The sequence below is a fragment of the Corylus avellana genome, chromosome 6 (assembly GCF_965113065.1).
Source record: "Corylus avellana chromosome 6, dhCorAvel1.hap1.2, whole genome shotgun sequence".
Taxonomy (NCBI): domain Eukaryota; kingdom Viridiplantae; phylum Streptophyta; class Magnoliopsida; order Fagales; family Betulaceae; genus Corylus; species Corylus avellana.
The window spans coordinates 5774151-6057378 of record NC_142495.1 but is presented as its reverse complement, the minus strand read 5'-3'; the positions used below and the strand labels follow the sequence as shown (position 1 = coordinate 6057378).

Sequence of the window (283228 nt, the reverse complement as noted above, 5' to 3'; positions counted from 1 at the left end):
GTTGGAAACTTTTGAGGAAGCTTTTTGGCACTCAAGTCAATTTGGTGTCTGGACCGAGAAAGCAAATAGATACGCAAACTGTGGGTTTTAAGCAATTTAAACAAACAATTAAAAGAAATTTGGAAACTAATTCAAACAACCTATAATAATATGACACCTTAAATTCTCTCATTCAATCCCTGCCGTATTTACGTTTTTGATCTTACGAAATTAATATACATTTTTTTTTAAGAAATTATATAATCAAGTCCTTAAACCTAAGTTGTTTTAGCAGTAATTGTTGTGGGGGCACTTTTTGGTTGATGGTAAGGTATCGGTAGATCCCGAATGGATAGTCCCTTTCGGACTTGGGTTAGCTAGAGAAGGCGTCAAGCTTAGAACTCACACCAACCAAATATTTCATTCGTTACCCGAAATTGGGTTCATTGTGATGTACTCTCTCACCTTCTTCTTCGCAAATTTTGGACTTAAACTCCAAGACACATGTCTTCCAGTATTTGAATAGTTATCTAGAATTGACCGTTGTGTCTGCGAGTAAAAAAGAGTACCGAATTTTAACCGTGTCTCCATTTCCTGCTATAATTAAACTTTAGCAAAATTGCAAAGTTAATCAGGTGGGTCACAATCCAATACAATAGCAGTTGGCACTCTGTACGGTCGCACTATGTTCTACACATACAATCTCACAGGTTATTTTATGAGGTTCTTATCCTTGTTTAAGGTTGAGAAGATATGCGGCTGGTGTCCACCGTCTGTGGTTGCCAATGAACTAGGTAAAAAATTATTTACCCAGCTCAGCGAATGACTCGATTGTTCCATTACTGTTTCCATCCCTAATTGGCAAGTGGAATATGCTAGCCTTGGCACTGATTTGGCAATCACCAAAGGTAAGGAATCAACATGAAAAGTTGATTATGGAGGATATAAAATAAATATGTAATGGAATAAATGGCAGATCATATTGCCTTGTGTGATCACAATCTTTTCAGTACGCAAGTGGGGAGAAAGGAATTTGGTGTATTGAGGTCGTATAATACTCGGTGGACCTGTCCCTCAATTCTGGGATGTTGTGGGCCTTGTGGCACAACACCACAGGCTAGCTCCTTCCGACCTTTGAAGTCGGACGGGCTCGTAGAGGATTGGAGGCCCATATCTTGAGTGGCCCATGGTGTGGGAAGTAGCTTAGAGGGATGATGGGGCCCTAATGGGCCTTTAGTAGTTGACTGGTGTTGGGGTCGCCTGTATTTAGTTTTGTAAGGAAAATAGAAAGATATTTGATTGCCTCCACGACCTTTAAAGTGACTAGTTTATATATCCCATGAGCTGCTCTCTTTTTGGACAAAAAGCAGCGGGCTCGGCTGTCATAATCCTTTTGGATTGAGGCCCAAACAAGGTCATCAGCCTACATATTTACGGCCCAATTCAGTTTCAGTCCGATAAAAAAACGTGATATTCTTACGTTCAATCTTATCCTCCCCTCATTCCATCCTCTAAAAGTTCTCCAAAATTAATCATTTATTATCACATGTTTAGTGTCAACTGATAAGCCATGAGTTCATATTATCAAAACTCTATCCTAAGAGCAAATTTACATTTGACTAAAATCGCCAAAAAAAAAAAAAAAAAAAAAAAAGAAAAGAAAAGAAAAAATCAGACTGAGAAACCAGGGATGTCGTTTTGAGAATTTTGAAGGGAACAATCTGGACATTAGCCAACTTAATTCCCTGGCCACCATATGAGTGCTTTTGGCAGGGTAATTAGTGTCATTTTAAATAACATTATAGAAAATGTGAAAGTACATTTTTAAAAAATTGTTATTTTAAAAAATATGTGCTTTCAAATTACAGGCAAATGATGCATTTTTAAAAACAAACAGTTTTAAATATTAAATTGCAATTTTATCAAATGTTTAGCTTAATTTTAAAAAATCGCATTTTCAAACAGTATGTTTTGAGATTATGAACCCAAAACCAAAGGAGCCCTTACATCGAGTCTTCATCGCTATCGATCTGCAGAAATATCTCATATATGACAAGTTCCATGACTATGACTGCCTATAATCCCCTTCTTCCAACGCTACGCTTGTGTTAACGTGATAAATTAAGATAGATTATTATACGGAATCTAAAACCCCTTCAAACAAACGTTTAGAAAAAAATTCACTCTTAAGAATTTTATTCATTATAACAAACGTTTAGGTACACTGCTGACTTGATCAAAGGATAACATAATAAACTCACCCTAGCTAATAGCAAGAATAACTAAGAAGACATGATAGACATCAACTAAATGCTAATGAGGCATAAAGTGCTGACTTAGTCAAAAATGTATCCTTCCCTATGCCACTCGTCTCCTTGTTCATCTCCTTCATTGCCACTCTACCGTTATGGATTGGTTCATCTCTTAATCAACTATCATATCCCCGCCTAATCCAAACAAAAACTAGTGTCATTTTCACACACTAAATATCTTCATCTCTCGCCTAGCTCTTCCCCTTTTTTCTGTCTCGCCATGCTTACAATTTACAAATGATAAGTCTGTCTCAATCTAGACAAAAAAACTACAAAAATTTTCCTCTGTTGCATTTGATAAAACTAGGATGCTGTTCATGAACATTGTTTTGATTACGGATTTAAGGTATCCAATCTGCACCATCCAGTTGTTGGCTAACAGTTTATGATAAGATATATATTACTATAAAAAGAAAAACCAAGTGAATGAAAAGATCAACACGAAGACATTCCTTTTATGTGCCCCACATACCTTTGGAAAAAAAAAAAAAAAAAAAACAGGAAGAAGAAGAAGAAAAGAAGAGGTTGCTACATCGTCAATCGCCTTCCTGTGGACGCACAAAGGAAAATGACCAAAGTGAGTGGTTTTGTTTTTGAAGGGATCAAAAGCCAAGGCCCGTACGCCGCGTGGCAAGCAGAAAGGGCTTATCAAAAAAGCACGAGTAAGGCAAGGTGGACACCTTATTCCTTTAACTTGTCCCTAGCTTAGAGAAAAGAAAACTAGGGTACGTGTCTCAAATATTCAACGAGTTTTTCCTGTAACCCATTAGATTTTCGCCACGTCATGAGGTAGCCCCCAAAATCTCCCAAGGAAAAAGGAAAAAGACAAACGTAATGGGATTTTTAATTTTGACCGAAGGCAACTGGCAAGATATTATTGGTTGGAGGGTGACACCTAACAATACTTGTCATCTAGCAACTAAATTTATTGGCTCAAAATATGACTTGTTTGATTTTTTTTGATAGGCAATGGTTTTTTAAACTTTATTATTTAGAAGACTAAAGTTAGGCACGTTGTTACTACTCTGTTTATGACAGAGACTCAACTTAACCACTCTAATCAAGTAGCTTAATTGCGCCGCTTATGGCCAAGTAGCTAAAGCATGTGGCTGAACCTTGCCTTTTATATGCACACTTCAGTATATACGTACAAGGTACAATGGATGAAGTCTACCAAGGCTACTTTCAAGTTGATATTTAGTCCCTCCCAAATTGTGTCATGTCTACTAGAATCCAATTTCAAAATATATGACAGTGGCCTTTAGAAACTGTCCTCCTTTTAAGAGAACATTAAAAACAATATTATTCCGAAGTTTTAATTTTTTTCCTAAATTAAAAATTTTAGCATTTAGGTTTTAGCGTGACCACGTAGATTCAATATTAACTCTTAGGCTCCGTTTACTTCGGCGTAAAATGGTTTCCGTCTGAAAATATTTTCGAGAAAGCCATTTTCCCTGAAAATATTTTCTGTCAAAAACATTTTACGACGTTTACCTTGCACACGGAAAATAATTTTTTTTTAATATCTTTTTTTTTATATATATTTTTTCCAATAAGGTTCCCGCCGGGACTTGACCGGCACTCACCTGGGACTTGCTCGAGACCCCGCTAGGACTTGCCCAAGACTTGAACGGGACTTGATCGAGACTTGTTCGGGACCTGCCTGGGGCTTGACTGGAACCCCGCTGGGACTTGACCGGGACTTGCCTGGGACTTACCCAGGACCTCGCCGGGACTTGACTGAAACCCGCCCGGACTTGACCGGGACCCGCCCAGGACTTGCTCGGGACTTCGTCGGGACTTGACCGGGACCTGCCCGAGACCCGACCGGGCAAGTCCTGAGCGGGTCTTGGACAGGTCTGGTCAAGTCTCGGGTGTGTCCCGGCGGGGTCCTACACAAGTCCCGGGCAGGTTCGGTCAAGTCCAGGGCAGGTCCCAGGTGGGTCCCGCCGGAGTCTCGGTTAAGTCCCAGTCAAGTCTCGGGCGGGTCCCGCCGGGGTCCCTGTCAAGTCCCGAGCGGGTCCTAGTCAAGTCCCGAGCGGGTCCTAGTCAAGTTCCGGGCAAGTCTCGGACGGGTCCCAGTCAAGTACCGGGCGAGTCCCGATCAAGTCTCGGGCAGGTTCCGATCAAGTCCCGGGCAGGTCTCGGGTGAGTCTCGATCAAGTCCCAAGTAGGTCCCGGTCAGTTCCCGGGCGGGTCTCGATCAAGTCCCGGGTGGGTCTCGGTTAAGTCCCGGGCATGTCTTAGGCAGGTCCTGGTCAAGTCCCGGGTGGGTCTCGGTCAAGTCTCAGGCGGGTCCCGGCAGGGTCCCGGGAGGGTCCCGGCGGAGTCCCGGGAGGGTCCCGGTCAAGTCTCGGGAAGGTCCTGGTCAGGTCCCGGGCAAGTTTTGATCAGGTCTTGAACGGGTCCCGATCAAGTCCCAGCGAGGTTCTGAGCGAGTCTTGGCAATGTTCATCGATTTAAAAATGAGATACTCATAGTCGAAAAATGCCTTAAATTTATAATTTTTGATAATTAGTAAGTCTTTAAGTTTTACCTCAGTTTCAAATATATCCCAACCTATCATCCAATTAGTTAACATGGTGTCCTGTCTGACTGCTAAATTGATGACACATGGCTCATGCCAGACACATTCTACACTAATTGAATGTACATATTTTAGATCTCAAATTTATCCTAAAAAAAAAACCCAAATATATAGAGGTGATGGCTACGACGACACCTCTCCCTTATGGTGGCCGGCCACCCCTCTATTAGGGGAGGCCAGGCCGGCTGCCCCATAGGGGGCGATGAAAATTCAGTAGGCAATCTATCCTACTCTCCATCCTTATCCTTTCACTTTCTTCTGTAACCCTTCATCACACTGTAAGAACAAAGAAGCTAATTTTCAGAACAATCCAATACAAATATCATGAAAGAGAAAAAAAAGAAACTAAAAATCAGAAGGAAACAATAACTTCAATATCAAAAAACAATGGGTTCTTTCTTCATCTTCATCATTGTTACTGTGCAAGGCCTTGTCATACTCATGGTTTCTCAAAATAAATAAGTGTACTTTAGCGACACGTGATTTAGAGCACCGACACTACGTAGTTAAGGACAAAGGCTTAGGAGTAAGACGATGATGGCAATGAAAATGACGAGACATTTTACTATTATATCACGAAGAATATAAAATGATGAACAGTGTGGCAATACGTAAGAGGTCGTAAGCAAGCCACAAGCCAAGAATATCATAGGAGACGGCTTGGACCAAAAGCTGGCGCCGTTATTTTCTTAAAGAGCTTAATCTATAGTTAACCAAATACCGAAAGGATTAACAACAAATGGACAACGCTCATAAGGCATTGGTGGAAAAGCAGTATACGTTATCAAACTCCATAGGTTTTGGATATAAAGCAGCAATCAGGAGACCCAGTAAGACCCGAAACCATGTTATATAGTCTATAGAGTAACATTTTCCCAAATAACGAGCTAGTAAATACCTGCAATATCACCAAGGTTCAAGGACTAAAAGTTTCCGCAGACAGTTGTGAAGCGAATCCCAACAAGATGTTAGATGACGGAGAATATTCTCCTTCGACGGTGGCGGCAGCAGAGCCTTTTGCCTGCATCGACTCGCTCACCCCTATGACAAAGAAGAAGAAGAAGAATAAAAGAAGGTTTAGCGATGAACAAATCAGATCATTGGAAACAATGTTTGAGTCAGAGGCAAGGCTCGAGCCACAGAAGAAGCTGCAGATGGCAACAGAGCTTGGGTTGCAGCCACGACAGGTTGCAATATGGTTTCAGAATAAGAGAGCTCGATGGAAGTCAAAGCATCTCGAACAAGAATACAGCATACTTCGAGCCAATTACGACACCCTGGCTTCCAAGTTTGAAGCTGCCAAGAAAGAAAAGCAGGCCTTGGTTGTACAGGTAATTTTGTTAATGAATACAGTCTATACAGACCCATTTGTAATTCAGACGGAGACTTACGAAGATGGCTTTATTTTTGACAGTTGCAGAAGCTGAATGATCTGATGCAAAAGCCGCAGGTGGAAAGGCATTGCAAGCCAGATCTAGCTGCAAACAGCACGCAAAGTGAACCAGGAAATGGAGACGCGACCGGATGTGAATTGGAAACAAAGCCAACCTTGTCAACGGATAAATCAGGACATGGACTAGGTGTCCTGTCAGATGAGGATACCAGCATAAAGGCAGAGTACTTTGGACTGGAAGATGAACCCAACCTTCTGAATATGGTGGATGCCGATAGCTCCTTGACATCACCTGAAGATTGGAGCAGTTTGAACTCTGATGGTCTCTTCCACCAATACAATAGTGATTCTCAGTGGTGGGACTTCTGGTCTTGAATGAAAATGCTCAATAAAGCATGGAGGTTGTGTATGCAAAATAATCTTCCTTCTGTTCAAATATTCTATCTGCTTCATGAAGGGGAAGGTATACACTCTACAAAAATGATTTCAGAAGCAATGAATGTAGCTTTTTTGAACCGTAGACAAAGTCCATCTATCTGCTTCATGAGATTGCAAAAGCTGCTAATGTCGACCCCAATTAACCAAATGCGGCTCAAAGTTGCAGTTCCCAATTGTTTGGGCCACGAAGTAAAATTTGGAGACTTGTAGTTAAGGAACTGAAAAAATAAAAACTGCCATGGGGAGTAGGAATCTACACAGAGTTAATATGCAGACTTAAGGGCTCGGGAAAAAATAGAGAGAAATCATTCACAAGTAGTGGTCTCCAAAATAGACAAATGTACTAGTTCAAGTAGAATTTTGAAGGAGTTGGTATCATGGTAAAAAATAAGAAAACCCCATATTTAGTCTTTTAATTTTCAATTATTCTGCTTTTCAAATGGTTGTGCAAATAAACAAGTTTCATAAGGCCCATGTTCAAGGAATGTGCTTGAGATGTTTTCGCCACTGGAAACTACAGAATTATTTGCGAATCAATAGAAAGCAAACAAATAAACAAGTAATTCGAACTAAATAAACGCTATGAGACATGATACCAGTACTGAGATAGACACGAGATTTCAAAATACAAACAAGGAAATTATAAAGATATAGAATGATTAGATACAAATTTTCTACTCGTGCAACATTCTTCATTAAGATATTACAGCAAATCAGATAAACCAAATACCGTTGCACTCATCTGCAGGATCAATGCCATTCAATACAAAAGAGCATTAGATAATACTACCTCAGATAGCCCAGAAGTGATGGGGAGTAATATGTCTCAATAGACTCGTACATTTTTTCCCTCAACAGAGCAGTAAAGTAATCCTAAATGATAAATAAATACCATTATCACCCTAGTTGTCAAAGTAAGGATCATGTGCAGAGAATACCAGAAAATATGGAGAATATAGACAAGCAACCAAAAATACTAAAAGAAGATATATAAGTGGTTTGGCCACAAGGCCTACATCCATAGGAATTAGCAAGAGAAAATTTCGATTATCATGCTTGGGGATTAGAACATCCATGGATCAAGTGAACAACCATATATGAGAAAACACAGAAGATACTATCAACTGCGCTAGTCTCTCTCTTACATCTTAACACAATCCCAAACCACTCAAAAATCCATAGTTTGACTTTGGATCCTCTGGAGTTCCCAAGGAATTTCAGGGGAGTTTTGCAATCTTACCTAGAGAAACAATATTCACCACTTAAGATTGGCACAAAATCTTAGACAAATCAAATAATACTCAACATGTCCTTCCAAAAAAACCTAATGAACTTATCTATCACCAACTTCAACAATACCTGCCCCGGTTCCCTAAATAAAGTTGTAACATAATATCCGGGTATTACCACCACCAACAAACAGTTCTTGAACAAAGATCCTAAGAGCTCCTGATGTGATACTCTGAAAGTGAAACCAAAGCCCCTGAGCAAGTTGGCTTGATTTAACCCCGATTGGCCTAAAAGGTTTTTGTTCGAATATCATTATTGTAGTTTCATTAAACCTTGCTTTTGGATCCTCAGCCTGCTAGATATTCTTCATGAATTTTTCATACTAACAATGAACCTTATACTGTATGGCACCTCAAAGAAATTCATTAAAAAAAAAAATACTCAACAGAGCAAACCTTCACACCAGGTGTAATTAATCACCCGAGTTTATGTAATGCCGATTGAACATTTCCGCATACAAGTGCGTCACTGGAGCAATCATTGAAAAGACATGGGAATAATTATAAGCTTCAAATGTCCCCACAAATGACCAAGTGAACTCCTAGTGTGAACATAATATTACTCACAGAACAGAAAATACGATGTGGCTACATAAGAAACATAAATCATCTACATAACTGACTTGCTAAGTGAATTCTCAATGACAATATCTGCATCTGGCAAAATAATCTATGCTTCTGTAACTCATCGGTATTCCTGAATTAGACACCAGAGAATTACACAAGTAGTTATGTGACTAATATAGGTGCCAGTACATCTTTGCCAGTTGACATAACAACAATGTAAGAAGCCATAATTCCTAATCTTAATTCAGCTACTGGAGACACTAGTTACAACATATTTCCCTCGTCACAAAATAGATTTATGGTTTGAAATGACATGATTATTTGTGAAAAGGTAAAAATATTTAACTTTTATATTAAATGTAACACGATTTTGATAAGAATCTTATTTGCTTTTTTTAAAAAAATGAGTAATATAGGAAATGAAGAATTATAAAGTTCCATTTTTAGAAAATTTATATATTTTGAGATAACTCCAAAAAGGAAATGTTATAATCTATTTTGGGAAGGAAGTAATATATATTTATTATGAAAAAGGAGCAGATAAAACAAAATAAAGATTGACCAAGTTACTTGAGGACTTTAATAATAAAACGTCATGAGAAGGAAAGACTGACATGTCCAAAGCTTTTCAAAGCTTTTCTATTCAGATCTATCATATTGCACTAGTAAAATACTAAAACCATGGAAACCAATAACACCACATTGCATTAGCTAGGGACATAAAATAATCATATTTCCATCGGACCTTCAATGTCATTTATCACTTGTGCATCTTCCAATACAAATTTTGGATTAGCATTCACATTTCCTCTTCCGTATACCACAAAAATCAAGAGAAAAATTAAAATCAATTGATCAATATGTATTTTAAAACAACAGAATAAGTGAATCATAAACAGACCAGCATGTCCTAGCATAGACATTATGAGAATTATGGACCTTTTCCTAGAATAAATCTATCTTTGAACTAAAACTCCAGCTTTCCAATTTTGCTAATAGCCAATTTCTCTATGATTAGCACCATGTATGACATGCTACAACCTAATACATTCTCTCACATATGCCCTTTTCTCTTGGGCCTGATAATTCAAGCATTCTAAACCTAGCCCTAGGCAAAATTTCATTTCTTTAAATTTTATTAACATTTCAATCACAGAGTAAAATCAATGAATTCAGAAAAATATACTTTTCTATTTTTAACCCAAATCCTTGCAACTCGGCAAACAAAATTTCCAACCACAAAAATGTATTTTGTATAAAGTCCTCTAATCTTAGAATCAGTTTAAGCTAAGGACAGTATCTTCATTTTCAAAACTATATATGATTTGATTGGAGGTTATTTCCTGTGCTCTTCTATTCCTTTCACTAGTCTATTCTTCTGCATCTTCACTTTTCCCAAGCTTCGCTGATCTTCTCAACCTTCAAGAAAACTCCTCAGTGATAAATTAAACTCTTCCAGAATAGCAGATCTTACACCATCCAGGACAGACACATGTTGCTTTCATGTATTAAATGATGAAAGCAACTTTAACATTCAATGTAGTCAAAGAGGTTATTAATGCTACACTGACTTAACATCAGAATTGCAAAATATATCTGATTTTAAGATTTGAAACCATTATTCTCCAACCTTAGAATTGCAATGTGATGTTCAATGTTGATTGTTTGGAAGCTTATATAGAACTAGAGATTCTCTCTTCAAAGCATATTATCCTTAAAACTTAACTATAAATTAACCATGCAGTTAAATCCATCTATATATATATAGAATCGACTATTATTGCTTCTCACAGCAATGCTTTTTTGATAATCCTCAGCATCAATTCCTCTAAATTAAATATATCTGCTTCAACGTATCAAGCAAACCCCACCCGATTGATTATTTCATGCTTTTAGTGTATGCTCCTCAAGATTCCACTGTAAAACAGACGGTGATGTCAAAGAGTACTCATTCTTTTTCATTTGTTAATTTGTTTTTAACATTCACTTAATGCTTAATCTTCTCGCAACCAAACAGAGCCTAAACGCAAAATGTGAAGAAACTGAGAACAATACCGTGGAGCCTGGGTCGATGTTAGACCCTCATCGCAACCAGCACGATCCAATTCCATTCTTCTTCTTCTTTTTCTCGGCGCTGGCCACCATTTTTTCCCCACTCTGTCTCTCTCTCCCTTTCTGTTTCTCCTCCTTTCCCACCTTTTTTCCAGGCTCGAATCCCACTTCCCCAAGTCCAATTGTCCAAACGAATTAGACGAATTATTTATCTATTTAATTGTCATAAAAGTTATTATAATTTATCTATTTAAACATCATAAATTTTTCAATGTATATAAATTTTTGGAATATTCACTTGTTTACTTTTCTATTTTTATATTTATGAAAGTCTAATGTACATAACTTTGTTTAAGGTGACAATACAAATTTTAATTAAATTATTAAAGTCTGTCTCCAATGTGCTCCAACATCGATCTGAATTGAATATTGAAAAAAATATGAAAGTCTTCAATATAAAAACTTAATTAATAATTTTGCATCCCACTCATAAGTGCATGTCAATTTTTTATTTCTTGATCAGTTGAATGTTTGTCTCTAGGGTTTCAATTGAATGATCGTTGGTAGCATCTATCGTTTGACGCTTTGAAAATTGTAGAATAACTAAGGTCTTTTAGCACTTTGTGCGAAACATATAAATATAATTGAAATCGTGTTTATATTTTAAAGATAATTCCCACGCTTACAGGATTGGCTATTTCTCTTCCGTTAGATAAGTTTTGAAAAGAGGATAATTCTCGTTGTATTAATAATATTGTTCTTGCTTAGCAAGGTTTTCCTCTTATTAATTGAATCCTGAGTTTTCCTTAAAAATAATAATAATAAAAAAAAAATTCCCACGCTTACAATATTTAAAAAGTCGTGGTAAATTGATAACTTTTTAAAATAATCACTAGTTAATTATGCGTGGGGGTGTTACAAAACTTTAAAAGTTAATAAATGATTGCAACATAAGACCTATGCCAATTCCTTTGGATAGATTTCAAAACGGCAACAAAAATGAATCGTTCACAGAAGGATTCTGGACGGGCAGTGGCAAACTGGACGTCGTTTGCTTGCGAGGGGTTCTAAAAGCCAAGTAGAACGTCGTCGTACTTGTACTAAACCCCTCACTCTCTCTCTCGCAAGTTGCAAGTCTCTCACTGGTTCAGCAAAGGCTGAGAGTCAAGAGACACGGAAAGAGAGAGTGATGAACGACCTCTCTGATGCAGCTCTAGAAGACCAGCACTGCTGTACTTGCAATCCCATTCCTCCTCTATTCTTCTACATTCTCATACCCATCTTCCTTCTGGGTCTCTCTGTCTCCGTTTTCATACTCATTGCGGTCCACAACGCCCTCTTCTTTGTCTCCTTACTTGTGCTCTCGGCTCTGGTCATCGCCTTTATAGTCTGGAACACCCTTCAGTGGAAGAGCAATGGCGCAATTCTTTTCTTTCTTCGCTCTCTTCCTCAGTCTGACCTTAGGATGGCTCGTGAGGGACAGCTCGTTAAGATCACTGGGGTACCAACTATTTCTCTCTTCCTCTCTGTTAATTCTTTTCTTTTAATGGGTTCTTTATGGTGTGCATTTTCCTTTTTTGGGTGAATGGTTTTGGGTTCTGGTTGGTTGCTGTGAAAATAAGAGGGAAGGAGATGAAACATGAAATTGGCAGTGTTATGTTAGTTTTCTTTTGGGTTTTTCGAAAAGATAAGTAAAAGCAATCAGAGTCTGAACCTCCGGCTAAAAATGAAATGGAATGGAAAAATTGTGCATTTCCTTCTATCAAATCATGGGCATTGTTAGAAAGTTTTGTTATTTTTACCGGGCTCTCTCTCTCTCTCTCTCTCTCTCTCTCTCAATTGTGACTATTAGTTTGTTATTGTTTTATGTGGACAAAGATAGTGGTAAATTAATGGACTTTGAAACACTTCCCCTCTAATGAGCTGCCAAAAAAATGGAGCAAATAAAGTCAAACTGAAGCTATAGTCTCATAGTTTCTGTTGTTTTTAATTCCAAAAAATGAGAGAAAAGTAAAAGAAGAAATCAACTCAGCTAAGCCAGATAAATCAATTAGTCTTGGCAGGCTGGTGGTTTTTCTGTTTTTTGGTCTTCTAAAATGAAGAAGTTTATGACTGAAAACTGGTTTCCTCTACCGTCGTTTTTGTTTAGCAATTGTTTGGAGGAAAGTCTATTTATTTATACTTTTTAATGGGGAAAAGATCAGAGGATGTGGTTGAAAGCTATGAACCAGAATTTTGAGGATTTATGAGTGAAGTGTTTCGAGCTTCTCACGTATGAAGATATAGAAGATTGGTAAAGAAACAATCTGAGGGATGGATGTCTGTCTTATCATAAACTTCTATTAACTGTTAGTGTTGTTGTCTTTGGATTCACTTTGTTCCTTCTATATGTGATTTAACGAGAAATATTAAATAAAATTGAAAATTTATTCTATTTAAGCCAATTTTCATTTCACTTGTACTGATTGGAGATAGGGACTTCATATTTTTGGAACCAAAGCAAGTATTTTCTAGATATGAATGCTTTGTTTAGAACATGCTCTTCACACTCTTGACTTTTCATGTGATTGGGAAATTATGATAGATACGCTTTATGTTTCTTGTGAGGAAAATAGCTCTTGTCAGGAACATCATGATGAACTGAGTATTGGAATCATATCATCTGACATGCTGATTGTGCAGATTAATAATGTTTGACATGCTGACTGTGCAGATTAATCATGTCTCTGAACATGCAGACTTTTCCATCACGTTAGCTAATTCTGTTTATTTTCATGTTAATTTCCTCTTTTATTCTCGTCTATCATCCATTATGTGCTGTATTCTATTAGCCAGGTAACATTTTCCTTCTACCTGGTGGAGACCAATTCTTTTATAATTCTGATGATTTCAGCTTGCATCATGTGGGAGTGTTGCCCTGGAATCTTCCTATGAAAAGGCTACCAGATGTATCTATGCATCTACTCTTTTGTATGAGTACCGAGGGTTTGATCTCACACCAGTGAATCTTAAGAAATCATGCTTTCAATGGAGTTTGGCATATTGTGAGGTGCATAAAGTCTACTTAAGCCATTCACCCTATTTTGGTATTAATAAACTGTTGGTTGTCCTAATTGGATTGAGTATGATGTTGATCTTGTAGGAGGTTGATGACTGGCGTCATTTGTTTCCATGTCTATTTTAGACCTTGAATCAATTTTATGTATTACATTAAGGTCACTATAATCTTGATGACTGTTTTCAAGTAACTTGTGGTGAAGAAAAACTCCACAAAAACAGAATATTTCAACTCAATTCAAGACAACCTCTACTTGCTCCAAAACATCTTATTGGCATTGTGCCTTACAATTTTCTGGTTATCTCCATCACAACCTCACTCTACCTAACTTTCACTTCCTCTTCACCTTTTACGACATTCAACTTGAATTTGACACATTTATACTGGACATTGCAGCACCTAAGATAAAATGATTCTGGTCTACGTTTTAACGTCTCGCAATTGAGTTTAGCTCTACTTTTCCAAGTCTTGTTACTAATTTACCTGATATCCTTTTTTTTCTTTGTGCTTCTTTTGTGCATATGTTGTTTTTTGCTTGCTCCACATTATGTATTATAAAGAATGGGATGCTTTGACAAACATGGGCTCTGCTTATATGTTTATGTTTACGTTGGATTGCTTCTTAAATCTTTATTATCTTGAACATCACTGTGTGACAAATACTATTATCATACAATAAAGGGCTAATAACTTTGTTGGTACCTGGATTTTGAGGTTTTTTAATTTTTCCCCCTAGGTTTTAAAACATGACAAAATTAATACCTCAAATTTTGAAAAAGACCGAATCACTACCTCCAGTTTAAAAAATTATATGGGGGTGGCACCCCCTTAGGCCACCCCCAAGGCCAGTTTGGGGGTGGCTGAGGGCCATGGGAGTGGTTTTGGCCACCCCCTTTTTGGCCATTGGGAGCCACCCCTAAGGTCAAATTGGGGGTGGTTCGGCTACCCCCATAGAATTTTTCAAACTGGAGGTGGTGATTTGGTCTTTTCCAAAATCTGAGGTACTAGTTTTGTCATGTTTTAAAATCTAGGGAAAAAAATTAAAAAACCTCAAAACCTAGGTACCAAAAAAGTTATTAACCCTACAATAAAACATGAGGTGAGGCTATTATAGAAGCTGAGTGTGTAGAATCTGTAAGAGGGACTTTATGAATTGAGTTACTGCAATAAATATTTGCATGGATTTGACAACTATTTGGATTGTATTTGTTTTCTTTTTTTGAGTTGAGCTTGAGTTCACTGCATCCCCCATTCCCAACGCCCCCCCTTGCTCCCCTTTTATGTAGTGTCAGCCTGGTGCCTTTGACCTTCTCAAGTCTCTGGTTCCACCCCTAATCTGCTCTTGTTAGTTTTCTCAGCTTACTCGGCCTACAAGTGAAAATCTACCTTAGATATCTACAATTACTATACTATATCTTTTCAAACTACAGAGATTATTCTGGTAACAGTAAAGGTCTTATTATTGTGTGCAATGCATTGTCAGAACTGTTAAGGATCAATAAGATGGAAAAATGGATGCTGCATTGTTAGATATCTAGCTTTATATCTTACTGCCTTGTTAGATATCTAACTTTATATCTTACTGCCTTGTTTGGTTCTCCAGACATTAGAAGTAAAACAGCAAATGTATAGATGACATAATATCTACCTGAGGATTCGAACATCTACTATCTTTATAGATGAGACACTTTGAAACATATCCTGCTATATTCAAGAACCTAGCAATCTCCCCTCTTACTCTTACTTGTGCAGCATAGGACAAAGGATTGACATGATCATAATATCGGTCGATGTAGAAAAAGGAAATCAATAGACCTCATTACACAAGCGATGGTATAATGTCAAATTCCAAAGTCATTATGAAATCAAATTCTCATTAATTAAATCAACAGGACTTCCAGCATCTCACTATTATATCATAATGTAGTTTTCCTGCCTTGTAATTGGCTTATTTGAATTAAAAATACTTGTCACCTCCTTATATTTAGAAAGTTTGATATGATTGTGGAATTTAATCCTTCTTGGTCTTTCCTCCTGACAGAGGTCCGCCACTGACTTTTACATAACAGACAGAAAGTCTGGTGTAAGAGCTCTGGTGAAAGCTGGTTCTGATTGTAAAGTTATTCCCTTGGTCATTGAGAGCAAACTTGTGAATACTACCAGACATTGCAGAACTTTATCACCTGATCTGAGGAAATGGTTAAGAGACAGAAACCTCTCAGAAGAAGCGCGTTTACTACGTCTTGAAGAAGGGTAACTCATTTGTTCTAATGGAGGCTTAAATTTCCTACGAAGTCTGCATTATTCTTTATCACTTCTCTCTCTCTCTCTCTCTCTCTCTCTCTCTCTGGGCTTTTATTCTTTATAACTGATATACTGCAAAATCCCTTAAATTTTGGCAGGTATGTCCAGGAAGGCAGCTGTGTGACTGTAATTGGAATGGTGCATCAGAATAATGATATAGTGATGATTATTCAACCACCAGAGGTCATCTCCACAGGATGTCTCTGGCGAAAGCTTCTTCTCCCAGTTGACATTGATGGATTGATCCTACAGGTCTCTCAGATGGCTGGCCTTGTGTCAAACCAAGAGTCTAGGCAACAAACAGAATGGTAATTCCTGACGTATGAGCTAATTAGGAGTTTGTAGTATTTTATATTTCAGATGAAACTCTGTAGAAATTTTGCCCTTCTAATTTAGATTTTAATTCTGCTGAATTTTCTGTCACTATGTACCTTTGCCTGCTCTAATTGATTCTTGTTCTGACTTAATTTTTACTGGAATCTAATGATTTTATCCAGTTCCACTGATACTTGGATCCTCTTTCTTTCAAAACCATATGTGCGAAGATTTATGAGTTGTTGAATTGAAACCACAATGTTCAAAAAGGGCTTGCAGCTTTCCATATGACATTTGATTTTCTATTTTATTTTTTCTGGAAAACTGGATTTAAGAAAAAATTGTTCCCCAAAGACTAGCATATGAAATTTACAGAGAATTATGTGTAATATTATTCTATTGTAATTCACAACCACCCCATCTTGAGGCACACCATATGAGCTAGTTCTGTCGACTATTGCATTGTGCCCAATGAATTTGGACTGGATCTTAAGTGAGCCCAATGGATTTGGGCCTAGAGTTTACAGACCCATCTATTTAGGCCTACGTTATAATAATAAGTAATAGATCATAACTTCCTGTTGGAAAGAGAGGAAATAGAAATATTCGAATCAGAACCCAACGGCCCATATTAAGCCACCCTGCAGACCCAACACTAGCCATACGAATGTCTCATACTCCCAATCAGAGCCCATCGCCCTTCCATTCTACCGAAAAAAGCCCTAATACCACACCCTGCAGACCCAACACTAGCCATCCGAATGTCTCATACTCCCAATCAGAGCCCATCGCCCTTCCATTCTACCGAAAAAAGCCCTAATACCAACGCTTTTAAGCTCTTTCCAACTTCCTTCTTTTTCTTTTATCTTCTTTGTAAAAATTTGTCCTTTGGACCCTCAGATTCAACCAGCTATCACATAAATCTCCCCTCTTTACCTCAGATCTTTTTTTTTTTTTCCCCTATTAAAAAGGACAAGCGGGGAGACCACGTGTAGCTCTTTTACCTGACTCATGCCCATCTATCAAAACATCAGTTAATACTATACGGATTCATATTGTGGTAGTTGAACTCTCACCATAGTACATGCCCAACCATCTTACAAATTTCCTTTAGACCACATGATACTCATCTTGTTTTGGAGAACAATGACTTACCAAAATTAGTTTTTATCAAAGTGGTTTGCTCAATTAAAAAAAAAAAAAGTGCTGATCAAATAGTTGATTTATATTATCACGTCATTCAAATGTATAATAATAGATGGCAATAGGCAGAGATGTGCTCTCTACGGATTTGGATCCACTGAAATTCTTAGTAGAATTCCAGTTTCTGAAATTTCAGATTTAGACCGTTTATTTTTATTCAATGGTCATTGTTTTGCCTCGTGTCCAATTACTATTAAAAGAGTAAATATTTATTATTTTATTAGTAATGGGACACGTGGTAAAACAGTAACCCTTAAATGAAAAATGGACGGCCTAAATTTAAAATTTAAAAAACTTAAATTCCCTAAGAATTTCAATAGATCCTGATCCGCTCTCTGCTCTAGGTAAAAAACTATCTGAGTTCTATAATTCACATGTAGCCCACTGAACCAAAATTGGTTAAGCCCAAAACTGGCATGGGTTTTGTACTGAAGTCCAACTGGGTTCTGGATCCTTACAGAGTATGGGCTTTAGCTGAGCATATTAGGTTGTTTTACGCATAGAGGCACAACACAGCTGCACAAGTGTGTTTTGTTTTTTTAGGCAAGTAAATTGCACGAGAGTGTAAATAGAACTCACACATCCAAATAAATTTTAGGCTACCAAATTACTTATTTAGACATGTAGGTTTTATAGAAGTTTTCTTATACTAAGATTACTAGAAATTCAAATAACAAAATTGTTGAAGATTTCTATCTAGAATTTAAGGTTACTATTGTGGGCCTAAACATGACCCTTATGTAATTCAAGCAAGAATGAGTCGTAAATGGGCCCATGGGGGGCAATTTACTTTCGTTATTTAACTTTAGCAAGGGGTGACTTATTTAAAGAATTTTGTTGGGTGTAAATTTATGTGTAGTAATAATTAGATCTTAGGGAATCGATATGAATATAGGTTTTGAGCCAATTTTTTTGGTACCCCCTTTTCTTTATGATGCCCTATCAATAAAATAAGATCAATATTATTCTTTCTTTGGATGAATTCCAATCAATATTAATATTATTGGATACGTGGACACACTTGTGAGATCAAGTGTGAAAAGAACACTATTTCAGAGGTACCTCATAAATTAGGATTTCTCAGGGCTACGTAATTGTGTTGCTTGAGGTACAAGTTTAAAACTTGAACAAGAGGATTATGGCTAATGAATATCCTTAATTATCCGAAAAAAGGCTAATACCTATCAGCACTATGGGCTTTATTAATTATTGTCCCAGTTTGATGATAATTTTATTAACTATCTTAATAGTTAAAATACTCATTTTAAGATGGACTTGGTCACTTAGGGTTCATGCTTAATATTAAGCTCTTCCACTTTTATTCCTAATTAATTGATTACTTAGCAAAGTATGCGGTGCCCCTTTTAAAACACACACACACAAAAGCACATTCCCTAAAGACAATGGCATATGCCGAGTCATATACAAGTCATCTGCTCGTTGGTCAACGGTCAATAAGAAAATTATGATGGAATTAGAGAAAACAGTAGTAGAAAAATGTGGATGTAGTCATTTAGGTTCTGTTGTGCCCCTGAAGTAGGCCAAAGGAACGCTTTTACTTCATTTTTATTTTTTTAGTGATAATATTTTTATTTTTATTTTTTATTTTTCCTTAGCCAACTGTCTACCTTCAAGTTGCATAAGACGACCAGTCCTTTCATTTAACTATATGTTTTTTTAATTTTTAATTTTGGTTTAATAAAATGATAGCAATTATGTAAAGAAATGCATGACTTTCTTAGGTCAAGGTTTGGCAAGTTGTAACGAGTGACAGCCTCATATAACTATATAAATTACTATACAAATGAAAAAGAAATTAATAAAATAAGTCCTTGAGCTTTTAATTAGTGAAATGAGTTTGTAGGGCATACATCTCAACTTTCACTCCTCTATATGATATTAGGGTTAAAGATGGCACGGCCTAGCATCCACCTAATAAGACATAAACGTAAAACGTCCCAACAACCCTCAATTAAAATTAAGCTAAATGACTTTCCAAGTTGAGCTGATCCTTCACTTTTGGCTAGCTAATTTTCTGTTGTTTACAATTAATTTTTTTTTTAAAAAAACAAGTTTTAGTCCCTGATGGGCTAACGTTGAGTGAGAGAAAGACTAGAAGGGATGCCATTGACCAACAAAAAGAGAGAGGGAGACTTATGCACTATCTAATGGTGGTTTACTAATTTGGTTACCGTACGTACGGTGATGTCATATATTATGTTTTTATTTCATAATTATCGCATAATGTTAATCTCACAGTTCCAACCAACTATTGAATCAGTCATTATTTAAAAATAATTCAATGGTTGGTAATTGAGACTACCACATCAGCATTTTGAAATAATTGTGTGGAAAAAAAAATTATTTTCTAGCATTACTCATTCTCTAATTAGTAATGTTATATGCTACATTTTTATTCGATAATTATCCCACAATACTAAGGAATTTAGTTTATAAGTATAAACCAAAAAATTGTAAGTAAAAACTTTCTGGCCTTGCACTTGAATCTTTTACACTAGCATTATACATGATTTTATTGGTGATATTGAGCCATACCGGCTACCTGTTTAATTATGTTCATGAGGATGAAATTATGTTACCATATATATGTTTTACATTCCTTAAAAGAGCTTTGAAGGAAAAATGTTTGAAAGAAACGGATTTCATAGAAAATAGTTTGGGGAAATTTCACTTTGACTCCCTAAACTTCCACTCGATTTTACAAACTTCCTTGAACTTTCAAATCTCTCATTTTAGACTCATAAACTTTCAATCACTCTCAATGTGGACCCCTCCGTCAGATTTTAAACGCCACATGACGTTTATACTATTGACTTTTGTATAAAATTTCAACTTTCAAAACGTTTTTTTTTTTAAAAGGACATTTTGGTTTTTTTTTTTTTTTGTATTTTTAATGGCTAAAATTAACGGAAGGGTTCTAATTGAAAGTTCAGGGGGTCCAAAATTAATGAGAAATTTGGAAGTTCAAAGGAGGTTTGTAAAATCGGGTGAAAGTTCAGGGGGTCAAAGTGAAGTTTCCCCAAAGAGTTTTAATTTGAAAGAAAGTCTACGATCTCCACCAACTTTTGAAATTATTATCATTATTTTTTTTAACAATGACTGATCTAAAGGTTCGTTGCGACTCGTACCTTAATATTGTGGTTAAAAATATGGTTTCTAACATTACTCTTTTATAATATATAAAAGTTAGAATGTCATTTTTTTTTTTTTTACATGTCTGTACAAGAAAAAGGAAATGGGGAAGAGAGATTCGAACTAGTAACATCAGTTTTATTATGAGGCGTAATCCCCAGCCGATTATCATTTTAAAACAATAGTTAGATCTACATATATTCTTTTAACACAATGATTATATATATATATATATAAAGCTTTGCAAACTATAGAAATGTTTCTAATTCCTCATCTTCATCCTCTCCCAAAAGTTAAGAGAAAATCCTTGCACAATTTCATGATAGCATATAACTGGCTAATGGTTACGAGATGGTTCTGTCACTCCCGAACAACCTCTTGAAAAGACCAAACTATACATTTTTTTAGTTACAAAAGAGATGATTTGGTCACCAGCCCCTCCAAGTACAACTATTATTTATTGTTGTTGTTGTCATAAATTAGACTGTTTATTTAAAAATAAAGAATATTATATACTGTATTGCACCAGATGTCAATTGATGAATGCCCACCACACATGTAACAAACAGCTATGCAAAATGAAACGATAGTCCTGTCCTTAGAGCATTCTCAGCAGGGAGTGCAGACTCCTTTATAGGGGGTTGGTTCCTTATGTGTAGGAAATACGTAAAAAAAAATTGTAAAAAAGGTCTTACAGCAGATTCTCTAAATAAGCCTCAACCATGCGGATCGCTACAGTGAAACCCAAAGTATAGGGTTTCAATATTGCAATCCTTATGATTATTAAAATTAAAAGAAAAAAAAAATGTTTCTCTCTTCTCTACTCTCTCCTCTCTCATCTTTCCTCTTACAATTCTCTCTCATTTCTCCTCTCATATATATATATATATATATATATATAATATCATTTTAAAAAATAAATATTTTAATGATATAGAGAATGATTAAGGAAAGCTATTGGAGTGTATTTTGACATAAGGAAGTAAAAAGTAGTTTAAATCCTTAAATTTAGAAAACATTATGAAAAAGCTGATGAGAATACTCCTTAACTCTCTTTTCTACGGGTCTTTCCCATGAATGTAGAGTCACGTCCTTAATTCCTTCTGCACTCAAACAGGTCATAACTCATTCAACCATATCGGTTATTGATAGAATTTTAAAATATTATATGAATTTTTTTGAAGTAAACCCCCCAACCTTACGTATAATATTTTTTTGAATTTAAAAATATTATATGAATTCAAAATAGGAGACGCGTGTATCAGAATTCAGAAGCAAAGCATGTTCCCACAAGGGCCACTGTTACAAGCCTACAATATATAATATACAGTAAAAGAAAGGTTGAAAGGGAAATCTTCATTACTTCCGGCCGGTGCACATGTTTGAAGATTCCGCTGGGGACATCTGCCGGCTACTCCTCCTCGTGCTGTTTCCCCATTCCATGTCCATCCATCACTATAATAATAAGAGAAGAAAGAAGATCAATATATAATATACAGTAAAAGAAAGGTTGAAAGGGAAATTTTTATTACTTCCGGTGCACATGTTTCAAGATTCTGCTGGGGACATCAGCCGGCTACTCCTCCTCGTGCTGCTTCCCCATTCCATTTCCATCCATCACTATAATAATAAGAGAAGAAAGATTCATCTTCTTCTTTTATATATATATATATTTTTAATTTATGGTTGAATTTATGATAAATAATTATTATTTTTTGATTTGAGAGTAGTTTTAAAAGTTACATTAATTTTGTGAGAATACAAGAAAAACACGGGTCTTTCTTCTAGTATTATTCTTGTTGATAAACACACGATGATGAAGGACTACGCCAATTTATAGGCCTCTTTTTATAACATTTTTCAACGAAAGCAAATAATTTTTTTAAATAGTGTTATAAAATCAACTTTACCCTTCTTTCTTTCTTTCTTTTTCTTTTTTTTTCTTTTTTTTTTTTTTAATTTATAAAAATGCTTTGTAATACAATTTATTTTATCTCGTTTTACTATTGGAATGATGTATCAGTGCTCATAATTTGATGAGGGTGTAGTATATCATAGTATTACTCTTACTCTTTTTAAAAATGTTTTCCTTTCTACTATTTGCACCAAGCTGCAAAAAGCAAAAAGATGTGGTATTACTATTAAGCAAGTAGCAATAATGCAGTTATATAACACAATACCTCACGCTTTCACACTACATTCTAAGCTCACATTTATTTTCAGGAAATGTTAGTTACTTTTTTTGTATTCTTCTCGTGTCTTTCTATTCTTATATGAATATTATTTTTTAAAAATCAAGTATAAAAATAATGAGCATTTTATTATTATTTTTATTTTTTTAAAAAATAATATCAACCTAGAATCAGAAAAATACAAGAAAAACACTAAGAAAGTACGTAGCATTCCCCTTTATTTTTGTACTTTTTTAAGTACATAGGGATATTTAATGGCTTTTTCCTTCTCGAAAGTTCTAGCTAAAAAAATAAAAAAATAAAAAAACAAAAAAAAGATGATTATTTATTAATTAAGTACTTAAACTATATTTGTCGGTATTGATTCAAAGTATTTTTTCTAATAAACCTTTGTATATATACTCCTCTAAGTCCTCTTGTTTTAAACTACTTATAAAGCAAAAAAGAAAAAGAAAAAAAAAAAGAAACATCTTTTCAATGCATTGCGGAAGCATCTATGTGGAATATTCTAAGTCCACTGAATTATAAATCCAAAATATGCGTATTGTTCGCCGAGTCCTTCACATCATATAGTCGTGGGTTATGCAGTCTGTACTTTAAAAAAATATACCGTTCCCGAGTCGCCTTCAATGTCATCATTATGGAAACATGAGTAGGCCAGGTTGGTACAGGATCGAGATGTCTTGCAATTATCTCCATCTCAAGCCACAAATAAACGATTAGGGAATGAGCTACATCAGCAGCCAATGCCAGCCATAGAAGAAATAATCAAAAAAGAAAAAGAGTACATAAAGAAAGAGGGGTGATTTTGGGTGGAGTAACCTCTCCATCAACCATTGTAGAAGTAGAGTCATAAACGACCTGAATTTGGATGAGTTATGAGTAGTACTTGTGTGAGTTTGGCTTGTTCAGTTTTAACGTGAGCTCGAGCTCGAACCGAGCTCAGGATGAGTAAAAGTTGGGCTCGAGCTCAATCGGCCAAGAAAAACTTTGTGCGAGCTTGAGCTCGCCTATTTGCCTAGCTAGCTAAGTGCCTTATCAAGTACTCGGCTCAACTCGGCTCAAGTACGTTTTTTTTAAAAAAAAAAGAATTTCTGATTTAAGTAAAAATAAAAATAAAATAAGAAAACAAAAAGGTGAGAAGATTGAGGCCATGGCGATATAGCTCTTTGGCTCGTCTCCACAAGCTTTTTCTTATGGTTCTCACCCATTTTCAAAGGCCGGCTACCTTTGTCTCTACTCTTTGTTTCGAAGGCCACAAGAGAGAGAGAGAGAGAGAGAGCAAGGTTGTGTGGGTGACATGATTTATATGATTTGGGTGTAATAGTTCATTTTAGATTTCACCGAAAAGGAAAAATGAAGGTTACACGAAGAAAACCAAACAAAACTACCCTTGAGCTTGAATTGTAGGGGTATTTGTGTCTTATAGAAAAAATTTATGGTCACTTTTGTCTTTTGCTGGCCTCCAATGTTCAAGGGATATTGCAGCAATCTAAAGTTTTTTTTGGAGGAAGAGTGGGAAAGGGAGGGGGACAGACATTGTCAATTAAATAGTAGTTTGAATGGAGTATGTGAGATTTTTCCTAATAACATATTATTACCTATAGTTATACACTATATTATATAATATGCTTACATATTACATTTTACCCCTCCAAAGTTTCGTGCGATTTGCAATTCGACCTCAAAAGTTTCAATTTTGGCAATCTACCCCCCCCAAAGTTCCAAAATTTTGCGATTCAATTAATATTATCCCAAAATTCTCATATTGCCCCTAATTTTTATTTTTATTTAACAAATTTGGAGGTGCAAAAATGGCCAAATGGGCAAGCCACCCTGAATATTTTTTTTAATTTTTAATAATAAAAAAAAAATTAGGGTCAATATGAGAAGTTTTGAATACAATTGGTCAAATTACAAAAAATTAGAATTTTGGAGGGGTGGATTACCAAAATTGAAACTTTGGAGGTCAAATTGCAAATCACCCCAAACTTTGGAGGGGTAAAATATAATTTTCTCTAAATACTATATATGAAAAACCCTAGCAGAGCGCCGCACAGAGGGGTCCCCCCCTCCTCCCCCTTTTCTTCTTGCTTATTTCTCTTTTGTTACAGGCTCTAGCTCCACCGCGCCGGGTGTGCAGTCCTCCATTTCTGCCGTGTCATTTTTTGGGGTTGATGGGGCCTCTTGGATCGGATTGTTTAAAGCTTGATCTACGTCCCTCCATCAGACTCACCTCGACACAAGCCCATCCTCCGCGTGCACCAACCCCGCCTGCTTTCCAACGGCACCTGCCTCTTTTGATTCCGGCCTCTCGTGACGGATCGTGACTTACACGTGCCTGCGCGTGATTTTTTCGCGTTCTGGCTAGAATCTTCAGGCGGCCTTCGGTGGTGTTTGTGGGCTTTTGTGATTTTTCTTTATTTTCCCTATATTTTATGTTTTCCCTATATGTTATGGTCCTCGCCTTTTGGATTGAAGATGTGAATAATTTTCTGGCTTACGAGTCGAGGAGAATGAGTTTCGGCATGGGGTTAATTTTCTGCTCCGAGCTGAGGAATATGAGCTACCTATGCATTGACAAAATTGCCAATTTTGTCATCCTTTTAATTGAAAGTGTAATCCCCTTATAATCCTTTACAATAATTCCCACTCAAATTCGTCCATTTTCTAAATCCAATGCCAGATGACTCACATCCCAGTTCACCTTGTGGAAATTGGATTTCATAGAAAAGAAGACTTAAAAGAAAAAGAGATTTTCAAAGAAAATGATTTTTATAATGAACGAGGTTTGGAAGGAAAAGTATACTTTTGCAAAAGAGTTTACAAAAGTATAATTTTTGAAATTCGAAAGGCTTTTGATTTCATAAAGAGTTTGTGGAAATGCTTATGTCTTATTTCTGATCTAGTGATGAGAGGGAGTTAAACTCTTATCAATTCTGAATCAAATGATGAGGAGGAGTTAAACCATTATCCTTCTGCACCCAGTGATGAGAAGGAGTTAAGCTCTAATCAGTAACGAATCTAGCGATGATTGAGCTAGCTAGTGAGAGTTAAAAAAAGAGGTTGATGTACTATATAAATGAAATAATCAAATTCTTAAAGATGTTTTAGTTGATTGTGTTGTCTTATCATCAAGATTTCATCAAATTGTTTATTTTTATGAATTATATGTTTTTTCACAAAATGTAGGCTTCATTTCTATTTCAATTGCAATTTCTTAGGATGAAATCAAAGTAGATGTAAATTTATTTTTTATATAATTTTTAAGGGAAACTTTACTTACTCTCCCTAAATGAACACGTTATTTACAAACATTCTCTCAAACTTTCAAAAGTAACAATCAATTCTTAAAACTATTTTTTCAAGTGGTAGCTTAATCGGCTGGAGATCACATCTTTTGAAGCAGGAGGTCATTAGTTCGAATCTTTTCCCCTCATTTCCTTTCTCTTGGGCAGACATGTTAAAAAAAAAAAAAAAAAACACACTCTGAAACCTATGCTTTAAATTTAGAGGAGTGTTCGCGAAAAAAAGTGATATTTCAAGGCAAGAAAGTGTAGTTTCCCTTAATTTTTCAATAAGAAATAAGTGCTTTTACTCAAATTTTAAGTCAACTTAACCGTGTTTGCAAAAACATTTAGAAAAAGAGAAAGTAAAACAGTAGTAATTACTTTATATTTTAGCTAAAAATCACCTTCCTTTATTTTAACTACCAATTTTTTCAAAGCACCTACATGTTCTCTATTTAATTTGAATCAAGCTTAATTAGGTGTTGTAAAAAATAAAAAAAATAATAAAAAAAACCCAAAACTACAGTAGATTTTTTTTTTATATAATTATTAATATTATTGTTCTAGATTTAATTCTAAGTTTTCCACGAGAAAGAAAGAGAAAGAATTGAATTATATCTAAAACGTTGAAAAAACAACAAGAAATCTCCTCTAGTTTTTTTTTTTTTTTTTTTAACACAACTCCTAAACCAAATTTCTCTATTTAATTTAGTTATCAACTTTTACTATTCCATTTAAATATATCCATTTAATGATTTCATTCTTTCTTTGAGAGGCGAGAAATGTTGGAGATTTTTTAATACCCCTTTTTCACATTTGGTAAGTGAAAACTGATTATTAAATTTGGTGAACATTTAACAGCTCAACAAGTGTTTCAGCATTTTGCTAAGTCCGATATAATTAATTTTAACATCTTGGCTAACCAAAAGAACGTTTGGGTTATTTTGACTAGCCAAACAAGAATGCTTTGAAGTGTTAAGGCTAGGGTCTAGCAATTTGATCGGTCCTGTAGCAATGTTTACTTTCTTAATTATCAATAAAATTAACAAGAAGAAAAAAAAATCACTTGGCCACTTGACTGGTTGAAACATCGATCAGAGAATATCATGTCTGTCACATACACGACACATTCGGGTCTCACTCCTCTAGAGCTCTATATGATATTAGGGTAAAATATCCAGACCCCACTGCATGCAGATTACCTTATTAATTAGAAAACTCAATTGTTTGAACAAACTTCTATTCGTTATTGGCCTCCTTTGTTTTAAATTAAATTCTCAGTCAAGACGACTCTGTCAATTAATTTCCTGCTGTTTACATATTAGATCTTGGCGTGAGTTGAACGCAAGAAAATCTCTCTCTCTCTATATATATATATACGTGCTTACGAGAAAAATATACCCATATATATGCCTGTTGTTTGTAAAGCAAAAGTGTGTTTTGCAAGCGATCAAGAGCTGTCAAAATATTCATTTTCATTTTAAATAGAAGTCATGGTGGAAATTCATTTCATGGTGTGGAAAAATTTTAGTCAAAGATGGTGATGTTTTTCTTTCTATATATTCTACTTTATTTTCCTTTTCCCCCCAGCCCGATTTGTAAGTTTTCAGCCGACAAATCAATTAGCTTCCTTTTGCTGATTAGTCACGCAAACATAGAAATATAAGGTGATGGACAGAGACTATAGGAGATCTCGAAAGAGAAATAAATCTAGGAATTTTCCAACTATCCATCATGGCTCAACGTACATTTGACTGGCATGTAGTAGGATTTTTGGAATCATTTTCCTTAAAAAAACATTTTAATTAATTGGGTCGTCTTAATTAGTTCAGATAAGACAATGATAGCCTACGCAAATATTCCACTTAAAAGAATTCAGTGAAATATATTCCTTTCCCGCACAAACTTTACAAAACAATTGGTAATCAAGTAGCTTAACACTAATTAAACCGCTAATAAAAAAGTTAACCCAAAAAAACAGAATATTTGAGGACATTGAGACAAAGATATGATTCCAATCGTAAAATGTTTGATCGGACATACCCAGAAACTTTAGGTCAAATCTGTTTTTGGATCACATAACTTTAATCCTTGTCGTGGATTAAGATCCTAAACAAGATTCCAGCAAGATTTCATTCTTGATTAGATTCTCTGCACGTACAATATGCTATTAATTATCTGTGTGGAGATATGATATACAACTAAAGGAAAATTATAGTTGTTTAGGAAGCATGTCTAGGTAAAAGCATATGCTGTGTTTGGGTGGATATTTGAAATCAACTGGAATTGAGCTGTTCAGCACCAACCAATTAACATCGATATGGCAAAGATTATAGAGAATAAAAAAAAAAAAAAAATGGAAAAAGAAACTAAATTTTATGCATTGCTGGTAGCTGGTGAATTGAAATATTATATTCTCATTTCACTGGACTGATGCGATAGTACCAATTAACCCTTGTTAACAAAAAAAATTAATTCTATGTGCATTGCTACATCAGCACAATAGAATGAGAATGAGATAAGGATATAGTATGTAACATGAAAAATGCTAGATGCTATAATTCTATCTAACATTCATCAAATAAGGCTAACTTTGCATTTTCAACTAACCATTAGATTAATCCTTGTTAAATAATAATAATAATAATAAAAGATCTAATGATTGATTTGGAGTGCCACATCAACAATATTATTGGACACTTATAAGTCAAAACTATAGTATTTATTTATAAGCATTTCTCAAAATTATAATTTAAAACTATATTGCATCCCGAATCTTCTTTCTTGCTTTCTTTCTTTGTTTTTTCTGAACTACATTGCATCCCGAATCAAATCTTAAGAGGCAATTATGTTATGAGATCAAAGATTATATATGCTGCAATTCCTTTTTTAATTATCCACTCGGTTCCCCTTTGGCTATTGCCTAAGCATTTCCTAAACTACACAAAGATGCAAAGTGGGTTCTCCTATAAAACATCGTCTACAATTCTTTTTCTTTTTTATTTGTGTCTTTTTTTTTTTCCTCTGGTCATGCTCAATGTAATTTTATTCATCAGCATTCATCTTGTTTCAGTTATCATTAAAATTAAGGGTCATATCTCAGATTTTTCTCTCAACCAATTGGTTCAAAAACTTCATTTGTAACTTCATTAATTAAACCAACAAATAAATGGAAAAAACATAAGAGATTGTCATTGCCCATGCAACACATTTTGATGACAGTCATCAAAGGTAATTAGCATTTATTTTCTTTCGTGTTTAATGGAACTAATTAATTCAGCCATCAATTATCAGGTCCTAGATTCTAGGACTAATTTCTAGTTGAAGTGGGAGAATTTTGTCTAATTGGGAAAAATTTGCTGCAGGAAATGCTGTTTTATTGTCACGGACCAATTTTTTATTCCTTTTTTATCCTCATAATGTTGATATGGCTTTCAAATCATCATTGGATACTTAATATATCACTACTGAATTTTGATTCAATGATCATTTTAAAAGTCGCATCAACTTTGGAAGGATAAAAGGAAATAAAAATGGTTTCTAGAAATAATTAAAATGACATTTCATGAAGCAAATTTTTTTCCAATTAGACAAAATGTGGGTTGGAATTATTTAAATGATAGATCCTTGCAGCAAATCTACATGTAGGACCCAGTTTTGCTTCTCAATTGCCCCTAGTGTTCAAACCTTTCAAGTCAAAAGAAAGTGGCAATGCAAGGAAGGTGATGATCAATCATCACTAGATGTGTGTGCATTGGCTGAAGATAGAACCCATAAAAGAAGAGAGATCCAAGGACCACAGTCCACGGATCTAAAGTGGACGAAGTCTTCATCATTCAAAGATTCAACGTTTGGAAATTTAAAAAATAAAAAAATAAAAAAGAGTCTTTCTATATACCTTCCCCAGTACCTAGCCAAAAACAGTCAGAAAGAACTCTCACTTGGATTATAGCATCGAATCCAATCATCTAAGCCAAGCGAGTTAGGTGGTGAGTAGCCCTCTAAAACATTGGATTCTTATTCAACATGACTTTCGTAAATTACGGTAATCTAAGGTTTCTTCTCACTAATTGGTTGTAAGAGTTGGTGTTAAACAACTCTCACATGCACGAGTCTTCTATAGACCGAGAAGTTTTTGATTTTCTCGGAGGTTTTAAGCCACTCGAAAGAATGGGCCAGGAACCCACGCGACGGTGCATTCGGTGGCTGTTAGTGTCGGGTCTTCCAAATATCGACTGATCTGTACTTTGAAAACGTGATTCTGATTATTGATTATTAGAATCTAGTTTGTGAAAGGTTGGGAAGACATTGATAGATTAGGCAAAAGTGGGTGGCAGGGCATGGAGGAGCATGGCGTGTCCGCCGGTGACGATGTTTTTACATATCAATATATAGATCTAGGGCCAACTAGACCACTAGCTAGGAGAGTGAGGTGCTCGCCTAGGGCTTCCGGATTAATAAGGCCAAAAAAAAAAAAAAAAAAATTGCCCAAAACAATTTATATATATATATATATATATATATATATATATATATATATTGTAATTTAAGGCCCATTTTTTTTTTTATTAATTAGGCCTATTTTTTTTTTTTTTTTGTCATAAAAACTTAAGGCCTCTAATTATGATAAGTAAGTAATTTAAAAAAATGCCTCAATTTAATAAGGTTCCAATATAATAAGCCCATGGTAAAATAAGACCAATTAACCCAAAAAAACAAATAATCTTATACTTAAAAAGAGCCTATCTACCTATGCATCCGAAATTATTTGATATTGATAAATTATTTTAACCCTACCTAATCACCCATTTTCTTTCCTTTCTTTTTCTTTCTCTCTTTTCTTCTCTGTCGACATCCTCCCCTCTTATCTTTTTTTTTTTTTTTTTTTTCTCTTTCTTTAGTTTCACTCAAAACAGGACGTGATGGAGAGAGATGAAGAGAGAGAGAAATTAAAGATGTGTATCAATGAGGTCGTAAGGATTCATAAAAAAAAAATAATAATAATAATTTTTTTTTTGTAATGTTTATTTATGTGCTTGATTTTTCTTGTGGGTTTTGTATGAGTTTTTGTCAATTTTTTTGGTGGGTTTTGTTTAAAACAGGTGTATCAAAGAGGTAAGGATTCATTAAAAAAAAAAAAAAAAGTTTTTTTTTACTATTTTTTTTTTAATGTTTATTTCTGTACTTGATTTTTCTGGTGAGTTTTGTATTGGTTTTTGACAAATTTTTTGGTGGGTTTTGTTTGAAATAGAGGTGTATCAAAGAATCAAGTGAGGAAGTTACTGCCGGATATATATTTTTTTCTTTTTTTGTTTTTGATTGTATGAGTTCTTGATAATATTTCTGGTGGATTTTTTTTTGGGGGGGGGGGGGGGGTTGGGGGGGTTAGTTTGCTTTTGTGTGCTTCAGTTTTGGAACATGTGTTTAGCAGAGATTTTGTGCGGTTCTTGGATTGATTCATAAAAAAAAAAAAATTGATTTTTTCATTGTTGTGTTTATTTTTTGTAAGGATTAATAAAAATGATAACTCTAAATATAATAATAATATTAAAATAAATATTATTTAATTAATATATTATAAAAAAATAAGGTGCCATTTAAAAGTTTCGTATAAGGCCTCAAAAAACATTGAGCTGGCCCTGTATAGATATGGACCTTGTAAACCTAATTCTAGTTTTAAATATCTATAATCAAATTCGAAGAAGGCTTGACCGTAGCGGTGCCTGAAAGGTGATTGATTAGACCATATACAAGTGGATATGATACCATATGTAGAAATATTTAATAGATATATAAAGCATTGGAGGAGAAAAAGCATAAGTAGAGAAAGAAATAGACTGATGAAGATTGTTAGGGCTACATCCTGACTATTTTTTTTTTTTCCTAACCAATGCGGGAGAGGGGGTCATCTTGACTATTAAAATATGATAAAATTGTATTACAATGAGTGATATTAATAGAGAGATTAAAAAGTGGTGAACAATAAAACTTAGACTTCTCAAAAAAAAAAAAAAAAAAAAAACTTAAGACCCTAAATGAAGAAGAGAGTCAATGATAGTCGTACAAAGAAATTAACTGAATAAAGGCCTAATATATATCGAATATTCTAAACTATTCTGACATTTATAATAGCATAGACCTATTTCACATTTGATGCAAAATACTGTGTTCATACTTCATTTCTGTGGGAATTGATGGTTTGTATGTTTGTAGGACCAAGATTTATACACCATATATTAATCAGTCCCGCATAAAGATAGTAATGCATTGGTCAGGTTTGGATGCCTTCCAACCTTGAACTTATCAAAAAACCATGTCTAAATCATATTAGATTTAGTAATCTTATCTGATCATATCTATATACTTCTATTGTAGATCTCTGAATCCGTTCCATTCCCACTTATTTATTTAATTGTTTTTAGGTGGAGTTGAGCTACTAATAGTCAATTAAAGTTTTTAAAATACTATTTAATTACCACAGCAAAGCATTAATATATAAAACACTTTCAATTTGCATAAATTTTCACCATCAAGTTAGTAATATATAAATCATGTACGAATCCTATCAATGTAAAGTGAAGATTTTTGGTAAGGATTAAAAAAAAAATCCTAGAATTTTGTATTTCCTATCAATATTATATTGTAGTAATTAATATTTTAGGTTCAAATTTCTGATCAACTCCTTTACAAAGCAATCCACATGATTAGTGTTAGATAGCATAACATAGATGACATGGTAAGTGACACGTCAGTTTGTAAAAGACTTTGTAATAAAATGTATAGTATCCTAACAACATTCTTATAATTAATTAATTAAACTATTTTGCTAATTTGTATTGTATATATCTTAAAATTAAGAGGGGTTAGAGAGATTTTTATGTTATCCAGAATCGATTAGTTAATGACCTCATGGGAAGCTTCCATGTTGCTTGCCACCTCCCCCATGGACCAAGTGGAACAATAGGCATAATATTTGATTTGATTTTGGTCTTCACTTTATTATAATATTCAAAAGCCTCATGTGGCAGATATGAAATTCATTTTTTAATGAATAAAATAATCACTACTTAGTCATGCTTAATTATCTTTTTGAGTAAACAGATGATTGCAATGTTTAAGGTTTCCTCTTTTAAAGCGCCTTGGTTAACACCGAAATTATAATTTTTTATTTGTTAGGTGTCATATGATACAAACAATTATTTAATAAGCCAATTATTTTTTTCTTATGATTTTCTTGCATTATATTAGGTAGAGGTATCCTCCCTTTCACGCATGTCTCCCTCTCCCCAGCAGTTAATCCCTTCGCAAGCCATCCGTCTTACTGGTCCAAGACTCCAAGCTGATAGAATTTGCATAAATTTTTTGAGAATTGGTTCAATAATGCACACCGGATAGGACTCACATACATTTATTTATTTTTATCGCTCTTTTTATGGTGTTTGATAAGTTACGTTTGATTTCAAAACCTTAAACAGATAAGAAATAATAAATTTAATCTTTTAATCAATACATCTCTAATCTCAATCATTGAAGTGAATAGTATACTATATATATATATATATTGTCCATGCATTAAATGAGTGTATTGTCCATGCATTAAATGAGTGATACAAAATTAAAACTAATAGTGGTCAGGTTTCATCATGTGATAGGTCTTAATCAAGTTTTCAATTTATCAAAATGAATCATTGTAATCAAATGCTCTAATCTGATTCAAATATTCACAATTTCATATTAAACCAACATTTTTTTTTAAAGCATTTAGAGAGAAATAGACGTCTCAATTTAAATTTTTATTTTTTGTGAGAGCATTCTAAAAGGTGATGCTCTAGAGGTAATTTATGCTTTTCAGACTAATGACCAATTGTGATAGAGGTATGATAATTTGATTGAAGATTCCGTGCACAATCTATGGATTTGGAGGGTGGTGCACACTGGAATGGAAGCGAATATGGCAACACATACTTTTGCAAAGGCGGAGCTCCAAACATTTACTAAGAAAATTTGAATTGAGTATCCTTATTTTTTGCATGTTGTTGTATGCTCTAATTGTTTGATATCTCTCATTTTTAAGATGAATGAATGAAAGAATGAGATTTTACTTAGATAATAATAATAATAATGCTACTAATTAGTAGTTAGTAGGGGTGAAAATGTGGTTATGATAACCATATAGTTAGTAGGGCTGTTAGGAAAAACCACTAACCATATAAGCGGTTACAATAACAGGTTTTGAAAAAATCGCTAACCGTTAACCTTCTCTCTCTCTCTATATATATATATATATCTAGAAACGATATCGTATGTGATTGGGTATTATCGTATTACTATAAAAACGACGTAGTTTTGGTTTTTTTTTTTTTTTTTTTTTTTCTTTTAAAAAGAGGTTAGTGGTTATCAGGGTTATTAACCACTAACCACCGGTTAATCGCCTAAGCAATTACAATTAGCTATGTAACCCCATTTTTACTCCTAATAGTTAGTACCATCAGTGATGGTGGCTCAATGGTTTCGAGAAAACTCTCAAGTGGTTGGGCACTCGCTAAGGCGTGCATTTGAATCCGGACAACACAAAAATTAACGTTGTAAAAATGATGACTTGATGACTTTATACTGGGTATAACCAAAAAAAATACAAAACTAGGTTTTGGAAGAAGCTTCTTTCAAAACCTAGTTTTGTATTTATTTTTTTAACTTTTTCTATAAACAAAAGATTTATTTCTCAATGCAATTTCAAAAAGACTTTAGAGTACAATGAATAATTATTCCATTAAGAAAAAAGAATAATCCTTATTAAAGTGAAAAAAAGTGGAATAAAATAGCATTGATGTTAAAATATATATATATATATATATATATATATATATATATACTCTTACATTTAAAGAAAAGTCTTCTTTCATATATGGTCCATGAAAAGAGCTATTTTAAGACTATTTAATTTCATATTCTTTTATTTTTAATATTTTTTTAGTGAAATAATTATTCAACTTACCAAAATTGCATAAGTTTATTAACTTTGCTAATGGGACCGTTTAGTCATGACCATAACCTGGTCTTGGTCTCGACGTGGCCTTGACCTTTCAAGCTAGAGACATATTCCAATTCTTAATTCTTAAATAAATAAATATATTTTTTTGCCTAGTCAATTCTTAAATCAATATACTAATAGCGACAATTAAAAAAAAAAAAAGAAAAAAGAAAAAAAAAAAAATACTAATAGCGACAGCAACGAAATCAACGGACAGGGATTGTGGGCCGTTCGTGGTATACCAGAAGCAACAAAGTCAGGACGTAATGGGTCGCAGTAATTGGCCTCATACAAAATGCCATCGCTTTATAATGCCAATGACCTTAATGCCCTTCTTATGGACCCACACAATTACAAGGGCAAGGGCACGTGTGCGGACTGCGGAGCCAAATCCGGAGCTATCAAAAATCATTCATCAATCTTCTTATACCACCAAGCGAAGGGCACGTGTGCGAAGCCGTAACAGTAAATACCAGAAGATTCGGCTAGCGGAGGAGGACACGTGGATGCTCCCATAACCAAACTCTCCTCTTTCACGTTTTTGCCTAAAATCAGTGTACGGTGGGCATTAGTGCATGGGTATCATGTGCACCCGCTGTTTCTGACATGACACCGTCGCATCACACGACCCCCACGTACCAGGAGATTTACTGCTCCCATGTTTACTTGTCGTAATCTGTCCCTCCAAATATAAATAGAAAACGTAAATGCATTTGAAAGTATGATGGACTTTTGAATACGACGTTTTTGCTTACAAAACAAAAAAAAGAATACGATGTCTTTTTTGTTGTTTTTCAGCAAATAATTTCCTTAGGTTATTTTTCGTAGAAAGGTAAATTAGTGGGTGGAAAGACAATAGAAGAAAAGAAACGGAGAACGGGGGTCGGGGGTCGGGAGAGTTTTTTCTTATTTGGCAGGGAGAAAGAAAAGGAGGAGACTTGGAGTTTTCACTTGAACTGTTACATTTTATCCACCTAAATATTGAGGAAAAAGAAAGAGAAAGCTATAAGCAAATATATATATATATATATATATATATATATATATATAAACACTATTTTGTGTGTTAAATTACACGTTATCCCAAAAGCTTAAGTTTATAGGAAGATGTAAATTTAATCACTTAATCATTAAGTTAACACTCTCCCTCACGTGTGAACTCAAACTTCCTTTTAATAGGTGATGCCCAACACGTGAAATATTTAATTAAATGCGGGGTAATTTGATGGAGTCAATGTTCGATTCCATGACCCTTTAGCTTTGATACCATGTTAAATTACCAGTTACCCTAAAAGCTTAAACTAATAGTAAGAGGTAAATTTAATCACCTAATTATTACATTAACATTGTGTGGTTGGACTAGCAACGAACTCTTCTTGCAAAACAATGTAGAAGTTGTTAGAAAGATCTTGAAAGACAGGAGGCACTCCTAGACCCTTGGAATAGGGAAGAAAAAGTAGGAGAGAATCGGGCTTATATGAGCATATCCCTTACCTAGGGGGTGTACCCTTTTTTTATGTAAGACACATGCAATGTGTCCAATATGGTAGCATTCATATCGATTAGGTGTAATTTTCCAAATTGACTGGACCAATGCCTCACAGCTAATTGTTGTTGTGGATTGAAGGAATAAGACTCTTTTAGGTACGATGAAGTCTTTTGTTACTCTTCTCTTATGTCCTTTTGGGTTATGCCCTAGATACAACAACATACATACTAAATTATGTTCCTTTTTTATTTTGTTCCCAAGACACTCTAGGGTTTTTGGCCAAGGTGAAAGTCTAATGTGAGATACATCCACATTTGGGTTTGACATACACACATGAAGAAATAAAGATGTATGGAATACACACATTTGTGTATGGAATACATCCACATTTGTGTGTATGTGTGTATGGAATACACACATACACACAAGAGTGGTGGTTGAGTTGGTAGAAGAATTCATTTCATCCTAGTGGTCGCGTGTTCGAATTCGCTTGCGGTAGTAGATGTGTGAACCAGCTGCTACTTTGAAAGAGTTCTACTGGCTCACATCTTTGTGGGGTTATGGTGACGGGCTCGCCTTCCCAGGCAGTAGCTATGGCTCAAACCGGACATTTCACAGCGGGTGGGAACCCCGATAGTAACGCTCAAGGGGGGAAACTACACTGGTCGCCTCTTCCCACCTTTTTAATTAGAAAAAAAAAAGAAGAAGATGTAATTCAATATTGAGGTATGCTTGTTTGTTAAGTACACAACGGGACTAAGGGTTAGTTGATCTAAGATTCCATGAGAAGGAATGTATGACCAATTTGATAGCATTGATCGTTCTTCATTTTTCGCTTGAGTGTTTTAGTATGAGTTACTAATACTTTTATGTACATAGTGAATGATGATTTTACAAAATATATAGAATGATCAAGTAATTAAATTGGATACTCAAAGATAAGAGGTAGTAAATTAAAGTGAGTCTTTATTGACTTTAATTCGACTATGAAATATTCCTTTAAGAGATTTAAGTGTCACACATAGGTATAGTCCAAGGGATTAATTAAATACAAAATATATACCAGTGTTCACCTACAATTGTTTAGTACAATTAATTGTGATTAAAAGTAACTTGTGACAAATCATGAAATGATGTGTTACAAGCCTATTGGAGCTAGTTATAATTGTTTTTTTTTTTGTTTTTTGTTTTTTTTTATCACTCTTCAAGCTCATGTGTATTAACCATACTTATTTTGAGCCTTTATTATTTATTATAGCCATGTTTTATTTGTATAACATGGATTTGGCTTAGGTGCTGTAATTTTTTTTTTTTACAACACCTATGTTCAAGGTAAAAAGGTGGTTACGATTAACGATTAGTGGTTAGTGATTTTTTTAAAACCTAAAACCGCTAACCGTAACCGCCTAGGTGGTTAGCAGTTAGTGTGATTAGCGGACGGTTAATAACCGCCTGCCTTTTCACCCCTACTATGTTGTAGTTCTTTTAAGGTTGGGTTTCAATTTTGCTTTCTCTCTCTTTCTTATATAATATTGAAAATTGAATCTAAACCCTTAAAAGAATTACAAAATAGTTGTTGTAAAACAAATTAGAGCACCTAAGCCTGATCCGTGAAACATAGGACAAGAAATTGAATTCCTAGGTGACCAAGTTCTAGGAGTTATTTGTGCAATTAAAATTAATTTCCGTGCATAAATAAATAAAGGGGCATTGAACTTGAGATAAAACCCAACCTAAATGCATTGGACTAGAAGGATATGGGATAGGGCTAAGCCATAGCCCTAGGCACATGGGAGGAGCCCAAGCTCCCCCCAAGGCCATGTATACCAAGGGGAGTTCTCCCCTTGGCCAAACTCCTAGTGTGAATGAGAGTAACTTTTCCCTAATTCTTAAGGGAATATGTCTTTTACCTCTCATGATCGATTATGAAACGGGTTGAGTATGAGAATGAAATGGTATCAGACTAACATTTTAAGAATAATGTATGAACTTATGTTTGCTTTGAGGATGTATTTATGATAGATGATGGGTATTATGACTTCTGTGATGATTGAGAATTAGTTATTGCATAAGGTTAAGACATGTATATCTAGATCTAAGTTTTGGGTGCTTCACAGTAAGTTGATCGTTCGATTCTCAAAACATTGAACATTTGATGGAAGCAATGTGTTAATTAGGTTTCTTTAACGCATTTTTAGGGTTCCATGTGTTAGATTAAAGGGTTTTAATGTGGTTAAGCCATCGAGGTAAGTAAATGCTTACGGAATGGGTAAACTCTTTTAATTGTGTAAATGTGATATTTTCTGTTGCAAATCATGAATCATTTCCAGCATGATAGACTATTTAAATGGTTCATGTTATGAGCCTAAAGATTCTACTTAACGATTATGGTTGCAAATTATAATTGTATAAATGGATAATATACGATAGATCATCATGTATGTAAGGCCATCTACTTTCCTTTGCTTGCTCAAGCTGTCCACGTGCCACTACACTTTCTTCATGGGCGCCCATGCGTCTCGTTGACACCAGTGGGTTCTCATTCCGTTCGTCCTGCGATGGAACGTGTATAGAACGCATCGGAGAGGGGATCTCATGAATCTCATGCGCTTTGCGTATGAGTCTTACGTGCCGGTCAATTCTTTTCCATCCGCCATCCTCCATCTCGCTCCCTGCCGCTGTTGCTGGTTTTGTATTTTTTTAGTTGTTTTTGTATTTTGTTTTGTTCTTCTTCTGGCCTTTGAGTTGATGGGGAATAATTTGGTATGAGGGGTTATCTCTCACTGCTTGGATAGTTTGGTGTAAGGGGTGAGTTACCTCTCATGGTCAATTAAATAAATTTTTTTAGGAAATTTGGCTATCCATATTTTAGATCTAGTCTGCTCAAAGCATATATGCTCTTTAACTGTTTTTGCATATGGGTTAGCGAAATGTTGAAGTCATAGATAGCATTTGATTGTAAGAATTTTTATTTGTATCTATAGCTTTGTAACATCATATATAGCATGTGACTATGATTTTGCAGAGCTTCATGCTTTGTGTTGTAAGAGTTTGTGTTGTAAGAGCTTTATGCTCTGAATTTTTAATTAATGAAATCCTTAGATTTAAGTTAAGAAAGCAAAAAAAAAAAAAAAAAAAAGAAGATAGGTTTGATAGAATAGTTATAAGTAGTTGTTTTACACTGTAGCTTATAAATTACTGGGAGCTCTCTCTTGGTATTGAATCTATTGATGCTAGTAATTGGTGTATTGAAAGATATCTCTAGCATTGGCTCAGATAATTTTCTTTCTGCTTTTTGTTATAATATACTCTGATAGTTAGTGTTGGTATAATAACTCTAGCTAAATACAAGGTAATTAGTGTAGAGGTGTTACAAGTAACACTCCAAATTGATTATTTTAACTAATTCATTTTGGGGTGTTACATTAGTAACATTACACGCTAAAACAAGGATTCCTCTTGCAGCGTGTTCGAACTAAACTTAGAACGCGACATTTTGCCAAACTTGAAATTATCTAAATTAGTCATAGTTCGAACTACCCTAGGATGTTACTTATAACGGATAACATTAGAAAACATTTCAATCAACTCAGTTCAAAATTAAATGGAACGAGCATTAGAATGGAGCATTCTGCTAAAAGTTCAAAGCCACCTCAGTATGATCAGCTCGAAATATCTTAGAACGACACTTAGGACGGATGATTTTGTCTGAGCTTCAAAGACTTCATTTCAAACTAATTTAGGACGAGACTTACAACAAAAGGTTCTGTGAGTCCTTGAAATATTGTCAGTTCGAACTAACTTTGGACGGCGCTTGGAATGAATGAATATATCTAACTTGAACTTGGCCATATATTAGTTTATGTAAGGCATAATTATCCAAAACATTACACACCGACTGATAGCTAAAGTAGTTAACTTTATTTATAACCAAACCAAAATGAGATGAGATTAGTTAAAGGAAAAAGAAGAAGAAGATTACAATTAGAAAAGGAAGATGATTTATTGAATACTGAGTCTCCTCCATACTTTAATCCTTCCATACTTAATCCTCTGTAATATGTATCTTAATTTAGGCTTTTGCATTCTTTGCTTGTGGAGAAAAGAGAAAAAGAAATAAAAAAAACTTGGGGGCACTATAAAAAAAATTTGGAAAGAAAGGGAAGAGCAAATTGTAGAAGAGGGAAGGAAGATTTAAATAATAGTAATGGGTAGGTGAAGGTCTTGAGAGGTCATTCTATACAATTTTATTTTTTAAGGGGCTTGTGATAGCTTAAGAGCTTTGGGTTTAAGCTTGAAAAATCCACAAACGATTTTATATGAAAATGAATTTATACAAATTTTAGCCTTTTAGGGTTTCATTTTTAATTGTAAAAATAATAATAATAATAATAATAATAATAATAATAATTTATATAGGTGTGCCGGTCATTCATAGGTTAAGCGAGTTGACCCTGAATTAAATTTGAATCGACTTGAATTGATCTAAGTCTAATTATATAAGATTCTAAGCCACTAATTTTGTGTGGTTGGCTTTATAAATCATGTAAAAAATTACCAATTCTAATTTGCTTTAGAAAATTTTCAGAAAACTAGCTAGTTCGAATTCCGTACTTTAAAAACCCAATAGTGGGGCTTGGCTGGCGGCCCCGCCAATCTGGGCCAGTGCCTGCACCTGTATATAATATAGTTGGGCTGTGTTTGGCATATGATATCCGTGTCAGTTGTCACTCCACTCTGGTCCACGACATTTTGAACGTCAGCATGTATGATCCCAGATTCCCAGGTTACCAAATACGCTTCCCAATGTTGAATGTTAACTTTTGCACGTTTAGTCATGGATTCCTGGCGGCGCAGCTTAATTAAAAACAATTTCCACTACCTTAATTTTGATACGGAGTATCAATTACGATCATATATACTTCCCAGTATATCAGTTAGAAATACTGTAATTTTTTTATTATAAACTAATGTAATCATTTATAATTAAGTAAAAAAAATATTAATTAATTAGCAGTTGAATTATTATTCATATAATATTAATTATTTCATCAATTATTTTAAGACATACTAAGCCCACAGTTATTTTTTGAAGCCACTGTTTAAGCTTCCTCTATATATAGCAACCGACCTCAGTTGGTTTTCCCGCAAAATTAAGCAGAAGCCAATCTCCCTTCTTTGTGCTTGTTTTTATGCTCTGAATCTTGAATCCCTGGGCACCATGAGAACAGACACAGAAAGTCTCTGGTTATTTGCTCTCACCTCCAAAATCCCAGCTTTTACTGAAGCAGATTTTGCATGGCCAATATTACTAGTTATGTGTATGGTGGCTTGGCTGGCCATGACCATTATTTACTGGGCTCACCCTGGTGGCCCAGCTTGGGGAAGGTACAGTTGGAGACATGGGAAATCATGGAAACTCATGGGAAATCATGTACCAATAGCAGGTCCAAGAGGGCTGCCTCTGGTTGGCAGCATGAGTCTCATGGCCTCCCTTGCGCACCACCGGATTGCCGCCGCCGCCGAAGCGTGTGGAGCCAAGAGGCTCATGGCCTTCAGCCTAGGTGACACACGTGTTATCGTCACGTGTAACCCTGAAGTGGCGAAAGAAATACTCAACAGCTCTGTTTTTGCTGACCGCCCCGTGAAGGAGTCGGCCTATAGCTTGATGTTCAACAGGGCAATTGGGTTCGCCCCTTACGGGGTCTACTGGCGAACCCTCCGGAGAATCGCGGCCACGCACCTTTTTTCCCCGAAACAAATCAAGTCCTCTGAGGCTCAGAGGTGCGAAATCGCGTCACAAATGGCGGCAATGTTTGTCGACCATGGAAAAAGCTTCACTGTGCGTGAAGTGCTTAAACGTGCTTCGTTGAACAACATGATGTGCTCTGTGTTTGGATATAAATACCGACTGGATTCCTCCAACGACGAAGTGGAGGAGCTACAGAGACTGGTGGGTGAAGGGTACGAGCTTTTGGGTTTGCTGAATTGGTCAGACCACCTCCCTTGGTTAGCTGATTTTGATGCTCAAAAAATCCGGTTCAGATGCTCCGAACTCGTTCCGAAAGTGAACTTGTTTGTCGGCCGAATCATCACCCAACACCGGGCTCAAAACAGTGAAAAAAACCGGGATTTTGTTGACGTTTTGCTCTCTCTACAGGGCCCCGAAAGGTTATCGGATTCCGACATGATCGCCGTTCTTTGGGTAAGCGTGCTTCTTTGTTAATACATATTTTTCGTTCAATTACGCATTGATTTATCTCTTCTCTTTTTTATTTTTATTTTTTGGGTTCAAAGTGATCAAAATACAATGTATCATCCTAAAGGGTCCATGAACCAGGCTCCTATATTCATGACAAACATGAACTCAACTTCAATCCTCAACTAAAAACGGAATGGATGTCACATCACTTATAAAAGAGACTTGTTAATTATCTAGATACAAATGGTCTTCTACTTTAATGATGTTTTTCAATTTAATTAATTTAAGAGAAAAAATTGAATATAAAATTTTGGAGTAGAAGAATTTTCTACTAATTGTTGAAAAAAGAACACTGATATTTGTTTGTTTTTGTTTGCTTGGTTTTGATTTGTGTTCAAAAAATTCAAAACAGAAGAATTAAGATATGTTTATTCAGCACACGGATATGATTTACGAAACGATGTTGTCATGTGGTTTACTTTTCGGTGTAGGAAATGATTTTTAGAGGGACAGACACGGTGGCGGTTTTGATCGAGTGGATACTCGGGAGGATGGTACTCCATCCTGATGTGCAGTCAAAGGTCCATGATGAACTCGACAAGGTCGTTGGAAAGTCACGCGCCGTCGCCGAGGCAGACGTTGCGGCGTTGGTGTATCTCGGGGCTGCGGTGAAGGAGGTGTTGAGGCTACACCCGCCAGGCCCACTCCTCTCATGGGCCCGCTTGGCCATCAATGATACAACCATTGATGGGTATCACGTGCCCCAGGGGACCACCGCAATGGTGAACATGTGGGCCATCGCAAGGGACCCAGAAGTGTGGCGGGAGCCACTGGAATTTATGCCCGACAGGTTTGTACCCAAGGAGGGCGAGGCTGACTTTTCCGTTCTCGGGTCGGATCTTAGGCTGGCACCATTTGGATCGGGTAGACGGACCTGCCCAGGCAAGACCCTCGGCCTGACCACTGTCAGCTTCTGGGTAGCCTCGCTTTTACACGAGTATGAATGGCTACCGTCGGATCATAACCCCGTTGACCTATCCGAGGTGCTCAGGCTCTCTTGTGAGATGGCTAATCCTCTCACCGTTAAAGTGCGCCCTAGGCGTAGGTGATTTAATTATAAAGGATGGCCTTTGCCTCTTTGGTCCATCTCTGTTTTATTTGATTTGATTATCTGGTTTTTAATTACTGCTGTAGATAGTGGTGAAAATTACTACTAGTGTTTATCTTCACCTCCGTCGTGTTAAAACACCGTGGTATCTATCTTCAATAAAATTGGTTTTAATTTGTTTGTATCTTTTGTTAATGTGATTAATTAAATAAACTATGGCTTCTTCGCTTTACCCACCGTGGTTGGGAAATGGAACCCTTTCCATTTTGAGAGAAGCGGGTGGACATGCTTCATTTAGAAACATGTACCAACTGCATCCATTGACTGCGTTCCTGATTCAGCACATGACCTTCCCTAATACACTCCTCCCAACTACTGAACTCGGCCCAGAATCTTGTTGGGTTCAACTATTTGGAAGGTGCTCTGCATCTAATAGTCTTGAAATCGAGGGAATCACTTTTAACGTTAATGCCAGGGATTGGGAGCTTGCGGCTCCTGCCAACTTGAGTCGCTGTCCACACGTTGAAACTTGTCACTGTCTCTTATATATATATATGATATGTCCTTTCGCCTTGATGCACAGCACATCGTAGTAAATAAAACAGAGCAACTTCGTTTTGCATATAATTTAACTACATGGTTGCCAGAATTAACTCAGCATAGTAGCACGTACATATAGGATAAGGCAACATATTAGAATGAATGATGTAGCAGTAAAAATAACAGTATCAACTGTATAACAGTCATATCACAGATGGTAGTTGACAAATTAGATGATTTATATTGTCAAATGTAAGCTTAATTAGAAGAAAACAAAAATGTCATGAAAATAGAAGGATGACGCATACGGGGAATCAAGATGGTCGAAGATTCAGCACGGCTCTAGATACTCACAGACAAAACCCTTTCTCTACATATTTGGGAAGTAGTTGGTTTCCTGAATTCTTAACCCTTTAAGCTGTTGTGAGACTTCACTAGGCGACATATATAGACGTTTAAAACTTGCAACAATTGTTGGATAATATTGGCCGGGAAGCATTGTTTTGTGGACTTTTTCGCTGACTTTTTCGTTGTCTAAACATTTTTTAACAGGTTTTATCCGCATAATGAAACCAATAAGGTTTTTTTTTTTTGAAAAATTGAGAGAGTTTTTTATTTGAGACGTGTACTCTTAGCTTTCACTATATATTTTAAGGAAATTTTTAGTATCATTATGTAGTGAATGAATAGTATGTTCGTCTCGTACTGGTGAACGAATGGCGTAAAATATTATAGAGTATCATCTATTTTGGATTCTTTTATATAACTACATCGATTGTTTCAACTTGTAAAATTGGATGGTGTTTTTTCTTGTTACTTGTTTGCATATATCATGTTTTACGAAAGATATAAATGAAAAAAGGAAAAATAAGATGAAAATTTTATAGTATTCGTTGTCTAAAGAGTTGTTGGGAGAAAAAACGGTTATGAAATTTTTATCAAAAGTACATTAATATATATAGTTGAACACAACTCTAACCCAAAAGCTTAAGCTAATAGGCTAAGGTCCACTTAGATATATTAAGTACTATTTTTTTTTATATTTTCTCAAAGTGGAACTCAACATTCACAACTGCACTCACAACAATTTCCCCCTCACTTATGAGTCTTTTTACATTTCCAAAAATATCTTACGTCAAGAGTTACAGATGGAGACACAACTCTAAACCCAACGCATCTAGACACCCTCTCGAAAAAGCATTTATGGAGTTTTTAACAATAGTACATTAATATACATAGTTGAACACAACTCTATTCCAAAAGCCTAAGCTAATGTGCTAAGGTCCACTTAGGTATATTAAGTACTCTTTTCTTTAATATTTTCTCAATGTGGGACTCAATACTCACAAGTGCATTCACAACAACGGTTTAGTTTTAAAGATCAAAATTATTGAAAATAAAGAATGATAATGCAATTGATCTTATCGCCGACCTCAAACCACTAATACCTACGAAAGGGGTATTTCGGAGACTGCGACCACCCTAGAAGGGCTCTGGGGGTGGCCGCGGCCACCCCTAGAGCAAACTTGTGACCACCCCCTCCCTCTTCTGTGGGTGGCTGATCACCCCAATGGGTGTCAGCCACCCACTTTATTTTTCATATATATATTAAGTTTAAAATGAAATAAAAAATAATATGGGTCTTTTTAGAAAATGTATTTCATTCTTTAAGGAACAGTTATTCCTCTCATTTTTTAGAGGAATAGCTATTCCTTTGTGTAAGTGATTAATCATTCCCACTGCAATAACTATTCTTAGGAATAGACCATACCAAACAAAAAAAATGATTATTCCATAAGAATAGCTATTTCATTTTAGTGGTCTATTCCGCAAACCAAACGGAGCCTAAAAGTAGTTTAGTATGGTGTGGTTACCTTCATAGTCATTTGTGGAGTGTATTTTTCCCGTACGGCCTAGCCAGATGTCATCCTCTGATTTGGTACAAGACTTGGTTAGGTATGGCGTATGATTTGAGTCTTCTAGTGAGGCATGCCTTTTGCTAGTTGATGACCGTTGGTAGGGCTGGCAAAACAGGTACTTGACACGACCTGATTACGACCCACGAGTACCCGTTACACAATTAACCTATACACGAATACGACCCGTCTAGCTAAACGAGTTAGCAGGTCTGACATGATTATAATTAGGTCTGGGTATCGGTCAAAACGGTCCGGTTTTGGCTCTTATCGGTTATTAACCGATACCGAACCAATAAGAATTTTAACCGAAATTATCGGTTATAACGATACACGGTTAAACCGGTTAACCGGCTTAACCGAGGGCTTTATATTGATTTATTTTATTAGGTCAAAAATGAGTTTTTTTTACTTTTGAGAGCCCAAATATTTTTTGTTGGGACCCAAATATTTGTTTTTTGGGCTAAAAATTGAAGCTTTTTTTATATTGATCCACCACAACTTTTTTTTTTAAATACATTTTTCCAAAGCAAATGGACTAATTAACATAATAAATGCTAATTAGACTAACAAAACTAGTTAATGAAAAATGCTTTCTGCAAAGGCAAATAAATCCCATCCAATGTCATCACTAAAAAAAAATCAAACCTACTCAAACCCAAATTAAGATAAGGTTATATAGGTATATATATAATCCCAAAACTACGTCGTTTTGGCATCCCTACTTAACGGTTTATATCGGTTAAACGGTTAACCGATATGAAATTTCTAACCGGACCGAACCGAACCAATAAGCATACCGGTATAAAAAATTTAACCGATAACGATATCGGTATATCGGCTACGGTTAATATCGGTTCGGTCGAAACCGGTACACGGCCGATAATCGGTAACCGGTTAATCTGCCCACCCCTAATTATAATACGGAAGATAGCCGGGTAACTCGACACGACCCGTGCTCTTAAAAGGTAACTCGACTCGACCCGACCCGTTAAAAACCATAAACCCTAAATTTTTTTTTTTAAAAAAAAAGTAATAATAATACATGAATACCAATGCAATTGTTAATAAAAACATTTACAAAATTAGCAACTTTCAACTCTATACATATTAGATAGTCCATTTCCATAATTCCATGTAATGCAATAATAATTTTAGTTTCTCTTTAAGGAGACTCATTTGCTATGACCAGTCTAGATGTTCTCTATTTTTCTGTTCATATTAAATTTCACACATATATTTAATGGTGTATATATGAAATGAATGTGGGTCGTGTCAAAATTGCTAACCCTAACCATGGTGTGATATAGTCTTGGTAGAGTAATGACACTTAATTAATCTTTTGCTTGCAGGCAGACTTCTTGTACGCCAATGTGTTCTATTTAAGGATTTAAGATAAACTCTAGGTCCCATTTTGTCCGATTTCTCAGACCAAGTCTTAGAGAGAGCTAGAGAGAGAAAGGGGCTAACTTGGAGGTTTTGATCCTCTATTGTTTGGAGAAGCTTTTATATTGAGGTAAGGGAGCCTAACCAATCTTTATTCTCAGTTATTAGGCATGATTATTTTTGTAATTGTTGTACTTAAACATACGTAGTTGTTTTCATCTCACATTTAGGGTCTGTTTAGAATTGTGGTTTTAGTAAATGCAATTTTAAAAATTGCGTTTTTCAAATCGCTACTTTTAAAATTGTGTAAAATTGCAATTTTACACTTTCCTTGGTTTATTAGCAACATATATATTTGATAGTGTAAAGCTTGTACCTTATGTTTTTAAAAACATTATATGAGGCCATGCTTGATTAAATTATGTATGTGCAAAATATATGATGTTTATTAATTAGGGATTTTTTTTTTTTTAATTAGGGATTTTAAGAGTATTGTCTAAGCTTGTGAGTAGGGTGTAATAGGAGGTTCTTATTAGTTTTTAGTTTCTTACAGTAATCGAACGTTCCATCCCTGATTCTCCAAACTGCACATTCGACGAAGGCAGTAACTAGCAGATTAGGGTTTTAAATTGCGTAATTATGGTTTTGATCCTACTATTAGCGTATGGAAAATCGCTCGAGGCAAGTAAATACTTATGAAACTGTCCTATTTCATTATGTGATATATTAATGAATCAAACATACTATTATTCAATGTTTCGATAAACAAATTATGTCATGAACTTATTATAGAAGAAGGGGAACCCTTTCAATAGAAGAAATTTATCAAATGTTTATTAATACTTCAAATAGACATTTGCTTATTATGAAGTTTATAATAATTTAACATATGGGTGGATCATCATATAGGGATGACGGGCACATGTTTATATATGAGCTTGACCCTATGATTAAAGAAATTTATTTTTATGTTTGACTTTGGATCAAATCGTTTTATGGGTGATTGGCGCATCATGTAAGATTGTGGTCACAACTACGACATCATTAGTGATATGGATTATCCGGTGAGATGCCAAGTGAAGGCTTGTAGAGGCAGATTCACGTGTATTACTCGTGTACTATTGTATTTTTAAGAGAGTAATGCATTTCAAATGTTAATGGATTTTGGAGGCTCTGGTTAATTTGTATCGATGAAAAGAAAAAGATGCCAAGAAAAATAGCTTTCTAGCTCAAATTAGTATTACATTTCCATTGCATTTTTTTGATAATTTTTAATACATGCGAGACTTGATGTTAGTTACTAGTTAATTAATTTGAGAATGCTACAAGCGACGCTCTGAATTAATTTTTAATTAATTAATTTCAAAGACATACATTATCAAATTGAACAAGGGCTCCAGTTCTGTAACTCCTGCAGTACCTCAAGAAAATACTATTGGCCAGTAAAAAAATGGATATGATGGTAAAACAGATCAATTTTATCTCTTTACCCTTCCCGACATCTATGCAAGCAAAGAGAAACTCCCTATTCTATTTTCTCCCTAAAAATAGATCTGATCATTTCTTCCCATTCTCCTCTATAAAATCGATAGAGTTGTTCGCTTTATTACCATTCAGTAAAAACTCTTTTACGATTATCGTAAAAAAATTGAAAAACGCTATGCTGACTCTAAAAACTTGTTTATCACAATTTATGTGGAATTAATATTATGAAGCAATAAACAATTCAATCACCCAAAATATATAAAGCAATAAAGAGGTAGACACAGATATTTTGGTTACGAAGAGGAAACCTTTTAGAAACCGATCTAAAAGTAAAACCTCTCCGGGGCAGCCAAACCCAGGAAATCACTATCAAAAGATTATTCAGAGATTACAGATACTAGGAACACTTACAACCCTTTGCAAGACCTTGACTCTGTAAGATCGACAAGCCTACAACTCGTCTCCTTGTTCACAATCTTCTTCAACGTGATTCTCATTTACCGGACCCTTCCGATAGACTTCTCAACCGTAGATTTATCAAAGGAATAACTAAAACTCTAAGAGATTCAATTTAACGCTCACTACATATGATCTCTCTTAGCACAGCCTCCGACGAACTCTCTGGGAATAAAAATTCGTGTTTCTCTCTTCTATAATGATGTATATATACCCCAAACAAAACCCTAGACCTAACCCACTTAAAATCATGTTTTTGGGCCTAAAACTTACGGGGTGTCCGGACATGTTAATGGGCGGTCCGGACACGACTTTGCGGAGCAAGATTTTAGTTTCTGAAAATGAGGTCCGGACCCGGGGAATTGCGGTCCGGACCCGGCCTGTCCAGTCTTAATCAACAACTCCGATCAATGGGCGTTTGTGGTCCGATTGAGCTGAAATTTTGCACGGACGTTCATAACACATGAATCTACATTATGAACGGTGGAGATTAGATTCTGAACATTCTATATCAGTATTTGAGCCCGTGAACAGTAGCATCTGCATTTTAGAACTGAATTAAGCCAACACAAGAACTAACAAAAATAATTACAAACAATAATTCCAAGATATTGAGACTTTAGAGGCAAAGAAAGAACAAATTGAAAAGTCACATTAGTGACACGTTTAAAGCAATAATTAAACTCATAATTTCTCTTGAACTTAAAACTAACATGGTGAATATAAGATCGTTCATTAAAATAATGTTTAAAATAAAGTAAATTTTGGTTTGTGCAAATTAAATTCAACATAAAAAGAATTATATGTAGCTTTGCACAAAATATGTCATCCATTGAAACAAGCACGTTTAGTAGATGGAATGGTCATTCCTTTTAAGGAATATGAATGAGTAATACTTGGTATATAAGAAGTATGAATGGACTGACCATTCTTCTTCTTTTGTTTAGTAATAACTTTTGATGTTTTTACTGGAATTAAATCAAAATTCTTAAAATATTCAAGCCCAAAAAATTATTTTCCAAAAAAACCACTCTTATTATTTTTTTACACCCAAAAACTTAAGGAAAAAAAACAAAAAAAATCATCACAACAAAGGGTAGCCAAGTCCAACCACCATAACAAAACATCAAGGGTGATGCGATCACCCCCGGAGCCCCTTGAAGTGGACACAACTATCTCCTGCAACCGGGGTTAGTCGCGAACCCCCCCGAACCATGAGGTAGTCTTGGCCACCCCCAATGACACCGAGAGTAGTCACACCACTCCAGTATTCTATTAGGATAGCATGCCACTCAAAGAATACTAAGATTTGTTATTTTGTTATTATTATTATTATTTTTTTTTTTTTAAAAAAAAAAAGCTCTATATTTGACGCAGCAATATTAGCATTTAGGCCTTAAAAAGCTCTCACATTACCCAATACGTGAAATATTTAATTTAAATAGGGATGATTTGACGGAGTTAGGGTTCGATCCCATGACCTTTGGCTATAATATCATGTTAAATCAACAATTGTTCCAAAAACTTAATCTTATAAGAAGAGATAAATTTAATCACTTAATCATTACTTTAACACTGAACATTTCTTGCTACCAAGTTTGCAATTGTCTCTCAATAACAATGAACACAATAAAATTCATCTCCAATTTCTCGAGAAAAAAAAGATATTATTTAAAGTAATGAAAATATCACAAGAAAGACCCCAGAAAAAAGAACCTCAGATCAACCGCTACCAAATTACATAGGAAAGCAACACAACATATGATTATTCAAAAAAAAAATTTCTCATTCCAGTTTGCAATAATTCAATTTTTTATTAAGAAATTACTTTAAAAAAAAAAAAAAAAAAACTTACAAAAAAATAAGCTAATAAATTAATAATTTAGGTAATCGAGGCTTTTGGAATAAATCAACGCATTGATTAATCAATGTCCTGCACTGTATCAAGTCAGCCTGCATCTCTCTTCCTACCGCTTCTCCGCAGAGCACAACACGTTTTTTATTGTTCTAATGTAATGTCCTATGTTATAAGAGCAGTCAACAAGTTTTCAAAGGCTAGCTCGTAGTGAATCACGTATCATTTATTTGAAATTATTAGTTGAATTTTTTTTTTTTTTTTGCCCTTTTCTTTCCTTTCCTTTTCTTTTCTTTTGTGTGGACATGTTTTTTATTTTTTTTTCATTATAATTTTCTAAGTTGAGAAAAATAAATGAAAAATATATATATATAACAACTCAAATAATCCCACTTCTCTTCAAGGTTCCAAATTCTTCTAAACCAAATATTCCAATAAGAACTTTATAGTTTTCCAAAACTTTCCAACCAACGGCAGGATTAGATAGATTTAAATATGATCGATCCGATTAGCACATAGGAATGCATGATACAAAATTCAAAAAATTAGATTAAACCTTTAATCATGTCACGATTGATCGAATTAGTGCACTGAAATAATACAAAATTCAAAGAGTACTTTAAATTATCCTTCAGTCATATCGCGTGAAACACTTTTATATACATTAATTGTATATAAATATAAGTCATGTATACTTACACAATATGTCCACATGTGGTGCAACACTATTCTATATAGATTTTTTGGTTATAATTTTTTTGATATGTACGTCCACGTGCTCTTTAATTTGTGGCACCAGACCAAACGAGTGGTTTATTAGAAAGAAAATATAAATTTATCACAGTAGACACTGAAATATAAATCATTTGCATTTAAAAATTACACAAGTTTTAAACTTAAAAAAACTAGTTCAATAACTTATCAATTTAGGACGACAAACAAGAGTGATCTGATTATTTATGTTACATTTTTCATGTTTTGTTTTTTATTTATTCGATTTTTATTTGTTACACGCTTGGTTAGAATATATATATATATATATATATATATATATATAATTCGATAGGATACATACAAATAATTCTATTAAAAAAAGAAAAAGAATATATATATGCATATAATATATTGAGTTTAGCGCCCCGGATACGTGTGTAGTTAACGCTTACCTCAGTAACGTATACAAGATGGTGTTGACGTACAGAATGGTAAGGGTATTTAATTGGGACATAAACTGATCTGTTTCGAACCTGAATAAAAATTTTGATGGCCTATGACATCGGCACATAATAAAAAAGTTAATGCCAGCATGCATAAGTGACAACTAGCTAGGGGTGTAAGATGAGCCCAACCTCAGGCTCGGCTTGGCTTTGTTCAATTCAATTAGGTCTTTATTCGAATAATAAATGAATTATTTGTGAATATAATAATATGTTTGAATATTAAATAAGACATACATGTATAAATTTGATTTGGCTTGGATAAGCCCATATAATTTTATTTTTACAAACTTTTTTAGTATCATTTTAATTTTGTAATAAGAAAATTTGAAAAATACATTTTATCCCTGAACTATCTACCCATTTGCACTTTTAATCCAATGTTTAAAAAGTGACACTTTACCCCCTCCCAAACTTCTAAATTATTGTAATTCGATCATTCTGACTTCTTTTTTTCTCCAAAATGCTCTCATCCCAAGTTAAAGATTAAAAATAAATAAATTAAGGGGTGGCCGGCCACCCCAGTTGGACCTGGGGGTGGCTTCAGCCACCCCTTAATTTTTAATTTTTAATTTTTTTTTTTTTTAACTTGGGATGTGGGAATTTTGGAAAAAAAAAAAAAAAAGGGGTCAGAATGGTCGAATTGCAACAATTTGGAAGTTTGGGAGGGGGGGGGGGGGTAAAGTGTTACTTTTTAAACATTGAGGTTAAAAGTGCAAATGTGTGGATAGTTCAGTAGGGTAAAATGTATTTTCCCCTAAGAAAATCTTAAGTAAAAGAAAATTCTCTTCCTAATAAAATAGATACAATTTGAATTATTGTTGTGGTGAAATTAGTTTTAATTAGAGATTTGTGTATATATGAGTGTGTTTGTGAGTATGTACAGATATATTTGTGTCTACGTGCATGCATGCGCGCGTGTTTGTGTATGTGCATAATGAAATATAAACTCGAGATTAGGTTATTTAAGATTCAAATTTATTTATTCAACTAACTCAAATGATAAAATTTTAACCATACTTCATTAACTAATGATTAGTGTTAAAATGTTTATTAAATGATTAGATTTATCTCTTCTTATCAGTTTAAGTTTTGGAGAAAAGTGGTAATTTAACAATTATTATAGATTTACGAGAAGATAAACAATCATGATATTTACTTTATATAAGGAATGCATAAGTTAATTGAGCTACTCATAATAAGCTCGAGCTCGACTCGTGTTCGAAATAAAATTAAGGATTAATTACCTTTTCAATACCTAGATTTTTCACATTTTTTTTTTTAAACTTAGGTTTCAATTTGTATCATAGATGGTACATGACTTGTAGGTAAATACTAATTTAGTACATCCGTCACCATTCTATTAACCAAACTAATGGACTGCCATGGGGGTGCGGTTTCGGCCACCCCCTACTGCCCATCTTAGCCAAAAGCCATCAAATCCTTTCAAGGTCACTTTGCTTAAACAACTTAAATAAAACAAATTAGGTTTTTTTTTTAAAGAACAATTGAACTTTTAAACTAAAATATCTATAATTTTAAAATATCCTATAACTCATGTATATAAAAGCTTTAGATGTTGTCGATTATGGATTCATCTTGGAGTTCCCATTAAAAGGAAATCCAATAGAATGAGAGGAGCAATGGATACAAATGGTATGAAGGGAGTTATGGTGATGATAATGTTGTTAGTGACTCTTTTTCTAGTTGGACCACCGGCTTCCCTTTTCTACTCACTATATACCCCCTTCTCTCCATCCCTTGCCACTACCCGCTCAACTTCTCTCTCTCCAAATGATGGTGGTATGTCCCGAAGGCCAATGGCATATGCGATTGTTGCCTTGAATTGTGCCAACGCTATCATGGTATATGGTAATTGTGGTATTAGTTGGAGAGTTCATGAAGACCAATATTGTACGTATATGGATAGATTCCTACGATCTCATAATATTTTTCAAATATAGCCCATAATCATAATAATGAGTAATGCTATAAGTCTTCCTATAGTCCTCATAGAGTCATTCTAAATGTGAGGTGGCTTTTAAAATCACCGTTGAATTTGAGATGTGATTTATTGACTTTTGATCTATTGGTGATTTTAAAAGCGACATCGCATTTGAGATGACTCTAGGAGGACTCTAGGAAGACTTATTGTATTACTGCATAATAATTACATATTGTTGCAATTTCCTTATATTAAGCATTATTATGTAATAATTGTGTGATTGTAGTCTTCTTATTAATAGATGATTCTGTAATAGTTATTTTACTAGAATAAGGGTCTGTTTGGGTGTGTGTTTTAGGAGCTTAAAAGTGCGTTTAACACTAAAAAAGTCTGTTTGAAAAAAAAAAAAAAAAAAAAAGTACCCGTTTGGTAAAAAAAATTGAAAGCGCTTTTATTGTTCCAAAAAGCCTAAGAATGGTCAAAACACACTTTTGGTAAAAACTTCATTTTTAAGCTTTTGCCTAAAATCACTTTTTGTTTTAAAAGCTTTATTTCTCAAACACAATCCCAAATAGGCTCTAAGTTGCAATCCTCCCGATAAAATGATCTAGATGTCGTATGACAAATTAAAGAATAAAAAATATCAGTTACTTTATGCATCTTTTGTAAGAATTTAATGTCCCACATGACATGACACATATGAGTATTTATTAGACTCCTTAAGTTATGAGATTATTTAATCATAATCCTTAATAAACTGCTGGTTAATTAACTAAGAGAAGTGGTTTCCTATTGAATTAACTCTTACTTTGATAGGAAATTGAGTCATAAAGGAATAAAGGAAACTGGTCATCTCTCTGCCTTATAAATGTACGCAATTTCCATCATCTTTGTATACCTTAAGTGGGTCAAAAGAAAGAAACCGATTTCTGGTGTTTATACTTTCAAAAGAAGAATTAAAAGAAGCAATGTATTCTGCTATGTTTCTTTTTATTAATTTATTGTGAAATTCATGATAGTTAAGATCTTGTAAATTATAGTATGTTATGTCAATTTTATGTTTTACATGTGGTATCAAAGCCTGAGTTGTAACTTTCATGATTTTCCATTAAGAAATATGTTCAATATATATATAGTTAACCTCTTAATCAAATCCGTATCTATCATGATTTATTTTTGCCTATGCCAATGTGATGTTTTTGTATTTGTTACTTATGTATGCAAAACTAAAACGACTGGATGCTAAATTGAGGTTTCTATAATTATAGTACATTGAATTTAGAATCTATTTTTATTTATGCATATCATGTACACCCGTTTCGTAATTATGATTTATAACATGTGATTGATTAATGATGTTGTTCATGAAAAGTCCCAATATATAGGTATATTGGTGATCTCTTTTAGGTTATGATTTCTAAAAGAGTTATTGTGTGGACAATAAAGAATTGAGACCCTACTACAAGAATTGCACTTGCTATTAATTGTTTGTATCATTATGGTATAAATAAATATTTTGCTGTGACGGTTTCTGTCATTTTGCTAATATATTCAGAAGTCATTTTGGTATATGTTTGGCATATATGATTTTGAGTTTTTGTATCAATATTTAATATATGACAATAGCTTGCATAAAGTGCATAATTACATAATATATGCATCATTAAAAGCATGAACTCGTAGTTGTTATGTGCAATAAAGGTTGGTTCAGTCTTTATTGTGTACATATAAACAATAAAACTTATCAATGTTTATTTTGCACACACATGTATGTCTTTATTTTTATATGATTAATCGAGTTCTTTCTTTTATTGTGCAAAACTCTTGGTGCATAGTTTACAAATATCATTTAGTGCAAATTATAAATATTGACCGATGCAAAAGTTTTACATAAATATATTTGTTATGCGCAAAATTCATTTCTCCAAATTTATTGCTGGTTTAAAGAATTGAATTAATGTTATGGTAGTAAATGTTGTCTTTAAGACATTGATTATTTTATTTCATGTGTTACTTTTGTTATCTATAAACATGAATATTTATGTCAATTAATGTTAAAAAGGCATATTATGACTATTCTGTTTGCATTGTCATTATTTTGAATTGAGATCTATATTATGAAATAGTTTGATGATCACCAAAGTGACGCAGCTAAAAGGATTCATAGATTTCAAGTCGTATATTTGAAACTTAATACCCATATCCCAAGTATTAAGATAATAACATTGCAAATTTTTGACAGTTTTTCTAATCACATGAATATTTTGGATAAGCACAAAGGAGCACCACCTTTCAAGTGATTAATAAACTAAGATAGGATAATTAATGTGTATCCTTAATTGAGAGTTGGAACCGGATACCCAAAGGTAACAGACCTATTGAATTATGGATGCATTATTAATTATTCCTATAGGTAAAAGGGAATCACCATAATGATCATATATATATATCGTAATTTTCACCCAAAGGTGAATTGTGATAGTACTACTTATTGAAATATTATTTTATATTTGATAACTCAAAGCATTATTGTAGTGAGCATTTATTTAATTGGAGTGTTAGTCCTATTTCGCTACATTTGCATACTCCATCTGTTGCGATTCTTAATGGAATGAAGTTCTCAGACTAGTTTGAATAAGGTCAGATTCACCTTGGTGTTCTGAATCTTGATTTGGTACTCTAGACTAAGAAGACTCTTGTTGTGACATTGATGGCTGAACTTACTACCATGAAATTTGATGGTAGATATGGGGATGCATGAGCATATCCTTGAAATGAAAAATCAATCTTCTAAATTAAAGGCTCTTAGGATGAATGTGGATGAATTCTTTCTCGTGCAATTTATCTTGAATTCCTTGCCTCCTTAGTATGGGCAATTTTAATTCATTACAACGCTATTACGGATAAGTGAAATGTAAATGAATTGGCTAATATGCTTATTCAATGAGAGGCAAGGCTTAAGCAACAAGAATATCATATAGTTCACCTTGTAAGTCAAGGAGCCAAAAAGAAGCTTAAAAGGGAAAAAAACGATAGAGTTAACTAAAGTTAATGAACATTCTAAAGCAATTGAGGTTCATGAGAAGAGATAAAATAGTGTCAAATGCCATTTTTGTAGAATGTTTTGGCATATTGAGAAAGATTGAAAAAAAAAAAAAAAAAAAAAAAAAAAAAACTTATGACATGGTTCGAAACGAATGGTAAGCGTTTAGCTTGTGTATGTTTCGAATCAAATCTCACTAAAGTTCCTTCCTATACTTTGTGGATCGACTCAATTATATTGTTTATGTTTTGAATTCGATCCATGACTTTCCCTTTCGTTTGTTTCTAGATATTGGTTATTGTCTAGATTTGTTTTCAAACACCGTATGTTCCTTCTATTTCTCGAATTTGGTTTCTTTGTGCAAACTTTATCTTGATGGCTATTACTTTAAATTTCGCAATAAAAGATTCAATTTATTTTATTTTATTTAAAAATAAATAAAAAAAACTATTTTTGTTGGTTTTAGGATTCTTTGTGATGATTTGTATAAATTGAATCTTAATAACCATTTTCTTGAAAGCCTTTTAACCTTACATCATAATGCTGGAACTAGCCATAGCCTCATTAGTGAAAAGTCCTTTTGACTCACCATTTTTTGGTAGAGAAAAGTATTTTATTACTTTTATTAATGACTTTTAACGTCACAGTTATATCTATTTGTTGTATAAAAGAATCTCAGATAGTAGATGACTTCAAGGTATACATTACTGAGGTTGAAAAGACAATTAGATACAAGAGTAAAGGTTGTTAGATTAGATAGCAGTGGTGAGTATTATGGACGCTATGATGGATCAAGTCATTGCCTACCCCATTTGCTAAACTCTTTGAAAAATATGGCATTTGTACACATTACACTATGCCAAGTATGTCTCAGCATAATGAAGTAGCTAAATAGCGTAATCGTACTCTGATGGATATGGTTAGAAGTATGTTAAGTAATTTCTTTTTACCCATTTCATTGTGATTGGAAGCCCTTAAGACCACTTATATTTATTCAATTGAGTTCATACTAAAGTAGTTTCAGAAACTCCTTTTGAACAATAGACTGAAGACACCTACATGCTTGGAGTTGTCCAGCGAAAGCTAGAATTTACAATCCACATGAAAGGAAATTGGATTTACTGTCCCATATATATTGGTTATCCAGACAAATCCAATAGGTATAGATTTTCCCGTCCTATATATAGTATGAAAATTGTTGAAACCGGTAATGCCAGATTCCTTGAGAATGGCGAAATAAGTGGGAGTGATAAACCACAAAATGTGGTTATTTAAGAAGTTAGGGTACATGTCCCACTACCCATAATTTCTAAAGAAGTTGTTCCTATAGTTGTACAATCGTTTGAGAATTTTGAACAATAAGTTATTGATCAATCACTCCATAATGAGGTTATCACCAATGAACCAATTATAGAAAAATCACAAGAAATAGCGTTAAGGAGGTCTGAAAGAAAAACAAAGATTTGCTATTTCAAATGATTATGTGGTTTATTTATAGGAATCTAATTTTAATATAAGGACGAGTAAGGATCCGTTTTCATTTTCATAAGCCATTGAAAGTAATGATTCTGTTAAATGCATTGATGCCATGAATGATGAGTTGAAATCAATTGACCAAAGTAAAGTCTAGGACATCGTTGAATTGCTTGAAGGATATAAGACAGTCGGTGTAAATGGGTCTTCAAAACCAAGCGCAACTTCCATGGCTAGCCAAAAGTTTTAACTCAGAAATGAGGCATTGATTATAAGGTGTCTTTCTTTTCTGTATCCAAAGTAGCTCATTATGATTTAGAGTTGTACCAAATGAATAGAAGTTTCGAAGAGGAAGCCTACATGTATCAACCTGAAGGCTTATCAATAAAGGAAAAAGAGCACTTGATTTGCAAATTAAATAAGTCAATATATGGACTTAAACAATCTTTCACGCAATGGTATCTTAAGTTCAATGATACTATTACTTCCTTCGGATTTAAGGAAAATACTGTTGCTTGGTGTATATACTTGGAGGTTAGTGGGAGCAAGTTTTTGTTTCTAATTGACGACATATTGCTTGCCAGTAGTGATCTTGGTTTGTTGCAGAAAACCAATAAATTTCTCTCTAAGAACTTTGAAATGAAAGATATGGGTGAGGCAACCTATGTGATAGGAATATAAATATTTCGAGATCGATCATGTAATTTGTTAAGGTTGTCTCAATAATGATATATTGAAAGAGTTTTAGAGAGATTTGGCATGGCACTATAAAAAAACAATCAATTTCGAACATGGCTACAGTACACGATTTTTTGCCACGTCACTAATTACTCACGTGGCAAAAAATGCCACGTCAGTAATTATTTTTCTGATATGGTATTTTAACACGTTAGAAATTTTTGACGCGCTTTTTTCACACGTCAGAAATTTTCTGATGTGCTATTTTCACACGTCAGAAATTTCTGACATGTTAAATGTTGGCACGTCACTAAAAATATGAGCGGGATATTCAACTTTTTCCTTATTTTTTCCCTCTTCTTTTATTTCCCCACACTCTCTCTCTCTCCTCTCTCAATCTCCCTCTTCTCTCTGCAGGGCCAGCTCCCTCTAGAGGAAGAAGAAAAAAAAAAAAAAGGAGAAGAGAAAAAGAAGAGAAGCAGTAGAAGAAAAGGAGAATAAGAAGAAGAAGAGAAGATAAGAAGATTTCTTGGGTTTTTGAAGATTTGTTGGGTTTGACGTTTGGGTTTTTGATTTTTCAGGTTGATTTTTTGATTTGGGTTTTTGATTTTTTAAAGATTTTTTGGGTTTGAGTTTTTGAAAATGGAGAAAAGAAGAGAGAGAGAGTGTGTGAGAAAATGGAGAAAAGAGAGGGAGAGCTGGAGAAACGAAATTGGAGAAAAGAAGAGAGAGAGAGAGAGAGTGAGAAAATGGAGAAAAGAAGAGAGGGAGAGCTGGAGAAATGAGAATGGAGAAAAGAAGAGAAAGAGAGTGAGAAAAGAAGAGAAAAGAAGAGAGGGAGAGTTGGAGAAACGAAATTGGTGAAAGAAACTAAAAAAAAAAAATTATTTTAATTGAAAAATAATTTAAATTAATAAATTTTTTAATTGAAAAAAAAAATCCAGAAAAAATTTAAAAGAAGAAAAATTATTATTTTTTAATAATTTTTTAACATTTACTGACGTGTTAAAATTGACACGTCAGTAAATTTTGACGTGTCAAACAGTAACACGTCAATAAAAAAAAATTATTGACTCCTATGTTTTTTGTAACATCTCACCCCAATGACACACAATATTGTCCGCTTTTGGCCCCCCTCGAACCAGACTTCCCAAGAGGTCACCCATCCTGGTACTACTCCAGCAGAAGCATGCTCTTTAAAATGCGTTGTTGTCATTAGGGTGTAGTATACATTTAAGCACATCCTCATCTCCATACCCAAGCGATGTGGGACGTCACAATCACCCTCTCTTAGGAAACAGTATCCTCGTTGGCGACCCTCATGGGATTAGCCTATTCTTGGTGTCCGCCCCAGCGAGCGCCCACTAGCGACCTTCATGGGCTTGTGCACGCTCCCCCCGTCTCAGGCTGGGCGATAGCTCTGATACCAATTGTAACATCTCACCCCAATGACACACAATATTGTCCGCTTTTGGCTCCCCTCGAACTAGACTTCCCAGGAGGTCACCCATCCTCGTACTACTCCAGCAGAAGTACGCTTAACTGCGGAGTTCTAATGGGATCATGACCATCACGGCTTTAAAATGTTTTGTTGTCATTAAGGGTGTAATATACATTTAAGCACATCCTCATCTCCATACCCAGGCGATGTGGGACGTCACATTTTTTACTTTCAACACATGTCAGAAATGCCACGTCAGAAAAATTTTCTGACGTGTCAGACACCATGACACGTCAGAAAACTCTGGTTAGGAAAAAAATGATTTTTTTGTAGTGTGGAGAACTATTCAGCTAGTGATGCTCAAATTCATAAAGGGATAAGTTTAGTCTTATGCAATGTAGAAAAATGATGGAAACCTTACGTTTCTATTGTAAGATACCTGACGTATGCACAGACTTGCATTAGACCAGACATCAATTTTGTAGTTGGTATGTTGGGCAGATACCAAAACGATCCTAAAATGAATCATTTGAAAGCTGCAAAGAATTGATGAGGTACTTGTGAGGAATAAAAGATTTTCTGCTCATTTTTAAGAGGTCTGATCATTTAGAGATGATTGATTACTCTAATTCAGCCTCTATTGAATTTGTGGCATGCTTTGAGGCCACATTTCATTTATTATGGATACAGAACTTTATCTTAGGACTTGGAATTGTCGACACTAATGCCAAGTCACTAAGAATTTATTGTGATAATTCTGTATTTATATTTTTCTCGAAGAATGACAAATATTCTAAAGATGCTATAAGCATATGAAGCTTATATATTTTGTCATTAAGGAGAAAATTTAGAAACAACGAGTGTCTATATAACATATTAATAAAGAACTCATGATTGCAGATTCAATAAAAGGTTACCAACAAAAACATTTAAGGAACATGTTAACATAATGTGTCTTGATTGTAACCCATAATGCCCATAATGTTTATGGATTGCATAATGTTTATTTATGTTATTAGACACTTTTGAGATCTCATTAAATATGCTTCTGATTTTCCTGTTTTCCATTTTATACGTATATATAAGATTGGATGAATGACAACAGGAATAGTCTTTGAAACAACTAACAAGACATTTTTGTGGACCATTTTTAGACACTTCTCATTTATGAACCATGATTGAACAAGTTGCTAGTGTTATGGTACATGGAAAGGATTATGTCGTCTTTTGATGTACAACCGCTATGACTCATGACTCATACTAGTAGGTTGTTTAATTATGGTATTTAGGATTGCCAAATTAAATAAGGATGGATTAAATTTTTGTGCACCTAATGTTAACCTCATTGAGTCTAAAACAATATTAGTCATATGGGCCAAGTGGGAGAATGTAAGAATTTAATGTCTCACATGACATGGCACATATAAGTATTTATTAGAGTCCTTAAGTTATGAGATTATTTAATCATAATCCTTAATAAGCTGTTGGTTAATTAATTAAGAGAAGTGGTTTCCTATGAATTAACTCTTACTTTGATGGAAAGTTGAGTCATAAAGGAATAAAGGAAACCAGTTCTCTCTCTGCTTTATAAATGTACACAATTTTCATCATCTTTATGTACATTAAGTGGGTCAAGCGAGATAAACCGATTTCTGGTGTTTATACTTTCAAAAGAAGAATTAAAAGAAGCAATATACTCTGGTATGTTTCTTTTTATTAATTTATTGTGAAATTCATGATAGTTAAGATCTTGTAAATTATAGTATGTTATGTCAATTTTATGTTTTACATCTTTTGGAGGTTGTTATCCCCCGGAAGTAGTCTCTCTCTCTATATATATATATATATATATATATATATATATATATATTTCCTTTCATTGTTTGATTTCAAGATAGAATCACTCAGATTCCTATCATTTGGTATTAGAGAGTTCGATTTTTTTTTTATTTTTTTTTTCTATAGTTTTTTTCATTACACCCATTATAACACACGATGGAATTCAGTAAAATTTAGGAAAAACTTTACTTAATTCCCCCGAATTGTTGTTACTTTTGCAATTACCCCTCTAAACTCAAAAAATTCTCAATTTAATGTATCCATCTTTCAATTGCGCATCTCTGTTAGGATTTTATGTTAAATCATGTCAAATTTTTAAAATACCTTATATATATATTGCAAAGATTCAGGCAGTGGTATTTTTGTAAATTCCGTTAAATCCTGACAAATGTCTAAATTCTTGCATTTTTTTTTCTTTTTTTGCCTGAAAAAATTGAGGGGTATTTTGAGAATTTTGACACCACTCAATTAGGATTTAATGAAAAATCCTAAAGGAGGGGGTACCCCTTTACCCGTGAATTAAAAAAAAACAAAAAATGAAAGATGGATATATTAACTTAATTGAGAGTTTTTTAAGTTTGTGGGGGTAATTGCAAATGTGATGGTAGTTTATAATAAGCTCGAGCTTGAACATGATTCGAAATAAAATTAAATGAGCTAAGCTTAAACATAATATATAGCTCGGTGATAAGCTTAAGCTTGTATTCGAATTAAAATTAAATGAGTCAAGTTTGAGCATTCAATACTTGGCTCGAATACAACTCTTTGCTAAAATATAGTAAAATACAGCTTGCATGCTCGATTAGACATGATTTTTACCCCAAAAAAAAAAAAAAAAAAAAAAAAAAAATCTTAGAAATGACTAGATGACAATAATAAAAACTCATGAGTTAGAAGACATGACATCGACCATAATTCACGTGAGCCAACAGCAGTCAAATGTTTCCAAGATCACCATGCTTAAACAAATCTTTACTAAAATAAATTCAAGGGTTAAATACCTAATACCTCAGAGGGTTTCATTTCTTTTTCTTCTTTTTTTTTCCTCCTTAGGGGTTGATTTTTATCACATGAGGTACCTGTAGTTTTGATAAAAACCAAATTGGTTCTTCCGTCCATTGACCGTTAGCTGACTTAACGGAAGTCCACTTCACTGACACGTAAACCAATTAAAATTTGACACTTGACATAAGTAGCCACATCATTAGTGATGACATGGCCACCTAATTAATTTGTTTAAAAAAATTAAAAAATATACTTTTTCAAAAGAAAACAAAAATTTAGGGGGTGGCCGAGCCACCACCAAAGAGCCAAGAGGGTGGTTGAAACCACCCCTAAGACCCACTAGAGGAATTTTCAGCCACCCCCTTGCCACCAAGGGGGTGGCTCAGCCACCCCATAGAGCAATGGGGTGGCCAGGCCACCACATGGAGCCAAGTGGGTGGCTCGGCCACCCCCATGGAGCAAAGGGGTGGCCAGGCCACTCCCATGGAACCAAAGGGGTGGTCGAGCCACCCCCAGTACCCACTGGGGGTGGTTTCGGCCACCCCCTTGGCTCCTTGGGGGTGGCTATAGCCATCCCATTTTTTTTTTTTAATTTTTTTTAAAAAAATTTTAATTGGTCTATGTTTCAATGACGTGGACTTTCGTTAAGTCAACTAACGGTTGATGGACGGAATGACCAATTTAGTCTTTATCAAAACCACAGATACCTCCTGTGATAAAAATCAAACTCTAAAAGAAAAAAAATAAAAAATAAAAAAATGAAACCCTATGAGGTATTGGGTATTTAACCCTAAATTCAAATATAACTTTCATGCTCGATTAGACTAGATGTTTGCCAAAAGAAACTATTAGAAATTACGAAATGTCTATAATAAAAACTCGAGTTGGGAGATATGATCTTAACTATAATAACCAAAAGCCATCAAACCTTTCCAAGTTCGTTATGCTTAAACAACTCTTTGCTAAGATAAATTCAAGTACAACTTGCATGATCGATTAGACACGAATTTGCAAAAAAAAAAAAAAAAAAACTCTATAAAATTACTGGATGACTATAATGAAAACTCAAGAATTATGAGCATGACCTTAACCAGGATTCATATTAGCCAAAAGCCATCAAATATTTCCAAGGTCACCATGCTTAAACAATTCTTCACTTAAGTAAAACACGTTAACCTTTTTTTTTTTTTTTTAGAATAATTGAAATTTCAAACTAAAATATCTATAATTTTAAAATATGTTGTAACTCGTGTATATAAAAAGCTTTAGATGTTGTTGATTATGGATTCATCTTGGAGTTCCAAAAAAAGGAAATCCTAAGAGATCGAGGGAGAGAAACAATGGATAAAAATGGTATGAAGGGACTTATGGTGATGATAATGGTGCTAGTGACTATTTTTTTAATCTTGAAGCATACAGAAGACCGCCTGCTTTCATTTTCTACTCCTTATATGCCGCCATCTCTCTATCCCTTGACACTACCCACTCAACTTCTCTCTTTCTCTCCAAACGATGGTGGTATACCCCGAAGGATGAAAAATAAACCCAATAAGAAAATCAAAGAATTGAAAGGATGTATTAAAAAATGTTATGCAGAATTCTTGGAGAATGAGAAATCTGAAGGGTATATCAAGGCTAAGAGCATACGCGATCATTGTCTTGAATTGTGCCAACACCTCCATGGTAAATGATAATTGTGGTATTAGCTACAGAGTCCATAAAGAGCAATATTGGATATGGTATAGATTCCTAGGATGCCATAATATATAGCTCATACTTATAATAATTGCATATTATTGCAATCTCCTTATTTCAGGTATTATTATGCAATAATTGTGTGATTGTTACATCACATCCACCACACGCTGGCTAGTGCGCTACGCCTCTCTCGCTCGGCTATTGTAACTGTTTGCTTTTCTTTTCTTTTTTTGGTTGTTTTTTTCTTTTTGAATAAGAGTTTGACTTCTCCTTAAATCTGCTTTCATGAGCGATTTTTGGGATGAATGTTTTTGTCCTATCCTTTGGGTTGAGGAGGATTAGTTTTGGTGTGAGGATTCTGCTCTTATGGCCGGAAAAATAAAAGTTTGAAATATGGGCTACCTATGTATTAGATTGAGTCTGCTTGAAGTAGATATGTTCTATAACTGAAGTCATAAATATGATTTAATTGTAAGATTTTAATGTTTGTCTCTATGACGTAATCTCATAGCTTTGGCTATGATTTATCAGAGTTTTATACTCTATGATGTAAGGATTTTATGCAACACTCTCAACAAAACCCTAGGAAAAGATTCCCCTAAAAAAAAAAAATTGTGATTGTAGTCTTCTTATTAGTTCGTGATTATGTAATAATTATTTTACTAGAATAAGTTGCAATCATCTCTATAAGAGGATCTAGATGCCGTATGACAAATTAAAGAATAAAAATATCAATTACTTTATGCTTCTTTTGGAGGTTGTTATTCCCTCGAAGTAGTCAATGTATAATTTTTTTTTTGATCCCATGTTGACCACACAAGTTGGATAATTGGATAGTAAGGTCTTCAATTTGATCCCTCATAGCCCTGAATCGATCCTCCGTGTGTTGCCAATGTTCAACGATAGATTTGCCTTTCGCCTCCGTGAATCGCGGTCTTGGTTGGCGACGACAACCGTTCGACCCACCACTCATGTGCCGCAAGTGAATTGCCAGTTGCTCTTTACGTGCTGTCTCCATGCGCATGTGCACCTCGTTCATGTCTACAAAGCAGTTGCTCCTCCCCATTCATGAAAAGTAATTGAGCTTTGATACCAACAGATGAAGCGCAACTTAGTAGGCTGCAGCGAAGAACAACAATAAAGCAGTGAATATGTAATTCTAGATCTTGAGTCTATCAATGATCTGAGAATTCTTCTCAAAATATAGAGTTTATCTATGATTTCAAGAAAAAATATGAAGAAAACTTACCTATGAGTAATTCTTATTCAACAGAATCAATAATAAACAACAATTATCTTTCTCTGGAGGCTACAAGCATATATTTATAACCCAAAACCCTAAATCTAATAAAATATGACATAAATACCCAAAAAACCTTAAACCTAATAAAATAACGAAATAAAGACTCTTAAAACCTTAACCCTGCTAAAACAACAACATAAAGTAAGATAGAAAATAATAAAATGCGGGAAAGTAACGTAAGTCTCCCGTGTGCGCTCGAGCACAATTACAGGTGCGATCGAGTGCAGGTGGGCACTCGATCATGCGCTCGATCTCAAGATCGATCGCAGTACCAGGGGGTCTGGGAACGGGATCTGATCTGCATCACCCTTCGTAACCAAATTTCTATGTTCTTTATTGTTCATTGCATATCGGTATTTGATTGATTATTATCTATTAGGTCAGATCTATTTTCGCATACTTTTTTGTGAAACACCTATACAATCAAAATAGGTGTTAATTGGAGTCAATTAGGGTTTTTCACAGAGGACCCCCGGCTTCCCTTTTCTACTCACCATATTCCCCCTTCTCTCCATCCCTTGCCACTACCCGCTCAACTTCTCTCTTTCTCTCCAAATGATGGTGGTATGTCCCGAAGGCCAATGGCATACGCGATCGTTGCCTTGAATTGTGCCAACGCCACCATGGTATATGAGAATTGTGGTATTAGCTGCAGAGTCCATGGAGACCAATATTGTATATGGATAGATTCCTACGATCTCATAATATTTCTCAACTATAGCCATAATCATAATAATTGCATATTATTGCAATTTCCTTATTTTAAGCATTATTATGTAATAATTGTGTGATTGTAGTCTTTTTATTAATAGATGATTATGTAATAGTTATTTTACTAGAATAAGGGTATGTTGGTCTCAATCGGCTGGGGACCACACCTCATGAAGCAAAGGTCATTAGTTTGAATCTTCCATCCTCCTTCTTGTGCAGACATGTCAAAAAAATGGTCTATTTGGGTGTGCGTTTGAGGAGCTTGAAACTGCGTTTAACACTCAAAAAGTATGTTTGAAAAAAAAAAAAAAAAAAATAAGTACTTGTTCGGTAAAAAAAAATTGAAAATGCTTTTAATGGTCTAAAAAGTAGGGGTGCAAAGGCGGGCGGTTTTTAACTGCCCGCTAACCGCTAACCGCTATAACCGCCAACCGCCTAACCGTCTAACCGCCTAACCGCATTAACCGCTAACCGCCTAACCGCTATAACCGCCTAGCGGTTATTGGGTCTACTAACCGTAACCGCTAACCGCTAACCGCGTTTTTATATAATATATTTTTATAATTATAATTATAAAAATATTTATACATATAACATAATCACTTGATTATTAAATCACAATTTTTTTAAAAAATAATTAAATCACAATTTGAGTATTAATATATTATCACTATAATTTATATGATTATATCATATAATCACTTGATCATTAAATCACAATTTTTTTAAAAAAATAATTAAATCACAATTTGAGTATTAATATATTATCACTATAATTTATATGATTATATCACATGAGATTGATCATTAAATCATTTGATTATATAATAACAAATTATACATATATAATATGACATAACTCATAAGTATACAAATTCATACTAATACAACAATTAAATATCTAGAGACTTATTTCCAATGTATGTTATAAACTTATAAGTCTACATATGTATATGAATAATATAAATGTATAATATCAATACTTAATCACATGATTCAATGAATACTTTATTCAAGACTTTAAGTGAATCATATTATTAATGTACAATGATGATATGATTCTTATAATATCAAATTAAGTAATTGACATTGGATTAAACAATGACCAATGTGTTACTTATAAACACAATTTAAGTATTAATGTATTATCATTATAATTTTAGTAATTTATATATTATCACTATAATTGATATGATTATATCACATGATGACTTGATCATTAAATCATATGATAATATAATAATAAATAACACATATATAATATGACATAAGTCATAAGTCATAAGTCTACAAGTTAATCATATGATTCATGTACAATGATAATCACAATTGATTCAATTGAATTAAACAATATATTACTTATATCTACAAGTCTACAATTTAATTAAAGCATTACTAGATACTTTAGGAATTTAGGATTTAGGAGTTTGAACATTACCATTTACCATTAGATATTAAGTTCCTAAGCGGGCGAAAGGCATAGTGAAAATAGTGAAATCCCTCATAAAACGTTTGATGGACCAATACAATAAGTTTAATGCTAGTGAGTCGTCTACCATTCAGGCAAATGTAGGAAGTTCAAGTGATAATTTGAATGTTGGTTGTGATGTCTTGGAAGATAGCGACTACCAATTTAGGAAGATGTTTTCCCAACACGTTGAGGAAGATGATGATTTGGCATGTAAGTCGGAGTTTGATCAGTATTCATTGGATGAGTGTGAAAAAACAATAAAAGATTTTGATATTTTAGGTTGGTGGAAGGTTAATGCGTCCAAATACTCTATCCTCGCAGAGATAGCTCGTGATGTATTTGCCATTCTTATTTCCACTGTTGCTTCTGAATCCGCATTTAGCACCGGTGGACGTGTATTGGATTGTTTTAGGAGTTCATTGTCTCCACTTACCGTTGAAGCCTTGATTTGCACACACGACTGGATAAAGAACTGCCTAAGCGATGCCGAGTTGGAGGAGTTTTTGGCAGAATTTGATGAGCTAGGTAAATGTTTATAAATTAGTTATTTGCAACTTCATTTAGTTTTCATTATTTATTAATTTATTCTAATTATTTATTCATAGATGTGACTCAACCTTCAAGTTCAAGTGCTGCTTCATCTTTTGCCTAGAGGTTTGTTAGTAACGAAGGTTATTATTTTTTGAATTGTCATAGTATTTTAATTACAATACAATTATATTAAGCACGTTTTGATATGTGTACATGCTTGTGCCTTAATATTATTATGGTTAATATTATAACTTTTCTTCTTTTGATGTCCACAGGATTTGCTAGAGGACCAAATGAGAGGATTGATGAAGTTTTAATGTTTTATTTGTATCATTTAATGTTTTATTTGAACTTATTTTATATGCTTTGTGTTGAACTTTTTTTATATATTTATTTATATGTTGTGACAGTTGTTTGAATTCTGAAATTTTTTTTGTATGTTGTGTTGAATTTTTTTTTTTTTTTTTTTAAGAAAAGTTAACCGGTTATGATTTAATATTTAAGAATTTTTTTTTAAAGTACAAGTAAATGTAAATTTTGGGTCAAATATTTTGGATTTTTCAATATGGGCTCTTTTTATAGCAATTGGGCCCAAGAAGATATTAAAAATACAAGAAAAAAAAAATGAGGGTAAAAAAAGGCTAAAAAAAAAAGTCCAAAAAAAAAACTCAATTTTAAAAAAGCGGTTAGCGGGCGGTTATCTATTTTACTAACCGCTAACCGGCGGTTAACCGCTAACCGTTAACCGCCTAGCGGTTAGCGGTTGCGGTTAGTGAAATTTACTAACCGCTAAGGCGGTTACGATTAGCGGTTATTGCCACTAACCGCTAACCGTAACCGCCTTTGCACCCCTACTAAAAAGCTTAAGAATGACTAAAACATGCTTTTGGCAAAAGCTTCATTTTTAAGTTTTTGCCAAAAATCACATTTTGTTTTAAAAGCTCTATTTCTCAAACGTCATCCCAAATAGGTTCTAAGTTGCAATCCTCCCTATAAAATGATCTAGATGCCGTATGACAAATTAAAGAATAAAAAATATCAATTACTTTATGCATATTTTGGAGGTTGTTATCCCCTCGAAGTAGTCAATTTATAATTTTTTTTTTCCTTTTATTGTTTGATTTCAACCGATAGAATTACTCAGATTCCTATCATTTGGTATTAGAGAGTTCGTTTTTCTATAGTTTTTTTCATTACACCCATTATATGTTTCCAAGATCACCATGGTTAAACAAATCTTCACTAAAATAAATTCAAATATAACTTTCATGCTCGATCAGACACGATGTTTGCCAAAAGAAACTATTAGAAATTACGAAATGTCTATAATAAAAACTCAAGAGTTAGGACCATAATTCACATTAACCAAAAGCCATCAAACCTTTCCAAGTTTGCTATGCTTAAACAACTCTTCGCTAAGATAAATTCACATACAACTTGCTTGATCGATTAAACACGATTTTGCCAAAAATAATAATAAAAAATAAAACTCTACAAAATTACTAGATGACTATAATGAAAACGCAAGAATTATGAGACGTGACCTTAACCAGAATTTACATTAGCCAAAATCCATCAAGTATTTCCAAGGTCATCATGCTTCAACAATTCTTCACTTAAGTAAAACACATTAACCTTTTTTTTTTTTTTTTTTTTTTTCTTTTTTTAGAATAATTGAAATTTCAAACTAAAATATCTATAATTTGAAAATATGTTGTAACTCGTGTATATAAAAAGCTTTAGATGTTGTTGCTTATGGATTCATCTTGGAGTTCCAAAAAAAGGAAATCCTAAGGGATCGAGGGAGAGAAACAATGGATAAAAATGGTATGAAGGGACTTATGGTGATGATAATGGTGCTAGTGACTCTTTTTCTAATTTTGAAGCATACAGAAAACCGCCTGCTTTCATTTTCTACTCCTCATATGCCACCATCTCTCTATCCCTTGCCACTACCCGCTCAACTTCTCTCTTTCTCACCAAATGATGGTGGTATACCCCGAAAGATGAAAAATAAACCCAATAAGAAAAGCAAAGAATTGAAAGGATGTATTAAAATCTGTGACGTAGATCGAGTTCTTGGAGAACGAGAAATCTACAGGGTATATCGAGGCTAAGAGCATACGCGATCGTTGTCTTAAATTGTGCCGACGCCTCCATGGTAAATGATAATTGTGGTATTAACTACAGAGTCCATAAAGAGCAATATTGTATATGGTATAGATTCCTAGGATGCCATAATAATATAGCTCATAATCATAATAATTGCATATTATTGCAATCTCCTCATTTCAGGTATTATTATGCAATAATTGTGTAATTGTTACATCACATCCACCACATGCTGGCTAGTGCACTTCGCCTCTCTCGCTCGACTGTTGTAATTGTTTGCTTCTCTCTTTTTTCTTTTTCTTTTTTTTTTTTTTTTATGGTGTTTTTGTTTTTGTTGTTTTTTAATTTTGAATAAAAGTTTGATTTCTCCCTTAAATTTGCTTTCATGAGCGATCTTCAAGGTGAATGTTTTTATCCTGTCCTTTGGGTCAAGGAAAATTAGTTTCGGTATGAGTGTTTTGCTCTTATAGCCAGAAAAATAAAAGTTTGAAATATGGTTTACCTATGTATTAGATTGAGTCTGCCTGAAGCAGATATGTTCTATAACTGAAGTCATAAATATGATTTAATTGTAAGATTTTAATGTTTGTCTCTATAACGTAATCTCATACCATTGGTTATAATTTATTAGAGTGCTCTCTGATATAAGGACTTTATGCAACACTCTCAACAAAACCTTAGGGAAAGATTTCCCCAACCCCCCCCCCCCTCCCCAAAAAAAAAAAAATAATAAAAATTGCTATTTAGTCTTCTTATTAGTTCGTGATTATGTAATAATTATTTTACTAGAATAAGTTGCAATCATCTCTACAAGAGGATCTAGATGCCGTATGACAAATTAAAGAATAAAAATATCAATTATTTTATGCTTCTTTTGGAGATTGTTATCACCTTGAAGTAGTCAATGTATAGTGTTTTTTTTTTTTTTTTTTGTATGATTTCAACTGATAGAAATTCTCAGATTCCTATCATTTGTTATTAGAGACGTTGGATTTTCTTTTGTTTATATATATATATATATTACACCCATTATAACACCTGGGGAATTCAGTAAAATTTTAAAAAAAACTTCACCTAACTACTCTAAATTGTCGTTGTTTTTGCATTTACCCCTCTAAACTTTAAAAATTTTTAATCTAGTGTATTCATCTTTTAATTTCACTTCTCATTTAGGATTTTTTGTTAAATTTTGTCAAAATTTTCAAAATACCCCAGTTGTTTTTTTTTTTTTAATATAGATACAAAAATTCAAGTGTGGGTACTTTTGAAATCTTAAGGATGATTGAATTTGAAAAAAAATTGAGAGTTTTTAAAATTTAGGAGGATAATTACACGTATAATAAAGTTTCTCGATCCTAAAATTTATTGATTAAAAGAGGACCCAAAGATATATATATTATAAATAACAAGTGCTAATAATGTTAATTGTATAAAGGAATCAGTTGTATATATACGGATAAAACACGTACCTGAGATTTGCTTCCCATTGGACCTTTAAGAAATTCAATGAAACAGAAACAAGTGGGTTCTCGTGGAACGAAATACAGGCAATCATTTTTCCAATATAATTAAGAACCAGACTCTCACTCACTGACAACTAATACTGATAAGTGTTACTAATGCAAATGGATCTGCTTCCTTTTTAGTCTCTCTCTTGTGGATATAGTTGGTTCGAATCTCCTTTAATCTAGCAGATGGATCTGCTTCTAATACTAATGAATCTGCTTCCTTTAATCTAGCAGATTTCTCTGCCTAGGCATCGCATTATTCTAAGGGATTTTTTTTTTTTTTTTTTTTTTTTTTAAGTATGGGAAATATGTAGAGAATTGTGATACTCAAAATTTGCTCACTAAAGCAATGAATTTTATTGTGACAATTGAATCAATTCCACTAAGAACCAGAGAATTTTCTTAATTCGGAGATGATCTACTATATTTTTTGCCTTTTCTAAATGTCCAAAAAAATTTCATGATCGCTCATTTAAGTTCGATTGAGCCATAACCTAACTCAATCCCACCAGGGCATTAATGAGAATCCAAAGTGGCTAATACTAATTAGGCATATGTGGAGATTCTCCATTGCAGAAGTTCGAACCCACGTCCTAGTACACGCCCTGACAACTTGGGAACTTTCTTGCGCCATTGAATCACCACCCTTGTTGATCATGTGCTGCTATTTTTGCTCCCTTAATTATGTGCCTCACATACCATGATTGGAGTACCTTTGAGCACCGTCTTCGAATCATCAATCAATTGTTGTATCGACTTTAAGGGTGTGCTTCCATCCATTGGATCATATTCTAATACCCAGGTTTCTGTTAAATTTGTCCTTCCATGCGGCATATGCTTCAGCAATTGTAGGGTCAACTATATAAGGTTTAAAGGAGCACATGGTTCCCAAAACGTTATCCTCATGGTCTAACAATTACACCCAGACCCATCATCTTTCTAGATCTTTGCATCCCAATTAACTTTTATTACTCCACAAGGTGGAATTATCCATTTCGGTGTTACTGTATTTCGATCTTGCGCCACATTATTTCTTAATTACCTGTTGCACGCTACATAAAATCCTCCACTGACTCCTTTGCACTTTGAATTAACTGGGAAGGGTGGTTGAGTTCACCTCCAATTACTATTGTATTTCTGCAAAGCCATATTCTTCTAGTTATTGTACCATAAGACATTCTATGTCTTCCTTCTCAAGTTTCTCTAATAGTTCGCACACGATCTGGAGAAACTCTTCACCCTCGCTGGGGATTTTTGAATTTTTCTAATATAATTCCCTCATACATCATTTGATGATGAGCTTTGCTACGGAATAATATTAGCCAGTTAACCACTAACTGCCTAGGCGGTTAGTGAATTTTACTAATCATCTAAGCGGTTACGGCTAGTAATTTTAGCTAATAATCACTAGCTATAACTGTTTTTTCACTTCTAAGTACCCTCAAATTGAGCACAGTTAAGGAGTCTTCAACAATATTTTTTAAAAAAAAAATTAAATTTTCTTTGGTCGGCAACAAATTATTGTATGCCTGTCGTAATAAAAGTTTGGCCACTCTTGGGACATTTGGTTGCCATATCATCTTCAACAGTGCTCTATATAAAGAGGTGGTAGTGCTTTCTCCTGCAGCCTACATGCTGGTTCTATTCTTTTCTAGATGGTGTTCACTTTTTACCGAAAATTCCCCATTGGACGTATCTATCCAAATCAATTGATCAGTTTGTGGATTAGGTTTAATTGCCAAACTATATATAGATCCTCTCAGATTCACTTTCATTAAAAATCTCCTTAGTAAGTGACATTTTCTGCACCTTTTGTCTCTTCATCTCTCTTACATGATTACATCTCTTTCCAAAATCAAATCCTTACCGATGGATTGCACCACAAAAATTGACAGATTAAGGAGCCATTTGTTTTCCCAAATTTTTATGCTAGACCCATATATACTTCACTCTCCAAACTGCCCTGATTTTAAAGATTCTTTAACACTCCAAATAATCCTCTAAAAAATATTTCACGCTGGTAGTCAGCTATAGGAATATTCCAAATAACCCTTTATATATAGGACCTCTTAGACAAGACATGAATGATGTTCAAATCCTTAGTTTTAAAAATTAACATTATATATAATATAGATCGATAGTGATATTTGTACAACTTCTATAACAGCTCCCATCTATTTTCTAATATATAATGTCAGATAATTGAGTATGTACTGGATGATTAGTAGAGTATGATTTTTTTTTTTTTTTTTGCATGGTAGAATGAATCCTAAATTAATCTCCTTCAATCTTCATGATTGCTGAAAAAAGCCACTAGACTACGTATACACGATCATTGGTAGATGACATTGACTGGCTAGTATATATAGGATAGATTTTTATTAATTCTATTTAGATCCGTTTGACCATATTCTTTAGGCAATCAAGGTGTTGTACGTATAAAGACCAGAAGCAAAAATTCAATACCCAAAAAATAATTTAAAAAAGAAGACTCACAACGGTAGCTAGCTTACGTTTGTAGTGTTGATAATAAAGTTGTTTTTGCTCATTTGGCTTATACAATTAAGTCTGCTGAGAGGAACACATGCATAGTTCCAATGACAATGATGAAAATAACAAATATTATGTAGCCTTTCATCACCAGCTTAATGAATTTGATAAGGACACCCCACCAATTCAATAAGCTAAGACCCTCTCTCCGAACCGGACTCCTAGCTAGCTAGACAGATTGTGACCGGAAAAGACATCTAAACAAAACAAACAAAACAGGGATGACTTCCTGTGTTCGGATAAGGAACAATGATATTGCGCAACAGAGTATGAGGGTTTTCCTGGACATGTATGTTCACGTCCATTTCAATCTGATTACTTGCCCATTTGGATTGATGTTTAATTTGTTCCGAGAGTTACGTTGCATGTCCTTATACATATGCCAATATTGCCATTAGGTCATGTTTCTTAAACGTGTAATAAATTGCCCACTTGCTAACAGTGAAAGAGCCTATAATATTGAACTAAATATACTGCTTTGATTTTAGTATTTATACTTAGTTGGACGTTTGTGTTAGGTTTTGAACAGACTCATGAGCAACCTAATTCATGAAGATGCCTGCTAGCTTCTTCATGTTATATAATTCACTTTGGATGTTTGCTTCTTTTGTTTTGCCTAGTAGTGCTTCTGGTGGGCATGCAGTGAAATACCTAAATTAACATATAATATAAGAAATTAACCTACATTTATTATACATATATCATTATGTGTGTACCGGCTGGGGATAGAAATTAACTTTTTCAGGATATATAACATTGAAGAATCAATTCATTTCAACATTCAATATTTGGTGAACAAATTGCACCAAAAAAAACCCTATACCAATATAGGTTTAAAACTCGTATAAATAAGAAGAAGAAGAAGAAAAAAAAAAAAAAAAAATGTTAGCTTGTATAGTTGACTACCTAATCAATGAGCCTGATGATCATTATTTATTAGGTAAGGATTCTTTACCCTATTACAAACTAATGAATATCGTTTAATTGATAAGAATTATCTACTAAAATAGTTACCTAAATGAATTGACACGAATGATTACGAACTTCCTATCTGCCTATATATATATATATGTTCCTATAGGTAGTTGTTGAAGTTGCTCATTCACAACATCTAATCTACCCTCTAAATTATGAACACGGCATATCCCAGGAATCTTGCAGACTTGCGGCACAAATCAGACCGTACAATCGACATCTTTATCTTTAGCGTTGGCATTGTCATCTTCAGTAGATGAAAACAGTACCAAGGATTTGGAAGATAGAGCGCTATTGCTTTGTTTCAATCTCCCACCGCAATCTTCAATCTGACAAGAAATAAAAAGCACAACCCTACTAAACAGTGAGATTCTGCTATATATATATATATATATATATATATATGCTTTTCATTAATTTAATATTTATCATTTATGGCTGAATTGTCTTTAGCGACCGTGAATGTTGGTTGAATTATCAGTGTTCACCGTCACTACAATCATCAATCATGTGCCTCTGGGTGTTCCGAAGAATAAATGGTGAACTTGTTTTCTAAGGCTTCTTTCATCTCACTTCAAATGGAGAGAAGCAATCGTTACATTTAGAGTTCTTCGATCTATTTGTATATTTAAGAATGTTGTTATTATTTTTAGGAGTTCTCATTAGTTATTGCCTTAAGATATAATTAAAGGTAAAAGTGTAATATTGTATCAAAGTTATCTAAAAGTCTTAGCTTTATTTTTTTATTTTTTATTTTTACTAATAAATAAATAAAAGGTTCCTCCTTAACCAATTAGTTTTTCAAGACAATTTTTATTAGTTTATATGGCAGGTACTACTTAATTTTCTCTTTAATTTTTTGGCCCCCTTTTGTTTTCTTCGTCCTTTATTGTTGGATTTGATTTATTTTGTTTGTTCTTATGTATGATACAAAAGTCCAACACATACTTCACCTGACTAATTATTAATATTTGGCAGTAAGTATCTATCATTTCATATAACAAAGAGTGTAGCATTCCCTACCCTAGGCCTAAGTTACTCCTTAGGCAAGCCCAATTTGGAGATGGACTTGAAATGTGCATATCCGTTTAATTGGGCCTAATTAAGTTAATTAAACTAGCAGATTAATCAAAAACCTATTAAACATGGGTTAAAAGTTTTTAATTCCTAAACATATTGTGAAGATGACATGTTGCTTAATGGTTTGAGGTGAGGTGGCACATGGGGATCGAAGAGTTTGAATCCTCATGGGGCCACATCACCATGGTTCTTTAAATTGATTTTTTTAGGAAAAATATATATCTACAATATTTCCTAGCATATAAAACCATAAAAATCCTCTCAACATTTTCTCAACCTCTCTTTTTCTCTTCAAAATTTGTGCAACCTATGCTTCTCATTCACTCTTTCGTTTTAAAATTTAAATCAAGCACACAAAAGGAATGAAATTGAGATTGTTTAGGAAATTAGCTAGCAGCTACTACCAAGGTGATATAATGTCTATATTCATCAGTTATTCCATTCATTAATCAACAACTCGGATTATTATTTTGAGAAATTTTGAATTAACTACGTAAATATATAGCTTAATTATTCAATATATTCTACTCATAACTCACCTTTTTTTTTCAAATTTTTTTTTTTTTTGCATGAGATAATTATGAAATAAAAATATAATTTTTAGCTTTATTCATAAAAACCAAAAAAAAAAAAAAACAGAACAAACGCGAAGTAAAAAGAAAAATGTGAGGGGGGACATGCAGAAGTTAAAAATGAACCACCTAATTAGTGATGATTTGTTCTCAAGCCTTTATCTCAGCCGTAACTAAATTCAATGCATTAACCCTTTTCTGCTGAAGTACTGCTGTGCAAAAGCAAGCTGCCCAAGATCAACAAGGGCACCAAAACTCTCGCAAGATTTTAATTGCAAATCCTGGAGATTGGTTGTTTTGGAGAGTTGGATTGTGCTTATTTTTCACCAGAACAGCTGGTCTGTCAAAATCACCAATATAATATTTTTTTCATCATCTCCTTAGCAGAATCACTGTGGCCAGCAAATTCAAACTCATCTGTATAGCATCCTTCTTCTCTGCAAAAGTTTATATAAAGTTTTAGCCTTTTTCATGGTTGCTGAGACACTAGTATTAATATTATCATCATTAATATTAAATAAAAGACACTAACACGAAGAGATTGCTTATCTGTGGATGATACCAAAGCTTCATCACCTCCTGGATGATCGTCCAGATATATATATGGGGTGACATCGTGAGTAGGCCAAAAGATGGCCAACTATGGGCCTATATGAGAGGCAATGTACAAGCCAACTATGGCCAAAATAAAAAACACTATGGGTTGAAATGAGACCAATTATGGGCCTAAAATGAGTTTGAATCTTTAAACAATATCACAAAAGCCAAATAAATTGGGCCAACTATGAGCCTTAGATGGGTCGTAAGCTTTAGTTGGTCTATGAGCTTAAGAACAGGTGGATGAGTTGCAACGATGGTGGTTATGTGTTGGAGGCATGGGGAGGTTGATGTTGGCTGTTGGACCAATCTCCAAATGGGAGATTGTTAGACTATGTGGAGCCAAATTTAATTTGTATCTGCCTCAGTTCGTCATTGGAAGCCCTACGGTTTAAATGCAATTTTTTTTTCCTGAAGATTAGTCGATTTTAATTAGGGTTTGTATGGATGTATTATTGAAGTCTCATGTATTCTCTCAAAAATAGTGAAACCTCACTGAAACTATGTGGACGTAGCCTTTAGTAGAATCACATAAATCTTTGTGTTTTGTGATTGCTTGTTTTATGCATTCTTCTAATTTTCGCATCTCACCAATTATAAGATTAGGACTCGTTTGGTTCGCAAATTGGGTATTCCGTTAGGAAAAAAAATAGCTATTACTAGGAATAGAGGAGGGTGGAATGGAATAATTATTTATATTCCTAAGTTTGGTAACAACATATGTATTCTAATGGGAGTTGAACCAAAATTACCAAAAACTTCACTCTTCTTTTAAAAACAAAAAACAAAAAATTAAAAAACCTAAAATTACAGCCACCCCCCCTGCATGACCTCGGGGTGGTCACACCACCCCCGAAGCACCTTGGCGTGGACCCCCGAGGTGCCTCGAGGGTGGTGAGACCACCCCCTATGGATCTAGGGGGTGGCCTTGGCCACCTCCGAGGCTCGTCAGGGGTGGCCTTAGCCACCTACGATGGCATTGGGGGAGGCCAAGTCCACCCCCACGACGTTTAGGGGGTGGCCGCGGCCTCACCCCTTCACCATCGGCGATGGCCAGGCCACCCCCGATGAGTCTCGAGGGTCCACCCCAAGGTGCTACCAGGGTGGTGCGACCACTCCCAATTCATGCAAGGGGGTGGCCGGCCACCCAATGGGGTTGCCGGCAATCCTTCTAAATCTAGGTATTTCTCTTTTCTAAAAAAAAAAAAAATTGGTTTTTTTAGAAATAGTTGTCCATTCCTTCAGAATAACTATTCCTCTCATTTTTTAGAGGAATGGCTATTCATGTGTATAAGAGATTAGTGATTCCTTTAGGAATAACTATTCCTACGAATAGACCATTATCAAACAAAATAATGACTATTCCATAGGAATAACCATTCTATTCCATGGGTCTATTTTGCAAATCAAATAGACCCTAATATGATAGATTTCCTAACAGTCTAGAATCACCTCATATCCTTATATTTGAACAAGAATAACACTACACGAACTCAATCCTTTCACTCCCACTCTTACACACCTTCCCTTAGCTAGGTGTGTGTTGGGGTGTAGGAGAGAGTTAGTTAATAATAAAAGCCATAAAGCTTAATTACCTTTCCAGAGACAATAATCCAGCAGTCTTTCTTATTATTGTGCTTCGCCACCTCTTCTAAGGCATAAACTTTGGCATTAGAAGCCATCCCTGACATTACTACAGAGTTGGATCCCCCAAGAACTCAAACAATTATACATAAAAACAAGGAAAAATAAATGCAAAGAAAAGAAGACACAGAAATCTCCGACCGAGTTGGATTCGATAATATAAAGTGTGGAAAAGCTCATAAAGATTATATTGCATAAAAACGTTCTTGCATGGTAGAAAGAAACGGGCTTTGAGAGAAGATGGCCGCTTCTGAATGACAGTTATTCCTCAGCTGACCGTTCAAAATCCAACCACATGCTTTTTAGTTAGGGCTGGCAATTTTGACACGACCCGCGAACCCGACACGAACACGACACGAAGTTAACAGGTATTGGGTTTGGGCTTATCGGGTTCGGGTCTTAATCGGGTCTACCCGGTTAAGACACGATTAAATTCGTGTCTGGCGGGTCAACCCGTCGGGTCCGCGGGTCAACCCGCCAGACACGTTTAATAAATGGGTCTGGCGGGTCAGTCGGGTCAACCGGGTCTGACGGGTCAACCGGGTCAACCGGGTCTGGCGGGTCTCGGGTGACCCGCCAGACCCATTTAATTTTTTTATTATTTATTATTATTATTATTATTATTATTATTATTATATTTAATAAAAAAACCTATGTCTAAGTTCTAACTAAGTTAACCCTAACACTTACTGACTCACTCACGGCTTCATTTCACTCTTCACTTCACGATTTCACAGTTTTCACTTCACTGGCCTATTCCTTGTTTTTCCGTTACTTTTTCTATGTGGGTCTATATATTAAAACATTATCTTTTAAATCATTATTTATATATTAAAACATTATCTTTTAAAATTTTTTATTCTTCTTGGATGGTTAGGATAAATTTGACTAGTTATTTGGCCTAAGAGATCCCTTTATTAAATTATTTTTTTCAATTTTGATTAAGGTTTTTTTTAAAAAAAACAAACGGGTCGGGTTGGGTCGTGTCGGGTCGTGTCGTGTCTACCCGATATGACCCGATTATGCTAAACGGGTTAAGCGGGTCGTGTCGGGTTACCCGGATATTTTTCGTGTTATAATCGTGTCAGACCCGCTAACCCGTTTAGCTAAACGGGTCGTGTTCGTGTTTCGGATAATCGGGTCGCGGGTCTTAACGGGTCCTAATCGGGTCTACCCGATTACCCGTTTTGCCAGCCCTATTTTTAGTATTAAACCACTTTCTGTACTTCGGTTTGAAAAAATCAAGTTGACTTTGAGCAAACAATCTCATAGTCGTGAGTCCCAAGACGGGCATTAATTATGAATATAGAAACACGTTATTTATAATTAGATTCGTTGGTTTGATCAATGACCATGTCCAATATCTTGCAACATGATGAGCATGTTAAATGTCTACTTTTAGAATTTAGAGGGTAAAAGTACACCTTATTTTTATGGAATTTCAATCCAACTATTATAGTTATCATTATTCCTAAATTATTTAGCATTTACTACAATGCAAAGATTTTCGTCTCTATTTTAGAACACAACGATTGCACTTGTTGCTATGGTTATCCATAGTGGATTATAGAGATTGATAACAGTAAATTAGGTCAAATGTTTTTCTAATATATATATATATGCATGTTTTCCTCTAACCTTGACCAATTGCACAATTGCATGTGTGCTATTGGTATGCAATTTAAAATATGCAGATAATCTCAGGACTCAGGAGGGTACGTGTAAACCATAAAGTGATTCTGGGCTTACCAATCTTTCTTTTTTTTTTTTCTTGTGAAGATAAAATTATAATAGCAAACTAAAGCAAAGTAAAATTACAGATAATAGAAACAAAGGAGGCAAAACAAATAACACGATCCATTGCAACAATCCATTAATTCCACAAACCCGAAAAGAAACCTCAAGATGGAAGGAGTAAAAGAAAAAGCTGCTAGCAGTATTGTTGGTGGTAGCAGCCCATGGTAAATTTGTGTGTAGGAAGCACTCGAAAAATTCTTAGCTTCAAACCAATATATAGAAAGAATTGTGAAAATTAAGAGACAAATTTACAAATAGATAATGAGGCTTCACACCATGGGTTGTGAAATAATAACAGCAAGGCTAGTGTGTTTTGAGGTTCAAAACTCGATCTGAAATTTTCTTTGTAGCAAAAGAGCTCCACGTGTAGGGAGCAGGAGGGGCAGAGGTAGCTAACCTACGGATTTCTAGGAAAAGAAACCAAAATGGGTGTTGGCACATGCAGCCCATATGAGCCATGGCGGCGAGTGACATACACGCGTTGCAACAGGTAGCGTCGGTAGAGAGGGGTGGTCGAAGATTATGGAAGAGGGGTGTGACATGTGTGGCTTGTGTGAGTAGAAAGGTTGCAGTAAATCTAAGATCGAAACTCCAAACAAAAGTACTATTTAAACTAAAAGGAAAAAGAAAAAGAGGGAAAAGCAGAAACCAAAAGGAGGTTAGGAAAGGTTTATTTGGATAAAAGAGGACAGAGGAAGGAAGAACACTGCATGAATGAGATGAGAGATCTGGATGGGTTTTGCAAAGAGTTTTTTTTTTTTTTTTTGCCTAGAGCGTTTGTGCTTCCTTGTGATAATTACATACCTACCATAGGGCAGAAGCCCAACGTTTTTAGTCATAAAACTTAATTATTGCATCAAATTTATTCCAAATAAGATAATTTTTTATGAAATTTTAATTGGAATTTGATTTTTTTTCCTAGATGAGATAAATAAATAAGATAATATTCTAATTGAGGGTCCTTGCATTGCCTAGCGTATAAACAAAGAGCCTATCATGTATTCCATAAACATTCGATAACGCATAATAAGCATAGGTTACAAGAAGAAACCACTTTCTCTAAAACATTGAAATCATGTTCGTACATATGATGGAAATAACAAGTTCCACGTACACCCACCATTCATTTTAATGTAATTCAATTAATGAATTGTGACATTACACATTGACAAAAAGGAAAAAAATAAAAAAATAAAAAAATATATAGATCATGACAACATAATTAGTTGACAAGATTGCAAAATTTTCGTATCTGGCCTTGAGAACCAGTGGTAGGTTCAATATCGCCCATCTTTATCATGGCAGCTGCAAAATCAGCAGGGAAAGATGAACTGCTCTTGCTATACTCTGTAACAATGCTGTCGGTGGATCCTCCACTGAAGAGTACTTGATCAGATGCTAGCAGGCCCTTCTTCTGAATGAGATTCTTGAAGTAGTTATAATCAAAAGAATTGGGTGTCACCAAATCAAGAGCTGCTAGATTATCATTGCTATCTTCATCACTTGAACACTTGCGCTTTCTAGTGCTAGCAAAACCAGCATCAATGTCACTTGCATTACTTTGAATCCTATCACGGAAAGTCGCACATTTTGCTTGCCCAATTGTATGTGCTCCTGCATTAATTTAATCAACACATTTATTAGCATTGATCTTTGACGTACTATATATATAATATATATGTAATGTATGAGAGTTAGGCTCAAACTAACCTGAAAGCGCAACCAAGTCTCTTTCATTCAAACCTTTGCTACCAAACAGGGCTTTCAGGATTTCAAGGCTATCTGTAAACTTTGGAAGGTTGCTCTCAGCTAGGCTACGGCTTGCTGTTGTAGAGTCTCTTCTTCCAAGCTTTACCGTCCATGTTGGTCCACCCACCTGATTGTTTACCCAGAAAGTTCGATCAATTACTAATAATTAAATGATTAATATAGTTGAGAAAGGTTTAAAGAGAATTAAGTGTAGTGCTCACAGCAACAGATGCGTCGCGAGCAGCAACTGCAACAATATCAGCACATGACACGGTGGAAGGACAAATGCTTTCCACTTGGGACTTGACATCATCTATGACATTGTATCCTCTGATTGAATTGTCATTGTTTACAGCTTTTTTCTCGCTCGATATTGATGGGGCATCATCAAGCAAGATGGATGCATCACAACCCTGCACTCAAATGACATATATATATAAATTTAATTATTAAATATGTTAAATTTAGTCATACGCGAAAACTTGGGTGGAAACTTTCAGCACATTTTTAGTTACCTGAACAAAACAATCGTGAAAATGGAGCCGAATGAGGGAAGCTGCCATTCTGCGCTCCCGAGAAACGGCTGTCCTGATAGCTGTCCGGATTGTACTAAGTGCGTTTGGACATGTGTTGTCGTAAAACTCAGAGGATAGCTGTGCTTCACATCCCGTGTTTAAGACAAACAAAAAAACAGCAAGAATCAAGCAGATACAAGTATAATTAGTAGAATCCATGTTGTGTTTCTTTTCAGATGAAGACAGCAGCAGCTGAGTATAATGGAGGTAATTGAGTAGAAGTTAGAGATGAAGGAAGGATGGAGAAGGAGAGGCCATATATAGCAAATTCGCCGCCGCCGCCTTCTTGTTACAGTTGTCTTCTAATGCGCGCTAGCAAGAATGACTTGTTCTTCGTAATGGGCATCCATGAAAAGTCAGCGTTTTACTTTCCACTGTGGCATGCATGTTTTATGAGGAAAAGTCAAAATTTTGATTCATGAAATGGTCTTTTGATTTTTTTCGCAGCATCATAAATGAGAGTACCCACTTTGGTTTCATACGCACCGTCGTTCGGAATCGGATTTGCTAATGATATAATCATCATAGTATATAGATTTTATTATTGAAATTTGATTATTCTAAATCTCAATTACAAATAATTATTTTTTTGGGTAAAAATATTAACAAATAATCAAATATTATGTTCATATGAATATCTATCAATACTTTTTTCTTCTCTTCAACAAAACTTTGTAGCCATTTTTTTTTTTTTTCCATGGAAAATATTATATTTATGTGGATATTGTTTCTAATCGGCCTCCATGAAAAGTCCACGTTGTACTTAATTTCCAATGTGTTGTGCGTAGTTAATTATTAGAAAGAATCAAAATTTTGAATCATGAAATGGTCTTATGATTTTTCATTCGCACCCTCATAAATGAGAACACCCGCTTGTTTTTGGGTGATGAAAATTTTGGTGTCAACCTCGGAGGTGGCGTGGTCTCACCCACAAACGTGTTTAATTGCTGTGCACAAAATCAGAGCTCCCCTCCTCTTTCAAAATGTTGATAATTTCCCGGTTTATAAAATAATAAAATTATTCAATTATTCATAGCAACAAGCTCTACAACAAATAATAATAATTCAAAATTATTATTTTAGATGAATAATGATACAACAAATATAATAGATATACCGATATATGATTTGGCTGAGACACAAATATCTTGCTCATCTTTTTAAGAGCATGTTTAAGATTATGTACTTGTGATTTTACAAATATTTAGGTAATGTATATTGAGTTTCGCTCTAGGCGCTGAAGAATAGTTTGTCGAGCCATGATCGAGCTTCACTCGATCGAGAGGATGAGATGTTGCTGGTAGAAATTTCCAACAAGTTGTGTCAATATTTTGGTTGTTTTTCGACTGGTTGAAGTGATAAGGTCTACTCAGTAGACATTCCCAAGACATTCAAACAATAGTTCGAAATGCGATCTTTTGTTTGATCAATCAAACTTGCAATAAGGGCACTTTTTTTAGAGCTGCGTCTTTAATTCTATTTAAGTTCAATAAGGACAGCCTAACCGACCATAAGTTGTATATATTCAGTTTTCTTAACTAGAAAAACTCATAGAGTGATTTTCTTCATTTTTCCTACAACTTGTTGATTTTAATAAAACATATTTTTCCTTTATCTCAATTGATATTCCTCAGGTTCTCCATGTTCAAAGAGGTACTTTACAATTTTTTTCTGCTAAAGTTTGACACGTGAAGGGAAGATTTGTTGCGAGTTTATGCGTGAGTATTGTGCTCTACATTGAGAAAAAAAAAAAAAAAAATGAGTAGTTAATATATATATATGAGTAGACCCAATCTCATTAGATTAAGATTTTGGGCTATATCAAGTAGGGTCCAAATCATATGTATGCTAATGTACTTGGTAAACTCCCTAAGTGTTTCACTCGTAACAGAAATTTTGCTCATCACTCGCGAGTTTACATTTATTAGTTTTGTAATTTTCCTTTTAGGATCGCATTCTTAACTTCTATTTTAAGCACAATGAGGATGGCTTGGCCGCCGAGTTGCTATAGTTGTTGTCGTTATTTAGTTTAACCTATAAGAATCTTTCCATGTCTTTTTACGATTCTTAAAATTTTTGTAAGCTTTATAGAAGAGTTGTACGTCTTGTACTTGCATATTGAACTTCCCACTATGTCAGACTGCATCAGTATCAATTTCTTTAATATTTAGTCGGAATCCAACAATTTGGACCATAATATTTGTAGTTTTCACGTAATGGACCTAAGCAATCATTTTCTGTTTTGTTGACAATAATTGTTGTAACTAGCTCCAAATAAAAATGCAATCTCATGTTCATTACTATTATAAAATAAGTGTAAAACTCCACATGGCCTAAGAAACAGCCGTGAAATCATGTTGCAGCATGTTCTTCAAATGATTTGTAATGTGAATGATAAGTACCTAATTAATTTGTTTGGAAGCAAATATTGTCTTGTTTTTGTTTTCAACACAAATTCAAATGCAAATTTAGGATTTGGTTATGTGAAAACTTCAAAGTATTATCACTTTCTTTTTTTCATTAAATCCCACTCGGTACAAATTTCAAACGTTCAAAACATATGTAACTGCACGTGTTTTTAAAATTTAAAATTTCGATTTGAGTTTTGTCTACTTTCCAAGGATCCGGCTTCCATGCAATAGTGGAAACTACCGCATGGCTGCTGTTGCTCAAAACGGGGTCGTTTTGAGCAATAACAAATAGTTTTTTTAAAACAAATAATATAAAATTTATTAAATATATAAAAAAAAAATCAATAATTAATATATATAAAAATCAAAATCAAAGGGGTGGCTGGAGCCACCCCATGGCCGGTTTAGGGGTGGACGAACCACCTCCATGGCCTTTGGGGGTGGTCCGGCCACCCCCAAAAGGCCAAAATAAAAAAATTAAAAAAAAAAATTGAGGGTTTGGTTTTTGGGCCACTCCAAAACCTTTTGGGGATGGTTTGACTTTTTATTATTATTATTTTTTTTTGGCCTCTTTCGGGTGGCCGGACCACCACAAAGACCATGAAAGTGGCTCATCCAACCCCAGACTGACCATGGGAGGTGGCTCCAGCCACCCCCTAGGCCAAAATGGGTGGTCAATCACACCTTCTTCTTTTTTTTTTTTTAAAGTTTTAATTATTAATTTTTTTTATAACTTTTAATTTTTAATAAATTTTTTATTAACTTTTTTTAAAACCTACTTTTTCATTGTCCAAAACAGCGGCGTGGAAGCGGGATCCTTCGACCAAATCCTAGTGCATAGACAAAAGAACATGTATGAAAAATTGTACCATTATCATGCTCTGCTGTCACATTAAAGTCCTATCACAATTACCTAAAAGGTCACGTCCATTAACGCCAAAATATAAACCATTGTAGCCCATGCATGATCATCATGCAGTTGATGCATGCGTCAAACATCCATCATGATTCACAAAACAAAAATACATGCCCAATAGTTCAAATACAAGAAAAGAAAACCTAATCCACATGGTCCTTGAAAAATTATTTTACATAGCAATAACAAAAAAAAATACATTAATTTCCAGGAAACCAGGCCATTAATTATTTAAATCTCAGACTCTGGCACCTGCAATACAACACAAGAAAAAGAAATATCAACAAAAATCACGACTAAATTAATGCATCATTGGAAACACACAAGGGTATTGTTCCTATAGGAGCCCCTCAAGCATATTGAGACAAGCACCATTGTATTATTATAAGCAAATGATTCGAATTGTGATTAAATTGACACCTTGTTGGTTGGATTTATGTTGAGAGTATTGTGCATAGTGTTATTTCCCATTGTAGAAGGGACCCGTTGCCAGTAGATCGATTATACCATAGGGAAAATGACAGTGAAGATGGCTTCTCTTTTTTTGTGTACCCACCTTGACCTTCTCATGCACTTAGAGTACATACAAGTAGAACAGGTTAATAAAGCTTCAATAGTACAAGAAGAAGGCTTGAGTTTTAGGGTAAAAAAGGCCATGCAAGGTTAATTTGCTAAGCAATTTTTATTTTCTCAGTTTTTGGGCTTTAAAGTGCGTGGGTCACACTATTCATATAATTGACATGTACGCGGTGAAAATGTTCCCACACCCAACAGGACCAAATGAAACGGCCACACATATAAATGTGCACATTTTCCTCATCAATCTAGCTGTCCACAATTAATATGTAAGACTAATGCTACAAGACACTGGATTGAGCATATTATGTCCCTTCAGTATACTTGAAGAATGTTAGGAGAATACAAAATAATATTTCATAATGCCAGAAATCACATTTTTATTTTGTTGACATCAGCTCTTATATGATTAGCCTTTCTTTAAAAGAAAAAAAAAAATTATGAATATTGTTATATAGTACTATACCCATATTCCATTAGACTGATGTGATAGTACTGTCTATCAACCCTTGTCATTAAAAATGAAACAAAATAAATTTAAGGGTCGATGGGCACAACCACACAAACCCAATGGAATATGAATAAGGAGTGTACGTAGTATGTAATATTTTTTTAACAAGAGCTGATCCAAAAAAAACCTAGACTATGTCAAGTCAGCATATATAGTGAGAAAAAAAAATGGGATAAGATGTAGTTCGCGCGGTGGAATAAATGTGTGATATATAGTATTTCTCATGTTTAAAAAAAAAATAATAATTCAATTGATTGACACTTTCACGTCCAAAATGATGATATACCAGTGAGATAACGAGAGTGGGGACCTTTTTTTCCTTTTCTTTTTCTTTTTTCTTTGCTATTTGGGGCTTGGAGATGGAAAGACTTTAGCTTTACTTTTCCCCCGAAAGGTTACTGGATGTGGCCATGATAATAGTATATATTTTGCATCAGCGTCCCAATCACTGGCTTTCAATTAGGTATTGAAAAGATTAATTAGACTCTAGGCATGCATCCATTAGTAATCTGACACTTTAGTTAAGATTTGAAGTAGTACTATTTGCTCTCAGCCATGTCACTTTTTGAACCGAAGGAAGAAATAATGAATGAAATCTAGGGGAAATTAAAAAACAAAAGTATTTGGGCTCTTGATTACCTTGAGTTGGAAGCAGAGTAACCGATTCAGAGGCCCCATGTTCGCCATTGGTGATAAGTCCAATTGCACCACCAGGCTTCTGGACATCTGATTTCTGCATCTTCACATCAAACTCGGGATGGATCTTCCTTTTCAACATCCTTTTCACCAGCTATATATATATATATATGGCATTACAAAATGGTTAATTAATTAACCAATTAAACTTCAAGTAGTAAACAAAAAAAAAAAAAAAAAGAGACAGGTTAGAAAACATTTACTCACTCGTTGCAGATTTTTGATCGGACGTGAATCCTCCTTAACACGAGGGATAAACTTCTTGGCAAATGAGAGGCCATTCTTGGTTCGAAGAAGTGGTGTTTTACCCGAATCTGGGAAGACTTTTTCAGGATCATCTAGTTTTCCTTTGACATCAGCATCAGCCAAGAAAAGGTCAGCCAGTGTTATTCTTTCTCCTTTCTTTTTCTTTCCCTCGCCAGCTTCCTCGTCCAATTGAAGGCTGGGTTCCACTTCCGCAGACCCCATAAATGGAGTTAGAGATACGCCATCAACGGTCATGATGACATCAGGTGTAGGGACTACATTAATGTGACGGTCAGGATTTGATTCAAAATCCTCAAAATTGTGTCCATATGTTGTGAACATCAATGGGTTCAGTTCTTCCTGTTCGACATTGTCGTTGCTGTCATGATCTCCACCGTCAACCGAGTCTTGTTCTTCTTGATCACCCTCTTCATCCTCTTCCTCGCTCTGCAAAATCAGATATTCCTTTGGTTGGTTGAAGGGTTTTAGAGGATCCAGCCCCAACGTTCCAATTGTTAGAATGCCATCCCTCCAACCATCAAGCACATCAACAAGCGCAACTTGTTTCAGTAGCGCCTGCTTGTCAATGCCATTTGTTGTCGATTCACTTGTTTTCACATTTGCACCCAACCCATCTGTAAGTGCACAAAATGAAAATGCAGAAACATCATACGAACCAGCTTTGTGAAACAATCAAAATAAAAATCTGAGTAGAAGAAATTCACAAAGACCAAAAGTTACAAAAATCATCAAACCCTTAAGGACGGTATGATGAAACCTCTTGTGTACCCAGTTGAAGATCTGTCACAAACAAGGAAAATATGGATTCATAAGAACGTGTGAGTGATATATCGATACAGTCTAGCGAAGAAAATGGTGGCTAATTAATTCTAATTACCTTCATTTTTTTCTTTTCTCTGCAAGTGAGCCTGTGGAAACGTCAAAGTGAGTAAAGGAATGGATTATGGGAGAGAACCAAAAGGAGGAGGCCTACTGGATTGGAGAATCAGGTGAAGACACGTGTCCAGAGAAAGTGGGGCCTAAGATTTAGGCATGTTTGTGTTGCTCATGGCATGTTTGACGAGCCACCATGTTGGGTCTCTCTGGATTGATCGATGCGCCGAAATTCTCGATAATGATATGCTTAGCACCTCTTTGTTGCATGCTCCATCTACTGCTGCCTGGAATTCCAGTTCTCTGCATATATATAAACTAATATAGGCCTATATATCTTTCTTCTTTTTTTTTTTTTTTTTTTTTTTTTTTTTTTTTTTGTTGTTGACTTTTCATCCTCTTTATAAGTATAGGACTAGTCATGTACTTATATGTATACTCACACCTTTCTTATTACAATACATTCTAAAGTCGTAATAGTTATTAACCTATTAGAACTTTATAGTTAAAAATAATTACGCGAGAGTAGTACCAAAATGAGTAATCTCTTGAAAAGTCTGATTCAAGATAGCCAAACAATATTGTGTCCTCATGCATATAGGAGCAACCAAAACAGGCAACTCAATTTTGTTTAAAAAGAATAGTTTTTTCAAAAAAGAAAACTAAAGTTTTTAACTTGTGTCCAAAATTTCAGTTCAACCCAAATAACAAACGCTATATGGTGAAAATCTTTCCCATCTGAGGGAACCGATAGCTTGGTAGGGTTGAGGAAAAGGTTCAGGCTAGTGGGACTCATGCAGGTAGCTGCTACTTATTGGAGCTAAACTACTTCATCTTTCGGAATTAACAACCTCGTAAGCTGATCAAGCTAGGATGACACACAACAGAAGTGAAGTTCAGGTAACATGCAACCACCTTCGAGATACCATTTGTTTCAAAATAATTCAGTTCTTATTATTGTTAGAATATTTTTATATTCTCTATTTACGCTTTTTTCTAATTTCTCTTGTAGGTTTTTTTTTTTTTTTTCCATATTTAGTCTCGGTTTAATTTTTTGTTCATCACTCATATTAATTCTCTCTGTAAATAGAGGCCATTTTAATATTGTTCACTGTAAACTTCAATATAAGATGCAACCCTAGCCTCTGTCTCTAGCATACACGACCAGGGCTAGGGTTTTATCCCTAGCCCATGCACTCCTTCATATGGACAGTGTTGGGTTTTATCCTAAGCTCAATTTCTCAAAGAACATGTAACTTGCTAGTGTCTTGCACTAGCCCTTTTTTTTTTTTTAATAAAATAAAAATAATAATAATAATAAAAACAGCGAAAATAAATAAATAGAAACTTGTCACTATGGTCAAACTAAATCAATTTGAAGAGGAGCCCAATGGAAGATTAAAAAAAAAAAAAAACTAACATCAATAGGCTTGTGGCACTGTCACAAGTTACTATTAATTACAATTAAGTTTATATTTTTTTATTTAATCAATTATTCCCTTAGACAATTCTTGTTTTATTAACTTTTGATTCGTCCATGAAATATTTCGTAGTCGAATTAAAGTCGTAATTGACTATTACTTTAATTCACGACATCTTTTCCTCGAGTACCAAATTTAATTACATAATTATTCTCATACATGGGAAATCTCATTTCACCAAGTATATAACTATTTTAGTAACTCCTACTAAAATGCTCACGTGAGAATAATTATTCTATTAAATCAATTTCAAGAAAAAATTTCTTATTTTTTTATTTAATCAAAATATTTGAATTCCTTTTTTCTTTTTTTTTTCTTTTGAAATCATTCAATCATTTCATATATCATTGATGAGTACTTTAATTTGAACAATACGTTCAGCTAACCATTACAATATCAATAGTTCTTCTATATGAATAACTTCTTCCATAATTGTGAGAGCACTATTTGCAAGCTAATGAGCTGCTTCGTTCGCTTCTCGTCAAACATGAAAGACTCTACTTTATATAAGAGATTGCACCACAATTCGAGCATCGTCAATTACTTGGCCCTAGCGACACCAATTTTGCCCCTCTTTTTGTAAAGCCTGCACTATGCAAGAAAGGTTGTACTGAAATAACATATTTATATCCAAACCCCAAACACATAAAATAAGAAAATTACAAATTGACCTATAAATTATTATGAAACATAAAATAAATAAGAAACCTAAATCCTGCCCGACAAAGGTCCCAAATAATTAACAAAACAAAAAAAGCACACATTCGAAAGTCCCTTTGAATGCAACTCTATGGATAATAGATGACCAGCTCTGTCCAAGCAATCATTCAGTGCTAGCACGCCACAAGGCCTCTATTAAAATGACTTAAGGAGGGATTTGGCTCTTTTCTCTAATTTTTTTTTGTGAAAAGATATTATGTGCATCCCATTCCAAACCACTTTTTCCAAGTAATAAAGACATATTTTCTTTTCAAAGACTACAATTATAGGGGAGAAATAGAGCAAAAGAGAAATATGAGAACCAGAATTAAGGACCAGTCATTCTTTCTTTCTTTCCAATAATGCTCTCTCATAAAGCTTATTGCCCAACAATTGGATTGACTTTTTTTATTTGGTCAAAAAAAGATTGTGACCCATTACTCCTATTATTTGGGCATTATATATGACACAACCCTGTCCTCTCTTTTTCCTAATACTTTTGCTTTATCATTACTGGCCAGTTCCTGGCTATGAGAGTTGCAAAAAGATCACAACCAGAAACCCATCAACTAATTGATGTATCATATCTGCTCTCGAATGCACATGCAAAGTTTTGCACAAAACACACAGACCCACTTAAAAAGTTTGATAGCTTTTAGGCCAAATACGACGGACCAGGCCAGGGGACTGGGGGAGTATTTCCACTTGGCTTCTTTTTTGCTTTGAGAATTTAGTGGGGATCCTGCAGGCATCTACTGAAAAAAGTAGGATTTATATAGCTGGAAATGTGTTATGGACATTGCTTTCGTCCAGGTCCCCTCCACCACCAACAATTATTAATATTGTTGTTGTCAGGTTTTTTATTATTGTTGTTGTTGTTATTATCATTAAAGGGAGAGCTGTGTTTTTTTTTTTTTTTTTCCTGGTAAATTGTTTCCAACATTTTCAATCGAACAACACTGGATGCATGGGCCTTCTTAGGTGGACCATTAAAAAGGAAATTTTGCGCAGGGCTAGGGAATAAGCACAGACCAGACATCTATGAACTAAATCATATCAGATTCAAAATCTAGCCTGCTAGACTTGGTAGTCCTATTTCATATTTTACTCGAAAGAGGAAAGATTTGGAACAACTCCGATGAAACATTATAGTTTTGGTGCTCGAATTAGAATTAAGGTTGAAATCCAAATAATGGGTTTACATTAATCTCGAGTTATTCCGGTGAAATATTTCAAAAAAATTCTGGTCCAATATAACTATATATGGTGCCAAAGAAGGTGAGATCTGTAATTAATTAACCAGTAGAGACCTAGCTAGCTAGAAACATGGAAATGGGGAAAATTCGGCTCCATTTGGTAAAATTTTGAGAAATGGTTTGGATTCTGAATTTTGAAATGAGTTTGGTGAAAAAAAAAAAAAGAAAAAAAAAAGGTAAAGGTTGATAATTTATTTGGTGGGGCACATTTGAGAAAAAAGTTGAAAATTAATTTGGTAAAATATTAGAAGTATTTTGTAAAAAATTAGAAATTTTGAAAAATATTTTTATAAAATAAAAAAAAAATTCAAAAATTGTAGCACCGCATACAGTGGCGGCCGGTGCTCCCTAGCACTGGCTGCAAGCACTGGCTGCCAACCACGGCAGGGCCGCCAAATCTAGCTGGTGGCCACCAACTGGCCATGCACCATACAGAACTAATTTTTATTTTTTGAAAATTTGATTTACGTTTTATTGTTTTAGAAGTGTTTTGAGAATATTTTTGTAGTGTTTTTTTTTTTTTTTTTTGAAAAGTGTGTTAGTAATGAGAATTACATCTGAGAATAGTTTGGTTAACTAATTTAATAAAAAAAAAAAAATTAAAAAAAAAAAGGTTTCAGTATTTGAGAAATAAACATAATTTTACAACATTTAACCAAACACGTACACTCCAGCAGAAATCTGCTAGAAGTACTTGAGATGCCAACAAGGCATCTTGCAACAAACAATAACAAAGTCCCAATACAGATAGAATCCAAAATGGCATCCTGCTGAAACCATCTACATTCTCTTCCAACTCCCTTTGAATCTATCCTTCCCAATAATTATGAACCTAACTTCCTAATTAAGCAATCTTTTTGTAAAACTTTCTCCTCTGATTTAATCTGTTTCTTTATATTTAATATAATTTCTCAGCCTCCAAGCCCGCTTACATGTTGTAGCTTTTATTCCTTCACTCATATATAATTTCCTCCCAATCAGTAGAGATCGATATCAGCTGTTGATAGACATTTCTGCATCACTGCCTTTCATTTTCTTTTGCTAAAGCTGCATTCAAAGAATATGTGATCCGTACACTCAATGATATTAATATAAAACAAACACTTGACTTTACCTTTGTAGGCCCATTTCAGCAATCTATTCCCTGTATTGAGAGACAATTTCTGACTGCTAGACATAGTAGGAAAGCATAGGAAAACGACACCAGCTTCCACCATTCAACCCTTGCTTGTTTCTCTCGGATTGTCTCCCAGCTTGTGTACTTGCTAGACTTTAATTTGAGACACGCCAATTAGGTTTATATCACTAGCACCTATTTTAACCAACGGTAGCTTACTTTGAATGATCTCCACCACATTTTCGAATGTTGCAGGTTTCCAATCCCATTCATTCCCCTTCATTACACACATTTTTGCATCCAATTTTCTCCATGCATCATAAAGTATTCCATTAGGTTGCTACCTGTTGAAAAATAGTCTCACATTGCCTGTAGACAAGATCTTAGATATGTTTATAAGGAATGGACAAACATCTCTTATTGAACCGATTTTATAAGATAAGTTAAACCCACAAATTTCTTCACATCTCCCCCTAGAAATTTTATTTACTTCTTTACAGTACTATTCCTAAGTTTATGGATTTTTCTCCCAACTCCACGTAGCATCTTCTTCATTATACTTATAAGTTTACCCTCGGGGACTTGGATTTTAACCTAAAACATGTTGACTAGTTTGATTAAGACGCGATGAATATTTGGCTTTGTTTCTACTTTTTATTTTTCTTTTTCTTTTTTTTTTTTCGGAAAAAAAAAAAATCACTAACTCCCTTGAACTTTCATCACATTGCACATCCCTCTAAACTTCAAGTACTTTCAATTTAGTGTATCAATCTTTCAATTTTTTTCAATTTCACTCATCTGTTAGGATTTTCTGTTAAATCCTAACGAAGGAGTGTCAAAGTTCCCAAAATACCCCTCATTTTTTTTAGAAAAAAAAAAATATTGCAAGGATTTAATAGAATTTGCAAAAATACTCACACCTAAATATTTGAGGAAAAAAAAAAAGCAATTTGGGAAATTTGATAGAATTTAACGGAAAATCCTAACGGATAGGTGAAATTGAAAAAAGAAATGAAAAATGAATACACTAAATTGAGAGTTTGTAAAGTTGATGCAACGAAGGATAGTAATGAACAAGAAAATAGCAAGTAGAAGGGATAAATATTTCTAAGATTGTGAGACTATCACAAGCACCAAAGAAACCTTCTCAAATCAATAGATGCTATCTATAAATTTAAGGGAAAAGTGATGAAGAAACTCAACTCTGAGTATTCTTATTGAGAAAACCAAATAATAATCATAAACTTAATTGTTAAAGGCTATAAGCATATATTTATAGCCCAAGACTCCTAGCCCTAAAATAACAATGAAATAAAGTTAATTTAGAAGTCTACAAAAGACAACTAAACCAAATAAAAGACTAACAAAGAAACCTAATTCAAATAAAGACTGAAAGATAAGATAGAATAAACAACTAACAAAGAAACCTAATAAAAGACTAAAAGATAAGATAAAATAAGATAAGATAAGCCTTAAATTCCAATCTACATCATCCTCCCGAGGTTGGAGAAAATTCGCCCTCGAATTTAGACTGTCTTTTCCATGGTCTTTCGGGTGCCCTGTCAACTTGTTTCATTCTCCCTTCCTCAAGATCAAGACAAGGCAACACCCCACAATAAGCGTGATGCTCTTTATCTTCGAAATATCTTGATGGTTGTTGTAAAGGCCCCACACACCACTTGGCAATTCTTCGGATTTGCCGTACTTCTCCCTTCCATGTGCCATGAAAATCTTCAAATAACTAGCAACGACCTCGTCACTTTTTGATAGAACATTCCCCTCCACCAAATAGATCTCACCACAAATTTGGTTAGAAGAATTTGACAAAATAGCATCTATCCCAATGAAATCAACATAGTCAATTGGCTCAACACTAAAATCGAAGACTTTATCTTCGGGGATCTTATCAGGCACATGATATATAAAATTGTCGTCAAAAAGTGCAAAACTATTCAAAAGATTTACCTCTTCCAAGGGTTCCTCTTCTTCATGAAAAATTGCAAAACTCTCTGAAAGACTTACCTCTTCCAAGAGTTCCTCTTCTTCATGAAAAATTGTGATACTCTCTAAAAGGTTTACCTCTTCCACTTGTTTTCCCAATTCTTCAAGCCTTTTAAGACTCTTGTTGTCATGCGGATGATTAGTAACATTAGTTCTCGGTACCAAATCAAGTTGAGGTTGAATGTCTCGCAATGATGGTATCACTTTCGGTAATTCTACTCGGACTATGTCGACACATCTCCCCAACAACTCCTTTATCGTCCCCGACACCTCTCCCTTGATGCCGCTTTCCTTGTCCGTCAACTCCTGCTTGGCTACAAAGGATTGATCATCCCCTTGTGAAGGTTTTGGCTCCGCCCATGGGCTATGTAGCAACTTCAATTTGGTTTTACCAAACATGAAGTTGTATGTGTTCTTTGTTTCATCATGGATAGCAGCTCTATCATATTTCCATGGCTTTCCCAACAATAGGTGACAAGTATCCATGTCGACCACATCACACCACACATGATCCACATATTTATCTCCAATAGAAAAAGACACTAGACAACGTCTAGAAACCGTTACCTCGTTTCCTTTCATGAGCCATTCCAACCGATAGGGAGTAGGATGTCTCTTGGTCTCAAGCCTTAGCTTCCGAACCGCTTCCTCCGAGACTACATTCATACCACTCCTTGGATCGATGACAAGCTTGGCCACCTTGCCTCCCATGGTGCATGTAGTCCGAAATTGTTGGTACGTACCTCCAATGTCTTGGGACACCGATTGATGCTTGACCTCCGCCATCTCCCAAGAGTCAAGACACCTTTTTTTTGTATGAATTTTCTATTTTTTCTTTTTGGGTGTCGAGCTTGATGCCTGCATCCCGTGATATAGCATGGGCTTGTGCCGTTGGAAATTCCTTCCGCACTCTGCGCCCTGCATAAGGATTGATAGGTTCACCCTCGACGATAAATTTGTCTTCTACCCCCGCGCATCTCGGTTTTGGTTGACGATGACGAACGCTCGGACCATCCATGTCGGCCAAGTGATTGATAGGGACTCTGTGATGGGTGCGCGCACGCCCCTCCTTCCGCACGTTTAGACCACCAAACCTCTCCTCCATGTGCTGCAAACGAATCGCCGGTTGCTCCTTACGTGCTACCTCCGTGCGCACATGCACCTCGTTCATGTCTGCAAAGCGGTTGCTCCTCCCCATTCATGGAAAGTAATTGAGCTCTGATACCAACTGATGCAGCATAGGATTGTGGTGAACAAGAAAAACAGCAAGTAGAAGGGATAAATATTTTTAAGATTGTGAGACTATCACAAGCACCAAAGAAACCTTCTCAAATCAATAGATGCTATCTATAAATTTAAGGGAAAAGTGATGAAGAAACTCAACTCTGAGTATTATTATTGAGAAAACCAAATAATAATCATAAACTTAATTGTTAAAGGCTATAAGCATATATTTATAGCCCAAGACTCCTAGCCCTAAAATAACAATGAAATAAAGTTAATTTAGAAGTCTACAAAAGACAACTAAACCAAATAAAAGACTAACAAAGAAACCTAATTCAAATAAAGACTGAAAGATAAGATAGAATAAACAACTAACAAAGAAACCTAATAAAAGACTAAAAGATAAGATAAAATAAGATAAGATAAGCCTTAAATTCCAATCTACATCAAAAGTTTATAAAGGTAATTGCAAAAGTTATGACAATTCAGGAAGTTAAGTAAAGTTTCCCCTTTTTATTTTATCATTAATCAAGTATACGAATTATACTTGTCTATACATTATGCCTAGGTTATCAATCAAGTCCACAGGTGACTGATCCGATCAATTATATTCCTTGAGCTTTATTCTTTATACACACTTCATTTTAGCAACACTAGTCATTGATATGAGCAAATTACTTGCTAAATTCCCTTGACTAGCTTGTTAAAAATTTAGGAGAATATATGTTAGGTGCTCTTCGGGTGTTCTCCTAGTCGTAGGTGGATATTATTTTTTTTAAAAGGAAAAGAAAAAATTTGCCCGTATTTCTCTCGCCTTATTTTTAGAAAATAATATCCACCTATGACTAAGAAAACACCTAACATTTTTCAAAATTTAGTTACTTTTTTTGGCGCCATTATCCAAATGAAATGAAAAAGATCGAAAAGGAAAAGTGGAAGGGGCTACTACATGAAAAATGAAAAAATTAATTTTTTTAGGTGTGTGTTTTGTAGTGGGCCGGGGAATACTAAAGTTAATATTAGTTCTTGTACTAGTCATATATGCCTCCACATATATTAATTAATAAAGTAATATTACATATACTACACCCTTATTTCACACATATTTTATTGGGTCAGGTCTTGTTAAAAAAAAAATCAAATATTGATAGTATTGTACATCGATCAACTCAGAGCTAGGGATGAGAGTGTTATATTTAACATTTCTCACATATATTAATAACAAGAAAATTTTATTTATTACTAAAATTACCTTTAAGCGGAAAGCAATATATAACCGGCCGTCCACTCATATAAACCGTAAATCTAGCATGAATTTCAGTTTTAAGATTAATTATTATGAGAGAAGAGAAGATATTATTCATAGACTCCTTAGCAATTACTCAGTAGATGAAAATTCTTTCTTATGGAGCACTCACATTGGGCTAGCTCTAGCAAAAAATACTAAAAAAAAAGCTCCACATATATAATTTATATCATGACTAGTCACTTTAATTGGTTAAAGATTTGAGCATGCTACTACATTAATGCTCAACAAATTGCTGAGCACCATATATAGCTCAACAATGTATAAGTTAAATTTAAAAATAATAATAATAAAGTTAATAAAAATAAAAATAAAAAAACGAATTTGATTCTCTCTTCTCTTTAGAAATAGTGAAAAGAGGAAATAAATAATATATTTAAATAAAATAGTAAAGGTAAATAATTACAATATTGATATTAATGTATGAATTTTGTAAAATTAAAGTAGGTAGATAACATAGAAAAAAAGTATTATATTTTAAGCGTCCTTTAATTTGTCAGATGCAAGCCTATCTTAATTTCTAAAGTATAAAGCAGTAATGGAACTTGGTATATATCCTTTTGGTTTTAACTCTACTATTTAGTTGAGCCCACAGAAAAATATTTTAATTTTTCGTACGCTATGGTCTTCGTATCCTTCTTGTTTTCTCAAGAAATACTCGCACTTGGTATTTCTCTTCAGAAATCAAGGGGTGGCCGATCGAATAGGGTGCTTAAGAGATATTAGACACTTAAGAATGTTGGGTGGGTACGTATAGCATTTTTCCTTAATTTATGACTTAAAATGAGACTTGGACAAAAATGCCTCCTAGAGGCGGTTAGGGTATTTTTGTAAAATGAAAATTATTTAAAAATCTTGTCACATGCAAATTAACTTGTTAAAGTAGGGTTGAATTGAAATAGGGTCGGATGCAATTTCATACATGCAACATTCGGCTAGGGTTTTAATATTTCTAGGATTTCTATGAAACTTTCTCTAATAAAATATTTATAAGAATAATAAATAACACATTTGTGGGTTTGATCCATGCAGACTAGGTTAACCTATTTAGCGGTGCCTGTCATTTTTGATATTCAGCTCTAATTGCTTTCCATTCCAGATTAGAAAGCTGTGAAGATTTTCATACGTGCGAATATAGGTACACACCTTGTAATTAGATGGGCCGTTTCCCACTTAGTGTTCGGAATCATTCCTATTATTTCTCATTTTCTTTCTTCTATCAGATTAATGAGTGGCAAAGACCTTCCTTTGTAATTCCCTTCTCTCTTCTCCTTTATTTGAATGAAAAAATAAATAAATAAATAAATACCTATTTAGATTTGGATATGATGTTACACCAAGCTTTTGAGGCTAACATGGTGAATATCTAATGTGTTTCCCGATTAGAGAAGATGACTTTATGGGATAAACTATGCATTTTTTTATTACCTACCTCTCATTTTGTTTAAGGATTCCTCCTAAATGTAGGTCATTAGTTTATGGATGCAGAAAGGATTCCTGATTTCGAACATGTGACTCCTCTTAATTAATTACCAAGACAATAGGTCTAATGCTTGAAGTGTGGAATCAATTTGATTTCATATATATATATATATATATATTGGCATTGGGTTGGGTGGATTAGGTCATATTAAAAAATAAAAATTAAAAAAAATTAAAAAAATACCATTTCTTTTCATTTTCAACTCATTTATCATTAATTATAACTAACCCTTTTTTTTCCCTGCATGTTTTGGCCTAGGCAGATAAATCTAAATCACAATTACATCAACATTTTTTTTTAACTAATTTAGAAATATTCAATATTCGTTAACTACGTACATACTTGAGCAAAATACATTTTTTCTTCTTGCATGCTAAAAAAAAAATAAAAATGTAGAAGCCCGACAAATAACACAAACATATGTATAGTAGCTAGTTCGCCAATATATATGAATATTATTCAAGAGTTGAATAAACGTACAAAGCAAACCGCACCCTTTTATTACCAAACATATATAAGGCAATGGACGACCGATCTTCAGCTACACTCCACTCGAAGTGGAACACAGCCATGAAGAATCAGAATCCATATAATATTGCCCCCCTTCCAACCGCACCTTTATTGTCTTACATTACATACTACCATATAGCCTAACTTGAAAAACCAAAGTAGAAATTAATTAAGGAAAAACCTTGCAACGACTCCTAATTGTGACCGCCGCCATTATTAACGCGATCCTTCACCTGGAACTCGCCGGAGGGCTTCCTGGAGAGTGCGAGATGCACTCCTGGGTCATGGTGAGTGCACGAAGCGTTGTAGAGGATGGAGTTGTTGACGCCCTGTACATTGCTGTTCATGAAGGCATTCATGGGCAATGAAGTAGAAGTTTTTGCTTTCCCTTTTTGACTCTTTTGATTCCCCTCCTTGTCGCTACTGGTGTTGTAGCTTTCAGAGTCACTTCCATGGCTTTGAGTTTTACTACCGTTGCCCTTCTTGTTGTGATGTTTCTGTGGGGAATGGATTAGTTCCATGAAAGCACCTTTGTTTTCGCCGGCGATTGTTATAACCCGCATACGCATCTCCTCAGAATTATCCGAAACCTTTTTGCGGTGATGATTGCCTTTCTCTTTCTCCTTGCTTTCAACATCTTGCTCTACTCCATTACGGATAATGCTAGGCTTGTTATAATTAGTCTGGTCGCCGCCATTATGGCCACCGAGCCACGGCTTGGGCTTTTCAATTGTCTTTTGAACCAGCACGGTCTTCTGCTCAGGCTCCGTCTCGGTCGACTTCATTTGGGAAGGCGGGAGGATTAGAGGAGAGGGTGGCGGAGCAGTAGGCTTCGACTTAGATGACTGAGGTGGGGTTTCAGCAGCCGGCGGCACAAAGGTTTTCGGTGGCGGTATAGGGCTGGGAACACGAGCTGCGGCAGCGGCGGCAGCAGCTCTGGTAGCAATTGGAAAAGTTTGAACTGGAGCGGAGGGTGGCGCCGCCACCGAAGACGGGAGGAATATTGTGGCTTTCTGGACTGGACTTGTCTGCACCGACGCAGAAGGAGCGGAAGCTCTCGGAGTTGGAGATGATGGCACCGACGCAGAAGGAGCGGAAGCTCTCGGAGTTGGAGATGATGGCACCGACGCAGAAGGAGCGGAAGCTCTCGGAGTTGGAGATGATGGCACCGATGCAGAAGGAGCGGAAGCTCTCGGAGTTGGAGATGATGGGACAGAGGCGGAGGTGGCAACAAGAGGCGGCGCTGCTGTGAGAGGCGGAGCAGTAGCAGCAGGTGGTGATGTGGGCTCTTGAGCTTGAATTGGCAGAGAAGGCGCCAATGGCCTAAAGGTAGGCCGAGCTACAGCTGGGCGTGGCTCTGTGGCTGGTGCTGGGGCTGTAGCCTGAGCCTGAGCCTGAGATGGGACTGAGGCGGGTGGGCGGGCTAAGGAGGCTAAACGGAACCAAGGGCGGGTGGGTTGGTTTGCCATCACAAAGATGATTGATACCAAAAGTGACTCAAAGAGAAGTAGATTTCTTCTCTCCTGGAAGTACTAGACAAGAAACCTTGGAATGAGCACGAAATTAGATGGCTGATGTGTGTCGTTATTTATAGTTTTACAACCACGAGAATTCCAGCTCATTCGATCTAATTAAAAAAAAAAAACAAAAAAAAAGAGGATTCCAGAGGAAGAAATAAAATGAAGCATGCACAAAACACGCCCGGGAGAGAAAGAGAGACGGGAAGGAAGACAACAGATCGAGGAAGGCATCGGATTCTGCACTACAGTTGAGAAAAGTTCACAAAGGAAGGCTGGTATCCGTTGGAGTCATTTACAAGACCTTGCCTTTTCACCCCCAGATATCACTTTGCTTCCCATTCCCGATTCATTGAATTTATGCATGGAAAGAGTTTTGTTTAAGCCCAAACCAACTGTGCCATGCATTTTGAGTAAAATTAAGCTCCACTGTCTCCCTAATTGCCTGTATTTCTATAGGGTTCTTTGTTCATATATAGAGATATGGGTGTTAATTAACCATTTCCTATCATTTATTAAGAGAAAGTTTGAGTTTACCGTATAAAAGATGCATGAATTACAAAAACAAGTTTAAGACCTCTACTCTAATATTAAATGATAAATATACAATGACCCCCTCAATTAACATCCATTATTTATTTTGCCCCATAAACTGACAGGTGTGACAATACATCAAACAATCATTTTGTTGCTATTAAACCACTTTTTTGTATTTTAGTATATATATATATAAAGTCATCTAATTTGTTTTTTTAAGAAAATCAAAAAAAATTTGGAAAAAAGACAAAAAAAAAAAAAAAAATTGACTTAATTGCAACAAAATTGTAGTTTGATATATATATATATATCTAAGTGCCACACATATCAGTTTATGATATTTTTTGACAATTACTAATCATTTAATTAATATTCTATCGTCCAAGTATTTGTTAACCCAAATCGAAATTCATGACATGAGATGTATGTGTAAAAGGCGTGTGAAGAAACAAAATTCTTTTAAATCTTTCTATTGAAACGAATGTTGACTTAATGAAACCATTACTGATCGTCATGTATTATTTATGTAATTTTTGCGGTCCACATTTGATGTAAGTCGCCTCCCCTCCAGCAAGATGAATGCTTGTGCAAATTGCGGCTCTGTCTCTCCCTCACGGCTGCCGCTTTCCAGCTCAGCGTGAGCGGGCGGCATATTCAACCCTGTGCATGTAGCGGCTCTCTCTCTCTCTCTGTCAGTGCATGCATTAATTAAGATTGTTGCGAGCCGTCACTGCTCGCATTGCCTGTCTTCTTTCTGACTTTGCTTGCTGACAGAGAGAGTCAGATTCTGATGCTGTCTCTACTACTTTCTCTTTTACCTTCTCTTCAATATTGCCTCAAGAGATGCTTCAAGCCTTCAACTGCCCACCCTTTATTGTACGGGTGGTCTTTTTTTCTTTCTTTCTTTTTTATGGGGCATGCAGTCGAGTATTGGTGGAGTTTCCAATTTCCCAATTGTGACTGGATGAAACCCAAAATGTGTACCCTCCTTGTTCCAACGGAGAAGAAAAGAACCTAAGAGGTGGACCATGTTGGTCCACAGAATATCTTTCTTTTTCAATTTTCTATCACTTTACAAAAGGGTTGTGGTTTTTATTTTGATTATAAAAATGCAGGAGGAACTCCCTCTATTACACTTCATATGCTTACTTTTTAATGTCACACTTGTTATGTCTACTTTTTACTACAATATTTTACCTTTTTATGTTATTGCTACACTAAGAAATAAGCAGTTATATATATATATATATATATATATATATATAAAAGAGAGTTTATGTAGCATTTCTTTTAAAACACAACATGCCTTTGAAATCCTACGATGGTCCTCAGCATTAAATCGATCACTATTTTTACATCAAACGGCCGCAACTGTCTTGAAATCTTCTTCACTCAAATCTGGCATTTAAAGGTAGGCCAACTATAAGAATGATATAAAGTGTAAGTCCATGACTTTAGCGAGTAGTAATATATTGTAGTATAATTGAATTACTCTAAAGTTAAGGATTTGATGAGGATTGTATTATCCTTGATGAAGATTATATTAGCTTAACTTTAGGTATCGATGATTTGATGAGATTGAATCACCCTAAATTAATGAGTAATTCCTGAAGTCTCTTTTGTATTCCTCCAAAAATTATATGGCTTTTAAAATCGTTATTTGATCAAAATTCAATAATGATATATCACAATCTTAATGACGATTTTAAAATTCATATAATTTTTTAAGGGACACAAAAAAGACTTTTAGCATTACTCTAAATTAAGGAATTTGATTAAGATTATATTTTTATATGTGTAATTAAGCTCTATAAATAAAGCATTTTGTATTGTAAACTCTATCAAGAAATAAGAGTAAAATATAGTCATTTGTGCTTTATTAGGTTATAGACTAACCACCTATAATTACTTGTCTCTATTTTATTTTATTTCTGCTATTTATTTCTTTTTCCATTTAATTATTATTTTCTTCACGGCACCGGGCACAGCGACAATGATTCAGTTGGTCGGAAATTCAGACCAACCTCTACAAGTTAGTAGATTCCGATCTCTGATACATCTGCCTCCTTTGCTTCTTTCTGGACGAGTAGAAGTAAAGCTCAGATGCGCATGATTTCATCGGTCTCTTTCCTTTCTTTCCTTTGTGTTTGTTACTTAATTTGGCAACGTTCGTTGTTGGATATTTTGGGTCTTTGTTGCCCCATTACTTGGTCTATTGTTAGTCATATTGTTGACCATGACCCATCTTTTAGCTTTTGTACTATTGTTTAAAGACCAAAACCTAAGCGTTGTTTGGCGACCAACGTTGCCAAACCCAACGCAACACCAAAACTGTTTGCCATCAGAGGGAAAGCATGGGTTGACAAGATGCATTAGATATAGAGCCTTGACATAAAAGAGAGCCCAGTTTGAAAAAAATGGGTCAAGTGAAATTCATACTGTCCTCCTTACGTTTGGCCAACTAAAATCAGCACCCAACTAATGGATGACATTTTGGTAATTTTGGACAGTGGACCTTTTTGTTATTCTACTAGGAGATGGCTTGTCTCCGCCTTTATTTCCTGGCCGCCTTGTGCCCCAACCCTGCAGACGAGGTCTGCTTTCCCTCTGGTATTGTTTAAAGACCTAGGCTCGTTTAAGACTCGTTTTTTTTTTTTTTTTTTGTACTATACTATCATCACAAAATATAAAAGTACCATAGCACTACAAACATCACGAACAATGTTTAATAGTTTATGAAACCACAAACTCACCATAAATAATTTATGTCTTTTTTTTTTTTTTTTTTTTTTTTTGTACTATTCCCAGCCCAAAGCTTCGGTTTGTGATGTTAGGTTTTCATGGTCTATGTTTAGAGTTTCCATGGAAGCCTAGAAGAGTAGGAGGGAGTAACGGGATGGAGAATAAGGGGGAAAGAGGTTGACTTGGGTAGGGCGAGAAGAGGGAGCAGAGTTTAGAAAAGGTGGATTTAAATGAAACGAGAACATAGAAAGTTAGATTAATGCTTTAATTTCTAAAACCTATCTATTCTAAAGCAATTCAAAAAAGAAAGTATGCACTCTATTTTGGGAAACAAATTCTGTTGTATATATGAGACAGAACAAGATGTGCTGCCTGCAACATGTCAGGCCTTCCCAGTCATGCAGATGACGAAAACACACAACAGATCAATTGGGGAAGTGATGATTTAAAGTGAATGTTAGGAGGAATACTTTGATTAAAATAGCAGCCAACCATTCTATGGTCAAACACTAATGTCTTTTATGGCTTAATGGAATGAACATATATAATCACATCCTTCAAAGTAATTCAAAAGCTTTGAAGTTGTAGATGGCACAAGTAAAAAAAAATCAGACAAAATACAAAGAGAGCTCAGATTTGGATGGTCTGTGACTGTGAGTTCAAGGCCAGTTAGTGAACTCAAAAACTTTGAAAACTATATCGAGTCCAGTGGGGATCTGGGTGACAAAGAGTAGAACATTCACCGCATTCAATGCAATGTGAAGATTTCTAGCCGTCTCACTCCCTTTCTGCATTGGAGGTACAAGAGCCGCAGCGGCTGCCCATAGCACTGTAATGGCTGTTCACATATATCATACGACCAAAATCAATCAGGATATCCACAAATGCAGAACAGAAACCTCTGTTCTCAATTCTAAACTTTGAAGCCAATGATTTACCTGCTCCTGCAAACAAATGGGGCCCCGGAAACAGCTTTCCTGTCCTGAACCAGGTGTTCACTCCTCCAAAAATGGACTCAAACACTCCGAATCCTAACAGTATAGCCCCTGCATTGAAGTGTCTATCCCTGTAAGACCCTTTCAGCAACTCCTTCCTCTCCTGAAATTGACAAACCCCAAATGGCTTAGACCTCCTTACAGCTCACATTATACTTCTCTTTTCAAATATATAAACTATGTAACATAAGCACTAATTTCTGTGTCACAACAATAAGCAGGAAAACTTATACTCCTGCAACAAATAATCACTTTTGTTATTGTAAAGCAAAATGGCAACCAATTAACACTGGGGATTTAGACTTGAAACCCAAAGATAAAATCAAATAATTTGTCCTAATCTTGCCTCTGTAATTTGGGATAAATGGCAAATTAACATTGTCACAAGCGCACCTACCTCAGTGAGTTGCTGAATTTTGAGGTTAACCGGAGACGGCGCCGTTTCCACTGGTGTCCCATCTGGAGTAACCGGGGTAGGCTTCACCTGCTTCTTGAGCTCGTTGATTTCATTTTGCGTCGTCCGGACTCGCCGCCATTGCCAACCCAAATACCCAGCCCACAAGGTGTAGAAAAACAAACCACCCATCACGAGGGGGTGTATGAGCGCAAATGTCCTTCCCTCCAATATTCCAAACTCCCCGCCGACAGCAAGCGCTTCCTGTTTAATCACATTGAACCCAAAAAAGTTAGAAATTCAAAGTCCAAAAGCAAATAAGCTAGAACTAGAGAAGCTTAACTTGCATTTGGGTCTAGAAAGAATGGAATTGCGAGTGCTGTGAGTGGAAGAGAAGCTGATTTAAGAGCATGGATGGAATGAGGGAGGAGTATTTGTGGGTCGGTTGTTGAGTCAACGGATACATTCAATTTTGTTGGGTTGCAGGGAATTTTTAGTTTTGAGTAGCACTGGAGCGGTTTTCCAGACAGAATAGGGGGCTTGAGAAGGCTGAGTGTGGCAGCCATGCCGATTCTTCCGAGTTGTGCGCGCACTGAGCAGAAGGATCGAGAGGGCCAACCGTGCCGAAGACAAGATAAGCAGAGACGGGTTCACATTCGATTTCGTTTGCTCTCTACTGTAACGGGCCCCACCCCCTTTTTTCTCATGAAACCCGAGAGTCCAAGACTCCAGTCCACATCCACAAGGCGGCCTATACAGAGGTTTAAGTTCTTTTGGAAGAATCAGAAAAAAAATTAATAAACTTTTTGAAATGTAAAATAATTAATCAAATTTTTATTTTCAAGTTCTGTTAATATATCATTTTGAATAGATAATATGACTAATTCGTTTTATTTTTTCTGGTAAGATGGTCGATTGTAATTAAAATTTAATTAGTTTTGTACTAAAATCAACCGCATAGAGATTATAAGCTATCGGAACACATAATAAGACCGACTAAAATCAATGGCGTCTTAATACTAAATATAAAATATCAAAAAATTAGAAGTGATGAATGAAAACGAAAATGAGTCATGCTTTAGTTTAGAATCTCTTAAAGATTTTAAACATACTACGTCACTTAACTTTTTTGAATTTTTATCACTTTTGAAATATTTTTTTAAAATTTAAAAACTCTTAATTTAATATATTGGAACGTCTAATTTTTTATAATATCACATAATATTGTTAGGTTTGTCCTGTTAAATTTGGGCGTGAGCATTTCACGGGTCTTCTACAAGCTAGTAGACCTTGGGCGGAGGCCTAATTTACTCTTCCATTTGAGACGGCAGGACGTGGGCTTTAACACTAACAGTGGCAAGCAACTTGTAATGTGGGTGTGCAAGCCCAGATTTGCCAATTTTATAGTAGAATAAAGTCTACTTAATCCTTCAAACACTACGGAATAGGATCCTCTCTATTTCAAAATTCCTCAATTTCCTCCATGTAGTGCATTTTGAAGGGTATTGTTTTTAATGCACTACCATTATTAAAACTTTTGGACAACACTACCCTTCAAAATGCACTAAAAGGAGGAAATGGATGGATTTTGAAATGGAGAGGATTCTTTTCCTCAAACTACTACTCCAATGATAATCTACCTTTCAAACTATTAATTGCGACAATTTATCCCCTCCCCCCTCCAAACTACCAAAACAATGACAATGTACCCCCCCCCCCCATACTTGTAAAATGACGAAATTACCCTTATAAAAATTCAATAAGGCAAAAATACCCTTAAAATTTGAAAAAAAAAATTAATTAATTTTAGTATTTTTGTTTTTATTTTAGTTAAGGTAATTTCATCATTTTGTTAAAATTTTGGGTATATTGTCATTGTTTTGGTAGTTTATGGAGTAAATTGTCATAATTGATAGTTTGAAAAGTAGATTATCATTGAGGTGATAGTTTGAAAGGGTTAAGTAAACCTTTTATAGTTCATAGGCAAATTATAGTTGCATATTTCATTCACAAGGAATTAGGATCTTCTCCAATTTAAATGAACTGAAAAATATATAGTTAATTATACCGAATGAGTATTTTTATCATCTCAAAAAGTAAAAAGACAAAAATACTCCCCCAACCGTTCAAATGAATTTGTGAGGATCCTCACAAGTCAACAATTTTGGTTCAAATCGGTAGCAGCATAATTTCAGTATATTAGTTGATGGAGTTAATGTGAATTAGTGTTAAGCATGATACTTACAAAGCCCTAACCAAGTATAAAGTTGATGGAGACGTGCAAATTCTTGGCTACTGACTTCGGTTGAGATTAATGGCTATTCCAAGAGCCAAGAGCTACCAAAAGTCGCAGGTGCATTATTAAATTCAACAATTTCCTCTCTTTAATTAGTATATTACTTTTTAAATATTCTATTTTCAGAATAGTTAAAAATGGCAATTGCTTAAATATTATAGTTTCGATTTTTCATGCATTTTCAGCTAAATCAGCTCGGACATGTTTTCTAACATAATTAATCAAGCTATGTATACTTAAATGCGGAAAATGCTAAGTGTTTTTTTTGGTGTTTTCTTGCTATCCTCTCAACTATAATGTGGCTTTTAAAATCACCAATAGATTAAAAGTCAGTAATAATAATCTCAAATTCAACGATAATTTTAAAAGCCACATCACAGTTGGGAGAACACAAAAACACTAAAAGAACACCTATCATTTTCCTTTAAATGCTGTCTATATTTCTCAACGTTTAACCAATCCTTTCCTTTTTTCTTTTTTTCTTTTTACAAAAAAAAAAAAAAAAAAAAGTTTTTTATTTTTTATTTTTTAGTTTTATATATTTATATTTTTTATTAAGAAAAACACGTGTTATCATTTTATTGATGCCGACATATCACCTAATGGAATCATTTTAAGCTAACCACATGGATTAATTTCAGAATTATTCCTAAAAGTATGGCCAAAGAGAAAGTATTTTTAATTTAATTTTTTTTTTTTACCTTGGTTTCGTTTTGTATCACGGATGGTACCTCAATAATGGTTAAAAAGGAAATGGTACCTCCATCTAAATTACGTCCAAAAATTGACAGAAATTCATGTCAGCACCCCTAAAAAATTGACATATATCCATATATCTAATTAAAAAAAAAAAAGGATTTAAATACTAAAAACCACCCAAGGGTTTGGACACTTTATTTTTTTCCCCTAGGTTTTGATTTGTATCACAAGAGATACCTGTAATTTTAATAAAAACCAAATTAATATTTCCATCCATTGACCGTTAGTTGACTTAATGAAAGTCCACATCACTAACACGTGGACCAATTAAAATTTGACACCTGGCATAAGTGGTCACGTCATCGGTGATGACGTGGCCACCTAGTTAAAATTTTTGTTTAAAAATAAAATAAAAAATAAAAAATAAAAAATTGGGGGGTGGCCACCCCTTGGCCATTTGGGGGTGGCCTGTGCACCCCCATCCAGCCAGGCCACCTCCAAATTTTTTTTTTTTTCATCTTTTTTTTTTAAAAAAAATAAAATATAAAATATTTAATTACTGATGATGTGACCACTTTTGCATGGTATCGAATTTTAATTAGTCCATGTGTTAGTGACGTGGACTTTCATTAAATCAACTAACGGTCAATGGATTGAATGATCAATTTGGTCTTTATCAAAACCTAAGGGAGAAAAAATAAAGTGTCCAAACCCTATGAAGTTTTTTAGTATTTAACCATAAAAGAAATAATAATAATTTTTTAAAAATAAAATAAAATGCTTAAAAACATTAAAAAAATAATAATTAAAATTGAAAAGAAAATGGGATAAAAATGAAAACCGATGGAACAAAAAATAAAATTGTTAAAACGCAAGAGAGAAAAAATTTTAACCCTTAATTTAGAATGTTTAAAGCTTTACCATACATGCAAAGAGAAACGTTTTCTTTCTTTTCTTTTTCTTATTCTGTTTTTTTAGGAGAGAGACAAAATCAATGTTAGGCTACGAAGTCGGAAGCTAAGCAGAGTATGAAAGAATCCCACAATTTATCGCTTAACCTCCCCAAGATCATCACCAAAACCATCATATTCTTACCATTATATATATTTATATGGAGGTATTTAAAAGCTTTGATGAAGTCATTGCACTCTCTGGACTTGTACTTTTATATAATATAAGCCTGCTCCGGTCTACCAAAGTCTGAGTATTCCTTAACAGCCTTAACCTCCTCCCAGATAAGGCCGACATCATAGGTAGGGGTCGGTTTTGCTTTAAAAGGAAGTGAGAGATAACTCAGATAAGTTAGAAAAACATTGTTTAATTTTTCAGCTTCAAGAGCTCATGCATCTTGGACATTTTCAACTGGCACCAAAGTAAATCTGGGTAAAAGAGTTTTGAATCATGGCCTTTTAATCCAATTTTGTTTTCAGACGAGAATGGTAAGACACCACCCCAACTCAAAATTTAAAACAACTTGGCAATTGCTAATATCAAAGTAGATACACAAATTTTGAATCATTATTACATGTCAAGCATTTTTGTTGGACATGATGGTTGATTAGTTTTTTGGGAAAAATGTTACATCAGTCCGTAGTATTAGGCCATTTGACAAATAGTTCATTAAGATTTTAACAATGGTAAATTAGTTGCTATGGTGTTCTATGCGTCTGTGTGTCACATTATCATCAATAAAATGATAGACACGTGTCTTATATCAATTGAACATGCAATGCTAAATTGAACATGACATTTATCATCTTTTTTTTTTTTTTTTTTTGGCATGGTCAAATTAAGCATGGCAATTTGCCGCTGACTCAGACTCATCATACAAGACACGTATTAAATTTTTATTGCTAATAATATGGCACATTAATGATTTTCGTCAGAATTTCAAACGAAAGTTCAATGTAGAAAGTTACTTGTCATATAGATACAAGATACGTATTAATTTCTTATCGGTGATAATGTGGCACATTAATAATTTTCACAGAATTTCAAACGGAAGTTCGGTATAAAGAGTTATTTGTCACGCCAGAGAGCATAGGGATTGATTTCTTACTTTTTTAAAGCCAAAATAACTATTTATTGAAGGGTCAAATCTCATGCATGGATTGATTTAATAATCATCCCTAATCGGATATGTGAAATACATTAGTACATTACTACTAAAAGAGCCTTATATATGCAAGCATAAATATTGTATATATATATATATATATATATATATATATATATATATATATATATATATATTTTTTTTTTTTTCTAGTTGACTATATGTATTCTTAATTTCTTGTATATATTAATTGCATATACAATGAAATAAAAAGCATGTTTTTTAATAACAACTTGAAAGTTATCATTAATTAATAATTCAACTTTACTTTTCCCGTTAAATTCGACCCTTTGGATAAAACCTGGCTTCTTCCTGTATACAAGATTGTCTTCATAAAAATGTCCTTATTAAATAACATCCTGTAGGCTTTCTGCATATATATATATATATATATATATAAAACATTTTACCTGACTCATAAAAATAGCGACAGACATGATAAAGAGATAAAGGCAACTAATGATCGTGTCGCTCAATTGTCTCTTAAGGCCAAGTTCTAATAATTAATTTTGGCTCATTACCATTTTGAAGTAAATCTCTTCCAAAGTAAATAATGCTATAAATTTTTTTAGAATCATCTCAAATGTGATGTGATTTTTAAAATTACCGTTAAATTTGTGATGTGATTTATTGACTTTTAATTTATTGGTAATTTTAAAAATCACATCACAATTGAGATGAATTTAAGAAGACTTATAGCATTACTCATTTTATTGTTAATGCTTTTTAAAAAGTCCAACACTTAAAACACTAAATTATTTTTGCTTTTATATCACATCACAGTTAAAAAAACAAAACAAATATTCTTTAAAAAGTATTAACAAACTAATTCTAAAGTTTCATATAAAATGGAATAAAATTAGAAACTGTAGTTTTATCTCATACTGGCTAATCAACCATCAAAAAGATTCTTGTTAAAATAGATAAAAATAATAATTAATTAGTTGAAAATATCAGATAAACAACATAAAATATTATGAGATAAAGTTATAATATATTTCGTTACTCTCATAAAAAAAAAAATAATAATAATAAAAATAAAAATGCAAAGAAGAAAGATATAGGTGGTAGATGGCGTCCGTCCAGGTGTGGGAAGAATGCCACTATCTTGTTCGACTTTGAAACTTGATTCGTGACTCCACTAATCACTAGTAAACATTTGACTAATGCCATTGGCAATTTGGCAGGTGGTGTACGCGCTTAAAATATCGAAAAAATATTGACCGTTAAGTGATCCGTCCCACGCGGAGATATTTTCCCAGAAGAAAGAAAGAAAAAGACAGGGATAGATATTCGGATAAATATGGATAATGCAGAAACCCGGATCCATTTCAAATTTCATCTCCAGACTCTTCTTATTAATTATTATCATCTTATCTTGAACTTGGCCGGTTAGCACAAACCTTTTTTCTTTTTTTCTAATTATTATATTTCAACACTAATGTCCTCTCTCTATGTGTGTTGAAGGCTGTTATCTTTTTACCCATCCATTCTTTATCTTTGGTTTGTGGGTTTTAAAAATAAAAGTATAAACAAACAAAACACTATATAAACCGCTACTAAAAATATAAAAAGAATTTAGCTTAAAATAGTTACATCTTGCTTTTATTCTTTGATAATGTTTACAATACAGTTGATTTCTATTTATAGAAAAATTATGGTAGGTGAAGATAATATCAAAAAAAAAAAAAAAAAAAAAAACTAGAGTCTCTGGAGCTGGCAACTAGAGTTGGTGGCAGTCATGATTATAATCAACTTAAACGACTTGTCATTTTCAACAAAACTTGATTAAGGCATCTAAACGACTTATCGTACATAACAAAGAAAAATGAAGTCTCTAAATGACTTGTCATTTGGAAACAGAGAAGGTTGAAGTAGTCAACATCGCGGTAGGGCGTGGAGTCGTGCGTTTGGCACACATGACAAGGTCGGTAGAAACTTTTGGTGATGCGTGTGGGCGTGTGAGACCTCCGGCTAATTTTTATTGTGTTGTGTAGATCGATCAATGAGCTTTCGATTCATGTGACCAAAAGAATTTGCAGAACTATTAGAAATCGAAGACTGACAAAGATTTCTCACGTTAAATTCGACCACTTTAGATAAAACCTGGCTTATTCCTTAAAAGTGTCCTTTATTAAATAACATCATCCTGTAGACTTTCTACGTATATAAAAGTATAAAACATTTTACCTGAGACAAAAATGATAAACAGATAAAAGGAAACAAATGAGAGACGAGTACTGCGTCGTTCAATTGCCTCGTAAGGCCAAGCTCTACCATTTTTGAAGTGAATCGAACAAAATCTAATGTCTGATTAAAAAAAGCAGCAAAGGAACAACAAAGGTATAGGAGGTTGATGTCGTCGGTCCAAATTGTCGTTTCACAAAAACATCGGAAGTATACCACTTTCGTCGATTTTCAACTTTGAAACTTTTGACTCATCCAAGTCGTACACGCACTGTACGCGTAAAGGGGGCTTAGAATAAGTAAATTTGGCCCATTAAATCTGAGCCACAAGAAACTACTACTTTTAGTTAACTAGATTGGCTTGGTTGTCGCCTGTCACTCGTCAACAGGTCTTTATAGATATGGAAAAATATATAAAGGGATATTCAGATATTACACACTAACCCCCTAATCTATCTCAAATTGCTTCTCTACTTGTTGTTATAGCTCATTCAATCAAACAAGTAATTGGGTTTTGCTTGTTAAAATTTTTGGTTTAAGTCAAAAAAAAACAAAAATATAATGATTAATTAAAATTTTAGATAAAATAGTTATAAAATAAAAATATAATTTTTAGCATTACTCTTTTTACTTTTATATGACATCAACACACCTTTTTCAAATTAAAAACAAAAAAAAAAATTGTTCAAAAATACGTAAACAAAGAAACGGATCTTAATTTTTTATATTAGTGATGAGTGACTGGATGGTCACGTAGAAGGAGTCGTATTCAATGTTCACATTGCCTTTATATTATTATTATTATTATTATATATTAATTATAATTATATAGTCGTGCTCGTGTAGGCATCTAAAGTTTAAAAAGCGTGCTAAGGAACTCCTACTACTTTCATTAGTTGATTAGATCTCTTATTTTTTTTATTTTTTTAAACTATCATATCACCACCCTTTTTTTTAATCTCACAACATTCATAATTAAAAAAAAAAAAAAAAAAAATTCAGTGTTATTACACAAAATTAGTAAAATATTAATTTACAAAATTGGGATTAAGGTTTTTTAAACTAGTTAATTTACAAATAATTATTAGAGATTTTAAATAAGGTGGTGAACTGTATCCTGGGGTCTGCCCACCCCAGATCGAACAATATCAGTGGGGAAAAAAAAAAAAAAAAAAGGACCCGGACTATACAAGTTGATTGATCATTGATGGAATGCTAATTGAGCATCTTCTGAAGAAAATCATCTTATAATTAGTCAAAATTATTCTCTTAATATGATCAAATGCATGATTAAAGACATCATAAAGGAAAAGGAATAATAATGGTTTTGGATGCGTATCGAAATCTATTGTTTGGTGACCCGCAAATGATCCGTGGCCGACTCAAAATTCCAACCCCTCTGGCCTGGCACTCACCCAAAAAAAAAAGAAAAAAGAAAAAAGAAAAAGGAAAATAGTGCTGAGGTGGCAATGAAAATATGCAGACTGGCATGTGATGGCATATATGGAAGAATCCTTAAAGAAGAGCCAAACGCCTTAAAGAACGTAACCTAATTTAAATAGGTAAAAAAGAAAAAAGGAAAAAAGGAAAAAAGCCATCTCCGTCATGGCTGGAAAGTTTCTGGAAATGACGGAGAAATAAAAGAGATTTCATCACTCCCAACCTCTAAAAAATGGAAGCCGAAGGTCTCTTAGCCTCGTCTTCCTCTCTCCGTCTTTCTCTCTTCTCTGACGTATCCAGGTTGCCGGAAAGTAGCCAGTCTACCTATTTAATTTTGGAATAGGGATGTAGCTTTCAGATACAAATCATTCATTCCCTGTGTTCTTCCCTATGCATAATTCTTCACGCACACGTTTTCTTTCTTTAAACCTTCCCCTTTTCTTCCCCTTTTACCTTTTCTCCATCAAATCTTTTTCTCTCCTGTCGCCCACCCACAGATATGATTTCCTCTCCCAAGAACATAAAAACACCCATTAAAATTCCCTTTCCGTCCATACCTCTTTTTTAGGAAAAACAAAAACAAAAAAAAAACCCCATTTCACAAGACACCATGGTTCTGCGAAACCTGATTCTTCTCGGATTCGTAATTGTTTGTCTTCTCGTGATGATTCGGGTGCTTCTTTTCAAGACGGGGTTGATTTATATCGTGAAGAAATGGTGGAGATGGATCGAGGATTGTTTTCATGTGAACCAGTTCCTCAAAGTCCCCGAATACAACGAGAGCATGCAGGAGAATCAGCTTTATAAGAAAGTGTCGCTTTATCTTAATTCCTTGTCTACCCTCGAAGATTCCGACTTCACCAACCTAGTCACCGGGAAGAAGCCGCACGACATCGTTCTCTGCCTCGACCCCAACCAGACCGTCGAGGACAACTTTCTCGGTGCCGTCCTAACCTGGACCAACGGCGACAACGTCGAACAAAACGGTTGCAGAAGCTTCGTGTTGAAGGTCAGAAAGGCCGACAAGCGCAGAATCCTCAAGCCGTATCTCCAGCACATCCACACGGTGGCCGACGAAATCGAGCAGAGAAAGCAGCGGGACTTGAAGCTCTACCTGAATATCAAACACCCAGACGAAGACGAAGATCTTCATCATCAGCATCTTCATCGCCGCGGTGCAGGTCACGTACGGTGGAGATCCGTTCCCTTCACGCACCCTTCGACGTTCGACACTATCGCCATGGAAGACGATCTCAAAAACAAGGTGAAGTCCGACCTCGAATCCTTCCTCAAAGCCAAACAGTATTATCACCGGCTAGGCCGCGTTTGGAAGCGGAGCTTCCTCTTATACGGCCCCTCCGGGACTGGGAAGTCGAGCTTTGTGGCGGCGATGGCTAATTTCCTATCCTACGATGTCTACGATATTGATCTTTCGAAGGTTCTGAACGATTCCGATCTGAATTTTCTTTTGTTACAAACGACGAGCAAGTCTATCATTGTTATGGAAGACCTCGATCGGTTTCTGATTGAGAAATCAACGGCCGTGAGCTTGTCGGGCGTGTTGAACTTCATGGATGGGATATTAAATTCGTGCTGCGCAGAAGAGAGGGTTATGGTTTTCACGATGAATTGCAAGGATCACATTGACCCGGCTCTACTTAGACCGGGTCGTATCGATGTTCATATCCATTTTCCTCTCTGTGATTTTTTGGCGTTCAAAACTTTGGCCAATAGCTACCTGGGGGTCAAGGACCACAAGCTTTTCTCTCAGGTGGAGGAGATTTTCCAGAGCGGGTCGAGTTTGAGCCCGGCCGAGATCGGCGAGCTGATGATTGCGAACCGGAACTCGCCGAGCCGGGCTATAAAATCGGTCATCACTGCGTTGCAAACGGACGGCGATGGGAGGGGGGTCGGGAAAATCGGACCGCGGTTGGGGAATAGCGGGCCGAGGAAGTCCGTGGAGGAAGCGGGCGAAACGGGTGGGGCTTTTTGCAACGAAACGGGTCATACGGTGAAGGAGTTTCGTAAACTATACGGTTTCTTGAGATTGAAGACCAACAAGGTCTCTCATTCTCACTCGTTCGATTCGGGTTCGACGCCGAAGGACGGGTGAATGATTCTCTACACTTCGAAACGTTTCGGGACAAAAAAAAAAAAAAAACCACCGTTTCGGACGTGTCAATATTTCAATGGGGGTACCAGAATGAAATTCAGATAGGCCGGCATATCTTTTAGACGTCATCAATTGGTGCTATGATTACTTGTTCACATGCAAACACAGGCATAGTTTACTGGTGTCAGAATTTGATTGGTTGGAGCCTTTGCAGATGCCCCAATTAGAATATGATTCTATGATGTTTATTCTTCCTGAACAAAAAGTGTTTTGCCTTCATCAAATGTTTTTTGTTTTTTTTTTTTTACTTTGTTAGGTAGCCCCGTGGGAATGTATATCACAATATTTGTTTGATGGTTAATAGGATACAGTTAAATAGATGGTACATGCTCCCGTGTACAGTTGGTTCATTTTGATTATGTTTATTTTATTTTTATATTTTTCCTTTGTGAAGAAACAAATCAAGTGGGGAATGTTTTTCAATTTTATATTTAATGCCATTTTAAGCAACAACAAAAGAGTGCCAAAAGGGATCCGAGAATAGATATGATGAAACTGTTAAAGAGAAATTTATGTTGGAGTTTTTTTTTTTTTTTTTTTTTACATGTCCGCACAAGAGGGAAAATGGGATTTAAACGAATGACTTTCGCTTTATTAGGCGTGGTCTCAGCCAATTGAACTACCTCTTGAAAAATGTTGGAGTTGTTGTAAGTACATTCGTAAAGGTTTTTATTCAAATACATTTAATAATATCTTTTCTAATCTTTATGTGTATCATCTAAATTTTTTTTTTTACCAAATGGAGGATAAAACATAATAACTTAACAAAGATATACGCGAGATTGAACAATAAGATGCAATTTTTTTTTTTTCCTTTAGGAAAGAAAGAGGCATTAGGGCTCACTTGAAATTGTGATTTTATAAACAAAAAGTGTAATTTTAAACTAAATTGCAGAAAAATAAATTATTTGAGATTGTGTTTTTAATAAAGCGAGATTTGAAAACGTTCAATTGTAAAGGTTAAACAGTAATTTTAAATGTCAAACCGTAATTTTCTCAAACACTTTCAAAATTTATATTTTTAAATCGTACATTTTCAAATTGCGGTCTAAAACAGACGTAATAAAGCTGGTCACGGACAGACCACTAAAACTTTGTGATGTGTAACGTAGGAAGGTCATTTTCCGAATTTTTGGAAGGGTGCTATTTCTCTTTCTATTTGAAAAAGAAGTTCATTTTGTTGCTCTCATCATTGGTGATGATTTACTTATGGGCCTTACTGATAAAGTCGTTTTGTCTTTAGGGACAGATTCAGCCAAACTGCTTCATTTTCTTTCTCCATGTATCACAAACATGCGATTTACTCGACTTGTGCGTTTCAGTGGTTTTCCCCACTATTACCCATAGGCTGTGTTTGGTCGCAACTAGGGACACGTTTTTGTGGTCAATTCTCAAACTCAAAAATTATTAAAAATAATAAATAAAATATTTTACAAGTGGGCTTTTTTTTTTTTTGTGGTGGGTGGTTCTCAGCCATTCAAGGCTTTTTATTGCGTATGATATGGTAGAAATTAATCATTATCCCTTCTTAAATAGAGCAATTAACTACTTTCTAGTTTCTACTAACTAATAAAATTATAAAAATAGTTTTTTTTTTCAATTTTTTTAGGGTTTAAACCGGATATATTCAAATTCTGATACATATCCTAAAATAAGCAAGGAAAGACAAGTAATGCTACAAGTTTCACATGTGTCACTCTTATGTTCTTTCAATAATGATGTGGCTCTTAAAATTACCATTGAACTTGTAATTGGTCATTATTAGATTTTGATCAAATGGTAATTTTAAGAGCCACATCATTCTTAGAATGACATAAAAGGAACTTCTAGAATTATTCAGAAAAGACACATGTCGTTGCCGTGTCAAATTCACAAAAGAATTGAATTTTCGGAAAAGAAAAAAAAAAGAAAAAGAAAAAAATACCAATCTCTCTTTGTATATATATATTAGGCCGACCATCTTACCTATAATGCTGACCTTTTATGTGCAATTATTGAATCCATTTGTTGAATTCATCGAATTTGACAAACTAATTGAATTCATTGTTGTTACTATTAATATATGTCAAATTGAACAAACTAATTCTGTGAACCTTTGTATTTTCTATTAACTATATTGTTTTTTTTTTTAGATGCTACATTTATTTGAATTTAGCTAATTTCTTGCATCCAACAGTTTATAAAATGCTATCTATTGAAAAGATGGCATGTTATCAATGCAATCAAAAAAATTCTCTCAAAAAAATTCTTAATTTTTAAGAGACACTTATTCTTCAAAAAATTAAAGATAATATTTAGCTCAAAAAAAATTTATAACATAAAATACAAGATTCTAATAAAAATAAATTAAATTCTCATTTTTAATTTATCACTTAATATATGACATTTTTAAACTGTTAGGAATATATATATATACAATTTTTTTTTTTTTAATTGTAAAGGGAAAAATATAAAAAAGTTCTTCAAACTACTAGTCATTTGCAATATAACCCTCAAATGTTCAAAATGTACTAAAATAGCCCCATAAACTACCAAAATATATAAAAAATGCCACTTATTTTTTTTATATTCCTATAATACCCATATTCTTTTAATAAATAAAATAATAAAATAATTGTAAAAAAAAAAAACAAATGGCGAATAAATACAAAAAAGAAAAAATATTTGTTTTTACTAAATAAATAATTTAGGTCAACTACAGTGACTATTCATGCCGTATTAAAATAAAATCAAAGGTACGTTTTTTGAGATATTCTAGAAAAAACAATTTAGTTCTTAGAGTCAAATTCTGTTAAAAAATTGTTTTTATTCGCCCATTAATTTTACTTTAAAACGATATGAAGCAATTTATAATTTAGGCAAACTACAGTGATTAATTATTTATTTATTCTAAATTTTTTTTTATTTTTTTTTGTATTTATTCACCCATTAATTTTTTTTATATTTTTCAATAATTTTTTGGTTTTTTTTAATAATTATTTTATTATTTTATTTATTAAAAAAAATAAAGATATTAAAGGAATATAAAATAAAAAACAAAATAATCTTTTTTATACATTTCGATAATTTAAGAAGGTACTTTAGTATTTTTAGACATTAAAAAGCTAATATTGCCAACAGCTGGTAGTATATTTTTCCCAATTGTAAAAGAATCATTGTCCTCCTCTCCGTTAATTTTCCTTCACCAAGAATTAAAGTAGGACATTTAATTTTATGAGAAGTCGAATCATAGGGGGGCCCATACTGTGTGAGTCAGGCCAGCTGGTTTTGTTATCGTTAATTTAAAAGTTTAATGCCTCAGTCGGATATGGCTGACAACCGTATATTCTGCCACAGCGCCGCAGATGAGATGGACGGCTTATTCTTATTCCAAATTATTTCCATTTATTTTTGTTATATTATATAAAATTTAAAAAGTGATAGTTAGTACAATCTCATGCACACCCATGAGAGAGGAGAAACGAAAGAAAGTATGGGGTCATGATGATATGATATGATATGATATGATGCCCGGCTGTCTGTGAGATTGGTGAAAGTAACATGTCACTCGTCATCATTATTATTTTTCTCAAAAGATGGAACCCTTTTACTGCAAAGAATGAAAGGCTAAATAGTAAATTATTTTTGTGGTGGTTGTCGAAACAACCTCAGAAGTAACAACTAATCCTTCCCGCATTTAGGTTTTTGTTATTGTTTAGTGATTAAGTGTTGTAGATTCGGGTTCTCTTTATAGTTGTCACCAATCATACCTAATTCATAATTGTGTTTGGTTTGATTTTTAAGCATCTAATTTTGGTACTAATCCAACAACCCTCTACTATATTACTAGACAAACTAAAGGATATACATATATATTAAGAGGACCTTATCATAAATGAGGATGATAAGATTACTGTTTGTAAGATCTATAAATAGAGTCTTGTACGTATGTTAAGTAAAATGAGAGCGAAAAATAGCCTTTTTGACTAGAAGTGGACGTATGTATTTAACACCACGCCACTCCAAAATTTCTGTCTCTATTTTCTATTTTTTCACCCTTTTGTTTTAATTTTCTATTTTATGATAAGTTTCTTAATTGTATTTTGTTTGTGAGTTTGAATCTTAATTTCATAGTTTATCTCTTAGTTTAATTAAATAGTTCAAAAGAAGTTTTAAAGTATTATTTAAATGATTAAATATAATTAAATAGTTTATATGTAAGTTTGAGCAGACATCAAAGAGAGTGTTAAAATTTTGATTAAATAATTTAATTAACTCTTTCATATTAGTTCAAATTTTAAAAACAAATGGTGATCTAATAGTTTTCACTTTTTTTTTTTTAAAAAAAAAAAAAAAAGAAAAAGAAAAAAGAACAAACCCAATCTTGTATCTCCGAGATTAAAGAAACACTTGATGTTGATACTTAAAGATGATCTATTCTACCTAGACTACCTTATTTGTATGGAATATAATATTATTTGCCGACAAATTAGGTTATTTGAGGGTTCTACTCTGTTTCCTTAACATGCTTCAAAAAAGCATGGAGGCATGTTTTTGCACTATAGCCTAAAGTCACACTAAGAATGTTGTATTATTTTAGGGGGGGAAACTGAAAAGCCTGTCTAGAAATATTCTGTCTGGAAATTATATTATTTCTGAGGTTCCATCTATGTCAAAAATATCCTACAGATAAATTTTAAGAACATCTGTATTTATATAAGAGTTAGTTTTTCACTTTAAAATAAATTAAAAAAACAACTACTAAAATTGACCGAGCAACTACTACAAACTTTGTGCATATATTATAAAGATGACAAAAAAGAAGAATTAGTGAATTACCATTGACAGGGATTGGCCCCTTTTTTTGGGGGAGGGTGGCCATGTAACATGTCTATGGCTAAAGGTCAATTTTTGACATGATTGATGAAGTTGATTAAGGTTGATTTATATAATTTTATATCTATGCCTTAGAATGACTAACATTTAAGACTAACAATTTTTTATATGACCCACGAGCTTGACAGGAACCCAACCCAAAATTAAATAAATCGGATTAAAATTGACCAATCTTATACCCATGTTTTAATACGGCTGAAATAGGAGAACTTTGTTCTCTCTTCCCCCCCGCACCTTTTCTTTTTGCTTATTTCTCTTTTGTTAGAAGCTCTAGCTCCACCGCTCCGAGTGTGCAGTCCTCCATTTATGCTGTGTCCTTTTCCGGTGTTGATGGGGCTCTTGGATCGAACTGTTTAAAACTCGATCTACGTCCCTCTGTCAAACCCACCTCGACATGAGCCCATCATCCGCGCACACGGGTCCCACCTGCTTTCCAACGGCACCTGCCGCTTCTAATTCCGGCCCCCCACGATAGACCATGACTCGCACGCACCTGCGCGTGATTTTTTCATGCTCTAGCCAGAATCTTTAGGCGGCCTCCAGTGGTGTTTGTGAGCTCTTGTGATTTTTCTTTATTTTTCCTGTATATTATGGTCATGGCCTTTTGGGGTGAGAATGTAAATAATTTCTTGCCTTGCGAGTTGAGGAGGATGAGTTATGGGGTTTTTGCTCCATGGGCCGAGAAATATGAGCTATCTATGCATTGAGTTGAGTCTGTCTAAAACAGATCTATTGTTACAACTGAAGATTAATCATGAGTTAACAGAAAATTAGTCATAAATAAATCTTAAATGTTTTTCCCTTAAAAAAAAAAAAAAAAATTACGGTTGAAACCCAACATGTGAATCCGAATTACTACCGTCAAAACATTAGCTCAGGCTGGCCGAAACGACTGCTTTAAACTCTAGGATGAGCTTTTGATATCCGGCCCATCTAGCAGCCAGCATTTTTACTAAGGAATCTCTAAAAAAAATGAAAAAAAGAAATAGAAATTTAACTATATAAATCCAATTCCAAGAATATACCAAATTCAATCATATTCAAATTTGTATATTCTATTAAAACCTAGAAGGATGCTTCTAAGTTCTTTCAACAAGAACATAAAGATATAAATAAATAGCTCAAATTCATGATTTTCTTTCTTTCTAACAAGAGCATGCAGACAATTTCTTCATCTCACTAATTTCCAATTCAGCCCCCGAAATAATATCAATCTTGGATCCTTTGAGCGCCGCGGCATCACCACCGTTGGATTTTGCAATGCCACGTTCCAAAGTCTTTTTAGAAACCACACCGTAAATTTCCTCGAGTAGCCTGAAAAACGCAGTGTCCACGTTGTCGCCGCTGAGGGCCGATGTCTCAGAGAAGAAGAGGCCCTGATTCTCTGCAAACTCAATAGCATCTTCCGTGGGCACGGCCCTCAGGTCCACAAGATCTGCTTTGTTCCCAATCAGTGTGATCACGATGGAATTATCGGCGTGGGCCCGGAGCTCCTCCACCCACCTTGCCACATGATCAAAGCTGGGCCTCTTGGTAATGTCGTACACCAGCATGGCCCCTAGTGCTCCCCTATAGTACGCACTTGTCACGGCACGGTACCTATGAATTATTGGTACAAAAAGATTACAAATTCATGTTCCATGGAAAAACACATTAATTAAAACCTGTTTAAATTGTCAAACTCATGCCAAACCCCAAGTATGGCCGACAACTTTTATCACGATTTATCACACAAATCCAACATGAAATTAAAAGAGTTTAAGTCGAGGAGTCTGATTCGTTTAATTAAATAAGTCGAGTTACAATTAACCTATATAATCTTATACTTATATCTCGATAAGCCTCACGAACTCAGTATAAAATTAGAGGGTTAAAAACCTTAGGGTTGAAGAGTTTAATCCGAACCCGACACTCGAACACAAATTGTCATCCTACCCCAAGTAGTCAATTATTGCATTATTTATTTCAAAATCTGTTAATATTCTGTAAAAATCTGAGAGAAAAAAAAAAAATTCAAAATCAATTTTATTGCATTTCTCTATCATTTCTTGGCCTAAAACGTGAAGCATGCACCAAACTTTAAAATGTGGAGTTGGTTTCAGCATCCGCCACCCGGCCCATCCGGGTTGAATTCATGTAAAGTACATATTTTAAAGAGAAATGTTATTACAAGCATTTAATACTCATCTACACTTTTCTTGCCAATTACACGCTGACACTTGTCAAAAGTAGTAAAAAAACAAATGTCTACTATTTTTCTACTGACATTATTGAAAAATCCTCACACACATACCACTTACTGATCGAGTGTAAGTGTAACTATGGCTACCCTTCTAGATAATAATTATGGTATCCAAATTTAGCACAATAATACTAAATTTCCCAATATTTGATGGAGAATTAATGCAAAAAAATCACCTTTTATTTCATAATTATCTCAAATGATGTAACAATTTCAACTAACCTTTGACTAAATCTTGTCATATATATATATATATATATGATCAGTGCCTCCATTATCATTCAAATTCAAACTCTCAGAAGCAGAGAAAAGACAGAAAAAGAAGAAAAAGAAATGGTAGAATTTGTGGGCGGGAGAGAGAATTGAACCTTTCTTGGCCAGCAGTATCCCAGATCTGGGCCTTGATGACTTTGCCCTTAATGGTGACAGTCCTGGTTTGGAACTCAACCCCAATAGTTGACTTGGAGTCAATGCAGAACTCGTTCTTAGCAAACCTGGAGAGGAGCTGACTCTTCCCCACCGCCGAGTCTCCGATCACCACCACCTTGAACACATAATCTATCTTCTCCGCCACACTCTCTTGGTAGCTCTCCGTCTCATCAACCCCACTCATTTCTTGATTCATTTCAATGCAGTAACCACTACTGTGCTTCAAACTTGGTCTTCGTCTTTTTGAAGCAGAAGGGTAAGAGGAAAAAGATTGAAAAGATGAGGCAGAGGCAGATAGGGCTTGGGTTCTTCTCAAGGGGCAGTGATGAAAAAGAGAGCTAGGTATGAAATTTGGTCTTGTCTTTGTCTTCCCTTTAATGCTTTATCACAGTGGATGTACCATGCATTATTTATTTATTTTATTTTATTTTATATATAGTAAGATTTGAGGCTGATTTTGGGCTCACACTGTCTGCCAGAAGCTGTAGTAGGTTTGGATTAGGAATGGGGATTTCTTGTTTTTCTAAGCAAATACAGGTAGAGGGAGAAGGGAACAACTAAAGTCAAAAGAAAAAAAAAGAAATATGGGTGGAGTAGACTCATAAAGATAAATGCTATACACATTGTGGTTATCATATTTTTAAGTGAATACTTTTTAAAGTGATCGCGATAATTACAATTGAATCGTGTTCCATTCAAAATTTAATGGTGCTTTTCTACTACTACGTAAGAAAGTATACATCTGAGAGTATGTGTGACATTTCTAGCCTCAAAAGACCCTAAAACAATCAATATAGTGCAATAAAAGCTTAAAATCTATTAAAAATGAGTAAAATAAATGGTCCGATCCATTAGATTTTTAGCCCACCGACTAAGAAAATGGTGAATCTGCCTTCAACAATGCCTACAGCAGCAACAAGCATATTTGAGAACCATAGAAAGTAGAGAGGCCAAAGACAAGGCACCGACAATGGTGGGGCTTGGCACCGTTTGACAAACCCCTCTCCCTTTATTTTCACTTCTCCCAAAAGAAATCATCTTTTCAAAACTATTATTTTTAACATCTTATTTTACATTTATATCACATCAAGAACTTATTATACTACTCAAATAAAAAACTCATAACAAAAAAGATTTGGCTTACATGCTGTTATTAAAATAACAGCATGTATGCTGTAGTTGAATCAACGGTCAAGATTGAATTTTTCAAAATCTCTTTTTCATTTTCTCTCTCTTATTAAATACTTATAAAAGTAAGTCAACTTTAAAATTCAATCTTAACCGTTGATTCAACTACAGCATACATGCTGTTATTTTAATAACAGCATGTAAGCCGGATCCCAACAAAAAAAAGTTTATCAAACACACCCTAGATGCCCTCTTGTAACTTGTGATGATTGTTAGTGTGTGTTATAATTAATGTTAACTTGTTTTTGAAGGCTTGTGTTGGGAGTGATCAAACTATAAAGTGTGCAACTTCAACCATGCAATTATCTTCAATTAATGATATGTTCCCATAAGAGGTATCTCTTAAATTAGAAATAGAAACAATACTTCCAAGGGCTGCTTCTCTTGATTATTGGGATGGAGGGCCATTGCATCTAACAATTTTAATCACATGAAAATCTTCTCATTACTTCTCCACGTGATAAACACTCAACTATATTTATCACCCTTTGCATTTTTTTTTTTTTTTTTTTGTTCAAAAGCAAGATAGGTAGGTCGGTAGGTCCCTCCAACATGGAACAGCTCATTGAATCATTTTTGAAAAGGAAAGAAAAAAAAAAAAAAAAAAAACTTTTGAAAAATGAGAGAGATTGGTTAGGTATGTAATCTTTTGTTTTGTTTTGTTTTTTTTAGTTGGCTTTAATCCTATGCATAAAGCTGCTTACCAGTTACCACAATCCAATGACTGAGATCAAATCTCTCATTTGATGATTAAGATGATGGATGGATTTTGAATTGACTGAGAATCCGGCCCCACGAGAGCAATCAATGCTTAACAACTATAATCTCTTCACCGACAAAAAAATTTGGTGGAATGACATTCCTGGGAATCATGATACTGGCCCGCATCTTAAGAGGAATATATAAAATCACCAACCAAAGCTTATTATGGCTTACCATTATTTCTTCTCCCTTTTTTTCTGTTCATTTTACCCGAATTATTGGGCAGCACTGTATTTGGTAGGCCTAAGGGCCTAAGGCTAAGGGGACAACAATTATATATATATAAAAAATTATATAAGAAGTTGGAAGACCAATTTATTGGTCTAGATGACTTCAAATAGTAGGGAGCAACCCCGTTCAAATGCCTCCAATTTGCTTTGATTTTAGACTAGACTTAAAACACATTCAAAAATCACAAGACTTATTAGGAGTAGCTTTTTAAACTCAGCTTAAGATTAGGCGCAATACTTTCGCCTTAGAGCTGGTTCAGCCACCTTAATCGCTAGTTCAAGATGGCTGAACTACTGATTTTGACCACAAAATGTGATTAAGCAACTCTAACAATTACTAAACTATCATTTTTTTTTTTAATTTTATTTATTGCCACAATTTGGTTATTCATATAAAATGAAAGATCCAAGTAAAAAGGATTGCATCATATGCAATAGCATCGTACCTCAGTTCTCTTGGGTGTGTTTGTCAAAAAGTTTTAAAATGAAAAATAAGGATAAATTGATTGATGTGATATAAACTAAAAATGAGTTTTGAATTTTTTATGAGAAAAAAATAAAATGTGAAAAAATGAGAATTTTTTTAAGGAAAAATAAGAAGAAATCTTCGATGATATTTTAATGAAGAGAGCCACTCCCATCAATTTATATCAACAAAACACACTCCTCTCTATTTCTCTTGATATATTTGTATATATAATAATGCTATATAGTATATTTCCATCCCACTTACTAATATGATATTGTTAAATGTTAATTAATCAACCTTCACATTAATATTAATTAAATAAAAAATAAAAAATAATCTAATGGTGCATACCATGTATTGGTCGGACCGAACGGCATGTCGCTTTCCAATTTGATTTTGCGCTTGTCTTCTCTGGACGCTGAAATACAAGTTCAACCAACCTACAGTTCTTCGCCCAAAGTAAAAGATAGCCTCTCGACCATGTTACGTCGGGGCCAGTCTTACCACCGATACCTCATGATCGCCACCGCCCGTTTCCGGCCGTTCTCAACCGTCGGTCCCAACCAGACACTCCCCCAATCTTACACCGTCACGCCTCCGATCAAGCCCTGGCCCCAGCGGCTCTACCCCAAGCGCCTCGCCTCCATGGTCACTCGCCAGCAAAATCTCGACCTTGCCCTCCAAATATTCCAATACGCTGGCCAATTCCACCCCGGTTTTTCCCACAATTACGACACTTACCACGCCATCATCCAACGCCTCTGCCGCGCCCGTGAGTTCGAATCCGTCGAGTCCTTGATCTCAGAGCTTAGTCGTTCTGAGATCAAATGCGGCGAAAACCTTTTCATCGACGTAATTCGAAGTTATGGCCTCTCGGGTCGACCTGATTCGGCGTTAAAAACCTTCCTACGCATCGAAGACTTCGGTGTTCAACGCTCGGTGAGGTCGTTGAACACTTTGTTAAACGCTTTGGTTCAGACCAGGCGGTATACTTTGGTGCATGTATTGTTCAAGAACAGTAAATCGAGATTTGGGGTAGTGCCCAATGTGTTCACTTGTAATATTTTGATCAAAGCCATGTGCAAGAAGAATGACGTGGAAGGTGCAGTCGAGGTGCTCGATGAAATGCCTGCAATGGGAATGATACCTAATTTGGTTACTTACACTACGATTTTAGGTGGGTATGTTGCGCGGGGAGATATGGTTAGTGCGAGGAAGGTTTTTGGTGAGGTTTTGGATAAAGGATGGATGCCCGATGCAACTGCGTATACAGTTTTGATGGATGGCTTTTGTAAGCTAGGGAGGTTGGTTGATGCAATCAAGGTGATGGATGATATGGAGGAGAATGGGGTTGAGCCGAATGAGGTTGCTTATGGTGTCATGATTGACGCTTACTGTAAAGAGAAGAAGTCAGGGGAAGCACGTAACCTGCTTGATGATATGCTTGACAAGAAGTATATACCGAACTCGACACTTTGTTGTAAGGTGATCGATGTGCTGTGCGAAGAAGGGAAGGTTGAGGATGCGTGTTTGTTGTGGAAGAAACTATTGAAGAAGAATGTTATGCCGGATAATGTAATATTGAGTTCCCTTATATATTGGCTTTGTAAGAAGGGGGACATATGGGAAGCCAGGAAGCTATTCGATGAGTTTGAGAAGGGTTCCATTCCAAGTGTTTTGACGTATAATACACTTATAGCGGGAATGTGCGAGAGGGGGGAGTTGTATGAGGCGGGGAGGTTGTGGGATGACATGCTGGAAAAGGGATGTGCTCCTAATGCTTTTACTTATAACATGTTGATTAAGGGGTTTCGTAAGGTTGGCAATGCGAAGGAGGGGATTAGAATCCTGGAGGAGATGTTGGAAAAAGGATGTTTGCCGAACAATTCGACTTACTCTATATTGATTGATGGTCTTTATGACTCAGGACAGGAAGAAGAAGTTGTAAAGGTTCTTTCATTGGCCATGTCAAGTGGAGGAGTTGATAGTGATTCTTGGGGCCTTTTCTTTACCGATATGATTGGTAATCTTGATAGTGGGACATGTGATCTCAACAGAATATTAATGGAGAGTGCTTCTTAAAACTATACTGAATATATATGGTCACATTCACAGAGATGGGGTTAGGGGTGGATCAATTTGAGATAATGCAGGAGTTAACAAAATCTCACATCCATGATCCAACCCTATTCCCTTCTCTCCCCAGACACTCTGAAGCATCTCTGGTGTCTTTGCTTCTTTACAGAGACGTCCCTGAACAAGTTTGCTGTGTTATGTGTTCCGCTTAATGCAGAATGAGCTGTGCTTGGTGGCCAGTGTGTTTGAGTTGCCCTTGTTCGATTCACTATCTTGGTGTGCATATCTATTATCAGAGAAGTGAATAGCAAGCAAGGGTTCTCATCCATTCACATATTGGATTTAGATCACGTTGGGGCATGTATATAAGACTATATAAGTCAACTCTAACCTGATCCATTTAATTAAACAGGTCAAGCCCCTCAACTTTAACTTGCTAATTTTTTGTTGAGTTCATGGGTCGTGCAAAAAATTGACAGTCCTAAATGTTGGGTGTCGGGTTCGGATAGTGTCAAGGCATGAATATAAGATTATATAAGTCAACTCTAACTTGACCCATCTAATTAAAGAGGTCAGAACTCTCAATCTTAATCCACTAAATTTGTGTTTAGTTTTTGTTAAGTTTACGAATCGTGTTAAAAATTGCTAGCTCGTTTCGTGACTTTGTAGGAACATGGTTTGATGGGAGCTGAGCTGTTGGGCCAAACGCATCTGAGCAGGTCTAGGAAGAAGCTGGTCTTATTATGAACTTTCAGAATGTTTCAGTTCTGGTGATGGCCAGGATATCAGTCTCTTGGTGTGCATGCTAGAGTCCCCAGGAATTGAAGAAGTAGAACTCGGCTCTCAATACCTTAGCCTCCCTGAGAAGATTGTTAACTTGCCACTGCAGCATTGGTGCCTACCCAATTCATAATAATTCTCCAGAACTAAGTAAATCAACAGCTCTCTGCACTCTACAGTGCAACATGGTTTTACAGGCATCAGATATATAGGGACACATCATAAGTTAGGGAGGTTTATTTTCCAATCAGCTAATTTACTTTGGGATAGCAAAGTCACCATTTGTACATTGTATGTTAATTAACAATTCTGAATCATATTCATTTTGTTTAATTTGGTTAGTTCTCGTCCAAGTGAAACTATATAGGAAAACGATAATTTTTTTTTTTTTCCAATGAAATTGTGAACAAGATAAAAAAACTATGACAATGGAAGTAATTCCACAAAATTAGTAGGGTTAGAATTGAGAGGTCTGATGGGTTGGCCCGGTTGGGTTAGGGGTTGACATGTAGAGTCTCAAACTCATGTATCGACACAATTCAAACTTGACATATGATAAGTTGGACTTGTAATTTTTTACATAAACCCACAAACTCAATACAAAAGGGGATGTTTGTTAATCACTTTCCCTTCCCCTCCCTTTAATACTATTCACTTATTTTTTTTTCAAAATAAATTAACATCAAAACATTATTATTTTTTTCACTTTTTATATTACATCATTTACTTTTTATTACTATTCAAATAAAAAAATTACTACAATATAAAACTTTTTTACTTTTCAATACTATTTTTTTCACTTTTTATGCCAAACATTATTCTCATTTTTTTTCCCACATAAATCATTAACAATTACAGGGAAGTGAAGGGGGTTAACAAACACGGCCAAAAATCTCAACACAAAATTAATAGGTTAAAGTTGAAAATGTAATTAATATATAATATTATATTTATGTCTCGACACATGAATACAAACAGTCATCTTAGCCCTTTGATAGGAACTAGGGGTAGGTATCGGTCAAAACGGTCTGATTTTGGCTCTTATCGGTTATTAACCGATAATTTTCAGTTAAACGGTTTCTTAACCGATACCGAACCGATAAGAATTTTAACCGAAATTATCGGTTATAACGGTACACGGTTAAACGGTTCGGTTAAATCGGTTAACCGATTATAAATCGCACATTCTTTAGTGTTCTCTACTTCTCTAACCCCCAAGCATCAAAAGGTAAGAACTCTTACCTGAATTGAATCTTTGATGCTAAAAGAGACATATGCGAGAGCAGATGGGGGCGGATGTTGCTAGAGCTAGAAAAAGAAAAAATAAATAAATAAATAAAAAGGGAAGAAACCCATTCTCTTGCAATGGTGAGAAGGAAAAGAAAGAAAAACAATGAGGAAGAAGAGTTTGCTGCATGGGAGGAGGAGAAAAAAAGAAAAGAAAAGAAATATGTGGCGTGGGAATTGGGAAGAGAAGGAAAATAAAGAAAAACAATGAGGAAGAAAGAGTCTGCTGTGTGGGAGGAAGAGAAAAAAAAAAAAAAAAAAAAGAAAAGAAATATGTGGCATGGGAATTGGGAAAAGAAATGGTGAGAAGGAAAAGAAAGAAAAACAGAGGAAGAAAGAGTCTATAGGGGCTTGAACCCACGACCACAAGGATTTGAGCTTTGTGCTCTAGTTCCCTACCAACTGAACTAGACTAGTTTTGTTATTAGCCTTCCCCCATACCGGTTCTTATCGATTAAAACGGTTAACCGATAACAAATAGTTAACTGGACCGAACCGAACCGATAAGAATTTCGGTACAAAATTTTTAACTGATAAGAATATTGGTTAAACGGTTACGGTTAATATCGGTTCGGTTGAAGCCGGCAGACGGCCGGTTAAATGGTAACGGTTAATCTGCCCACCCCTAATAGGAACTATTTGCTTGTGCCTTTTTTTTTTTGACATGTCCGCACAAAAGGGGAAATGAGAATTTGAACTAGTGACCTCCACTTTATTAAGTGTAGTTTCAGTCGATTGAACTACTTCTTAGAGACTTTGCTTGTGCCTTTTTGTGTGTATACTATTGAAATTCATTAACCTATTGAATGCGGTTGCTCCAAGTTGGTGGCCCTTTGATAGGAACTATTTGCTTGCGCCTTTTTGTGTGTGTACTGTTGAAATTCGTTAACCTATTGAATGTGGTTGCTCCAAGTTGGTGGGGGGACAAGACAGTTGGAGTGACAAAACAAAATCTACAGCTTTTATGGCCACCGAGATTTACAAGATGTTACATGGATTCCGATCTCCTCCGGGTGGGATAATCGGAGATTCTTCAATTATGAATTTAGATAGTTTAATTTCAGCCGATGCTCTACATAATACCATGTGTTTCATTGAAAATTAAATAATAAAATATTATTTAAATTTTAAAAATAAAAATAATAAAAAACTAAAATAAAAGAATAAAAAACATGGGGTAGCCAGTCATCCCATAGGGGGTGGCCGGCCATCCTAGTTGAGCCTAAGCCACCCTAGATTGGTTTAAAATTTAAATAATATTTTAGTATTTAATTTATAGTAGGACACATGGCATTCTGTAGAGCGTTTGATGAAATTGAACAACCCAAATTCATAATTAGAGAATCTTCAATTATCCAACTAATAGGAGGGAATCCGGATCCGGATCCGACGTGACATTGCTTGAGAGAATTGAGAGTTGAATGCCTAATATTCAAAGACAACCCCAACACTCGTGCACCTAGCTTGACTAATTCTGAGTTGGCTTCATAAATTTGAACCCAATTATGGCCACCCGAAATTTTGCATCATGCAATTGACCATTTCATTACTGGTGTATGTTCGTAAATATATTTGTTATAAAATTTATTATGAAAATAATTATAACCCATTAAGTTGATTAGTTTTTACTAATTATTTATACCCCCACTAATTACCTTTTTTATTCTGTAATTTAACTCTCCATTATATTGTGGTTTATTTATTTATTTATTTTTCATTTATTGATATTTAACTCTAATTTTGACTTACAAGCATCTATGTCTATATAAGGGTACTTTGTAATTATTCAAGTAATGTATGTAAATACAATGGAAAGAAATGTGTTTCTTTGGTAGAGCTTGTATAGTATATAGACCAATAGAGCATACAATGTATATGGTTTGGCTGTTGTGTCTTTGGGGTTGTAATGTATTTTTGAAATATTTTCTCGCACGCATAAAATGCCTTAAAGAGAGCGAGATATCTGTGCTTCAGACAAATCATATGTCGGTGATATCTATTTCCTCTATTTTCATGATTAAAAATTTCTATTATTCATCTTAAACAACAATTCCAAATTGTTAGTTGTGAACTGAGCCAATAAGAAAATAAGTTTGGTGATAAAAAAAAAAATAGAAGGAATTATGGTGTGGTTTTGCAATCATAGAAGTATTTTTTAGTGGCAATAATTTATTTGGCCAGTGCTTTTGAAGCTTTATGCATTGTAATGCTTATGGTATTGGCATCTGGAGGACTACTTTTTTCCAAAAGCAGGATTAGTATATGCTTGATTCATGTTTAAATTTATAGTCATGGGAATCTGCAGGCACTTTGGCTAGTGGGGTATAGCCATAAGGGTGTGTTCCCAATTGATTATTTATTTATTTATTTATTTTTATTTTTTGCGTGTGGATGAAGGCACTTTGGCTAGTGGGGGGTATAGCCAATAAGGGTGTGTTCCCAATTGATTTTTTTTTTGGATGAAAATAGTTGTTTATAAAAAAAAGATAAGGACTATTCATGTACTGCAAATCTCATCATTACTAAAAGCCTATATATGGATTATGCAGACATTTGTTGATGCATTGCAGCATCTGGGAATAAAGTTGTTGCTCCAAATGTTAATTTTAGGATACCTTTGCTTCACATCGGCCTTAACTTTAAGGGACAAATAGAAAACGACCAATTCCAGTCATTTTCAAAAAAGAATATACTTTATTCGGACCACTAATTATAACCCTTTAAATCACGTTACAAAAAAGAATATACTCCATATCAATACTCATGGAGATCAAGAGCTTTTTCTTATTTTGAAGGCGAACCGTCAATAAACCGTTACACTATTGAGATGTCTTCTTCAAATATTGTTATCCGGTTGGACAAAACGCTTTAAAGAGAGCGGAATACAATATGAAATGAGCGTGAAAGGTAGAGATATTGGGATTTTAATTTCATTTGGATTTCCTTTATGGCCGTCGCTGTTGGCTTTGCACAACCTTGAGTTGTATTGGGAGGTGTAGGATAAGTCAATTCTATGCCAAGCTGCATTGCTGGCCGGCACCTTCCTTCATGTTAATACTGATTTATTAAACAATTTGTTAATTAAGCACTACCCACTCTTTACAATTGATTATTTTTATTTTAATGCGTGGAGGATGTTTTACGGGATTGAATAAATACAATTATCCATCATCCATCCTCCCCAAATCTTTTAATGATTTTGAGTGGATTTTTTACTCTTCAACGTTTTCGACTTCTCTTCCACGTCTTAGGACCTGTTATCTTTTTTCTTTTCTTTTGACTTGTAGAATCTAGTTAAAGATGTAACATCACATATTTATACATGGGTAGGTGGAGTAGAGTCCTCTCAAATGTAATGCGACTTTAAAATTACCAATAGATCGAAATTTAATGATGATTATATCAAATTAAATTGTGATTTTAAAAAACACATCACATTCTAAAAAATTATAAGAAGACTTTAATCTTCGTTATATCATTAGTACTCCTAATTTACACTACTCAGAATGGAAACAAAAGCGACGAAGCATAAACAAATGATGATGTCACATTGCATAGAGCTTTGTGATCTTAACTTTTCTTCAAAATAGATTGAATAATTTCATTTAATTCGGTCAATAAAATTGTTACTTAGTTGTGTTCTAGACATGTAAGAAACACCTACATAATAAGAAATGCTAAAGGATATATAACAAATTTATAAACTAGATGGAAGAAAATTTTTCCAATTCAATTTGAAAGAAATTTTATGTCCTAAATTTGGATATAATATTCATATGTATATATATATATATACCATATGGTGAATATGTTATCACATATTTAAAAATTTTAATTAATCTAGCATCATGAACACAATTAAATGCAATAAAACAAAATATGGACAGTAAAAGATCTAATAGTTTATATGTTGCAACATGGTAAATATGTTGTTATGTCATTTAATTTTTTTTAATTGACATAGTACCATGCACACGATTAAATACAACAGAACAAAATTGAAACTTTTGAAATGCTTCCTCTCTATTTAACTTGAAATGGAAATGATCCTATGGATTTTGATCCCCTACAATCTCTTGCTCAAAGAAAGGTGCAAAAAAAATTGTAGGAGGCTAAGGCTTTGTTTGGCAAAGTTTTTTTTCTTAGATACTGTAGTTGATATAGATTGATGTGAAAAAAAAAAAAAAATGTAAGAATGTTTGGTATAAAAAAGTGAAAAAAGTAGTATAGAAAAGTGAAAAAGTTTTATTTTGTAGTGATTTTTTTATTTGAATAATAATAAAAAAAGAATGATGTGATATAAAAAATTAAAAAAGTTAGAATGTTTTGATGTTGATTTTTTTGAAAAATTGTGAAAAAAAACACTTTGCCAAACAAAGCCTAAGAAAGAGAGAGAGCTCCCGCCCGAGTGGATCCATGCTCGGGTAGGGCTCCCCCACTCAAGCTCGAGAGCCACCCACAACCCTAAAAAAAAGAAAAAAGAAAAATAATAAACAAAAATTCTCAATCGTAAGAATTCAAGTCTGAAATATATTTTGAAAAGTCACGACACAAAAAAAAAAAAAAAGAGAGCTGTATAACTACTTATGGATAATACATGACTATGAGAGCTCAGGAAAAATAAAATGCATGGCTAGTAGCCTAGTAAGAGGCAAAGAAAATAACATTTATGTCTATTTTGCTTTTAATTTTTTCCTTGGAAAAGGAGGCCTTGCATATTTTGTTTTCTACTTCCACAAGGTTTGGATTTGATATTCAATTATTTATTTGTGTATTTATGTTTATTTGCTGGATACTGAATTGTGACCTCCAACTTCCAAGGTCAAAGAAAGGACTTAGAAACAAAAACAGGCCACCAAAGACTTGAGGTAGAACTTTTCAAAGAAAGACTAATCTTAATAGATGGGAAGAGAGAAAGATAGAGCGTAATACTTTTCAATTTATTCTTTCTATTTTTTTAGGGGCATTCTCTCTCTCAGGTAGGATTGCAATTTGCAAGTCACTTCCAGAGACACGATCACTATTTTCCCAGAAAATTCTCAGCTCATTTTCCCGGATATTGAGCGAAAGATCGTTGCTTTTGTGTATTTTCATGGGCTTTAACTCCTTCTCAGGTCTGTCTCTTTCTCTTTTATCTTCTGATATCAGTGAAGACTTTGTTGACTATAAGTCGTACGTTGTTGGCTCCTACAAGTTGTTTGATGGGTTCCTTTTGAATTTCATTTTTAGCTTCAAATTACAGAAGAACGTTGAAAATTGAGGCTTTGTTGGTCTTCCCTTTGTTGAACTGGGACTAGAATTCACATAGACTTACACTACCTACCTATCTTTATTGAAGTCCATGCTGCTGTACACCTTGAATTTGTTTGGTTTAATTGGAAGTAGATATCTGGAATGGTTCCGTTGAGTCTGTTTGGTTTCCTGGAAATGTAGGAAAGAATCATTCATTATAATTGAGTTGTAGATTTTTCATTATTTGGCATGTGGGATATCAAACAGCTATACTCAAATGTGTTCCGATACAAGCATTTTGGCTTTTGGGTTTTGCCATTTATTGGAAATGAAAATAACATTGCCTTCCTTTCGGTGCGAGAACTAAATAATAGAGCAGAAAATAGTAACTCGGATGGAATATATATATTTTTTTTCCTTGGATTTTCTAGAAGTAGAAAGCTCGCCTAAATCAAGCCCAGCAATCATGAAACACATTAAGTGGGAGGTTTCATTCTTTAAAATAATGTAGAGTCCAGGATTCAAAATTTTGATTTATTTTTCTTAGCAATCAAATGGAGCAATACGCATGTGGTTTCAATTTTTATGTGCTTTTGCTTTCCACTTTAAATGTGCAGCAACTTAATGTAGGCATGGGTGTATGTTTAAATAAGTGTATATAATTTATCTGGTATAGGAAACATTGAGCTCATAACTGACTCACTTAATTCAAATTGATATTCAAGGTATGAGAAAATATGCGAAGAGTGTTACGGGTACCAAAGTGGTTCTGGATCAGAAGGTCCAGGTTGTATTCCTGCGACCCGGCTTCTGTCATCTTTAGTCAGTGTTTTTATCACATGGGAAAAGAGAATTTTGCTTCCTAGTTTTGTTTGGCTGCAATATCATGGCAGGGGATGTGCTTACTAGTGCCTCTATCATTCCGGGTTCAGAAGTCGTTTCTCAGACAGTAGAGGCCATTCTCGAGATTGTAATTTCTGCCAATGACGTCCTTGTTAAGAAGGATAGTTTTAAGGAACTTGCAGCTTACTTGGAAAGAGTTGTTCCTGTCTTGAAAGAGTTGAATAGGAAAAATGTTAGTGATTCTGAGAGCTTAAACAATGCTATTCAGATTCTCAACCGAGAAATAAGAGCTGCAAGGGAACTGACTTTGGAGTGCAGCAAGAGAAATAAGGTATATCTCTTAATGAATTGTCGGACAATAGTTAAGCACTTAGAACACACAGTGAAAGAGATCAGTCGGGCACTAAGTCTCCTTCCTTTGGCCTCTCTGAATCTTTCATCTGCCATTAGTGAAGAGATAGGAGAGCTCTGTGACAATATGCAGAGAGCTGAATTTAAGGCAGCCATAGCAGAAGAAGAGATTTTGGAGAAAATTGAGTCAGGAATACAGGAGAGGAATGTTGATCGTTCCTATGCCAATAATTTGCTGGTTCTCATAGCAGGAGCTGTTGGGATCTCGACTGATAGGTCTGCACTGAAAAAGGAATTTGAAGAATTCAAGAATGAGATAGAAAATGTGAGGCTGAAGAAGTTCGAGGCTGAAGCAATACAAATGGATCAGATAATTGCATTACTAGAAAGGGCTGATGCTACTTCGTCTCCTAGGGAGAAAGAAATTAAGTATTTCACCAAGCGGAGATCTTTGGGTAGTCAACCATTGGAACCTCTTCAATCATTTTATTGCCCAATAACACGTGATGTTATGATGGACCCTGTGGAAACTTCTTCAGGACAGACATTTGAGAGAAGTGCAATTGAAAAATGGTTTTCAGATGGGAACAAATCGTGTCCTCTAACCATGAACTCTTTAGACACATCAGTGTTACGGCCTAATAAAACTCTGCGGCAATCAATTGAAGAATGGAAGGATAGAAACACCATGATTGCGATTGCTTCCATCAAACAAAAACTTATGTCTAAAGAGGAAGATGCACTTCATAGCCTAGAACAGCTACTGGATCTCTGTGAACAAAGAGACCTGCACAGGGAATGGGTAATATTGGAGAACTATATACCTACTCTTATTCAACTTCTCGGTGCCAAAAATCGTGACGTAAGGAATCATGCTCTTGTCATCCTCCGCATTTTGGCAAAGGATGGTGATGATGCCAAGGTGTGTCTTTATTTAATTTGAACAATATTAGTTTGTCTCCATCTTTTCCTGTCTTTTAATAAGTTTGCAACAGTTAGCTATATTCTCATTGAAACTGGCCTTTATAAAAGTTTATTAATGACATGCAGCTATTTGTTTGGGCTTGTTGCAGAATCGGATTGATATTGGATACAAGTATTTGAACATGTATGCTAAGAATATATTGATGTATACGATTCTCAGATGCTATAATTCTTACCTTTCTATCTTCATATAGGCGTGGATCTTATTTTTGTTACATTGGATTTATATGTATGTAAATTGGGTCTCCAAGAGTATTTCATTTATGAAAATTTGTATACTTGATAGAAAGTTATTGATGAATTATTACTGTCAATTTTGTTTTTGAATGGGTATCTCTCATAGTGGAGAATCCAATTCACTCCATTTTAACTCTAGATATCCCCTTCTGCTGTATAGTTTTCTTTTTAAAAAAACCACCTCTGCAATATGGATTCATATAGCTAGAAATCTGATATCTGTTGTAAAAATTTTTTCCTCAAGAAACTCAGAAGCGTTTTTTGCAATTTGCAGGAAAGAATTGTAAAAGTTGATAATGCAATTGAATCTATTGTTCGATCTCTTGGGCGCCGTGCTGCAGAAAGAAAGTTAGCTGTGGCATTACTTTTGGAATTATCAAAATCTAATTCAGTAAGAGACATAGGAAGTGTTCAAGGTTGCATATTGCTATTGGTGACTATGTCAAGCAGTGATGATGGTCAAGCTGCCAGAGATGCCCAGGCACTGTTGGAGAATCTCTCATTCTCTGATCAGAATGTTATACAGATGGCAAAGGCAAATTATTTTAAATATTTGCTGCAGCGTCTCTCAACAGGTTCTTTCAATAAACATTTTGTCAGTTTAGTTTGTCATGAATTTCCCTGTAAAAGAATTTTAATTTTTTGTTTTTGGTTGTGCAATAGGAAGGTCCCTCATATTGAGTTTTGAAATTAGTGAGGATTTACTCTGTAGTTAACAGTTCTAGCCTGGATACTAGAATAGATCAACTGCAAACCCTGGACCCTTTTCACTTAAATATAGTCCTCCTTTATCTCAAGCACATTCTCCGATAGTTACCCATTTTAACAGAGTTTCTTCAATAGCATCGCATACAATTCCCTATCATGGATAAATATGTAATTAAAAAAGGACCAAATGGAAAGGATAATTTCCAGTAAATGATGAAACCAAGTAGAGCATAACTAGATGGATGATGAAGGACCATGTTATGCTCTATGTTGGATAGTTGATCATAATATGCAATTATGTCTTGCGTTCAAAATTTAAGTTGAAAAAAAGAGAAGGAAGGTTCCTTCTGAAGGGAATCATTATAGTATATTAGCTAATAAAATCAGGAGTTGGCAATTTACAAGCAGAACAGAGGCTTTGTAAAACATCCTCATCAAGAGGTGAGGGAGCGTGGGCGGCGCGTGTGGTGTCTTTGTAGGCAGGGGTGGTGGTATTATGGCGGGAGGGAGAACTTGGTCAGTAGAAGCGAAGGAATTTGAACTGGTGGTGAAGGCAGGGGCTTCAGGTGTAAGGATTTTCGAGAGGAGCAAAGGGAAACAAAGGTCCATCTTCATCAAGAAGGACGAGTTAGAGTGGTTGAATCGAAACGTGGAGGTGCTGGTGGCAGTGGAAACTTCAGAGGTATTCTGGGATCAGTCTAGAGCAGGTTATCCACGGTTTATTGCGCAACGATGATCAAACATGCATGGGTACTTTCTGACGTTGGAGGAATTTGAAGGGAGGCGAAGAAGTGGTTCGGTCCTCATTCCAGAAGGGCGTTTCGGGCAAGGTTGGAAACGTTTTATTTCGGAGTTACATATAGCAAGATCATCCCTTCGAGGTACCAAGGAAGAAAAGAAGGATTATGAGGGGAAAGGAAAGGAGGAGTTACGCAGAGGTCCTAGGTCTGTCAGGAAACATGGCGGAGGAGTGCTTTGGTTCTTACCCAGAGCTGGTGGCGCGAGTGCCCAGTTGGTTGAAGGACTCCTCATCAGCAAAGGAAAAGCTTGTTTTAGGTTCGAAGAAATCAGGTATGCTACAGAGGAAGATGACCCAGATTTCGGCGAGGTCTCTGAAGACGGCGAGGTACCCAAGCGAAGATGGAAGACAGCCGGAGGGGAAGAACAGTAAGGAGAAAGAAGAGCAAGCAGTCAGGGCATCGGTGAGTGGTTTTCAAGCGCGGGAGAGGTCGCCTGTGATGAAGGGAGGTACTGTGCAAGCGCTGACGGGATGGGGAGTGGTTGAGTGTCAGAATTAGTCCCATACCGGTGTAAGCCTTGAGCTCCGTAACTGCAGGGAGACGGTTGAATGGCTGAAAAAAGAAGTTGACGTGGGATTGCATCGTCTAGAGATGGCTCTTTTAAGGGCAGAGGAAAGTGGGCTAAGGCAGATGGCAGAGGAAAGTGGAGATCTGGTCCTTTCGGTCAGGCATAGGGAGAAGTTGGAGGGGAATGACCCAAGGCCCGCGAGTGGCCCTCATTTGGTTCCATCGGGTAGTTTAGAACGTGTACGAGTGGGGAAGGGGTGGGCCGATAAAGTAGGCTCACGGCCCATGAGACTTTTCAAGTCTAAAAAGAAGGTCTCGATGATTAAGTCTAAACAGGGTGTGGGCTTGGGCGCGGGTCAGAATGGCCAAGGGGAGGCAGGTTCAAAGGGGAAAAAGAAGAATGTTGTCGACACGGTGTCCACGAGCGGGTCGTCGATGGTCCGGAAGGGGGGTCAGACCAGAGACCCAGGGGCGTCGTCATCGGTAGGAGGTACGTCCTTGGTGTCAAGGTCGCCAGTAGCCGTGATTGGTCTGGTCGACGCCTCTGTTAACCGGGTGGAGCTTCTTGGAGACCATTCTAACAGGGAGGTCGTGTTAGGTACTACCGGAGATTCTCAGAGTACTCCGGCGAAGACTCTGTTGGCCCTAGCGCAGGCTGGTTCGTCCCTATCGCTCAAGAAAAAGGCATCGCCGGTGGCTCCCATCGCAGAGACAGTGGGGACAGTGTCGGTTTTGGGTTCTGGAGGGGTGGGGACGCGAGTTTTGGCCGGTGTATCTCTACTCCTGCCGGCGATAGTGTTGCAGGTCGTCTTGGGGGCGAGTTCGCCGGTAGCCCCGAGTGGTCCTGTCGACGCCTTTGATAATCGCGTGGAGCATTTTGGAGACCATTCTGACGGGGAGAAGTCATCAAAGCACGCCGGTGATCCCCAGAGTACGCCGGTGAAGGGTATGTTGGCCCAAGGATCGGCAGGTCCGTCCCAGTCTTTGAAGGAGAAGTCTTCGCCGATGGTTCATACCGCAGATTCAGTGGGGGCAGTGTCGGGATTGGGTTCTAGCAGTGTGGGGATGCGTGTTTTGCCCGATGAGCCCTTTCTTCCGCCGGAGAATGTGTCGCAGGTCAGTGGGGAGGAAGTTCTGGTATCCTCACCGATTGAGGTCAATGATTTGGTGCCTTGGTCGCATGGTGATGGGTATCAGTTAGGTGTGGAGGCTTGTGAGGGGTTGGGCATTTGCAGGACACTAGAGACATAGTTGGCCAACCTGCTAGGAAGATGGGCAGGGAGGTTAAGGCTCGAGATGCAGTCCTGGGTCCTTGTGAGATCAGTATGCCTTCTCCTCTAAATTCGTATGGGCCTATTGCTGGGGGTGTGAAGGGTTACTTGGATTGGGTCATCCAATGTGCTAATGAGATTTATCCGATTGTGTAGATCTCGTATACAGGTCACAAGTTACAATCGCTAGCGCTTTTGACTTTTTTGGAGGAGGAGCGAAGGAATAATGAGATGATCTTGAATACAAGCAGTGGCACTAAAGGTAAGAAGGAGATTAGGAATTTGGAGTGTTTAGTGAACTATGACACTAAAGGGGCAAGCTCAAGCCTCGGCAATAGAAAGGGGAGGCGGCAGGTGGTGACATTATGAAGTTAAATATTCTTTCTTGGAATGTGAGAGGGCTGAACAAGAAGGATAAATGTTTGAGGGTGAGTAATCTGCTCAGGGATTGGAAGGCTGATATTGTCCGTTTCCAAGAAACCAAGATTCAGGAGATGTCTCGCAATATAGTCTGTAGTTTATGGGGGAGTAGTCATGTGGATTGGTGTTGTTTGGATTTTAGTGGGGCTTCGGGTGGTATTTTAATTATGTGGGATAATAGGGTGGTGGAGAAGGTTGATGTGTGCGTGGGGTCTTACACTCTGGCAGTGTCTTTCAAAAACAGTGGGGACCATTCTGTTTGGGCTTTTGCTGGGGTTTATGGTCCGAATCTCAATAGGGACAGGAGGCTTCTATGGGAGGAGTTAGCGGGTGTTATTAGCTGGTGGGACATGCCGTTGTGTATTGGGGGTGATTTTAATGTCATTCGTTTCCCCAGCGAAAGATCAGGTGAAGCTCATTTGGATTCGTCCATGATGGAATTCTCAGATTTCATTTCAGATCAAGGGCTGATGGATCTTCCCCTGACTGGGGGTTTGTTTACATGGTCAATTTCTAATGACCCTCCCCTGTGGTCAAGGATTGATCAATTTCTTATATCCCGGAGTTGGAGGCCCGGTTTCCAAGGGTTAGGCAGAAGAGGCTCTCCCGCCTGTGCTCGGATCATTTCCCAATCATCCTTGAGATGGGGGAGGTGTCAAGAGGGAAGAGGCCGTTTAAGTTCGAGAATATGTGGCTTAAAGCGGAAGGTTTTGTGGCCCAAGTGAAACAATGGTGGGATTCCTATGTGTTTTATGGTTCGCCGAGTTTTGTTTTTGCTTGCAAGCTCAAGGCCCTGAAGCTAAATTTGAAGACTTGGAATGAAGAGGTATTTGGTAACATTAATAGGAATAAGAGGATGCTACTTGAAGAGCTTCGGTTGTTAGACGTGAATGAAGAAAGTAGGGCTTTGGAGGAGGGGAAGATTAGGAGGAAGGCGGAAGTGGTTTGAGAGCTAGAGAATTGCATGCTTATGGAGGAGGTGAGTTGGAGGCAGAAATCCAGGGTGATGTGGTTGAAGGAAGGAGATAAATGTACGAAATTTTTTCACTCCATAGCCAATTCTAATAGAAGAGGTATTTGGTAACATTAATAGGAATAAGAGGATGCTACTTGAAGAGCTTCGGTTGTTGGACGTGAATGAAGAAAGTAGGGCTTTGGAGGAGGGGGAGATTAGGAGGATGGTAGAAGTGGTTCGAGAGCTAGAGAATTGCACGCTTATGGAGGAGGTGAGTTGGAGGCAGATATCCAGGGTGATGTGGTTGAAGGAATGAGATAAATGTACTAAATTTTTTCACTCTATAGCCAATTCTAATAGAAGACATAATTCTATGGATTCTCTCATGATTGGCCAAGTCGGAGATAATTCCAATGGGGAATGTGGTGCAAGTGGACAGGTTAGCTGGTATTCTTGGGTGTGGGGTTGCTTCATTGCCTGTAAAGTACCTTGATTTGCCGTTGGGGGCCACTTGCAAGGCTAAACATATTTGGGATGGAGTTATCGAGAAGATAGAACGTCGGTTGGCCGGGTGGAAAAGATCTTATCTGTCGAAGGGGGGGAGAGTCACGCTTATTAAGAGTACTCTCGTCAACTTGCCTACGTACTATTTGTCTCTTTTCCCTATTCCGGGTAGTGTTGCCAAGAGGATTGAGAAGTTGCAGCGGGATTTTTTATGGGGGGGTCTAGGCGATGAGTTCAAGTATCACCTAGTGGAGTGGTCGAAGGTTTGCACTCCGATTAAGGAGGGAGGATTGGGTATCAAGAACCTTAGGGTCTTCAATCGTGCCCTTTTAGGGAAGTGGTTGTGGCGCTATGGAATAGAGAGAGATACTTGGTAGAGGGCTATGGTGGATGGGAAATTTGGAAGTCTTTGGGGAGGGTGGTGTTCTTTGGAGCTGGGTGGTCCTATGGGGGTGGGGTTATAGAAGAACATTAGGAAAAGGTGGGACACTTTCCAAAGGTTTACCCGATTTGAGGTAGGGGAGGGGTCTAAGGTGCGCTTCTGGCACGATTTGGGGTTGGTGATACGGCTCTCAAGAATGCTTTTCCAGGTTTATTCAGCATTGTCTGTGCTAAAGACGCTTCAGTGGCGGAGCATTTGGAGGTGCTGGGTGGTTCTAACCAGTGGAATTTGAGCTTTTCTTGAGAGGCTTATGATTGGGAGGGGGATGTGTTGGCCTCTTCTTTTCAGGTGTTACATTCTGCTCAAGTGAGGCGAGGGTGTAAAGATAGGTTGTGGTAGAATTCTTCCAAAAGAGGCCGTTTCAAGGTTAAGCTCCTTTATGCTTCCTTGGCGAGTCCTGATGGGGGAGGATTTTCGTGGAAGAGTGTGTGGCGTACCCAAGCTCCTCCGAGGGTGAGTTTTTTTGTGTGGTCGGCGGCTTTGGGCAAAATTTTGACCCTGGACAACCTCAGAAAGCAACGGGTGAATATGACGAACAGGTGTTGTATGTGCAAGAAGACTGAGGAGACGGTGGACCATCTTCTCATTCATTGCGAGGTAGCTTATGCTTTGTGGAGTACCTTTTTTGGTCAGTTTGGGTTGTCTTGGGTGATGCCGAAACGGGTCTCGGATTTGCTCGCTTGTTGGTGGCCATCGGGGGAGGAGGGGGAGTGCCACGGTATGAAAAATGGTGCTTACGTGCTTTTTTTGGTGTATATGGAGGGAAAGGAATAATAGGTACTTTGAGGATTTGGAGGGATTTGGGAAGACATACTAGCCTCTTGCTTTCATACTTTGTATCTTTGGACCGTGGCACATGTCTTTCCAGTATTGATTAGCTATGATGACTTTCTTCTTCGTTTTTCTCCTTCTAGTTAGGTGATCCTATTATATACTCCCAGTATATCTTGGGGCGCCCTTACGCTTTTTAATAAAACATTTTATGACTTATCAAAAAAAAAAGATCAGGAGTACTTTTATTTTTCATCAGTACAGTCTACTTGGCAGTGATCCAACTTCAAGAGAAGCCTATTGCATTAAACTATATTGAACTCTTGAAAGCAGACATGATTAATATGCATCAATCTGTTAAAAACCTAATAGAGTAAGGTTCCGTGGAAGCTTAAATTGGAAGTAGCAATTTTATGCATCAATCTGTTAAAAACCTAATAGAGTAAGGTTCCGTGGAAGCTTAAATTGGAAGTAGCAATTTTGTAAATGTATTTGGAAAACTTTTAGTTATGGGTACATGGGGGTGAATTTCTGTATCTTTGCTTCACTTGTTTCGAAGGCTTGGGCTCATGAGAAAGAAATATAATTATGCAATAACTTGGCTCATTTTATTATGCAGGACCAGAAGATGTAAAAATGGTTATGGCGACAACTTTGGCAGAAATGGAGTTGACTGACCACAATAAAGAATCTTTGTTTGAAGCAGGTGCTCTAGGTCCTCTTCTTCACTTTGTCTCACATGGTGATGCTCGGATGAGAAAAGTAGCTTTTAGAGCTCTTCAGAACCTCTCTAGTTTACCGAAAAATGGTCTGCAGATTGTTAGAGAAGGTGCAGTACGCCCGTTACTTGACGTTCTCTTCCATCAGAGCTCGTCATCACGTAGTCTGCGTGAACATGTAGCAGGCACAATTAAGAACCTAGCTGTATCAACCGTGTCTCAGGGATCCAGCCAGATACCAGTTTCGTTATTGGAATCTGATGAAGATATTTTCATGCTATTCTCTTTAATCAACTTGACAGGGCCTGATGTACAAAAAAGCATTATCCAAACCTTTCAGGCCTTGTGTCAATCCCCTTCTGCTACAAATATCAAGAGCAAATTAAAACAGGTATACATTTATATTGGAAACGTGTTTTTATTTCAATGAGAATAGGTTTCATGATAATAGAACCGGTTTACCACTCAGCCCAAAAGCTTCTATTGGCTTAGGCTCAATTATGTTATACTAACCATTCACACTTATGACAACTATCAAATGTTGGCCTTTTAACATCTTTTATGCTCACACGTGTACACTTAACAATCTTCATCTCGTGTGAGTTCATCACCACTGTTACACCCCTCAAACAAAAGCTTTATCAATTTTATGGGCAATCTCCACGATAACTTGTGTGAGCTATGTGGACTTTATCCATACCATGCACTTTTCTCCCTATTCCAACTATGAAAGGGACCCACCATCCACGCATGCATATTGTCTTTGCTCTAACTGTAAAAGAAACCATTATCATCCACTATACGGCATACCACCATTAGCTTTGATATTATTTGTTGAGGAGATTGACATATTGGGAAGTCTCCTAGTGAAACCATATTATAATATATAGGGGCAGCAATCAACCCAAAATTTTAGGCCTAGATTTGGACCCAATTATGTTTTATTAACCACTCACATTTGTGATAACTATCCAATATGGGACTTTAACATTTTTTATACTCACATATGTATACTTAAGACTTTCTGTGAAGGGAAAGAGATGGTTGTAGAACGTCTTAGGATTATAAAATGAAATAAAATAATGATGAGACCAAGCATAAGAGTATCATGATCTGTTTAATAAGTTAAACCAAGCCAAGTCAGATCCCTATTGCAAGTGCATGCAGGAAATTGTCAGAAATGGGCTTGATGCCTAAGCTTTGCTTAGTTTCCACTGGTTGCTGAGTGTGAAATTAGGTGATTAGGTGGTTTGCTAGGTGACATAATATAGAATGAAGCTTTCACCCGTTGTGTACTCTCTCTCTCTCTCTCCTTTGCTGCCACCCCATAGTCTCTCTTCCCCCATAGTGCAATGACATGCATGATTTATTGTTATTGGTACAATGAATAATTTACTGTTTGCAACTTTTCTCGACTCTGGCTCCTGAAAAGTTTGAACTACTTGGTTGTTAAGATGTTCTACTTTTTGGAATTATGAATTAACTAGAAGAGATGATGATTTTTCCCAGTGAAATAAGAACCACTTTAAACAAGCCCCTGCCCTCTCTTTTTTTTTTTTTTTGCCCCCCTTTTATAATCTCACCTTCTTTCTTGTTCTTCTTTTACCCTTTCTTATGAAATCACTTAGGCTGGGTTACTTATTGTCTCCACTACTTACTAACATACTGTGAAGATGGTGAAGGTGATTCCATCAGGAGTGAAAGCTCCTGGGTTATTTAGTAATTGGTTCTGGCGGGTGGGGTCAGTTACCCATAGGAGTTTGATTAACGGTGAAGATTGTTGTACAATATGCGTTTGCGACATGCAATTAATCTGAGTAAAGTTCTCCTACGTTATCGAAAAAAAAAATTTTTTTTTTTTTTTTTTTTTTAAAAACTGCTCTTTTATTGATCCCATAACTCATCTTAATTATACTTCTGCCAAATGCTAGCTTATTCTCGATATAGTCAGTCCTGTAGATGCAGTATGTCTACATTAACTGGTTTTATTACATTTACAGTGCTCAGCTGTGCAAGTACTGGTTCAGTTGTGTGAGCATGATAACGTAGATGTACGAGCACATGCTGTAAAGCTATTTAGTTGCCTGGCAGAAGGTGGCGATGAAGCCACCATCCTGGAGCATGTAGGTCAGAAGTGCATTGAGACTTTACTCGGGATCATCAAATCTTCTGACGATGAAGAAGAGATTGCTTCTGCAATGGGCATTATCTCTAACCTTCCAGAAACTTCCGAGATCACTCAGTGGCTTCTGGATGCTGGTGCACTTCCAGTAATTTTCAGTTACATTCATAATGGCAAGCGGAAAGATCCCCATAAAAATCAGTTGATAGAGAATGCTGTTGGAGTTTTATGTCGTTTCGCTGCTCCAAATAACTTGGAATGGCAAAAAAGTGCAGCTGGAACAGGCATTATACCCTTGTTAGTAGAGTTACTAGAGTTCGGAACCACCTTGACAAAAAAGCGTGCAGCAATTTCTCTCTGTCGATTTTCAGAGAGTTCGCTTGGGCTTAGCAGGTCAGTACCAAAGCATAAGGGGTTATGGTGCTTCTCAGCTCAACCAGAAACTGTCTGCCCGGTTCATGGAGGAATCTGTAGCACTGAATCATCATTTTGCCTTTTGGAGGCTGATGCAGTGAGACCACTAGTGAGAATTCTTGGGGAACCGGATCCTGGAGTTTGCGAGGCTTCTTTAGATGCACTGTTGACTTTAATTGAAGGTGAGAGACTCCAGAGTGGTAGTAAGGTGCTTGCTGAAGCAAATGCCATACAACCAATAATAAAATTTCTTGGTTCCCCTTCTCCCAGCTTGCAGGAGAAGGCTCTACATGCTCTAGAGAGGATTTTTCGGTTGATGGAGTTCAAACAGAAGTATGGAGGCGCAGCTCAGATGCCATTGGTTGACTTAACACAGCGGGGAAGTGGTAATGTGAAGGCTCTGGCTGCAAGAATACTTGCTCACTTAAATGTGCTTCATGATCAGTCTTCATATTTCTAAAAGATCAAGGAGTTGAAGATGAGCAAGAAACTGGTTTTGATATTTTAATCTTGCAAGAATCATAAAAAAAAAGATGCAGGAAGACATGCATGGCTAGGCATGGGACCTTGGCATATCTGGAGGAGGCAGAGCATACCTCGTTTCCCAGCTGTAATTGGGCATTCCATATTGCAGCTAAGAAGACAAACCAGATTGAGCATGTGATCTCAAGTGCGGAGTTGGCTTCATTTATTTGGGAGTTAGCTTCGTGCACCCAAGATGACCTAAACCCAATTTGTACTATTATTGTCCGAATAATGCTAGAAACGACATTTTTATTATACAATTATCTCACAATGCTGAGGTGACAGTTCCAACTAATCTTTAGATTGGTTTTTGTTAAAAGAAAAATTATGAGTTGGTTGAAATTGTCACATCAACGTTGTAAGATAGGTGTAAAATAAAAATGTGGCATATAGCATTTCTCTTATATATTGTCCATAGTAGGCCTTCGACAGGTGGGAAATTAACTGTGGCGCATATCAAATGCCCTAGGATGTACTCTATCCGCATTATGTCTACATATCGACACATGATTGGTTTATCGGTAGAGGAAGAAAAATTAATCTGTGCCACCAGTGGCCTTGTCTATTCTATTAGTTAGCCAAAATGAGGCCATTTTTTTATTAGATTTGAATTATTTTCCATTTCTGGGATGTGGATTCTTTGATTCTTGTTTATAATGAGAAGAACTGTAAGAGAATACAGAATAGGGTCTTGTCTTGAATTGTTATATCTTGTCTTACATTTTCTTGTTCGGACATTAAAAGCCTATTAGTTGGAGTTAAAGGGGTGTTGGAATTAATAACCTTGTTTTCTTTGATGATTAAACTTAACCTAAATTAGATTATGGCTTTGTGTGTGGCAAGCCAAGGTGCACAGAAGAAGGCCATTAGGACAAGACATGGGCCAGCCCATGGCAAACCAAATTGTCGTCGGTCTGGAAATTTGCCCTAACATAAGTATTCACATCATATCTGACTCAAAACTTTAATTTCCCTTTTAAGAACCCAGAAAAGAGAAACATGAAATCAACAGAAGCCTCCGGCCGAAAAGCAACAAAACGAAAGCCACCCCTTAACTTGCTGGGGCCATTCAGATAATTTGGCTACCAGAATCCAAATTCTATTACTATATATTTATATTGGATTGGGTGGGTGGGTTTATTATGAACCAGCTGAAGCAAATCCACGCCTACACTCTTAGAAATGGCATCGACCACGCCGAAACCCTCATTGTCAGACTACTTCAAATCCCGAACCTTTCATATGCCCAAAAGCTGTTCGACCTTATTCCCAAGCCAACCGTCTTTCTCTATAGCAAGCTTATTCAAGCTTATTCTTGTCATGGACAATACTACCAGAGCGTATTTCTCTACTCCCAAATGTGCCTTCAAGGCTGCCCGCCAAATCAACACAGCTTCACCTTCCTCTTCGCCACTTGTGCTTCCCTCTCCTCCCGTCCCCATGGCCAAATGCTCCACGCCCATTTTGTCAAGTCGGGTTTCGAGGATGACGTGTTTGCCTCGACTGCTTTGGTTGACATGTATGCTAAACTGGGCATGTTGGCCTCAGCACGCCAACAATTTGATGAAATGGAAGTAAAAGATATACCCACATGGAATTCAACCATTGCGGGCTATGCCAGGTCCGGGGATATGGAGGGTGCGTTAGAATTGTTCGGTTTGATGCCTTACAGAAATGTGATATCATGGACGGCAATGATATCTGGGTACTCACAAAATGGACAGTACGCAAAGGCCTTAAGGATGTTTTTGAGGATGGAAAAGGAGAAAGATGTGAGGCCGAATGAAGTGACTATAGCTAGTGTTCTTCCAGCTTGCGCAAATCTTGGGGCATTGGAGGTTGGAGAGAGGATTGAAGCATATGCAAGAAAAAATGGGTTCTTCAAGAATTTGTATGTAAGCAATGCTGTATTGGAAATGTATGCAAGGTGTGGTAAAATTGATGTGGCTTGGCATGTGTTTTATGAGATTGGCCGCTGCAGAACATTGTGTTCTTGGAACTCAATGATCACAGGTTTAGCTGTTCACGGAAGATGCAACCAGGCTCTAGAGCTTTATGGTCAAATGCTGGTATGCATTCTCTTTGCTTAGCTCTCTTTCATTAATGAATGTCTAGTATTGCAAATTATAATGCTTTTAGGTTCTCACTATCACTTTTTGTGCACTGTTGCTTTATACCAGAGAGAAGGAATTGCACCAGATGATGTTACATTTGTGGGACTTCTCTTGGCATGCACTCATGGAGGCATGATCATAAAAGGCAGACAACTCTTTGGATCAATGGAAAAAAACTTTCGTATCACGCCCAAATTAGAACATTATGGATGCATGATTGATCTGCTAGGCCGTTCAGGAGAACTGCAAGAAGCTTATAATCTCATACGGAGTATGCCTATGAAACCAGATTGTGCTATATGGGGTGCACTTCTGGGGGCTTGTAGTTTCCATGGGAATGTTGAGCTGGCTGAAATAGCAGCCGAGTCCCTCTTTAAGCTTGAACCATGGAATCCAGGTAACTATGTCATTCTTTCCAATATTTATGCGTCAGCAGGCCAATGGGCTGGGGTTTCAAAGCTGAGGAAGTTGATGAAGGGTGGCCAAATTACGAAGGCAGCAGGGTATAGTTCCATTGAAGAGGGAGGCCAAATTCATAATTTCATTGTGAACGATAGGTCACATCCAAAAAGTTATGAAATATATGCATTACTGGATGGAGTTTATACAAAGATGAAGCTTCAAAGAAATGCAACTGATTGTGAATCCGAACTTGAAGAACAGTGATACCAATATATGATCTTAATTTTGAAGGAAGCAACTGTGTGCACTATTTGTGGATAGTTAACTTGATTAAAGCTGGGATAATTTTTCAAGGCCATTTGGCATAGCATAGCATTAGATCTAGGAAAAGAGTTAGTCATTTTTAGGTTATTACCTCAAAAAGATTAGTCATGTCACAAAATTAGTCAAATTTAGATGGGCCTACAATGCACCTTACCTGCCGGAACACAAATTAGAAAGGATCTAGATGGGCCTACAATGTGAGGGATCCACATACACTCTCTTAAGACAGATCAAACCATAGCATGACCTCGAGTCCCCGGCCCAGCCTCTTAGCATCGTAAGTTTGCTACTTAACTTGCTAATATTTTTTTTATAACCACATTATGATCCGACTTAATCCTAAACTTAAAACCCACAACATAAGATGTTTTTGACACTGAATTTGTCAAATACTAAAAACCTAACAGAAGTGTCTGGAAAGCCCGAGTGTTACCTCAACATGGTGAAGGCTATTGCATTTATAATATAGTTTGTTACAAGTATGACATATATGTACAAGAGATAAACACTGAAAAATGAATGCTACCTACTGGGATTAGTTTTATCTAAACCTATCTTCTTATCCTTTGCTTCAAGTGATTGGTGGTTGCTGTTTTCTATCTTTTGTCCTCTCTGTTTTATCATGATGATGCTGTTGGTTGGTATCTTAATGATTATCCTTAAAGCACCAAGACCAAAGCTCCAGTCAGTCGCTCGTTATTCATTCCAAAGTTGCCCACATGTTAACAACCATAAATTTATTTAGTTATAATTTGAAAGCCAACTTACCCAATGATGATGCCTGCTCTGACGAATTTGTTAGGTAAGCATTACACACTCCACATTGAGAACAAGAAAATACAAGACCAAAACTTGTTAAGCTACAGAAATAACCAAATAAAGATATATATCTTTATAAATTATACCCTACAAATAATGGTAGTATGTGTAAAATTTAGCCAAAAGTTCACAAACTATGGGAATTGATTGTGAGATAAGAGTGAACCCCAAAGTTCTGTATTTTCAGAGTGAGAAAAATGCAGAATTTGGGATAATAGCCTCGAAGTTAAGAGATAAAACAATACTTATAATTTTTTTTTTTTTTTTTTTTTTTTTTTTTTCTAATGGGAATAAACAAACGTGACTGGTGTGTCCTCCATATAAAACCCTACAACCTTCCAGAAAAATAAATTTATGAAAGAATGGTTTGGTCCATCTGTGACCTGAATGAATTTGCTCCCACGCCAATCATGGACCTGAAATTTGATCATGCTGTCTTCTCCTTTGCTATCCACCTTTGATTCCTCCCCACAAATTTAAGAGCCTCCTCAATAAGAATCACAGGTGCTGATATCAAAATGACCAAAATCCACTCGTTCAGACTCAATGGCACGACACCAAACACGTCTGCCAGGAAGGGAACGTAGAGAATGAGGCAGTGAAGTCCAAATGACACTGACATGGCAACCAAAAGCCAAGGGTTCCTCCAAGGTGGCATTTTCACCAAGCTGTTGTCTTCTGAAACTGCATTCAGGGAATTTAACATCTCGATTGCCACCAACACAGAAAGCGAGAGAGTCATTGCCTTCACTTTACCGATGGAAAAGTAGTCACAAGGGTTGGTAAACGAGATCATGCGGCCCCCAGCAACCGTGAATGGACTTGCGGTGAAATTCGACCATGACGGGCACTCCCCCCAATTGCGAAGCTGAGATAATTCAACTAGTGTATGCCCATCACTGATGAGATTGATACCCATAAAAGAAGGTTGAGTGTACCACAAGACAAAGATGCCAACGGTTGCAATGCCCACATAAGAACCAATTACCTGCCATTTGGGATGCATAAGTATTGAGTAATGCAGTGGATGTTAACAACAAACTTCACTTAATTGATATGTAGAGTGAACTTTTCAGCATCAGTTTATCTCATGCAGTGAATGGTAGAAAGTTTGATCTTACAACAGACTCCTCTTTCATTTGCTAACTGGGATATAATTTCATTTCTTTCCATGTATTTATTAGAGCTATAAATTACATGATTTGAACTTTTCTAAATATCATTTTGCTCAATGACCTATAAATTTATGGATGTGGCTTAAGCATCTGTTACATAATGTGCCACTTAAAAGTATCAAAACAATACCTTATGACGCATGATTTTTTTTTTTTTTTAAAAAAAAACCATAGGTACTCACAACGCATGATTGTGATAGGTATGTCTGAAAATAATAGGTTTGTATTTGTGAATTTTAATGTAAGAAATTCAAATTATGCAATGTGTATAACATATACCATTGGCAGGGTAGCCTATTCTAGGTTTTTGTTTCCCAGATTGGCTCAAAGGTTCTTTAGAGTCACCCTCCCATTCTGGACATTTTAGTTTTGCTCTAAATATTGTCTAGGATAATTTTAAAGGGCTTAAGTTTCTTAACATTAATTATTACATAGACTATTAGACCAGTGCAAATACTGGCACATCAATCCAAATAGTTCTCAGTGATGTGAAACGCTATGAATTACAAACCAAATGGGATTATTGCCCAATAATTTTTTTGGAAACTGAAAATATTGATTTATCTTCAATTATGTGGTTAAGCCACAATTCTTCTTGGTTCAGATACTAGCAAGTTATATATAAGAAGGACTAGCATGACTTCTGCCATACAGAAGTTGGAAGCAAAGATGAAGAGTATAAATCATACTAACCAAATAACGGAGAAGAACCCAAGAATGTATTAGAGCATCATCACTTCTGCGGGGCGGTTTCCGCATTATATCAACATCAGCAGGGTTAAAACCAAGAGCAGTTGCAGGAGGGCCATCAGTAACCAAATTCACCCACAGGAGCTGCACAGGTATCATACATTCTGGTATCCCCAGTGCAGCAGTCAAGAATATGGATATTACCTCTCCAACATTAGATGATATCATGTACCTGCAGACTGAGGAAATTAAAAGAATTCCTTGAATTCAGTCAAAAGGGAAAAGGAGACGAAGTAAGAGATGTACCTGATAAAGGCTTTCATGTTATTATAAATTGAGCGACCCTCAGCGACAGCCAAAACAATGGTACTAAAATTATCATCTGCCAAAACCATGTCTGAAGCTTCTTTTGCAACCTGTAATGTTTAAGAACGACGAATTATTAACAAACCAGTAAACCACCATGATTCTAAAGGGATCTCAAATTCATACCATGAGGGCCGAAATTAAAAGAGAAAATCCTCTGTTGTAACTCAAGGCATAGGTTCAATTCAGTGCAAGGAAAATCTAACAAGGGTTAAAAATTGGATGCTACATTGCCCTTTAGGCTACAGCAATGGCTTGTGATGGCAACCCCTTCACAGCAGGAGGTATTGAAGGAGGGAGAGATTAAGGCAACCCACAACAGAAAAGGCGTATTACAGAAGCCCCAAGGATAAATGGATATATTACCTCAGTTCCAGTAATTCCCATGGCAATCCCAATGTCAGCAAGTTTAAGTGCAGGCGCATCATTTACTCCATCTCCAGTCATTGCAACAATCTCCCCCATCTCCTTCAGCGTCCTCACAATTTCTTGCTTATGCCTAGGCTCAGCACGCGAAAAAACCTTCCCTCCAGGTTTTGACAATATTTCAATTTGTTGTGCAGACGAGAGTGCCGAGAACTCTTTACCTGTTAAACTTCTCCCTCTAAGATCTTCACCTTTAAAAAACAAATTAATTTCCTGACAAATTGCCTCAGCTGTGGATTTATTGTCTCCAGTTATCACCATAACTTTAATCCCAGCTGCTCTACAATCCTCAATTGCTTTATGAACTTCATCACGCGGAGGATCCTGTTCAATTTAGTTGTTAAATAAAAATCTTTAAATGAAACAGATTTAAAAATTAATTAATTGATGTGAACAGCAAAACCAGTGACATATACTCACTCTCAAACCAACAACCCCAACAAAAACTAAGTCACTTTCAATTGAGGAGTAGCAAGCTGGATCAAGCAACTTCTTATGTGCAGGATGACTCTCAGCATAGTAGTCAGAAAACTCTCCCAACTCATCCTTATATGCCAAACCCAAGCAGCGCAATCCCTTTGAACTCATCTCCTGGAGTTTCAAAAGCAATAGTTGCCTACAAGGTTCATCTATTGGAACAAGGGATCCATCAGCGAGTTGGACAAGAGAAGTGCGCTCCAGTAAACTCTCAACAGCACCCTGTAAATCTCAAATCTTTTTAAAGAATGTAGAAGTACACTAGATGAAATAAGTGCTGAAATATGCTGCAATTTCTGAATAAAGCAATGTTGACCTGACTGCAACGAAGTTATCTAGCAACTGTCGGAAGGATTATGTCTAAAATCATACAATTCAGTCAACAATTTCATCAGGACAAAAATACTATTAACACTGGACTGTAACCGGATATTTACACAATTATGTTGTTTATGCAATGATTATAATACATTAAAAGTATGCAATATTATCTCAGGCTGACTTCAGATTCAAGTTTAAACTAACTGGACAACTTCTTGGAGTGAAGTCAACCTTCCAAATAACACTTTGACTGGGAGGAAAAGATTGAAGATATCACTTAATCTTCTTCTCATTTTACCAACAGCAAACTCAAAAGGTCAAAACCAAGTCATACGTCTAGGCTTGTTTGCTAACACTTCTCTTTTTCCTTTCTCCTTTTTACTCAAAAAGGTCAAAACATTAATAAACAACTTTCCTAACAAAACGCTTACTAAAAACTTAAAACTACTTTCACCTTTATGTTACATCAAAAAACTTTTTCAACCGGAACACAAAAAAACACCTCCAAAAAACACGTTATCAAACACCAGCTATATTACCCATCTTCATTTTGATAAAGGTATGAAGTTCAAAAATAACAATCACCTTGACAAGAAGTCGGTTATGCCCAGATGGCTCCTGCACAATAACACTCATTGACTTGCGGATGCGATCAAACTCCAATGTGGCAACCCTTTTGGATCTTTTCACCCACCACTCACAACAGCCTGTAGTAAGTAAAAGTGAATAAATGTGGAAAATTTCACAGCTTTCACACAATTTATGTCATCCATAGAAAGTTTTTTTTTTTTTTTTTTTTTTTCTGCTCACCTAATTTCACCGTGTTGCTGTCAATCAAATAGTTTGCAGCAAGTTGTGTATCGCGAATTTTGTTCCTCGCCTTGACATCTGGAACTCCCATCTTTTCAACCAAAACCTTAAGAGCTGCCTCAGTGGGCAAACCTGTAGCTCTATAGAGACGGCCATCAAAATAGATCCCAGCATCATTGCAAACAGCACATATTTCTGCCATGGCTTGCAAATTAGCATCCATATTGTAGCAAGTCCAGTCAACAATTCCCCCGTCCTTGGGATCATAAGTAGTGCCTTCAACATGAAAGATTCGAGAAGCCGTTGTTTTCCCTCCCAAAGTGAAGAATTCTGTCACAGACATCTGATTTGTGGTCAGAGTCCCAGTTTTATCTGAACAAATCACAGTTGTGCATCCTAAGGTCTCTACACTTGGAAGCTTCCGCACAATTGCATTCTTTTGTGCCATTTTCCTCGTACCAAGAGCCAAAGACGTCGTAATTACAGCAGGAAGGCCTTCTGGGATGGCAGCAACCGCTAAAGCAACAGCAATCTTAAAATAGTAAGTGCATTTCTCAAAGGAAAATTGAATATTTGCAGGCCATCCATCCACAACATCCCACGAGAGGAAATTTTTGTAGTTTATGATCCACACAACGAGGCAAACAATGCCGATTGCAGTAGTTAGCCTGCTCCCAAATTCATCCAGCTTCTTCTTCAAAGGGGTGTCACTGTCTTCCAGAGAGGCCTCATGTATTTGCTTTTGTATCTTCCCAATCTCAGTGTTCATCCCCGTACTAACAACAATGCAGATACAGCTCCCATTCACAACTGTTGTGCCTGCAAAAACCATATTTTCTTTAGCCTGCAATTCACAGTCATCCATGAATATAGGATCCGTGCCTTTCAAAACCGGCATAGCCTCTCCAGTCAAAGAGCTCTGCTCAACTCTCAAAGTCGTGGTTTTCAAAGCCGCAATTCTCATGTCGGCTGGGACTTTGTCTCCTACCCGCAATTCCACAATATCCCCTGGAACGAGCTCTCTTGCAGGCAAATCCGGCACCAAGTAACCCTCCCTTAAAACCTTCCCAGATTCACATTGCATCTCTTTCAGAGCCTCAAGCGCCCTTTCAGCATTGCTCTCTTGCCAAACTCCAACAATGGCGTTGAGGACTAGAATCAAGACAATCACAAAGGGTTCCACAAAAGCTTCAAATCCAGACTCCCCAGATTCGGTTCCATGCATGTAAGCTAGAATAAAAGATATACTGGCTGCAACTAGAAGTATCTTTACAAGCATGTCATCAAATTGTTCTAACACAAGTCGCCATAAGGGCTTTCCCTTCTCTTTGGTGAGCTCGTTCAAACCATACCTCTCACGCCGCTTTTCAACCTCATAAGTGCTCAAACCCTTGTCAAGTTTCACACTGAACTCTTTCAAACACTGCTCCACGGACCATGACCATGCAGGGAACGGTTTCTCGTCCATTGATGGATCAATTTGGAGTTCAAACGAATATTTCAATCAAAATTCTCTTGAAATCATATCAAATTCCTAACAAAAAGGACAAACACAACAAATTTCAGCAAACATCATCGACTGTAAACTGAAATTCAAAAGAAAAAAAGAACTCTCTAAATTACAATGTCATAAAACAATGTTTAAAGTAAATAATAGGAAAAGGAAACTTCCACAAGGACATTTATTGTTAAGAACAATTACGAACTACCATCTACTTCTTTTCCTCTCTAGTCTCACCAGAGGCAAATAATGGAACCAAAAACAAAAAGAAAAAAGAAAAGAAACCACCCCCCCCCCCCCCCCCCCCTCCCCCCCCCCCACCCCACCCCCTAACTTCTTTACTACCACAGGTAGCCAACCCGAATACTAGAAACCACAATAATGACTAGTCCTGAATTCCAACCGACAATTCAGAGAGACAGAACAAACAAAAGGGCAATCTTAGAGAATTCTTTTTTTAAAAAAAAAAAAAAAACAGCCTGCAAATAACTAAGCACACTACAAACTGCCAACTAAACATCATCAACCTTAATAATAGCCAAATAAATGAAACCCAACATGAGATTCAGAAAAACACTACAAAATAATGCGGCAAAAAAAAAGGTACCCAAAAACCCAGAGAGGAAGACAAGACGAAAAAACAGAAATTTGAATTCTCCGACTTACTTGAAGGAAAATAAATAAACCTTTGAACAACAAGAGGTAGTAAACAGCAAAGTTGAATGCTTGGAGACAAAGCAAAGCCCAAAGAAAAATTCTTTGAGTTCACTTTCACTGAAAGAGAAAGCTAAAACCTTATCAAACACACAAAGGAATATAAAAGACTTGGACTATCTTATTCTTAAGGCTTCACTTTGCTTCTTTTGGAGGTTCAGTGCGTTGGGAATTTTGGCATCTTTCAAACTTTGATTTGAAAATTCCTCTCCAAAAACAGTTAAAATTTCAAAAAGAAGACGTGGTTAAAATACCCTTCAAACTTCAAAGTTTGGCTCCTTTCAAAAAAAAAAAAAAACTAGGTAGATTTTTCCATGCCAGTGCCACTGTCAACTGACCCAAAAGTTAGGCAATGTTGTTGACTTGTGAGTTGTGACCATATGATAATGATAGTACGTCCATAGCAGCAATTTTGTGTGCGTTTTTTTATTTTTTATTTTTGAACCCCAAGAATAAAGCAATAGACACAAAAGCAAAACCAAGAAACAAACGTAGAAACACCCAACAAAAAAGTAGATAGGTAGGTGAAATGCGAGACACTGCGGGGACCTGCAGTTTCTATTTGTTGACCTAATCCCAGTGTGGAAGGCAATGACTTTGCTAGCTGGAGTTCACGTTTTCAGTTGAAAAAAAGTGCACATTTCTTCAAATTATAAGTCAGTTTAACTCAACGGGAATGGGGAGCGGACACAGTCATCCCATAATCCACTATACGGAGAGACATGTTATATATTATTTTTTCACCTATCTTTTAATTATATTTTTTTCTAAATTTTATAAATTTATTATTAAATTTATAAACTAACGTGAATTTCATAAAAATTAAATGGTAGATTCACTCATTCATTATAATAAGATGGTTAAAAAAAAAAAATTTATCATTTCTCCGACTATCTCCCGTGTGTCTCACAGTAGTGTTGTATCTGTTTGGGGACCCACGACTAGTTTTTTTTTTTTCTTTTACGATTAAAAGTGTTGAGAGAGTATATGTGTATATTTCTCTTAGAAATTTTCAAATTTAAAACATAGACAACTTTTCTGTCGATTGGTGATATAGAATTTATGGGTTAGCTTGCAAGGGATCTTACGTCATAATATGGTTTTGAATATATATATTCTAGTTCCAACGACAGAAGGAAAAGGGTTTTATAGAGTGGGGACAGGACAGCTGGACGGTAGACAGGCTTGTGTCAAAATCTTAATCCGCTTTTACTGTCCGGCGATGCGCGTGTAATTAATTATATTATTATGGTATTGGTCCTTTAGTTTTATTTTTATTCTTTTTTGTTTTTTGTTTTTTGCAGTTGAGTCCTTTATTGTTGGTAGGAGCCACCAAAGTTCCAGGAAACTTCTTTTGTCTTTACTTAGTCAGAGGATCACCGAATCAGAATCCCTAGATAATGAGAGAATGACACTCATTTTTTAAAGCCATGGGATGGGCCACACAATATTTTTTGTCACTTCCTTTTGTGGGACATATGCTTTCTTTTTTCTCACTATATAACATTTTGCTTTAAAACAGAGTATTATGCAAGATAGCATGAAGGCAGGTTATTTTATGCTAAAATAAGAAAGAATTTCCACACTCAAAAAAAAAATTCACCATCTTCCATCCACACACTTGGTTCTAAAGATTGGTAAACAACTGTTTCTTGCCAAACGATGAGTTGTTCCAATTGCTTCCGTTATAATATGTCCTACAAACCATGGTTGAATACCATTTATCATAGCTCGCATATTATCGATCCGATCAATTAACCATACCAACTCAAACAAGAGCCCTCCTTTCCCAAAGCATGCAAAATTTCCAGAGCATAATTCTCTACAATTAGTCATTGGAGCCTCGGATCTGTGCAAAATTTTGTTGCCTTTCCAGTTGTCAGTGCCTCAACTACTATTGGGTTAGTAATAAATGGCATTGAGGACCTGAGGTACACATAGTTGCGATATAAACTAGGGGTGTTAATGCGGGTGGTTTTCTAACCGTAAGCGCTAACTGTCTTTTTATATAATATATTTTTATAATTATAATAATAATAATATTTATATATATAACATAATCAATTGATCATTATATCACAATTTTAGTATGAATATATTATCACTATAATTTATATGATTATATCACATGATCAATTGATCATTAAATCATTTGATTATATAATAACAAATTATACATATATAATATGACATAACTCATAAATCATAAGTATGCAAGTTCATACTAATACAACAATCAAGTATCTAGAGACTTAGTTCCAATGTATGCTATAAATTATAATTATACATTATACATATATGCAATTATGCATATTGAATAATATACATGTATAAAAATAATACTTAATCATATGATTCAATAACAATTCAAATACTTATTAAAGTGAATTATATTATTAATGTTCAATGATAATGTGATTCGCATAATATCAAATTAAGTAATTGATATTGGATTAAACAATGTGTTACTTATAACTACAATTGAAGTATTAATGTATTATCATTATAATTTATATGATTATATAATAACAAATTATACATATATAATATGACATAAGTCATAAGTATATCAATTCATATTAATATAACAATTAAGTACGTAGAGACTTAGTTCTAATGTATGTTATAAACTTATAAGTCTATAAATATTATGAATTATAATTATACATATATGCATATGAATAATATAAATATATAAGATCAATACTTAATCATATGATTTAATAAAAATTCAATACTTTATTCAAATTAATCATATTATTAATGTACAAATCCTTGTTAAAACTAAATGTTCTTTTAAAGACTTTTTACATGTTAAAACTAAATTTTAACACGTTACAATTTATATTTAAGAATTTTTTTTTTTCTTTAAGTACAAGTAAATGTAAATTTGGGGTCAAATATTTTTGATTTTTCAATATGGGCTCTTTTTATAGCAATTTGGCCCAAGAAGAAAAATGCAAAAAAAACAAATGAAGTAAAAATGATATAATGATCCAAAAAAAGCCCAAAACTAAATTTTGGTTATATGTTTATCTTGAGAAAGCCTAAAAAAAGAAGCCCAAAACGCCCAATTTTTTAAAAATGGTTATACCGGGCGGTTACATGTTTTACTAACTGCTAACCGGTGGTTAATAGCTAACTGCTATGCGGTTACAATTAGAGTTAGTAAAATTGAATAACTGCTAAAGCGATTACAGTTAGCGACTTTTGCTAATAACCGTTAACCATAAACGCATTGACACCCCAAATATAAACCCCCATCGTTTCTAGCTATTACCCCACACCCATCTTCTTGTCTGGTTTATCAACAGTTGCATCTCAATTTATTTTAACCACCCCCTCAAGAGGTTCCCTCCATATTATTTTCAAATAAATGTGTTGCTTGACAGAACTTCTTCGCTATGTATTATGCACTTTTTACTGAGAGAGGTGGGTAAAATCCCCTCCATAAACTACAAAATGTGTTGCACAAGTATTTTCATTTGTTAATGTATTTTGGAGTGTGTAGTTTTGCTTTTAATTTAAATAAGTATTTTGATGTGCCATAAAGATAAAACTAATTTTGAGTGTTAATGGAAGTGTTTAAAGTTTTTGTTCGAAAAAGAAAAAACAAAAGGGAAAAGAAAAAAGCTTTAACAAACAAAACAATTTTGTAAAGAGTAATGGCCTGTCTGAAATTGTTTTCAATTATGTTGTTTTTGAAAAGTTATTTTCAAGAAAAAAGAAGAAGAAAAAAAAAAGTTTTGAAAAACTTTGAAACTTGACAAATATAATGGCCTAATGGGGGTTATCTGATGTGGGCCGTGATAATTGGGGTTAAGCCCAAATAGAAGTTAATAAGTAATAATAGCATTGACGCCTTTTGGGCTTTAATTATTCTTTGAACCATATAATCCGTCGAAGGAAGACTTCCACTCACTACCCGGTCCCACTCTACCAGGCAACACCATCCGATTCCCTCAAGATCGGACGGCCACGAAGAACGTTTAGCATAAAAACTTCGCTTGGCAATATAAAAACTCCTCTTTACCAAAATTCACACAAAAACACAAATTACTCTCTCTCTCCTAGGGTTTACTTCTGCCTGAGAGGAAACGAAGGCTTTTAAGGTTCTTTTCTCTAATCCTTTTGTTAATCTCTCTCGTCTTTTAAGTAATTAGCTTTTCGTTATCTTCCTCTTGCCCGGTGATTTCTTGCGCTTTTTTGTTTATTTAGTTTTTCATCAATTTTTTTTTGTTGCCTGGTTGGTTCATCGGATAAGACGAGAAACAAAAGGGAGATTCTTCCTTTTATGCTTTACTTCGCTTTTGATTAAAGAAACGAATGTCTATTGCTTTTCCAAGAGAGCAACGCCCGCTTTTTCTGGTTCCCAAGCGCTTTTTCGTTGTATTTTCTCAGGAGCCAAACGGAGCTTGAGGATTGTTTAGATAGTCGTTTTCTTTTATTATATGTTATCTGATTATTGGTCGTACGTTTTGTTGGAGTAGTTGAGACGATGAGGCCGATTTTCGTGGGCAACTTCGAGTACGATACTCGCCAGTCTGACCTGGAGCATTTGTTCGGAAAATATGGGAAGATCGAGCGCGTGGACATGAAATCTGGTAAACGTAGTTGTTGTTTGATTTTGATGTTATCGCATTCTATAGGCTTTTCACGGCATATATTTCGAAGAAATTGTCTGTGATATATGATCACTTATCATTAAGGTGGGCTGAAACCTTTTATTCATAATTGCATGGCAATTGCGGTTTTTAACAAGGGCATTTTAGATCTTTGCTACCCCACGTCGAAGTAGCAGCATTATCATAGGGCAGCCTTTCTTGGCGGTGGCTTACATTCCAGCCGGAATTTGTCTATGTTGTGTCATTTGCTATTGTTCTGCTATGTATTCTTGTGTGTTGGTAGGCTTGTTTCAATCAAACACCTGCTCCTGGTGTTTTCTACTCGTGGAAGTGTGAGCTTGTGGGTTATCTTTCCTTCAGGAGTTTGAAACTAAATGCCTGTCATTTGTTGATTAGCTTGGAGATGGGTCATTTGATCATATGATTCGAGATTAATCTTTCAGCTCTTCTCTTATATGGTATACAAAATTTTGATTCAAGAATAAATAAGCTAACAGTTTGGGGTTCTTATATTGATTTTATAATTGATTATCTGACCATATCTCTTAGAAGTGCCGATTTGGTTGTTAAATAATGTGAAAGTTATGCCCTGCGCTACCCACTTTTATTAGTATACCGTTTTTATTGATCTGGATGTACTACAGAATGGGGGTTTGAATTCTTTGTTCTAATTGAGTAAAACTCTAAGTTAGTTCATAACTGAACACGGTTTTATTTTTTATTTTTTTTATTTTTATCTATTTGGGGCACTCTCCTTCTTGTCCCTTTTTCCTTTTTCTGTCGTCCTCAATTATTTGGTTAATCAGTTTTAAGATAGAGTGGTATGGGTTCTGAGGGTTTGTCCTAGTTTCTAGGTGATTTTTTGAGCTGTGGCTTCTTCCTTGATTACTGGGCACGAGTATATCCCCTACAATGACTTTTAATAAACAAAATTTTTCTAAAAAGCATAAATTCATTGGATATGAATATGTAGCTACTTGTGTAGTGTGCATATCCAATGCCTGTTTCCAAAATGAAAATGAATGGGAGCCACAAATTTGCAATTTCGTTGGAGAAAATCTCCATATTTAAGTGTTTCTTTTGACGCAGGAACTTCTACTAATGGAAAATGAGCTGTGAGCTTCTATCTGGGCTCGCCAACATCTGTGCAAAATACTTATTTTGGAAAGGAAACCTTCTTGCATGCCTGCTCTCCTTCTACCCAAAGATAGCATCATCCTGCATTTTCTACACTCCGATCAATCCTTCACTCACTCACTTCATCGCTTGCCACTTCACAAGAATTCTCATAGTGGAATCAGTTCATTTATTATGCCATGCCTACGAACAATGATCATAGGGGATCAATGAAATCTGTCATGCACCAACAACTGGTTATAGTGGGATCAATGAAATCTGTCATCCTATGTCTTCTGTTACTGAACTTGTGCTTTCTGAATGGCGAAGCATGCTTAGCAGTGACACCTCAGACCTGAAATTTTGGATTAAAACTTTTTACATGCTACAATCATTAGTTCATCATGCAACGCCTCTACGGCCTTATGTGCATCAGCCCCTCTCTTATATGCAGGTGTTGTAATTTTTATTTAGCATTTGTCAGGGAAAAAGAAACCTGGGGCTAACTTGCTACCTGCTGATTGTATGATATGCTAATGCCATCCATCTTGAGTTCAGCCTCTGATTTTTGTATTTTTTTTTAATATATTTCTGCAGGTTTTGCTTTTGTTTATTTTATGGATGAGCATGATGCCGAAGATGCTATTCGTGGCATTGATAATAGGCCATTTGGTTATGGCAGGCGTAGGCTCTCAGTGGAGTGGGCTAGGGTACGATAATTTCTTAAGAGTCCCTTTTATGGCACTTACATTTTATTGTGTTCTTGAAGTTGAGTATTTTTCTTTTGATCAATTATCAAAGGAATCAGTATCCCATTTTTCCTGATCATGACTACTCTTTCAGGGTGAACGTGGCCGCCCTAGAGATGAATCTAGGTCAGTGGCAAACCAGAGGCCCACTAAAACCTTGTTCGTAATTAACTTTGATCCGAAACGTACAACTGTTCGTGATATAGAAAGACACTTTGACGGTTACGGAAAGATCCTTCATGTTCGAATTCGACGGAACTTTGCATTTGTACAGTTTGAGACTCAGGAGGATGCTACCAAAGCCCTCGAGTGTACTCACATGAGGTTGGTAGTATGGTTTTTCATTGCATTGCTTGGTTATCTCCCTCTTGATATCAGTAATTCTAACCATACATGTACCTACTAAACTGATGAATCTTTTGTCATTTTGCAGCAAGCTATTAGACAGGGTAGTATCTGTTGAATATGCTTTGAGGGATGATGATGAGAAGGGAGACAGGTATTATGATAGCCCTAGAAGAGGAGGGTATGGTGGGCGTGGGGTTAGTCCTTACAGAAGATCACCAAGTCCAGTGTATCACAGGCGCCCAAGTCCTGATTATGGTCGGCCTCGCAGCCCTATCTATGACAGGTACAATGGCCCAGTATATGACAAGCGCAGGAGTCCTGATTATGGTAGAAACAGAAGTCCTATTTATGGTAGGAACAGGAGCCCAGAATATGGCCGATTCCGGAGGTATTCATACTTGTAGTGTCTTTTGTGTTGGTAATATCATTTTGTGGTATTTTGCATTTATAAAATTCTATGTTTGTAATTTCATTGCTTGTCTTGCATTTCCATTTTTTTAATCTTTCCATTTTTTGGTCTTCCTTGAATCTCAACCTGCAGCCGGTCACCTGTTAGAAGGTCAAGAACTTGAAGGATTGTCCCCTGGTTCTTGGGAAGTAACAAAAACTGAACTTTTATTACGGTACTCTTAGACTAAGGTACATATTTAAGAGGAGAAAGCATTTCCGCACATTACTTGGGTATTTTCTGTTGAATGCTTTATGCCATAAGGATTTTGGGTTTAGGGGTGATTATGGAGAAATTTATGGATTTTTATTAGGCTTTTGAGTATATTTGCAGAACTTTGAAGTTTCAATTACTCGATGTTATGTTTAAAGTGATTCGCATTTACATTTCACCTGTTTACAGTGTGATTGGGGTTTGCCTCCAAAACCTGAACCTGATACCCTCCCTGTGCGACGGGCCTTGAGATTGTCATCCGATTTTTAGTTTTTTAACTGTTCTTCGTTGTCTTTTCTTTTGTACTTGCCTCGAAAAAAAAGAAAAAGAAAAAAAAAGCTAGTCTGAATCTATAGTGCCCTAACAGAAAGGGAACATATTTCATGTTAAGAGGCTTTTTTTTTTTTTCATTTAAGTTGATGTAAATTTTTGGGACGCGGCAAAACGAATGATAGTGTCCCAGACTCTCCAAGATCATAAAGTGTGCTTATCTAGCATCTGCATCTAGGGCTGCTTATGCAGATTTCATTCTCTCATCCTCGGCGTGATGAATGAAATTATTGTGGATTGAACTGATGAGCTCCGAAGAACAAATATACAGAGGCCGGAAGTGCTCCCCATTTCATGAGCCTTAAAATGTGGTCCCTTCGTTATTCTGCTATTTCCATGGCTGAAGGCCACGAGGAAACCGTTGCACATATAGTGTTAAAATCATTGGGTCCGGGTCTTTACCAATCAAAGAAATGAAAATATCATTTACTTCAACGTCAATTATTAGTATTTTAATAGAGGAAAGAGATACAATAATGGGTTTTTTAGTTTAAAATGTGTCCATTATTTTGGTAACTTTTATGCATGATTAAGCCGTTTTGGAAACATCATGATGAATTGTTATTTATTTCAAAAGCTTACTTGTTGAAATGAGTGTTGATTTCTCACAAATAAGTCTCTCAAATGGGGCGTATAGTCATTTCTCGATAATTTGGCTATCAAATATCATTAAAGGATTCAAATTTATAGGATGAATTTGATAATTTGATTTTAAGATCAACTATGATTATCTTCTTTTTATTTAAGGGCTCATTTGGTAAAAATTTTATAGGGTGTCCTTTGTTTCTTGGTTGTGATGTAACATAAAGACAAAAGACAAAAATAGTTTGTGATTGTTTTGTATTTAAAGTTGTTAATGCTTATACTTTTTTAGCAAGTTGCCTTAAAAGATGTTGCCAAATCTAAAGCCCTTATTGCAGACAGAAACGAAAGAAAAAGTATATGACACTCTAAAATGACAACTCTTTCTTTCACCTCAGATTTCAAAGGCATTATTATTCTGTCCACTGTCAAAAGCATCAGGGCAGAAATCAACAGCCACAAAGCATTTACATGATATCTTGGTTGAATTTATTTCCTACTCGTGACTAATCAATTATGCAGCTCTGTGTTAACAGAGGAACTCACCCTGGCTCCTACGTTTTTTACCAGGATGTAATCTAAAAAGCTAATAAATATTGACAATACCAGTGATGAACCAAATAATTAATCCAATATTAATTGATCCAAACATTAACAAGACATACCATTTATAATTCCCATTCATATTGCATGATGATCTCTCATGCATGTTGATGAAAAACTACAGCATGCTGCAGCAATCTTAACAAATGGGTAAACATAGAATTAATACAAAAACAACAATTTAGGACGTTAATGATCAAGTTGAAGATGATGATTTCTTGTGCTCTTGGTCAAGCGCCTTCTCCAGCCATGCCTCAGCATCTTCCATCATCCCAGGGCTGAGTCTGACCATCAGGATGCAGAATTCGGTCTCGTTAAGCACGCCGTCGCCGTCGAGATCGCCTTCTTTGACCATCGCCTCCGCGTCATCTTTGCTCATCCCCTCCATCCCCAGAAGAGCCGAGTTTCTCCTCAGAGACTCGGCGGTTATCAGCCTCCTTTCTGGGTCTGCCAGGAGCTTGAACCCCTTGCATAATTCACCCACAAAGGCCTCTACATCCAGCTTGTCAGCCATCACCGGCAACAGGTCCTCGTACGTGAATTTCGTGTTGTTTTCCATAGTTTTTGGGGGATGGACCAAAAAGAAGCTTCCTGGCAATGAATGAAGAGGAAATTTTGAGTGACTATGGTATAAAAGAATAGCTTTAAGGAGTTATATATACATGTATATATATATATATATAAAACAGTAGCAGAATGGAAAGTTTCATTGCTTTCTTTTGTGGGGTCTACACAATGGCTTGGCGGGTCCAAAAAACTTGAATCGAGTTCTCTCGCATCAAAGCCGTGGAACTCATGCCTGTTGAAATCCATTGGAATTGAGACACGTGTGTGGTACAGATTCACTCGCTTTTCGTTGTCGATGGGAGTGCCACCACTTGATCATAAATGGTTCCTAAACTATTGACTTTATTTTTATTTTTTATTTTTTAATTAGGATTTTGAAGGGCTTCTAGGAAGGTGCTGTAGGAAGGAGAGTGGGGTATCTCGTGGCCGACGTAATCTTCACAGGACGGAAGAGGCTATTCTTGTCAGGTGTTTGGCTTCTACGAAGCTTCCTTTTCTCTTTCATTTTGATATTTTGGACTCTTCCATTCTGTTTTCTGTTCTATTGAGTGCCGCCCTTTTTATTTTTTATTTTTTTTAAAAAAATCTAATAACTAACCAAACATAATTATTCCGAGAAATTTCGCTTTAGATCTTGTGAACTACGTCTCATGAAGTGGAGGTTATTAGTTTGAATTCCTTCTCCCCCTTCCCTTGTGTGGATATGTCAAAAAAAAAAAGAAATCTTGAACAATCGTGCGTTTTGAAAAGACCCCTCAAAATTTAAAAACTCTTAATTTACATCCTTAAACTTTCAATTTCAATCAATTTATCCTACTCAGTTAGTTTTAGCTGTTAACTTCTAACATAAATGTATAAAAAGACTAAATTATCCTTCACTTTTCTTTTTTCTTTTTTTTTTCTTTTTTAAAAAGGTAAAATTTTAATTTGAAATTCTATTAAAAAAAATTAGAGGTATAAACGTCATTTTATCACTTTTAATGTTTAAAATCTGACAGAGGAGGGTCAATTGATTGAAATTGAAAGTTTAGGGGTGTAAATTGAGTGTTTTTGAATTTTTGGAGGTCTTCTTAAGATGGGCGGTAGTTTGAGGGTCTAAAGTGAAGTTTTTCCTAATTATTTAAATAAATAGGTCTTATACGAGATTTTTCACATTTATGTATCCAAAATTAGTAACAATTTGAGTAAATAATTGTTGTGAATGCTTATATGGTTGTTACTCCACGGAAGAGGATCCTTTACACTTTATTTGAATTGGAAAGTATCCCGTTAATTATATTGAAGAGAATCCTAATTCATTACTCAGCCGCCAGTACCTGTTTGCTGACATCATAGACATGGCTTGGTACCCACAAGAGCCATACACTTGTACTGTCAGAAAATGGTGGGTGCTGTTGAAGGTGAATTTGGAGTAATATAAATTGGTTTCTTTCATTTCAAACAAACATTATTCATAAATGTAATAATTGTGCACAAAGAAGCTACAATATTGTTCTACTACATAAGCAATGGGCCTGTTCGGCCAGGAACATTTTTTGGACAAGAAGAAGAGCACAAACAAAAATGGACATGTTCCTTCCTTCCATGCAACTTCCAAGTATGAAGTAAGAAAATACTTTGCATACGCAATAGAATGGGAATCCACTGCTCAAATGCTGGCTGCCAATTTTCCTTTGTCGACTTGAGACTTTTCAAGGATATATTTTTCTTTTCCTTTGTACTTATCTCTCCTGATTAGATTTTGAAAATTCTGATATATATAGACTCTAAGTTGTTAAACATAAGATTATCAAACTAGTTCATGTTAAGCCAATCACCATAGTTATCAAATACCAATCCAAAAAAGCATAAAATCAAACTACAAAATATATTGTTGTAAGAAAGTAGAAACTTTTTAAAGAATTATTTAAGAGTATAACCACTCCGATTCGAGGGCCGGCCAACCTCAAAGGCATCATTTATAGAAGATATGCTTACAAATTTATTTTACTTATAAAATTTTTGTAACTTTCTCAAGACTCAATTTGTAATTCGGCAAATAATACGTTCACATTCTACCACAGTGATTTGAGAACTTTAACTTTTTTCTACAAGGATTACACTTACGAACAAACCTCGTCGATCCGCTTCAACCTATAAATTTAGTTGCCATAAGACTTTTTGTGGTTTGAATGAAGATAATGCTTTAAAAACCTTTCCAATAACAATGAAGCAATGCCTCTCTGGAAGTCGTTGAATGCATGTGAACTTATATAGAAAAGAAGAAAGTTGAGGTTTTAGGTCAAAGTCAGTTGTAATTAAAACATATTTTGGTCAATCGAGAAATTAAGGTTTACAAATAATATGGATAAGGGCCAAAAAAAGAAGTAAGGTTTTTAGAATCCTTAGCTAAGATCAGGCTGTACTCAAGTTACAAAAAATATGGAATAAGGGCAGAGTAAGTTTGTAACCAAACACTTCCACTCTAACACCATAACATGGAGTAAGCTATGCTTGAGCTGGAATAGAAGCAAACCTGTGTAATAGAAGCCCAAACACCCACCGTCTTCTCCAATAAAACACAAACCAAACCTCGCAGTATTTGAAGCACGGCTGCCTCCCACGGTGGCACACTACCGCTACCAGACCGCCGCTACTGGACATAACGCCGTCAGCCTACCACCGACTGCCGTCCCCGCACCCATCCCAGCAACACTTAGGCTCCAACGTTGCAAAACCGCGCAAGCACAAACACCCACGCTCGACGGAGATCAACCCAGCTTTGGCACAGCTTTCGCACAACTTTCTCATATAATCTTTTAAAGTAAAGAACTCTGTTTTATTGTGTAAGTTCTAGTTATCCTTCTATCGAAAAAAAGTTGATTTAACTGTCCGTTGTATGGTGTAATGTTCTACGATCTTGGTAATGGTGGTCATCATTATAGTTTAATCTTTTTACCACATAGTGCTGGATATCTTTTGAGAAATGGCTTCCCCATAATTCTTTTTTTTTTTTTTCTTTTTCTATTTGATACTTCTCATATTCATTATCTTAATTGTTTTGGTTTACAAATTTGTAATGCGCAGTATAGAGAAATTTATTGAAGAGAATTGCAGATGTGTAAACATGATATATGAATGTGTTGAGGGAAAAGAATGCAGAGGGTTTGCAATTTTGAAATTTATTGTTTTCGAATTCAAATTCAGAATGAATTGCTGCAATTTTGAAATATTTTCTGGTTCTTTATTATTATTGGAGTAAATAATTGTCCAATTTGGCACAATGTATTAACTTGTTGAGAGGGAAAAAAAAATTGCAGAGAGGGATTGTGTTAGAAGCTTATAGCAAATGGAATTTTGTCCAACTTGCGGAACCATGCTGCAGTATGAGTTGCCCTATATGGGCCGCCCTTCTAGATTCTTCTGCCCGGCATGTCCGTATGTATGCTACTTAGAGAACAAGGTATAGTCCATTGAATAAGTCATTGTAGTTAACTGATTGATATGTGAAGATCTCCCATTCTACTTTTTTGTGGTATGTATAACATCTCAATGATTTCATGTGCATTTGTTTGTGGTTTCATGATTGCAGGTTAAGATAAAGAAAAAGCAACCTCTGGTTAAGAAAGATTTAGAGCCTGTTGTCACAGAAGATGACATGAAGAATGCATCTCAGACTGATGGTGCGTTTCTTGCTATAATTTCTTATATCTTGTTTTGCCAGTTAAAGCATCTACCTAACTTAAAGAAAGAAAATATAGTTAATTTTTATGTTGTATTGCAATGACAATTTCATCTGATTTAACTTTGATGATCTTCCAAGGGTACTCTTTTTATATCATTAACTTGGTTCTGTTTGGCATATAGAATTGAACATAGTTTTTTTTTTTCCTGCACCTTTCTGCTCATGATTCTTGTTGCTGCTGTTCGATTGGGTACTTCTATGTGTGAGTTGATGTTCATCAATCTGTCTGATGGTATTGATGTAATGAGGTTCAATCTGTATGAGTTGTAGTTTACTGATAACATATATATCACAGACACCATAGGCAAAACTGTTAAAACCTTTCTGCTCATGATTCTTGCTGGGGGGAACGACCAATGACCAAGCAGTACCCTCCGTATTTGGGTTTTGTAGTTATTTTATTGGATTGGTATGGATTCCATGTTGCCTGAATTGGGCCCAAGTTGATGATCTCCTAGTTTATTCAAATCTTTACAAAATTATAAGTTGGATCTATGGCTTTTTGAACATTGATAAAGTTACAAGGTGGTGAGCGTTGATAACCATAACAGGTGAAGATGGCATATATTTACTAGCTTGGATAACTAATGGGCAAATAGTTTTCACACTTCAAGATGTTAAAGAAATGACTTAAAAGTTTCTGCATTTCCATTCTGTCAAATGAAACGAAATTTAATTGGCCTGCTGTTTGTGTTAGAAATTGTAATCTCTTTTGTATGTATGCTGCTTGCTGATGGCTTGGATCCCATTTGTTGAGATTGATGAGAGGCAAGAAGATATAGATTAGATTTACAAACAACCTTCTTGAGGACAAAATGGATAGATGTCAGTTGGGATGGTTTGGAAGGTGTGGCAAAACCAATTACTCCTGGGCCTTTTATATGGATTGAGTGGAATGTGTTCAGTGGACTAAAGGAAGATGCCTGTAAAAAAAATGCAGGCCACAGTTTTGGAATTTTGGTTGATATATGATTTAGAGAAATTAGCCCTTGTTCCTTGGGCCTAGGCTCTGGTGGTAAAGGGGTGGATGCTTCCTTGCAAAATGTTTTCAAGATATGATGGCTAATACTGCAATTTGACTTCTTGTTTTTGTTTTTCCTGAACCCTAATTTTTTTTTTTTGGCAGCATCGTGCCCGAAATGTGGTCATGGAAGGGCTGCTTATGTTCAATTTCAGACTAGGTCAGCTGATGAGCCGGCCACAACATTTTATACGTGCTTGAATGAGACTTGTAGAAACAGATGGCGTGACGATTGAATACTTTTTTCATGCACATATTTCAGTCTTTCCAACCACGCTATGTAAGGTTTTTGCACATTTGAAGTTCAGTTTATTCTCAAGCTCTCTTAATTATCACATATCTTTTTCTTTTTATTTTGTAAGTAGAATATTTATTATCAATTTAATCTTCCAATCAAGTTTTGCCAAAATCTGACTTGGTTTGAATTCAAGTAACCCTTATTTTCTTTAAGGTCTATTCCCAATTCCAATATTCTTCAAATTGTATGAATGGTGGGTTTGGATTTGGCTTGCCTCCAGTCCTTGAATAACAGGACGGACATCTCCCATTTATTCTAAATGGACGGCGGAGATTGAAATTAGCACAAACGTGTTTCTTCATTCAACCCACAGGTTTTTTCTTGACAAGGTACTAGCTGAGAAAGATTCTCTCGCGACTTGTTCTATCCTAGAAGTTAAAACCCTCACCTAACTGGATTAGAAGATTGTTTTCATCGTGAAAGATGCTCTTTTAGATGCTTTACAGAAATTATGCCAAATTAAAAAATTATAGCAATCATATAAATCAATCACTAAATATATGAAAGTAGAAAATCGAACACAAAATTTGATCACGATGGGGAAACCCTTTGGAGAGCGCTTTAAAGGTAAAATCATTCCGAGTAGCCAAGTTCAGTAAACTCATTTTCTATATAAAAGAATTTTATACAAGAAGTTCATACTTTCAAAATATTTGTGACACTCTCTTCTACATACAAGTGACGACAATTCTTCAATCGAGCTTCTTCTTGTAATCCTAAAACTCTGGTGGCCGAAAGCTTTTTGTGAAGCTTGTGTGGTTTAACAAAGAAACTCTACGAGAGATCAAGAGTTGAATGCTTACAAAATAAAGCACTTTCTCTTGGCACCCTACAATATAGCTTGAGGGTCTGTTGAAAGTTGTGCACTTAGAGGCCTTAGATCAACTTGAGAAACTAAGCCTGAAGTTTGGAAGTTGGTTTCCCAAATATTGCAAAATTTAAGTCGGATTTTGGACCAATAAGTAAGCTTGTTCGGACCTTGTAGAGGGCAACCCAAGCTTACAGCATCAAACCATGTCAGTATAGGACCTTGTAGAGGACAACCAAAGCTTACAACCCAAGTCAGTATAGCTTCTTTATTCACAGTAGAGGGCAACCCAAGCTTACAGCGTCAAACCATGTAAAAGGCTTACTGAAAAAGAAAGCCAACTTGCAATGCCTCAAACAGAAATGAAGCTTTGAACAACTTTAAAAGGGGCATGTATTGGTTTGTCACATAAAACTCTGTTTTACTTACCAAAGAAAATCAACAATAAATCACAGAATCAAGGAAGTGAGATGCAGTGCAATGCTTTATGTACAAAAACATCTGCAATCATAATCATTCTGGTACAGAAAGTGAAGGAACAAAAATGAGTCAGAGAGCAGGCAAGCCTTCCTGCATAAAGATATATAAAAATAAAAAAATTCCAATCTTCTACTGCAACATGGTCCTTCAGTCCTTGAACTTTCTGTTCTCCAACGTGAGAAACCACAGCACCTCCAAATCGAACCCCACTAGTTTTCAATCTGCTACAGAGCAATGATTTCTCATCTCTCCAGCATTGTGCAATCTGCCAAAAAGGCTCCTCACATGACTTTGTTTGTAGTGAATAGATTAAGCATTGTGCAATCAATGGCTATAACTATTGATGCTTTTGTAGAACCTTCTTCCCACTCCTCCAAATTTAGCTCCCATGGATTCTATAATTTTCCTTGTTCTTGCAATTCTCTACACTCATTCACTCTCTCTCATAGCTCAACCAACAAATCTAGTCTCCCACATCACCGTAATGGGTGTTGTTTATTGTGATATCCGCTCCGGCGACACTTTATCTAGACACAGCTACTTCTTGCCAAGTAATTATCCCTTAAGACAGAAAGTTACTCTATAGTTTCATTCCTTTCTCCCAAATTTTCTAAGCAACCAAATATAGAACTAGCAGGAACAACAAATGCACCCAACAATAAATAAAAATAAAATAAATAAAAAATAAATGAAAGAAAAAAAGAAAAAAACGAAAACCAGCAATGTACTTCAGCCCAAAGAGACTGGTCTGCCAAAAATAGATTCTTCATCAAGCAAGCAAGTTAGAATTTCAACCAATGGACTAACCATTACATTGCTTAAGGCTCGTTAGAGTATATGCATAAAGACAAGAAAAAAATTATTTTAAATTTCTTTATACATCTACTCTAGTGCTTTAATAATTACTTTTATTGCCATTGCCAGTAAAAGACAACATCAAAAATGGTAAATGTTTTAGGCATTTAACTTTCAGTACAGTAGAGTTACAAAGTGGCTACAGAGTTTTAATTGAATACTAGTAAGATATGCAGAAGACAAGGCATCAGTCAGTAAAAGAAAGCCAAGAGACGACATTATCGTGCTTCAAACACTGTATTGCTGATTTCGTTAGCTGAACAAGTGCCATGCTTGCCAGAAAAATCTGCTGTAGGTGAATCCGTAAAGAAACCCGGCTGTTTCGGCTTAGGCAATAAAATCTCACTGGTCAACATTTGAACAACTGACGACATGTTTGGTCTATCTTCCGGTCTTTGTTGTACACATAACAAACCCACATGAATGTGTCGTAATACACTAGATAGAGTGCAAGAGTTGCCTACCAATTCATCGATCAGTTCCATTGGCTTGTCTTCAATCCATAGATTCCATGCCTGAAAGAAATAAAACCCAAATTTTAATGGGTTAGGCTACATGCCTTGAAATTGCCTATGACTATTAAAAAAGCATCATAATAACAGGGGCATCATAAGACCCTCTATACTGTCAGGAACTACATTGTTAGTAAGAAGTTTCCCTAAAAATGATAAAGTATATTAGTAGGATATGTCACTCTTTGAGCTTACATGTCCAAGAAGATTCACGTGGTGGTCTGGGTGACAAAATTCCTTGTTCTTCTTTCCACTCAATATCTCTAATACTACAACTCCAAAGCTAAATACATCAGATTTAATTGAGTACTGTCCATGCACTGCATACTCGGGAGACATATAACCACTGCCAAATATCATTGTAAAGAAAAGAAGTTAAAAACAGCTGAACATAATATATAAAAGAAGTATAAGCATACTTACTATGATCCAATAATCCTATTAGTCTTGGAATCAATTTGATCTCCCCCAAATGATTTAGCAAGGCCAAAGTCCGAAATTTTTGGATTCATATTGTTATCAAGAAGGATATTGCTAGCTTTGAGATCTCTATGGATAATTCGCAATCTAGAGTCTTCATGAAGATAGAGGAGCCCTTTAGCAACACCACAAATAATATTAATGCGTTTATGCCAATCTAGTAATTTACTCTTTGCTTGATCTGTGCAATTTCACACTCATGTTAGTACAATCAATTTCATTAATTAAAGAGGATAAGTCTAAACATGAATGCTCTAAATCAAGTCAAGGTCAAGGTTCAAACCAAAAATAAAGAAGTCCAAGCTTTTGTTGGGCATATATTCATAGATTAACATGTTCTCATTCTCTTGAATGCAACAACCAAGAAGCTTCACAAGATTACGATGTTGAAGTTTTGCAATCAAAATAACTTCATTTTTCAACTCGTTCAGTCCTTGTTTAGAATTCTTTGAGAGCCTCTTCACAGCTATATCTCTTCCGTCTGCCAATTTACCCTGAAAATGTAATAGTCAGTATAACTTGGACAATACAAAAAACACTAAGGATGGCAATGCCTCGCTTAGTGCCGTGCATCCCTTTACGTTGCACATGACACCTCTCAAAAAGATGTGTCGTTTGAACAGTGCAACGATGCAAATGACACCTCTTTTTGAGAGGTGTTGTTTCAACCACTACAAAAAAATACACATTTAGTCGATAAAGTCAATAAACCATAGCGGTCTCTTTTCTCTCTAGCCGCTAGAGAGAAAAGCGAAACCCTTCAGCCACATAGGGGAGGAGGGTTGGCCGTTTGGCAGCCTCCCTCCTCCCCTCATCCTCCTCGCTCCGGTGCTAGCTATTTACTTGATGCCCTAGCCCTGATGCCTCATCTCTTCCCCTTCCTTGCCGCTCATTTTCCCCTCTATTTTTCTCCGTTTTTGCCCCTTCCCTGCCGCTTTTCTTCCCCCGCCTTCATTTTCTGTAGCGGGCTCCTTGACCTTGTTTTGGCTCTTTGTGGGTTCAGATTTTGTTTGTGGTCACCGCCGACCTGTGTCGCCGCTTCGCTGTTCGCTATTAGGGTTTTCTTTCATGCGTCCCCACTACGTCGAGCTCCCACGCCCCTTACGCGGCGGTTTCCATCCTGCACGGGTACGGCTCCCTTCCAGCTACCGTCTTCCCACTTTGTGCTTATTTTCCCTGTTTTTTCCTTGTTTTGGTGGCTCCTTCTTGTTTTTTTTTTTTTTTTTTTTTGTGGTTGTTTTCAGGTCCTGCTTTGCCGGTCTTCTCCGCGCTTGTTCGCCGCCCACCGTCCACTGTTGGGCCTTTCGACGCGTCCCCGCCGCGATGAGCTTCCAACGCCCCTTCGGTTTTCGGTTCCCGGAGTGTGCGTGATCGGAGTGTGCTGTTTTTTTCTTGTTTTATTTCCCTATTTTGTTGCTTCTTTAAGATGTATTTGTGTTTTGGCGTGTGTTTTTTTCCTGTATTGTTTAATTTCCATGTTTTGTTCGGTTTGTAATAAGGCTCTTTCCCCTCTCACTCGATCTATGTCACTTTTGGATTAATTAGTTTTGGTCCAGGCCTTTGGGTTGTGGATGTGATCATTATCCTGGCCTTCGGGTCGAGGAGGAAGAGTTTCGGCATGAGAGTCTTTCCGCTCTCAAGGTCGAGGAATAATTGCTATCCATGCATTTGGTTGAGTCTGTCTGTCACCGATCTAGTATTAAATCTGATTTTAGTCATGGGTTAGCGGATTGGTCTCGAATCTTGTACTAAACCTAGTAATCTTATAGTTTTATGTTATGGTTGCTTCAGAGCTTTGCTCTGTGATGTAAGAGCTTTATGCTCGTGGTATTATTGAATGAAATGTTATGTTTTTCTAAAAAAAATACACATTTAATGACGTATGAATTTATAAAAACGTCATTAATTAATGTCATGTTACTCTTTAAACGACACTTTTTTTAATAGATCGCATAGATGCTGTTATCCTAGACGACGCAGAATTGAGACTCACAGCAAAGCGTCTCAAAAAGCTGTCGTTTTTAGTCACAAAAGTCTCTTTTATGAGACTCACTATACAAGTTGATGCCGCAAGACCGAGAGGAAACGACACTGTCTAATTTGGAGCACATCTAACATGAATTGGATCAAGGCCAGGCTCTGGTTTGGCAGACCGCAGAGGCTTGAAGGCCAAAAACCTGTAAAAAAACATAAAAATAAAGGGTTAAATACTCCACACTCCCCTAGGGTTTCCCAACTTTATTTTTTTTCTCCTGGGTTTCATTTTTATCACAGGAGGTCCCTGTGGTTTTGATAAGTGACCAAATTAGTCCATCCGTTAGTTGACCGTTAGGACTGACACGTGGACCAATCAGACGTCGACACGTGACACATATATTAATTAAAATTTTTTTTTTTTAAAAAATGTATTTAAAAAAAAAAAAGAAACGGAAAACATTGGGGGTGGCCAGGTCACCCCCATGGCCATGGGGGTGACCTGGCCACCCCCAATTTTTTTCCCTTTTTTTTTTTTTTTTTTTTTTTTTTTTTTTATATTTTTTAAATACATTTTTTTAAATTAAAAAAAAAAACATTTTTTTTTAAATTTTTTTAAAAAAATTAATATATGTGCCACGTGTCGACGTCTAATTGGTCCACGTGTCAGTCCTAACGGTCAACTAATGGATGGACTAATTTGGTCACTTATCAAAACTACATGGACCTCCTGTGATAAAAATGAAACCCTAGGGAAAAAAAAAAAAAAAAAAAAAACAGTTGGAAAACCCTAGGAGGGTTTGGAGTATTTAACCCAAAAATAAAAATAAAAACCTCGGTAGGTTTCTTCCTCTAAAACTTTGCTCCAAATTGGACAGTGATCGAAGCTGCCGAAGTCGAATCAAATGGTGGAACTTTTTATTTGGAACCCAACGGTGCTCCAAGTCAGAACCCACTTCATCAGCAAGGACAGGATTCCAAATCCTCAAACCCAAACCCTAGTCCTATCTCTGTGAGCCACAATTGTTACTCTATCAGAGCATTCCCAGCAGCTACCCGGTCATATTCCCTAAGTTTAAGGATCCAAACTACTTTTTCCTTTCCAATGTCAATTTGCATCCTAATAGCTTCCTTAAATGCTTCCCTATATGATTAAAATATTTTTATTTTTATTTTACTTTTTTATATTTTATTCTTTTAATTTAACCTTTCTTTCTCTCTCTCCCATCTCATCAACGTCTTCCTTCTTTCCTCTCCAGATGCACCTCTCTCCCTCTCTGCCTCACTCATCTCCATCTCACTCTCTGCCTAATCTCTCGATCTCCCTAAATGGTGAAGTCTGGTGAGCATATATGAGAACCGTGAGGTCTGGTTTGATCGGTCTAAGTTTTTGGGTTTCTGTTGGGTCTTGATTGGTCTGGGTTTTTGCTGCATCGTTTTATCTTCGAACGGCATCGTCTCATCTTCTCCGAGTTCTCTGTTTGGGTCCAGAGAAACGGAGAAAAATGAAGATGCGAATATTTTTCCTGTTATTTTTTTCCAAGTTTCCATTTAACCCAGTTCTTTTTTTCTTTAAGCTTTCTCTGTTTGGCAAAGGGAGAAGAAATTAAGATGCGAATATTTTGCATTCTCTGTTTGGGAATATTTTGCATTCTCTATTTGGGAAGATGCGATTCAGCTTCTTCTCAGACGGAGAAGAAGGAGAAGACCGATTCAACTTTATGAATGGGTCCTCTCCTTCTTCTCCGTCCGATTCAGCTTCTTCTCGGACGGAGAAGAAGGAGAAGACCGATTCAGCTTTATAAATGGGTGTTCTCCGTCCGATTCAGCTTCTTCTCCTTCTCCTCGAATGGGTCTTCTCCTCCTTCGCAAACCCATCAGAGGCAGAAAATAATTTTATGAATATAATAATCACAAGGATTGCTACAGTTGAACCCAAAACACTGGGTTCAACTGTAGCAGTTGATGGTTTAAAGAAGCATATAGGGAGTCTGCTGTGGGTTGATTTTTGCCATTTTTTTGACATTTTCCCTAAACTTAGGGAACAGACTCCCTTATAGAGAGTCTGCTGGGAACGCTCTCAGCCCTAGCAATGACGAGAAAGCAAAAAGCTCGAATTCAAATCCACCAAGGCAACCCAACCCCCAAAGAAGCAACAATAGTAACAAAAGTAGAAAGAAGAGGATCGTACCCACTTTGAAGCCGAGGAAGACCAAGAAAACATCGAAGAAGAATCTTTCTCCCTTCTCCTCCCCTGCTTCCCCTCTTCCTTTCTCACCTCCTCTCCTTCTCTTCGTCCAGAACAGAGAGCGAGAGAAAACGACACACAGAGAGAGAGAGAGAGAGAGAGAAAGAGAGAGAGAGAGAGCAAGAGAGCCAGAGAAAGAGAGATGGAGCGAGAGAGTCTGAGAGAGAAAAAGAGAGAGAGCCAAGAGAGAAACTGAGAGCCCGTGAGAGAGAGAGGCCGAACCCCATCACCTCGTCCCCGTTCCCTCTTCCTTCTTCCCTGTTCCTTCTTTCCTTTTCTTCTCCTCTGTTAAGAGTTGAGAGAGAGAGAGAGAGTTTTAGAGAAGTGAAATTGATGGGTGTTGGCCTGATGGAGCTACTGGGCTTATCAAAGGTAAAAGTCATCCCCTTTAGTCTTTAATTCTTGATTTTCAGTTTATTTCAATTGGGTATTTGATTTTGGGGTTTATTTCAGTTGGAGTATTCTTGAGGGTTGTGGTTGAGTTGGTTCACGGCTGAAGTGGGTTTGTTTTCAGGGTGTTCGTTCACTGGTTTGGCCGAAAGGGTTTGAGCCAAAGCAGATCAGGGGTGGCCCGATCTCAGGGAAGATGAGGCTAAATGGAAAAAAAAAAAAAAAAAAAAGAAACAAAAAGAAAAAGTGAGATATCTCAGGGAGAAGATCCGACAAAAAAAAAAAAAAAAAACTTTAATGACTTGTGAATAGTGCAAAACAGAAGAAGGCGCCATGCACTGTTCAAACGCACCTTCCAAAAGGTGCTGTTTTGCGAAAATGTCACCAGTGACGTTTTTTACTATTCAAATGACACTAGCCCATTTTTTAGTATTTGCGCTTTTTGTCATTTTGAAAATGTCACTATTTGAACATCATTAACCATCGAGAATAACTTCATTTCAGTTGTGACAAAAAACCCTCATTATCTGCCCACCAATGCAAATGTGACACTTCAGCATGGAATAAGTTAAGAAAATAAAACAAAAACACCAGATTATTTCTTCATCCCCTCCACACCTCAGATGCACAGCACCCTTCACAACCATCATTGCCTGCCGCCGCCTGGTCCCACCAGTGCTGCCCATCTCAAATTGCGCTACTACCACGTAGTCCCGACCATCACCGCTCAGATCTATCGAGAAGACAGAGACGGAGAGAGACTGAGAGAGAGGGAGAAAAAACCCACACAAGGCCAAGAAGGGCGATGTTGGGGGTGGCCTACGCGGCCAACCCGTGGCCTACGCGGCCAACCCGTGGCCTGGGGAGGTTCAACTTGGGCGGCCGCGGGCGGGTATCTCTCGTCCTCTCTCAGTCTCTCTCTTGTTGCTCTGACCGGTGATGCTTAGAGATCCCAGCATGGGCGGCGGGATTCCGGTGGTTGCGGTGGGATCAGATCTACAATGGTCTGAGTCTCTTTCTGGGTATCTCTCAACCTCTCTCTCTTTCTCTTGGACGGTGGTAGGGGTTTTCTTAGTCTTGTGGCCTTGTGGGTTTTCTACACCAGCGCTGGGGATCTTCTCCACCAACGCCGCGCTGGCCACCCATGTCCATGGGGTGGCCGTGCGGCCACCCCGTGGCCTGGGGGTGGCCGCGCCTATCGCCTCATATAGGCTGGTGGTCCTGATCCTCATTTTGTTTTGGTGTTTTGATCTCATTTTAAGTTGTTGCATTTTTCTTGAATGGCTGATGTGTCATGCGGTGATTGGTGGGCAGAAAACCCATGTTTTCTGCCACGACCGAATAGCATCAGCTCTCTTAACCATTTATTGACCTTTTTTTGCCCAAAAAGGACATTATATGTGAGTCACAATACCAAGAAATTTTTATAGCGAACAGTGAAACGACATCACCCCCGTGACGTCAACCACTATAGAAACGACGTTGCCTAGTAGCGCGACATCGTTTCAATAGTAATACACATATGTTGTTATATAGCGTATGTTTCAATAATAATGCATGATGTTGCTCGGAAAATGAAAAATATAGCTCATTGATTTATGTTGTTATTTACCTTGTACACAGGTCCGAAGCCACCTTCTCCCAGCTTCTTGTTGTTTGAAAAATTATCTGTTGCATTAGCTATAGCTGCCAAATCAAACATCGGTAACTCCATATCTTCCTTCCCATGACTTATTTGTGTCGTTCCTAAAATAACAAGAGATGCATGGCATGAAAACAAATCTTTGATATTTCTTTTATCCAAAGCGAAATACTTACCCCCAAATATGTTCTTCGTGAAATGCATATTTGGGTTTTGAGTTTCTACCTTGGGTTTTGAGTTTCTTCTTCCATATGTATGAGACTAGTGCAACTATTGTCATTCCCACGAAAAGTAATGCTGAGCTGACTATAATTGCTACTAGTTTCTGCTTATCGGAGCGCCTCTTTTTCTCAAGATGTTCTGAAAGACCAAAACCGAGTTAGGTATCATTAAGAGTATCTCTTTTTGCCCATACTCTAGATGGGGAAATGGGTGCAAATAAAGTGGATGAAGCAGTTGATGTCAACACCGCCACTTCCTAGTTTTCCAAGCATTACAATTTGTCTAGTTGTTGTATGATCAGCTTATTAAGCAAGTTTTATAAACTCTATAATTAGGATTTCAATTTATGAGCTTTGCTTTAATATCACCGTAAATTACTATTTATCAAAAAACTTCACATATAAAAAAGGGTTAAATACCTGAAACCCCCTAAGGTTTCACTTTTTTATTTTTTCCCCTTAGGGTTTATTTTGTATCACATGAGGTCCTTGTGATTTTTGTAAAAGACCAAATTGGTCATTCCATCAATTGACGTTAGTTGACCTAACGGAACTCCACGTAGACCAATTAAAAGCTGACATTTGGCATAAGTGATCACATCGTCAGTGATGACATGACACCTAATATATATATATATATATATATATATATATATATATATATATATATATATATATTTAAATATTAAAATTAAAAAAAAATATTTTTTCATAAATTAAAAAAATAAAAAATAAAAATTGGGCCACCCCCTTGGCCGTTTTGGGAGCCACCCCCTTTGGCCATAGGCCCATCTGGCTGGATGGGGGTGGCCGAGCCACCGCATGGTTCCAAGGGGGTGGCCGAACCACCCTTAGTGGGTATTGGGGTTGGCCAAGAGGTACTGGGGGTAATTTTTTTTAAAAAAATTTTAATTTAAAAAACTTAATTAATTAGGTGCCACGTCATCACTGATGACATGGCCACTTATGCCAAATGTAAGCTTTTAATTGGTCCACGTAGAGTTCCGTTAAGTCAACTGACGGTCAATGGACGGAAGGACTAATTTGGTCTTTTATCAAAACCACAAGGACTTCCTGTGATATAAAATAAATTCTAAGGAAGAAAAAATAAAAAAATAAAACCCTAAGAGGTTTCAGGTATTTAACCCTATAAAAAATTATAAACTTAATCATTTAATTAACAGTATATCGTCCCCTCCGCCTCATAAAACGAGCAAACATGTAAAAAGTGTCCTTTCGCCATTAGAAAGCCGACGACATAGTTTTCCATGTCTTATTTAAAATATAAGAAAAAAAAAAAACAGCAAAATCCAAAGAGAGAATAGAAGTGAAATCGTACCCAGTTCTGAAATGGCCATCCTTAGATAGAGGTCTTGCCCACCCTCAGAGTATCTCTTGTATCAATTAGGCTACCAAACCAAAGCACGCAGCCGCTTCCTCCTCCCCTGACATCTAAACTTGCATATGCTGTGCAATTGCAATTCTTCAAACACATTCCTTCGCATTCCTTGAGGCTCATGCTCTTGTTATACCAGCAAGAAGACGTGTCCGGCAATTTCACCCCCGTGTGCTTTAGGAATCCATCTCCGTCATTGCATTCCAAAGGAGTTGTTCGAACACACCCATCAGACCAATCTATCGAATCCCAATATTTTGGAGACTTGGGTAAGAATCCTTCCAAGCATGAACATACAGGAGACCTATTCATGTTGCAGGTAGCATATGCACCGCATAAGCCATAACTTTCGCATTGATCTGCCTGGGATGTAGAGAAGAGTTCCCAAGTATGTGTCCGATCCCTCCATGTGAATCGCTGCCCAACGCCTGATGGGTTTTCCAAATATCTTGAGAAAACAAAAGTGTTAAGGAGTTTGAACCTGTAATAGACCTCCTTCTCATTCAACACAAATTCGTACTCAAAGACTAGATTCGGTCTAAATTGAGGATATCCCGTAAAACGAAGGCCATTCCATGACCCTGCTCTATTCTTTATTGAATCTCCCTCCATAGTAACCACTTGCGGAAGCCCACGAGGATCTAACCGTATTGAAAACGCACCTTGAGAAGGATCATCTGTGCTCCTCCAAGATGATAAAAACCTCTCTAGACCAGTTACTAAGTTCCACCCAAGCTTCATTTCTGGTAGGAGCGTGTCACAAGGATAGTCAAAACTCTGCCACAAAAAGTTCTCTGGGTTATCATCGTTTCTATCTTTGACAACAAGATTTCCGGTGTCCAAGAGCTGTGCAACTGGATTTTTTACGGTTCTTGATGTATTAGATGACCAAACAACACCATTCGTGCTATTAAGAAGCACAAGAATTCCATCACCAGTGACCTTTAAAACTCCCGAGTGATCGCTAAGCGGAGCTTCTCTGTTGGCTACCCATGCAACTATCTCCGAAGATATCATGTACCAAATTCCCAGATATCGACTATTGGAATTACCTGGTCTGAAGAATCCCAATTGAAATGATTGGCCAGCTGAAACTAAGGTGCCACCGTCTCTTAGAGATTGAGTTGGAGTAATAGTGTCTTGTGTAATGGAGATTCTTAAGAGGGAGAATAAGAAAGAGTAGAAGACAAAAAGATGGGTAAAGGATTTCATTGATTTTCTAATGGTTTATCTACATGTAGTATATGCGTAGAAATTAAGATTTAAGCAGCTTTCTTCTCGGTTTTCTAGCAGACGTTCTTTATTCTAATGGTTGGTGTATCTGTTCTAATTCGGTGTGCTCTACCCTTCTAGGATTTTTCCTTTTTCCTTTTCACTTTTGTTTTTTCCCCCACAAGTCTTGGTCTTTTTCGTCCTCCTTACCTACAAATTTGAACACAGGAGTGTCTGATGCTCCTATCCCCTTATTTGCCAACGGGCCTAGCTATGTGATGTAACTGAATTTGACTTATTTTTCGACCATTCATTGCAATTGACATGGAGAGGAGCAGGTAATTGAGATTTCAGGGGTAAAATTGTCCACAAACACTATAAGCAATATAGTCTTTAGCGACCAAACAAATAGGTCACCGCTAATAGTGGCCGCTAAAAACCCCCAAAAAAAAAAAAAATTTTAGCAGCGACCACAGTTTTCTCAGGTGGTGTGTCCAGACTTACTTGCAACCGAGCTAGTGAATGACAAACACTGCCACACTACAATCTTCTTCAAGTAAGCTCTCGTTTGAACTTGATGCAGATGAGAGACTCTTTTAAGTTGCAGGCTACTGCTTTTCTTTTATGAGAAATGATTCATTTTCTCCTCCGGTCCTTCTTCCATCCTTCTAATTTTCAAAATTATCGTTGCTCACATTGGTCTACAGATCCAATGATAATTTTAAAAATGAAGAAGATGAAACAAGGACCAAAGAAGAATGTATAACGCACCTCTTCTTTAATGGTGTGTAGTAACATAATACATGTTTGCCTCGTTTGAGTATGCATGGTCATCATAGTATTTGACACGACAGTTGCACTAAATTAAATCAAAGATATGAAGTAGAGAGAGTAAAAGAGCTTGAGCTTCTGCATACAATTTGTTGTGGGCATGTGTTCTGCCTCCTCACTAAATAGTAAATTCCAAACACATAAAGTTATGGAATTCTAATGACTGACTGACTTATCAGCACGATAATTAGTAAATTCAGGAATTTACATTTACACACCAACAATGTTTAACAGGAAATTAACCCCCCAAAGCACAAAAATTTAACCCGAAGGATCACGACTTCCACCCAAAAAAAAAAAAAAAAAAAAAAAAAAGGAGCCTCGTCCAATATGAGTTTCCAGTTAATAAATCACATCCCAAGGATCTTACGGCCAACAATGAAACAAATAGAAAAAAAAAAGAAGAAAAAAACGAAGGTTCAATGAACAGCCAACTTCTTCTTTCCTAACCAGCGCTTTTTGGTGGTCTCCAATGCTTCTTCCCTCATCCTAGAAAGCTCCTGAAACCAATGCTGATACTGTGCCTCAATTGTGTCGAGTTCCAACTTTAGATCAACATCCGATGCTTCATAGCTGCTTGTCAAACTCATAAGGTTTGGATTTTCACTTAGAACAGGCAACGAGTTCTTTGCAAATTCATCCATGATGCATTCTGCACCACTGCTATCAATTCCTTGAAATCTGCAGTCAGCAAAATATGTATCCCGAAGCTCTAGTTCAGAGAAGGATCCACTCAAGCCTTTATAGCTTCCTTCGATATGGCATTCAACGGATTCAGAGGCCTTTTCATTTTTGGTTGAAGCATCTTCTACCAAAATCTCTGAAGCAACTGATGCTTCAGAATGTTGATCTTCCAGATTAGCCGAACTTGGGGAAGAATTACAGTCACCACGGCAAATATTACTGTCAGGATTATTACAGACAATACGTTGTTGAGGACATGTATTTAACCCAGAGATAACATCTTGTTCAACCACTGACCCAGCTGGATCGCTGGTTAGCATTAAATCCCACGGGCATGCCATTAATGTTTTGTCATCTCCAAAGACACGGGATACATCAGAGGGAGTTCCTGGCATTCCTGCTCCACTTGAGGAGTAATCAGATGACGGCTTCCATCCAGGTAGGAGTTTCATTATCAAGTAATCAATCAACTCAGCTATGAATGCCACATCATGATCTGCTAACTCCAGTTGTTCAACCATCTCGCCGGCCACTGAAATTGCAGTATCAGTATCAAGGTAAAAGAGAAAGTGTATATTCCGCACTCGACCTGCAAGTAATAAAACCAAATCCAAGTTATTACGCTATGAAATGGGACTACTGATCGATGATCGAAGTGCACGTTCACTTCCAATGTGTATACTCACTGCAAGGGTCAGCAATACGCAACGTCAATGATACTGAATTGTCGTCATTTTTCGTGCCTTTTAATCTAAATTCATTGTTCTTGTTTGTCCTCTGAAATTCCAAAACTGGACATGATTGACTCCCATTGTTGCTTCCTGTACAAGTGCTTAAAGAAAGCTGCTTATAGTCAGTATCTATGTCCATGGAATGAGGGCCTGACTTGGCTAAACCATTTGCTTTGGGACTTTGGTCAGGTAACTGTAAGGGATCACGGATTGGTTCCTTTGGATTCTCAACTCGAAGGAATTGGTCTTGAAAAAGCTCCTTTGCAGACAATCTCTCAGACGCTGGGACCAGACACTTCAGAATAAACTCCTTAATTTGGGGATCACTTACCTTACTAAGGGAAGCAGGTTTGATGCCCTACAAACGAGCACACCAGAATATAAATTAGATGTTTACATAGGAGTTCAACTCCAAAACGCCCAAGCAGATGGAAGGGCGATAGGTTGACAGTTGCTGAACTTACAGAGATAACCTTCTTATAGATTTGAGCAGGATTTTTGCATTCGCTATATGGATACTCAAAAGTAACCATCTCCAACATGCACATCCCAAAAGAGTATATGTCAACGAGTTCATTATATTCCTCGTCATATAGCTCAGGAGCCATAAACTCAGGAGTCCCTAATGGTAAAAAATGGAAAAGTTCACTAATTTCACCAAGTCTGTCTTATAAAACCGAGAGCATGAGAAGCCTTACCAATCACACTTCGAGCAGTAGGCTGCTGCATCACAGTTGCCAATCCAAGGTCTCCAATCTTAACTTCTCCATGATTTCCATTAACAAAAATATTGTCACATTTTAAGTCCCTGTGAATAATAGGTGGGTTGTGACTGTGAAGATAGACTAAACCTCGGAGAATCTGCCTTGCCCAATTCTTTATGGCCTTCATATCAACATTTTTATGCTTCTTACGATATCTAAACACCAAAAGGTATCAATCACAACTAACACAGCCAAACAATGCAATGACAGAATAGGAAACAACAAAGAGAACATACTGCCTAAGATTCCCAGATGTGAAGAGCTCGGTCATCATGTTGACAGTTTTCTTGTTATCATCCACCCAGGAATTATAGAACTTGATGATATTATCATGTTTCAATGATTTCAGCAGATGAACTTCAGAATACAATTTTTCCAAATCTTCTGGTGACTGCAAGACATCATCAATCCTCACTTGATTCCAAGCAACTTCTATTCCATCAACTTCATCAAATGCCTTATAACTGCAAAAAAAAAAAAAAGAAATCAGGAAGCCAAAGTAAAACCGTTCTAGAAGTTAATAAAATGTTTCCCCCTTAAAAGAATAACTTCTAGGAGAGAGAGAGAGAGAGTAGTAGTAGTAGAATCATACACCGTCTTGAAAGCACCCTTGCCCAAAATTTCTTTGTACTGTTACAAAGGGAAAGAAGGGTACATCAATAAAAGAAAAATCAATGATCAAAGAAGTGAGAACAAAAGATTGACCTCATCCCCAACAAAGAATAAAATGGCCACTCTAAATCTAATGATTTGTTTTGCCATTGGCAAATACAAAAACAAGAGCTTCCAGGTAATGAATGATCTATGGCTACATAAATTACAGGCTTGAGCCATTAGCTCAATTTTGTTGATGATTACATCAAAATTAGAAATCAAAACCTCAAGTACAATATCATGCATCCACTAAAAACTTTGAATCATCAGTATAATACTAACAAAGTATAACATGTCCATCGAAACTCAAATTCCAGTCAATGCCAACAACATGTGGAACTGAAGACATAGAACAAAAGCCAAACTCCAATACAATACATTGTAGGTAGTCACTTGAATCACGGGCTTGAGTCATAAGCTCAAATTATCCACTTCACATCAATTACAAGATTCCAGTTTCAATACAAGATACCCACAAAGGAAAAAGTACCCTCCATTTTATGGTAATACATACAAACGCTAGTGAAAACTGAATACAGTTCATCTTTTTAACCCATTTCAAGCTAATGACATGACTAATCTACCAATCCTGGGGTAAACGGTCCCTTCTCCTAATTAATTACACTGAACTCTTTACTTCTTCTTACATGAAAGACGATACTAAACAATTTTACTGCAAATAAATTATATTAAAGAGCTGTTTCCTTTCACTCGTATAACTATCTAATTGCATTCTTCAATCCAGAGAAAGAAAAAATGAGCAAATAATGAAGATATCTATTGAATTCATTTCACCTCTTTTCCTGTAAAGACTAGAAAGAAAGGAATAGGAAAAGTTTATGTTTCAATGAACCGCAGGTAGCTATCTTCAAAACTCTGAGTACTTGAAGCATATATCTAGTTTCTGATCAACAAAAAGACGACTATTAAAACCCAGACACTTTAACACAATGTCTTCACCGGTAAGAAAGAACAACAAAAAAGGGAAAGAAAAGACAAAAAAAAAAAAGCTTCCAATTTATGCAATCCAAAGCAATGCAATGCTGACTTCCAAACATTATCTGTCATACAAAGTTTCAAACTACATAAATCATAAACATAAAAACAACATATTTTATTAACAAAACCAATGTAAAACAACGCCAATTCGTAGAATTAAGGTAGCACATAATCAAATACCCGAACGTATCGACCGGTCGGGTCTTTCTCAATATATTCAGCCACGGCATCAGGAGGCTCGCCCATCGTCCCACTCACTCCATTATTCTCTGGCGTTACTGATCCATCACTATAAGTCATTCCTGCCTAGAACCAAACAGCTACCAAAACAACAGGGATTTAGAATATTCTTTTTCCTCTCTCGTTACCTTTTTTTTTTTTTTGTAATATTTGAATCGCGGGTCAATTTAGCTTTTTTCTTTTCTTGGTTTTTGGGGTTGGAGAACAATCAAAGCAATCGCCGCAGATCAACCCCGAGAGCATAATGACAATGGCGATGCTCGGAGAAGGCTTCGGAGGCAATGCAGAAGGAATCGAATGTCGATTGCGAACGGAATCGGCAATCGACGACAATGGATTGAGGCAATGAAGCTAAATTTGCAGCCCCAACTTCCATGCCACATATTTTACTCATCCTCGGACCAATCCCAACAACACCCACTTCTCAATTACCATCTTTTTTTCACCAACCCAGGTCCCAAAAGCTCCCCAAAAAACAGAAATCAAAACCCAAAACAATATTGAAAAAGAACAAGATAAAAAAGGGATTAACACAAATGAGGTGCCATTGGACGGACAAAAATTGGGGAAAAAAAAAAGAAGAAGAAGAAAAAAAAAAAACAAGCGAGAGAAGATTTTGCCTAGAAGGAAGAGCGAGATCGAGAGAGGGGGCCGTTGGGAATAAGAGGAAATGAGAATGAGCAAGCGGAAGCTGCGGAAGAGAAGGTAGCAACAAACAATTGGGTGGCTCGTAGACAAGAGGCGCAGAGTTCTACGACACGACGTCGCGTCATCCGTTTACATGTTGTTGCGAAGTACAAGTGCCGTGCATTGAACTGTCAAGAACAAGCCAAGTAGGATCATTTTTCAACTATTCCGTTTCGGTTGAAATTAACAGAAGTTATTTAACCGTTAAGATTTTTGGGAGTAATGTTATATATATATATATATATATATATCACGTTAATATCGTGTTATCACTATTATTATCACCATTTGCTTACAATCTTGGACCATCTTAGACCAAGAATGAATCGGCAGAAGCATTGGACCATTTGTCCAATCTTGAAAAAATATATGTTCTTCTAATGTAAATGGTGGCCAGCCTTATTAATATAATACAAGACGGAGCCATAAAGTATTATTGGCAGGGCCAAAGGCATAAGTTTAGGGGGAAAAAAAAGGGCCAAGGCATAATTTTTATTTTTTTATGATCTATATTGGTGGTTCGTTCAAAAGAATAATGCTACAAATCTCTCTTATGTCACACTTATATATGCCTCTTTAAAGATGATGTGACTTTTAAAATCATTATTAGCCCTGTGATTAATCACTATTAGATTTTGATCAACTTGTGATTTTGAAAGGCACCTCATATCTTGAGTGACACGAGAGAGACTTCTAAAAGGTATACAAGTTATTCTAGAAGTCTTAGAAGTCCTCCTTGTGTCACTCAAAGTATGAGATGACTTTTAAAATCACAATCTGATTAAAATTCAATAGTGGTCAATCACAAGTTCAATGGTAATTTTAAAAGTCATATCATCATTAGAGGGACACAATAGAGACTTGTAGCATACTCATCAACCACTTTGGAGATTTCCTTGGGTCATTGAATTGAGTAATTTTATAAGTAATTTTTTGTATCACTCGTGTGTCCCTTAAAAAATAAGGTGGCATTTAAAATCACAATTTGATCAAAATTACTCTAAGTACACGGCATAAATTAGAAGGAAAAAAAAGAGACCTAGACCGAAATTCATATGAAGAAAAAGCAACAACAATGAAACAAGAACATAATGAGTTCAAGTGCCGTTTAAGATAACAACCAATGATCTTAGAGTACATTAAGATAAAACAAATTACTTTGCACCGCTTATTTGTTGTAAATTGCGTTTTTTCATTTAAAAAATTTAACTCAGTACAAAACGAACCGCAAAATAGCATGCAATGAAGGGAGTTGAGAGAGAGCCACCAAAGATGAGCCAAATCCCAGAGTTTTGAGACAAAAACTGCTACAAAATCGATGGATCTCCATTGTGGTTTACATATTCATCTATAGAATTAGAAGATGTTCCTGCTTTGATCCAAAAGATTCCTTCATTTTAGTTTAGCAACTTGCAACACGTTCATTTGTTGATGGGTGAGAGGCAAAGTGGTAGCCCGGAGCACATGTACTGTCACCCCAAGTTCAAGTTAGTGGGACACTACATATACACTTGTTAATTAACAGTTATATAAAATTTTACTTACATAGCCACAAGGTGTCGTGGTGTAGTTGGTTATCACGTCAGTCTAACACACTGAAGGTCTCCGGTTCGAACCCGGGCGACGCCATTTTGATGCATTTTTTTAACGTACGTCGTAAACGACGTCGTATACGATTGGCCTCTCGATGAGCCACGGTGGTCCACGCCTTTGGTTTTTTAACCCGGGAAGTCGTCACTTCATGATTTTGGTGGTTTTACTGAGTGGGAGAGATCTCAGACATTTCTTCGCATTTTCCTCTCTTTCTTTCTCGGTCCTCACTACTCGCACTCCCCCGCGCAACGGATCTCAAAATTTTCCGACACTTGCTTGGGAAATACGGAGATGGAGGGCACGCGAGAAAACAGATTCTATAGAACCAAACGGAAATATAAACAGAAGAAGGTTGACTTGGACACAGTGCTTCGGAAATCTTGGTACCATCTGCGGCTGTCGGTGAGGCACCCTTCAAGGGTCCCCACCTGGGACGCCATCGTCCTCACCGCCGCCAGCCCCGAGCAGGCCCAGCTCTACGACTGGCAGCTCGAGCGCGCCAAGCGCATGGGCCGTGTCTCCCCCTCCACCGTCACTCTAGCCGTGCCCGACCCCCACGGCCAGCGGATCGGCTCCGGAGCCGCCACTCTCCACGCCATTCACGCTCTCGCTGCGCATTACCAGCACCTCGGCCTCCATCTCGCCCCCGTGGTACGTGACTTCGGCTGTGTACTATAGCTCGTTTTGTGGCTCGTATTCGTATAATAATTTTGATCGTATCGTACTGCTGAAAGAAACATAGAGTTCATTTTTGTGTTTTTTTTTATTTTCTTTGGGGTTTATATGATGTTGTTCTGTCAAGGAAACTATGGGTGCTCACTCACATTCCTCTCTCCCTGCAAAAGAATTTGGGGGAAGAAAGGGGTTGTATAAGTTCAAGAGCCAGAGTAATACAAAGGGTAGTGAACAAATTTGAAATAGTGGCATTTTCATGATATTGTAGTCCTTACTCTACGTCCTGCATCAATTATGGGTGATATAATTATAAATGAAAATCCTGTGCTAATTCATAATGGGTCAATTGGCCCATTTCACATTTGATATCTGTGGAGCAACTAACGGCGCTTAAATGTGCCAGTATGCGTCCTTTATCTTTTGTTTTGTGTATTGGGAATTATTTGAACATTAGGTTCTATGGCTGTCTTCTGCGCTGCTGCATTACATAAGAATCCAAATTTTTCCTCTTACTTATGGGGGAGAGGATGGGAAATAAATACTTAAAATCTTTGTTGCCATTTGGGAAATTCTTTCATTGCTAGCTTTGATGGTTGCTTATGATCAACAGGCAGAAACCACAGACAATGGCAGTTCCAACAATGAAGTCCCCGTCATGCCAATGGTTAGCTTCATGGCCAAAAAGCATATACTATTGCTTCATGCTGGAGGTGACTCTAAAAGGGTCCCATGGGCAAATCCTATGGGAAAAGTTTTTCTGCCGCTTCCCTTTTTGGGAGCAGATGACCCTGATGGGCCAGTTCCACTGCTTTTTGACCATATACTGGCCATTGCTTCTTGTGCAAGACAAGCCTTTAAAAATGAAGGTTATTTGTTCTGTCTATTACATTAAGTGAAACTTGGCAATATCGTTATCAGAAGGATTTTATTACTCAAAGTTGACTTTCCTATGTGTAGAAACCTTTAGAATATGTATGTTTGTGTGTATGTATATTGTCATGAGTACGGATATATGTATATATTATTGACATGAATAGTTCTATTTATCTGGGTCGCTTATTAATGATTAACTTATAACATTAACTATTATTATTAGTATCTGTATCTTTGCTAAGTTAATTGCACACATGCTACATATGGGACAAGTATATTGCTTTAGGTGCTCAGAAGGTTGTTTGATGTCTCAATTATCATCTCTTACAGTATATGGATGTTACTAACAGGATCATTTTTTTTTTTTTTTTAATCTTTGCAGGCGGTATATTTATTATGACTGGAGATGTTCTTCCGTGTTTTGATGCCTCCACCATGGTACTTCCAGAGGACACATCCTGCATCATCACTGTTCCAATCACCCTAGATATTGCGTCTAACCATGGTGTCATTGTGGCATCTCAAAGTGGGATTACGGCTAAAAGTGTTTTGGTCAGTTTAGTTGACAATCTTCTACAAAAACCCAGCATACGCGAGCTTGATGAGAGTAAGGCAATTCTTGATGATGGTAGAACACTACTTGACACAGGAATGATAGCAGTTAGAGGTCAAGCCTGGGTGGAGCTTGTTAAGCTTGCATGTTCCTGCCAACCAATGATTTCAGAGCTTCTGAAGAGCAGAAAAGAGGCAAGCACTGATGTTTATTCATGTAAATATTTTATATTTTTACCTATCATAAGAAAGAAAATTTCATCATGTATATCTTCTCAGGGAAAGGAAAAGAGAAAAAAGGGAAACTATTGCTTAAGTTTGTCTGTGATGCCTCATTGTGTAGGACTATTTTAAGTGCTCACAGGATGTGACCTCTCTATATGACAAGTTAAATTTAGGAATAGAAAGTAAACCAGATGCTTGGATTCATTCTTGCAATGCTGACTATTAACTGCAGTTTGTCTAGTTTCACTGGAAGAGAGGAACACCATGGAAAACACAACAGGAATGGTTTTGTCATGGATATGCTTACAATATAATGCAATGCCAACATCTTTTACTCTAATATATGTTCCTTGTATTTTCTGCAGATGAGTTTATATGAAGATCTGGTAGCAGCTTGGGTACCTGCAAAACATGAGTGGCTGCAACGACGGCCTTTGGGTGAAGAACTGGTCAGCAGATTGGGAAAAAACAAGATGTTTAGCTATTGTGCTTGTATGTTAAACACTGCTGCAAGTATCTAAATCTTGTTATTGTTCTTAAAATTTATATAATTGCTATATTGGTGTTGTCCTTGCTCTATTTTGCCACTGCAGATGATTTGTTGTTCTTACATTTTGGAACCTCAAGTGAAGTTTTGGACCACCTAAGTGGGGCTGGTCCAGGACTTGTTGGCCGAAGACACTTGTGTTCCATCCCAGCAACAACTGTTTCTGACATTGCAGCATCTGCTGTTGTTCTTTCAAGCAAAATTGCACCTGGGGTGTCAGTTGGGGAAGATTCTCTTCTATATGATTCATCCATTTCTAGCGGCATACAAATTGGTTCGCAATCTATAGTTGTTGGTATCAATGTCCCAGGAGACAATGGGAGGACGGCAGAAGATTCATTTAAGTTCATGCTTCCTGATCGCCATTGCCTTTGGGAGGTTCCGTTAGTAGGATGCACTGAAAGAGTTATTGTGTATTGTGGTCTCCATGATAACCCAAAAAATTCAGTTTCTAGGGATGGGACTTTTTGTGGGAAACCCTGGAAGAAGTTTTTTCATGATCTATGCATCCAAGAAAGTGATCTGTGGGCCTCGACAGTTACGCAGGACAAATGCTTATGGAATGCAAAGATATTCCCCATTCTCCCTTACTTTGAAATGCTTACTTTGGCAACATGGTTGATGGGCCTGAGTGACCAAAAAACCAATTACTTGCTTCCCTTATGGAAAAATGCGCGCCGTGTCAGTTTGGAGGAGTTGCATAGATCAATTGACTTCACAAAGATGTGTATAGGCTCCAGTAATCATCAAGCAGATCTTGCAGCTGGAATTGCTCAAGCATGCATTAATTATGGCATGATTGGACGCAACTTATCTCAATTGTGTAGAGAAATTCTTCAAAAGGAAGTTTCAGGAGTCAAAATATGTAAGGACTTTCTGGATATGTGTCCCAGACTTCAGGAGCAGAACTCTAGGATTCTTCCCAAAAGTCGAGCATACCAGGTGCAAGTTGATCTGCTTCGAGCATGCAGAGATGAAGCAAGAGCATGTGAGTTGGAGCACAATGTTTGGGCTGCGGTTGCTGATGAAACGGCTTCGGCAGTAAGATATGGTTTTAAAGGTGGATTAAAGATTCATGTTGTTAATAGTGTCAAGTTATATTAATTGAGAAAGAACTACTGATGACAAAACTGGGCAATATCAACACATCACTGAAATTATCACTTAAAAAAGTTCTGAAGAGACTTGTGTTTCTTCCATTGTCCTTCCTTTTTAAGTAGTTATTTCACATCTATCAAAATATATGGTATATTTATAATTTTAGTATTTACTTATCAAAAAAAAATTTATAATTTTAGTATTCTGTTGGAGCTATTATGTTATGCTCTTGATTTTTAAGGGCCAGTGATTTACACAACTTTCTTTGTGGTCTGTAGAACATCTCTTGGAGTCTCCCAGCAACGTGTCTGGTTCAGCATATGAGAACAAGAAGTTTGATGGCTGTGTTGATAGATCTTTCCACCCTAGAATGATAAAGGTTGAATTACCTGTTCGTGTAGATTTTGTTGGGGGTTGGAGTGATACTCCTCCATGGAGCTTAGAGCGTTCTGGTTGTGTTCTGAATATGGCAATCAATCTGGAAGGTTCTCTTCCCATTGGCGCCATCATAGAGACAACAGAAACAGCTGGAGTATCAATAAGCGATGATGCTGGAAACCAGTATCATGTTGAAGATCTTACCTCTATTTCCGCTCCATTTGAAAGCGATGATCCATTTCGGCTCGTCAAATCTGCATTAGTTGTGACTGGCATTATTCATGATAACATGCTTTTGTCCATGGGCTTGCTAATCAGGACATGGGCCAATGTCCCTCGTGGTAGTGGCTTGGGGACTTCTAGCATCTTAGCTGCTGCTGTTGTGAAAGGACTTCTCCAGATAACTGATGGGGATGACAGTAATGAAAATGTTGCTAGACTTGTTTTGGTATTAGAGCAGCTTATGGGAACAGGAGGTGGTTGGCAGGATCAAATTGGAGGTCTGTACCCTGGAATAAAATTTACCGCAAGTTTTCCTGGAATTCCATTGCGGCTTCAAGTCATTCCCCTCCTAGCTTCTCCTCAGCTGACTCTAGAGTTGCAGCAACGCTTACTTGTGGTATTTACTGGTCAAGTAAGTATTTATCCACTTTTATTCTCATTTCCATAAACTGTCTTTCAGGATACTAAAACTATATATAAAGAAAGAAATGGTGAAGATAAAAGTACATGAGCACCATAAGCTCAAGGGACGAGCATGGCTCTTTGATTGCATCTGTTGTTTTGCTTGTCTAAGCTCAAGTCATGATGCTCATACAAATTCTGTGCAGGTTCGACTTGCACACGAAGTTTTGCAGAAAGTGGTAACTAGATATCTTCGACGAGATAACCTTCTTGTGTCTAGTATCAAGCGTCTTGCAGAATTGGCAAAGATTGGAAGGGAAGCTCTAATGAACTGTGACATTGATGAGTTGGGGGAAATAATGTTGGAGGCTTGGAGGTTGCATCAGGAACTTGACCCTTACTGCAGCAACCAGTTTGTCGACCGCCTCTTTTCATTTGCTGACCCTTACTGCAATGGCTACAAGCTTGTGGGTGCTGGTGGTGGGGGTTTTGCATTGTTGCTTGCCAAGGATGCTTGCAGTGCCAACGAACTAAGGCAATTGCTAGAAGCAGATCCAAGCTTCGACGTGAAAATCTATGATTGGAATATCTTTAAAGAGTATTAATTGTGAAGAGGGTTATCAAAAGGTATCATATTATTTTTTTAGATTGATGGTTATCTATTCTTATTCTAGATTAAGATGCGTGTTCAAATTGTTGAGGTGTCATTCATGTAAATTCTGTAAAATGAAAAACGAGAGGAAAACTACAGAATGCGAGTATTGTTTAAGCTCAATAAATTTCAGCAGTGTAACAGATGTATTGTGATGTAGAATTTGCATGGAAATACTTGGAAAAATAAAGAAAAGTCAATACAATGACGAAAATACCTCTGTATCAAAGGATCCTAATTTGACTCAGATTTATACTTATTTAACCTTCTTTACCTATGAAATTTCAAGAATTTTTCAATTCGAATTTTAATGTTTAAAAATTTGTAATGTATTCTCTAATTTTTCAAAATTTTTTAATTCAGACCTTTGGTTACTAATTTCTGTCTAATTTGACGAAAATCATCTCACTTGATACCCTCTATTTCAATTTTGCCCTCATTAAAACCTATAAAATTACGTAATTATCTTCAATTTATTGAGGGTAATTACGTAATTTCATAGGTTTTAATGAGGGCAAAATTAAAATAGAGGGTATCAAAATCTCACGTGAGACGCACATGAGATGATTTTTGTCCAATTAGACAAAAATTAGTAACGGAGGATTTGAACTGAAAATTTTTGAAACATTAGGGGGTACATTACTAATTTTTAAATATTAGGGTTCAATTTAAAAAATTCCTGAAACTTTAAGAGGGTAAATGAATTTTTTTTTTTTCTTTAAAATACAATTTTTTTTTTAAATTTAATTTAAAATTACACTTTTAATCAATAAAATTGCAATACCAAACACACTATTACAGCTTACGGCGGTTAATCTATATCTAGAGTCTAGACCGCAGCTTTTTAATGACAACGTCCACTCTCCTACTTTACGTGGAGGGGTCCAGCACGTGGATATGGCGCTCCACTGGCTTTGTATTTTTTTTTTTTTTTCTAAAAAAAGGTTAAAAAGGTAGGATGTGAGATAAAGGCATAACTTGGAAACATAGCAAGGAATCCGAGGTGCATTAAATTCCTTTCCCCGCCCAGAAACGGCGTCGCTTCCCCTTAGATTAATTGCCGTAGACTTCTTTGTAACGGGAATTATGGCACAAAGACCATATTATTGTCAGCAGCCACAGAGTCAATTTAAGAGGAAAAAAAAGAAAGAAAGGAAAGATAACAGAAAACATGCAGGATCGACCTCATCACCTTCAATGATGATGACCTTTTATATTGGTATTGGTAAAGGTCGTTGAGCCGATTCTTTTTGTTCAGCCAATCAATGATTGCCGCACCCAAATCCATGTTTTATTTTGTGTGTATTTCTTCCAAAATCATTCTCAGATTTGGGTTTCATTTTGCAGTGTCACATTTATAGCGACCGTATGTACATGCTGTGGATTTAGAGAGTAGAGCATAGCACAGAGAGAGAAACAGGGAGATGGGTCTGCTCTCCAACAGAGTGGAGAGAAGTGAGATCAAGCCCGGAGACCACATCTACACTTACAGAGCTATCTTCACCTACTCCCACCACGGTCTCTCTATCTCAATCTATCTCACTCTCTATGTGTGTGTTTTCTATGATTAAGAAATGACAATCATCAACATGTTTGCAAAATTCTGCAATGTGGATTCCTTATCTGATTCATGATACTGGGTCGGTCTTTTTTTTTTTTTTTTTAAAAAAAAAATTATTAATATTATTATTATTTTGTTGGGGGTCTCTCAGAGTTTTGTTTGTGTCAATTTGCTTTCGGGAGTTCTCATTTTGGTTTTTCTTTTTGTCCCCCAGAATTATGAAATGTGGGTTTATCATGAAATTTTGGTTTTGTTTGTGTCAATTGTCAACATGCTTTCTGGGTTTAACTATTTCCCCCCCTAATAATACCTGTTTGTTGAATGTTGTGCTGGGTCGTCTTTTACAATAGCTGAATCGTAAATTGTAATCCACCAAAATGTTTGATGGGTCCCGTCGAATTATGTGATAACTCTGTTAATCTTTCTGCCGTATATCATGATGTCCAGAAATTGACCATCGCTTTGTGTGTTTTGGAATTGGAATGCGGATTTACTTTTCTTGCAAGTTTGTCTTTGTGCATTAGTGGATTCATTGATTATTGCATCCATTGGCTTTTGCAAGGAAGGCATGAATTACTCTAGTAGACCAAGTTTTCAGATTCTTTTCTATGCTGCAATTTCTTGTCAAATAGATGGATGGTTGTCGAACTCTTCTTCAATTGGAAGAATGCTTCCATTGACTTCTGCAGTCATGCTTCATGCCGCACTCTGAGTAGGAGAATTGGGATTAATTTTAAGTACATACTTTGCTATGTATTGGTAACACTTCTTTTGGTTACTGTGATTATGTAGGATAAGTTAAGGAATTAATATTACATTCACTATGAAGATAGTCAAATGGAGTCTTGTAGTAGGTTCTAAGTGATAGGGCACATTAAAGCAAAAGAGCACATCAAAGACAGTCGCTGGTGCGGATTGGTTTAATAAGGGTGTTCCCAATGCAATAGCACATCTGGCTATTTGTATTTTCAGATTTTATTTATGTAGAGTTCTATATGTGTTCTCTAACAGAACATAATATGCACAGAAGATAGCTAATGAGAAATATAGATGCCTCCTCTCTCCCCTCCTCTCTCCCCTCCAGTGGGTTGTTAGTCAAGTGCACTTTCAATGGAAATCTCTACCAACCAATCGATGATTATTTTGCAACCTAAGCAACTTTGTTAAATAATTCAATAGCTGCAAATGGAGTTCGAAGGATTTGTATAACTTCATGAAGATGTAAGTTCTAATGTTTAATTGTGAAAATCAAGGTTATATTGTTGGAATATTGAAGCGTTAGAACCCCATACCAGGATCAGCAGACACCAGAGTATTGTATAATTTATGTGTAATGTTAGTTCAGATCAGTAAAGCTGTCACTTTATTGCTTGCACTTCATTATTCAGGGGTTGCATTTACACTAATCTGCTTTTTATGGCCTGTAATGGTGTATTTGTATGCATTTGGGGTGAAACATTGGACCACATGCTACTTGAAATATTGATCAGCTTTGCATGGCTTAATATAGTGGTGACCTGTCTATTGCACTCTAGTAGATGTAGAAGTATAAAATGAAAATTTGATATATATCATCCTTCAAATTTTCCACATGTTAGTCCCAATGTTTGTTTCCCCTAATTTAGCATCAATTCCAAGCCCATATATTCTGTGCTCCTCATTCACTTCCTCATAAAGCTGTACTGGTTAATGTGGTCACCTTTTATTCTGTTAACGAATATAACATTACCTTAACAAAACAACCTTTCAAACAGCTGAAAATAATCTCAATGGCTTTTAGTTGACCCCTTTTGTTGTTTGATCAAGCTTAATCATGAGCTATATTGAATATGCAGGTATCTTTGTTGGAGGAAGCAAGGTGGTCCATTTTAGACCTGAGAGAAATTTGAATTCAAGCACTGGTACATCTTCTGATTCTGACTTTTATGATTCAACATTGAGCCTCCCATCATCGTGTCCTACCTTTCCCGACTGTGGATTTAGGCAACCCAACAGTGGCGTAATCCTCTCTTGCCTGGATTGTTTCCTTCGAAATGGATCTCTGTATTGTTTCGAATACGGAGTTACTCCATCAGTTTTCCTTGCTAAGGTGCGGGGCGGCACATGCTCCACTGCAGCATCTGACCCACCAGAAACAGTTATCCACCGAGCAATGTATCTTCTTCAAAATGGATTTGGCAATTATGATGTGTTTCAAAACAACTGTGAAGACTTCACACTTTATTGCAAAACTGGTCTTCTGATAGTAGACAGACTTGGGGTTGGAAGAAGTGGTCAAGCCTCTTCTATCATTGGTGCCCCATTGGCTGCCATTCTTTCTTCTCCTCTGAAGTTGCTGATGCCAAGTCCTGTTGGCGTGGCTACGATGACGGCTGGGATGTACTGTATGAGCAGGTATGCAACTGATATTGGGGTTCGAACCGATGTGATCAAGGTGGCAGTGGAGGACTTGGCTGTGAACCTGGGTTGGGCAGGCCATCATGAGGAAGTAGCTGATGACAGTGAGGCTTCTAACCAACTGATTGTCTTATGATGCGACATTTCATCCTTGTGCATCGAAAGCTGTTGTGTAGATTATTTATGGTTAGTGTTTATCAGCTTTTGTTGACATTGGTAAGTGAAGTCCTGATGCTGTGCCTCTTTCCCCCCGCTCTTCTCCTCCTTTCCCTCATAAATTTGTTAGTTGTTGTACAATGCTTTGCAGTCTTGTGATGTGCATGAAATGTTGTTGAGAACAATGCTCTCATTGCAGATTAAGTGAAAAAGTTGTGACAATGGGTGGTGTTCTATATGTTGTAATGAAGTCGTGTAATTCTAATGTGCCACTTGAAATGGTCTGTCAAGGGCATGAAGGGCTGAATTAATACTTCGAGCATGGAAATTAGAGTTTCTCAAACCTTTAAATCTCATCTGTCCATTATATCTAAGGACCGGGAACGGGCCTTTAACAACACTAGGCTGAAAATGGGCCACAACGGGACAAACTATGAGCCAAAAAATAGGGCCAACTATAGGCCTTAAATAAGAGTACTAGCAGAGATATTCTAAAACTCATTCCCTTTTATATATAGGAAAAATCTAAAAAAAAAATCCATAAAAACTCACCCATATCAAAGTCCCTATATTTGACCTAAGCCTTTAGATGACTACGGTGTTCCGAGTTTCTTAATGTATTGAGAAATACTGTAGCTACCTAACCCAATAATTTATTCACAAAAACTTTTATCTCTCCTCCCCCACACGTCTTTCTTTCTCTCACGCCTATCTTTGTCTCCTTCCAAAAACGCTTCACCTTCCTTCAACCTCCAATACCCAAACCCTCATTTGATTTACCAACTCATCTTCAAACCTCCTAAAAAAAAACACTCATATTCCATCTGGTCAGGAAAAAAAAACCTCATCTTCCTTCAACCCCCAATTCCCAAACCCAAAAATCAACGAAAACGAGAGAGAAGAGGGAGAGAGAGAGATTAAAATACTGAGAAGAAAAAAGAGGGGGGGGGGGGGGGGGGGGGGGTTGTGCAAAGGAGAAAGAAGACGGATAAGAGAGAGATTGAGAGAAAATATATATATTTATGAAATAAAGAAAGAAAAAAAAAAACGGAATCTATTATATGGTATATTTGGATAGAAAATTAAAAAATAGTTTTATTCCTTAATTTTATTATTATTTTTTTTTAAATGATTGGATATGCTGCTAGTGATCTAGGCATGCTTCATGAAATAAGACTAACAAAAGCCAAACGATTGGGCTAACAAATGGTGGAAAAATGGGTCACATGAACCAAATATAGTCAATTTGGCCTTTTTTTTCTTTCCTCAATCGATATAAATTTTTAATTTTATTTTTAGGAGCTTAAATGACCCACACACACAACAGTGTTTAACAAGACAAAAGAAAAGACTTCCCACAAGCCCAGAACGACTGAAACGTCAAAGAATGACACAGACGACAAGAGTCAAAGGCATGAAAGGGTTCAATCAACTGTTGCAGCCTCTGATTCCAGTGACCAATCAGGGTATCAAAAGAAAACATTACACCGACTTTCTCAAAATCAGACCATTGTTTTTTAAAAACAAAAAAAAAGAAAAAAAAGAAAAATAGATTCTCACATATCACAGAATGATGACTGATGAGAGGAGAAAAAGAAAAAAATTAAAAATTAAAATCTACAACACGTACCATTAAGGATGGAAAACTGGCTACAATCAATTAGATTCAAATGTGAAATCAAATCCCATTATATTCTAACATTTTTATTCTTGAAATAGAAGATTGCTGTAACATGCTGTTGTGTAGATCTTCAACATGTTTGCAAAATTGTTCCTTATCTGATTCATGATACTGTTTTTTTTTTTTTTTTTTTGGGTCAGGCTAAATCATGAACCATATTGAATTTGCAGGTATCTATGTTGAGGGAAACAAGCTAAACCATTGTTTTTTTTTTTTTTTTTTTTTTTTTTTTTTTTTTTTAATTCTTTTCGTACATGTGTATATTCAAGGATTCTAGAGTATTTCCGCACTTAACTAATAAGACTGGTGTCTCCAAGATGTAGCTCAATTGGCTAAGAATCACGCCTTATGAAGCGGAGGTCACTAGACACTAATTCGAGTTTCCCCTCCCCCCTCTTATGTAAACATGTAAAAAAAAAAAAAAAAAAAAAAGAGATAGGTGTGACTTTTCATGTGATCAAGGAAGAACGACAAATTTGGATAAGAAATTATAATAATGTCTCATGCAAAGGTGTAAAGTTGTATTGAAATATGAAGTGGGTTGAATGAGGGTAGTGATTGTTAGATGACCAAGATAGAAGGTTATAAGGTAGAAAGACTAAACAATGAGAGAATGACATGTGTCATCCATCATGTGCAAATAATGAGTCCCCTCACATTCAAACTTACATAAATTCCTCACTACATCACTCAAAACAAAAAGAAGAAAATTAATAATTATGTCATTCTAGAAAATACACTTTAAAATTTATCACTTAATTATTAAGTAGCAAAAAAAGCTTTTCATTTATCTTCCGTGATAATACTAATTAATACTGAAATGGGTTTTGAATAACTTGGCAGCACAAAGTTTATTGTGAAAAACAAGATAGTTAATAACTTTTTGATGATAATATCCACTCTCCAGCAATTTTTAATCACATATAGACATAGTGGGAATCCATAAATATTGATTAAGAACAAAAGAGAAGAAGCAAAAAAGGTGGGGGTGAGATGAAGGTACAAGTTGGAAACAAAGAAAAGAATCCGAGGTCCATAAAATTCCTTTCCCCTCGGAAATGGCGTCGCTTTCCGTTACATTAGGACTTAGATGTAACGGAGTTCATGTCCAAAAAATAAAAGAAAAGAAAAAGTAACGGAGTTATGTCACATAGACCTTATTATTATGGCTAAGCAACCGCAGTCAAATTAAGAGGAGAAAGTAAAAGGATTTAAAAAAAAAAAAGAAAAGAGGAAAAGTTAAAGAAAAAATGTAGGATGATCGTACCTGAACAGCAGAGCATTAGCTTAGATGTTGTGGATTTAGAGAATAAAGCATAGCAGAGAGAGAGAGAGAGAGAGAGAGAGAAAGGGATATGGGTGTGCTGAACAACGCAGTGGAGAGAAGTGAGATCAAGCCCGGAGACCACATCTACACCTACAGAGCTGCCTTCACCTATACTCACCACGGTCTGTAGTGCGTGTGTGTGTGTTTTTCTATGATTAAGAGATGACGATCATCAACATGTTCGTATAATTGTTCCTTATCTGATTCATGACACTGGATCTGTCTGCCTTTTCCCTTTTTTTTTTTTTTTTTCTCCGGGGTTTACAAAAATGTGAAAATATCTACTACTGCATCTTCTCTGTTTTTTCTATTTATTTTAACATGGATCGGTTGTTTCTAGAATAATGCATCATTCATTAATCCTCATTTATTGCTAAACATGTTCATCATTAAATTCAATTGAGAACACTAGACATCTTCTAAGGTTGTTCATCTCATCAACACATGAATGTGATTTCTTGCAACATGCCCCATTCATTTGCAGAGCTTTGGCAGAGATTCATCAGAATGATTTAACATATTGCTGAGATATATAGAAATTGTGCAGGTATCTTTGTTGGGGATAACAAGGTGGACCATTTTAGTCCTGACAGAAATTCAAATTCAAGCACTTGGATATGTTCTGATTCTAGCTTATGTAATAAGTCAGGAGTGATCTGCTCTTCCGATCCCGAATGTGGATTCAGGCAACCCAACAGTGGTGTTCTCCGTTCTTGCCTGGATTGTTTCCTTGGAAATGGATCTCTGTATCGTTTCGAATATGGAGTTACTCGAACATTTTTCCTTGCTCAGGTGCGGGGTGGCACATGCTCCATTGCAAAATCAGACCCACCAGAACAAGTTATCCACCGAGCATTGTATCTTCTTCAATATGGATTTGGCAATTATGAAGTCCTTTCAAACAACTGCGAAGACTTTGCGCTTTATTGCAAAACTGGTCTTCAGGTAGTAGGCGGAAAGAAAAAAGCTGGAGGTCAAGCCACTTCCTTCCTTGGTGCCCCATGGGCTACCTTTGTTTCTTCTCCTCTCAAGTGGCTAGTACCAAATCCTGTTGGTATTGCTACGGTAACGGCTGGGTCCGTCTTGATGTACTGTACGATGAGGTATGTAAATGATTTTGGCGTTCGAGATGATGTGATCAAGGTTGCAGTGGAGGACTTGGTTCAGAACATGGGCTGGCTACAAAAGAATTCTGGTATGTCCTTTTATTTATTTTCTTTATTGAATATTACATCCTTGGTAATTCTTCTATCAGATGTTTTCTTTCTCCCCAACAAAATTTCATTTATGCTTTAATATCTTTGAACATGTATAGAATTTTTAGCATGTTTGAAATGAGAACAAAGCATGATAATCTTCTGTCTTTTGATTATTGTTTATTTTATTTCATTTGTTGTAATTGTAAGCATGAATATTTATGTTAATCAATGTTAATGGTATATTATGACTATTCACTTTGCATTAATGTTATTGTTTCACATTGATATTTATATTATGAAATAGTTTGGTGATTGCCAAAGTGACTCACTTAGAAACATTCATAGATTTGAAGTCCTCCGCTTAAACTTAATGCTCATATCCCAAGAATATGAGCATTAATTTTTTAACTTTTTTTTTTGTTTTTTAATCACAAGAATATTTTGGATTGGCTCAAAGGTGCACCATCTTTCAAGTGATTGATAAACTAAATTAGAATTGTTAGAATATTTTCTGATATTTATATGATTGGATTTATATTTCCTAGTATAAGTCGATTTATTTTTCCTTGTATAAGTCGATTTAGGTTTACTTGTATAGGTCAACTTATTCAACTATACATAGGGACTTATGTACCGTAAATAATCAAGTTTATGAGTACAGTGTAGCCATAGGGGCCGTTCAAAGTGATGAAAATAGGTGTCTAACACTGAACCATCCGTAATTCTTTGTCTTTCTCTCTTGCTTTCTCTACTATTTTTGTATTTTAGATCTTCCTACAAACTTCAACATGGTATCAAAGCTTCTTCATATTTAAACATTGTAGCATAGCTTAATTATACTTCAACAAGAATAATTAATATGTATCCTTAATTAAGAGTTTGGACCAGATACCCAAAAGTAACACACCTATTGAATTACATATGCATTATTAATTATTCCTAAGAGGTGAAAAGTAATCACTATATTGATTAAATTTTTTAATGTATTGTAATTTTCACCGAAATATGAATTGCAGTATTAATACTACTTAATATTTCTTAAATTATTATTTTATGTTTGATAACTCAAAGCATTAATATAGTGAGAATTAATTTGATTGTAGCGGTAGTTCTGATTCTTGATGGAACGAATTTCTTAGAGTGGTCTGAACGAGTTCAGTTTTACCTTGGTGTTCGGGGTCTTGATTTGGCTCTCTGGACTGAGAAACCACCTGCTATTACTAATTTTAGTAGTGCAGAAGAAAAAGCTATATACAAGTCATGGGAGCGATCAAACAGATGGAGCATTATGTTTATGCAAATGAGTATGGTGGATAGTATTAAATCAACACTTCCTGAATGTGATAGTGCTAAAGAATTCTTCAACAACGTGGAAGAACGTTTTCGATCGGTTGACAAGTCTCTTACAGGAACAATGGTGGCTGAACTAACCACCATGAAATTTGATGGTACACATGGGATGCAGGAGCATATCATTGAAATGACAAATTTAACTACTAGATTAAAGGCTCTTGGGATGAATGTGGATGACCTTCTCGTGCAATTTATTTTTGACTCATTACCTCCTCAGTATGAGCTAATTCAAATTCAGTACAACACTCATATGGATAAGTGGAATGTAAATGAATTGACTAGTATACTTGTTCAAGAAGAGGTAAGGCTTAAGCAACAAGAACATCATTCAATTCACCTTGTAAGTCAAGGAGCCACAAAGATTGAGGTACCTGAAGTTAATGGACCTCCTCAAGTAATTGAGGTTCATGAAAAGAGACAAAACAATGTCATAGAGCCACCTGAAGTTAATGGTCATGAGAAGAGACAAAACAAAGTCATAGAGCCACCTAAAGTTAATGAACCGGTTCATAAGAAGAGACAACACATGTATGTCCAATGCTATTTCTGCAAAAAGTTTGGACATATTCAGAAAAATTGTAACAAACGCAGGGCATGGTTCGAAAAGAAAGGTAAGTCTTTAACTTGCATATATTTCAAATCAAATCTTATGAAAGTTCTTTCTAATACTTGGTAGATTAACTCATGTTATACTGTTCATATTTCTAATTTGATGCAGGGCTTCCTTACTATCCAGACTTTAAACCCAAATGAAAATGGAGTTGAAGTTCGACTTGTTGCCATCAGAACCGTCGTTTGTTTCTAAAGACTGGTTGTTACATAGATTTGTTTTATACCCTTTATGTTTATTCTATTTCTCGAAATTTTGTTTCTTTGTCTAAACTTGATCTTAATGGTTATCTCGTGGTTGTGATGGTTTGTATATATAAATGAATTGTATTAAACTGTTTGTGATTGGGTTGTATTGGGTCACTGCATTTCATTCCATTGATGAAATTTTCGTAAGAAAAAAAAAAAAAAAATTGTAATGCTTTGTATATGACTACTTTCTTGGAAATTAATGATCAGTTTGCAACATTTTTTATTTTTGGTTTTGACTTGCCATTGTTTCCTCATAAATACTTATATTTTTTAGTTTCAGGAGTGCTACATAACTTTAAAGCACGAATTTCGTGATCATGACGTGACAATGAAAATCACCATAATTAGATGGAATAATAAATGAAAATCGAGTGTTCACTTAATCACATCGATTGCTCCATTGTATTGTATATGCTAATGATCAATTTAAACACAGAAAAATCAAACTAAATTTTGCATGTTGCACCTAAATGCTTAAAAGTACATCTAATGATGTATATAATGTCACATTATAAAAAATTTCTAAAACACGTATTAACATTAATATTATATACAGCATTAAATACACTAATTTTAAATCATAACTATTAAATGTAGAGAATCATATTCCAACAAATTGGGTCATCAAACTCAAAAATTTACATATAAGAAGCCAAGGGCTGCTTTCTAGCATTTCGTAAAACAATGACAGAATCCCACAATATATGCATTGTAGTGTGCTTCATCATTCAGCGGTTGATGGATGTATTTGCATATATTTTCCCTTATATATTCATTCTATCTATGCTCCTTCTCTTGACAATCTAGTATCAGCAATCTATGGCTAATAATTACTGTAGGCCTCTTCCTATGTTGGGTTTATAATTCTTATTCATTAATCCCCATGGACCACAAAGAAGTGTATGAATAAAAAGATGCTTCCAACTTCCAAGTTTCCAACCCCCCCCCCCAAAAAAAAAGAAAGTAAAAAGACGCTCTTTGATTACAAAAAGTAAGCTTAGATAGAGAAATAAATGAGCAAAAAACATGGTACGATAAAGGCACAGCTTAGAAACGAAGCAAAGATTCCAAGGTCCATACAATTCCTTTCCCATGAGGAAACGTCGTCACTTTCTCTTACATGAATTGCCGTGGACTTCAACCATACAGTCCATGTAAGTGGAAAAGTTAAAGAAAACATGCAGGATCATCCCTGAACAGCAGAGCCTTAGTTTACATGCGGTGGATTTAGAGAGTAAAGCATAGCAGAGAGAGAGAGAGAGAGAGAGAGAGAGAGAGAGAAAGGGAGATGGATGTGCTGACCAACAGAGTGGGGAGAAGTGAGATCAAGCCCGGAGACCACATCTACACCTACAGAGCTGCCTTCATCTATTCTCACCATGGTCTGTCTCTGTGTGTGTGTTTTTCTATGTTTAAGAGATGACGATCATCAACATGTTCATATAATTGTTCCTTATCTGATTCATGATACTTTTCCTTTTTCTTCGTGGGGGGCGTGGGGGGCGGTTTCTGTTTATTTTAACATGGTCTCAACAGTTGTTTCTAGAATAATGCATCATTCAGTCCTCATTTATTGCTAAACACGTTCATCATTAAATTCAATTGAAAACACAAAATCTCGCTATTATGACATCTTCTAAGGTTGTTTGTCAGACCAGGAAAAAAAAAAAAACAAATTCATCTCAACACATGAATGTGATTTCTTGCAACATGCCATTCATTTGCAGAGCTTTTGGCAGAGATTCATCAAAATGATTTAAAATATTGCTGAGATATATAGAAATTGTGCAATTTCTTAGAATTCTTGATTCACATATATAACTCAAACAAGTTAAGAGGGAGGGTGCATATGATCTGAATGTGGAAGTCATCATCTTAAATTTGTCTTCATCATCCTCAAACACGAGGATTCTTTTACTGCTATTGATGCTTTTAGTTCAATCTTCTTATTAATTCTGTTTGCTGCATAATTAAATCATGAGATATGTTGAATTAATTGCAGGTATATTTGTTGGGGGTAACAAGGTGGTCCATTTTAGTCCTGAGAGAAATTCAAATTCAAATTCTAGCACTTGGATATGTTCTGATCCTAGCTTATGTAATAAGTCAGGAGTGATCTGCTCTTCCTATCCCGAATGTGGATTTAGGCAACCCAACAGTGGTGTACTCCGTTCTTGCCTGGATTGTTTCCTTGGAAATGGATCTCTGTATCGTTTCAAATATGGAGTTACTCGAATATTTTTCTTTGCTCAGGTGCGGGGTGGCACATGCTCCATTGCAAAATCAGACCCACCAGAACAAGTTATCCACCGAGCCTTGTATCTTGTTCAATATGGATTTGGCAATTATGATGTCCTTTCAAACAACTGCGAAAACTTTGCGCTTTATTGCAAAACGGGTCTTCAGGTAGCAGGCGGAAAGGAAAAACCTGGAGGTCAAGCCACTTCCTTCCTTGGTGCCCCATGGGCTGCCTTTGTTTCTTTTCCTCTCAAGTGGCTAGTACCAAATCCTGTTGGTATTGCTATGGTAGCGGCTGGGTCCGTCTTGATGTACTGTATGATTAGGTACGCAAATGATTTTGGCGTTCGGAAAGATGTGATCAAGGTTGCTGTGGAGAACTTGGATGAGAACATGGGCTGGAAAGCCAATGAGGCTTATTTTCTTCAAAAGAATTCTGGTATGTCCTTTTATTTATTTTCTTTATTGAATATTACATCCTTGGTAATTCTTCTATCAGATGTTTTCTTTCTCCCCAACAAAATTTCATTTATGCTTGACTTAATTGTTCTATAATTTCTTTGAACATATATAGAAATTTTTAGCATATTTGAAACGATATTGCCAACAAAGCTTGATAATCTTATCTACCGTAAATAATCAAGTTTATGAGCACAATATAGCCATAGGAGCCATTAAAAGTAGTGAACATAACCATAAATCTTTGGCTCTCTTTTTCTTCCTCTATTATTTTCGTATTTTAGATCTCCCTACAAACTTCAACATGGTATCAGAGCTTCTTCATATTTAAACATTGTAGCAGAGCTTCATTATACTTCAACAAGAATAATTAATATGTATCCTTAATTGAGAGTTTGAACCAAATAACCAAAAGTAACATACATATCGAATTACAGATGCATTATTAATTATTCCTAAGAGGTGAAAAGGAATCACTATATTGATTAAATTTTTTTATGTATTGTAATTTCCACCCAAATATGAATTACATTAATACGAATTAATTACTGTTTATTAAATTATTATTTTATGTTTGATAACTCAAAGCATTAATATAGTGAGCATTAATTTAATTGTAGCCTTAGTCCCGATTCTTGATGGAAGGAATTTCTCAGTGTGGTCTGAACAAGTTAAGTCTTACCTTGATGTTTGGGATCTTGATTTGGCTCTCCGAACTGACAAACCGCTTGCTATTACTAACTCAAGTAGTGCAGAAGAAAAGGCTAAATACAAGTCATGGGAGCGATCAAACAGATTAAGCATTATGTTTATGCAAATGAGTATAGTGAATAATATTAAATCAACTCTTCCTAAATGTGATAGTGCTAAAGAATTCTTCAAAAACTTGGAAGAACGTTTTCGATCAGTTGATAAGTCTCTTACAGGGACACTGGTGGCTGAACTTACCACAATGAAATTTGATGGTACACGTGGAATGCATGAGCATATCATTGAAATGACAAATTTAACTACTAAATTAAAGGCTCTTGGGATGAATGTGGATAAGTTCCTTCTCGTGCAATTTATTTTCAACTCATTGCCTCCTCAGTATGAGCTAATTCAAATTAAGTACAAAACTCATAAGGAGAAGTGGAATGTAAATGAATTGACCAGTATACTTGTTCAAGAAGAGGCGAGGCTTAAGCAACAAGAATATCATTCAGCTCACCTTGTAAGTCTAGGAGCCAAAAAGATAGAGTTACCTGAAGTTAATGGACCTCTTCAAGTAATTGAGGTTCTTAAGAAGAGAGAAAACAATGTCATAGAGCCATCTGAAGTTAATGGACCTCCTCAAGTAACTGAGGACCATGAGAAGAGACAAAACAATGTCACAGAGCCACCTAAAGTTAATGTACGTCTTCAAGTAAGTGAGGTTCATGCGAAGAGAAACAACAATGTCAAGTGCCATTTCTGCAAAAAGTTTGGACATGTTAAGAAATACTGCTACAAACGTAGGGCAAGGTTCGAAAATAAAGGTAAGTTTTTAGCTTACATATATATGTTTCAAATCAAATTTTTCTGAAACTTCTTCCAACTTGGTGGATTGGCTTATATTCTAATGTTCACATTTCTTATTCGATGCAGGGCGTCCCTATAATCTTGACCATAAACCCAAATAAAAATTTCATATTCATGGGAAATGAAGTCAAAGTTCCAGTTGTTGCCATCAGGACATTTCGTTTGTTTCTAGATACTAGTTGTTACATATATTTGTTTTAGACACTTTATGTTTCTACTATTTCTCGAAATTTGGTTTTTTTTTTTTTGGTCTAATCTTGATCTTGATGGTTATATGATGGTTTTAGACAGTTTTGTTGGTTTTGAGATTCTATGTGATGGTTTGTATAAATGAATCTTATTAAACTGTTTGTGATCGATCAGGTTGTATTGGCCGGGTCACTGCATTTCATGCTGATTTTATATGACTGCTTTCTTGGAAACATTTTTTTATTTTTGGTTTTAACTTGCCATTGTTTCCTCATAAATACTGATTTTTAGTTTTAGGAGTGCTACATATATTCTCAAGTACTTACTCGATCCCTGACGTGACAGTGAAAATTACTATTAGATGAAATAAAAAATGAAAGTGCATATAACATCTAGTTATGATTTTCACTGCCACGTTAGAAAGTGAGCACTTATGAGTATGCATAGCAATGCTCTTTCAGTTTTAACATGCAGTAGTTTCCAAAATCTTCCTAAGGACGTATCAAGTGAAAATCCAATAGTGTAACAACTATACTTAGCTTTCCCTTAATCGGTTTTCACTGAATCACATCAATGGCTCCATTGTATTGTATGTCATATATATGATAATGATCAATTTAAACACAGAAAGATCAAACTAAATTTTGCATGGTGCAAAAATGAACCATCTAAATGCTTGAAGTGCATTTAATGGTGTATATAAAATTACATTATTTAAATTTTTTAAAGACATGTCAACATTAACATTTATTGTGAAGATTTGGGTGAAGATGAGTAGTGTCAGTTCGCCAGTAAATGTGGGCTAATTGCTGTAGGCCTCTTCCTAAGCTCGGTTTATAATTCTGATTCATTCCCCATGGACCACAAAGAAGTGTATGAATAAAAAGATGCTTCCAATTTCCAAGTTTCCAACCCCAAAAAAAAAAAAAAAAAAACAAGAAAGAAAGAAAGAAAGTAAAAAGACGCTCTTTGATTACAAAAAGTAAGCTTAGATAGAGAAATAAATTAAAGGAGCAAAAAACATGGTACCATAAAGTCACAGCTTAGAAACGAAGCAAAGATTCCAAGGTTCATACAATTCCTTTCCCATGAGGAAACGTCGTCGCTTTCTCTTACATGAATTGCCGTGGACTTCAACCATACAGTCAATGTAAGTGGAAAAGTTAAAGAAAACATGCAGGATCATCCCTGAACAGCAGGGCCTTAGTTTACATGCGGTGGATTTAGAGAATAAAGCATAGCACAGAGAGAGAGAGAGAGAAATAAAGGGAGATGGGTGAGCTGACCAACAAAGTGGGGAGAAGTGAGATCAAGCCCGGAGACCACATCTACGCCTACAGAGTTGCCAACATCTATTCTCACCACGGTCTCTGTGTGTTTTTCTATGATTAAGAAATGACGATCATCAACATGTTTGCAAAATTGTTCCTTATCTGATTCATGATGCTGGGATCTGTCTTTTCTTTTATTTTTTATTTTTGGGGGGTCTCAGAGTTTTTTTTTTCTCCCTCAAAGTTTGTTTGTGTCAATATGATCTTAAGACATGAATGTGATTTCTTGGAACACGCCATTCATTTGCATAGATTGGGCAGAGATTCATCAAAATGATTTAACATATTGGTGTGAAAGAAATTGGCAATTTCTCAGAATACTTGATTTATGTAACTCAAAACAAGTTAAGAAATTGGCAATCCTGTTTGCCACATAAATTGAAGTGTAAAATGCTTGTTCAGCTTACCTCCACATAATTTATAGTGTAGTGCTAGCTAGTTCAGATCAGAAAAACTGTTGATATGGCTTGTGCTTCATTATTGAGTCGTTGAATTTACACTGATATGCCTTTTATGGCCTCTGTAATGGATGTATTTGTATCATTTGGAGTTGAACAATTGATAATACAAAATACTCCGATGATAATGAAATCAATGTCATCAAATCTAACTACAATCAAATTCTATAATATATAATTTTAATGTGATCTAAATTGAATTTGCAGGTATCTTTGTTGGGGAAAACAAGGTGGTCCATTTTAATTCAAGCAGTTGGGCATCTTCTAGTTCTAGCTTTTATAATTCAACTATCACCTGTTCTTCCGATCCTGAATGTGGATTTAGGAAACCCGACAGTGGTGTACTCCGTTCTTGCCTGGATTGTTTCCGTGGAAATAGGTCTCTGTATCGTTACGAATATGGAGTTTCTAAATCAGTTTTCCTTGCTCATGTGCGGGGTGGCGCATGCTCCGCTGCAAAATCTGACCCATCAGAACAAGTTACCCACCGAGCATTGTATCTTCTTCAAACTGGATTTGGCAATTATGATTTGTTTCAAAACAATTGCGAAGACTTCGCGCTTTATTGCAAAACTGGTCTTGTGATAGAAGGCAAGGTAAAAACAGATGGCAGCCACCAAAAAAAAGGAAACAAACCGGGAGTTGGAGTCGGAGCAAGCGGTCAAGTCGCTACTGTAATGGCTGCCATGTACTACTTTTTGGACAGATATGCTGCTGATATTGGCGTTCGAGATGATGTGATCAAGATGGCAGTGGAGGACTTGGCTGTCAACATGGGCTGGGAAGAAGCTGATGACAGAGCGGCTTCGAAGCAAGATTTTATTACTAGGATTTCTGGTACGTCTTTTTATTACTTTATTAACATCTTGAGATTTATTAAATACAAGCTTATAATCCGCGCAATGCGTAAGATTCTTCGTTACAATTTAATTATAAAATTTAAAAATATTATAATCATATTTTTCATAAATATTATGAAATTTACTTTTTTATAATTGCAAGAGAAAAACTTGAATTTTGCTTAATCAAAATATTAATATAAAATTAAAAAGAATTTCTAATATTGTTAGTGTAATACTTATTAGATTTCAACACAAATAAAACTCAAATTATGAACATTCGAAAATTTACTTTGGTTATAGAAAAAAATATGCGTGAGATTCTTTGTTATAGTTTAATTTCAAATTTTAAACACATCTCTATCGAACTTTTCATTATAGGTTGTAATATATATATATATCACGCCCTTTTAAATAAAAAGATATACTAAAGGTTATACACTAATATATTACTCAACATAATGACACACAATCATACACAGAACATTGTATAAATGTATAAGTCGCATAAAATTTTACTATATATCATAAGGCCTTTTACTTTAATTAGTTTAATCCATATAAATTAAAACATGTTAAAATCTGTGTTCCTATATGTATAGTTTAAAATGAAAAAAAAATAAATAAATAGCGAAAAGAAAACTTGGATTGTGATTACGAAAGCATTAATAGAAAGTTAGTAAGAATCATTTATATTATTAGCGTTATTCTTATTAAATTTCATACAAATTATAAAACCCATATAATTATGAGCCTTAAAAAAAAGTACATAGCAAAATAATAAAAAAGGTTAAATACCTAATACCATATGGGATTTGATAACTTTATTTTTTTCCCCCTCTGGGGTTTCATTTTTATCACAGGAAATCCTTGTGGTTTTGATAAATGATCAAGTTAGTCCATCCGTTAGTTGACCTCATAGAATTCCACGTGAACCAATCAGATGTTGACACGTGGCACCTACGTAATTTTAAAATTTTTATTTTTAAATTAAAAAAATGTATTTTTTTTTTTAAAAAAAGAAAAAAAATTGGGGGTGGCTCTTGGCCATTTGGGGGTGGCCCATCTAGCCGGATGGGGGTGGCCGAGCCACCCCCTGGGTGCCCAAGGGGGTGGCTTCGGCCACCCCTAGTGGATATTGGGGGTGGCCGAGCCACCCCCATGGAGCCTAGGGGTTGGTTGAAACCACCCCCAACCACCATTGGGGGTGGGTTTGGCCACCCCCTTGGGCACCAACGAGGTGGCCGAAACCACCCCCAGTGTGTACTGGGGGTGGCTCGGCCACCCCGTTGGAGCCAAGGGGGTGACCGAAACACACCCCCAGTGGGTACTCAAGCCACCCCCTTGGAGCCAAGGGGGTGGCCAGGCCACCCTCATCTGGCCATGGCCAAAGGGAATGGCCGAGCCACCCCCAAATGGCTCGGCTTTCAAGTGATTGATAAACTAAACTAGAATTGTTAGAATATATTCTGATATTTATACGATTGGATTTATATTTCCTAGTATATGTCGATTTATTTTTTCTTGTGTAAGTCGATTTAGGTTTACTTATATAGGTCAACTTATTCAACTATATAGAGGGACTTATGTACCATAAATAATCAAGTCTATGAGCACAACGTAACCATACGGGCCCTTCAAACTGATAAAAATAGGTGTCTAACACTGAACCATCCGTAATTATTTGTCTCTCTCTCTTGCTTTCTCTACTATTTTCGTATTTTAGATCTCCCTACAAACCTCAACATGGTATCAGAGCTTCTTCATATTTAAACATTGTAGCATAGCTTAATTATACTTCAACAAGAATAATTAATATGTATCCTTAATTAAGAGTTTGAACCAGATACCCAAAAGTAACACACTTATTGAATTACATATGCATTATTAATTATTTCTAAGAGGTGAAAAGTAATCACTATATTGATTAAATTTTTTAATGTATTGTAATTTTCACAGAAATATGAATTGCAATATTAATACTACTTAATATTTCTTAAATTATTATTTTATGTTTGATAACTCAAAGCATTAATATAGTGAGAATTAATTTGATTGTAGCGGTAGTTCCGATTCTTGATGGAACGAATTTCTCAGAGTGGTCTGAACAAGTTCAGTTTTACCTTGGCGTTTGGGATCTTGATTTGGCTCTCCGGACTGAGAAACCGTCTGCTATTACTAATTCTAGTAGTGCAGAAGAAAAGGCTATATACAAGTCATGGGAGCGATCAAACAGATTGAGCATTATGTCTATGCAAATGAGTATAGTGGATAATATTAAATCAACTCTTCCTGAATGTGATAATGCTAAAGAATTCTTCAACAATGTGGAAGAACGTTTTCGATCGGTTGACAAGTCTCTTACAGGAACATTGGTGGCTGAACTAACCACCATGAAATTTGATGGTACACATGGGATGCATGAGCATATCATTGAAATGACAAATTTAACTACTAGATTAAAGGTTCTTGGGATGAATGTGGATGAGCTCCTTCTCGTACAATTTATTTTCAACTCATTACCTCCTGAGTATGAGCTAATTCAAATTCAATACATTCATACGGATAAGTGGAATGTAAATGAATTGACCAGTATACTTGTTCAGGAAGAGGCAAGGCTTAAGCAACAAGGACATCATTCTGTTCACCTTGTAAGTCAAAGAGCCACAAAGATTGAAGTACCTAAAGTCAATGGACCTCATCAAGTAATTGAGGTTAATGAAAAGAGACAAAACAATGTCATAGAGCCACCTGAAGTTAATGGTCATGAGAAGAGACAAAACAAAGTCATAGAGCCACCTAAAGTTAATGGACCGGTTCATAAGAAGAGACAACACATGAATGTCCAATGCTATTTCTGCAAAAAGTTTGGACATATTCAGAAAAATTGCAACAAACGCAGGGCATGGTTCGAAAAGAAAGGTAAGTCTTTAACTTGCATATATTTCAAATCAAATCTTTTGAAAGTTCTTTCTAATACTTGGTAGATTGACTCATGTTCTACTCTTCATGTTTCTAATTCGGTGCAGGACTTCCTTACCATCCAGACCTTGAACCCAAACGAAAATGAAGTTAAAGTTTCGGTTGTTGCCATCATAGCCTTCGTTTGTTTCTAAATACTTGTTACATAGAGTTGTTTTAGACCCTTTAATTATGTTTCTTCTATTTCTCGAAATTTTGTTTCTTTGTCTAAACTTAATCTTAATGGTTTTTTCATGGTTGTGATGGTTCGTATAAATGAATTGTATTAAACTGTTTGTGATCGGGTTGTATTTGGTCACTTCATTTCATTCCATTGATGAAATTTTCGTCAGAAAAAAAAAAAAAAAAAATTGTAATGCTTTGTATATGACTGCTTTCTTGGAAATTAATGATCAGTACTTTGCAACATTTTTTATTTTTGGTTTTGACTTGCCATTGTTTCCTCATAAATACTTATTTTTAGTTTAGGAATGCTACATATAATTTCAAGTACTAATTTCGTGACGTGACAGTGAAAATCACCATAATTAAATGAAATAATAAATGAAAATCGAATTTTCACTTAATCACATTGAGGGCTCCTTTGTATTGTATATGCTAATGATCAATTTAAACACAGAAAAATCAAACTAAATTTTGCATATTGCAAAAATAAACCACCTAAATGCTTAACGGTGCATTAAATGATGTATATAATATCACATTATAAAAATTTTCTAAAACATGTATTAAACCAAGTGCGGCTTTCTAGCATTTCGTAAAACAATGATAGAATCCTTATCCCACAATGCACTGTAGTGAAAAAGACAAATTAATTTATGGCTTGTGCTTCATTATTCAGCGGTTGATGGATGTATTTGCATATATTTTCCCTTATATATTCATTCTATCGATGCTCCTTCTCTTGACAATCTAGTATCAGCAATCTATGGCTAATAATTACTGTAGGCCTCTTCCTAAGCTGGGTTTATAATTCTTATTCATTCCCCATGGACCACAAGAAGTGTATGAGTAAAAAGATGCTTCCAATTTCCAAGTTTCCAACCCAAAAAAAAAAAAAAAAACAAGAAAGAAAGAAAGAAAGTAAAAAGACGCTCTTTGATTACAAACAATAAGTTTAGATAGAGAAATAAATTAAAGGAGCAAAAAACATGGTACGATAAAGGAACAACTTAGAAACGAAGCAAAGATTCCAAGGTCCATACAATTCCTTTCCCATGAGGAAACGTCGTCGCTTTCTCTTACATGAATTGCCGTGGACTTCAACCATACAGTCAATGTAAGTGGAAAAGTTCAAGAAAACATGCAGGATCATCCCTGAACAGCAGAGCCTTAGTTTACATGCGGTGGATTTAGAGAGTAAAGCATAGCAGAGAGAGAGAGAGAGAGAGAGAAAAAGGGAGATGGATGTGCTGACCAGCAGAGTGAGGAGAAGTGAGATCAAGCCCGGAGACCACATCTACGCCTACAGAGCTGCCTTCATCTATTCTCACCATGGTCTGTCTGTGTGTGTGTGTTTTTCTATGATTAAGAGATGACGATCATCAACATGTTCATATAATTGTTCCTTATCTGATTCATGATACTGGGTCTGTCTGTTTGTCTTTTCCTTTTTCCTTTTTTTTGGGGTGGGGGTGGCGTTTCTATTTATTTTAACATTGTCTCAACAGGTGGTTGAAGGAATGTATACCAGGTGTGATCGGGTTGAATTTCTCCAATTTGTGGGCCTAGCTCGGCGAATATGGCTTAGGAGGAACGATTTTATTCATAATGGGTTTTTTACACACCCGACGTATCTTGCTCAACAGGCTCTTCAGGCGACGGCAATGTTCCAAACACTAACAGACAGAAAGTAAATAGACAGGGCATCAATGGCAGAAACTCCAGCAACAATGTGGACAGCGCCCCCTTACGGTTGGTTTAAAGCCAACTGGGACGCCGGGGTGGACCTAAAGCGGGGACGAGTGGGGCTAGGGACTGTTATTCGCGACCACCAGGGCAACATGTGGGCTGCACGCTGTCAGACAAGACCTGGCTTTCTGGAACCTGCAGCGGCAGAAGCAATGGGGGCCCTGTTGGCAGTGCAGCTATGCCTGGAGATGGGACTAAATCAAGTTCAACTGGAAGGAGATGCAAAAACTGTAATAGCGGCGGTAAATTCAGAAGATCCGGATGAGAGTAGCAGGGGACAACTGATTGCGGATATACGTTCGTCTTTACGGGCCATATCGGCTTGGAAAATGCAATTTGTACGTAGAGAGGAGAACAAGGTGGCTCATACTTTAGCTAGATTGGCGGTAACTGAAAATGTTCAAATGGTGTGGCTTTATAACCCACCGGCATGTATACGTGACCTTTTGCAAGCAGACTTATCTGCTTTGCAAGTTAAGCAATAAATCTAAAGCGCACGTTACTTACTCAAAAAAAATAAAAATAAAAAAACATTGTCTCAACAGTTGTATCTAGAATAATGCATCATTCATTCCTCATTTATTGCTAAACATGTTCATCATTAAATTCAATTGAAAACACAAAATCTCGCCATTATGACATCTTCTAAGGTTGTTTGTCAGACCAGGAAAAAAAAAGAAGCCAAATTCATCTCAACACATGAATGTGATTTCTTGCAACATGCCATTCATTTGCAGAGCTTTTGGCAGAGATTCATCAAAATGATTTAAAATATTGCTGAGATATATAGAAATTGTGCAATTTCTTAGAATTCTTGATTCACATATATAACTCAAACAAGTTAAGAGGGAGGGTGCATATGATCTGAATGTGGAAGTCATCATCTTAAATTTGTCTTCATCATCCTCAAACACGAGGATTCTTTTACTGCTTAGTTCAATCTTCTTATTAATTCTGTTTGCTGCATAATTAAATCATGAGACATATGTTGAATTAATTGCAGGTATATTTGTTGGGGGTAACCAGGTGGTCCATTTTAGTCCTGAGAGAAATTCAAATTCAAGCACTTGGATATGTTCTGATTCTAGCTTATGTAATAAGTCAGGAGTGATCTGCTCTTCCTATCCGGAATGTGGGTTTAGGCAACCCAACAGTGGTGTACTCCGTTCTTGCCTGGATTGTTTCCTTGGAAATGGATCTCTGTATCGTTTCAAATATGGAGTTTAGGTGCGGGGTGGCACATGCTCCATTGCAAAATCAGACCCACCAGAACAAGTTATCCACCGAGCCTTGTATCTTGTTCAATATGGATTTGGCAATTATGATGTCCTTTCAAACAACTGCGAAAACTTTGCGCTTTATTGCAAAACGGGTCTTCAGGTAGCAGGCGGAAAGAAAAAACCTGGAGGTCAAGCCACTTCCTTCCTTGGTGTCACACGTGTTGCCACTGTTTCTTTTCGTCTCATGTGGCTAATCTCAACCCCTGTTGGTGTTGCTATGGTAGCGGCTGGATCCGTCTTGATGTACTGTATGATTAGGTATGCAAATGATTTTTGCGTTCGAAAAGATGTGATCAAGGTTGCTGTGGAGGACTTGGTTGAGAACATGGGCTGGAAAGCCAATGAGGCTTATTTTCTTCGAATGAATTCACGTATGTCCTTTAATTTATTTAGTTTATTTATTGAATATTACATACATATATATTAGTACTCATGTTTTTGTTTCTCCTCAACAAATTTGATTTATGCTTTACTTAATTGTTCTATAATTTCTTTGAACATATATAGAAATTTTTAGCATATTTGAAACGATATTGCCAACAAAGCTTGATAATCTTATCTACAGTAAATAATCAAGTTTATGAGCACAATGTAGCCATAGGGGCCATTCAAAGTGGTGAACATAACCGTAATTCTTTGGCTCTCTTTTCTCTCTCTTGCTTCCTCTATTATTTTCATATTTTAGATCTCCTTACAAACTTCAACATGGTATTAGAGCTTCTTCATATTTAAACATTGAGCTTCATTATACTTCAACAAGAATAATTAATATGTATCCTTAATTGAGAGTTTGAACCAGATAACCAAAAGTAACATACTTATCGAATTACAGATGCATTATTAATTATTCCTAAGAGGCGAAAACGAATCACTATATTGATTAAATTTTATGTATTGTAATTTCCACCCAAATACGAATTACAATAATACTACTTAATTACTATTTATTAAATTATTATTTTATGTTTAATAACTCAAAGCATTAATATAGCGAGCATTAATTTAATTGCAGCCTCAGTTCCGATTCTTGATGGAAGGAATTTCTCAGTGTGGTCTGAACAAGTTCAGTTTTACCTTGGTGTTTGGGATCTTGATTTGGCTCTTCGGACTAACAAACCGCCTGCTATTACTAACTCAAGTAGTGCAGAAGAAAAGGCTAAATACAAGTCATGGGAGTGATCAAATAGATTGAGCATTATGTTTATGCAAATGAGTATAGTGAATAATATTAAATCAATTCTTCCTAAATGTGATAGTGCTAAAGAATTCTTCAAAAACGTGGAAGTACGTTTTCGATCGGTTGACAAGTCTCTTACAGGGACATTGGTGGCTGAACTTACCACCATGAAATTTGATTGTATGTGGGATGCATGAGCATATCATTGAAATGACAAATTTAACTACTAAATTAAAGGCTCTTGGGATGAATGTGGATGAGTTCCTTCTCGTGCAATTTATTTTCAACTCATTGCCTCCTCAGTATGAGCTAATTCAAATTCAGTACAATTCTTATAAGGATAAGTGGAATGTAAATGAATTAACTAGGATACTTGTTCAAGAAGAGGCAAGGCTTAAGCAACAAGGATATCATTCAGCTCACCTTGTAAGCCCAGGAGCCAAAAAGATAGAGTTACCAAAAGTTAATGGACCACTTCAAGTAATTGAGGTTCTTGAGAAGAGAGAAAACAATGTCATAGAGCCATCTGAAGTTAATGGACCTCCTCAAGTAACTGAGGTTCATGAGAAGAGACAAAACAAGGTCACAGGGCCACCTAAAGTTAATGTACGTCTTCAAGTAAGTGAGGTTCATGCGAAGAGAAACAACAATGTCAAGTGCTATTCCTGCAAACAATGTCAAGTGCTATTCCTGCAAAAAGTTTGGACATGTTTAGAAATATTGCTACAAACGTAGGGCAAGATTCGAAAATAAAGGTAAGTTTTTAGCTTACATATATATGTTTCGAATCAAATTTTACTAAAATTTCTACCAACTTGGTGGATTGACTTATATTCTAATGTTCACATTTCTTATTCGATGCAGGGCGTCCCTATAATCTTGACCATAAACCCAAATAAAAATTTCATATTCATGGGAAATGAAGTCAAAGTTCCAATTGTTACCATCAGGACATTAATTTCGTTTGTTTCTAGATACTAGTTGTTACATATATTTGTTTTAGACACTTTATGTTTCTACTATTTCTCGAAATTTGGTTTTTTTTTGGTCTAATCTTGATCTTGATGGTTATATGATGGTTTTAGACAGTTTTGTTGGTTTTGAGATTCTATGTGATGGTTTTTATAAATGAATCTTATTAAACTGTTTGTGATCGATCAGGTTGTATTGGCCGGGTCACTGCATTTCATGCTGATTTTATATGACTGCTTTCTTGGAAACATTTTTTATTTTTGGTTTTAACTCGCCATTGTTTCCTCATAAATACTGATTTTTAGTTTTAGGAGTACTACATATATTCTCAAGTACTTACTCGATTCTTGACGTGACAGTGAAAATTACTATTAGATGAAATAAAAAATGAGAGTGCATATATATAACATCTAGTGATGATTTTCACTGCGACAGCCCATGTTAGAAAGTGAGCACTTATGAGTATGCATAGCAATGCTCTTTCAGTTTTAACATGCAGTAGTTTCCAAAATCTTCCTAAGGACGTATCAAGTGAAAATCCAATAGTGTAACAACTCTACTTAGCTTTCCCTTAATCGGTTTTCACTGAATCACATCATTGGCTCCATTGTATTGTATGTCTTATATATGATAATGATCAATTTAAACACAGAAAGATCAAACTAAATTTTGCATGGTGCAAAAATGAACCATCTAAATGATTGAAGTGCATTTAATGGTGTACATAAAATTACATTATTTAAATTTTTTAAAGATATGTCAACATTAACATTTATTGCGAAGATTTGGGTGAAGATGAGTAGTGTCAGTTTGCCAGTAAATGTGGGCTAATTGCTGTAGGCCTCTTCCTAAGCTGGGTTTATAATTCTGATTCATTCCCCATGGACCACAAAGAAGTGTATGAATAAAAAGATGCTTCCAACTTCCAAGTTTCCAACCAAAAAAAAAAAAAACAAGAAAGAAAGAAAGAAAGAAAGTAAAAAGACGCTCTTGGATTACAAAAAGTAAGCTTAGATAGAGAAATAAAGGTGCAAAAAACATGGTACGCTAAAGGCACAGCTTAGAAACGAAGTAAAGATTCCGAGGTCCATACAATTCCTTTCCCATGAGGAAACGTCATCGCTTTCTCTTACATCAATTGCCGTGGACTTCAACCATACAGTCAATGTAAGTGGAAAAGTTAAAGAAAACATGCAGGATCATCCCTGAACAGCAGAGCCTTGGTTTACATGCGGTGGATTTAGAGAATAAAGCATAGCACAGAGAGAGAGAGAGAGAAATAAAGGGAGATGGTTGGGCTGACCAACAAAGTGGGGAGAAGTGAGATCAAGCCCGGAGACCACATCTACGCCTACAGAGCTGCCTACACCTATTCTCACCACGGTCTCTGTGTGTTTTTCTATGATTAAGAAATGACGATCATCAACATGTTTGCAAAATTGTTCCTTATCTGATTCATGATGCTGGGTTTTTTTTTTTTTTTTTTTGGGTCAAGCTTGAAAAATCTAAAACGACTCCAAACGACACCTATTCAAATGTCTAGGTGATTCACAAATATTAAGCGGAATAAGATCTGACCTAACAATCAATAATCAACCAAATACAGATATGTAATGAAAATCAAGAACACAGATATTTGGTTACGAAGAGGAAACCATTTAGAGAACTCTCTAAATGTAAAACCTCTCCGGGGCAGCCAAACCCAGGAAATCAATCCACTATAAGAAGAATAAGGAATACAAGAAGAATTACAAAACCTTTGCAATTTACTCTTCCTTGTACACGACAAGCGACCCACTTGACTTCTACCGCAGTAGCCCTTTCCAGAACATCTGGCACAATCCTTCTACTTGATCTCCTTTACCGGAACTCCGGTAGACTTCGGTTGTATATGATTTGTGATGAAGACACAACCTTTAACTCTAAGAGAGACTAACCCTAACACTCAATATCTTAAACGCTCTCTTAGCACATGGAATTCTTATGTGGAATTCCTTACAATTTCGTGCATAACAGCTCTCTATATATAGACTACAAGAAAACCTAGTACTAGTTGAAATGGGAAGAAAAACTAGTTCTAGTTGGAATAGGATTCATCCAAATTTTCTTCCTTATCTTGCGAGACGATTTTGGCATAGCTAACTTTCTAATTTTGAAAATCTTATTTCACAAAGATTTGTAGAATTTTGTGTTAGCTTTCTAATGCCGCTGGTTTCACCTCAATCCGATTCTTGAGCCGAAAGTTATGATCTGAATACTGATACATGTGCAGGATACGAAATTTAATCAAATCCTATTTTAACTCTAATTAAAGAATTCCGATTTGATTAAACTTAACCATATCATATAGGTCTTCTATTATGATTGGTTAACCTTAACCACATCTTCTAGGTCTTCTCTTGACACAACACCTCGTATGTATGCACTGCTGACGGGATTGCAGATAAATGTATTTTGTCACTGTATTTGGCAATTCAAAACCCAACAAACTCCCCCTTTGACAATTCTGTGACAAAAATTACAAGATACATCTGAATAGATAACTCCTGTTTCCTGAAACACTCACAAAACATATTAAACGTATGTAGAATAAAAATACCCAATGTACCAATAATATAACAGATTTGAATAGAATATAATCATGAATAGCTCACCAAATCTGTTAAAACACAAAACAAATATCTTTCATAGATGCAACAAGTATATCAAAATCAAAATCATCTATGGTGTTCTATCTATTCCCAGTCTGCTATTCCCAGTTTGCACTCTCTAAAATTTTCTCTCCCCCTTTTTGTCATGAATGGACAAAGGGCAGTAAAACACCAATAAGCCCAAGGAAAGTCAGAGAAACATAAACAAAATCAAAACTATGAATGCATAATGAGTGAAATGCAAGAGCATGATAAAAAAAAAATTCTCCCCCTCAGTGAATGACATAAAAAAAAAAATGAAGAAAAAAGTCAGATTTTTTTTTTTTTTTTTCTCTCCCTCAATATAAGACTTGTTATGTCAAATACACTCACATGATAAAACATAAAAGACTCATGTATTAAGCAATGATTATCTGGTAATATCTCAAAATGTCCAAAATATACATGAGAATAAAAAAATATGAAACAAAAGTTTTTTCAACACAAGCAAAGCAACATGTTCCACTCGACCCATGCTTGTGTGTTGTGTGTGAAAGCTAACCATCAAGTAAGTTTAAGAACTTATACGGTAATGGGATAGGCTAGCAAGCAAAAACTTAAATTACCTCATGGGAAGATTGACATGTATATCTAAACAAAAGTCAAACCTTGCTAGGGCCGTGTCACCCTCATCCAATACACTTCCCATGTAGTAATAGCACATACTCAAACATTGTCCGGTAGTGACCGTCTCTTTCCACAATGAATATGGTCACGACTATTTCTATAGGGACAAGTTGAGCACAAATAAGACATAGTGAAATAGATTCCTTTTGGAATATGTTCATATGTTTTCTTGTTTCACTATTTTTTTCTTTGAGAATATGTCTTTAATCATTTAGTGCTTAAACCAAATTAAAGGAATGCTGGAATTTTTTGGTCCTAGGTTCAACTAGCATTTGGTCAATTTGATAGACATAACTAGTCAATCTTCTTCATATGGTTGCCTAACATAACTCACCCTTAAGGCCAAATTCATACTCAATTTAAGCTTAAATGTGCACAAGAGTTCAAGCATAGGTAAAATGTATCATAGAAGCATAAGCTTAGGCAAAAAAAAAATCAGTCCATTAATAAATATTCATCCCATGTATAGTAAGCACATTTTGAGATATAAGGAATTGGATCCATGAAGTATACATGAGAAATTTATGGACTATCATGGTGCATATGACAAAAATAAGGAGACAACCTAAAAACTATATTTTTGTCTTTTTGATTTTTTTTTTTTTTTTTTAAATAAAATGCACAAAATTAATGCAATGCATATATATGCAAAACTGAAATTAAAAAAAAAAAAAAAAAACAAACAAACAAACAAAAATAAATAAATGCAATGAATGCTACATGCTCTAGGATATGAAGAAATATGCAAGACAACCAATCCTAAGCATGTTATGGACCACCTTACTTTAGGTGAGTTCACCACCACTCCCCCTCAAAGGGTGAATGGTATCGACCTTCCTAACCCAAACCTTCTTAACCCTAGGTACAGATTTATGACTCTTGTCAAACTCATCTAACCTAGATAACACTCCCTTCATCATTATGTATAGCCCCTCAAAACCTTTCCTAGAATATAAATTCTCACTCTTATGCTCACAAGGTCTCAACTTAAAACAGTTAGGTCGAATATGACCAACTTTGCCACAATGATGGCAGGTATGGACAAATTTCGGAGAAACTTGTCTCATATGAGGAGGGATATACATATACTTAGATCTAGACAAACATGACTCTACACCACCTTTTTCTTTCTTAGGAGCAGCCTTTTTATTCCAAGGTCTTTGGGATTTCAACTTAGAACAATTTGGTCTAATATGACCAATAATCCCACAATGATGGCATGTAGGAACAAACTTTGCATGAGTTTGTTTCCTTGAAAGAGCCTTGAATTCGGGCTTCACACAAGTATTCATACAAGAAGTTTTGCCCTTATCCAAGCAAGCTATATTGGCTTTGACTTCTTCAACTTTCACATGCTTAACAAACAAAGTTTTTCTTTCAGAATTAGAAGCATGTAAAGTAGAGGCACCCAATTTATCAATAAGCATAGTATTTTCAGATTTCAAAGAGTCAATTAAGACATGTGATTTAGACAAATTAATAACCAAAGACTCTTTCTCATGCTCAACATCATTAAGCTTTTTAAGGGAAATTTGATGATGATGAGTTAATTTAACAAATTTCTTAAAGAGCTTGTTATAGGCCATCTGAGGGTCAATCTCCTTATCAGAATCCATGCTAAGGGATTGAGGAGTATTCATAGCAAAGGAGTCAAGGATCTCACTCAGAAATTTAATCCAAACAAAGTGAACCCGCTCTGATACCAATTGAAAAATCTAAAACGACTCCAAACGACACCTATTCAAATGTCTAGGTGATTCACAAATATTAAGCGGAATAAGATCTGACCTAACAATCAATAATCAACCAAATACAGATATGTAATGAAAATCAAGAACACAGATATTTGGTTACGAAGAGGAAACCATTTAGAGAACTCTCTAAATGTAAAACCTCTCCGGGGCAGCCAAACCCAGGAAATCAATCCACTATAAGAAGAATAAGGAATACAAGAAGAATTACAAAACCTTTGCAATTTACTCTTCCTTGTACACGACAAGCGACCCACTTGACTTCTACCGCAGTAGCCCTTTCCAGAACATCTGGCACAATCCTTCTACTTGATCTCCTTTACCGGAACTCCGGTAGACTTCGGTTGTATATGATTTGTGATGAAGACACAACCTTTAACTCTAAGAGAGACTAACCCTAACACTCAATATCTTAAACGCTCTCTTAGCACATGGAATTCTTATGTGGAATTCCTTACAATTTCGTGCATAACAGCTCTCTATATATAGACTACAAGAAAACCTAGTACTAGTTGAAATGGGAAGAAAAACTAGTTCTAGTTGGAATAGGATTCATCCAAATTTTCTTCCTTATCTTGCGAGACGATTTTGGCATAGCTAACTTTCTAATTTTGAAAATCTTATTTCACAAAGATTTGTAGAATTTTGTGTTAGCTTTCTAATGCCGCTGGTTTCACCTCAATCCGATTCTTGAGCCGAAAGTTATGATCTGAATACTGATACATGTGCAGGATACGAAATTTAATCAAATCCTATTTTAACTCTAATTAAAGAATTCCGATTTGATTAAACTTAACCATATCATATAGGTCTTCTATTATGATTGGTTAACCTTAACCACATCTTCTAGGTCTTCTCTTGACACAACACCTCGTATGTATGCACTGCTGACGGGATTGCAGATAAATGTATTTTGTCACTGTATTTGGCAATTCAAAACCCAACAAAGCTAAATAATGAGCCATATTGAATTTGCAGGTATCTACGTTGAGGGAAACAAGCTAAACCATTGTTTTTTTTATTCTTTTCGTACATGTGTATATTCAAGGATTCTAGAGTATTCTCGCATTTAACTAACAAGATAGGTGTCCCATAAGGTAACTCAATTGGCTAGGAATCACACTTTATAAAGCGGAGATCACTAGACACTAGTTCGAGTCCCTCCCCCTCTCTTCCCTCTTGTGTGAACATGTCAAACAATAAATAAATTAAAAAAAGAAATAGGCGTGACTTTCCTTGTGATCAAGAAAGAACAACAAATTAGGATAGGATCCGGCTTCTGTGCGGTAGTGAAAACTACCGCACTGATGCTGTTGCCCAAAGCAGTACCGTTTTGGGCAAAACGGCACTGTTTTGGGCAGTGAAAAAGTAGAAATAAAAAACAAATAATAAAAAATTTATTAAAATTGAAAAATTATAAAAAAAATAATAATAATTAAAAAAGTAAAAATATTAAAAAATTAAAACTAAAACAAATAAATAAATAAAAATGGGCTGGGTGGCCGGCCACCCCATTTTGGCCAAGGGGTGGCCGGCCAACCCAAAAAAAAAAAAAACAATTTGAGGGTTTGGTTTTTGGGTGGTGGCCGGACCACCCAAAAACCAATGTTCGGAAACATCCCACCACCTAAATCATTTGGTTCCATCAGGCAAAGCCTGTTCTCTTTCGAAGACAAAAACACAAACACCCAGGTGAGAAAATTGTCACCATCTACTGGTTGAGGAAAACATTCAGGGAAGTAGAAGTGAAATCATACCCCAACAATTGAAGAGATTAATTTTAAGAAAACCCAGAAAATGAAACTGCCCAAAGCGCTAAAATCCCAAAGATTGGAATCCAATTGTCACATCTAAAGCTGCCCAGAACTATAAAACAGCCTTCTTGAACTTTTTGCAAATACAATTGCCACAAGAGAGAGAGAGAAAGAGAGAGAGAGAGGGAAAAGGTGAAGATGCTCAGATGCATTAGATTGAGTCAAGGGATAGAAAAAGACAGAGACATATATACAAAGAGCGGAGCAGCCAGTTTTGGATTGGTAAGTTTTGTTTGGGCTGACAGAAAACTGCCCATGGCTTTGCTTCTTCCTGCTTTGTATTGGGAAACCCACAGGTATGGGGTGGCTCGGCCACCCCCATAGCCCTTGGAGGTGGTCCGGCCACCCCCAAAACCAAATCCTCAAACTCTTTTTTGTTCTTTTGGCCTTTTTGGGTGGCCGGCCACACTCATCCCTTTATTTTTTTGGTTTTAATTTTTTAATATTTTTACTTTTTTAATTATTATTTTTTTATAATTTTTAAGTTTTAATAAATTATTTATTATTTATTTCTTATTCCTACTTTTTAACTGCCCAAAATGGTACCGTTTTTCTCAAAACAGTACCATTTTGGGCAATAGCATCTGTGCGGTAGTTTTTCACTACCGCACAGAAGCCTGATCCATTAGGATAAGAGATGATAATAATGTCTCATGCAAAGGTGTAAAGTTGTATTGAAATATAAAGTGAATTGAATGAGGGTAGTGATTGTTAGATGACCAAGATAGAAGGTGATAAGGTAGAAAGACTAAACAATGAGAGAATGACATGTGTCATTCATCATGTGCAAATAATGAGTCCCCTCACATTCAAACTTACATAAATTCCTTACTACATCACTCAAAACAAAAAGAAAGAAATTAATAACTACATCATTCTAGAAAATACACTTTAAAATTTATCACTTAATTATTAAGTAGCGAAAAAAGCTTTTCATTTATCTTCCATGATAATACTAATTAATACTGAAATGGGTTTTGAATAACTTGGCAGCACAAAGTTTATTGTGAAAAACAAGATAGTTAATAACTTTTTGTTGATAATATCCACTCTCCAGCAATTTTTAATCACATATAGACATAGTGGGAATCCATAAATATTGATTAAGAAAAAAAAAGAAGCAGCAAAAAAGGTGGGGTTGTGAGATGAAAGTACAAGTTGGAAACAAAGAAAAGAATCCGAGGTCCATAAAATTCCTTTCCCCTCGGAAATGGCGTCGCTTTCCGTTACATTAGGACTCAGATGTAACGGAGTTCATGTCCAAAAAATAAAAGAAAAGAAAAAGTAACGGAGTTATGTCACATAGACCTTATTGTTATGGCTAAGCAACCACAGTCAAATTAAGAGGAGAAAGTAAAAGGAATTCAAAAAAAAAAAAGAAAGGAAAAGTTAAAGAAAAAATGTAGGATGATCGTACCTGAACAGCAGAGCATTAGCTTAGATGTTGTGGATTTAGAGAATAAAGCATAGCAGAGAGAGAGAGAGAGAGAGAGAGAGGGAAAGGGATATGGGTGTGCTGAACAACGCAGTGGAGAGAAGTGAGATCAAGCCCGGAGACCACATCTACACCTACAGAGCTGCCTTCACCTATACTCACCACGGTCTGTAGCGCGTGTGTGTGTTTTTCTATGATTAAGAGATGACGATCATCAACATGTTCGTATAATTGTTCCTTATCTGATTCATGACACTGGATCTGTCTGCCTTTTCCCTTTTTTTTTTTTTCTCCGGGGTTTACAAAAATGTGAAAATATCTACTACTGCATCTTCTCTGTTTTTTCTATTTATTTTAACATGGATCGGTTGTTTCTAGAATAATGCATCATTCATTAATCCTCATTTATTGCTAAACATGTTCATCATTAAATTCAATTGAGAACACAAGACATCTTCTAAGGTTGTTCATCTCATCAACACATGAATGTGATTTCTTGCAACATGCCCCATTCAATTGCAGAGCTTTGGCAGAGATTCATCAGAATGATTTAACATATTGCTGAGATATATAGAAATTGTGCAGGTATCTTTGTTGGGGATAACAAGGTGGTCCATTTTAGTCCTGACAGAAATTCAAATTCAAGCACTTGGATATGTTCTGATTCTAGCTTATGTAATAAGTCAGGAGTGATCTGCTCTTCGTATCCCGAATGTGGATTCAGGCAACCCAACAGTAGTGTTCTCCGTTCTTGCCTGGATTGTTTCCTTGGAAATGGATCTCTGTATCGTTTCGAATATGGAGTTACTCGAACATTTTTCCTTGCTCAGGTGCGGGGTGGCACATGCTCCATTGCAAAATCAGACCCACTAGAACAAGTTATCCACCGAGCATTGTATCTTCTTCAATATGGATTTGGCAATTATGATGTCCTTTCAAACAACTGCGAAGACTTTGCGCTTTATTGCAAAACTGGTCTTCAGGTAGTAGGCGGAAAGGAAAAAGCTGGAGGTCAAGCCACTTCCTTCCTTGGTGCCCCATGGGCTGCCTTTGTTTCTTCTCCTCTCAAGTGGCTAGTACCAAATCCTGTTGGTATTGCTACGGTAACGGCTGGGTCCGTCTTGATGTACTGTACGATGAGGTATGCAAATGATTTTGGCGTTCGGAAAGATGTGATCAATGTTGCTGTGGAGAACTTGGTTGAGAACATGGGCTGGGAAGCCAATGAGGCTTATTTTCTTCAAAAGAATTCTGGTATGTCCTTTTATTTATTTTCTTTATTGAATATTACATCCTTGGTAATTCTTCTATCAGATGTTTTCTTTCTCCCCAACAAAATTTCATTTATGCTTTAATATCTTTGAACATATATAGAATTTTTAGCATGTTTGAAATGAGAACAAAGCATGATAATCTTCTGTCTTTTGATTATTGTTTATTTTATTTCATTTGTTGTAATTGTAAGCATGAATATTTATGTTAATCAATGTTAATGGTATATTATGATCATTCACTTTGCATTAATGCTATTGTTTCGCATTGATATTTATATTATGAAATAGTTTGGTGATCGCCAAAGTGACTGACCTAGAAACATTCATAGATTTGAAGTCCTCTGCTTAAACTTAATGCTCATATCCCAAGAATATGAGCATTAATTTTTTAACTTTTTTTTTTTTTAATCACAAGAATATTTTGGATTGGCCCAAATGTGTACCATCTTTCAAGTGATTGATAAACTAAACTAGAATTGTTAGAATATATTTTGATATTTATATGATTGGATTTATATTTCCTAGTATACGTCGATTTATTTTTTCTTGTATAAGTCGATTTAGGTTTACTTGTATTGGTCAACTTATTCAACTATACATAGGGACTTATGTACCGTAAATAATCAAGTCTATGAGCATAACGTAGCCATATGAGCCATTCAAAGTGATGAAAATAGGTGTTTAACACTGAACCATCCGTAATTCTTTGTCTCTCTCTTTTGCTTTCTCTACTATTTCGTATTTTAGATCTCCCTACAAAATTCAACATGGTATCAGAGCTTCTTCATATTTAAACATTGTAGCATAGCTTAATTATACTTCAACAAGAATAATTAATATGTATCCTTAATTAAGAGTTTGAACCAGATACTCAAATTAAAAGTAACACACCTATTGAATTACATATGCATTATTAATTATTCCTAAGAGGTGAAAAGTAATCACTATATTGATTAAATTTTTTAATGTATGGTAATTTTCATCGAAATATGAATTGCAGTATTAATACTACTTAATATTTCTTAAATTATTATTTTATGTTTGATAACTCAAAGCATTAATATAGTGAGAATTAATTTGATTGTAGCGGTACTTCCTATTCTTGATGGAACGAATATCTCAGAGTGGTCTAACCAAGTTCAGTTTTACCTTGGTGTTTGGGATCTTGATTTGGCTCTCCGGACTGAGAAACCGCCTGCTATTACTTATTCTAGCAGTGCAGAAGAAAATGCTATATACAAGTCATGGGAGCGATCAAATAGATTGAGCATTATGTTTATGCAAATGAGTATAGTGGATAGTATTAAATCAACACTTCCTGAATGTGATAGTGCTAAAGAATTCTTCAACAACGTGGAAGAACGTTTTCGATCGGTTGACAAGTCTCTTACAGGAACAATGGTGGCTGAACTAACCACCATGAAATTTGATGGTACACATGGGATGCATGAGCATATCATTGAAATGACAAATTTAACTACTAGATTAAAGGCTCTTGGTATGAATGTGGATGAGCTCCTTCTCGTGCAATTTATTTTCAACTCATTACCTCCTGAGTATGAGCTAATCCAAATTCAGTACAACACTCATATGGATAAGTGGAATGTAAATGAATTGACCAGTATACTTGTTCAAGAAGAGGCAAAGCTTAAGCAACAAGGACATCATTCAGTTCACCTTGTAAGTCAAGGAGCCACAAAGATTGAAGTACCTGAAGTTAATGAACCTCATCAAGTAATTGAGGTTCATGAAAAGAGACAAAACAATGTCATAGAGCCACCTGAAGTTAATGGTCATGAGAAGAGACAAAACAAAGTCATAGAGCCACCTAAAGTTAATGAACCGGTTCATAAGAAGAGACAACACATGTATGTCCAATGCTATTTCTGCAAAAAGTTTGGACATGTTCAGAAAAATTGTAACAAACGCAGGGCATGGTTCGAAAAGAAAGGTAAGTCTTTAACTTGCATATATTTCAAATCAAATCTTATGAAAGTTCTTTCTAATACTTGGTAGATTGACTCATGTTATACTGTTCATATTTCTAATTTGATGCAGGGCTTCCTTACTATCCAGACTTTAAACCCAAATGAAAATGGAGTTGAAGTTCGACTTGTTGCCATCAGAACCGTCGTTTGTTTCTAAATACTGGTTGTTACATAGATTTGTTTTAGACCCTTTATGTTTATTCTATTTGTCGAAATTTTGTTTCTTTGTCTAAACTTGATCTTAATGGTTATCTCATGGTTGTGATGGTTTGTATAAATGAATTGTATTAAACTGTCTGTGATTGGGTTGTATTGGGTCACTGCATTTCATTCCATTGATGAAATTTTTGTAAGAAAAAAAAAAAAAAAAAATTGTAATGCTTTGTATATGACTGCTTTCTTGGAAATTAATGATCAGTTTGCAACATTTTTTATTTTTGGTTTTGACTTGCCATTGTTTCCTCATAAATACTTATATTTTTTAGTTTCAGGAGTGCTACATAACTTTAAAGCACGAATTTCGTGATCATGACGTGACAATGAAAATCACCATAATTAGATGGAATAATAAATGAAAATCGAGTGTTCACTTAATCACATCGATTGCTCCATTGTATTGTATATGCTAATGATCAATTTAAACACAGAAAAATCAAACTAAATTTTGCATGTTGCACCTAAATGCTTAAAAGTACATCTAATGATGTATATAATGTCACATTATAAAAATTTTCTAAAACACGTATTAACATTAATATTATATAGAGGCATTAAATACACTAATTTTAAATCATAACTATTAAATGTAGAGAATCATATTCCAACAAATTGGGTCATCAAACTCAAAAATTTACATATAAGAAGCCAAGGGCTGCTTTCTAGCATTTCGTAAAACAATGACAGAATCCCACAATATATGCATTGTAGTGTGCTTCATCATTCAGCGGTTGATGGATCTATTTGCATATATTTTCCCTTATATATTCATTCTATCTATGCTCCTTCTCTTGACAATCTAGTATCAGCAATCTATGGCTAATAATTACTGTAGGCCTCTTCCTAAGTTGGGTTTATAATACTTATTCATTAATCCCCATGGACCACAAAGAAGTGTATGAATAAAAAGATGCTTCCAACTTCCAAGTTTCCAACCCCCCCCCCCCCCCCCAAAAAAAAAAAAAAGAAAGAAAGAAAGAAAGTGAAAAGACGTCTTTGATTACAAAAAGTAAGCTTAGATAGAGAAATAAATGAGCAAAAAACATGGTACGATAAAGGCACAGCTTAGAAACGAAGCAAAGATTCCAAGGTCCATACAATTCCTTTCCCACGAGGAAACGTCGTCACTTTCTCTTACATGAATTGCCGTGGACTTCAACCATACTGTCCATGTAAGTGGAAAAGTTAAAGAAAACATGCAGGATCATCCCTGAACAGCAGAGCCTTAGTTTACATGCGGTGGATTTAGAGAGTAAAGCATAGCAGAGAGAGAGAGAGAGAGAGAGAGAGAGAGAGAGAGAAAGGGAGATGGATGTGCTGACCAACAGAGTGGGGAGAAGTGAGATCAAGCCCGGAGACCACATCTACACCTACAGAGCTGCCTTCATCAATTCTCACCATGGTCTGTCTCTGTGTGTGTGTTTTTCTATGTTTAAGAGATGACGATCATCAACATGTTCATATAATTGTTCCTTATCTGATTCATGATACTTTTCCTTTTTCTTCGTGGGGGGCGTGGGGGGCGGTTTCTGTTTATTTTAACGAGCTTGTACCCCGTGCAATGCACGGGTTGTTTTTAAAAATGACAGGACGGAAAATAATAATAATAATAATAATAATAATTAGTGGATGTATAAATGACAGAAGAAAAAAAAAAATGTTTCAAGCATGAAGCAAAAAAATATATATATATATAAAAAAAAAAAACTTCTATAAAGGTTTAAAAAAAAAAAAAAAAACATTGAGAGACCATTTACAACAACACAAATGCTCAAGCCATTTTTCCATGCCCTTATCTTTGCATTTCCAAAATAACTTTATTTAAAATACTTTCAAAGAGAGAAGTTTGAGAAATTACACTAACTAATTTCCTTCTCATTCAATTAACTAATTGGCTATCAAAAAAAAAAAAAAAAACCTTTCATTAAATCATGGTTAAAAAATAGATGAATTATATCATTTCTCTTTCTTCTTAATTTACTCAAAAGCATAAACAAAAACATAACCAATGAAATTCATAAGGTATAGGAAGAAGTCTAATCAAATAGAGCTTTTTTTCTTCCAACCATATTTTTTTCATCTTTTTCTTATCTCATCCTACAAATTTAATATATCAATCATTAAATTTGTAGACTCTACACAAATTCAATTATGGATTCATCCATTCACTATGGAGATGGTTAAAAGATAGTTAAAAATATAATAAATTCTATCATTTCTCTTTATAAAAATTATAACAACAATTAAAGACCAAAAATAGAATATGAAGCACAAAACTACATAAATTTTTTTTTTAAAAAAAAATAGACAAATAAATGTACATTTAGCATTCTCTGCTACATTATTTACCATTTTTTCTTGAATTGCAAACACAATTTCCAAAGCCAAATCAAAATTAATACTAATACAATAAAATATAACCGACTTTTTCCATATACTTTTCTTTCATAGGTATAGAAAGCAGTCCTGTCAATTAGATTTTTTTTTTTCAACAATCGTTCGTATAAATAACGTTAAGAAAAACTACTTTTACAATAAAAGTAAAAAATATTATAAAAATTTAAACAAAAAATAGAGACAAAAAAATGGAATCAAAAGCACATAACCAAAAAAAATAAAAATAAAAATAAGTAGACTATTTACTTCTTTGCTACATCATTTATCATTCTCTCTTAACACACCCCTTCAAATGCAAATTTCATAACCCAAACATTTAAAAAAAAAAACACATATTTCATCAAATAAACTAATTGCAAATTAACAATGATTAAAATCGATCCTTAATATCTATCGACCAGGGAAAGAGATCGAGAACACATGGTGTGATACCTATTATATCTTAATACAAATAAAATTTATAAATTCTAAACATTTAGAAAGAAAAAAAAATACATATCAAAATAAACATTTAACAAAATAAATAACCTACATTTAACAAACAAAATACATCCTCATGAATCTATATTGATCAGGGAAGGAAATTGAAAATTTGTCGAAGTCAAGGGTGAGACAGAGATATTTGAGAGTTCAAAGCGAAACTTACATTCGAAATGTAAATCTAACAATTAGTTTAAAACTTACATTTAATGAGAAGGGAATTGGTGTTTGAGTAAAAGTGTGAAACATGGTATTTTAAACCAAATCCAAAACTGAGTTTTGGGAAGGGAATGAATGTGTCCGTTTTGAATTTGAAAAGAGTGATTTTCTTAATCAAATTAGCACCAACAACTAAATATACATCATAAATGAAGAATAGAAAAAACAAAACAAAACAAAACAAAACAAAACAAAATGAAAAAAACAAAAAAAACAAAAAAAAATCCAAATTTCTATACGTGAAAAAGAAGGGAAGTGGTGTTTGAGTGAAAGTGAAACATGGTGTTTTAAACCAAGTCCAAAACTGACGAATTTGAAGAGAGTAATTTTCTTAATCAAATTGGCACCAACAACTACCGAAATATACATCACAAATGAAGAATAGGAAAAAAAAAAAAAAAATCCAAATTTCTATACGTGAAAAAAAGGGGAAGTGCTGTGTTTGAGTAAAAGTGTGAAACATGGTATTTTAAACCAAGTCCAAAACTGACGAATTTGAAAAGAGTAATTTCTTAATCAAATTGGCACCAACAACTGCCGAAATATACATCACACAAAAAAATAATAATAATAAAATAAAAATCCAAATTTCTATATGTGAAAAAGATGGGAAGTGGTGTTTGAGTGAAAGTGTGAATCATGGAGTTTTAAACCAAGTTCAAAACTGACGAATTTGAAAAGAGCAATTTTCATAATCAAATTGACTCTAACAACTACCGAAATATACATCACAAATGAAGAATTTTTTTTTAAAAAAATCCAAATTTCTTTAAGTAAAAAAAATGGAAACCTTCAAAACTCGGTTGGATGAGCAAAACGTGATGGTTCATCTTTTTCTTTCTCTCTTAATTTATGATTGCTTTGCCTCTTTGTGGCAAAACCAAACGTACTATCTTTTGCCAACTACCCAACTTTCCATTCCCGGAGGAGTTTTCGGAATATCCCACAAAAGATCAATACTCATCGTATTCTCTTTATGAATTCTATAGTTTACTCTGAAAAGATCGCTGATATTTACGACAACCTCTTGCTTCAGGCAATTCTTCTTCTTCTTCTCCTTCTTTTATCTTCCAAAGAAACGAAAGTTACTTGAAAAAAAACAGGGGACAATTAAACGCCCATTGATAGAACTATCTGCTCAAAATCACTTGAAAAACCGAAACTAAAACCCAACGATGGACTTATAGAAATCTGCTTGAAAAAAACAGGGGACAATTAAACGCCCGTTGACAGAACTATCTACTAAAAATCACTTGAAAAACCGAAACTAAAACCCAAGGATGGACTTTTAGAAATCCGATGTTTTGCCGTTTAAAAACTTTGGCATGGTAGAATTGTGGAAACCGGATTGGCACTTGTCAAAATTTTAGAGGCTCCTGTTTAAAACTCTCCTAAAAGAGACATGTGGCAGACATATGCGATGCAACTTGTTAAAATATTGATACTAATATAACACAAATAAGTGTCATTCAAAAACCCAGGACACCTAGATAAAATATAAATAAAAAAAATTATGTATAGGGACAATTGTTCATAATCTCATTATTATGTGTATGTTTATATTAGAATATAACATAGATCTAGAATAACACATTATATTAAAATATAAATGAATTAATTGTAGTCATGCGAAAATATTCTGTTTGCATTAAATAATTTTTAAAATATTTCCTTAGGCTCATTATTTGAGTTTAAGAAAATCTGTTTGAAATTATTTAATTAGAAAATTATTTTGAATAGATATAAAATAATCATAGTAAAAAGCAAAAATGAGGCAGTGTGGATAAGGATTAAATATATATATAGTAAACGTTCAAGCATGCAAATTGGCACAAAAGAATGACACTGTTAAATAGAAGTTTGTGTTTGTAGGCACAAAATTTTAGATGTATTTGAAAAAATAAAAATAAAACAGAATGTTTTTATTAAGAATGAACAAAAGATCACAAAAGAATGTTTTACTATTCCGATTCTGTATGCATATGGTTTGGATTCTCATTATTGATATCTCAAATTTGAAATGCTGGATACGGTTTGTTAGCACTAAAGAAGGCTTCAACAGAATCAAGATATGCTAAATATATTTGGTGAGAATTTTTAAATATATAATAACAATAATAGTTAATGTAGTATACATACTATAATTTCACAAACTTGTCCATTTTAAAGCCAAACATAAAAATGAAATTCACAACATTGACCTGTCTTTACAAAAAGTGGGAAAAAAAAAATCAATCGACAACATCTGTGTTTACAAAAGGGAAAAAAAATAAAAATGTCAATCCAACCAACTACTTAAAAGTAAATAAAAAAAACTAACATACTTCAAAAGGAAACCAAATTAGTTAATGATAATTTGTTTCTGAGACTTTTTATGTTGCTTGAAATCCACATCCGATAGAAAAGTCTACTGATAACTTCGAGCAAATCTTGACCCAGAAGCAAATCTTAAAAGATCTAGGGTTTATGCAATCACTCAAACTATATATTGACTTTGTAGCATTTTAATTTTTACGAAATATAAAATAATAAAATAATGATGATAAAAAACATTGACTTACCTGTCTGAAATTAAGGCCCTTAGAATCACATAGAGAGAGAGGGTCAATGGTGGTTTCAATGATGAAGAGATGATAATGGAATTGTATATCGAGTGGTTTGTCTCGAATGATTTATTTCAACCGTTTTTTCTTTTGTTTTTTTAAATAGCTGAGGGTGTTTGTGGTTGAGGGTGGTTGGGAAGGGATATAAGACTTGTTTTGAATGCTTGCACTCAATGGCGGATTCAACCATTTTATATTGGGGGTGCCGTTAAAATTTTTTTATCGTCCTAAAAATTTTCTTCACCTTATAAATTTGGTAATTCACACAATATATGCATCACAAAAAATATCTATAAAAATTCATAAATATGTGTTCAAATTGCCATGGGTTAAATGGGGGTACGGGAGAAGGGTTGCTGTGTCTTGGGTAATGGGTAGATAAAATTGTAAAAAGAATAAGTTTTTTATTTTTTATTTATTTTGAGGGTGCCTTGGGTTAAAAAATAAATAAATAAATAAAAATTAAAATAAAATTAAAATTAAAATCCTTGGGGGTGCCGTGGCACCCCTAAGTAGCAACGTGGCTCCGCCACTGCTTGCACTGTTTCATTTAAATCTGAAACGATGTTTTGTCGTTTAAAATTTTTGACAGGGTGGAATTGTGGAAACCATTATGCACAGGATTGACACTTGTCAAAATTTTAGAGGCTCCTGTTTAAAATTGTCCTAAAAGAGACATGTGGCAGACATATGTGGTGCTACTTGTTAAAATTTTAGAGACTCCTGTCTAAAACTCTCCTAAGAATAAGTTTTTTGTTTTTTATTTATTTTGAGGGTGCCTTGGGTTAAAAAAAAATTAAAATTAAAATTAAAATCCTTGGGGGTGCCGTGGCACCCCTAAGTAGCAACGTGGCTCCGCCACTGCTTGCACTGTTTCATTTAAATCTGAAACATGTTTTGTCGTTTAAAATTTTTGACAGGGTGGAATTGTGGAAACCATTATTCACAGGATTGGCACTTGTCAAAATTTTAGAGGCTCCTGTTTAAAATTGTCCTAAAAGAGACATGTGGCAGACATATGTGGTGCTACTTGTTAAAATTTTAGAGACTCCTGTCTAAAACTCTCCTATTATATATTGGAAAATGTTAAAGGCACAACACAAACCCAACTCAGGACCAACTTCTCTCCTACATGGCATTTTTCTCAACAGTTGTTTCTAGAATAATGCATCATTCAGTCCTCATTTATTGCTAAACACGTTCATCATTAAATTCAATTGAAAACACAAAATCTCGCTATTATGACATCTTCTAAGGTTGTTTGTCAGACCAGGCAAAAAAAAGACCAAATTCATCTCAACACATGAATGTGATTTCTTGCAACATGCCATTCATTTGCAGAGCTTTTGGCAGAGATTCATCAAAATGATTTAAAATATTGCTGAGATATATAGAAATTGTGCAATTTCTTAGAATTCTTGATTCACATATATAACTCAAACAAGTTAAGAGGGAGGGTGCATATGATCTGAATGTGGAAGTCATCATCTTAAATTTGTCTTCATCATCCTCAAACACGAGGATTCTTTTACTGCTATTGATGCTTTTAGTTCAATCTTCTTATTAATTCTGTTTGCTGCATAATTAAATCATGAGATATGTTGAATTAATTGCAGGTATATTTGTTGGGGGTAACAAGGTGGTCCATTTTAGTCCTGAGAGAAATTCAAATTCAAATTCTAGCACTTGGATATGTTCTGATTCTAGCTTATGTAATAAGTCAGGAGTGATCTGCTCTTCCTATCCCGAATGTGGATTTAGGCAACCCAACAGTGGTGTACTCCGTTCTTGCCTGGATTGTTTCCTTGGAAATGGATCTCTGTATCGTTTCAAATATGGAGTTACTCGAACATTTTTCTTTGCTCAGGTGCGGGGTGGCACATGCTCCATTGCAAAATCAGACCCACCAGAACAAGTTATCCACCGAGCCTTGTATCTTGTTCAATATGGATTTGGCAATTATGATGTCCTTTCAAACAACTGCGAAAACTTTGCGCTTTATTGCAAAACGGGTCTTCAGGTAGCAGGCGGAAAGAAAAAACCTGGAGGTCAAGCCACTTCCTTCCTTGGTGTCACACGTGTTGCCACTGTTTCTTTTCGTCTCATGTGGCTAATCTCAACCCCTGTTGGTGTTGCTATGGTAGCGGCTGGATCCGTCTTGATGTACTGTATGATTAGGTATGCAAATGATTTTTGCGTTCGAAAAGATGTGATCAAGGTTGCTGTGGAGGACTTGGTTGAGAACATGGGCTGGAAAGCCAATGAGGCTTATTTTCTTCGAATGAATTCTGGTATGTCCTTTAATTTATTTAGTTTATTTATTGAATATTACATACATATATATTAGTACTCATGTTTTTGTTTCTCCTCAACAAATTTGATTTATGCTTTACTTAATTGTTCTATAATTTCTTTGAACATATATAGAAATTTTTAGCATATTTAAAACGATATTGCCAACAAAGCTTGATAATCTTATCTACAGTAAATAATCAAATTTATGAGCACAATGTAGCCATAGGGGCCATTCAAAGTGGTGAACATAACCGTAATTCTTTGGCTCTCTTTTCTCTCTCTTGCTTCCTCTATTATTTTCATATTTTAGATCTCCTTACAAACTTCAACATGGTATTAGAGCTTCTTCATATTTAAACATTGAGCTTCATTATACTTCAACAAGAATAATTAATATGTATCCTTAATTGAGAGTTTGAACCAAATAACCAAAAGTAACATACTTATCGAATTACAGATGCATTATTAATTATTCCTAAGAGGCGAAAACGAATCACTATATTGATTAAATTTTATGTATTGTAATTTCCACCCAAATACGAATTACAATAATACTACTTAATTACTATTTATTAAATTATTATTTTATGTTTAATAACTCAAAGCATTAATATAGCGAGCATTAATTTAATTGCAGCCTCAGTTCCGATTCTTGATGGAAGGAATTTCTCAATGTGGTCTGAACAAGTTTAGTTTTACCTTGGTGTTTGGGATCTTGATTTGGCTCTTCGGACTAACAAACCGCCTGCTATTACTAACTCAAGTATTGCAGAAGAAAAGGCTAAATACAAGTCATGGGAGCGATCAAATAGATTGAGCATTATGTTTATGCAAATGAGTATAGTGAATAATATTAAATCAATTCTTCCTAAATGTAATAGTGCTAAAGAATTCTTCAAAAACGTGGAAGAACGTTTTCGATCGGTTGACAAGTCTCTTACAGGGACATTGGTGGCTGAACTTACCACCATGAAATTTGATGGTACGTGGGATGCATGAGCATATCATTGAAATGACAAATTTAACTACTAAATTAAAGGCTCTTGGGATGAATGTGGATGAGTTCCTTCTCGTGCAATTTATTTTCAACTCATTGCCTCCTCAGTATGAGCTAATTCAAATTCAGTACAATTCTTATAAAGATAAGTGGAATGTAAATGAATTAACCAGGATACTTGTTCAAGAAGAGGAAAGGCTTAAGCAACAAGGACATCATTCAGCTCACCTTGTAAGCCCAGGAGCCAAAAAGATAGAGTTACCAAAAGTTAATGGACCACTTCAAGTAATTGAGGTTCTTGAGAAGAGAGAAAACAATGGCATAGAGCCGTCTGAAGTTAATGGACCTCCTCAAGTAACTGAGGTTCATGAGAAGAGACAAAACAAGGTCACAGGGCCACCTAAAGTTAATGTACGTCTTCAAGTAAGTGAGGTTCATGCGAAGAGAAACAACAATGTCAAGTGCTATTCCTGCAAAAAGTTTGGACATGTTTAGAAATACTGCTACAAACGTAGGGCAAGATTTGAAAATAAAGGTAAGTTTTTAGCTTACATATATATGTTTCGAATCAAATTTTACTAAAATTTCTACCAACTTGGTGGATTGACTTATATTCTAATGTTCACATTTCTTATTCGATGCAGGGCGTCCCTATAATCTTGACCATAAACCCAAATAAAAATTTCATATTCATGGGAAATGAAGTCAAAGTTCCAATTGTTACCATCAGGACATTAATTTCGTTTGTTTCTAGATACTAGTTGTTACATATATTTGTTTTAGACACTTTATGTTTCTACTATTTCTCGAAATTTGGTTTTTTTTTTGTCTAATCTTGATCTTGATGGTTATATGATGGTTTTAGACAGTTTTGTTGGTTTTGAGATTCTATGTGATGGTTTGTATAAATGAATCTTATTAAACTGTTTGTGATCGATCAGGTTGTATTGGCCGGGTCACTGCATTTCATGCTGATTTTATATGACTGCTTTCTTGGAAACATTTTTTATTTTTGGTTTTAACTCGCCATTGTTTCCTCATAAATACTGATTTTTAGTTTTAGGAGTACTACATATATTTTCAAGTACTTACTCGATTCTTGACGTGACAATGAAATTACTATTAGATGAAATAAAAAATGAGAGTGCATATATATAACATCTAGTGATGATTTTCACTGCGACAGCCCATGTTAGAAAGTGAGCACTTATGAGTATGCATAGCAATGCTCTTTCAGTTTTAACATGCAGTAGTTTCCAAAATCTTCCTATGGACGTATCAAGTGAAAATCCAATAGTGTAACAACTCTACTTAGCTTTCCCTTAATCTGTTTTCACTGAATCACATCAATGGCTCCATTGTATTGTATGTCTTATATATGATAATGATCAATTTAAACACAGAAAGATCAAACTAAATTTTGCATGGTGCAAAAATGAACCACCTAAATGCTTGAAGTGCATTTAATGGTGTATATAAAATCACATTATTTAAATTTTTTAAAGATATGTCAACATTAACATTTATTGTGAAGATTTGGGTGAAGATGAGTAGTGTCAGTTTGCCAGTAAATGTGGGCTAATTGCTGTAGGCCTCTTCCTAAGCTGGGTTTATAATTCTGATTCATTCCCCATGGACCACAAAGAAGTGTATGAATAAAAAGATGCTTCCAACTTCCAAGTTTCCAACCCCCCCCCCCCCCCCCCCCCCCCAAAAAAAAAAAAAAGAAAGAAAGAAAGAAAGTAAAAAGACGCTCTTTGATTACCAAAAGTAAGCTTACTTAGAGAAATAAATTAAAGGAGCAAAAAACATGGTACGATAAAGTCACAGCTTAATTAGAAACGAAGCAAAGTTTCCAAGGTCCATACAATTCCTTTCCCATGAGGAAACGTCATCGCTTTCTCTTACATCAATTGCTGTGGATTTAGAGAGTAAAGCATAGCAGAGAGAGAGAGAGAGAGGAAAAAAAAAAAGGGGGATGGATGTGCTGACCAACAGAGTGGAGAGAAGTGAAATCAAGCGCGGAGACCACATTTACACCTACAGAGCGCTAGCTCTCTTCAGCTACTCCCACCACGGTCAGCAAAGTTTTGTTTGTGTCAATAGATATGAATGTGATTTCTTGCAACATGCCATCCATTTGCATGGCTTTGGCAGAGATTCATCAGAATGATTTAACATATTGGTGTGAGCTTTGTTTTGGTCATCAGATCGAGCTTAAATCATTGAATTTTTTGCAGGTATCTTTGTTGGGGCTAACAGGGTGGTCCATTTTAGTCCCGACGGAAATTTGAATTCAAGCAGTTGGATATCTTCTGATTCTAGCTTTTGTAAGTCAGCAGTGATCTGCTCTTCCTATCCTGAATGTGGATTCAGGCAACCCAACAGTGGTGTACTCCGTTCTTGCCTGGATTGTTTCCTTGGAAATGGATTTCTGTATCGATTCAAATATGGAGTTAGTCGATCATTTTTCCTTGCTCAGGTGCGGGGTGGCACATGCTCCATTGCAAAATCTGACCCACCAAAACAAGTTATCCACCGAACAATGTATCTTCTTCAAAGTGGATTTGGCAAGTATAGTGTGCTTCTAAACAACTGCGAAGACTTTGCGCTTTATTGCAAAACTGGTCTTCGGGTAGTGGGCGGTAGAAATAGAACTGAAACCGGAAACACTGGGGTTGGAGGAAGTGGTCAAACCTCTTCTTTCGTCGGTGTCCCATTGGCTGCCGTTGTTTCTTCTACTCTGCAGTGGCTGGTGCCAATTCCTGTTCGCATGGCTGCGGCGGCGGTTGGGTACGCTGGGATGTACTGTATGACCAGATATGCAAATGATATTGGCGTTCGAGAGGATGTGATGAAGGTGGCAGTGGAGGACTTGGCTGAGAACATGGGTTGGGAAGGCAACGAGGCTTATTTTGTTCAAATGAATTCTGGTATGTCCTTTCATTTATTTAAGTTTATTAATGTGAAATTCATGATCATACCTATCAAATTGCGGATGCTTTATCAATTATTCCTAATAAGTGAAAAGGAATCATCATAAAAATTAAACTTTCTTAGTATATCGTAATTTTCATCCAAATGTGAAAGGTGGTAGTACTAATTACAAATTATTAAATTATTATTTCATATTTGATAACTCAAAGTATTAAAATAGTGAGCATTTATTTGATTGTAGTGCTAGTTCCAATTCTTGATGGAACGAATTTCACAGAATGGTCTCAACAAGTTCAGTTTCACCTTGGTTTTCTGGATCTTGATTTAGCACTTCGGATTAATAAACCGCATGCTATTACTAAGTCAAGTAATGCAAAAGAAAGGATTATGTACAAGTCTTGGGAGCGATCGAACAGATTGAGCATTATGTTTATGCGAAACACCATAGAGAGCAATATTAACTTAGTTCTTCCTGAATGTGACAATGCTAAGGAGTTCTTCAAAATTGTGAAAAAACGTTTCACAACTGTGGAAGAACGTTTCCAATCGGCTGACAATTGTTTCTATGGTAGGGCACGGATAAGGCAATATCTAACTCCTATGTTGGTGTTTTTGTGGGTGATAATTGTATATGTGGTAGTTGGGTTATGGTTGAAGTAACTTGTCTATGATAAATGAGGGTTTTCTTCTTTTCTCTCTAGTGCCTCCAGAAAGAGAAAAGCAAGACTTGGGGTGGGAAGAACGGCTGACCTGGTTCTTCCCCCCCCCCCCCCCCCCCCTCTTCTATCCCTCTTCCTCTCTCTTTATTATGCCTTTTACCGGTGATTTCTTTTCTTTGGTTTTATCCATCACCTTGTCTGATTTATCTCATCTCCGCCTGAAATCCCAACACTAGCCCCTCCTCCGACGCTCCTCCGCCTCCTCAGAGCCACAGCTACAACCTTTTCGTTCAATTTTGTCATGGGCCTCTGATTTGGTTTCTTTGAAGTCCGATCTCGTTTCCCATGGCAGCCCCGCCACCTATCGCACCCATCCACCATCGTCTCTGGCTTCATCTCCTCCCTCCGCCGCGTCTCAACCATCTCCACCGCTGGGGTTGCTGATTTTTGGTTTAGGAGATTTTATTCTGCTTTTATTTGCGTGTATTTGTTGCCTCTTTGTATTTCCTTGTAATTTTCTATTCACTGTGTTCATTTTCTGGGCAAGATCCTTGATCTGGCTTTTTTTTGTATTTTTGACAGAGATTTCCAACTACTAATGGTTGGCCGTGTTGTTCTTTTCCGACCACTAAAGGTTGTATCGCCTACCCTTTGGGGTGTTGTTCCATTTACGAAATTTTGCGGTTTATTACAGCTTATATTGGCCGTTTCGGTTCGCTTGATAAGCCGAGTCATTTATTTAACTCATTTCCGAATGTTATTAGGATTTTTCTGTCGTTTTCATTTGTGTTCATGTAACTCCCCTTCTCCCTTCCCCCACTTTGAATAAAAAAAATAATAAGTAATAAATAATAAATTAAAAAATTAAAAAAAAACTTCTGAATGATAAATGCATGCTTGTGTATGCTATGAGGCTTTTGAATGTTATGGTTTGCTTTTAACAGCTTATGAATCTAAGTTAATGTTATGGTACTTTTATCTTGCATACAATATTGCAAAATCTGTTTTTGCTAAGATGCAAGTGTTAAGTTTACATCAATTTGACACACAATGATCAAGTGCCTAAGATTGTTCCAATGTGACACAATAATGAGTCATATTGGAACTATTACAAGCTCTGTACGTATGTAGGTAATATGATCTGGTCAACACAATTTGGTAAACATACACATAATTTGGGATGACACAACTTCAGGCTTGTATCAATTTTTTTGGACTTAGACTTCATTGGTCTCCATCTCTTTTGGTTAGGGTTCTATTACGTGCTTACATATACTCTAAAGTATTTACTTCTTAATGTGACAATAAAAATTATCATTAGATGAAATAATAAATGAAAGTGCATATAGCATCTAGTGCTGACTTTTACTGCCACGTTAGAAAGTGAGCCACAATGCCAATGCACTGTTCTGAAAAAAAAAACACACCTCAGTGGGGAACGAAAGTTTAGACAATAAGCCAAACCAAAATCACACAAAATTCAATCATGAAAAAGCATAAATCAAAAAAATTAACTATAAATCTCTCAAAGCGTAATATATATATATATATATATATATATATATATATATATATATATTAAAACTACCAATCTTAGACACTATCTTGAAACAAATACCTTTTTAAAATCCTCGTCATTGTTCCAAACCGTTCTCGATTCTCCAAATTGCAGCCTAACAATTCTTGAGAACAAATTCCTTTCCCCTTGGAAATGACGTGGACATCAAAATTCAAAGGTCCTCTTTTATTGGTCTAGGGAAAATCTTAAAAAAAGCACTCACATTAAAGCATTTCCAATGGAAGAACCAAATGTTACTTTTATCTAAAATGACTCTTTAAATGTTTAAAAAACCCCATACATTGGATTAGCCAAAAAAAAATGTAAAATAGATATTTGATTGGAAGAGCTAAAAAAAAAATGTTAAATGTAGCAGCGCTTCTCAAGGGAGCTATTTCATTTTTCATTGTTTCTCTCACCTATTTTCTCTTTTTCCCACATATTTTCCTTCTTTTTCTCTGCATGTTCTCTTTTTCCCAAAACTTTTCCTATTTTTCCTCACATGTTCTCTTTTTCCCAAAACTTTTATTACTTTTAATAATATTTTAATAAAATATATAGAAATGTAGCTAATCGAATATAGAGACATTTAAAAATGGCTTAGCTAAACTAGATAAAAGTGAGTTTTGAGAAGCCATTTTACATAAAAATATGGCTCCTCCATTGAGAATGCTCTTAGAAACCCTAAATATAACCAACATTAAAGGGCATCTACAGAATGCATTGGGAAACACTATAGATGCCCAATGCATTATTAAATTATAAAAAACTGATTATTTCTCCTCTCTCCTTCACATATCCCAATAATTCTTTCTCCTCTCTCCTCTTTCATTGGTTACAATGATAAAAAGAAATAGTATTTAATTCATATGGGAAAAAAATAAGACAATGTCTTGTGAAGTGTTTTTTTATAAGTAATCAAAAAGTAGTTTTATTCCCTAAATTAAGGAAAAATGGTTGATAAGCTATGCTAGTACTCTTAGAACCCATTCTTTTTATTGGATCCAGATCCCCTCCTATTGGAGGGAAAATTAGAGATTTTTCAATTATCAATCTTGACCATTCAATATTATCCAACAACTCAGAGTATGCCACGTGTCCCACTAAAATTTAAATAATAAAATATTATTTAACTTAAAAAAAATTAAAATTAAAATAAACTAATAAAAAATATCGGGTGGCCGGCCACCCCTTAGGCCAAACCCAAAAAATGCAATTCATGAGTTTGGCCCTAGGGGGTGACCGGACCACCCCCATGGCCATAGGGGGTGGCCGAAGCCACCCCCTAGGGCCAAACTCATAAATTTTATTTTTTTGGTTTAACCCTAGGGGGTGGCCGAACCACCCCTTGGGGGCGGCTGAAGCCACTCTTATGGCCCCAAGGTGTGGTCTGGCCTTAGGGCCAAATTTATAAATTTCATTTTTTGGGTTTGGCCTAGGGAGTGGCTGAACCACCCCAGGGCTATAGGGGTGGCTTCGGCCGCCACCCTCAACCAACTCATGGGGGTTTATTGGAGGCAACAAGGGGTTCCATTTTACACCTGACAACAAGGGGTTCAGTTTGTCAGTCGAATGTGGGCTAATTACTGTAGGGCTCTTCCTAAGTTGGGTTTATAATTCTGATTCATTCCCCAAGGACCACAAAGAAATGTTTTATAAAGTTTTCAAAATGAATAAAAAGTGAGCTTAGAGAAATAAAGAAATAAAAAACATAGTACGATAAAGGTTCAGCTTAGAAACGAAGCAAAGAATCCGAGGTCCCCAAAATTCCTTTCCCACTCGGAAACCTCGTCGCTTTCTTTTACATTAATTGCCGTGGACATCAAACGACTTTATTATTATTTGCAACGACCATACAATCAATTTAAGAGGAAAAGTTAAAGAAAACATGCAGGATGATTGTCCTGAACAGCAAAGCACTAGTTTAATTACATGCTGTGGATTTAGAGAGTAAAGCATAGCAGAGAGAAAAACCAAAAGAAAAGAAAAAAAGGGAGATGGGTGTGCTGATCAACAGAGTGGAGAGAAGTGAGATCAAGCCTGGAGACCACATCTACACCTACAGAGCTGCCTACACCTATTCTCACCACGGTCTCTGTGTGTTTTTCTATGATTAAGAAATGACGATCATCAACATGTTTGCAAAATTGTTCCTTATCTGATTCGTGATGCTGGGATCTGTCTTTTCTTTTATTTTTTTATTTTTTGGGGGTCTCAGAGTTTTTTTTTCTCCCCCAAAGTTTTGTTTGTGTCAATATGATCTTAAGACGTGAATGTGATTTCTTGGAACACGCCATTCATTTGCATGGATTGGGCAGAGATTCATCAAAATGATTTAACATATTGCTGTGAAAGAAATTGGCAATTTCTCAGAATACTTGATTTATATAACTCAAAACAAGTTAAGAAATTGGCAATCCTGTTTGCCGTAAAATGCTTGTTCAGCTAGCTTACCTCCACGGCTCCACATAATTTATAGTGTAATGCTAGCTAGCTCAGATCAGAAAAACTGTTACTTTATGGCTTGTGCTTCATAATTGAGTCGTTGAATTTACAAAATACTCCGATGATAATGAGATCAATATCATCAAATCTAATTACAATTAATCAAATTCTATAATATATTTTAATGTGATCTGTAGGGAATTTGCAGGTATCTTTGTTGGGGAAAACAAGGTGGTCCATTTTACAGCTCAAAAACATTTGAATTCAAGCAGTTGGGCATCTTCTGGTTCTAGCTTATATAATTCAATGATCACCTGTTCTTCCTATCCCGAATGTGGATTTAGGAAACCCAACAATGGTGTACTCCGTTCTTGCCTGGATTGTTTCCTTCGAAATGGGTCTCTGTATCGCTACGAATATGGAGTTTCTAAATCAGTTTTCCTTGCTCATGTGCGGGGCGGCACATGCTCCACTGCAAAATCTGACCCACCAGAAGAAGTTACCCGCCGAGCATTGTATCTTCTTCAAACTGGATTTGGCAATTATGATTTGCTTCAAAACAACTGCGAAGACTTTGCGCTTTATTGCAAAACTGGTCTTGTGATAGAAGGCAAAGTAAAAACAGAGGGCAGCGGCCAAAAAAAAGGAAACAAACTGGGGGTTGGAGTTGGAGCAAGTGGTCAAGTCTCTTCTGTCTCTTCTGTGTTTGATGCCGCATCGGAGGCCATTCGTTATTCTACTCTGAAGTCGCTGGTGTCACGAGCTACTGTAATGGCTGCCATGTACTTTTTGGACAGATATGCTGCTGATATTGGCGTTCGAGATGATGTGATCAAGATGGCAGTGGAGGACTTGGCTGTCAACATGGGCTGGGAAGGCCATCATGGGGAAGAAGCTGATGACACAGAGGCTTCGAAGCAAGATTTTATTACTATGAATTCTGGTACGTCTTTTTATTAGTTTATTAACATCTTTAGATTTATTAAATATTACGTACATTTAATTTATTTGTGACATAAAGGATAGAGCATCAATAATAACTTTTATGATTTTCCATTACCTTAGGGTAATTACATTTTTTTTTTCTTGAATTATCACTCATTTATAAGTTTCTATATGAATTGACACATGCCACACTCACTCGCATTGAACTACAATTTTGTTATATATATATATATATATATATATATATATATATATATAGGGGACATAATGCACATACCTATGTTTAGAAACCAAATTTGCATAAAATGCTATAAAAATTAAATTAAAAAAAAAATAGATAAGAAAGTTTTACAATACCCAAAAAAAAAAAATATATATATATATATAAAGGGGACATAATGCACATACCTATGTTTAGAAACCAAATTTGCATAAAATGCTATAAAAATTAAATTAAAATAAAAAATAGATAAGAAAGTTTTACAATACCCAAAAAAAAAAAAAAAAAAAAAAAACATAAAGCAAAACAAAAACAGATCACTGTGGTAGCCAAACCACCCCAGGTGTTGAGGGTGGTGGCCAAACCACCCCCATGTGATTCGGGGTGGATTGGCCACCCTCGAAACCCATAGGAAGTGGTCTAGTTACCCCCCAAGAATTTTTTGGAGTGGCCATTTATGATATTTAGGGATGGTTCAACCACTACCCAACGTGTAGGTGGTTCAACCATCCCGGGACTTTTAAAATATATATAAAAGTTTAATTTGTTTTTTAGCTTTTATTTAATTCTTAAGTTTTAAGTTTAAGTTTTTCAATTTTTGTATTTTTTTAATGTTTATGTTTTTTTTATCATTTGAGGTTATTTTTTTCCTTTAACGAGAATTAAAGTCTAAAAGGGAATGTTCCGTCTAATTTAACCAGATTCTCAAATGCGGCTAAGTGTGACAAGTGTCAAATCATGGGGCCAAGTTATAAGGGAGTGATACTTCATGGAGAATAATTACCTGTCTTATTTATTAGTTTATTCTATTTTAGTATTGTGATATCCACTTCGCATGAATATAATTTTGATCCGCGAAGTATAGCATTGATATTTTCCGAAATATGAATCTTTTGCTCTTTGTTTATGTTCGGCCTTATGCACGGGTTCTTGAATAGAATATTTTCCATTTCATTGAGCCAGTTCCTTATTCAAGTGGGGTGCCCTCCTAAATAAGGAACGGCCCCTCTCCTTCTCCATGGATTCTGATTTCTGTGATGCAATAGTGCTCTTGGATGGAGTTAAATGACACATAGCCACCCGTTGGTTGATTTGAGGCAATATAGGTACTCATGTTTTTGTTTCTCATCAGCAAAATCTCGTTTATGCTTTACTTGTTCCATAATTTCTTTGGACATAGAAACTTTTGGCATATTTGAAAGGAGAACAAAGCAAGATAGTCTTCTGTACATCTTTTGATCATTGATTATCTTATTTCATGTGTTGTAATTGAAACATGAATATTACTGTTAATCAATGTTAATGGTACATTATGCCTATTTGCTTTACATTGTTATTGTCTAAATTGAGATTTGTATTATGAAATAGTTACTTGATTGCCCAAAGGTGCACCACTTTTCAAGTCTTTGCTAAACTGAGATAGGATAATTAATGTGTATAGTTAATTGAGAGTTGGAAACGGATACCCGAATGTAATAGACTTACAGACTTACGGTTGCATTACTAATTATTCCAATAGGTTAAAGAGAATCACCATAATGATTAAATTTTTTTGTATATTGTAATTTCAACTAAAATGTGAAATGCAGCAATACTACTTACTATTTATTAAATTATTATCTTATGTTTGATAACTCAAAGCATTAATATAGTGAGCATTTATTTGATTGCAGCGTCAGTTCCAATTTTTGATGGGACGAATTTCTTAGATTGGTCTGAACGAGTTCAATTTTACCTTGGTGTTATGAATCTTGATTTGGCACTATGGACTGAGAAACCGACTGCTATTACTGATTCAAGCAGCGCCGAAGAAAAGGCTATATACAAGTCTTGGGAGTGATCAAATAGATTGAGCATTATGTTTATGCGAATGAACATAGCAAACAATATCAAGGCAACTCTTCCTAAATGTGGCAGTGCTAAAGAATTCTTCAAAAGTGTGGAAGAACGTTTCCAATCAGCTGACACTTCTCTTACAAAGACATTGATAACTGAACCTATCACCAAGAAATTTGATGATACACGTGGGATACATGAGCATATCCTTGAAATGAGAAATTTAGCTACTAAATTAAAGGATCTTGGGATGAATGTGGATGAGTCATTTCAAATTCTTTACGACACTATTAAGGATGAGTGGAATGTCAATGAATTGGCTAGTATACTTCTTCAAGAAGAGGCAAGGCTTAAGCAACAAGAACATCGTTCAGTTCACCTTGTAAGTCAAGGAGCCAAAACGATAGAGGTACCTGAAGTTAATGGACCTCCTCAAGTAATTGAGGTTCATGAAAAGAGACAAAACAATGTCATAGATCCACCTGAAGTTAATGGTCAGGAGATGAGACAAAACAATGTTATAGAGCCACCTAAAGTTAATGGACCTCTTCAAGTAAATGAGGTTCATGAGAAGAGACAATACAATGTCAAGTGTTATTTCTGCAAAAAGTTTGGGCATGTTAAGAAAAATTGCCACAAACGTAGGGCATGTTCGAAAAGAAAGGTACGTCTTTAACTTGCATATATTTCAAATCAAATCTTACGAAAGTTCTTTATAATACTTGGTAGATTGACTCATGTTCTACTATTCATGTTTCTAATTCGATGCAGGGCTTCCTTACTATCCAGGCCTTAAACCCAAATGAAAATTTCATATCCATGGGAAATTGAGTCAAAGTTCCAATTATTGCCATTGAGACCTTTCGTTTGTTTCTAGATACTGATTGTTACACAGATATGTTTAACACACTTAATGTTTCTTTTACTTCTCAAAATTTGGTTTCTTTGTCTAAACTTGATATTGATTGATGTGTGATGGTCGTTTCAAACACTTTAGTTGGTTTTGAGATTCTATGTGATGGTAGGTGTAAATTGAATATCAATATTCATTTTGACAGAAGCCTTCATAATGTCGGAACTAAATATAGCGTGATTAATGAGAATTCCTCCATTTTGTGGCACAACCATTTGTGTCATATATATAGAGAAAGATTAGTGAAAGATGAGGTTCTTTTGAACCTAGATTTTACGCATTTCGGTGTGTGGATTGTATTAAGGAAAAACAATGTGCTACAAGAAATGGAGAACTTCTTGAAATTGTCCATACAAACTCACCTTCTTTTGGCAGAGAAAGGCATTTTATCATTTGTATTGATAACTTTTCAGGTTACTGTTATATTTATTTGTTGCATGATAAATCTCAAGCAGTACGGATGCCTTAGAAGTATGCATCACTAGATCAGATAGAGGTAGTGAGTATTATGGAAGATACGATGAGGTCATGGGTGGTGTGCTCTAATTATTATTATTATTTTTAATTATATAGGAAATGGCAAAACTCAAAACGTATATATGACATGAATATGGGAAGCATGAAATGGTTTGTCCACTACATTTGAAAGAGTACACAAATAATAACGTGTTTAACTTAAATATTATTATCTAATAACAAATCATTCTACTTAATCGGTTATATTAGTTTACAAGTTTGCTAAAGGATACAGATTCCATTCAAAAAATTAAGTCAACAAGGATAAAATGATGGTTTGTTAAACTACTAATAAGTAGGGTTAACAATTTTTGACACAATGCGCGAACTCTACACAAACTTAATACGAAATTAAAGGATTAGCAGATTAGAGTTGATGAGTTTGGCCCATTTAATTAAATATGTTAGATTAGGGTTGACCTATATAATTTTTTATCTATACTTCAACACGACTTGAACTCGAAACGCGACATAATGGTAGACAATTATATGACCTGCAAACCCAACACGACAAAGGTTAGCATATATTAGATAAAATGTCTATTATCTAATTTAGTTAAATTGTAAATAAATTTAGACTAACTCAAAGGTGTATTTTTTTTTTTTCCTAATTGATTGGGAAATATGGTTATAAGTGTGGATTCTTACCATTTTAATCCGAAAGGAAGAGAGAATGGGGAATCGTAAGAAAAAACAAACAAAAACTGAAAATGGGGTGGACTCCTCGGTAATATACCCAAAACGAACTCAACAGTGCTACAATTAATGTAAACATCTTCTTCACGTTTTGTTCTTCCTAAATTCACATAAAAGCAATCGCACTATCATACTATGGTAACAAGTTGTTATAACATGTTAATATGTTATAGAAAGAAGCCACTTATTAGTAATAGTTTTAAAAATATTTTTCGTTTATAAAATTAAAAAATTATTTTTAAAAATTATTAACAAAAAATTTTAAATATAAAACGCTTTTTCAAAACAATTTTTAAATACAAATTTCCTTTTTTTTTCCCGAGTAGAGTAATTCTAGAAATTTCTATTGTGTCATTTTTAACTCCTTCTAAAAATGATGTGGCTATTAAAATCATCATTTGATCAAAATTCAATAATGATCAATCACAAGTTCAATGTTGATTTTAAAAGTCATATGACCCATATCATTCTTGGAGGGACTATAGAGAGACATGAGAGGGACTTGTAGCATTGGAGAGTAATGTTATAAGTCCTCCTAAAGTCATCTTAAGGTCCACCCCTGTGATGTGCCTTTTAAAATTACTGTTAAATTTAAAATATGATATATTAAACTTTGATCTATTGATAATTTTAAAAGTCACATCACATTTTGAATGATTCCAAAAAAACTCTAAAAAAAAACTTTTACCATTATTTTTTGTTTTGCGGTGGTCCTCCACTCCTCCGCACTAAATGCACATCTGATTTATCCAACAACCCACGCAAATGAAAAAATGAAAAATCTGAAATCCTCAACGACGCCGTCTTGCGTAGATTTTTGTTCTCGTTGTTATTGTTCTCTATCTGGGTATTCAATTGTAGCCTTGTAGGCTTTGTAGCTTCATTTTCATCCTCGCCACGAAGAGAGAGAGAGAGAGAGAGAGAGAGAAACTAGTACTGAGAGCTCTGCTTTTTGGTTCTTTTCTTCTCTTGAGGTTTGGTGTTCGACCCATCAAAGCCACAATTAGCAAAAACTATTCTGGCACATAAATCGGCTTCCAATCAAAGAATTTGATCCGGTAACGAAAGATTGATTGAAAATTTGGATGGCAAATCTGTACGTGAAGGCTGTGCCGCCGGCGGATCCGAATAAGAACACAGAGTGGTTCATGTACCCAGGGGTGTGGACTACGTATATCCTCATCCTCTTCTTCTCTTGGCTCCTCGTCCTCTCCATCTTTGGCTGCTCTCCTGGCATGGCCTGGACCATTGTTAATATCGGCCACTTCGCTGTACGTTCATACTCTCTTTCTTGCTCTCTCCTTCTCTCTACCTTTATTATATTTTTTGAGTTTTGGGTTTTGAAGGGTATTTATTGGGTATTTTTTTTTAAAAAAAAAAGTTGTTCAATTGGGTTGCATGTGGGTTGGATCTTAGAGTTTGTGATTGTGTTATGCTGTTGATTTTGGTATTTTTTTATGAAAGACAGAACAGCCATATTGTTGTTTGTTTTGTGTTGTTTTTTACTTGGGCATGTATTTGGCTGTGATTCTGATGATTTTGCATGAATTTTGAATTTGGCTTTTGTTTGCTCTGGGTTTAAGGTTATTTTGATGATTTGTTGTTTTCTCTTGTGGTATTTTGTGCATGAAGAAAGAAGACCCATGTTATAATATTTCTTGTTTGAAGCTAGAAGTTGCTGATTATAGGTTGTAGAGAAGTGATTGTACGTTTGATTTTGGATTTTGTATGGATGGGTAGAAAACAAGATCAGTCTTGTGAAGGCACTCTTGCAATAATATAATATATCTTACCCTGGGTTTTGTTGATAAAACAGTTGAAAGGATAATGTACTTTAAACAGTTGAATCTGATGTTTCACTTATTGCTTTTGGAGAAATCTGAACTAAGCCAAGTAGTAATATCAGACTCGGTTAATAGTTTAATGTAGTTTTATGTACCCAAGGTGTTGTCACTCAATTCAGAGTTTAGTTTTTCTTGCATCTTAAATTGTAGAATCTTTTGGATTGAAAAATTTAACCGGTCAGGTTTTTCTGAGAGTGGCTAATGATTAGGAGTTAGAATTCTTTACTTTGTTTCTTTGATCAGTTGTATTTCATCAGATTGAAACAGATCAGTGTAAACAAGGTTTCTTGGAATCCCTCCAAGAAAGGGTTGTTTGATATAAGATTTTTCTATAATGTCTTAATCCCCATGATAGCATTTATTTTCTTTGGAAGTGTATTTGGCAGAGTAAGGCTCCTTTGAGAGTGACTTTCTTCACTTGATTGGCCTTTTTAAGTAAGATCTTTACTTTGGATAACTTAAGGAAGCAGCATATCATTGTGGTAAATTGGTGTTGCTTGTGTAAGAAGAGTGGAGACATTTTACTCAATTGCGAAATAGCTAGTGCCTTATGGAACTCCATGGGGCATGCCTCGTTGAGTGAGAAATCTCTCTGCTTGTTGGAGAGAGCAATTTGGCAGTCCTTAAAGTGAAGCTATTTAGAGGATGATTACATTCTACATAATGTGAAACCCCAAAGGGTTGGCTCAGTGGTTGGATAGCCTGAGACTTTGAGTATTCTCCTCAAGGTCTTAGGTTCGAAACTCACTCAGTGCAAACTGCTTCTTAGGGCCATCAGACTGGGGGTTTGCCCCTTGAATTAATCGAGGTGCACTTGTGAGAAACTCCTTGCGAAGGGCTTGTGCACCCCCAGGATTAGTCGGAGCGAAGCTCTGGATACTCGGTGCCAAAAAAAAAAAAAAAAGTTCTGCATAATGTAATGTATTTGGAGAGAAAGAAATGACCAAATCTTTGATGAAAATAAGAGGATGGCGGTCGAGTTAAATGCCTTCTTCTTTAATACCCTTTTTACTGGATGGGTGCTTATGATTGTTTTTATATTTCTAAGGTTCGAATCCTCTTGGGCGTAAACAATTCTTTGGGGCCAACAACCAATATTACCCGATCCATGTGGAGGGGGCACTTTACACAGGTCCGAGGTTTACCTGACAGGGGTGGATACACGAAGTAGCCCTGTTTTAGAGGGATTCCTTGTTATTAAAAAAACAAAATCAAGAATATTTTTTTTTTTTTTTTCTGTATACTTGAGTGCTCCCTTGGGTTCTTAATAAATTTTGATTATATATATATATATAAAATAAAAAATAAAAAAAGATTTTTCTGATCAACAAAATAGAGCAATAGAGTTCCAAGGCACTTTGATTGATTGAAGAGATTAGAATGTCGGGAGTGACAAATAAGAGAATGTTGTTTCTGTAATTTAGATTTGGAATTCTTTGAATTGGTAATCTGAAGATAGAAAACACAATGATTCCAAACTTCACTCTTGTATCCATGCTTCACTATAAGGGCATGCCATACACCATATCAACTAACGTCTTTGCTTGTTCTCTTCTTCACCTCGTAATGGGCATCAGTTTCTAGGGAGCTAAAGCATGAATGGACCAGTGCATATAGATGGTGAGATGAAGTTAATCATGTATACATTGAGGTCTTTGAAATGTTGCTGTCTTTTGCAATTTCTTGACTGATGAATAGGCCAGATGAGAGACTGGATTTTTATCATTCAATAATGGAATATAGCAACTCATTTTTCGTTTTATACCAGCTTAAACATATTCTTTCAATGTCAATGTTGTGAGAGTTCTAAATTAAAACAAGCCCCCCATCCCACTCGAACCTAATACTTGCACAACCCCGATCAACCCCTTTACCACTGGTTTTCAGACCAAATGGCATCTGATCCTCCTTAAATAAGTGGTGGAGGGTGAGTTCACGGGCTCAATCTTGACAGGTGTGTTAGTTGTATTATGTTTTTTTTTAAATTCACTTGAGACAAGGCCAACGAAGACCCTCTTTTAGTTAAATCATGTGAAAGGCTTAAGTTCTATGTTTATTCTTCTGCTGTGTGAGTTTATGCCTTTCACTGCTAGGTCAAGTTTCTTCACTTCCCTGTATGCATGATTTACAGTATTTCCTCCTTCAGGTCACCTATCACTTCTTTCACTGGAAGAAAGGAACTCCATTTGCTGAAGATCAGGGAATCTACAATAGGTTGACTTGGTGGGAGCAAATAGATAACGGAAAGCAGCTCACACGCAACAGAAAGTTCTTAACAGTTGTTCCTCTTGTACTGTAAGTTTATTTCTATGGTATTATGCAACATGCTCAGATTTTTGTAAGTCAATTTATATGTCATTCAACCTTCGGTGTTTTTTGTGGTATCATATGCATTAATCTGCTTGTTTACTTTAAGTGTTTCTATTGTTATGTGTACATGGGTTGCGGCCCTTTGCTTGTTTGATAATATATTTTTTACTTATCAAAAAAAAAAAAAAAAAAAAGTGTTTCTATTGTTATGTACATGTCAAAAAATTTCTATTGTTATGTAAAATTATGTTGTTGTGCAGTTAAATTCTTTTAGTAAATGAAGAATTTGTTGTTGTCAAGTTAGTTCACGTCAGTTTGCTTGCTGCTTATTTTTGTGCTTAATCAGGAAAGTCTGATCTCTGTCTCTCTCTCTCTCTGTCTCTCTGTGTGCAAGTATGTCCATTTTTTAGGAATTTTTCTTGGACTTGGATTACTCAGTACTATATCCGCATTGCATGCATGCTTTAATACTGTTGAGTCTTTTAACACCATCATTTTTTTTAAAAATTGTCTATCCACCTATCATCAATATTCTTAAGTAAAGCCCATGTCTACAGTATACTCTGTAGCAATTTTTAATTCATTAATTAAAATAATAATTTACTTTTCTTACGAATTGGTGCTGAGGATAGTTGGGTAAGTGGTTTTAGCTATTTGTCTAATTATATGATAAGGATCTTTCTGATTTAGTATTTTTTTCGTTGCCACCATTGGCCTAAGCACCAACACTTCTTTTATGCAAAGATGGATGGTGCTGGTCTTAATTTATGCCAAAAGTTGCTTAATTCAAATTGCTAAGGAGATAAAGTTCGTTCTAAATTCCAAGCCAATATATGTGGTCAGTTGTTATCTGGAGGCCAACCCCATTGGTTTTTAAATTTTTAGAGAGATAAATAAGCATCACGATTGTTTTTAGTACTTCTAGAAAGTTATAATTTTTTTTGTTAGTTTTGAGAGCTTAACTTGATCCCAACCTGTTAATTGAATTGTATTGGTCAAATTGGATTAGTTATGGCAATGGTTTTGCCTGTACAGGCCAATTTCGTTCACTAATGCATGCCACAGTACATTTGTTTTTTGTTAATATGATTGACGTACACCTCATATAAGTTTCCAAGTTAAGCCAACGAGCTCTGACTGAAATGGCATTTTCCCTCCCCCATAAAAATAGGGTAAAGGATGGGGTCGTGGTTTAAGGCCCACTTGGTGTGTAACCTACCAATAAAGAAAAAAGTTTCCCAGGTTAAGACCTGCATTCGCCTGGTTGGAAGGACAGTTTAATAATGAGTGAGGTGTGTAGACATGATACTTTTGTTTGAGCCCCTCCTTTTGGCAAAGAATGTGTAGTTCACTATTACTTTTGTTCTCTTTTTGAATCACACTCACATGTATATAAGCATTTATCACCATCTATTGTGCATATAACTAGTGTTTTATTCCTGGAAATTTGACGTCAAGGTGTGAAAAGATCACTCGCAAGATGCTCGTTGTAAATCACGAGAAACCCTCCTGCAGTTTTGCAAATGAAGCATCTACCGATTTAAGTGAAACATTAAATAGAAATTCAATGTTCTGAAAATATTTTCCTCAATTTGCGAAATGCTAGCAGAAACTAGAAATCCAAAGTTCTTATTGGAGTTTATATTGGAATGGAGTCAAAAAAATTCATCTTGCTGACAGTGGGTCCATGTTTTGTTTAAGGTTGTTTAATTGTGATGCTACTACCTTGTGAAATGTTTTTATTTAGCTACTCATGCCAATTACTTGGATTTTGTTTGTGAAAGCTGCAGTAGAATCTCATTGATTCTTCTTTCTTTTAATTGACAGGTACTTGATAGCCTCACACACGACTGATTACCAGCACCCTATGCTCTTCTTCAATACTCTGGCTGTGATTGTGCTGGTTATTGCCAAGTTCCCCAATATGCACAAGGTCCGGATCTTTGGAATTAATGCAGATAAGTGAAGTGCGGTTTGCATCCAGGAAAGAGTTAGATTTACCTGCTTAAAACTGTTATCCTTCACATCTTCTGGTTAGAAGTTATATCTCTGTATAGAAGTCAGAACAGGAAGGATACTCAAATATGTAATGTTTTTGTGCCAGTGTTTCTTCAAGTCTCTTAGATATTGAAGAAATAGTTGTATTGAGTTATCTTTGTACAGTAGAGAAGTTTTATACATATGGATTATCATGGTGCTTTTTTCAGTGGATCACATATATTGACATTGCAATTAAATAATTGCATATAGGAAAAAATGTGCTTCAATAACATGTCTACATCTGCATACATTGTTGGAAATTTGACACCTCGTTCGTGATGAACAAGTTAGTACTGGCTTGTTCGGTAAATCAGAATTTCGAATCTTGATAATTCAAACTCACAAGAATTAGAATTTTTGAGAGTTTTTTTATATCATATTTTTCTTGTTCATATACTTAAGAGTTTGAATCTATATCATTTATAGTTAAGAAACCACCATATTTAGAAAATGAACTTTAATTATTTAAAATAATATTTTACATATTTATTTAGTAGCTATAGAATAAATAATTTGATCCTTGTGGATTATATTTTACTTGGCAAAAATAGCCATAAACAATGGTAAATCTAATTTGGGAGAGAAGTAATCTCTTTTTTTTTTTTTCTTTCTTTCCTAACATGAACTCTGGAGTTATTTTTAAAGTAAAAAGCTGACATTGAGTGACAAGTGTCACTGGTCATTTATACAAATATAAGATATTATGCAAGAGTTGACAATTCCTATTCAGTATGAGGGGAATCATAGTTCTCAGGAATTTTGTCAAATGAACGATCAATTTTTCACATATTCTCAATATCTTAGATGCTGTAAAAGCATTATTGCCACTTGAACAAGCATTCTAGCACAACATCATCCATGATGTTTCCGTTGCACCCATGCCCTTGTAAACTTTTTATTGCCTTCTTCTGGTTCCTATTTCCTCTTTTCCATTTAGTTTCAACATTTTTTTTTTTTTTTTTTGTTTGCATTTGGATCTTAGATCTATCGCAATCTCTCCATCCACATAAGCCACGTTACCTTCCGCCATCATCTCTAGTTACCTTTCTTTCTACTTACGTCCGTCATTACAGTGTATGCCCCACACTACTACATTATGCATGTGTGGGCTATACGCACCACCACCTTCCTTTGTTTATCTGGGTAGATCTGACGAATCTTTACCCTTGCTCCTTCAACTCTCTTATGATGAAGTCCTTTACTACAAAAAAAGACTTCAAATCCAGATCTGCACCTCAAGTGACACTAATTTTGTGGTCATCTATCTCTCGGTCCAATGTTGTGACTTATTATCCACTTGTAGATATATCACTTAATTAACCTTTACAACTCAGTCTATAGTTGATCTGAAGCTAAGAACCTTTTAGGTACCATTCATGACACCCATAAATTTTTATCATGGGACGCTACAACAAACACTATTGGCAGCATTATTGCATACTCCTTCCATATTCTTGAGGATCCTCTTTGAGACTCTAAAATAGATATCTCCATATGGTTAGTGTTATTTTGTTGGTGTTTGATTTGGTTTCTATAACTTGTACTCATTAATAATAATAATAAGTAAAAGATGCATTGTAGCACACTTCTCAAGGTTTTCATCCAATTAACCCCCCAACAGTTTATCAGTACTTACTCCGCAAGTACTCGTAGTCCAACTCTGTATTTAAAGCTAAAATAATGATAAGGACTGGGATTCGATTGAGATTAGTGTAAACAAACCGTTAAATGTCGGAATTTTTAAATTTTAATAATAAAAGAAATATTATCCATTTAAAATTAAATTAGCAGAAATAAAATAGATTAATGTCTTATTCGGCTTAAGGGAGACGGGACGGAAAAGGAAGACTTTTAGTTACCTGCTCTCTACATTACTGAAAAAGTGAGATAAATTAGCAAAACAAAAATGAATCGATTTGACTTATATATACATATATAAATCCACAAATAGTTTTTCAACACGCTTGCCGAGAGGAATGTTTGGTGGTCCCGGGAAGACGTGGGCTTATCAGAAATATCGTCGTAGCAAGTCTTTCTATATATATATATATATATCTATTTGTGTTTTATTTTTGAAAGCATGTGGTGGATGACATGCAAGTAATTATCATCATTCATCTTCCACTCAGTGGGTCTCTCCAATATTAGGTTTGCTTTTGGTTGGGGCAGGTATGCTGGTTTTTTTATATGTACAATTTGCTTCTTTCTACCCATTTAATATTTTGTAATTTCTCATCAGCTCTCAAGGTTCTTCTTCATGCCTGCCTGCCTTCTTGGTTGAAATATCTCATACCAGTTGGAGTGGATGAATTTGGTAATTCAGACAGCAAATATGAAAGACCTTTTATAAAATTTTTTTGTCTAACCAGGTAAGCGAACATTTTAAACCGCCTCTCATATTTGGTGCGTGAATTACTAATAATTTGAACAACAAAATTGCTAAAATCTCTCTACTGAACATGACATTAAAGTCGAAAAGAGCACATGCAACGCCATCATATCAAATTCCAACTAAAGCAAATGTGTTTTTTGTTACAAATTCTCACAAGTCTTTAGAAACAATTCCTGAAAACAAACAAAACTTCTGATAAAACTACTTCTGACGACAGAAGAATATATGAATACTGGCCATGTTCTCCATGGAAAAGGGAAAAACCAACACAAGCCCTATATTCACCTTTTCTTCTATCCTCTAGAACCCCCACCTGTGACTGACTAGCTTCAAAGAGAGAGAAAAAAAAAAAAAAATGAAAAAGCAAAGATCCCATATGTATTCTAAGTGTTAGTTCTGGACAACCATAAAACAAGTAACCAAACCACCTAAAAAAGACATGGAATTGCCCTCATTGCATGTCTCTTTTATTTACCAATATCCCCCATTTAACATTGCACTCCAATATCCAGTTGAAGTACTCCCTTGTCCCTTATTCTGCTCAACTTCATTTGTGCTTGAAATATTCTGCTTAAATTGATCTCCAAGAGGAAACAAAAGCTTCCCACTATTCTCTTGAACCCCATACCTACTTCCCAGCCCATCAACAGAGAAACCTGCAGGAGTAGGCTTGAATTCTTGGAAAGGAAACGCCCCTGTTGAGTAGAGTGTACATGTATTTGAATCGAGCATTGGTGGAGGCATATAAGAAGAATTCAAACCCCTTGGAGCAATTCCAGTTCTCAGCACCAAATCTGAAAAAGGACTAGTGTTTTGTTGGTTGCTGCTGCTGTTTTCAATTTTGGGCATTTCAAGATATTGGGATACCCCATGATACTTCTCTGTAGCTGGGTAAGCCAGATTGAGATCTTGGCCTTCCTTGGACTTAATGTTTTGAGAAGAAAACTGTGAGATGTTTGGTGGGTTAAGATCAGGAATCTTTGAGGAAGTTGATGCTGCTGCTGCTGTTGTTGTAAATCTCTTGTTCTTTCTTGAACCTCCACCAACAGGAACGTTCCTGAGAGAGCCGCCTTCAGTCCAATACCTTCTGCAAGTCTTGCAGAAGTATCTTGGTTGGCTAAGGCTGTAGTTGTTGTAGTAACAAAACTTTGTGTTGGTTGAGTTGCATCTTGGGCAATTCAAGTGCTCTTGAGGCCTTGCCCTTCTCTCTGGTATAGGCCTTGTGCCTTCCATCGCCTTCTCCGGTCCTTCTTCCTGAAACCCTCATAAAAAAATAGAAAGATTAAGAGAGAAAGCAAGTGAAAGAAGACTGTTATACAATTATCATACGATTGATTAGTGTAAAAATTCACCTTTGTTAATTACATCATTCCAGTAATATAGCAGTATGTTAAATAGCTTTACTCGTTGCTTTATACATAAATCTAGCTAAAGGATCATTATAGAATGAATCCATAAGTCTAGGATAGATCTAACGAGCAAGATGGGATACCAATAACAAATCAAAGGAAAACATGATAAAGGAAAAAAAAGAAAAAAAAAAGTAAAAGACCAAATAATAATAACAAAAAATACCTTTTCCAGTTCCTTTTATCTGTTATCACATGAGCAAAAAAGTGAGGAAAGAAAAAGTGCGAAGCTTTCATGTTTATCTTTAAGAAAGAAAAAAAGGGTTTGCAGTGAGCATGAACATCGTCCGGCAGAGAAGTCATGGATGAAATTAAACTAACAACAATCTTAATATCAAAAGTAAGTGGAACTTGATCTATATATGTTATCCTAAATTAAACAAAATTAAATTAAAAAAGAAAAGAAAAGAAAACGAAACAACTCCACCCACCTTTGGCCATTGAGCAGTACCATCCATGAATTCAGAAGAAGAAAGGGGCAAGAAAAGCAACGGATGACTTCAGAGAGAAGAGAGAGAGAAAGAAGAGAGAGAATTCACCTCCTTTGTCTGCAGCTGCTCTTAGTTGAAGAAAGAATGTTTTAGATTGTTTGTGTGCTGGCTTTATGTGGTGGCTTTACTTTATGTATGATGAAACTTAAATAAAGATGCGTTTGTTTTGACTACAACTATGAAATACCACTACATTAATTAATGTTTTGTTTTTTTTTTTTTTTTTGGTATTCTTTTTATGTGGGAATTTTTGTCTGATTTTGTCATGTCTCTCCTTTCTTTTTCTTTAATGTTGTTGGTGGAATAATGAGGGTGTACTGTGGGGGAGGTTTCTCTTTTTTGACCTGATGATGGTGATTGTCTTTTTCCTCTTGTTTTTCCCTGCTCATATATACACGTACGTACCCTCCTTTCAGTGTTTCTCTATGGATCACTCACGAGCAGAGCAGGGTGAAGTTTCTGTTTGGATTATCATAAAGAAAAGATTTCATTGGCTAAAACTTCAACCCCCTTTTGCAATTATTTTCTTCTCTGTAGTAACTTTCCCAAGATTGCTTGCTAAGCAATATAAAAAATTAATATTCTCTTTTTTTGGGTTTAAATATTGGACGGTCTACGATTTTTCTTGTGTTTTTTTAATTCCTTTTTTGTAAATAATCCTGAAAGTTGGTAGAGATTTGGAGAGGGGGGAAAAAGAACAGAGTGAGAAGCCGTGTGTTGATGTTCAAATATATATATATATATATATAGAAAAAGAAAAACGAAAGTTGATGGAAGGAGAGGAGAGGAAGAGTGGAAAGCCGACAAGAAGCGACAAAAGAGGCGGAGGTGGAGTCCCACATAATGCGCCGGTGGGGCGGAAGATAAATCTTTGTGCTGGGTGTCCTTTTTACGATGGCGACACCTGGGGGTTTGAAATTGAATTCTTCGAATAAGCCAAGGAGCCTGAATCTCAGTGGCAATTTCAGATGGGTAGCTTTTTTTTTTTCTTTTTTTTCTTTTTTTTTTTTTTCTCCATGGCTGGCCAGCTGCCCCATCATCAAGAATTAGCGTGTCATCGAATATCATATCTAAATCATTTTACTATTCCTACGAGAGTGGTGGTGTGTTAATTGAAAACTCATTGCTTAATTACTAAGGTTTTCACTTGTAAATTACTACTAATTAATTCATCATATAGATTAAATGCTTTAATTATATTAGCCATAAACTAACGTTTTAGAAGAAACAATTGTTGCCATCATAAAATGATTTACATGCTCGTGTCTGCACGTGTCAAACAATAATGCAATGTTGCTTGTATTTTAAACAAATGCATTTTTTTTTTTTTACTATTCAAAAAAGTTGTAGACATTGGGAATTGCATAAATTCTCTTAAGTTCAACTGAATCATAACTTGATTCAATCATATCAGAACATCAGTGTAAAGAACATATAATTTTTGAGAGAGCGAGCAGAAAGAACATATAATTTTTTAAGCATGAGAGAAAATCATGAATCGAATTTTTAAGACTCGTGTTACTATTTAATTACCTTTTTCCACTTTCTTTATATCCCGTTCTCACTCCTTTGGACCCAAAGGAAGAAGAAAAAAAAGATTCTTTTTTAACAATATATGCAAAATATATATTATAAAAATGGGTAGAAAGAACATTTGACATATATAAACTTTTTATTTCATCTAGTTGATTTTGAAAGTGTTGTTTCATGCATATCATCGTGAATAAACTTTTTACTTTAATGTATCTCTTTGATAATAAAAACTAAAAAGCATGCACTTTTTAGGAGACAAGAACACCATTAACTTTCACTCTCTCTCTCTAAGCCCAGAGAGAGAGAGAGTATGTTGGTGGGTGAAAGTTATAATCTAGTTGAGAATGTGACGGGTGATGGGTTTGTCTCAAACGTGAAAATCATGGAGCTGGCTCCATTGACAGAGCTAGCTAGGTCGGTAGCCTACCTAGCTCCAATGTTCATATACATATAGGAGTAGACGTGGGTTGGACTCCTTCAGCTTCTAAATTACTTTCAAGTTTTTGAATTGATTTGGCAACATGCCAAACCATGCTCTGTTTTCTCAGTGCATAGAACACCGGATAACTCCTCATCTAAGAGCGTCTCCGATAAAAGTAGTCAAAATAGCGAGAGATAAAAAACTATAAATTTTTATTTTAATTATTTAATTTTTTTACACGCTTCAACAAATTTTATATTAAACTCTTTTTTTTCTTTAAATATTATTTTTTAATCCTTTGATGAGAGAAAAGAGAGAAGGGAGAGAAACAAAGGACTAGGAGAGAAAAACAAGACAAAAACAAATTCATATTATATTAGTAGACGCTGCTACAGAGTAAATTGCAAATTGGATTAAAACTCTCTATTTTTATTAAAGAGTTCGCTAGAAAAGCCAAATGACTCATAATAACTAAATATAATTACATATAAAGGCCTGTTGGAGATGCTCCAAGGGAAATTTGAATTTAAACTATACATGTATCATAATCATATATAATAACGAATCTAAGATTTGAATAAATGTTTTTGAGCCAAAATAAAATAGAGTCAACAAACAAAATAAATAAAAAATTCAACAAATTTTTATTATTATTTAAAAAATATCAATGTGACTTATAATTTATTTTGTTACGCCTAACGTTTAGTTTATTCAATTTTCCTCCACGAGTTTTCATATTTTGAAATTGTTATATGGTTCCAAATTGTTTTTTTTTTTCTTTCTTTCTTTTTTTGAATGTTAACAGTTGAAAATGTCAATGTAAAAATTTGATTACATACCGAGAAATTGTCACAAAAAAAAAAAAAAAAGCCGACTTTTTGCTCCATTCTAAGTAATCTTTCCACTGTACACCTCTCATGCTCTAAAATAAAATAAAAAAATTAAAAAATAAACTAAGCAATTGATTTGAACTTTAATAAAACACCTATGGTGGAATGACAGTCAACAGGAAAATCAGCCTAATCTGCATCGCATTAAGCATAAAGCATTTAGATGTAATGAACTTTTGATAATATAATTGAGACCATGAACAAAGAGTGTCATTCAACTAAGGACACAAATTTCTTATAAATTGGTTTGTAGTTGCATACAATTATACAAACTAACAGAATAATGTTAGAAGTCACTCTTGTATTTTTATTGTGTCACTTTAAAAATGATGTGACTTTTAAAATCATCATTAAACTTGTGATTGATTATTATTAAATTTTGATCAAATGGTAATTTTAAAAGCTATTACATTTCAGCAAGAAAATGGCAGAGGATAAAGGAATAGTTTCGGTGTGAGGAGTATGTCTCACCGTCGGGTCAATAAAGCTTGTTTCTTTAGAGATAAGACCTACCCATGTATTCAAATCTAGTTTGCCAAGAATAGATCTGCCCCTTAAATGAAGTGTACACATGGATTGGATCGGAGGAGGTAGATATGTTTTTTATTGTTAAATTTTCAGTATATCTACGATGTTATACTTTTCATAGATTTTGGCTATGTTTTTCTATAAGAGTTTTATACTCTGAATCTCTTATTATAAAATGAAGATGAAAAAATTCCTTAAAATGACATAGAATAAAAAAATAAAAATAAAAATAAAAAAAACGCGAGTACTTCAAACTAACGTAAAAGCATGCTAACAAAACATGTGACTACATCATTAAAGTCATAAGGGCAAAAATGTCATTGCGACGGGAAAAAATTTTGGCCCCCCTCTTTTTTTGTGTGTTTTTTTTTTCGCCCTCTCTTGCTTCCCCCTTTCTCACTGACTCAGCTTCGGTTACAATTTTCAGGTGACCTCTTGGCTCTTCGGTCAGCTTCGGTCTCGGTTTCAGCCTTTAAGTTGCACAGGTGATTTTTTATCTTCCGTTTGGTTGCTGAGAAAATGAAAGTTTATATCTTTGAATGATATTAAGCTTGGAATTAACGCTATTCGTCTTTGACCCTTCGTTTTCATTGACAGTGATTGGCTCTGAGTTGCGTAAGCCTTTTCAATTCAACTTGTGGTCTGTGATTGAGTGTGTTTTTTAAATCTGGTTTTGAATTTCTTTTCTTGGTGTTTGGTTGCCGAGAAAGTGGAGGAAAATAAAGTAGAGGCAACATGGTTTACAGATTTCTAATCCTCACGAAGTATTGATTTTTTTTGTAGTGAATGTTAGGAAGTTTGTACCTTTTTGGTTTGAGAAGAAAAGAAGTGATGATTATTTCCCCAAATGATCGACGCTGATTAAACTGAGCGATTTTTTTTTATTTTTTATTCTTTCTCTTTTGAGAAACCAAGCCAAGTGTTTCTGTTCCTTTTCTGTCATTACTCTGATATGATCTTCTTTTTTTCTTTTTTAAGTTTTATCATTCAATGAAAATTTAATTTACTCCTCCACAACAATGCAATTACAGAAATTGTTTGAGATGTATGTTTCGTAGGGTGTAGCATTTGCAGATTTTTTCAATTTTGTTGTCATGGCAATTCAGTATATCTCTAGTACTTTGCTTTGATTTCAATTTTAATTGTGCTTGTAAGTGTTATATAATTTGTTCATTTAGAACAAAATTTATTGTAGATGTCCGTATCTCATGTTTCAACCCCTTTTAATTTCGGAACAGGATCCTCTCCAGTCCTCTGAGAAGAAATCTTATGGCCACAAATGGGACACATATCCTACTAATAAAAATAATAATAAAATATTATTTTTAATTAAAAAATAATAATAATAATAAAAGAAAAAAGAAGGAGGTGGCGGGCCACCATAGGGGGTGGCCAACCACCCCCATTTTGGGTAAGGGGGCTTGAGTCACCCCCAATGGGGGGTGGCCGAACCACCCCCATGGCCTATAGGGGTGGTTCGAACACCCCCATCTTGCAAAAGGGGGGTGGGGTGGCTTCGGCCACCCCAGACCCCCAGACCGGCCTGTTTGGGGTGGCCAAAGCCACCCCATGGCCCTTGGGCCGAACCACCCCCAAGGGCGAACCACCCCCAAGGGCCAAGTTAAAAAAAAGGGAAAAATATAAAAAAGCCCCCCAAACTACTAGCCGTTTTCGATTTAGCTCCCTAATGTTTCAAAAATGATAAAGTAGCCCCCCAAACTACCAAACTATTGCATTTTGGCCACTCTGCTAGTCAAAACCGTCAGTTTAGACGGAAACTGCAAAACGATGTCGTTTTGTTGGGGGCTACTTTATCACTTTCTGAATGTTAGGAGGCTAAAATGAAAACGACTGGTAGTTTGGAGAGCTTTTTAATATTTTTCCCAAATTTTTTTTTTTTTTTTTCATAAAAGGGCATTGTAGTAACTTACCCATAACAAAACGACGTCGTTTTGCAATTTTCATCCAAAGTGACGGTTTTGACTAACGGAGTGACCAAAATGCAATAGTTTGGTAGTTTGGAGGGTTACTTTATCACTTTTGAAATATTAGGGGCTAAATCGAAAACCACTAGTAATTTGGGGGGCTTTTTTATATTTTTCCCTTAAAAAAAAAAAAGGGTTGGCCCAGAGGAGGTGGCCGAGCCACCCCCAGGCTCTTGGGGGTGGTTTGGCCACCCCCCTTTTGCAAGATGGGGGTGGCCGAACCACCCCCTGGCCGGCCATTGAGCCACCCGCTACCAAAATGGGGGTGGCCGGCCACCCCCTATGGGTGGCCATCTTTTTTCATATTTTTTTATTAATTTTTTTTTTTTAATTTAAAATAATATTTTATTACTATTTTTATTAGTGGGATATGTGTTCCATTTGTAACCATAGGATTTCTGAGAAGAAATCCTAACCATGAACTGAATATTTTCTAGTCCATAATGGATTGGAAAGGATCCTGTTTATTTAATTTCACCCCACCATTAGGGTTTATGGTTAAATCAAACAATAAACATATAAAACGTCTCTTATACCCTTTTAAAAGTTCGAAGTTATGATTGTAAAACCTTTGATACATAGGGGGATAAGTGTAGTTTTCCTTTATTATTTTCTTTGAAAAAAAAAATCTCACTGTTTCACTTCACCTTCGTAGCTGCTGATTTGTAAAATAATACTGCAGTATCTTTCTGTCTTGTAATTGAATTTTCATGAACAAAGGATATTACATAGATGTGCCAAAGTTTTTTTTTCTTTTCTCATTATGTTAGATGCCCTGTAGTGAACTGGTATGAAAGTTAGAAGCCCACCTCTTTTGTAAGATGATAGTCATTCAGTTTAAAGCCAGTCCATCGTTCGAGCTCTCTTCAAATTGTTTTTAAAATCTGTATTTGAACTAAGAACTTGTCTTCCTTTGAGTTCATGAATCAAATTCGATATTTGCTCTTAGTTACATCAAATTCATTAGGTTGGAATATATGTCTGAAGTATTTACTTCTATTTTATGTGATGGTCTGCTTAATTGTTTGTATCATTTTAAAACGTTCAATTCTATTTGGATTTCTCTACTGGTTTCTAAATAGACTTTTTACACTCTATATGAGCTTTTTGATTATGTTTGTCATAGTCATTGTATATTTGGACTACATGTTGGCACATAAACTTCTAGCACTTGTTCATGATTAAGTTGCTGCCCATGTGTTGTTAGATTTCTAGGATTTTGCTGAGACTTCAAATTAGAAAAAAAAAAGATTCATTTCCTGCTTAGTCTTACCTTGCTGCTTGATGCATTTGAGCATGCACTGGAATAGCATGGCTTCATATCCTGGAGTTATCACTGCCTTATGAATCTTCAATTATTAAGTATGCTCTCTACTGCAATTTTTTCTTATCCTCTATGGTCTATCCTCTCTTGTAGGGGTGGGCAAAAACCCGCCCAACCCGCAAACCCGCCCCGCCCGGGTTTCATGTGTTTTTTTGCGGGTTCGGGTAGGATTCTTCCAACCCGTGCGGGGCAGGACGGGTTGCGGGTTCTAAGTTTTTCCTGCGGGTACCCGCTCTGCCCCGACTCGCCCGCATAAGTATAAAAACTAAAAAATTCTAATCCTAGTCTATTCAGCCTCTCTCTTTTCTTCTGCCACCTCCCCTTTTCTCTCCCTCTCGCTCTCTCGTCTCCCTTTCTCTCTCTCCAGTGTGTTCTCTCTCTCCGCCTCTCGTTTGCTTCTCTCTCTAGTCTACGCCGCCGCTCTACCTCCTTAGACCACTGCTGCTGCGCCGCTCCCACCTCTACAGACCATGATCTTGTCGATTCGGGTTTTTTTTCTCTCTCTAGACCTCTTTCATGAATCATTCTTTGGTTTTCTTTTTCATTGTTTATAAGTTTGATGTAGGGTTGTGTATGTTTGTTTGTTTCTCGGGGTTCTAAGAGGATCTGACGAAAATGGAGGAGAAGAAAGAGGATCTGGAAAAGAACCCACACAACCCGCAATACCTGCCCTGCCCCGCAATACCCGAACCCGCACGGGTATTGTTGTCTGTGCTTGGGTGGCGGGTTGAAATTTTCAAACCCACAGGGTGCGAGGCGGGTTGGGGAAAAGGCCGATACCCGCCCCGCCCCGACCTGTGCCCACCCCTACTCTCTTGCCATCTCCCTATACTTTCACCTTGACTTCATCACTATTCTATGGTCAAAGTACTATTGCTTCAAAAGGCAGAAAATTAGTTTCAAAAAACAAGTTATACGCACTAGCAGCCTGTCTTGTATGGCTAGTATATAATTCATGGAGATTTGGACAATATATATGATAGGAAGTTACAATGCCAAGAATAGTTCCAAAAAATTTCATGAACATATCAACAATTTGTTAAGGAATCGATGCAAAAGCATTAGTACAAGGAGCAAAAGGAAGCTGGCATGAATTGGGATAAACCAACCAAGGAACAATACAATCAGATGATAAATATGGCTGAATGTCCATTATCTGCCTTATAATCGCATCAATAACATCCACAAGTTCAAATTTTGGATAGTTAAATGATTGAATTAACTTGTTTCTATCGGTTTAAACTTTTGGGATAAGTGATGATTTAATATGGTATTAGAATAAAGGCTCTGAGTTTGAACATTATTTCTGTCAATTTACCCTCTCTTTTGGTTAAATATTTTGGTGACAAGTCAAGCTCTTGAATAAAGCCTTGATCAAAGTAAGGGCTAAAACTCTCCCGCTGCAATTCGAAATGCAGCCTGCTTTGGTGGCCCATACCTTTAATAAGAAGAAGTCTTAAGTTAAACTTAGGAAAAAAATATGCATACTACTTTAAGACTACCACCTTATTGTCAAATGTCCTCATAAATTACTTTTGTGTCAATGTCCCCATAAACTACTTGTTGTGTCAATGTCTTCCCTAAACTACCAAAATAATGCCAATCTCTCCCCTAAGATAGTAAAAATAAAAAAACATGATCTTAAATTTTATATGTATATATATATATATATATATATATATATAATGACAAAAATATCCTTATAAATTCAGGAAAAAATTAATTGTTTAAAAAAATTGAAAACAAAATTAAAATGACCCCATTGGTTTTTCAAAAACCAAAATTAATTGTTTAAAAAAATTATAAAGAAAAAAAAAATTAAAATGACCCTTGGTTTTTTGTTTTTATTTTTTGAGCGGTATATTGACATTGTTTTAGTAATTTAGAAAGAATTTTAATACAATTGATAATTTGGAAAGAGACATTGACAATGAATTGGTAGTTTGAAAAGAGTCAACTCATCACCATTTTGGGGCACAGATGTTTGGGTTGTTTGCCTGTTAGTGTTTCACTAGCCGCTCAAAGTCGGTGATTTTGTAATTGCTTTCATTTTATATTTTGCGTTGACGAAGTCGGCAGTGATGACCCTTAGAGCACTCCCAGCAGACTCCCTATAAGGGGGTTTGTTCCTTAAATTTAAAGAATATGTCCAAAAAATCACAAAAAACACCTCACAGCAGATTCCCTATATGGTTCTTTAAACCATCAGCTGTTACAGTTGAACCCAATTTGGTCCTTGTGATTATTATAATCATAAAAAACACACTCTCTCTCCTCTTACACCTTTTCACGCAGATATCTCCATTATTTTTCTCCGTTCTTCTTCTCCGCCCTCTTCATCTTTTGCACTTCTGCACTTCATCTAGTTCAAGTAAAGCAAAATTACTAGCAGAAATAGAAACCCAGTTGATTTTTGCCCTCAAGAAACCAAATCTCCATCTTCAATACTCTATCTTCACTCTCACGGCCACTCAAAGGATTTACACCCAAAATTAACAACAAATAAAACCCACAAAATCAATCATCCCCAAACAACTTAAATCGTTCCAGAACTCACCAAAACTCAACCAGAACTCAACCACAAGCTCCACAACAACCCAATCAAAAATCATCAAGAACACAATTCATTACCCAAATAAAAATACCCAGAGAATCAACCCCATCACAATCAAATACCCATAACTCTCTCTCTCTCTCCCTCCCTCACTCTCACGTTTTCTCTTTGTTTTCTAAAGCTGGTTTCGCTGCAGATAATGATTGAGAGGATAAGAATATAAGGAGGATAACCATTCGGCATAGCAAAAATTCTCCCTTTCTGTCTTCGTGAGCGAGAATCTATTGGGGGAAAGTGAGCTAGAGAGTGAGATCTAGAAAGGGAGAGGTGTGGCTGGGGTAAAGAAAAGAAAAAAAACAGAGAGTGAGTGAGGGAGATGTGACCAGGGAAAGAAGACGGAGATGAGAGAGATGAAAAAGAAAAATGTTGTTAGAATAAAAGAATATATTATTTTAATGATATAGGCAATGATAAAGGGAAGTTATTGTGGAGTTTTTGTAGGTAAGGAAGCAAAAAGTGGTTTAGATCCTTAAATATAGGGGATATAGTTGGGTAGCTGTTGGGAATGCTCTTAGGCCTTGTTTGACAAAGGCTTTGGGCTTTTTTATTATATTAGAAAGTAATTGATGTGATATAAAATTTTAAAATTTTGTTATATAGAAAATTGAAAAAAAAAATATTATTTTATAGCATTTTTTATATAAATAATAAAAAATAATTGGTGTAATATAAAAATAAATAAAAAATAAAAATAAAATAAAATAAAAACTGCCTTTGCTAAACAAGGCCTTACATTTCTGGTAGCTTGGCAGTAAAGCTGACTTTTACGTACAGTAGTTAAAAAACAAGTTAATGGTAATGGTGCAGGAGGAATGAGATAGGAGACAACCCAAGACGAAAATCCCTGCTTTATTTGAAAAATATATGTATTTTTTTTATAAAAAAAAAGGGACGAAAGTCCCTGCTTATCTCTGCAATGATGAGATATGTTGTTGCAGACATTCATAAATGGAGACATAAATGATAAATACACAATTTGGAGTTCTTACCCAATTTTATCATGAAATATGACAGAAATTTGTAGCCTCTCTAGCAACGATGAGAAATTTGAGTTCGAGTAATTTTCACTCACACCTTCAGGTACATGCAGATGCAGTGCATGGGGCATTTTTTGTATTAAAGGCCCACATCGGAGGAGCAAAAATTGTTCGGTCCCACATGCAAAAGAAGCTCATTTTCTGAGCAGGTTGGGACCTGATTGGACGGTCCAAAAACGCTGGGGATTTTGGTAAACTTTTGATGGTGTATTTTTGGTGTGACGTGACAAAGGTAGTTTTAATGTCGTGTGAGTGGGGGAAGTTATTATTATACGAAGACCATATAATTGAACGATTGATTTTTATTCTTCTTCTTTTTTTTTTTTTTTTTAAGAAGGATTTATGAGTGGTGATTGTCATGTGGAGACAGGTGAGAAGGGTTTACGTACATTATCTGACACACACACAGAAATTTGGATTATTACCGTCTATGGCTGCAGATACACAACCAAAATGGTGGTAGAAATTAGAATCCTCTTGTTCAAGTGCTCGGTAGATTAACTGTTTATCGTATATCGATTACTATCGAACTGTCAAGACCAATTTTCAGTAATCGACAGGCAGAATAAAAATATTGTTTTGACATCGGTTTGGTAAGAGGTAGAAAAAAAAAAAAATTGTCGATTAACTAACTTAACAGATTTTTTAAATGAATTTTGAATTTTATTTTGTAACTTTTCTTATTGTATGTTATCCTGCTGATTTATAGTTGTCATTTTGGTTCGTGTTCAATGAATATACTTTTTCTTTTCATTTATAAAACACATTTTTTAATAGTTACAAGGAAGTTGATCATAAATCTTAACGTAAAAACTTGTAACTGACAATTAATCGACTAACCGATTAACTAAAAAAGTTGTCGACTTAACCTACTTTTATGAACACGTAAGCGAAAATGCCGACAAAACCGAAATTCACCCAGGAAAACCTGCGGTTCCAAAAGCAGTTGGTCCCCGCCAACATAAATGCATTATTCGTGATGATATCGCTGCTGGAGTGGTGGGTGTCTTAAAAATGATGCAAATTAAAGTCCTCAGTGATGGGAACGGTGTGCGGCACCACCACCACCACTAGTGAGTCGTGACCACATCAAAGGAAAAGCCGCCAGCTGCATTTACCAATCATATATAGCATCCTTTATGAAAACCTGTACCACTGATTTTGAATTAAACCATATCAGGATATATTTATGGGGAAACTTTATTTACCGTTTTTTATTTGGGGAATGCTAGGTGTTTTCCTAGTATTCTTCTAGTTTTAGGTAGATGTTATTTAAAAAATAAAAAATAAAATAGCCCTTATTTTTCTAACATGATTTTTAAAAAATAATATCTACCTAGGACCAGAAGAACACTAAAAGAGTGAGCACATAACATTTTCCCACTTTATTTTTCATCACTTTTGTAATTATACTCTTAAAATTTTAAAAATGTCAATTTCGTGTATTCATCTTTCAATATTTTTCAATTTCATAGCTCCGTTAGGATTTTCCGTTAAATC

The 283228-nt window shown here is 35.6% G+C and overlaps 25 protein-coding genes, 2 long non-coding RNA genes, 3 other non-coding genes and 4 pseudogenes across 46 annotated transcripts; 22 read left to right on the top strand and 12 right to left on the bottom strand.

Annotated features, from left to right (window-relative positions):
- The first annotated feature begins 5674 nt into the window (after positions 1-5674).
- On the top strand, positions 5675-7120 carry HB-12 (homeobox 12). The gene is made up of 2 exons (XM_059601825.2): positions 5675-6209; positions 6293-7120. Exons 1-2 carry the CDS (start codon positions 5844-5846, stop codon positions 6644-6646), a joined length of 720 nt encoding a protein of 239 aa, XP_059457808.1. The 5' UTR covers positions 5675-5843; the 3' UTR covers positions 6647-7120.
- Positions 7121-11746: 4626 nt separating this feature from the next.
- Positions 11747-16485, top strand: LOC132186619 (protein SHOU4-like). Of its 2 annotated transcripts, XM_088517377.1 has the most exons (4): positions 11747-12118; positions 13511-13666; positions 15717-15928; positions 16078-16485. In XM_088517377.1, the coding sequence occupies exons 1-4, from the start codon at positions 11807-11809 to the stop codon at positions 16289-16291; spliced, it is 894 nt and encodes a 297-aa protein (XP_088373503.1). In that variant the 5' UTR covers positions 11747-11806; the 3' UTR covers positions 16292-16485. The 2 variants fall into 2 exon arrangements, with proteins under 2 accessions (XP_088373503.1, XP_088373504.1); XM_088517378.1 differs by lacking the exon at positions 13511-13666.
- Positions 16486-41822: 25337 nt separating this feature from the next.
- Positions 41823-44119, top strand: LOC132187544 (cytochrome P450 78A3). Its single transcript, XM_059601890.2, has 2 exons — positions 41823-42857; positions 43346-44119. Exons 1-2 carry the CDS (start codon positions 41874-41876, stop codon positions 43961-43963), a joined length of 1602 nt encoding a protein of 533 aa, XP_059457873.2. The 5' UTR covers positions 41823-41873; the 3' UTR covers positions 43964-44119.
- Positions 44120-69789: 25670 nt separating this feature from the next.
- LOC148584807 (uncharacterized) lies at positions 69790-70323 on the top strand. The gene is made up of 3 exons (XR_015912623.1): positions 69790-69949; positions 70030-70078; positions 70231-70323. It is a non-coding gene; the product is annotated as an uncharacterized LOC148584807 (long non-coding RNA).
- Positions 70324-78931: 8608 nt separating this feature from the next.
- Positions 78932-81031, bottom strand: LOC148584806 (cytochrome b5-like; annotated as a pseudogene).
- A 2981-nt stretch (positions 81032-84012) lies between these two features.
- Positions 84013-85273, bottom strand: LOC132188604 (lignin-forming anionic peroxidase-like). The gene is made up of 4 exons (XM_059603111.1): positions 85055-85273; positions 84761-84952; positions 84501-84666; positions 84013-84404 (listed from the first exon to the last, which is right to left on the bottom strand). The coding sequence occupies exons 1-4, from the start codon at positions 85271-85273 to the stop codon at positions 84013-84015; spliced, it is 969 nt and encodes a 322-aa protein (XP_059459094.1).
- A 3182-nt stretch (positions 85274-88455) lies between these two features.
- LOC132188353 (NAD-dependent protein deacetylase HST1-like protein) lies at positions 88456-91625 on the bottom strand. Its single transcript, XM_059602777.2, has 5 exons — positions 91369-91625; positions 91226-91271; positions 90432-91105; positions 90168-90318; positions 88456-88693 (listed from the first exon to the last, which is right to left on the bottom strand). The coding sequence occupies exons 1-5, from the start codon at positions 91372-91374 to the stop codon at positions 88680-88682; spliced, it is 891 nt and encodes a 296-aa protein (XP_059458760.2). The 5' UTR covers positions 91375-91625; the 3' UTR covers positions 88456-88679.
- A 10731-nt stretch (positions 91626-102356) lies between these two features.
- LOC132187703 (serine/arginine repetitive matrix protein) lies at positions 102357-103980 on the bottom strand. Its single transcript, XM_059602107.2, has one exon. The coding sequence runs from the start codon at positions 103908-103910 to the stop codon at positions 102636-102638; it is 1275 nt and encodes a 424-aa protein (XP_059458090.2). The 5' UTR covers positions 103911-103980; the 3' UTR covers positions 102357-102635.
- Positions 103981-107681: 3701 nt separating this feature from the next.
- LOC132187354 (plant/protein) lies at positions 107682-109315 on the bottom strand. Its single transcript, XM_059601645.2, has 4 exons — positions 108974-109315; positions 108630-108890; positions 108176-108335; positions 107682-108075 (listed from the first exon to the last, which is right to left on the bottom strand). Exons 1-4 carry the CDS (start codon positions 109190-109192, stop codon positions 107897-107899), a joined length of 819 nt encoding a protein of 272 aa, XP_059457628.2. The 5' UTR covers positions 109193-109315; the 3' UTR covers positions 107682-107896.
- An 8107-nt stretch (positions 109316-117422) lies between these two features.
- On the top strand, positions 117423-119887 carry LOC132188530 (P-loop containing nucleoside triphosphate hydrolases superfamily protein). Its single transcript, XM_059603014.2, has one exon. It carries the CDS (start codon positions 117975-117977, stop codon positions 119475-119477), a length of 1503 nt encoding a protein of 500 aa, XP_059458997.2. The 5' UTR covers positions 117423-117974; the 3' UTR covers positions 119478-119887.
- Positions 119888-125432: 5545 nt separating this feature from the next.
- RABA3 (RAB GTPase homolog A3) lies at positions 125433-127608 on the bottom strand. The gene is made up of 2 exons (XM_059600638.2): positions 127023-127608; positions 125433-126011 (listed from the first exon to the last, which is right to left on the bottom strand). Exons 1-2 carry the CDS (start codon positions 127277-127279, stop codon positions 125558-125560), a joined length of 711 nt encoding a protein of 236 aa, XP_059456621.2. The 5' UTR covers positions 127280-127608; the 3' UTR covers positions 125433-125557.
- Positions 127609-130144: 2536 nt separating this feature from the next.
- Positions 130145-132882, top strand: LOC132186652 (Pentatricopeptide repeat (PPR-like) superfamily protein). Of its 3 annotated transcripts, none has more exons than XM_059600637.2 (2): positions 130145-131755; positions 132478-132882. In XM_059600637.2, the coding sequence occupies exons 1-2, from the start codon at positions 130213-130215 to the stop codon at positions 132498-132500; spliced, it is 1566 nt and encodes a 521-aa protein (XP_059456620.1). In that variant the 5' UTR covers positions 130145-130212; the 3' UTR covers positions 132501-132882. The 3 variants fall into 3 exon arrangements, with proteins under 3 accessions (XP_059456620.1, XP_088373250.1, XP_088373249.1); XM_088517124.1 differs by having other exon boundaries at positions 130145-132108; XM_088517123.1 differs by having other exon boundaries at positions 130145-132379.
- Positions 132883-138530: 5648 nt separating this feature from the next.
- On the top strand, positions 138531-152291 carry LOC132188163 (U-box domain-containing protein 24). Of its 4 annotated transcripts, XM_059602564.2 has the most exons (7): positions 138531-138615; positions 138697-138743; positions 138855-138989; positions 139833-141223; positions 141797-142097; positions 148520-149010; positions 150620-152291. In XM_059602564.2, exons 4-7 carry the CDS (start codon positions 139994-139996, stop codon positions 151613-151615), a joined length of 3018 nt encoding a protein of 1005 aa, XP_059458547.2. In that variant the 5' UTR covers positions 138531-138615; positions 138697-138743; positions 138855-138989; positions 139833-139993; the 3' UTR covers positions 151616-152291. The 4 variants fall into 4 exon arrangements, with proteins under 4 accessions (XP_059458547.2, XP_059458548.2, XP_059458549.2 ...); XM_059602565.2 differs by lacking the exon at positions 138697-138743 and having other exon boundaries at positions 138540-138615; XM_059602567.2 differs by lacking the exons at positions 138531-138615; positions 138697-138743 and having other exon boundaries at positions 138753-138989; positions 150620-151337; positions 151426-151551.
- A 375-nt stretch (positions 152292-152666) lies between these two features.
- Positions 152667-155037, top strand: LOC132186529 (Pentatricopeptide repeat (PPR) superfamily protein). Its single transcript, XM_059600509.2, has 2 exons — positions 152667-153749; positions 153861-155037. Exons 1-2 carry the CDS (start codon positions 152823-152825, stop codon positions 154458-154460), a joined length of 1527 nt encoding a protein of 508 aa, XP_059456492.2. The 5' UTR covers positions 152667-152822; the 3' UTR covers positions 154461-155037.
- A 352-nt stretch (positions 155038-155389) lies between these two features.
- On the bottom strand, positions 155390-162038 carry ECA2 (ER-type Ca2+-ATPase 2). Of its 4 annotated transcripts, none has more exons than XM_059600507.2 (8): positions 161772-162038; positions 159605-161138; positions 159380-159501; positions 158417-158695; positions 157937-158320; positions 157511-157620; positions 157208-157436; positions 155390-156327 (listed from the first exon to the last, which is right to left on the bottom strand). In XM_059600507.2, the coding sequence occupies exons 2-8, from the start codon at positions 161070-161072 to the stop codon at positions 155767-155769; spliced, it is 3153 nt and encodes a 1050-aa protein (XP_059456490.2). In that variant the 5' UTR covers positions 161073-161138; positions 161772-162038; the 3' UTR covers positions 155390-155766. The 4 variants fall into 4 exon arrangements, with proteins under 4 accessions (XP_059456490.2, XP_088373636.1, XP_059456491.2 ...); XM_088517510.1 differs by having other exon boundaries at positions 161900-162038; XM_059600508.2 differs by lacking the exon at positions 161772-162038 and adding an exon at positions 161713-161757.
- A 3816-nt stretch (positions 162039-165854) lies between these two features.
- LOC132187067 (serine/arginine-rich splicing factor RS31) lies at positions 165855-170098 on the top strand. Of its 4 annotated transcripts, XR_009440792.2 has the most exons (7): positions 165855-165931; positions 166310-166423; positions 168158-168270; positions 168404-168633; positions 168743-169045; positions 169199-169296; positions 169508-170098. XR_009440792.2 is itself a non-coding variant. In XM_059601221.2 (6 exons), exons 2-6 carry the CDS (start codon positions 166318-166320, stop codon positions 169227-169229), a joined length of 783 nt encoding a protein of 260 aa, XP_059457204.2. In that variant the 5' UTR covers positions 165855-165931; positions 166310-166317; the 3' UTR covers positions 169230-169496. The 4 variants fall into 4 exon arrangements, 3 of the variants coding, with proteins under 3 accessions (XP_059457204.2, XP_059457205.2, XP_088373854.1); XM_059601221.2 differs by lacking the exon at positions 169508-170098 and having other exon boundaries at positions 169199-169496; XM_059601222.2 differs by lacking the exons at positions 165855-165931; positions 169508-170098 and adding an exon at positions 167534-168014 and having other exon boundaries at positions 166334-166423; positions 169199-169496.
- Positions 170099-170839: 741 nt separating this feature from the next.
- Positions 170840-171485, bottom strand: LOC132188305 (Calcium-binding EF-hand family protein). The gene has a single exon (XM_059602728.2). It carries the CDS (start codon positions 171390-171392, stop codon positions 171030-171032), a length of 363 nt encoding a protein of 120 aa, XP_059458711.1. The 5' UTR covers positions 171393-171485; the 3' UTR covers positions 170840-171029.
- A 2443-nt stretch (positions 171486-173928) lies between these two features.
- Positions 173929-176480, top strand: LOC132187602 (uncharacterized). 2 transcript variants are annotated; one of them, XM_059601961.2, is made up of 4 exons: positions 173929-174203; positions 174700-174842; positions 174972-175062; positions 176251-176480. In XM_059601961.2, exons 2-4 carry the CDS (start codon positions 174729-174731, stop codon positions 176379-176381), a joined length of 336 nt encoding a protein of 111 aa, XP_059457944.1. In that variant the 5' UTR covers positions 173929-174203; positions 174700-174728; the 3' UTR covers positions 176382-176480. The 2 variants fall into 2 exon arrangements, with proteins under 2 accessions (XP_059457944.1, XP_059457943.1); XM_059601960.2 differs by having other exon boundaries at positions 173929-174225.
- A 2167-nt stretch (positions 176481-178647) lies between these two features.
- Positions 178648-188717, bottom strand: LOC132186284 (G-type lectin S-receptor-like serine/threonine-protein kinase SD1-1). The gene is made up of 7 exons (XM_059600177.2): positions 187393-188717; positions 186058-186192; positions 185803-185936; positions 179862-180072; positions 179522-179759; positions 179294-179444; positions 178648-179101 (listed from the first exon to the last, which is right to left on the bottom strand). Exons 1-7 carry the CDS (start codon positions 187409-187411, stop codon positions 178805-178807), a joined length of 1185 nt encoding a protein of 394 aa, XP_059456160.2. The 5' UTR covers positions 187412-188717; the 3' UTR covers positions 178648-178804.
- LOC148584805 (G-type lectin S-receptor-like serine/threonine-protein kinase At4g27290 pseudogene) lies at positions 187414-188466 on the bottom strand (annotated as a pseudogene).
- Positions 188718-189454: 737 nt separating the features above from the next.
- On the bottom strand, positions 189455-194337 carry LOC132186285 (putative serine/threonine-protein kinase WNK7). The gene is made up of 7 exons (XM_059600179.2): positions 193505-194337; positions 192264-192301; positions 191908-192135; positions 191606-191826; positions 191372-191529; positions 190863-191265; positions 189455-190765 (listed from the first exon to the last, which is right to left on the bottom strand). The coding sequence occupies exons 1-7, from the start codon at positions 193622-193624 to the stop codon at positions 189912-189914; spliced, it is 2022 nt and encodes a 673-aa protein (XP_059456162.1). The 5' UTR covers positions 193625-194337; the 3' UTR covers positions 189455-189911.
- A 1469-nt stretch (positions 194338-195806) lies between these two features.
- Positions 195807-195880, top strand: TRNAV-AAC (transfer RNA valine (anticodon AAC)). The gene has a single exon. It is a non-coding gene; the product is annotated as a tRNA-Val (tRNA).
- Positions 195881-196016: 136 nt separating this feature from the next.
- On the top strand, positions 196017-201713 carry FKGP (L-fucokinase/GDP-L-fucose pyrophosphorylase). The gene is made up of 7 exons (XM_059602052.2): positions 196017-196495; positions 197130-197385; positions 197775-198139; positions 198535-198661; positions 198763-199776; positions 200093-200826; positions 201023-201713. Exons 1-7 carry the CDS (start codon positions 196136-196138, stop codon positions 201419-201421), a joined length of 3255 nt encoding a protein of 1084 aa, XP_059458035.2. The 5' UTR covers positions 196017-196135; the 3' UTR covers positions 201422-201713.
- An 874-nt stretch (positions 201714-202587) lies between these two features.
- Positions 202588-212035, top strand: LOC132187614 (uncharacterized). The gene is made up of 7 exons (XM_088517282.1): positions 202588-202699; positions 202816-202986; positions 204865-205553; positions 205618-205642; positions 209138-209785; positions 210893-211753; positions 211861-212035. The coding sequence occupies exons 2-7, from the start codon at positions 202893-202895 to the stop codon at positions 211893-211895; spliced, it is 2352 nt and encodes a 783-aa protein (XP_088373408.1). The 5' UTR covers positions 202588-202699; positions 202816-202892; the 3' UTR covers positions 211896-212035.
- Positions 212036-213209: 1174 nt separating this feature from the next.
- LOC148584804 (protein LEAD-SENSITIVE 1-like) lies at positions 213210-216488 on the top strand. 2 transcript variants are annotated; one of them, XM_088517371.1, is made up of 4 exons: positions 213210-213385; positions 214006-214680; positions 215627-216217; positions 216327-216488. In XM_088517371.1, exons 1-4 carry the CDS (start codon positions 213292-213294, stop codon positions 216359-216361), a joined length of 1395 nt encoding a protein of 464 aa, XP_088373497.1. In that variant the 5' UTR covers positions 213210-213291; the 3' UTR covers positions 216362-216488. The 2 variants fall into 2 exon arrangements, with proteins under 2 accessions (XP_088373497.1, XP_088373496.1); XM_088517370.1 differs by having other exon boundaries at positions 215321-216217.
- A 1233-nt stretch (positions 216489-217721) lies between these two features.
- On the top strand, positions 217722-222196 carry LOC148584803 (uncharacterized). Its single transcript, XM_088517369.1, has 4 exons — positions 217722-217815; positions 218446-219075; positions 221139-221999; positions 222107-222196. Exons 1-4 carry the CDS (start codon positions 217722-217724, stop codon positions 222145-222147), a joined length of 1626 nt encoding a protein of 541 aa, XP_088373495.1. The 3' UTR covers positions 222148-222196.
- Positions 222197-223419: 1223 nt separating this feature from the next.
- On the top strand, positions 223420-227326 carry LOC132186618 (uncharacterized; annotated as a pseudogene).
- An 8318-nt stretch (positions 227327-235644) lies between these two features.
- Positions 235645-239287, top strand: LOC132187613 (uncharacterized). The gene is made up of 4 exons (XM_059601977.2): positions 235645-235882; positions 236302-236970; positions 238078-238941; positions 239049-239287. The coding sequence occupies exons 1-4, from the start codon at positions 235789-235791 to the stop codon at positions 239081-239083; spliced, it is 1662 nt and encodes a 553-aa protein (XP_059457960.2). The 5' UTR covers positions 235645-235788; the 3' UTR covers positions 239084-239287.
- Positions 239288-240476: 1189 nt separating this feature from the next.
- On the top strand, positions 240477-248864 carry LOC132187590 (uncharacterized). Its single transcript, XR_015912729.1, has 4 exons — positions 240477-240596; positions 246510-247184; positions 247826-248720; positions 248830-248864. It is a non-coding gene; the product is annotated as an uncharacterized LOC132187590 (transcript).
- Positions 248865-250163: 1299 nt separating this feature from the next.
- LOC132188595 (uncharacterized) lies at positions 250164-259774 on the top strand (annotated as a pseudogene). The gene is made up of 6 exons (XR_015912639.1): positions 250164-250263; positions 250426-251118; positions 251364-251778; positions 255982-256727; positions 258623-259449; positions 259557-259774. The product of XR_015912639.1 is annotated as an uncharacterized LOC132188595 (transcript).
- Positions 259775-261731: 1957 nt separating this feature from the next.
- Positions 261732-267270, top strand: LOC132188276 (ORMDL family protein). The gene is made up of 3 exons (XM_059602696.2): positions 261732-262181; positions 264901-265049; positions 266892-267270. The coding sequence occupies exons 1-3, from the start codon at positions 261996-261998 to the stop codon at positions 267028-267030; spliced, it is 474 nt and encodes a 157-aa protein (XP_059458679.2). The 5' UTR covers positions 261732-261995; the 3' UTR covers positions 267031-267270.
- A 2312-nt stretch (positions 267271-269582) lies between these two features.
- LOC132186197 (dof zinc finger protein DOF2.5) lies at positions 269583-271514 on the bottom strand. Of its 2 annotated transcripts, none has more exons than XM_059600050.2 (2): positions 271445-271514; positions 269583-270750 (listed from the first exon to the last, which is right to left on the bottom strand). In XM_059600050.2, exon 2 carries the CDS (start codon positions 270727-270729, stop codon positions 269968-269970), a length of 762 nt encoding a protein of 253 aa, XP_059456033.1. In that variant the 5' UTR covers positions 270730-270750; positions 271445-271514; the 3' UTR covers positions 269583-269967. The 2 variants fall into 2 exon arrangements, with proteins under 2 accessions (XP_059456033.1, XP_059456032.1); XM_059600049.2 differs by having other exon boundaries at positions 271337-271507.
- A 3592-nt stretch (positions 271515-275106) lies between these two features.
- LOC132186202 (uncharacterized) lies at positions 275107-275751 on the top strand. The gene is made up of 2 exons (XR_009440729.2): positions 275107-275253; positions 275366-275751. It is a non-coding gene; the product is annotated as an uncharacterized LOC132186202 (long non-coding RNA).
- On the top strand, positions 275591-275702 carry LOC132188890 (small nucleolar RNA Z103). The gene has a single exon (XR_009440949.2). It is a non-coding gene; the product is annotated as a small nucleolar RNA Z103 (small nucleolar RNA).
- Positions 275752-283228: the final 7477 nt, after the last annotated feature.

What these genes read in the sequence shown, in the direction of transcription:
- LOC132186529 (XM_059600509.2), top strand. Translation starts at nt 152,823, where the DNA reads ATGAACCAGCTGAAGCAAATCCACGCCTACACTCTTAGAAATGGCATC. An exon ending in AGCTTTATGGTCAAATGCTG is followed by an intron (nt 153,750 to 153,860) that starts GTATGCATTCTC and finishes GCTTTATACCAG; the next exon opens with AGAGAAGGAATTGCACCAGA.
- LOC132188163 (XM_059602564.2), top strand. Translation starts at nt 139,994, where the DNA reads ATGGCAGGGGATGTGCTTACTAGTGCCTCTATCATTCCGGGTTCAGAA. An exon ending in AGGATGGTGATGATGCCAAG is followed by an intron (nt 141,224 to 141,796) that starts GTGTGTCTTTAT and finishes TGCAATTTGCAG; the next exon opens with GAAAGAATTGTAAAAGTTGA. An exon ending in TCAAGAGCAAATTAAAACAG is followed by an intron (nt 149,011 to 150,619) that starts GTATACATTTAT and finishes TTACATTTACAG; the next exon opens with TGCTCAGCTGTGCAAGTACT.
- LOC132188530 (XM_059603014.2), top strand. Translation starts at nt 117,975, where the DNA reads ATGGTTCTGCGAAACCTGATTCTTCTCGGATTCGTAATTGTTTGTCTT.
- LOC132187544 (XM_059601890.2), top strand. Translation starts at nt 41,874, where the DNA reads ATGAGAACAGACACAGAAAGTCTCTGGTTATTTGCTCTCACCTCCAAA. An exon ending in ACATGATCGCCGTTCTTTGG is followed by an intron (nt 42,858 to 43,345) that starts GTAAGCGTGCTT and finishes TTTTCGGTGTAG; the next exon opens with GAAATGATTTTTAGAGGGAC.
- HB-12 (XM_059601825.2), top strand. Translation starts at nt 5,844, where the DNA reads ATGTTAGATGACGGAGAATATTCTCCTTCGACGGTGGCGGCAGCAGAG. An exon ending in AGCAGGCCTTGGTTGTACAG is followed by an intron (nt 6,210 to 6,292) that starts GTAATTTTGTTA and finishes TATTTTTGACAG; the next exon opens with TTGCAGAAGCTGAATGATCT.
- LOC148584803 (XM_088517369.1), top strand. Translation starts at nt 217,722, where the DNA reads ATGGGTGAGCTGACCAACAAAGTGGGGAGAAGTGAGATCAAGCCCGGA. An exon ending in TTTTATTACTAGGATTTCTG is followed by an intron (nt 219,076 to 221,138) that starts GTACGTCTTTTT and finishes ATTTGATTGTAG; the next exon opens with CGGTAGTTCCGATTCTTGAT. An exon ending in GGCATGGTTCGAAAAGAAAG is followed by an intron (nt 222,000 to 222,106) that starts GTAAGTCTTTAA and finishes AATTCGGTGCAG; the next exon opens with GACTTCCTTACCATCCAGAC.
- LOC132187613 (XM_059601977.2), top strand. Translation starts at nt 235,789, where the DNA reads ATGGGTGTGCTGAACAACGCAGTGGAGAGAAGTGAGATCAAGCCCGGA. An exon ending in CTTCACCTATACTCACCACG is followed by an intron (nt 235,883 to 236,301) that starts GTCTGTAGCGCG and finishes GAAATTGTGCAG; the next exon opens with GTATCTTTGTTGGGGATAAC. An exon ending in TTTTCTTCAAAAGAATTCTG is followed by an intron (nt 236,971 to 238,077) that starts GTATGTCCTTTT and finishes ATTTGATTGTAG; the next exon opens with CGGTACTTCCTATTCTTGAT.
- ECA2 (XM_059600507.2), bottom strand. Translation starts at nt 161,072, where the DNA reads ATGGACGAGAAACCGTTCCCTGCATGGTCATGGTCCGTGGAGCAGTGT. An exon ending in ATAACCGACTTCTTGTCAAG is followed by an intron (nt 158,696 to 159,379) that starts GTGATTGTTATT and finishes TGAGATTTACAG; the next exon opens with GGTGCTGTTGAGAGTTTACT. An exon ending in TGGGAATTACTGGAACTGAG is followed by an intron (nt 157,621 to 157,936) that starts GTAATATATCCA and finishes TAAACATTACAG; the next exon opens with GTTGCAAAAGAAGCTTCAGA.
- LOC132187067 (XM_059601221.2), top strand. Translation starts at nt 166,318, where the DNA reads ATGAGGCCGATTTTCGTGGGCAACTTCGAGTACGATACTCGCCAGTCT. An exon ending in TCTCAGTGGAGTGGGCTAGG is followed by an intron (nt 168,271 to 168,403) that starts GTACGATAATTT and finishes CTACTCTTTCAG; the next exon opens with GGTGAACGTGGCCGCCCTAG. An exon ending in CTCGAGTGTACTCACATGAG is followed by an intron (nt 168,634 to 168,742) that starts GTTGGTAGTATG and finishes GTCATTTTGCAG; the next exon opens with CAAGCTATTAGACAGGGTAG.
- LOC132186285 (XM_059600179.2), bottom strand. Translation starts at nt 193,624, where the DNA reads ATGACTTATAGTGATGGATCAGTAACGCCAGAGAATAATGGAGTGAGT. An exon ending in CGACCGGTCGATACGTTCGG is followed by an intron (nt 192,302 to 193,504) that starts GTATTTGATTAT and finishes CCTTTGTAACAG; the next exon opens with TACAAAGAAATTTTGGGCAA. An exon ending in TCTATAAGAAGGTTATCTCT is followed by an intron (nt 191,266 to 191,371) that starts GTAAGTTCAGCA and finishes GCTCGTTTGTAG; the next exon opens with GGCATCAAACCTGCTTCCCT.
- LOC132186197 (XM_059600049.2), bottom strand. Translation starts at nt 271,363, where the DNA reads ATGGATGGTACTGCTCAATGGCCAAAG. An exon ending in GTACTGCTCAATGGCCAAAG is followed by an intron (nt 270,751 to 271,336) that starts GTGGGTGGAGTT and finishes TGAGGGTTTCAG; the next exon opens with GAAGAAGGACCGGAGAAGGC.
- LOC132188353 (XM_059602777.2), bottom strand. An exon ending in TCATCATACCGTCCTTAAGG is followed by an intron (nt 91,106 to 91,225) that starts GTTTGATGATTT and finishes GTGCACTTACAG; the next exon opens with ATGGGTTGGGTGCAAATGTG. An exon ending in CGATCAAAAATCTGCAACGA is followed by an intron (nt 90,319 to 90,431) that starts GTGAGTAAATGT and finishes ATATATATATAG; the next exon opens with CTGGTGAAAAGGATGTTGAA.
- LOC132186652 (XM_088517124.1), top strand. Translation starts at nt 130,213, where the DNA reads ATGTTACGTCGGGGCCAGTCTTACCACCGATACCTCATGATCGCCACC.
- LOC132188276 (XM_059602696.2), top strand. Translation starts at nt 261,996, where the DNA reads ATGGCAAATCTGTACGTGAAGGCTGTGCCGCCGGCGGATCCGAATAAG. An exon ending in TTAATATCGGCCACTTCGCT is followed by an intron (nt 262,182 to 264,900) that starts GTACGTTCATAC and finishes TTCCTCCTTCAG; the next exon opens with GTCACCTATCACTTCTTTCA. An exon ending in ACAGTTGTTCCTCTTGTACT is followed by an intron (nt 265,050 to 266,891) that starts GTAAGTTTATTT and finishes TTTAATTGACAG; the next exon opens with GTACTTGATAGCCTCACACA.
- LOC132187602 (XM_059601961.2), top strand. Translation starts at nt 174,729, where the DNA reads ATGGAATTTTGTCCAACTTGCGGAACCATGCTGCAGTATGAGTTGCCC. An exon ending in TATGCTACTTAGAGAACAAG is followed by an intron (nt 174,843 to 174,971) that starts GTATAGTCCATT and finishes TCATGATTGCAG; the next exon opens with GTTAAGATAAAGAAAAAGCA. An exon ending in GAATGCATCTCAGACTGATG is followed by an intron (nt 175,063 to 176,250) that starts GTGCGTTTCTTG and finishes TTTTTTTGGCAG; the next exon opens with CATCGTGCCCGAAATGTGGT.
- RABA3 (XM_059600638.2), bottom strand. Translation starts at nt 127,279, where the DNA reads ATGAATCAAGAAATGAGTGGGGTTGATGAGACGGAGAGCTACCAAGAG. An exon ending in GATACTGCTGGCCAAGAAAG is followed by an intron (nt 126,012 to 127,022) that starts GTTCAATTCTCT and finishes AATAATTCATAG; the next exon opens with GTACCGTGCCGTGACAAGTG.
- LOC132186619 (XM_088517377.1), top strand. Translation starts at nt 11,807, where the DNA reads ATGAACGACCTCTCTGATGCAGCTCTAGAAGACCAGCACTGCTGTACT. An exon ending in AGCTCGTTAAGATCACTGGG is followed by an intron (nt 12,119 to 13,510) that starts GTACCAACTATT and finishes TGATGATTTCAG; the next exon opens with CTTGCATCATGTGGGAGTGT. An exon ending in GGAGTTTGGCATATTGTGAG is followed by an intron (nt 13,667 to 15,716) that starts GTGCATAAAGTC and finishes TCCTCCTGACAG; the next exon opens with AGGTCCGCCACTGACTTTTA.
- LOC132187703 (XM_059602107.2), bottom strand. Translation starts at nt 103,910, where the DNA reads ATGGCAAACCAACCCACCCGCCCTTGGTTCCGTTTAGCCTCCTTAGCC.
- LOC132187354 (XM_059601645.2), bottom strand. Translation starts at nt 109,192, where the DNA reads ATGGCTGCCACACTCAGCCTTCTCAAGCCCCCTATTCTGTCTGGAAAA. An exon ending in CATTCTTTCTAGACCCAAAT is followed by an intron (nt 108,891 to 108,973) that starts GCAAGTTAAGCT and finishes GTGATTAAACAG; the next exon opens with GAAGCGCTTGCTGTCGGCGG. An exon ending in AAATTCAGCAACTCACTGAG is followed by an intron (nt 108,336 to 108,629) that starts GTAGGTGCGCTT and finishes TGTCAATTTCAG; the next exon opens with GAGAGGAAGGAGTTGCTGAA.
- FKGP (XM_059602052.2), top strand. Translation starts at nt 196,136, where the DNA reads ATGGAGGGCACGCGAGAAAACAGATTCTATAGAACCAAACGGAAATAT. An exon ending in TTCTGAAGAGCAGAAAAGAG is followed by an intron (nt 198,140 to 198,534) that starts GCAAGCACTGAT and finishes TATTTTCTGCAG; the next exon opens with ATGAGTTTATATGAAGATCT. An exon ending in TTGTGGTATTTACTGGTCAA is followed by an intron (nt 200,827 to 201,022) that starts GTAAGTATTTAT and finishes AATTCTGTGCAG; the next exon opens with GTTCGACTTGCACACGAAGT.
- LOC132186284 (XM_059600177.2), bottom strand. An exon ending in GAAGAAACTCAAAACCCAAG is followed by an intron (nt 185,937 to 186,057) that starts GTAGAAACTCAA and finishes TTGTTATTTTAG; the next exon opens with GAACGACACAAATAAGTCAT. An exon ending in GCTTCGGACCTGTGTACAAG is followed by an intron (nt 180,073 to 185,802) that starts GTAAATAACAAC and finishes TTACATTTTCAG; the next exon opens with GGTAAATTGGCAGACGGAAG.
- LOC132187614 (XM_088517282.1), top strand. Translation starts at nt 202,893, where the DNA reads ATGGGTCTGCTCTCCAACAGAGTGGAGAGAAGTGAGATCAAGCCCGGA. An exon ending in CTTCACCTACTCCCACCACG is followed by an intron (nt 202,987 to 204,864) that starts GTCTCTCTATCT and finishes TTGAATATGCAG; the next exon opens with GTATCTTTGTTGGAGGAAGC. An exon ending in AGGCTTCTAACCAACTGATT is followed by an intron (nt 205,554 to 205,617) that starts GTCTTATGATGC and finishes ATTTATGGTTAG; the next exon opens with TGTTTATCAGCTTTTGTTGA.
- LOC148584804 (XM_088517370.1), top strand. Translation starts at nt 213,292, where the DNA reads ATGGATGTGCTGACCAACAGAGTGGGGAGAAGTGAGATCAAGCCCGGA. An exon ending in TTTTCTTCAAAAGAATTCTG is followed by an intron (nt 214,681 to 215,320) that starts GTATGTCCTTTT and finishes ATTTAATTGTAG; the next exon opens with CCTTAGTCCCGATTCTTGAT. An exon ending in GGCAAGGTTCGAAAATAAAG is followed by an intron (nt 216,218 to 216,326) that starts GTAAGTTTTTAG and finishes TATTCGATGCAG; the next exon opens with GGCGTCCCTATAATCTTGAC.
- LOC132188305 (XM_059602728.2), bottom strand. Translation starts at nt 171,392, where the DNA reads ATGGAAAACAACACGAAATTCACGTACGAGGACCTGTTGCCGGTGATG.
- LOC132188604 (XM_059603111.1), bottom strand. Translation starts at nt 85,273, where the DNA reads ATGGATTCTACTAATTATACTTGTATCTGCTTGATTCTTGCTGTTTTT. An exon ending in TTCACGATTGTTTTGTTCAG is followed by an intron (nt 84,953 to 85,054) that starts GTAACTAAAAAT and finishes ATTTGAGTGCAG; the next exon opens with GGTTGTGATGCATCCATCTT. An exon ending in CTCGCGACGCATCTGTTGCT is followed by an intron (nt 84,667 to 84,760) that starts GTGAGCACTACA and finishes GTAAACAATCAG; the next exon opens with GTGGGTGGACCAACATGGAC.